This window comes from Mustela putorius, unplaced genomic scaffold, assembly GCF_011764305.1.
Source record: "Mustela putorius furo isolate JIRA1106 unplaced genomic scaffold, ASM1176430v1.1 tig00003845_pilon_pilon_pilon, whole genome shotgun sequence".
In the NCBI taxonomy this organism is placed as follows: Eukaryota; Metazoa; Chordata; class Mammalia; order Carnivora; family Mustelidae; genus Mustela; species Mustela putorius.
This window is the reverse complement of record NW_025421998.1, coordinates 32,469,961-32,758,318: the sequence shown is the minus strand read 5'-3', so window position 1 is coordinate 32,758,318 and position 288,358 is coordinate 32,469,961. Positions and strand designations below refer to the sequence as shown.

The window sequence follows — 288,358 nt, the reverse complement described above, 5'->3', positions numbered from 1 at the left end:
AAAAGATGGTCTGAACTGGCATACATTACCAAAATAGTAGAGAAGTGATTTCTGGCTTTTTTTTTCCCCCCAGACTTGCAATGCTTCTACCCAGAAAGTCATCCGTTAGGTCATTTTCTTATCTTTTTAAAATTCAGTAATAATTTGATGAGTAAGAGGGGACGTTAGCCCATCAGCATAGGAGTCTGAACAAAGCTCTATTTTTAAACCTCATGTCTATTTGTTATTAGAACGAGATTTTCGAAATTTATGATCTTTCATGGCATGCGATGCAGGTAGCTCTGTTTCCTCCACATTTGGAATATGAGCTTATAAACAGTTTTGTCACAGACAGAAGTGGGGGAAGCAAGTCGTGGTGAGGTCATTTCTCAAATTTTAAAATATAATCATTCACTCTCACTCATCGGCGCCCAGCTGTCTCTCATCCCGCCAATCAGTCTACTTCATAGTTTCGGAGGAAGGAGAGCCAGATTTTGTAACATTACACGTCTTTATTCTGTCATCTAAGCATTTCGTGATGGCCCACATCTTTTGATATTCCAAGCTAAGCTTTTTGAACTCCAGAAACTCTTTTTTGCTTTTCAAAAATGTATATGATGGAAAATTTTTAAAAAAAGATTTTGAAAGTGATAACTTGCTATGAGTTATAAGAAATACACTTAGATTCTCCGCTAACTTTCTTATTTTTACTGGATTATTTTATATCTCCCTACCCCTGGGGCAAATACGTGCTTCCTAAAGTAATAAAAACTTCTAATTCAGTAGGTGGTGGTTTGTGAGGCAACGGTAAAAATCCGTGAAGGAACAGCTTATGAAGTCGGTATTATATCCCCTGCCCCATTAACATTGTCATAACCCAGAGAACTAATGGAATCATCCTTCATGAAGGTCTCTTTGCTGTTCATCCCAGAGGACCAAGAATTCTACAAGTTAGGTAGAATGATCTCTAAGAAGTGTGGTGGCAAGTAAGTGCTTAACTTACACCCTACTTCTTTTTTTATATTATTTTTACACATAACAGTGTTTATCAAACAAAATTTTATTATTTTTATTACAAATAATCCACTGGGAAAAATAAAGACTCTATAGTATATATAAGTAAGCAATACTTAATTGATTTATAAAGTAAAATTGTGTGTCATAAACATTAATATAATATTTAAAAATATATACATGCCTATGAATATTCTAGTATTTCTCTTTGAGATTTTCTTGAGTTTGGGACATAATTTTCAGGTGAGATTTACTACAAAGAGGCAGGCTTTAAAGAAGAATTTCACATTTTTACATGTATAAGAATTATATTGTTACAAGTACATAGATGAACGATGGCCATTTTCTAAGTTCTCATGTTTGTTAATGTTGACATTTTAGGTTGTGAAGGTTTCCCAGGATCCAATACAGTAAGCCTCCTACTGGCATTCATCTCCGAATTATCTATTAATGGGGGGGGGGTATACCTTAAGCCCTATTTATAAAATTACTTATACCTTATTAACTTATTTTTGGAATATTGTTAGCAAGGTAACTAGTTTTTCATTTTACTACTTTTTCTTTTTCCTTGTGGTCGACATACTCATTATTAATTGAATTATTAAGACACTGGCAGCAGGAGATGAATACTAGTAAACAATAATGCATTAACAGAATTATATGGAATTTAATCATTGAAAACAAAACCCAAGAGATACAATTTATGAATTTTTTTAACTTTTGAAAAAGCTCTCTTTTATGATAGTATTTCTAGCTGTCACCTAACAGATTACTGCATGGTAAACCATGATTTAATTTTTTCTCAAAGACATAGGTATTTTGCCAAGACAAAAGAGCCTGGGAGATCTTTGGATTGACATATACTTCTATGATAAATTTTACCCCCTCCTTAGGAAATGGCCACCCATGATTTTTCTGTCTTCAAACTCCATTCATTCTACCTCTGTAATGTTCATATCCATTTCCTCTCTGTACTTTCACCACTACAAAGCTCATTCCTTTATCTTTCAGGGACAAATCAGTGTAGTGGCTTTTTAACTAGATACATTTCCTCTATTTTCTTATAGTCTAATCTTTTTCCTTTATCATGATCAACATAATCTTTCTACAATAGATGTCAGATGACTTCCCTACTTAAAAACAAAACAAAACAGACCTTTCTTCTCATCTTCCTTGTTAGCTGTTGACTCAAGTCCAAATTTAGTAAAGTTTGACTCTTTGGAGTATCTCCTTCATAGGCAAACTTTTCCATAAAGATTTCTGCAGTCTCCATCTGTTATATTAAGTTATTAATTTGATTGCTTATTTAATATTTTGATTCAATTTAGGATTTCCTTTTGTGAAATGCCATAGGAACCTGTATTGTAATCACTTCTGTTATTACATACCATGCCCACTAAATATAACCTATTCAGGGGCAGACCTGCTCAATCTGCCAAATTACATACTGAAGACACTAAAATACACTTAAAATTGCTTGTGTGTGTGTGTGTGTGTGTGTGTGCACATGCACTCATGTATCCCAACTGAAGAGGCATGAAGTTTCATCTTTGTAACTTTCACTTTTGAGACCATTTCCCAGAAATGTTCATGTTTTGTTTATATAACTGCCTAAAAATCTCTTCTTTTTTGGTTACTTATGATGAGGTTGTCCCCTATGGTAGCGTTATAATTTGTACAAGTAGGAACTGCCTACCAAAATGATATGATTTAATTTCTATATCTAGTTTTTAAGGCCCTACTCACTATTTTTTTATGAATGTCTTTATTTATCTAGATCAAGCACTGAGTTTCTAACATATACCAGTCATTTTATTAGATTACATATACATATATACATGCATTTATTTATAACTTTATTTATCCCAACAATCTCATAACAGGTATCATTCCCATTTGTAGATAGTAAAATTGAAGGGGTTGGTTTTTTGTTTTGATTTGTTTTGTTTTACAGGGAGAGAGAGAGAGAGAGAGAGTGAATGGGAAAGGGAAGAGGGAGAAGGAAAGGGAATCTTTTTTTTTTTTTTTAAAGATTTTATTTATTTATTTGACAGAGAGAAATCACAAGTAGATGGAGAGGCAGGCAGAGAGAGAGAGAGGGAAGCAGGCTCCCTGCTGAGCAGAGAGCCCGATGCGGGACTCGATCCCAGGACCCTGAGATCATGACCTGAGCCGAAGGCAGCGGCTTAACCCACTGAGCCACCCAGGCGCCCCAGGAAAGGGAATCTTAAGCAGGGTTCATACTGAGCTCATTCTCATAATCCTGAGATCATGACCTGAACTGAAATCAAGGGTTTGATGCTTAACTGACTGAGCCACCCAGGTACCTCACAACTTTAGAAATAATTGCCCCTCATCACAGAAATGGAATTTGCACCTCCCTTTTTCTGGCTTCAAAGTTTTTATGTTTCTACACAATGCATAAATTCTCTTTTTGTGATTTTCTGCTACTTCTACTCTCTTCCTTCCCTTTTATTTTCAGTTTTCTACATTTTCCCATTCTATTGCCACTACTTTGAATTTCATTGCTAGCGGCTAAGTCGCTTATCAAGACTCATCTTTTACAGAAACTTTCTCTGATTCTCTCAGTGCACATAATGGTGGAAATGATGGCTACTGTGCCTTCACACTATTCGTTGAGTGCTTACTATGTGTTCAGAATTTTATACCCATTATATATTAACCATTATCTGTTATATTTTAACCATTTCTTAGGATTTGGGGGATAATGCAAATATTTCAGTTTGCAGATAAGAAAACTGAGGCTGAAAGTGACTTATTTTTAAAGTGTTTGCTTCACCAACAGACACTATTTCTTGTCTGACTATAAAACCTATATCTAACTACTGTTCACTTTTTATCCCTCATTTAAATTTGATTGCTAATTATTTTGTGTAATTTTACACAAATTGGTTGTGTAATTTGAGTTCCCAAAATAAACAACAAATTCTTTTGGAGTCTAGCTGCCCTAAGCAAATAACAAAAGGGATATTTCACAGTTAAAAAAAACAAAAACAAAAACAAAACCTAGTTAAATTTTTACTTTTGGATACACAATCATTTACATTATGGACACACAACCATTTAAATACAGATGGTTAAAAGATGTAATTGTTGGGGCAACTGGGTGGCTCAGTCAATTAAATGTTTGCCTTCAGCTTAGGCCATGGTCCCCAGGGTCCTGGGATCGAGTCCTGCATCTGACTCCTTGCTCAGTGGGAAACTTGCTTCCCCCTCGGCCTGCTGCTCTCCCTGCTTGTACTCACTCTCTCTCTCTTTCTCTGACAAATAAAATAAATAAAATCTTAAAAAAAAAAAAAAGAATCTAGTTCCCCTGGTTCCCAGTCTAAAAATGATTTATTAGCGCAAAGTATATTACCAGCACTTACATCACTTAAATATTATCAAGAACCTATTTCAGTTTCTTGTAAATAAGGTAGGTTATGATTTGGCAACAATTATACCCTAAAATGTCAGTGTCTTAATAAACACAGGTTTACTTCTTGCTCATGTTTTGTTTAATGTGGATCAAGCAGCCCTCCTAAAGGGTTCTCCTACAAGGCGTTGTTCATGAAGCCAAGCCTCTCCCATCTGTAGCTACACTACCTGGAACACAGGGCCATAAAAGTCAGAGCAACAGAGAAAGAGAGAGGTGGCAGAGGCCACGGGGTGTTTTAGATGGACAGATTTGGTAAGAGCTTATGTTACTTTCTCCCACATATCTTTGGTTATGACAAAGAAGTGTGGCCCCAAGAAATTTTATCTGATGAGGACTCTCTATGACACATTATATTAGTTTCTTACTACTTCTGTAATACATTATCATAAACTTAGTGGTTTAAATAATATGAATTTATTATTATAGAATTCCAGATATCAAATCTCTGAAATGGGTTTCAATGGACTAGAATAAAGGGGTCAGTAGGATGGCATTCGTTCTAGATACCTTAGAGAAGAACCCGTATCCTTCCTTTCCCAGCTGATGGAGGCTACCCACAGTCATTGGATTGTGGGCTCTCTCCTCCATCCACATCGAGTCAAGGCCTCATGGTACCATCTCTCTCAACTGCCTCCCTCTTCTAGTTTTAAGGATTCTGTGGATCACCCAGATAATCTAGGTTAACTTCCTTATTTTAAGATCAGTTAATTAAATCAACTAATTCCATCTGCAATCCTAATTTCCTATTCCATGTAACCTAACAGATTCACAAATCCTATGGATTAGGAGGTAGCCATCTTTGGAGCCCCCCCCACCACACACATTATCATTTTATCTTAAATTTATATAGTATATATTCCAATTAAAGGGTAGAGACAGCCATATTGGATAAAAATAAGCAAGACTAAAGATATCCTATCTGAAAGGAGTCTATTTTAAGTATAAAAACATGGAAAGGTTCAAAGTAAAATAATACAAAATGATAAAACTTGCATGGACTAAATAAAAAAGAGCTAGAAGACTGTATTAGTATCTGGGAAAGCATACTTCAAAATAGACTATTATTAGGGATAAGAAGAAATTTCATAATGATAAAAGGTATATTAAGAGAAGACATAAGAATATCAAATATGTATGCAATAACAGAGCTTCAAAGTGGAGCTGACCTTTGAGCAATGTCAGGGTTAGCGGTGCTGACCTCCCCCCAACAAAAATCTATGTATAACTTCTGACTCCCAAAATGTAATTAACAGTAGCCTACTGTTGACTGAAACCTTTGCCAATAACATAAATAATCAATTAACAAATATTTTATATGCTATATGTATTTTAAATTGTATTCTACACTAAAGAAAGATGGAAAAAAGAAATTTTTTTAAGAAAATCATAAGGAGGATAAAGTAGTTTTTCAGTAGCATACTATATTTATTGAAGAAAAGAACACATATAAGGGGACCCAGACAGTTTACACCCATGTTGTTCAAGGGTCAAATATATATTAAAAATCGGATGAAACTAAAAAGAGAAATTGGTAAACCTAGAGCTGTATTTGCAGAACTGAACACTCCTTTTTCAGTAATTGATAGCATAGAAAAAAGTAAACAAAAATCTGAGTGTTAGAAGCCTTAAACAAGACTATCAACTAATGTGCTCAAATTGAGATTTACAGAAAATCCTATCCAAAAAAACAGAATATCCATCCTTCCCAAATGCACATGGAACATTCAAAAAGAAAGAGCATCTTCTGTGCCACTAAATAAATTTCAAAAAATATTAAAAATTGAAATCATTGCATGGAGCACTGGGTGTGGTGCAAAAATAATGAATACTGTTATGCTGAAAATTAAAAAAAAAATTAAAATCATACAAAGTATGCCCTAATAATACAATAGAATTTAACTATAAATAAAAACCAGAAAGATATCTGGAACATCTTCATATGTTTGACAAAGTTACAACACACATCACCAGAGAAACTATTTATCATAAATAAATGAAAATACATGTTTACATAAAGATGTGTACTGAGGTGTTGTACATAGTATTCATAGCAGCTTTATTATAGCAACAAATGAAGGAAAAAAATCTTTATTAACTGGTAAATTATACAGATGTACAATGGAAACATGACTTAGCAATAAGGAGAAAGCTTCATACATGCAGTGACATGGAGAAAGAGATTGAGAGAGAATGTGGATATGTTTGTGTGCTTCTGGCAGAAGCAGAGCCTGGAAACTACCTGCTTTGGACACTATTTTATTGCACATATTACCATTAACTAGATGTTATGCAGTTTTCCCTATTCTCTGATACAGAATATTCTTTCCAAACGCTTGGCTGCCTTTTCTGCTTCTCCCAAAGGACCAAGAAGAAGTTACCTTTTAAAAATTTCTCTCAACCAGCCCTTAACAGTTTAATTTCTTTTTTAAAAAAACTGTTTGTATACGGTGGGGTGGGGGGTTGGTTTGGTTTTCAACCTGCGAAGTCTACAGACATCAGCTTAATGGACTGGGAGGTCCAGCAACTTCTAGCTCAACTCACCCATGGCAAATTGAAAGCCATTCTTGTCCCCATCAAATGATTGCTTACATTCATGAGAGCCCTCATGATGTTTGCTCAGAAAGGAAAATGATTGTTTCTTTTAGATGGAGGCTTGATTGTATGTGAAAACTGCAGGCATTCTGCAGGCTATCTTTAGATTCCGTAGAGCTACTGGAGACACAAAGCATATGGAGACTGATGGAAGACTTAAAATTCCCCGCTGCCATTCCTTCACCTTTGTTTGGGTTGCCATGTGTTCACTCGGGGCTATTTTTAAGCCGCCTTAAACTTTTTATTCTTTGCAAAAGTTATAATTTCTCGTTATTTCCGTGTGGCCACAGTACCACTGAGAATCAAATAGTGGATTTATTTCATGATTTCCTTTTCTTGAGAGACTGTGAAGTCTTCTTCCCCTCTCATTAGTCTTTCACACATAGACTAGGGGAACTCAACGTGAAAACACCACAGTTCCAATAATTAAGGAGCAAAGATTTCAGAGGCATTTATAATTTAACATACCCATGCATGTACACGTAGACACACATCACCACCATCAGCACCCTCACAAACAACAACCAAAAACTTGGGGTTTCAGTGCTGAAATGGATTTGCTTATTCAATATTTACAGTTTGTTTTTATGAAGATATTTTAAGCACACAGTTTTTTCCCCCCCTTTCCTGTTCTCAGTGTTTTATGAGTTTCTTTGAAATAAATAACACATTTAAAAACTCTTTCCAAACATTCACAAATTGCTGCCAACTTACGAAATAAACAAACTGGGGAAGCAGTATTATTTATTTTTCTGTTGAATTTTCTTTATATCTAATTTTGTAAGGATATCTGAAAACAAGTATTCAACAAAAAAGATATCCTCTTACATAACCAAATGTAACAATGGCTATATTCTCAGTCTGCTTAGATCCCTATCATGTTCTATGAGAGGTCCCTAAGAGCCACAAGTTGGGACACACACACACACACACACACACATACAAACATACTGGATTTTTCTCTTCTGACTGATGCTTGACAACCACTACCTAGATATCCTTTAAGATATACCTATAGTCATATCCTTATCCTATTCCTTACATAATCCCTAACTGACAATTCCCTAATTAGAAATAAAACCTTAATATCAATATATCTGAGAATGGTAACATGTAAAGGCTAGCAATGTTTTTAAGAGAATAGAATTTGAGTGTAAAGACCCAAGATTTCTCAGAGTAATAGAGAGGGTCTCAACTGTACTGAGAAATAGCACTAAGTAGAGTCTTAAGAAGTCTGAAAACAATTGTTACTTATTATCAAATTGGGTCAAGATACAGCCTTGCCAAGGCATGAATCAAAGTAAGAGAGGCTACTTACTCTCTCTTGAAAGGGTGCAAGTACTTAAATATAAATATAAATATAAAATATAAAATACTCTGGAGTAGAACCATCTTCATCTTCTCTTTGTTCTACTCTTTCTCATCCTCCTGATCTTTTTCTGTCTTTTTACTTTTATTCTAGGAGAAGGATCGTGCTATCTAGAGGTATAAAATCAGTAATAAAGTAACAGATCTCTCTATCCATTTCAAATTGCAAGTTGTGATGGTTATTTCTCAGGGAAAAAAAAAATGCCTGTGAGAAGATTTCAAAGTTTTAGTAATAATTGTAGTTATCACTTACTTGAATATTGCCATTCTACATTCTTTATATTGATGAATCAAATTAAATACCTCAACAGCCCTGCCAGTCAGATATTAGTAGATCCATTTTACAGGTAAGGCAACTGAGGCCCAGTGAGACTATATAACTAACTGAGGCCACCTAGCTAGTGCAATATTCAAATTCAGTCAGGTGCCTTTGGGTCTAAAAGCCATGCTTTTCTACTTATGAATTTTAGTTACTTTTTCTCAATGAGGAGGAGACAAGTTTGGTTTTGTTTGGTTTTGTTTTATACTGAAAGTACACATTTTACCAGGAAATAAGGTGTTAGTACTTTCATTTTGTCATTCTGTTGGGATTAGCATGGGCATGGGCAAGTGATACTCTCTAGAAAATTCTCTCCCCATTCATAGGATACCCTAAAATTTTAATATTCACGACCACATTTTAGTGTTTTCTTTTATTATGCTTGAATGTCAATGGATTGTGTAACCCAGAGAGAGGTAAATGAGGATACTGAAGCATTACAGATGAAAAACTCAGAGTTCTTCAAGAAATGAATGTTTTACTTAAGAGACCATTCTTCTCTGGTTGGAACAGGTGGTGTGTGAAACTTACTAAAATGATGAATAATGAGTCCTTTTTCCATCTGCCTATATTAAAATAAGTAACTTAACTGAGATTAATATGATCAATTTCATTTGGCCAGCTTTATATTTTAAAGTAGAAATAATTGTACTCTTGATAAAATGTGTTACTATTATGTTTCCCTCTAATTATCCTAGGTTAGAAGAAAGCCTGACATGAAAAAGGAGAGAAAAAGGAGGAAGGAGCAAGGATCATGAAAAAGAAAAAGAAGTGCCTGGGCACCTGGGTGGCTCAGTCAGCTAAGCCTATGCCTTTGGCTTGAGTCATGATCCTAGAGTCCTGGGATCAAGTCCCACGCCAGGCTCCCTGCACAGTAGGAGTCTGCTTCTCTGCCCCTTCCCTGGCTGGTGCTTTCTCTATCTATCATGCTCTCTCTGTGTCTCTCAAATAAATAAATAAAATCTTTTTTAAAAAAGAAGGGGGGGCAGGGAAAGAAGCAGCCATGGTTATCTTCTTTAATAATATTGAGTATTTTCCCATTTTTCAGGTCTGAGGTTCATAGAGAAGGTGCTGACTCTGGCACCATATTTAAGTTTGGCTTATTTGTAAGAATTGATACTACTTCTTTTTTAAAAAAATTTATTTGAGAGAGAGCGCACGCGCATGAGAGAGTAAACAAGCAGGGCTGGGGCAGAATGAGAGAGAGGATCTCAAGCTGACTCCACACTGAGCACAGAGTCTGAGAACCGTGAGCCGAAATCAAGAGTCAGATGCTTAACTGGCTGAGCCGCCTAGGAGCCCTGATACTACTTTTTACAGAGGGAAGAAATCTGTGCTGGGAGTGAGCGAAAGCCAAATTGTGAGTCATCTGGAGTCAACTCCAGACACTTCCACGATGTGCACCTGATCATTCTTTTGTGCACCTGATCATTCTTTTGTCCACCACACAGGGTGGAAAAAAAGAACAAGAAAAGAAAGCCTCGATACAACTTTTCCTCAGTTTGATCACAATATCTAAAAACAAATGACAGACCAATGATTATTACTTTCTCTTGTAGGAATATCAATGACAAACTATGTTTTCAACAGTCAACAGAATAAAAACAGAATAAGAGCTCTACTTCCAGTTTTGGTCCAAACATGTATAGAACTTATAATCTGTCACTCTTGTCCTTACAACAAGAAAGAGTTGACAGAACAAAATCATTGAATTTTCTTGGACTCATCAGAGACGATGTTGAAGGGAAAATCATCACTGCCATATTCAGAAAGACAGACAATTCAGAATCACAGGAGAGAACTGCTTCCCAGGAGCAGAAGCCCCTGGTATCATAATGTGGTAGAAGTAAGTTAAATGGTAATCCTTTTGGAGCCTGATGGTGGACTACCCTCAGAGTAAGAAACTCTTGAGGTCTGGGCTTAAGGGATATTAGCTCCAGGAAGGATAAATTCCTGCCAGGCTCTGGTAGTGGGGGAAGGAAAATTGATGATTGTAAAATATGCCCAACTGTTTCACTTCCCTTTCTTTCCCTCTCACTCCTTTCCTCAGGCTCTGTTTTTGATGAAATCTTAGACTGTGGCCTCAGATAGCCCATACCCTTTAGGATGGGATTTTGGATTTGGATTCTCTACCTGTTTGAAGACAACAGTGACCGCAGAGCTCATGGTTAGTGGAAGAGGGCAATAGCAATTGGTATTCAGAGGTAATATAATTACTAATGTTTTGACCTTCAGTTAATTGAAGTTGAGTACAAGTAGAAGATGAGGCATTGGAAGATTAAGGGGCTGCTTGCATTTATCATTACGGGGACAGTGATAACTGATCTTTTGGTAGTATTGGAAACTTTGAGACAAATAAAAATGACAAGCTTACAGCAGTTATTTCCCATGTGAACCAAAGTATCTTCATGGAAACTTTCAGAAAGTCTCCTGCAGATGGTCCTCCAGTGGAGTGTGCTGAAAATTAAGGCTAAGATCTCAATATAAACTGGCAAATCTGGAAAGCAGACCAAATGTGTCATCTTAATAAGTCTCACATGTTAAACCAGGGTGCTAGTTGGGAAAGAGTAGGCCCCGAAAAGCCGAGATGGTTCTATTTGGGTAAATGAGCCTGAGAAGGTCAACTTGCTGAATTTCCCATAATATTCTTGGTCTGGAGAGACAATCCTAATAGACCTTGACAGAAGAGAACAATCCTGCCCTTTCCTAAGAACTATGTACTAACTAGACCTAAAGCAGAGGTCTCAAAAGATAATGTCTGTTTTCTATAAAAATCTGTCCCTAATATGCTTCACTGGCTCCATGCCAATCAAGTCTCATCACAGTCCAAACAGAGGAGAACAGGTCTTGCCCTGGGAAGAAAAGGCCTAAATGTCAAAGAAATGAAAGTCCAGGTTAATGCAAGCCAACAGAAGCCAGGGAACCAACTATGGGAGTGGATCCTAACTAAGGCTACAGACCAGAAACGTAAGGATAGATATGCCTGAATTATACCATGGAGACAGAGGGAGTATGTCTGTATCCTAGGAGAGTCACTGGGGTGTTATTATTATTATTTTTTCTTTTTAGATTTTATTTATTTATTTGACAGAGATCACAAGCAGGCAGAGAGGCAGGCATAGAGAGAAAGGAGGAAGCAGGCTCTCTGCTGAGCAGAGAGCCTGATGTGGGGCTCGATCCCTGAACCCTGGGATCACCACCTGAGCCGAAGGCAGAGGCTTTAACCCATCGAGCCACCCAGGCACCCCACACTGGGGTGTATTTTGATGCTTCTAAGCCCACCGAGCCCACATTTTCAGCAACTATGACCCCAAAAAGGCAAGTGAAGATTTCAAACCCATGAAAAATGAATGCTGTGTCACTTCCCGAGATAGGCAACACTGATGTGTGGAAGTGCTGGGAGAGGGTAAGGGCGAGATCAGAAAGTTTGGGTGAAGAAGCATGATGGGAAATATCAATTCTGTACCATCCACGGTAGTTTGAATGGGGCTTTGTTTTTCAAATCTCTTGAAGTCTTTTTGGGAGACTGCTCTGACCTTGCAGGATGAGATTTACCCTGCCCTTCCCAGGGAAGAATTACATGTAGTGTTGTCATGTGAAATCTGAAGATCATTAAATTAAAGTCTGAGTAAATAGGAGGGGTTTCTGCCTTCCGAATCTGTTTGACCTCACCTGACCCTCAAGTCTTGACAGTTTACTCTGCCTTCTGGCCTGAATGGCTTAGGAATGACTCACGCTGTTACCTCAATCATAAAGCCAAGGTCATTGCCGCAGCCATCAGTACCACCACAAGCACCACAAACCAAGTAACCCTCATGCTCCAAACACACATATACATACACTCTTGGAGGAATCCATGGCACCAAGCACTGGCTGGGCTGGACCTTCTGGAAGCCCTCATTTTCTCATTCTTCCCCCAAAAGTCCATGTAACACAACCTAGAAAGAGAGGAGAAAGAACTCGTGAGTCATGCTTTGGAAATAGGAAACAGATTCCAAAGAGGAGTCAGGAGTCAATTCACAAGCCTTTCCTTCCTGCTTCAACCCCCAACAGATCGACCCAAACCCTGAGTTCAACAACTCACGGAACAGAGCCATCAATGGTTCTGCTCTTGCCACTGTGGCTGGTATCCTAATAAGCAACTTGTATTTGCTCTACTTCCATTATGGTCTCTCTTCCTTTTTTTCCACTCACTTCCGTTACCAGAGATTGCCCCCTCAGCTACCCCCATTAAATTGGAAGTGTTTCAGTATTTGCCTCGGGTTCTATTTTCTAGGAAACTTAGATTAACACAGTCTTCTTTCGGTCCTGGCCAAGCCAATAATAAATCAATGTCAGGTTTTTGGACTTTTTTGTTTGTTTTTTTAATGAAAATTGGTGATATAGCCGGAGCAATGCAAATTCACTCATAATACTTTTTTCCTTTTATTTCTTAAAAGTTAGGACTTCTTTATTTTATACTGTTTAGTACATTTTATAATTATAATATATAATAGAAATATATTTTCATTCCAGGTTCTGGTCAGTGGTATGTCCTGATTTAGCTATCTCTGTAGATAGAGATGTACAGAACTATATCATTTCTATATATTTCTTGCTTATATACATATATAGGCATTTCTCTTAATTTTAAAGAAAGTTTTTATGATTTTTTTTCTGTCACTAGAGTGTAAGTGAGAAATTAATCCATGGTAGTTTTCAAATGTTTGTTTTTTAAGCTATAGTCAGGGGGATCATTAATAAAATTTTGAAAACTATAAAACTTCCAAAATGCAAGAAATGTTTTATTGTGCATACACAGGTGAGATGAAAGCATAATGAAAGACTTGTGAGATTTTATGACCAAAAAGGATTTTGGATATCATTTTAATCTAGTATTAAATTTATGTCACATAAATTTATCTTATTTTATATAAAAGGATAATGAGGTCCAGAAATAGGACTAGAAGTCAGGACAACAGCCCAACATTGCCAGTTTGTTTTCCTACTTACTGCCTGGCTCTGGCTTACACTCATACATTTCTGTTGCCATTTTTAAATTTAAAAAATGGGGGGGCACCTGGGTGGCTCAGTGGGTTAAGCCTCTGCCTTTGGCTCAGGTCATGATCTCAGGGTCCTGGGATCAAGAGCCCCACATTGGGCTCTCTGCTTAGCAGGGAGTCTGCTTCTCCTTCTCTCTCTGCCTGCATCCCTGTCTACTTGTGATCTCTCTCTCTCTCTCTCTGTCAAATAAATAAATAAGATCTTTAACGTTAACATATTTGGGGATGCCTGGGTGGCTCAGTCAGTTAAGCGTCTGCCTTCAGCTCAGTCATGATTCCAGGGTCCTGGATCGAGCCCCGCATCAGGCTCCCTGCTCAGGGGGAAGGCTGCTGCTCTCTCTCCCTCTGCCGCTCTGCCTGCTTGTGCTCTCTCACTCTCTCTGTCAAATAAATATAAAATCTTTTAAAAAATAATAAAATAGGAAAGACCAAAGGTTTACTCACAGAAAGAAAGCTTCACAGAAGTCCGATACTGAGAAACTGTTCTGCTCCATTCTCTCTGGACAGCCGCCATTAGGGTAAAATAGAAAGATGAGCTTTTCTTTTGTGGCAGAGTTTATTAAGAATATTTAAATAAGAGAGAAATTCAGGGGGCAAGGTAATGGAGAATTCTTGGAAATACATGAAGTAAACAGTGCTTCTGTCTAATATCAAACAGAGTCCTCCCATGTACGGTGCACTAATGATTATTTGCTGAGTGGCATAAAGTTTTCAGCCCTTAGGGATATCAACGTGCTTCTCTCTGTTTATTAGACAGGAGCATTGCCTAATGTTAAAGCCAAGAATCTTTAGATCTTTCAAGTGTGTCGACTCTTTAAGCAGGCTTTTCGCAACATGTTCTAGACTATTTCTTCAAGTTCTCTCTCTCTCTTTTTTCCCCCAGAGTTTGTTTCTCAAAGTAGATCAGGGAATGAACAATAATGTCAAAGCACAGTGAGACGCTTTGGAATGTTTCACATCAGATTCATTCTTTTCATGGGCACAGTTAACGTAATCCCCTTGAGTTCAGTGGTTCATGAATTTTGGATACTTTACATAACTCCTTAAAGCTGTTTATTCTAACTATGCCATCTCTGTCCAGGATAGGCAAGTTCATTTCACCGGCCATGAAGCTGAAGAACCTTCTAACATTTTATCCTAATTTGAAAATGCATGTCGCATACACTGGGGCTTTTGACCAGCTTGGCAGCTTTCAAAATGCAGAAGGCATGGTGATACAGGCCCCAAGAAAGGCAGGCAAAGTCATAATTCTAACAGTTGGATTTCTACCCTTTCCTTGGCATCTAGACTGTGTTCTTCCCATGAGCAGTGCTATCTAAATGGCAATTTGTTATGAAATCTATCCATTTTGCAAAATGAACGAACTGAGATGATTACTTGAATATGTTTAGAAAACACCTTTAAAATGATTGCTTTGTGCTAGTTGGGTTGACAAAGCCAAATAGTGCTGCCCAGGCCTTTCTTATTTCTTCACCTAAGGCTGTTCTCAATTTCTTCCCCAGCAAAGGAATTCTACCACTATGGCACCAACCCTGGAAATGACAGTTATTTCTCCACTTTGGGGCAATAACACTTCAGGACAAAAGACTCTGTCTCATCTTGGGCCATTTGCAGCTACACAAAGAAATTTATTTTTTTTTTTCTTTTAAGATTTTATATATTTGACAGAGAGAGAGTACAAGCAGGAGAGAAGCAGAAGGAGAGCAGGCTCCCTGCAGAGCAGGACCCTGGAATCATGTCCTGAGCTGAAGGCAGACGCTCAACTGACTAAGCCACCCAGGCTCCCCAAGAAATTTCTTGTTGATGAAAAAGTAGAACTGTTTAAAAAAATGTCTAAATGCCAGTAATCTTTCCAATGCCAGAATACTGACTCTATTTTCACATCAAGAGTATTTGGAAGGTCCCATTGTTGCCTAGGTCTTGGCAAAATAAATTCTTTTCTTTCTCTTACTTTATTGGCTGTGAGCATTGATATCATCTTCACCAACTGGACTGTTCATGGTTCAGTTTTTACAGGGCTGCCACTCCTGTGGCACAGTCAATAAACTGGTGTGGAAGATATCCAGACTCACAGGTAGCCAAAAATCAAACACAAAATAAGCTTTTCCCCCAATGTCGGTCACCTTGGGCAGAAAAATATTGAATTCACTATATCAACTAAGAAGTGAAAAATTATTTCCTAGCATTTGATCAAGAGCAGAAAATGGGAGGCAGGTCTAACACTTGTGTTGTTCTCTCTGTTAGAGAGTATGTATTCAACAAATTTAAATCCCAAGAACATTGGTCAGTCTAGCACCTACTCTCAGTATGTGACCACGGACCAAGAGGGAGCTTGATTGATTGAAATAGCACTCACAGTACTTATTCTAGAGAGAACTTGAGCTAGAGATATGAAATGATAAAATCATACCATGCTCTGAGAAGCTGATGAAAAATTTGCAGACACTGCATATTTTAACACCACTATCCTTTAAATTCTCCAGAGGGAAACACTCCTCTGAACTTGACGTTTTTGAAACAATTCCTTTAACTGGGACTTGTTAAACCTCTGGGAAGAGCTTTAATGCCTAGAATAGGTCCTGAAATGTCTGGGTAGGGAATTATGATACAAGATAGTATAAATCTGCTCATGGAGAACACAAATAATATTTACCTTCAAACTTGAATGGAAATGATTTGAAACAAGAGATTAAAGTATTACTCATTTCTTGAAGAAATATTAGTATCATCTTCTTTCTTTTGGCTAAAGACCACATTCTTTTCCTATGCCTTACAAAATTGATATTCGTTAGGCTTCACGATCTAGTTAGAAGTAAAAATAGCTAATAATATAGGAGTATAGAAGATACTCATCTTGAGTATCTTCCTTATTCCAGAAAAATGGACAGAAGAAACAAAATCATTTAACATTGTATATTATTTTGAAGTTTCAGAAAGAGATACAGAGGCATCTAAATTTAATTGCATGTGAGATTATGAACAGAGAAGTTCACATTGACTTTTAAAAAATCTCATTAACAAAATAGTAATACTAACAATGTTACTTTAAATACCTATTACATACCAAGAGATGTATTCATTGTTTCATATGTTCTATGAGATAGGAATTATTATTTCCCTTTAATAGCTGAAGAGTCTTTCCCTGAGGCTATACTAACAGTTAAGAGAAAGATGCAGAATTTGAAACTCTACATGTAATGATGTCAATATACTATAAATCCTGTCCTGCAACGTAAGCTCACTATTTATACTTTATTAACTTAGTACAACACAAATTTGCTACACCGACTGAATACTTACATATGTATGTCCAAAGCCCACCACCAATAACTCCCTCATGCTGTGCTGTGTTAAGAAACTGCTTGTACTATTAGCCTTTTCGGTCTATTAATGAAATCCATGTCTTTCCCCCAAGTTTTTGTTGTGTTGGTAGTATTCTCCATGTGATGGAAAAAGCCTACTGTTCACAGTATTTTATCCAACATCCCTTTTATTTATAGTCCCTCACATTTTTTCCTATAGTGCTGAAATGTTTTACATATTTGTCATCGCTTTAGTGTGCAATTAAATTTTAACATTTCTGAAGGTGACCTCTTCTCTACAAATATCTTTGTGGATCCCTTGTATTCCTAATAATTGTATCTTTATATAGGCTTCCAGTTGACTCCAGCCCTGGATGACTGAACATGTATCCAAATATGTAAATCCTAATTTGTTCTGGAGTGCTATGTGTTAGCTTCTGAGCTTTTCCTTACCAGTATTTTCCAAAAATTTCCAACGTCTACTAAACTTACCTATCAATTGTATTAAAAACCATTATCTCAAGTTCATTCCCAACACTACATTCAGGTGAAGGACATGTGTTGATTTGTTCCTATCAGCTTTTGTATCTCCAGGTGCTTTGGAGAGACAGGAAGCACTGAGATGATGCCAAGTTCAACACACATTCAAAACCTATGGATTTTATCAACAGGCATGAAGCTCTCAAGATATATTATAATAGGGAAACTCACAAAAAGGTTTCTTATTAGGCAACTTTGCTTTTATTGTTACAGTTAAGATTAAATATTATTCTAAGCACCCTTTTCTCTAGCAGCTCTTGGGCTGTGCTATGAAACAAACAAAAACTTAAAATTTTTTTAAAAATAAAATCAACTTATATAATTGGGTAATTTATGAAAATGCACTAATTTGTTCCTTAGAGGTAATGCCTAATTTAATATTTATAACAATTTTGTATAGTATGTTTTATTTTCTCTATTTTTACAGATAAGGGAATTAGGGCTAAGCATTAAAGTATCTTTTTCATGGTCACGTGGGTAGTAGAGGGCAAAACAAAAGCTGAAACCATGTCTGAGAGATCTGAAATTTCATTGTCTTTCATGAAACCACATTATTTTAAATAGAGGAGTGAATCTTTGTAAATGTCCAGTGAATTCAGATTTTTATTCACTCTTGTGATTGTATATTGCTTATCTGAGTAGATCTCAAATTTCGCTAAGCATTACCTAAATGCAGAAGATACTAACGTGAAACCTGTACCAAAAGGAAGTTGGGAGACTTAACTCTAATGTCTACAAACTTAAACTATCTTTAGCGCCTCCTGTAATAACTTTAAAAGTTATGCAAAATTTGCATCCTATGATATATCTCTTTATTTTAATGTTAATGTGTTTTAAAGTTCTACTAACTCATAAAGACACAAAAACCTAACTTTCTAACTTGTTACGTTGACTAACAGGCATTATGTTGTTAGATTTATCCTAAAGATTTTATAAAATGGGCTGAGCAAAGGCTCAAATAGCATCCCATATACTTGAGTCCTTAGTATGGTCTATAAACTCAGACGTGCCATCCCCGGGCTATTCTTCAGACCTCATTTCCTCTAAATTTCTCTTGACTCAGTTCAGCTGCATTATGATTTTGCTCTTCTTCAAGTACTTTAAGCATCCTTCCAATGCCCCACCTCTGCGTGTATGGTTTCTCTGCTTGATATTCACACAGTTCACTTCTTCTCTTCCTAGATTTTACTTAGGTTTAAATGCTATCTTCTCTGGGATTTCTGCTATCATCATGCCTTATATAATAGTATCCTTTCTTTCTCTATCCATGCTTTTTTTTTTTTTTTTTTTTAAAAAAAAGAGCTACATACTACTGTTTATGTTGATCAGTTCATTAGTTTGTCTGTGTCCCCTCCTAGGAAACCAGCCCCATGAAGTCAGGAATGTTTTTTCATTATTTATATAAATCATGGCTGTTAATTGCAAGAGAACCTAATCCATAGTTATTATAAGAAATAATAAATTTAGGGGGTCCTGAGTGGCTCAGTCAGTTAAGCGACAGACTTCGGCTCAGGTCATGATCTCAGGGTCTTGGAAGATGTCCCGTGTTGGGCTCTACACTCTGTGAGGAATCTGCTTCTCCCATTCCCTCTGCCTTCCCCGGCCCTCACCTGCTTGTGCTAGCTCTCTCTCCTTCTCAAATAAATAAAATCTTCAAAAAAAAATTAAGAAAAGAAAAAAAGAAATAATACATTTATTAAAAGCTCATAGGTTGCTTATAAACTCTCCAGAAAACAAGATTATCAGGCTCAGAGGCTAAGCCACCAGGAACAACACTGCCACTATGTCACCCCGGGAATGTTCCAACACAGCCCCCATTCCCCCCTACTGCCTGAGTCAGTTTATAAACTGCCAGTTTCTAAGCCCATCACATTCTATTCCTGGAAGCCCAACTCCTCAGCTGTGCGCTCTGACGTAACAGGTAAGACATTCCCATAGGTTTCCCTTTGACTCTTGCTTCCTCCAGTCATTCTTTCAATACCGAAGTTCTGAGCGAGCACAGTTGATTGGCACACTCCAGGTCATGTAGCTGAGCCCCAGACCAAGGGGGTCAAGAAAAGTGTCTCAGGTTTCTAAGTGTTTCTTAACATAGAGAATCCTTTCCATAGAAGAAAGCTGCTCAAAACACTGGTATGGGCCACAACAAGAGGCGCATGCTACTGTTGCCAGAGCCTTCCCAGCACCTAGACGTGTGGGACACACTTGAAATTTTCCATCATGGTTGTGAAGTGAATAAAGGAACACATCATTTTGATGTTCCAGGTAATGTATTTTTCTCACAGTGGTGTCTAAATATTTTGAAAGCTGAATTTACACGGGTTTGTATCCGTATATAACACGTTTTGTTCAGTATTCTGGAGATCCAGAGTACTGCCGAGTAAATAGAAAAGTGAAGTTTTCAGGCTTCTTTTTGGAAACTTGTAGGTGCCACCTTGCTGAGTTCAAATGAACCGCACCTTCAGAATGGCTCAGGGGAGCCTGGGCTGGCCTGTGGGGCTCCCTTATCCCCTTAGGGAAGCCCCGTCCAAAGATCTTCGCAGCATAGAACGATAGCTAATGATTCCTGCAACTTATTGTACATTAATCGTCGGAGCAGGTCAACAATTTCTTTTCTAAATTTTTGGCACAGACACGCTTGGATATTCAGAATTTGTACATATCAGAATATTTTTGAGTACATACACCAATGTATTCGGTAACATTCTCAGCTGCGTGTAGGGCAGCAGCCTATAATCAAGCCTGCTGTTATTTCTCAGTGAAATAACATATCCTATCTAGTAAGATATGGACTCTAAATAGCCTTACATCTGTTCACATCAGGTTTTGTTCCCAAATAAGGGATACAACTGTTTTGATTTTCAGAAGACTTGGGATTTGGGAATTGAGCAAAGTATGCAGACCTACCTGTAAGTGTACCAGGTGTGTCAGTGAATGAAGACACTCACATGCTCACTGTTGCTATGATCAACATTCTTCAACATTCGACTTATTTTTAGTGCTCTGATTGGACATGGAAATTGAATACATTCTTTTTTTTTTTCTTTTGACTGAGAATATTCAGCTTAGAAAAAAACCATTAAATTTCTATTTCCAACATGCATTTTCCTCCCCTTGAATATTAAATTTAAGTCTTACTAACGCTTCTAACTGCTTTCCGCAGCTTTCAGATTGGCTAATTCTGCTTTACTTCACTAGCTCGTTTGAGTGCCTACTTGACACCATTATTAGCATTGGGGTTTTTTTTTTTCAGATCTACTTAGATTCTTCCCTTACCTTACTTGATTTATTATCTTAAGATTATTTTGAATTTATTGTTTTTCAATACTTACTAAAGTTCCCAAATGACATCAAGAGATTGTTTAAAAAAGTAACATTTCCAAAACAAAATAAGGTTTAAAGTGCAAGAATGAGCAATAAACCATTTTTGCACCTGTTCATTGCCTGTCTACCCAGAATCAACTCAAATAACACTGTTTAATGTTCTGAAAATCTCTTTAGTAGGATATTATTTGGCAAGAATGACGTACCACACCATAATTATTAATTCTGATTTTCTTCCCTCTACTTTTTTCCTCTCTACATTATTAACTGATAATGACTAGAAATATCTCTTGACCCTTGGTACCCAAGGTATATATCTTTTATTTCCAGCAATTCTTGTCATTATGTATTAAACAATGTTACCTGCTATTACTGATCTTTACAAGGTATAGTGCTGTTTGAATATGAAAAACCAATTTAATTGTAAAAATAGCCTTGGCATATAATATTTATAAAGTATAAGTAGTGCAACAGATATTAAAGTCTTTCCCATCATATGTAATTTCTAACTTTCACATTGAACAAAGCTCCTTTGGAAGAGCTTCCGAGGGAATGTTGCCTACATGATATTTTTAGTTTTATTTATATTTTACTGAATTTGTTTATTTACAGTAGTTTTATAGAGTCCAGAAATTTTATAATTTACAATATACAATATACAATATAATTTATAATTGTAAATTATATTTTTAGAAGACAGATGAATTCCTTCATTATATAGATATAATTTATCTTTTTTGCCAAAAATCTCAAAGAATTCTCCTTCAAGAGTAATTAATTCTTTGACCACAGTCATGGGAAAGTGGTTAAGGGGAAATTGTCATAAATCCCACCTGGATTCTCAGAATTCTCTTGAATTCGTAATATCTCAGCATAGACCAAAATATCTTATTTCGAATACCACCCATTGTCCTGAACGTTAATATGAGAGCAGTATGGAGAGACACAAAACTGGCCATGGGCTTTTGATGCCTTGATTGAAGCCTCTCAACACTCATAATTGGAATTGTCACTTTGTTCCTTAGAAGTTTTTTTCACTCCACCACCATGCAGCATGGAAATGTTTTGACAGGCTGGGGGGAAAATGCTTTTCTTTTGTAGACTAAGAGAAGAGAAATTGTGAAAGGAAAAAGGGGAAGAGAGAACCAAGAAGAGACTAGATGGCAGTTACATTGTTTGTTAAGGAGGAGTAAATACAAGAAATTGAAAAAAAGGAGTAAATGTGAAAAATATATTTAACACTGTAAATGTTTTCTGTAACCCGCAGCATGCATATTCTAATTTGAAGACTATGCTCTAGGATAACCCTTATCCTGCATCTTTAATAATCTATTCTCTCTCCCAAAAAAGCCAACTCTGAAGCTCCTTGATTTAAGAATCCTGGACTTAGGGGCATTTGGGTGGCACAGTTGGTTAAGCACTGGATTCTTGCTTCCAGTTCAGGTCATTATCTCAGGGTCATGAGATTGAGTCCTGGGCCCAGGTCCCTGCTCACCAGGGACTCTGCTCATGATTTACTCTTTCCCACCACCTCTGCCCCTCCCTCCACTCTTTCTTGCTTTCTAGAATAAATAAGTAAATCTTTTTTTTAAAAATAAAAAAAAGAACCTTGGATTTAAATTTTTGACATTAGTGGAAATTCATTTCCAGACTACCTAGCAGGGCTTGTCACATGTGCAGAACCCAGAAGTCGTTTGCATAGAAAGCCCTAAGCGTTCCTGCCCAAATGTCGGTCACATTCTCTTTAAATATCAAAATGTAATAAAATAGATAAGGACTCCACACTGTAGGTCTGTGTAATTCTCACTCTTTCTATTGTGTGGTCATTCCCTTATTTTTCTTGCAAGGCAGATCACATCTTGTCAGCCTCCTTCCCTGGGCTCCTTCAGGCTTGCTACTACGGGGTTCTCCTCTCCATGATTCATCAAGTTGTCCCAAGAAACTAAAACTTCCTCAACTTTAATCATAGTAATTCAAAGATCTTTTAATCCTCATTGTGGCTATGGAGAGGGGCACAGATCACATTTTACAGCCAAAAAAATTCTCCACAAATTTTCCCAAGGAAAAAAGAGTTGTCTTCCTAAGAGGAATTCTGACATATACATATTCTGTTATGCCTATGCTCAGTATGGGTCTGCTATTTTTTTTTCTTTTCTCTCTCATGACTCTTATTTTGTTCTTATTTTGTTTTTTAGCTGAAATGATGCATAGCCTATTATCCAGAGGATCTTTCATTATCACAGTATTTTGAATAATATAAACTTGGCCTTATGTGGATTATATTAATGGGCTTTCTAAGAATTTGGATGTTTTTTAAATCATTAAGCCCTTGCAGAGTTGACTTTTTATGGTGTCATTTAGGACATTTAGTTTTGTTTCCAATTGTATACTAGCAAGTGACTTTGGTTTACACATCCTCAAAATACTTCTTCTTTAAAAAAAATTGAAAATTAAAGTGACGTTAGGTTTGTACACACTTAAAGATCTCTTATGGGAAGTTAATATTGAAATATAATGTTCGATCTTTTAATTAGCTGTGAAATGTGGAAGATCTAAATCTGAGAATATATAAAAATTAAAGTCTGGGCCTTTGGTATGTTAATTATCACCTTAGAATTTTGCCCCTTAATATGTTCTCTTAAGTGTCTTTGCTTTCCTGGATTGCGCTCTTCTAAAACAGTGTTATTTCAAGACTGGCTGCATATTAGAAACACTTAGGGGAATATTAAGAGAAACAAATACCTGAACTTACCCCCCAGAAATTCCGAGTTAATTGGTGTGGGATAAGGGCTGGTTTTTTGCAGGTTTTTAATTTTTGTTTTTGTTTGTTGTTGTTTGCTTTTAACATATTAGGCATTTCTAATGTGCAGGAGGGTTGGAAATAACTGTTCTAAAGTGAGGGTATTTTTCCATTTTCCCCCGCATCATGGCAGCTTTTAATCTTAAAAATGATCATTTTACAATAGCACTGACTATATAATGAGCTCAGGAAATAACAAAATGTGAGAACCTTATGCACAAAATTACAAAATGTTTTTGAAGGCAATTAAATAAGATCTTACAAATAATATTTCTGGAGAAGAAGGCTCAATATTAAAGATTTCAGTTTCTTCCAAGTTGGTGTGTTGTTTAAACACCAACCTACCAAACAGGGTTTGTGTGTGTGTTTTCAAGTTTGGAAGGCTAATTCTCAAATGTATCTGGAAGATCACTCAAGTCTAACATACTCTAATGAAGACCAGGTAAAGGGATTGAGATATGAAATATCAATTGATTATAAAGAGTAACAAAGACAGTTTGTATCACAATACTGACAGGCATGTAGACTATCAATTCAATGCAATCTAACACCTACTGAATTCTGATTTTTGTTCTAAGGTTTGGTGATATCACAATAACAGAACAAACAAAACTCTGACCCTGTGGAGTTTAGGTGTATGTGAGGGGAAAGCAATACATGAGATGTTAAGTAAAACTTAATTAGCTGGAAGTAGGTGCTCTGGAGAGACACTGAGTAAGGAATGTGGTTAGAAAGTACACATGTTTTTGTTGAAGGGGCAAGTGAGATTCAATTTTAGATAGGGAGACTAGTGAAGTCCTCACAGGGAAGGTGCCACTGGGATCAAAAACCAGTAGAAATGATCAATGACTGAGAGAAATCTGATGTATCTCAATGGACGTCAGTAGGGAAATGATTATTAAATAAATGAATCTGAGACAATATTTTCATGTTTTTCTTTATATTTTTTATTAATTTCAATTAGCCAACATATAGTACATTAGTTTCTGATGTACTGTTCAATGATTCATTAGTTGCCTTTAACATCCAGTGCTCATCTCCTTAATGCCCATCACCCAATTACCCCGTCACCCCAGACCCTCCCTTCTTCAACCCTCAGTTTTTTTTTTCTCAGAGTCCAGAGTCTCTCATAGTTTGTCTCCCTCTCTAATTTTTTTCCCATTCAATTTTCCCTCCCTTCCCCTACAGTTCTCTAGGCTGTTCCTTATATTCCACATATAAGTGAGACCATATGAAAATTGTCTTTCTCTAATTGACTTATTTTACTTAGCATAATATCCTCCAGTTCCATCTATGCTGATGTAAATAGTAAGTTTTCATCCTTTCTGATGGTTGAGTAATATTCCATTGTATATATGAGCCGTATCTTCTTTATCCATTCATCTGTTGAAGGACATCTCAGCCTTTTCCACAGTTTGGCTATTGTGGACATTGTTGCTATGAACACTGGGGTGCAGGTACCCCTTCTTTTCTAGTGAAAAGATACATTTCTATCTTTGGAGTAAATACAGAATAGTGCAATTGCTGGATTGTAGGGTAGTTCTACTTTTAACTTCTTGAGGAACCTCCATACTGTTTTCCAGAGTGGCTGTGCCAGTTTGCATTCCTACCAATATTTGCCTTTCTCAGCACCCTCGCAAACATTTGTTGTCCTCTGTCTTGTTAGTTTTGGCCATTCAAACTGGTGCAAAGTGGTATCTCATTGTGGTTTTGATTTATATTTCCCTGATGGCAAGTGATATGGAACATTTTTTTCACATATTTTTAAAAACACATAAAAGGTGACATTTGTCTTCTGTCTCACATTTTTGGAAATTTAAATTAAAAAAAAACCAATTGAATTGGCAAGTATGAAGGACAACACCTCAAAAGTACAAGAAAACAATATTAAAATATATACTTAGAAACTGGAATAGGGAAGGGTTTTTAAAATAAGACCCTAAAACCATCATATCGTAAGGTTAATGATTCACATATTGGATGACTTTAAAATGACTCGAAGATACTATCAGGTAAAGGGGATTTAGAGATACAAACTTCCAGTTATTAAATAAATAAATCACAGGGATGGTAAGTACAGCAGAGGGAATATGGTCAGTAGTACTCTAGTATCTTTGTACAGTGACGACACTTAATTATGGTGACCCTTGCTTCATGTAGAGAATTGTCCAATTGCTATGCTATACACCTAATCTAACACTGTATGCCAACTGTACTTCCATTTAAGAAAAAAGGTACTCTAAACTTGGAGAAGAGTTTCAATCAAAACACTTTCAGTCAAAGAGGAATCAGTATCCAAAACATATAAAAAGTCTTACAAATTAATAAGGAACTAACATTAAACAGAAACTGTAATAAGGAAAAGGTAAGCCACTCAAAGAGAGAAAGAAAAAAAAACCAGGCATGAACAGGCAGGAACAAGAGAAGGAATATGAATGGTTATTCAAAAAATGAAAAGATGCACGAGCTCAACTGTAATGAGAGAAAGTAAATTTAATTTATAATGAGATGCTCTGGGGTGCCTGGGTGGCTCAGCGGGTTAAAGCCTCTGCTTTCAGCTTAGGTCGTGATCCCAGGGTCCTTGGATCAAGCCCCCATCAGTCTCTCTGCTCAGCAGGAGCCTGCTTCCCCCTCTCTCTTTGTCTGCCTCTCTGCCTACTTGTGATCTCTTGTCTGTCAAATAAAATCTTTTAAAAAAATTATAATGAGATGCCCTTCTATACTGACTAAAGTGGAAAACGTAAATAACTGTCTATACAACTTTGTGGTCAGGTTATGAAATACTGGGAACTTTAAACAGACTTTTAGTAGGAGTGAATATTGGTACAATCATTTTAGAAAACTATCTATGTCCTCTCTCAGATACATCATTTTTCAAAGTGAAAAATTAAATATTAGGCAGGGCTTCTAAGACATAAGGCAGCCTTTGGGGCTCCTGAGTGGCTCAGTCAGTTAGGCGTCTGTCTTTGGCCCAGATCATGATCCCAGGTTCCTGGGATGGGGCCCTGCATCAGGCTCCATGCTCAGTGGGGAGTCTGCTTCTCCCTTTCCCTCTGCTGCTCCCCTGGCTTGTTGTCTTTCTCTCTCTATAAAATAAATAGATAAAACCTTAAAAAAAGAAGAAGTGGAAGAGGAGGAGGAGAAGGAGGAGGAGAAGGAGGAGGAGAAGAAAGACACCAGGCAGACTTTAGCTTTACCCACTTGAAGATAGGAACCGAGGAGTGGTGTGATCTGGCACGTGCTTTATAGATAGGCACAGGCAGGCTGTCTACTCTTTAGACAGCATATTCTAGAAGAGTCAGGCAGAGATGCTACAATTAGCCGGGAGATGCCTGGCATTAATGTTGTAGCCATGGAAATAGTGAAGGAGGTCCAATGCTTAAACATCAAATCTGGTATTTAAGGCAAAGAGGAGTTAAGAATAACTCCACAGTTTTTGCTAGAACAACTAGAAGATAAACTGGCTACTTGATGCAAATCACACATTTTCCTTTAGCATTCTCTTCCATATTGTCTACTAGGCTGGTGAGAACCCATTTCCCTAGGTTTATTCAGTAAAAAGATCAGCACATCATTTTAATGTTCACTTTAATGACATTGGCAATTAAATTTTAACATTTCTCTAAATATGTGAGAGTATGTGGAATTATAGCTACCTACTACTAACGTTGCCACTAAAACTTTTCTGACCTTGAAGATACACCAAGCAGAGTTAGGCATGAAAAAAGAAATATGTCGTGTTCAGCTTTGCTTTGAGATCTCCCTTTAAAAGAAATGTCTCTTTTTTTTTTTAAATAAACATATAATGTATTATTAATCCCAGGGGTACAGGTCTGCAAATCACCAGGTTTTACACACCTCACAGCACTCACCATAGCACATACCCTCTCCAATGTCCATAACCCCACCACCCTTTCCCTACCCCCACCCTGGCCATGCTCAGTTTGTTTTGTGAGATTAAGAGTCTCTTATGGTTTGTCTCCCTCCTGATCCCATCTTGTTTCATTTATTCTTCTCCTACCCCCAAGCCCCCCACGTTGCATCTCCACTTCCTCATATCAGGGAGATCATATGATAGTTGTCTTTCTCCGGTTGACTTATTTCACTAAGCATAATACCCTCTAGTTCCATCCACATCACATATGGCAAGATTTCTTTTTTTTTTTTAACTTTTTTTTTTTTTTAAGATTTATTTATTTATTTATTTGACAGAGAGCAATCACAAGTAGACAGAGAGGCAGGCAGAGAGAGAGAGGAAGGGAAGCAGGCTCCCCGCCGAGCAGAGAGCCCAATGTGGGACTCGATCCCAGGACCCCGAGATCATGACCTGAGCCGAAGGCAGCGGCTTAACCCACTGAGCCACCCAGGTGCCCCACATATGGCAAGATTTCATAAAGAAATGTGTCTTATTGAAAGGGAAGGATCAATCTCTGGGCATTGCTGGTGTCAGCTGCTTCAGGCAACAATGATTTCCTTCACTTGTTTCAAAAAGGTCAAGAGACTACAGACAAGACACTGCATGGCAGCTAATATTATTAGGAGAGAAAGTGACTATTCTGTAGAAAAGTCCACATTCCCATTGGGTATCTTGCTATCATTTTTATGCCAAAACATTAAGACCAGCATAGGGCATGAACTCAAGACAGAAGATGCAACTTGGGACAGTATTTTTTGTCTCTAAAGGGTGTGTTTCAGGGAAGAAAAGGATTAGAGTCAAGGATAAATGAGATAGTGTGATTGAATTGTTTGAGGCTGTTTCACTATTTTTAATGTAGGCACTTTTTTCCTGATCCATGTACTAGCAAAGTGCATCAGAGTGGAGTGCCTGATATTTTCTTTTATAAAAATAGAATCTTTTGAATAAATGTGAAATCAATTTTTAGACATGGCACTGTACTGTGAGTGTAGCAGGTTTTGGCAGCAACACTTTCCCAAGTCATCACCACTGATTAAAGCTATTACATGGCTTATTTAAAAAAAAATAAAATAAAAAAAAAGCTTTCAGGTCTTTTGTACTTGAAGTCTCTTTTTTTGCAGGGAGTGGAGGGTGGTGGCCAGAGGGGGAGAGAGAATCTTAAGCAGACTCTACAGCCAGCATCAAACTTGTCATGGGCTCGATCTCACCACCCTGAGATCCTGAGCCTGAGATCATGACCTGAACAGGAACCAAGAGTCAGATGCTTTACTAAGCCATCCAGATCCCCCAGAGAGAGAAAGAATCTTAAGCAGGCTCCATGTCTAGTGCAAAGCTCAACACAGGGCTCCATCTCATGATCCACCCTGAGATCATGACCTGAGCCAAAATCAGGAGTTTGATGCTTAACTAACTGAATTACCCAGGTGCCCTTCTTCAAATCTGTTCTTGCTTTTGTTTTTGTTTTTTTACAAATCTCTGATGACTCTACTTTCCTGAAATTCCTTGATGGCTACCTGAGGTTCCTTACTATTTTGCCCATCCATTTTCTACTATAGACTAGGGCTGTATTCATTTTCATTGTACTTGCACTGTGTGTGTGTCTGTGTGAGAGAGAGAGTGAGAGAGAGAGAGTGAGAGACTTTTCCCATCATATATCCTTCATGTATAACCACTTATGCAAAGTTTCTATTTTAACACTAATCCTTACTGACTAAAAGTGTCTTTCTTATTTTCTAAGCAAGAAGTAATCACTTTTCCCCATATAATATTAGATTTCCTCTCAATCTCTCCTGAGTAAAATAATATAAATCCTGTTTCAGTGTAGTCCAGACAAAACAAAAACACAGCAATGGTGATACAAGTCAATAAGTGGATTCCCTGGTAGGGGCAGGGATGAAGGTGTGGGGGTTGTCTGGAAAAGAGAATGAGAATTCTTTCTGAAATGATGGACATGTTCTCTCTCTGTCTTAGGATTGTAAGACTTACCTGAGCCTAACAATGAATATCTGCACATTTTAATGTAGGTAAAGAAAAGGAGTAAAAAGAGTAAAAAGAATATAAAAATAAAATAAAAATAAATTTTAATTATTTTTCCTGTTCATCATTCTGCCTATTAACTCCTGGCTCTTTAGCTGATACAGGCACTTCTTCAGGTGTCTGTTACTTGAAACACATTTTTGGTCTCCGCTTCCTCCAGACACACACTTAATATGTGACAAATATAAAAAAATAATAAGTAGATAATTTAAAAGTAACTGGCAGGGATCAGACATCTGAAGACAAAACTTTATTATTGAAGAGTCAAAATACATTTTATGATACCACAGGAGTATCGTTGTGTATGGAAGTGGAAAGTGGCACAGGGAAAAACTCTCGTTTGTTAGGTATGAAAAGCTAAATAAACATAACCACCCATCCCTGGAAATGCTCAATTTCCTTGACTATGGACCAGAAAGGAAGTCCTCAAAATGTTTCTTCTAAATTTCTTTTGACCTATGTCTATATGCATATCTCTATTTTTTTATTTATATAAAGTTGTATAAAGAAAGAGATTTCAGAGTTTAGAAAAATTATTAGGAATTAAATACCGAAGGTATAAACACAAAAATGAGCACCCGATATGAACTGGAAGTCAAAGTACTTGGAGCAGAAAAGATCAAAGAACTGAGAGACCAGGTTATTAAAAAAAAAATCTTCTAAATTAATGTGGAAAAGATTTGGATCAGAAGAGACCATTCTCTTTGATGATAGGGAGTTCAGATTCTAAAGAAGAAGGCATTCTTTGGAACTCATGCCATTCAAAAATTTGCTTGGTGAATAAATAGGACTTCTCATAGCCATGTGTATCTGTTGGCAACAACTAAACTCAGTGAATTATATTATATTGAGCCAAGAACTAAAGTCACCAAGAAATGAGTCATCAGAGGTTTTAGAAGACTGCCATGAGGAGGGTAGTCTGTATAGAGTTAACAGGTTGCAGAGCAACAGGGGGGAAGAAGGCAGTGGGTAGCAAGGTAGACATCCGTCTTCATACTCAGTGACAAGAGATGTGAAAGACAAAATAACCTCCACGTGAAAGAACTCTCATGAAGTATTACTCTAAGAAGGAAACCAGGTTGCAGTTAAAACAAGATACTTTAAGAAATATTCAGAAAAAAAAATATTGAACAAACACAGTATTGTGTAGATTATAATCTCTGAATCCTATGAGATAGAGTAGAGGAGTTAGGTACTTCCTGAGGGACAAGATAATATCAGGTAGCATCAGAGCTTTATGGGAAGGAGAGTCTGATTAGAGAAGCATGGCATGGCATTTTTTTTTTTTTTTTCTTATTGCACTTCCTGTGACGCCATGATAAAATTCACCAAAGGTGACTGTTATGGAGAGACTCTGGGTTTGGAAGAAGGTTTGGTACTGGCAATGTTCCAACAGGAAGGATATGAATGAATGCTCAAGCCATCACAAAGATCAAATCAAATTAGACTGGTAAACAGCAGGTATTACCCAGAAACACAATTTGCTAATTAAATCAAGGATACATTCAGTAAAGACCCACAGGCAATGCAAGGGGAAGTTTGGACTATCTGTCAAGTACAGCGCCCCAAATCCTTCTCATAACAGACCTGTACTCTGGCCAAGAATAACAGATTTGATCTCTCATGGTGTGCACGAGTTATGTAATGGAGCAGGGAGTGTTTAAGTTATAAGACATACTTTCTTTATTCAGGTAGCTAAGTGGAATTTTCCATGGAGCCATGTCTCCAGATTGCAGATTTCAGATTTTTTAACTGTAAGGAATCCTGAACCAGGAGCAGCTCACTAAAAGCACTCATGGATGAGGACGCTCCTCTTAGCAAACAAAAGCAGTGGTATGTCAGGAGGTTCAGTTAACTTCGAATTTAAAAGGGACTAGACTGGGACAACTTCTTGCCTTCCCCAGAGAGCTTATCTCCAGTGACAGGAAAGGAACTGATCATAAGCAGCTGCTTTAATGGCTTCCTCTAAGACAATTATTATTTAATGGGCACTTTTTCATTTTAACTTTCAAACCCAGTTGTTATTTTCCCCATGAAGAGAAATGGTGAACAAATAACTGAGAGTTTATTTCCTGATCTCAATATAATTCCCAAGTGAGAGCAACACGGAAGCTTCTGATTTGGAGTCAGAACGAATATGTCATCTCTGCTGACAGTGGAGTCATCAAGATTGATTTATTTGCATTGGAATCTTTGGAGGAAATAAAATTAATTTCCTATCAGTTAATAGCTCCATTTTAAGCCTTTGAGAGTTCATTTAAAATAGTTTTTATTTTTTAATTTATTTACTTTTTAAAGATTTTTTATTGAGAACGAGAAAGAGAGCAAGTGACAGAGAGAGTATTAGTGTGTGGGGGGGGAGAGTGGACAGAGGCAGAAGCAGGTGGCCACTGAGCAGAAGTTCAATATGGGGCTCCATCCCAGGACCCTGTAATCATGTCCTGAACCAAAGGTAGATGTTTAACAAACTGAGCCACGCAGGTGCCCCTAAAATGCTTTTAAAGGCGAATGCTTACTGACTGATGTTTTATAGAAGTACTCATACAATCTGGGGGAATGACAATGTTATATATTGTTGAATATGTAAAACTGATGCAAGATGGGCAGTATTACACAAAGTTGGTAAGGTGGGTTGAAATACTGGAAACTCTTCTCTAATGTTTGATCATGCTTTTATATTCTGATCTTGTTATAGCTAGACAGCTGCTTTCTCGATTCTCTTTGGTCGAATGTGTATATATGTGTGTGTGTGTATCCATGCAAGCCTACTAGAGTATAGCAGGTACCATTAAAACTTATATTTATCCAATCTTAATCATTTTGTTACCATATAAATAGCTCAGTAACACAAAGATGTCCACTTACTTCCATGACGTATCTACTAGAGTCAGATAAATACTAATTTTTAAACACAGCTTTACTTAAGAGCGTAAAACACATTTTGACCATCAGACATTAATTTACTGCTTTTACCAATACATGTACACACTCATCAAAATATTTTCCCTAAAATACTAAACTTTTGGATATCACATGGCCAAAAGTGTCCTTTAAAAAAATCACATTCTCTGCTTTAAAATTCTCCACATGCAAAGAATATCCAGATACAAAGATACATAGGATATCAAAGAAGACTGATGAGGTGGGGAAATGGGCCCCAGAATACAAATAAGAAGACTTGAGTGTTCATTTTGGTTTTAACACTGGACTGTTGTGGTTTGTGCCCATCAAGTGCCTTTATCCATTTGATCCTCAGATTTTCAGTTGTTGCTGCTGTTCTGTTTCGCATTTTAATCCACAATCTGAGAGACTTGCCTAAATTGGTTTTGATCCCCTCCAGCACTAATATTCTGTACTTCTGTTAGGCAGAGGGTTAGGCATGAGCGAGGAGGGGTAAGCAGACGTGGGCCACACCCTCGGAGCCACTTCTAAGGGCTAACACAGCGGGGAAAGCCTGGCTACAGAAGGGGCTCACAAAACACAAGGGGACTTGCCAGAGCAGAGCATGCACAAAAAGATGCAAATTGCCCTTAAGGTCGCAGCAGAAGTTCATTAGAAACCTATACACAAGACATAAACAAATTCAATGACAGCAATGCCTCGTGGGTAGGCACATGCGCAGAAGCCAAAATGTCTATAACCACCAACTGTCCATCAAAAATGTCATTCAAAGCCAAATCTGCATGCACACAAAGCAGGTCTAAAAAGATGCAGCTAGAGTTTCTTGGTGCCACTGCCACTCTTCCTCTGAGAGTGGTCCACTTTTTTGCTTGAAAGCGTACTTTACTTATCTGCTCAATAAACTCTCTCTCCGCCTTCCAGTCTCAAATCTCCAGTTCTTTGGTTTATCTGGGACAAGAACAGAGCAACCCAGTAACTCCTGGATAATCTGGAAAATACCATAGCTGACACAGAAACACTAGCAGGGCTGATCTTAGGAATACCACACAGTCTGTGTCCTAAAAAGGACCTAATGCGACTATTTGAGAGTCTGTTTGTATTCTTTAAGTCTTTGAGTGCTTTTAAAATATGGATATCCCTGAGAACATTATTAGTATGTGTATGAATATGTCAGCTTTCTTCTCCAGAAAGATTCTGATACATGGAGAGTAGTAAAGAGATTTTCAAGATTCTGGATGCTAAAAGATTGTACGGGGGTAAGAACAAGAGAAGAATCTAACCGGGAAGACAGGTGGGAGGAAATCTTTCTCCTCATGTGATTGGTGTCAGGATCTTCATAGAGAGGAAGGGTGTGCTGAACCTTAGCCAGACTGGGCTATTGCCTCTGGCTATAGATCTGCTGCCCTTGACCCCTAAAGAGCCACAATACAGACTATGACATTCTCTGATGAAGAGGCAGGAGAGCAAGCCTCCTGTTAGAATCATGAGTGGGAGCTACTAACTCATTCAAGGAAAAAAGATAGCGTCTTGTGACTCACTGAAATTTACTGAGCTATACTAGGCTATCTGGATATAGCAATTTCATCTTTCAAAAAGATATATCGGATCTGCTGTTTTTAGAACCGCTGCCATTCACTAGGTGATTGTGTATTTCCTTTGGTCAAGTGAAATCTCATGTATCACCTGTCCTAAGCTTACGTAACTGTTGATTTTCTCATTAGATCTAAAATGAGTCTTCAGTGACAAGGTGGTGCATGAATGATGTGACATCCTGACACCCTGAAGAAGTTCCTCAAGACAGAAGATTTCTAGTATCCTATGCAAAGCACCATTCACCAGCCAAAATTTAACCTGCCCAGCCCTACTAATGTAGAATGCTACATATAGGTTCACTTCTCACTCTCTTTGAATGCTGGATAAAGAGTTGATGTATACTGTGGAGAACTAATCAAATGAAAATAGAACAATAAAAGCTATGTAAATTTTGGCAATATGCTACTGAGTTGTTTTTTTAAATTATTTACATAGCATCCATAAAAATGTAATTTAAGAAAAGAAAGCGTATATTATTTTATTTTTTTTAAAGATTTATTTATTTATTTATTTGACAGAGAGAAATCACAAGCAGATGGAGAGGCAGGCAGAGAGAGAGGAAGGCAGAGAGAAAGGAAGGGAAGCAGGCTCCCTGCTGAGCAGAGAGCCCGATGCGGGACTCAATCCCAGGACCCTGAGATCATGACCTGAGCTGAAGGCAGCGGCTTAACCCACTGAGCCACCCAGGCGCCCCAAGAAAGCGTATTTTAAAAATTGCTTTCTGGAAACTTCTGAGAACTCATTTTCAGCTGGCTGAACCATCTGGACAAATGTCTCTCTGTAAGGTAAGAGACCATAGAGAGGCCAGAAACGTTACTGAAATTCAATGTTTCAGTTTAATGACACTGTGCAGAATGTTAAACTTCAAAAGCATCTTTGATTCCATCTTGTTTGATCTTCCTGTTTAGGAATTTCTTTTATGACATCCTGCTGGAATACCTCATGTGACAGAGGACTCATCACCTTGCAGGACAACCCAGTTTATTTTTAGACAGAATTCAGCAATTAAAACTAAAATTAGAGCCACTTTCTTTCCTTCAAAACTTTGCTTTTTGATCTTTTTTTCCTTCCTGGTTCTAGTTTTGCCCATTACAAGTAGGCAGGATAAGTTTTATTCTGATATCTAATTCCACTGAATTTTTTTCTTCTCTTCCTAGATAAATTTGTCTATTTCTTTCAGTGGTGTGCCGTCTTTCCAGGTCCTTAACATTTCTACCTGGCTCTCTCTCTGGACACATGTGTTAGCCAACCATCCCTTAAAAAGTAGAGCCCCTGGAAATAAGCCCAAAGAGATCACAATGGGTAGAGTATGATTTTCTTTTTAAATAAATTTAAGTTAAAAATGTTTAAATGTTTATTATAAGATTATCTTAAACATTCACCAGGCTTTGTCTCTATTCCCCATACCACAGTATCTGGGATTTTTCCTTGATTTGCTTTCCCATTGCCTCTGGCTGAACCCCATCCACTGATCCACTGGGATCCCCGCTTTCATTTCCATGAGTGAATGACACTCCCACCACACAGGGCTTAGCTGACACATCCTAGCTGCATTTAGTGTTCCAGACCCCGCTTGCTGCAGGAGCAACAAGGTGCTGCCCCCAGAGAAAATGAACCATAACTGAACTTGGTATTTCCTTTTACTTGTTTGTTAGAGCTCTATAGTAGGCTCTTCTTAAGACTGCCACCTGCTTAATTGTATGCTATAGTGAAAGATAACTGTGTGGGAATCAAGAACTCAGTTCTGGTTTGACAGCAGTATGGCCCTTCTTAATGCCGCTTGAAGTCTTATTTGCAGTGACATTATTCCCTCTCTTGGTCTTGCCACCGAAGCCCGGAGGTACAATGGCTCTTCTCTGTCACTCATCTTATACTTTGTTGCTTTGTGGGTTTCCTTCATCCTCCCCATGCCTCCATAAAGAGTTAATTCGGCTACCTCTTTCACTATTGTTAGTTTCCTAACAGGGTCCTGGCTGGTGACTTCTCTAAGCTGCAGTCTGTAAAATCACATAACAGCAGTACTTCTTTATAGCATCACCCTGAGGGATAGTGAAATAATATGAACATATACATAGAACCTACTGATTGGTAATCCTTGTGAGATGCATATAGTATTACTGTTGTTACATCAAGAAGCTTTTACAGGGAATAGTTTAGCTATGGGAAATTTTGTTGGGAAACCTGCATAGCCCTTTCAGTATGATAATTTATTAAATATCTCACGTGTGATCTTTGCCCAACAAATAAACTCAAAAACTCAATTCTCAGTATTAAAGGCAAATAGAGTACTTAGTGATGACTGTTCATGTTATCAGTGTCTTATGAGAATGGGAAAGGAAAATTAAGATTTTTTGAGAAAGAAAAATGGCACTTTCTGTTTTTGAAAGATCAATAGGAAAGCCTAACTAGTTTCATAGTCTTGTTCCATGGGAAAGTGGGTGTGTATTGCCAGGTGCAGTATGATTCTACCAAGTTAATAGGCATTTACAGTCTTCTTGAAATCCAGTCCATGCTTGGTCCGTGTTCCCAAATGGATAGCTCAGCTGGATTCCTGGTGTTACCATGACCATGATGTGCTCCTGTGTGGGCCAGGCAGTTATCCCTAACCAATGGAAAGATTAAGATCCAGGGGTCCTTTCTGTAAAGTTATGGCTTTAACAATTTTTCATCAACTTATGTAAGAGTATGCTACCTGCTCATACTTGCTAAAACATCTTTGTCATATACATGGTCACCTGGAATTGCTTTCCTGCATTTTCTTCTTTCCATCTCCATTGTCTTCTGCTTTCATTGCTTCCACTGATGGCTGCATCCCCTCTCCCCACTCCCCATGTGTCCTGCTTCCTTTGGGAAGAGCCATTTAGGGTGGGGGGTCTATATTTCACTTGAATGCAGACAGTCCACTGCCCAGCACTGAACACTTCTGACATAGTGTCGGTAAGTGTTCCCTCAGCGAACAGTAGTCTAGACACATTTCTACTTAGCCATCGTGCCCATTATCATGTGTTATATCGGATATTGAATGCATGTTCTCTGTGTTGCCACATGCATGTGTGGTTTTCAGAACTGGAAAAAAAAAAGTAAGCCTTGAAAACAAAAGAACTAAGAAAAGTAAAATCTCTATTGACCTTTGAAATCCTGCTACATTGTTAACTCTCACCTAGCACTCACGGCCATTGAAAAGACTGTTGCAAATATTGGAGTTTCCTGAAGCATCCTACATTAGACCTTCTGAATATAAAACACCAGCAGGAAGAGCTCTGGAGAATCTGTATTCCCTATTTGCAAAGCTACATGTGTACATTTCCTGCCTATCACATTTTTCCTAGAACAGCACCTGTTCATCATTTTGTGTGGTGTGAGAGGTGGTTAATGACTTACTCATTTGAAGCATGGACATCTTGGCTACAAGACTGAGTCCACCCAGACCCGAGATCTCTTTACCAGTATTTAGAAGGGTTGGCTTTATTGCTGTTGTTTTTAAAATTCAGAATTTTATAAAACGAAACAAAACAAAATGCTCGGCTACAAAAGAAATAAATGACCTATGGAAGTGAGAATTGTCTCCACGTAAACATACAGTCAGCTGGATGACCACAATGTACAACGCTATTGGGACACAAGCCATTGCCATTACAAAATCATTGTCCTTTGCTCATAGCACTTTCTGAAGTAACCGCACAAAGTAATCTGCATTTCCCTCCGTGGTGGTCACTGCTATAAGAATTTGGATATACCCTGAATTCAGGGCAACCATTGCCTGAAATGGACTGAGTTACTATGATTCTTTCCCCTCTGAGATCCATAAATTAGACCACCTAGAATTTCAGCTGGGTTTCTATGGGCAGCAGGACTAAGCAACGAAGCTCATATAGACTCACTGCCTTGGCAATGGTTCCGTGGTGACCATGAGGACGCCCAGCGTGCTATATGTGACAGAAGGCAGGCTTGGACGGAAAAGAGAAGGGAAGAAAAATCAGAGAAGCTGTGAAAACAATCCTTCCGGAGTCAGTCAGAGAAGAACAGAATGCCAGCCCCATCCCTAAATTTATATATTTCGTATTTCTTTTACCTCTTCTTTGCTTAATCAAGGGTTTGTAAGATTTTGTCCCTTGAATTTAAAAATCTTGTTTAAAAGAGACAAACTGAGTTGCTATTGGGAGGGACTGATATGATATCCTAGTATCTTTTTACGATGAAATAAAGTTTATTTGCCCGAGACAGGGGTCTGAAAGTCTCAGTTCCTCATCTTCTTGTCTGATGTGACTTCATTTTCTTCTAAGTGACCTATGTATAGCTCTTGTGTCATTCTTCTTCTTCTTTTTTTTTAATCTATCTATCTACTTATCTATCATCTATTTAACAGAGAGAGAGAGCACAAGCAGGAGGAGGGACAAAAGGAGAGGGAGAATAAGGCTTCCAGCTGAGCAGGGAGGCCCATGCAGGACTCAATCCCAGGACCCTGAGATCATGACCTGAGCCAAAGGCAGATGCTTAACCAGCTGAGCCACCCCGGCGCCTTCTTGTATCATTCTTGTTTCTCATGAGAAGTAACACTCTTAGGCAAGCTGGGGTCCTTATCTATTCCTCCACGGCAACTTGCTTTAAATCCATTTAGGAAAAAATAGCTAAAAAAAAATAAATTCACTTAGGGATTATGATCTTAATTACTTGTGTATCCAAAGTCATTTACCATTTTCCAGTGTCCTGCAAAACATTTGAAATTGACTATTTATAAAAAAAATTAATATATGATATACACAGAAACAAATCTCAAAACCTATGAATCTATATAGCGTAAAAATAGTCTTCGTTCACACCTCTGTGCTATCCCCACTCACACCTTACTCCAGAGGCCACTACAGCTCTCAGATTCTTATCCACTGCCAAACTAACAATGTTTTCAGCTTTCATAGTTGGTTAATTTTAATATTTTGAGCAGGTACTGCACTGTGGTTCAAAAATGTAGTTACAAAAAATCCAGAACTTTTTTTTCTCTTACCCTTCCCCAGCAGTTACATAACTTTCTCTCCCTGGGGGGAATTAATCTTACCATTTTTTGTGTAATCTTTTGGAATTTTTATTTAACAATGTTTTACCAGTTTTGAGAAATAATTGATATACATCACTATATAAGTTTAAGGTGTACATACATACACTTTGATTTACATACATTATAAAATGGTTCCCCCCAAAGGTATAACATCTACCTTCTCAAATAGATACAACAAAAAGAAAAAAGGAAACAGAAAGAAAGAAAAAAAAGGAAAAAAAATTCTTGCATGAGAACTCTTAAGCTTTACTTTCTTAACATCTTTCCTACACATCATACATTGGAGGTAGCTATAGTCATCATGTATACTACAACCCTATTACTTATCTCATCACCAGAAATTTATACCTGTGGGCCACCTTCCAAGTCCCCTCTTCAAATAACCACATCTGATTTTTTTTCTCTATGTTTGGTGTTCTGTTTGTCTTGTTTTTCAGTTTCTACATATAAGTGAGATCATATAGTACTAGTCTTTCTCTTAAATTATTTCACTTAGTGTAATGCCTCCCAGGTACCGAGATGCCTAATTCCTTCCATGACTAACTTGTTATGAGTTTTTATCATGGATGGATGGGTCAATTTTGTCAAATACTTTTCCTACATCCATTAAGATTCTTATATAATTCTTTTGTTTCATTCTATTAATGTAATGTATCATGCTGGTTGATTTGCATATGTTGAACCCAAGGATATGCACGCCAGGGATCAATTCCACTTGATCATCGTGAATGATCCTTTTAATGTACTGCTGAATACAGATGGCTAGTTTTTTTGAGAATTTCTGCATCTATATCCATCAAAGATAATGTCCTATAGTTTTCTTCTCTAGTAGTGTGCTTTCCTGGTTTTGGTACTGGGATAATGCTGGTCTCATAAAATGTATTTGGGAGTGTTCCTTCCTCTTCAATTTTCTGGAAGAGTTTGAGAAGGATTGGTATTAATTCTTCATTAAATCTTTGGTTAAATTTACCTGGGAAGCCATCTGATCCATCATGGGCTTTTCTTCACTGGGAAATTTTTGATCACTGATTCAATCTCCTTTCTAGTAATTGCTCTATACAGATGTTCTTTTTGTTCCTTATTCAGTCTTGGTAGGTGCTATGTCTCTAAGATGTTTCCCATTTCTTCTAGATGGTCCTGTTTGTGGGTTCATAGTAGGCTCTTAAAAATCTTTATAATTCTCTGGCATTAGTTATAATGTCTCATTTTTCATTTTACAATTTTGATTTGCGTCCTCTTTTTTTTTTCCTGGTTGGTCTAGCTAAGTGTTTGCCAATTTTGTAGATCTTTTCAAAGAACCAACTCTTAGTTTGGTTAAACTTTTCTAATGTTTTTGTTGTCTCTTTTACTTTTTTCTGCTCTAATTTTTATTATTTATTATCTTCTGCTAACCTTAGGCTTAGTTTGTTCTTTTTCCATTTCCTTAAGGTGAAGAGTTATGTTGTCTACTTGAGGCATTGTTAATGTAGGCATTTATTGCCACGGACGTCCTTCTTAGATCTGCTTCTGCTGCATTCCATATGTTCTGGTATGTTGTATTTTCTTCTCAAGACAACTTTTTTATAAGTTTTTTTTTTTTTAAGATTTTATTTATTTATTTGTCAGAGAGAGAGCGAGAGCGAGCACAGGCAGACAGAGTGGAAGGCAGAGTCAGAGGGAGAAGCAGGCTCCCTGCGGAGCAAGAAGCCCGATGTGGGACTCGATCCCAGGATGCTGGGATCATGACCTGAGCCGAAGGCAGCTGCTTAACCAACTGAGCCACCCAGGCGTCCCTCAAGAAAACTTTTTTGATTTCCCCCTTTTCTCTTCTGTGATCTGTTGGTTGCTCAAGAGAGTGTTGTTTACTTTCATGTGTTCATGAATTTTCCAGTTTTCTTTTGTTGTTGATTTCTATTGTGGCCACTGTAGTCAGAGAAGATACCTGCCATGATTTCAGTCTTCTTGACTTTACTAAGACTTGTTTTGTGGCCTAACGTATGGTCTACAGCCCTCGGAAAATGTTCCTTGTACTCTTGAGAAGAATGTGTATGCTGCTGTTGTTGGTTAGAATGTTCTTTTATATCTGTTAAGTCCATTTGGTCTATGGTTGTTCAAATCTGCTGTTTCCTTATGATTCTTTCTCTCAGTGATCTATCTATCATTGAGAGTGAGGTATTAAAATCCCTAACTATCATTGCATTAGTTTATCTCTCCCTTTAACTCTGTTTTAGCTTTAAATATATACATTTTTTAAATTTAAAGGTGAATATGTTTATTTGTTCCAATGTTAGGTAGATACTTACAACGATTATCTTCTTGGTGGATTGACCCCTTTATCACTATATAATTATCTTTTCTATTTTTGTCATGTTTAGTTTTAAGGTTTTTTGTTTTTTTTCTAAGTGTAGCTACCCCTGCTTTTTTTCACTTACCATTTATTTATTTATTTATTTTTTTCCATCCCTTCACTCTTGGTCGATGTGTGCCTTTAAGGCTAAAGTGATTTTCTTACAGGCAGGATTGTATGGGGTTTAGCTATGTATATACAAACAGATTGTCTCTTAGCTTACCCTACCATTAACATGAAGTACTGATATATTATGCACATTTATGTGTCCTTTGTTTTTTCTACTTAATATATCTTTGGAGTTATTCCATGATGGCATATAAAGAGCTTCCCCATTCATTTTTATGGTTGGCATTCCCATGTTATGGATTACTTAAATAGCCTGGTGACTGACTTTTAGATTTCTTTCATTCCTTGGGAATTATTAGTAGTGTTTCAAATTTTTATTTTACATTAATGTTATGGTCATTTGCAATATTGATAGATACTACTAAATTGCACTCTACAAAAACTATACCAATTTGCTCTCTAACTGTGAATGTGTTTGTTTCCTCATAGTCCTTAATGCAATACCACATTATTTTTCTATTTATGTACTATGTATTAATCATATTATATGTCATATAATTATATGTTCCTAAGGTATATTATTAGACATGAAATTGATATATACTTCAATATTATATTACCTTTGGTCATCTGAGAGGTAAAATATATCTCTGAATTTTTGTTTTTTAATTGTCTTACTTTGTATATAGAAAAAGTGCCCAACTCAATGAATTTTTATATGTATACACCCATGAAAGCACCACTGAAATCATTAATACAACTTAACTAGTATTCCAGAATCTCTCTTGCTCATTTTCAATATCCAACCTCCCCAGAGAAAGACACATTCTGACTTTAACCACAATAGAGTTTGGTTTATTTTTTAATATAAATGATTGGATATAAACAAAATCATGTAATATGAAGATTTTTATTTCTGACTTTTTTATGCAACACAACATTCCTACAGATTTTGGAAATTCATTATTTTACATTGGGTATAGAATTCCATTTGTTAAATAGGTCAAATCTGTATTTTTAGGTTTTTTTTGAAGTTTCAGAATAATTTCTATTTAAATGAGATTGAAATCTTGTTTTTTAAAAAAGACCATTTGCATTTTTAAGCAACTTTTGATAAAAGTATATCTACATATGATTAAATATTGTTACATATATAATATACAATCATATATATATTTAGACATTGTTTATGTCACAGCAATTTTTTTCCTGTTTGACAATTTCTTTTAATTTTCTGTGTGATGACCAAATATCTCACTTTTCTTAAATGACTCTCATCAATTTTTAACATTCTTGGAAACATTCTCCCTTATTCCAAGAATATTTTTAAAAATCAATGCTTTATTCAGTGATTTTTATGGTTTGTCTACATTTAAATACCTGACAAACTTAAGCAGTATCCTAGTGAAAAGTGTAAAGTATGAGTTCAACCCAAATTCCTAGCAATTTACAGAACTTGACTTTCAGATCTTGCCTTAGAAGAAAGTTGTGTGAATGTGATCTCTGAGTTGACTACTCATTACAACGAAAGCAAACTTCAGCCTCAGTGTGAGATTCAGGCAAGAAAAAGGTACCTCTTTTCCTCAAATGAATTTCAAAATTGTGTAACGCCATGTAATTAAACTACAAACTAGAACAAGATAATTGCTTCTGAATTTTTTTTTTTTCACAAACTCCACCAAAATGAAACTAGAAAGAAAAACCAAAACAAAACAAAAAACAACCTTTCAGTAAAATACTACCTTTTTCCCTGCAAAAAATTCTGTGCTGGCTCTCAAATCACCTTCCTTACTGACAATGGGAACTTAAAGCAGCAAAATATCCCCGGTAATGAACACCAGTGAGTTTATCATCTATTATAACACTAGATTCATCAATCTGCATTCCAGCCAACCTGGTCCCAGTTATTTCAAAATAAAACCAAAGGAAAAAAATAACTAAGCAAAAGCTTCTTAGCGGTTGTGAAAAGCCTCATGTAATCAATACATTCACCACAGAAACCAGGCAAGTGGAGGAAAGGAAAAGAGATGTTAAGTCTAAAATTGCAGATGTAAGTCTGAAATCACTCTGATGTGATTTATCTGGTATAAAATGGAATAAAAAAGACCCATTATTTTAACATTTAACTGCAGTATTACTCAATTTCTCCAAGCTGCTCTATCTCATATTTCAGTAAGATGTACTTTTGAGAAGGTAGATCATCCAGAATCCATCTGTGAGCATACTGGTCATTGGCCTGTGGCCAGTATTATGCAGAATGCACAGTATTGAGAGAAAGAATGAGCTCAGCAACTTAGAGAATACATTGGCCTGAGCTAGAAGAACTACTTGACCTGGTCTGTAAAATATTACTGCAAGTTTCTCAAACTAGATTAACATTTTTCTTACCATATCATCTCTCTGTGGTTCAAACTAGAGGAAAGAACATTCTGCATATCGGAGGTATATTAATCATCTGCCCTTTGCTGAGGAAGCCCAATATGTAAAACTACTACGCCACTCAGACACTTGAAGAAAAGATTACCTTTCAACAAGGCTAACTTCAGGGTTCATCTCAAAGGCAAACTTCTCTGGTTTATCATCAGGACCAATCCTATTAGGAGGGTCAAAGTCCCTCCCAAAATTTAAGGATCAAGAGACCAGTCAAATGCGATCAGCAGAAAAAGCACCAAGTTAGACTGGGTTTCCAAGCGTGGGCACGTATAACACTGCAGGTGATACCTCAAATACTATTAGAAGAGACTATTCCTCCCCTCTGCGAAGTAAATGCCAGTTTTGATTCGTAATATCTAATTGTGATTTTTGAAGAAGTCAATGAAAAAAGACATACTAAAAAGTTACCCATTTCTCAGTGTAAAGGACAGATGACTTGTGAAAACAGTAACAAATGAATGCTAGTTAAGGGCATGCATATCACGGATCTAGAGGCTATGCCTGGAGTGTTGGACTATCCCTCACTAAAGTAAATAAAGGGCTTTGTTTCATTATAAGACTGAATCTGACCTGGAAATGAATAGTAATAAAGGAATGTCTGATTTTGAAAATGATGAATGTGATTAAGTATCAAGATCTATGCTTCTTTAATATAATTGTCTGAAACAATAAAGTTCAATTCATGGCAAAGGACATACAAGGAAGTTAATACATTTCATGCACCGTGTAGACCCTTTAAACCTAAAAACTTTTTTTTTTTCATTATAAGAGTAATACAGTAATTTTGTATTTTGGGGAAGTAAACTCATGTTCCAATCTCCCTCAGCCTACATGCAACCTGAAAAATGACAGAAAATCTATGAAAATTAAGCTTAGTGATACAACCACAAACTCTTAAAAAATAAGGGATTTGATTCACAGGAGCTCGCAGCCATAGGGCATGCCTGACCAGTGATAACGCAGGCTAGGGCCCGCCCTTGCCTTAGGCAAGCCATTCCTGTAGGTGGCAGGGTCCCAGGTCCCAGGTGCCAGGTCCTGGTCCCAGGTGGGAAGGCTTCCCATGAGATGGCCCATTATAGTCACAGAGGAAATAGCCATAGCTCTACAAGACAGGATGTTAAGGATTCACAGAAACTGAGAAAAAAAAAATCTAAAGAAGGCCAGTATTATCACAGAGGCACAACAATAGAGAGAGAGATCTTAAACTGAAAGAAATTAGAGCTATCAGATGAATCAGAAGGGGGATTTAAACTGACTACTTGAGGGGCACCTGGGTGGCTCAGTCGGTTTAGTATCTGCCTTCAGCTCAAGTCATGATCCCAGGGTTCTGAAATCAAGCCCCAAGTCTGGCTCCCTGATGAGGGGGGAGCCTGCTTTTGCCTCTCTCTCTGCCTGTTACTTCCCCAGCTTGTGCTCGCTCCTGCTGTCAAATAAGATCTTAAAAAATGACTATATGAGACCATGAAAGGAATCATCACTAAAATTAAAACAGGATGCTATAAAGCACAAATAGATGACAAGAAAAAAAATCAAATGAGAGCTCTAATGAAGAATTTAATTGATATGAAGACAAAAACAAAAGGTAAAGAGCACATTATACATAGTTGAAAAATTAATGAACCAAAGATCAAACCTAGAAATTCTTTCAGAATCAAACAAAAACCTAAAAAACAAACACATTAGAATTGATAAAAAAACAAAAAAGCAGAAAATGATGGAGAAAATTAAAAGTTGTATTTGAAAAGAACAATAACTTAGAAATTTGCAGTTTAATCACTAAGGGAGAGAAAAGACACTAGGAGCAATTACAAAGAGGTTAAAAAAAAAAACCCCAAACAGTAATTAAGTACCCGTAGAAAAAAGAACTAAAAATTATAAAAGCAAAGTTGCTCAAGTCATACCAGTAGAATTGAAAACCTAGTTAAGATAAATACATTTCTAGAGAATACCAATATTAAAAACAAATTTGAAATATTAAAATATACACACATACACAAAATTACCCAAAGTGTGGGCATCTCTATGAAAATTTCAAAGAAAACATAATTATCACCTTACACAAATGGTTTTAGAACAAAGAACTAGCTCTATCTTACAAGGCCTGACTTAAGGCATATTACCAATATCAAAAATAGACAAAAAACTGAATAAAAGAAAATATATAGCTTTTTCTACAAGCATAAGTGAAATGAATCAACAAATTTAAAATTCAAAGAACTAATAAAATTCAACAATATTGCTGTATGCAAGTTCAACATACAAATTCAATTGTCTCTACACAAGAGCAACAACCACATAAAACTTATAGTAGAAAATGAAGTATGTCATCATAGCAACAAAATTAATGTATCATACATTTATAAAATGCAAATTAAAAATTTTATAATTTTTAGTAAGTTGTACAAGCATTTTATGAAGACAATCCAGAAAATTTATAAAAAGACAAAAGAGTCTTCAATTCCAGAGTTATAGAATTATGGGGATATGTCATTTCTATGTAGATGTCAATCCTCTGTCACTAGCTCTATAATGCCAAATAAATACTTTCAAATTCCCATCAGAGTTTTATGGAACCTCACAACCTAGTTATAAAATTAATTGAAAGAGTAATTATGGGGCACCTGGGTGGCTCAGTTGTTAAGTCTCTGCCTTCAGCTCAGGTCATGACCCCAGCATCCTGGGATCCAGCCCTGTATAGGGTTCCCTGCTCAGGGGGGATCCTGCTTCTCCCTCTCCCACTCCTCCTGCTTGTGTTCCCTCTCTCATTCTCTCTCTCTCTCTGTCAAATAAATAAATAAAATCTTAAAAAAAAAAGAGCATGCAAAAAATGAATCAAGTATTTTTTTAAAGCATGAGGATGGGTTGACATGAAATCATTTAAAGAAAAAATCAAGATATGAAACTATACAAATTAAACCATAGCATTAGAACAAGAGGAAAAGAATAAATATTTCTGAGATTGCTATTAATATCAATATATGATATAGAATTGATGCATAGTCATAAACAATCACATGTGGGCATATTGGCAATCTATACATATCTGTTTTATAGTTTGACAAGTAGTTGCCTTGTTTTACCCCTTTAAAAACATACTGCAGCACTCTTTTTTTTTTTTAAGATTTTATTTATTTGACAGTGAGAGAGAGAGAGAGAGAGACAGTGAGAGAGGGAACACAAGCAGGGGGAGTGGGAGAGGAAGAAGCAGGCTTCCTGCTGAGCAGGGAGCCTGATGTGGGGCTCCATCTCAGGACCCTAGGATCATGACCTGAGCCGAAGGCAGACACTTAACAACTGAGCTACCCAGGCATCCCTGCAGCACTCTTTTCTATAGCCACAACTCTACTGCATACCTTCTGATGACAGTATAATATTCTATTCCATGGGTACAGCTTCACATTAAATAATCTCATTATTTGCTTACCATTACATTATTTTCGGTAAGCAGACTTTGTCCACAATCTTTCTACCTAATATTAGGATATAAACAAGGAATATCCCCCTGAGTGGAACCCCCCCGAAGTTCCACTTCGATAACAACGATACACAAATTTTAAGTTATACAAAAGACTATCCCATTTTCTTTGCTGAAGATCACATTTACACTCCCACCGGCTGTGCCTAGAATGCCGTCTATTCAACACAAGCCTTCATTTGGCTTCTCCGTGTTCAGCTACACTGAGAAACTCTTTCCCCACTCTAATGTTAGGTTCCTCCATATGTTTTATTTAAAATATCTACAATTTAATTCTTGAGGGTGATAAGAATATGGCCTTATATTATTTTTTCCCATACAGCTGGATAGTTCTTAAAAAGAAGTTTGTTGATTGGTGGTTCATTTTTCCACTAGCATGAAATATTACCAGTCTTCTAGCTAAAGAAGCTTGAAATCTTGAGCTATACCATATATCTGCCTAGTTTTCTGGTACAAACTCCTTTATATAGTGAGGTTTCATTTAATATATTTTAACAACAGGTAGGGCTACAATATCCTTTCCATTTCCACACTCATAATCAGATTTTTTTAGAGTATCTTTTGCATTTTAAAATACTTATAAATCCATAGTTTTATTTTCTAAAAAAGTGCTAATTTATAGATTATAAATAAATGTTATATCCATTGTTAAAAATATGCCTCAGAATAAACTGAACAAAAATTTCAAAACCTATATTAGAAAAAACTTAAAACTCTACTAAAGTACATTAAAGACAATGTAAGGAAATGCAAAGCCATGTTTTTCTTAGAACAATAGTACTGTGTCACTTATTTTTAAAGCTCTTGATAAATTCATTTCCACTTCCAATCAAAGAGCTAATACGTAATTTTTACCTTGATAAAATGATTATAAAATAGTTCCAGAATAGCGCACACACACACCCCACTAACAACAAAGGAAAAGATGAAATAACTGGATTAAACAAATTAAAACACAATCATGCAGTCACAGCCGCAAGATGGCAGAAGACCCTCTCATTCGTATCCCCCCTCGGCCATAATAATTTGGCAGCTATTCATGGACAAAAGCACATTTGGGAGAGCTCTGGCATCCAGATTTCAGAGAAGGCAGGCCCAGGCCAGGATGGCAGGCTCATAGATTAGGGTCCTGGTTGGAGACCTAGAAACAGGGCTGATCCCTGTTGGGTTCCGCTACAGTCTGTTCAACATTGGTCCTGCCACCAGTGCCCTCTGCCAAGGACCTAGCTGGGAAGAGTCTTGTGTCCTTGTGCCTCAGTTAACAGGCCCTCCAACCTCTGTCCTTGGTTTTAGGCCCCGAGGCATCCAGGGACCTGGCCCTAGCTCCTCTCAGTCATGGTCCAGAAGCAGGACTGTCCTCACAGGGACAACATGGAAGATACAACACCCATACTCCTGAGGCAGGCCCGTCCTACTTCGCCTGACTACATGTCCTGAAACTGCTCTTACACTGCTCTCGCCCCTCTCATCTGGAGTCTGGGGCTGGTGCTGACTCCTCAGGAGCTGTGCCTGACACACACACACCCACACCCAGGGAAGCCGACCTGTTGATCTCATTAGACAAGCAGCATCCTGGAAAGGTCCTATGCATGCTTAGCCCATCTCAGCGGCTCTTGGCTCTCAGCCACGGTCTGGGAGGAACACTGTCTTTTTAGAGATAAGGTGGGAAGCCTGGCAGCAGGTGCTCTAATCCGTGCCTTGGAGGCAGACCTTCATGCCACAGTCCCAGCTGTGAACCCAGAAGCATCCCTGGGATTCTTCCCCAGCTGTTCTCAGCAGAGTTCTCCCATCATGGGTCTACCTGTGGGCCCACCCTTCCTCCAGGCCAGGCAGAAGCCACCTGCATTTGCACACCTAGTAACTGTAAGGGCCTATTTAGCCAGAGCGATTCCATCTTACATTAAACAGTCATTTTGTTGTTTATGCAGTAAAACTTAAACTGATCCTGCCCCCCGCCCTCGGGGAACTTACTTAAAAGCAAATCCGGGAGACCATTAAAATATGGTGGACCAGTCCCTGATAACAGAGTCCAAATACAAGGGTGGCTCAGGTCAGGTGGAGATAATAGAGCTGGAATGCAGGGATGAGTCCGGTCAGGTGGAGACACCCAATCAGTGAAGTATGCATATTGTCTCCCTAGCTACCAAGGAGTGTGGGCCCCGCCTTTTGGACACCAATTCTGACCAAGGAGATAGACTAGTTCAGATAGCTAGTACGGGGTGAATTGTAATTCAACTGGCCACCCGTGTGTGACCTTAGCATGACTGTGCAGCTTTCTCTGTGTGTTGCAACCTCATTGGCCACCTGTGTGTGGCCAGGCTCAACCACATGGCCTTTGCTCTATAAAAGTTAATTTGTGAGGCTGGGGGTGGTCGCCCTCTCTGTAAGAGGAGGCCTAGAACGGTCTGGTTTGATTCTCTATGCTTGGCACAAAAGAAAGCTTTGCTTGACCTTCACTTTGTATCAGTCTCGCTCCTTTGATCATGAATCCATCAGTAACAGGTCCACTGTCTGTGGATCCAACAGTAGACAATGAAGCAGACCCTTGTCCCTGTGCCAGCTCTACTGGCCAAGGCCATAGATGTAGATCCAGAGACCAGACAGGAATCAGTTCTACAAACCCCAGACCCCACAAGAGACAAAGAAGAGAACTATATAATGATATCATCAAGATAATATAAAAGTCGGGGAAACATATGTTACCACCTTTAAACACTTCAGTATATAAAGCAAATACTCACACCGGAAAATGCAATCATAAAAAATGAGAAAATAATCCTGAAAGTCTAAGTGAGAGTTTGAAGGTAACTAAAATACAATTCTACTCTCCTTATATTATTGCATACGTATAACATGGGAAAAAATTGTTCCACTATTTGCCATAGTTCTAAAAACATTTTTCCAGTGTTTCCTTTAATTTCAAGCCCTGCTTAATCCTTTTCAGGGTTACTTTCTCAAAAAGGAAAAGTTGAAGGCAGGCCTTAAAAAAGACATCAAGAAAACAGCAATCAGTTCTGACATGAAGGAACAGAAAATGTACAGGCTCACAAAATAGTAGAACACATTTCCTTATTTAAATATAAATTCTATGTATGTCCATCAATAGACTGGAAGCAAGGTATATATACAGATAAAACCCTAAGAGTACATGAAATGCTAAAAATACCACATAATCTGGTGATCATTACAGGTATCATTTTTGGAGTGACTCTTTGGGGGAAAAAAGTAACATTGTTATATACAAAAAGATGCTGTTTTATAAGCACTAATATAAACTAAGTTTTTCTGAAATTGTTTCTATTTTTAATGGTCAAATCTGAAGCTTCCCCAATTTACTGAAAGGTTCAAAGGAGATCGTTTTGAAAGTGGTTTAAAATGCATTAAGGACAATGGGATTAATGAAATTTATTATCTAATATATTAAGAACATCTCTATATATGTTATATATGATATATATACACATATATATGTGTGTGTGTGTGTATTTATGTATATATCTATCCTATCGTTTGCTCTCATTTATGAACAAATAAAACCCATCAGTCCTGTAGACAGGGAACCACAGACATAGCAGTGAGAAGTTCATTTACTCTGGCACCCCACATTTCAGCTTTCACTCTCCAAGGGGACTCTGACAGAGCTGACTGTTAGCCTCAGCCCAGCAGAACCAGAAAAGTAAGCCTGCTTTAGAAAATACAATGTTCTTCAAGTCAAATCTATAGGACATAGAATTATCCCCGTGCTCTGGATTATCTCTGCTATCACTGTCCTCCTTTGGCAATAGGAAGGGAGGGTTCGTTGAAACTGCATCTTGTCCGTAGACCTTATTTTCATGATCGTTTTTCAAGGGCTTTCATGAAGTTATCTTTAGAAATTGGCAGGCATGTTATTTACACTCAAATGTAGAGCTGTATTGAATAATTAAGTATCTAACCACTGCTGGCAGAAACATTGAATTTGTATGTACACAAGTGAATAAAGAAACAGACAGTAAGGGGAAGTAGCCAGCAGGAGTAGCTTACTAAATGTTTCCCTATACTTTCTGTTCTAGCTTATTTTTACGGACATGGAAACGTTAACCTACTGGGGATCACATCCCAATATAAATGCTAACCTCTAATCACACATATTAAACGTATTGACTCTGTTATTCATTGTTTCCTTTTAATCCTCTCAATAGGGTTATATAAAGAGTTGATCATTTCAAGACGTATCCAAATAGTCACAGAAATCTGGTATTCATTGGAATGAATAAAATCACCATGTAAAAATATTATCAGAATACTGTAATATATTCTGGTTGGAACGCCTCTAGCTGAAGAGATGTCAATAGCAATAGAATCTTATGCACTGAAGTATAAAACTGCATGAATTTCTATTAATAAAATTAATGTGTCAGCTCTGTAATTAGATTAAAAAATAACCTTAACTAGCTATCCTTCTCCTCAATTAATTTTGCAAACTGAAGAAAACCAACAGTTTGTGTTGGGAAATCCCTCCTTTACTACCCACTGTACCACTAGGTAGAGGATTGCTGTACCACACAGAAATCCTTGTAGCTTAATCCATTACTTGTTCAATGGTAGCCTGAAGAGGACTGTAACAGTGAGGTTATGAGCTCTAATACCCTTCTCCAAGAATTGGGAGCATATTAAGAAATACAGGTACAGAATCTCATTTGGAAAAAGAAGAAAACTCATTTCATGCAAGCATAGATTTCTCAAACATTTGACCTTTGTGTTGGCAGAAAGGGAAAAAAAAATTAAACAGCATTTGTACTCTGTAATTGGCCCAACCTTAATGGAAGGCATTCGCTAACAAAGCAGAACACCAAGCAGGATTTTTGGTAAATGGCACTTTATTTCATAAAGAGCTCTACTCAAGGTAATTTACAAGAAAGGGGGGAAGGCTTACTTAAAGCTACGACTTAGAACTGTATCAAATCATATCAAATCAAATCCATTTCAGAGCTCTCTTAAATTTATTGATTTTTTTTAAGCTTTTGTATACCATAGAGTTGAAATAACAAACATCTCTGAGATGTCTCAATTTTGATTCCATTTTAAACTCAATTTTTTCTTCTTAATTTCCTTTTTAAAAGAAAAGGTTTGCTTCCATTTGGGTGACACTGAATACAGCAATAGAAACCATTGTACTAAAAAGTATTCTGAGAACGTTTGGTATTTAACTCAAGTGTGGGCAGAAAGCCAAAGGACTTGCTCTTCCTGTGTGAAAGTGAAGATGATTATACTATTTAGTGCTTATGTTTAGGATGGTGGGTGAATCAGAAAGGAGGCCTCTACACATTGTCTGTGCAACAGCTATCTTTGGGAGAGTTCTGGCAAATTCTATGATGGGGTCTATCACCAATTCTGCTCTGCTCTGAGCTTTAGGACCAGGTCAGTTGGCAGCCCGAGGCTATCCTCTTATCTGTTAACATTACACAATCATTGCCCTGCAATTGATATTCCATTCATTTTCCTTCATTTATAGCTTCAGGATAATTTGGGATAATTATTACCTTTCTTGTAGTTTTAAAATAAGAACATTTTGCTTTGTCACAGCCTACCTCATCAAATAGGGCTTTGACATCCTCATTCTTTCCCTGTAGAATCAAAACTCAGAGAAGCAAATCATCAGGGTTGTTTCCAAAATGTGATTATCACTGCTCCCTATGCACAATACCACTATGCCTGAGAACCAGTGGCAGGCTCTGTACCTCAGGAGAGCCTGCAAGGGTCATAAAATTGATTTTAGCCCCTCCCAGGCAAAGTCCTGCTGGCCCAGGGGCCTGGTGGAAAACATTCACATCTGCACCTCAGGAAATCCTGAAAGGGTTCTATATACTCAGTTTCAGTCACTCCATAATCTGTTAAGAGAGTCACAATATTTAAAGAAATAGATAAAATATGACCTCAATAGCATAATATGTGGGAAATAGAGAAGGAAAACTGTAGTTCTTGTATACAACTGAAAATAAGCTCTTGGCTTCAAATAGACTGTGAGATCCATGTTTCATGGAAACCTCATGATAATTACAAAGAAAAAAACCTGACAGTAATTACACAAAAGATTGAGAGAAAGGAATTAAAGTATATTCTACAAGACAGCAAGAGAGGAAAAAAGGAACAAAACAAGAATACAATCAAGAAAATGGAAACAAAATGGCAATTTAAAGTCCTTATGTATAAATGATTAATGTACATGTAAATGGCCTAAATGATCCAATCAAAAAACACAGAGTGGCTAAAGGGATTAAAAATAAGATCCAAGGATATTCTACCTACAAGAGATACACTTAAACTTTAAGGACACACAAAGGCCAAAAGTGAAGGGATGAAAAAAGATAGTCCATGTAAATGGTAAGTAAGAGACCTGGGTGGCTATACATATATATTTTAAAGTTTTGATTTATTTATTTGGCAGACAGAGATCACAAGTAGGCAGAGAAGCAGGCAGAGAGAGAAGGGGGAAGCAGACTCCCCGCTGAGCAGAGAGCCCGATGCGGGGCTCAATCACTTGACCCTGAGATCATGACCTAAGCTGAAGGCAGAGGCTTTAACCAATTGAGCCACTCAGGTGCCCCTGGGGTAGCTATATTTATATCAGAAAAAAACAGACTTTCAGTCAAAATCAGTTACAAGAAACTGATTAGAACTCTACAGTGAAAAGGGTGAACAATTATAAATATGTATGTCCACCATTGGAGTAACTAAATATTTAAAGAAAATATTAAAAGAACTGAAGGGAAAACCAAACGGCAGTACAATAATAGTAGGTGACTTCAGTATTCCATTTCAACATTGGGTGGATCATCCAGAAAGAAACTTAATAAGGAAACAGCAAACCTGAATAATATTATAGACCAAATGAACCTAAAAGACATATACAGAACATTTTATCGAACAGCAGAATGAAATACATTCTTCTCAAGCACATATGTAACATTCTCCAGAGTGGATCACACCTTTGGCCATAAAGTAAGCCTTAACAACAACAACAACAACAGAAACTGAAAGCTTTTCCTCTAAAATCAGGAACAAGACAAGACGCCCATTCTTACCACTTCTACTCAACACAGTACTGAAGCTCTAGACAGAGTCATCAGGCAAGACAAAGGCCACTCAAATCAGAAAATAAAATTGTCTCTGCAGATGAGATGGTGATTTATATAGAAAACACTAGAGACTCCATCAAAACAGTGTCAGAACTAACAAATGAATTCAGTGAAGTGGCAGGATACACAACATACAAAATAAATCACTTTTTAAAAAAAGATTTTATTTATTTGACAGAGAGAGATCACAAGTAAGCAGAGAGGCAGGCGGTGGGTAGGTGGGGGGAAGCAGGCTCCCCGCTGAGCAGAGAGCCTGATGAGGGGCTTGATCCCAAGACCCTGGGATCATGACTTGAGCTGAAGGCAGAGGCTTAACCCACTTAGCCACCCAGGTGCCCTATAAGTCACATTTCTATACAATAACAAATATTTGAAACAATCCTTTTTATAACAACATCAAAAACAAATACTTAGGAATAAATTCAACCAAGAGGTCAAAGATCTCTACACTAAAAACCATAGCACTAATGAAAGAAACCTGAGGATGCAAATAAAAGATATTTCTGCTTGTGGATTGGGAGAATTAATATTGTTTAAAAAATCCATAGCACCAAAGCCATCTGTAAATTCAATGCAATCCCTTTAAAAATTTCAGTGGCATTTTTCACAGAAATACAAAGAATCTTAAAATTTGTATAGAACCCCTGAAGACGCTGAATATCCAAAACAATCTTGAGGAAGAAGAAGAAAGCTGAGGCCTCACACTTACTAAATTCAAAGTATACTACAAGGCACAAAACTTACAGTAATCAAAATAGTATGGTATTAGCCAAAACAAAACAAACAAACAAAAAAACCAAAAACAGAAAACCAGATATGTAGACCAGTTGAGTAAAGTAGAAAGCCCAGAATAAGGCCAGGTGTATATAGTCAACTGATATTTGACAAGGGAGTCAAGAACACTCACTAGGGGTTAGAGAGTTTTTTCTGTAAATGGTGCTGGGAAATCTGGATAGTTACAGGCAAAAGAATTTAATTGGATCCATAGCTTAAACCATTCATAAAATGTAGGGGCACCTGGGTGGCTCAGTTGGTTAAGCATCTGCCTTCAGCGTAGGTCATGATCCCAGGTCCTGGTATGGAGTCCTTCGTGGGTCACCCTGCTCAGCAGGGATCCGGCATCTTTTCTGCCTTCTGCTCCCCCTGCTTCTACTCTCTCTCTCTCTCTCTCTCACACACACAAAAAGATAAATAAAATCTTAAAAATTAATTCAAATTGGATTAAAAAGTTAACTGTAAGACCTGCAAAAAATAGAGGAAAAGTTCTTGACACAGGTCTTGGCTATGGGTTTTGGAATAGGACATCCAAATGCCAACAAGAAAATAAAAAACTATCAAGTGGGCCTGTATGGAACTAAAAAAATCACTTCCCAGCAAAAGTAACAAGTTGCAGGATGCATGGAATGGGAGAAAATATTTGTAAACTATGTATGAGATATGGAGTTAATATATATAGGAAGGCTCAAGACACAGGGAAAGCCTTGTAGATACGATGTTTAAACTTAGTCTTAAAAACAAACAAACAAACAAACAAAAAACTTAGTCTTGAATCAATTGAGGAAAAAAGAAGGTGCAGAAGGAGAGGTGGGCATGTAGGCAGCCCAAGCAGAGCAGGCTGGGATTCAAGCACTGGTGACGTGTCAAGTGTAGGGGTTGAGAAATAGAGCTGGAGAACTAGGTAAGGCGTCAATAATGGAGGACCTTACGTATCCCAAGTTTAGAGGGCTGATCTTTTCTACTGATTCTGAATAGCTATTAAAAGGTTATAAGCAGAGAAGAGTCACGAGCAGATCTGCCTTTTAAATAAACACTACAGAATTAAAAGGGACGTGTGGGAGCCGTGTGATAAAAACAGAATATGGGTATAAATTATTTTCTTTTTCTTAAGCTTTCTTACAAGCTGAAAGAGAGAAGTCATAAGAGACCAAGAGATACAAACAACATCTGGCTCTTGAATACCCAAAAAGATGGTTTTCTTTTTTTTCCTAACACTGAGCAGTAGTTATGATGTTTGCAATAACTCACCCACACTTCATCCAGTTTCTCGTTTTGCCTGTGACATATATTTGCAAATAGCTTTAAACTATCAGCACTGAACACATTAGGTGCTCAATAATTACACTGTTGATTTGTTGTAGTTGCTACACAGGGTTGAGAATAAGGCATGGAGCCCTGTAATCGTTGTTTTTTGTTTCCTCTGTGTGAAGTTAATTGGACTATGGAGAAATTCAATTCTCAAACTTGGCCTTAAAAAAAAAAAACCACCTCTTTTCATCGTCTCAGTAGGAAACTCATTTTAGGCTTTTTAAGCATACTTTCATGATTTTGATGAGATTATCATTATCATAATCATTATTATTATCCCTTATTAAGCTCCTGGAATACAAGGACATACCATCTCAAGACAGGAAGCTTTTTAAATAGCCTTCACCATTTTTTTTTTTAACTGCAATAATTACAGCAAATTCTGAATTCCAAGACTCTTTATATGGTCTGGGTTTAAATCCTTAGGTCCTTTGGTTAATAGTTGTCTTCATTTTTGCAGAGATGTGTTGATAGCCTTAAGCAACCAGATAGATAAGACTTTGTAAACGCACATGCACACAGACATGTACAACTAATAGCTGCTGTAGAAATACGTATAATGTATGATGCTTAACAAGTTTCAAGGTATAGATTTCCTTTAGCTTAAAATCTGATTCCAGTCTGAGAAGCTACTATATTGTTCTCTCTCTCTCTCTCTCTCTCTCTCTATATATATATATATATATATATACATACAACTTAAACCTGTTTTATTCACATCATACAGGAAAAAATAATCCAATGTTCTTATTGAACTCTGTGCCAGGATCTCTGCTTTCCAATCTAGACTGCACGTTGTCACCAATGAATGTAATTTTTCTGAAACACAATTGTGGACACGTACCCTCCCATAGCTGGAGCAGTTCCAATAGATCCCCTTCGTGCAATGTAATTTTTCTGAAACACAATTCTGGACACGTACCCTCCCATAGCTGGAGCAGTTCCAATAGATCCCCTTCGTGCAGGTGAAAATCTGGCATTCAAAGCCCTTTATTGTCAGGTGGCCACACAGTTACCATCTGCCAGGAACTATTCCAGGTGAAGTAGATATAGCAGTGAAGAGGGCTGCCCTGCAAGAGTGTGTATACCATGGTAGAAATGGATAGCAAATATGAAGAAACGTGAAATACTGTTCAGACCCTTGAAGACTATGAAACAGGATAATGTTATATAATGACGCAGGAGGTACCTTTGGTTAGGTAGTCAAGGAAAAATCTTTCGGAAAGGACATACGAGTTGTGTCTGAAGGTTGTGAAGGAAAAAATACATGAAATCATATAGATAAATAAATGACATTTATCATTTATTCCAAATGGAAGTAGTTCCAAAGCTTTTTGATATGGAGCAACCTCACTAAAATTAAGGTAGAAAGAAAAGAGTGGTTTGGCCAAACCTATCCTTCCACAGATCAATTCTTCCTTCACTGAAAACCCAAACCCAAAACTGAAATATGTTTCTCACTTTTCTTGAAAAGTTGACGAAAGGGGAAAAAGAAGCTTAGCCGTAGAGGAATACCAAAGTGGACTCTTCCAGGATCTTCCAAGGCTAGTCTTGTACCCAGTCCACTAGAGGGAGCTTAGGAAGCAGAGCACACAGAAGAGGAAGCACCAAGCCAAGTGTGGAGGAAGCGAGGGATTGAGCAGAGTTTAACACGGGGCACAACAGAAGGAAAAAAATATATCCTCATTGCCATGATTCTCAAGAGGCTGAGTGATGAGTACTGCATTCTAGAGAATGTGGTGTGTCAAGAATCTTCATACTCATTCTTTTTTTTTTTTTTTAAAGATGTTATTTATTTATTTGACAGAGAGATCATAAATAGGCAGAGAGGCAGGCAGAGAGAGGGGAAAGCAGGCTCCCGGCTGAGCAGAGAGCCTGATGCGGGGCTCGATCCCAGGACCCTAAGATCATGACCTGAGCCAAAAGCAGAGGCTTAACCCACTGAGCAACTCAGGTGCCCCTTCATATTCATATTCTGTTCATGATTTGATGCTTCTTGTGCATTCCAGTACATTTATCTTGTGTAACTTTATCTTGGAAATATATAAAATAAGGGAGTGCTGGGTTGTGGTATTTCCCAGATGTGTTTGAAGGATACTAATTGAAGAGAGTTCACCCAACATGTCATCTATGGCTCTATGATTGAGGGCAGGCAACTATCCTAAGAAATGGATTTTTTTTTCCTCTCAAGACATTTCATATACCATTTTCTAATATTATTTTTTTAATATCTTTATTTATTTATTTGAAAGACAGAGATCACAAGTAGGCAGAGAGGCAGGCAGAGAGAGAGGAGGAAGCAGACTCCCTGCTGAGCAGAGAGCTCGATGCGGGGCTCGATCCCAGGACCCTGAGATCATGACCTAAGCAGAAGGCAGGGGATTTTAACCCACTGAGCCACCCAGGCGCCCCCATTTTCTAATATTATGATTCACTTATTTACTTATTTACTCACTAATTCAAATAAATATTGAGGATTCAGGATGTGCCACAATCTATAACATTGTTTGGGGATATGATGGTGAGCAAAAGAAATGGTGACCTGTTGTCTTCTGGATGAAAAAGGCCTTAAGTTTAAGAATCCAATTTCATTTCTCATTATAATTCCCTGTATTACCTGTCCACACATTCAGTTGGCAAGAACCTAATAAATACTTGGAGAATACCTGAATTAAAAAAAAAGGTGGTTGGTGGAAAGAACCAGAATGAATGTATACCTGGGCTCAAATGCTACCTAGAAATCCTAGGGAAAGCCGCAGGCTTAGAATCTGCTGTGGAAAAGTCCGGGCTTTTCTTTAACAAATGCAGTGGGATTTGGAAGGCAGGACAGGGACGGTGCTTCTAAACGTATTGCTCGGCAAGTCCACAGTAGGAGAGAAAGCTAATCTCACTTTGAAACCAAGATTCTTAGATGCCTTACTGATATTCTTGCTGAGCTGGATATTCTGACTCTCCGAAAAAAATTTACTTCGGAAGAATGAGTTCATAATCAAAGAAAGAACCGTGGGTGTCATGGGTCTTATTTGCAGAAAGATGCCTTCCAATCAAGTTATAGAGCCTTGCTCTTCCTCCAGGTTCCTAGTCCTGGGCAGTTAAACGAGTTTCACTGTCATTTTAAGTAAAACCACGCCCCTCCCCCGTTTTACTGCCCCTAAACTAAAAAGCTAAATCGCACTATGACTGAACAGTTTGTGGTACCCATTGTCAACACAACTGAGACACTCCACATGACATATGTATATGTATATGTATGAATATGTATGTATATATATATATATATATATATATAAAGATTTTATTTATTTCACAGAGAGAGAGGAAGCAGGACCAGGGGAGGGGCAAAGGAACGAGGGGAGAAGCAGGCTCCCGACCACTGGACACAGGGCTCGATCCCAGGAACCCAGATCATGACCTGAGCTGAAGGCAGATGCTTAACCAGCTGAGCCACCCAGGTGCCCCTTTAATACTATTGACCCACTACATCAATTTGAAAATGCAGAGAATGCTTTGCTAGAAAGGATAATTCCCTGATCCCCGAATAGAGAATTTTGTTCATGGGAAAAAAACAAAAACAAAAACAAAAACAAAACAAAACAAACAAACAAAAAAACAAGTGCTAAAGGGTCAGGCTGAGCAGTGTCTTGAGGGCAAAGAGTGGAGGGAGTGGGAGAGCAGCCTGAGGCTGGTCCAGAGCAGCAGCAGAGCCTAGAGCCTGGCCCCAGGTGAAGAAGGGGTTCTTCTGGGCATCAGAGAGTGTGGATTTTGGTCTTACTTGCAGCCTCACGTGCTGGGAGTCCTGGAATCTCTATGTCAGGGTGCAGCCCAACACAAACTAGGCCCTGGGGGAGGGTGTGTTTTTTGCACAATTCACTACAAAATTATCCAGTTCTTGCATAACTTAGGCTTAGTTACCTACTTTGCTGATGGGAGATTCCAGTTGTCTTACCACTGATAAACTTGTTACAGTTAAGAGAGTAAATGTGTTATTTCAGATCACACATGTGACAACCCAGAAAAAAGAAGACACTTTTTCCATTTTGCCAATAAGAGGCTAAGGTTCACTCAGCAATAAGTCAAGCAGAGAGAGTCAATTATCATATGGTTTCACTTATTTGTGGAGCATAACAAATATCATGGAGGACAAGGGGTGTTAGAGAGGAGAAGGGAGCTGGGGGAAATTGGAAGAGGAGGTGAACTATGAGAGACTATGGACTCTGAAAAACAATCTGAGGGGTTTGAAGTGGCGGGGGGTGGTGGGAGGTTGGGGTACCAGGTGGTGGGTATTATAGAGGGCACGGATTGCATGGAGCACTGGGTGTGGTGAAAAAATAATACTGTTTTTCTGAAAATAAATAAATCAATTTAATAAAAAAAAAAAGAGGCTAAGGTTCAGGAATACTAGATGTTCACAAGAATACAATTAGAAATCGAAAAGGACTCAAATCCAGGCTAAGAGGGTTGGACGTCCCTCTTTTTACCTGTGCTAGACCTTCTTTGCGATATGGGTAGAGCCCCAGCAGACCCCTAATTATACTTTAACAAGCAGTGCACTTCTTCCTTTTAAGAGCAAAAGAGAGTCATCCAGGCTTATACCTATGACCACCCGCAGGAGTGCACCCGGCTTTCCTCTGGGACAGGAGGCACAGAAACAGCGGACATGTCATCTTGGAGCAGCCCTAGGTAAGGACAGACACTCAGGAAAGGTAGCTCCAGATCAAGACCTCTCCGAAGCAGCTGGAATGCAATTTCGGCAGAACCTTTTAGTTCTCTCTAAAAACCAAATACTGATGGCACACCTGCCACGTCCCAGAACTTGCTAGAGGCTCTGAATAAGAGGCTGTGGTCTTGGCCCTAGAGAAAACTATAATTTAAGAAACAAGACCAACACGTTAATTATGTCATGGTTTCCTAACATTCCTAACAGGGTGCAGCGGAGAGACAGGAAGAGGGGCAGAGTCAGGATTTCTCTGTTTGGATTTGCTACTTTGAGTACCGCCATCATGGTGCTGTGTTCCATCCTGTCTGTGCCCTCTTTCCTGAGGACTTGAACGGGAGAATCTATTTTTTTAATTTTCATGTGAAGAAATAAAACTCACGGAAGCCAATATGACACAAACTTCAGATTCCCGAAAGACGTGATATAACCTAGCTTCTATGGCAAAACTGAGATTTTATGATAAAATTAGACTACCTAGAAAACAAATTCGGCATCAACTGAGTTCAAACGGGGAAAGTTCACAGCAACCTTCTGATTGATGTTAAAAGAAATGCCAACGGCCCAGGAAGTAGAAATGAAACTGAAGATGGAAATGCAACATTAGGCTTTACAACAAGAGCCTGGTGAGACTGGCCATGTTTCATCTCAAGCAGTAAGCACTGGCGACTGTACTCTAACTAAACCCTTCTTTCTGACTACTGTGTCCCCTGGGGCAGGGACCAAAGGGGCTGAGGGCTTCTGTGGTTCACTGCCTTACCCCCCTTATCACCAGACCTCGGTTTGCTCTCAAGTGCACACTTCTTGGCTCCCTTTTGGGCTTTCGGTCATGAAGGAACCTCAGACCAGGGCACTGAGCAGGGGTCATGAAGGAACCTCAGACCAGGGCACTGAGCAGGGCTGGGGCATTCTTGAACCTGGTTGCAACTTGAACCAGAACAGTGGATTTCTCTGGAGCTCAGGTACCTGCCCGTGAGTATTTTTCACATGGGGAGCTTTCCTTAAAAGCCCAACCTAGTGCTCGCTTTGGCAGCACATATATGAACAAAACAAAACAAACAAACAAAAAAAAAAACCCAACCTATTGACATTAAGGGTTAAGGAGTTGTAGCAAAGGACCTATTAAAAGGGTCATGATTTGGAGGCACCTGGGTGGCTTAGCGGGTTAAGCTTCTGCCTTCCGCTCAGGTCATTATCTCAGTGTCCTAGGATCAAGCCCCGCAGCAGGCTCTCTGCTCAGTGGGGAGCCTGCTTCCCCCTCTTTCTCTCTGTCTGCCTCTCTGCCTACTCCATCTGTTAAATAAATAAATAAAATATTAAAAAAAAAAAAAAAAAGACGTGTCATGATTTTTATTCCATTGCCCTTCAGCCTCAGAATGTAGCATGAACATGGTCAGAAGTAAAGCCCAAAGTATCCAGGCTATTTCCCGAGGGCACAGATCCCTACAAAGTGGAACTTTCACTGTTAGCTTTCAGTTCCTAAGACACGTTTTTCTTATATTAAAATTTTAGAGTAAAAACCAGCATGTGTCTGTCTGGCTGCCCACTGACTGATCTTGGTATAAGGCAAGTACTCATTACTATTACTATGAAGGGGATAGCGCAGGAACTTTCCAATGCGTGCGACGTCAGAGCAGTTCTGCCAATAGAGTCTGACCCTTCTGCCTGAAATTGTATGTGTGCTAAAACGTATGGAATTAAACAGGAGAAGCCTGACCAAGCAATACAGAGATCCAAGGCCAATGAGACCTCCGAGATGAAATTAAACCCAAGGGAGGGCGAGTCTGTACTTGGGTGCGGGACCCCACACCCGCTGAGCATTGGGGCAGAGGCAGTCTGAGCTCTGTATCCCAAGTGCCAGTTGACACCACCTTAGGAAAAATAACGGTTTGTGTGTGTGTGTGCACGCGTGTGTGCCCTTGTGTGCCCTGTGTTGCGGTGGTGTGATAAGCTTAAAGGCAAAGAGGTATAAGAGTTGGGGCTCAAGATTGCACTAAGCTGGACCCCGGGGCCATTCTCCAAGTGCCGGGAGAATCAACAGAGACTTAATGTAAGCACCAGATGCTGCAAGAAGGTCCTGGGACAGCAGTGAAGCTATACAGCATACACGCCATTGTTTCATGGTGATGCGTTTTAATCGGTAGTCTTTTTTTTTTTTTTTTTTTTTTAAAGATTTTATTTATTTATTTGACAGAGAGAGATCACAGTTAGGCAGAGAGGCAGGCAGAAAGAGAGAGAGAGAGAGAGAGGGAAGCAGGCTCCCTGCTGAGCAGAGAGCCCGATGTGGGACTCGATCTCAGGACCTTGAGATCATGACCTGAGCCGAAGGCAGCGGCTTAACCCACTGAGCCACCCAGGCGCCCTTAATCGGTAGTCTTAAGATCCTATTTTGGCTATGGTGGCCTTGGAAACAACCAAGACCAGCAGACCAGGACGTCACCTCTGTAGCAACTGGCTTTCAGGAACATTCCTGTAACCCCAGTTTCATAGCCTGGATGTTTCAGTGCAAAGAAGAAAGGAAATGCTGATCTCTTTACAGAACCTGGGGGAATCCATGGAAGAATCAGCGAAGAGTATGCAGAGGAAAAGAACATACCTGTGGCTACCCTGTAAGGTATTGGCATTCGACTGTGCTGTAAATTTAGGCTTTGTTATAGATTGACATCTGAGGATATAACAATTACTCCATGTTATGGACTGAAAGTTTGTGCCTCACTCCCCACCCCCAAATTCACATACCGCAGCCTTGACTTCCAGTGATGGTATTTAGAGATGGGGCCTTGGGAAGTATTAGGGTTGGATGAGGTCATGAGAGTGGGTCCCCCCCGCCCCCTGCCATGGGATTAGTGCTTGTGCTTTATAAGAAGAGACATCAAAGGGATTGTTCCTTTCCTCTCTCCACCTGTGCACAAAAAGAGGGTCTCTGAGCAGGATGGGATGGTGGTTACCTATGAGCACAAAAGTCATCACCTCAGAATGAAGCCCATTTTGCTGCCACATTGATGGCAGACTTCCTACCATCTAGAATGCCAAGAAATTCCTGTTGTGTTCGTTCCACCCAATCCATACTATTTTGTTATAGCGGCCTGTGCTAAGATGCTACAGAAAAAAAATTGTGATTCTTTACCTTATTTGGGCAAATAGAATTAATAACACTAATTGCAAAGCACTGTGAAATTAGCTCTGAGTTTGTCTCTTTCTGCTTCTCTAGCCAGAGACTGATACAAATTCTTCTTTTCATACAGCATTTACAATTTGCTACATAATTGTACCACATCGGAATGTTTTTAAAATGTTAAGGCAAAAAGTTTGGCCTATGCACATTTGGAAGCTTGGTAAATTGATTATTTTCACTGATTTAAAGTTTAATTCTCTTTTCCATAAAGTCAGTGTTGTAATTGACTTTATTATCATCATTGTTCATCATTTCTCATCATTGCTTAAATTAGCAAACGTGATGAATATGAAAACAAAACGCAGGGGTAAGAGTACTGTTTACAGATTTGGAAAGACTTTGGGATATCTGAATGTTCATTCAGTTTTACAATCAAATCACAAGCAGCATAAATGAGCAAAGCACAAGAGTAAAACAGACTGTCGCCTACACCCTGTTTTCACACTTCCATCTGCCCTTCTGAGTCCTCAACGTTTCATGTGATTAGTCCTCTACTGTAATTTATCAGTCTTGGCAAAGACTAATGAAAACCAGAGATCATGCTCACCCTGGGAATTGTTATTTACATTCTATATCTCTAGTGTTTGGCTAATCGTTAGCCCTAACTGAAAAATAATTTAAACCTCACAGTTGTCTTTGGAGTTTATTGTGATACTTGCAATCAGGGTCATAAGAGTGTCGTGGGAATAATCTGAGATGAAAGAAAAGGCAAAGAGAGAGCAAAGCAGGACAAGGGGGCAGAGACAAACAGGTGCCTAGGTAAGGGGGTGAGGGAATTCCAGAATTGCAGAGAGGAGGTTTGTAGAGGAAGATTTCAAGCCCCAAGTGATTTGATGGCCATGAACTATGGTCCCATATATCTTATGGCAGGAAGTACGATGGACCCATGGACCCAGGTGACATACTCAGAAATGCATTGATGTGTCTGCTTGGGGGCATGCTTCCCACCAGGTGCTCCCAGCCAGTGATAGGGCACTTAGCCAGGCCCTGTCTCCTCCTGGGCGTTGTGAGGCTCCTATGACTGGTGACTTTGGCTCAAGGGCTCCTTGTTGGCTTTGCTAAAACCATCTTTGAACTGCATTACGGTCTAAGACTTTTCCTACTCAAATTTCCTTACTTCTTTCTCTCTTTCGTAGGAATTAGACCTCTATCTTCGTTTGACAATTCTCTCCATCTCTTCTGACTCCCTCCTGATTTTTCCTCATAGGTATTTTCTCCAATAAATTTCTTACACAGCTAACACCAGTATGATACATGCTTCTCAGAAGCGGGAAGCTGGAGATAATAAAATAGTGTTTCATAATAAGATTCTGTGATCCTCCCTGTTAGCAAGGATACCAGCTGCCCATATAGGAATTTTCTACGAGATAATTAAAGCTGAATCTCCAGCATGTGTTGGGATGCTATTTTGCATATTAACCCCAGTGTGATGCGGGTCTAAAGAAGCAGATATGTTTGGAGCCTGGGCAATCAAGGCAGTTGAGGAAAGCATATTGTAGGGTCCATTCTGACCCTACAGTAACATCCATAAATAAGCCAAGAGACAGGGAAGAAATGAGCAGCAGAGCCCATCTAAGAGGGAAGAGAGGCTCATTGCCTTTGTTTTTTCTTCTTAAGATTTATTTGAGAGAGAGAGAGCTTATGAGTGGGGGGAGGCAAAGAGGGAGAGAGAGAAAATCCTCAAGCAGACTCCCCATTGAGCTGAGCCGGGGGTAGGGGGTGCGGCTTGGTCCCAGGACACTTAGATCATGACCTGAGCCAAAATCACGAGTCAGCCACTTAACTGACTGAGCCACCCAGGAGCCCCTCATTGTCATTTTTTTCAAATGCCAAACTCAAACTTAGGGTTTTTCTCTCCAGTCTCATTACCTTGGTAGAATATTTTGTTTTTATAAATGGAAGGTAAGCAGTCACATCAATAGTCAATACTTACTAAGCCCTTGTATTTGCCAGACACTTTCACTAAATGAGTTCAACTACAACCTCATGAGGCAGAAATTATCCTTACTGCTCTCGGATAGGAACTGAGATGCACAGGGGTTAAACACTTTGGCAAGTTTCCATAGCTACTAAAATACAGAGATGAAATCCAAACTTAGACAGTTGGAGCCCAAAGTTCTTGCTAACTTATCACTAAGGCATGCGTCTCAGAAGTTATACCTCCCAAATATAAATTGTGGGGGCAAACAAATTAGGATTTTCAACTACCACATACCAGTTTGTTGTAGTCCCACTATATATGAAATGTCCAAGATAATCATTATCTGGAACTTTCTGTAGTGCCTACAGTCCCAATGTTTCTAGAAATATTGCAGTGACACATTCCTGAAGACAAACACCTGCTTGGCCCAGACCACTCAGCCTTGAAATCAGCCAGGACTTGACCTGAATGTATCTTTTTAACTTACTTTTATGTTATTAACATATTATGCAAATTTGCATGGTTTATGAACAGGTTTGTGTTGTTTTTTTTTTTCCCCTCACAGGTAGCACAACGTTATTTTTTGTTTTGTTTTTTTGAGTAATGCTCAAATTAACTAGAGTGAAGAGGAAACAAAGTCATATGTTTTATGAAAGTGTGAGGTTGAGAAATGACAAAATATGAAAATATTCTCTCAAATGATCTGAATCTCTTCGGTTCAAATTTTTTAAAAAGAAAATCTCAGTTTTCCCCTCACTGGTCTTTAACTTTCCCTCCATCTTTATTTCTGCTTGAAAACAGGCAGTTATAAAAGAAAATACACTTTATAGTATATCTTTGTGTATATATGTTTCTGTAGATAAAAAATCCTAATTGAGAAAGGAAACTAAATGGATAAGGAATAAAATAAATATTTTGGGATTATTATTATTAACAGACCAAGACACTTAAAATGCATAGTTTTTCTTTGAGAAAAATTATCAATGTGAAATTTCATTGTCTTAAGTTCATACCATGTAATTGTATATTTATCTGCCCTTTTATTAATTTTTGTTTTAATGATAATTCTAAGACATTATTTAAAGTATATTCTGAAAAAGTGGTGGCAATGTCTACATTTATCATCTACAAATATACCGCCTTCCTAGAAAGCACTGGCAGGAAACAACTCTCACCCCTTCCTCCCAGCCTCCGGTCTTCACCTTTATTCCACATCTGTAGGCTTTGTCTTTAGGTATGAGATCAGAAATGATGATTCTGAGTAACATTCAGCCTCTAAGGTGCTTACTCCTAAGTCAGGTCACAAGCCACGAGGGGTCCAATGTAGCCATGACATCCTAAGTTCTCATTATGGTGATTCTTTCCTTCCACAATACAAGAGAGATGAAATTCTCATTGAAAGGGAACTTGGCCTGATCATATCCCTTCCTTTGCCAGGGACTTTATTTAAAATAAAAAGAAGTATAACCATAAGCAATGTTTGTCAATTATAAGTATGCAATCTCATAGGTCAATTGGACATCACCAGACAAATTCTTCCAGGTAAAAAATTTAATAAAGCCTATGTTATCTACTGCAGAGGCTCTTGAAGTAAATCTGAAAAACCCAGGAATTTTGTAGTGAAATACTGTATTCCTTAATGAACCGGGAAATGTGGTATGGGTCATTTAGTAATGAGTGCAATGTTTAAGAAAATTCTATTCTGCAACAGAGCAAGGCTGGGTCTTCTAAGGAGAAAGAAACAATTTTTAAATAATATTTTGGAGCTACAAAATGACAAATATGAGAAGAAAAGGTGGTGGGACTCAGAGGCCACCTCTCTGCCCTGCTATAAATTCGATGCCTCGATGGCATCACACTATTAGAATGGCACAGATTTCCATCCCCAACCCCAGGGCTTTGCAATTGTCTATTTCCATGAGATTTCCCATCCTTTTACCCTTTTCTTCTTGCCACAGGAACTGGCCCAAGGGAAGGAGAAAGAAAGAATCCCATGTATTTGGGTTTAGGAGCAAAAGTGAAAAAGACAAGGAAGGTCAAAGACAAGTGGAATCTTCGATCTTTTGGTTTTTATTCACTCAGAAGAAGTGAATATTTAAATTTGTCAGAATCAGAGCTACTATTTCACAGCCCTTTAAGAAGTCAAGTCATGATGGACCATCTATTTGTAAAGGAGTCAGCTTGCTCTGTGAGGGAGCTTCTGTATTTGCTCAATTCACTTTGTGATCTGGCTACTTAGGTTTCTTCCCTCTCCCACCAGTGAAAATACTCATTTAATGGACTAGAAGTCCATTAAAGTATCCCACAAACTCATCTTTTCCAAGGTATAAATGGCTGTGGCAATTTTGTATTTTGATAGGGAATTAAGCCAGAAAAGCCTATCATGAATTTCTTCAGTAAATACCAACAGCTTGAAATTTATATGGTAGAATTTTAGGCAAAAGGGGCTTGTCAGTGAAGAAGAAAGTTTTCCTTTCCTTTTCTTTTTTTTTTTAATGTAAAAAGAGGAAAAAAAGAAAGAAACAGAAAGTTTTCTTCTACCCCTGTCATGGTAGGCAAGAAGGAACTTTAATGAAATAATAATGGTCATTTAATTGTTATTGACTACTTTGTGCACAGCTTACTGGGCCTTCAAATACAGTATATCAAAATTTAACAAACAAATACTTGCACTTTCTCTTTTATTCCACAGCTATGCTACACTTCACAGCCTCCCCTGAAGTTAGATGTGTCCACATGACTGAGATCAAGGCAATAGATTGTGAATTAAAATTACACCTAGGCCTAACCTGTAGTTTCGCCTCATCTTTTCTCCCCTCCCTATCCACTTGAACTGCAGATGATATCCAAGGAAGCATTGGGAGCCATCAGGTGAATACCAAATAGCCTTTATCAGCTTGGTTTCTTGAGTACCACAAGAAGACAACCCTATGATGTATTTACTCATTTAATACTTCTATTAAAAGTAAAGTTTACCCCAAAGCAATCTACAGATTCAATGCAATGCCTATCAAAATACCAAGTGCTGGGGCACCTGGGTGGCTCAGTGGGTTCAAGCCTCTGTCTTTGGCTCAGGTCATGACGCCAGGGTTCTGGGATCGAGTCCCGCATCGGGCTTTCTGCTCAGCAGAGAGCCTGCTTCCTCCTCTCTCTCTCTGCCTGTCTCTCTGCCTACTTGTGATCTCTGTCAAATAAATAAATAAAATCTTCAAAAAAAACACATGTAATTTTTACAGAATAACAAAGAACCTGAAAATTTGTATTCAATCAAAAAAGACCCCAAATACCCAAAGCAATCTTGAGAAGAACAAAGCTAGAAGTATCATAGTCCCAGAGTTCAAGATATGCTGCAAAGCTATAATAATCAAAATAGTATGATATTAGCACAAAACAGAAATAAAACTGTATTTATATGGTCAATTAATCAATGACAAAGGAAGCAAGAATATACAATAGAAAAAGGACAATCCTTTTAATAAATGGTGCTGGTAAAAATGGACAGCTATATGCAAAAGAATGAAACTAGATTAACTTTTTAAACCATACACAAACATTAAGGTCCTAAATTTGAGGCCTTAAACCATAACTCCTTAAAGAAAATATAGGCAATAGTCTCTTGGACATTGGCCTTACCAACATTTTTCTAGACATGTCTCTTCAGGCAAGGGTAGTAAGAGCAAACAAACAAAACAAAACAAAAACAGAAACACAAAAAAACCCAAACTCAAACAAAAGAAACAAACAAAAATTACTGAGACTACACCAAAATAAAAACTTTTGCACAGCAGAGGAAACCATCAACAAAACTAAAAGGCACTCTACTGAATGGGAGAAGATATTGATATTTGCAAATAATATATCCAAAAAAGGGTCAATATTCAAAATATAAAGAACTTATACAACCTAACACCAAAAATAATAAATCCAATTAACTAATGGATAGAGAACAGGAAAGACATACAGATGGCCAATGGATACATGAAAAAATCTTCTAACATCATTAATCATCAAGGAAATGCAAATCAGAACCACAATGAGATATCACCTCATACCAGACAAAATGGTTAGATCAAAAAAGACAGGAAATAACAAATGTTGGTGGGGATATGGAGAGAAGGAACCCTTATGCATTGTTAGTGGGAATGTGAATTGATGCAACCATTGTGGAAAACAGTATATATGTTCTTCAAAAAGTTAAAAACAGAAATACCATCCAATCCAATAATTCCACTACTGGCTATTTATCCAAAGACAATGACTACACTAATTCAGAAAGACATGTGTACCCGATGTTCATTGCAGAATTATTTAAAATAGCCAAGTTATGGAAGCAACCCAGTGTCCACTGGTATATGAATGATAAAGAAGATATGACATGTATAACAATGGAATATTATTCATCCCTAGAAAATAATGAGATCTTGCCATTTTTGACAACATGGATGGACATAGGGAGTATTATGCTAAGTGAAATAAATATGAAGAGAAAAACAAATGCCATGTGATTTCATTTATATGAAGCATTGAAAAAACAAAACAAATGAACAACAACAACAACAACAATAAAAACTAGTGCTGTGAAGTGTGTAAACCTGGTGATTCACAGACCTATACCCCTGGGGATAAAAATATATGTTTATAAAAAATAAAAAATTATTAAAAAAAAGAAAAACAAACAAAAAATAGAAATAGAATAATAAATACAGAGAACAAACCAGTGTTGGCCACAGGGGAAAGGAGAAGGAGAGATAGGTGAAAAATGTGAAGAGCATTAAAAGGTACAAACTTCTATTTTTAAATAAAGTCATGAGGCTGAAAAGTACAGCGTAAGAAGTAGAGTCAGTAATATTGTAATAACTAGATGGTGACAGATATTGACTATACTTATTTTGGGGAGCATAGCACAGTGTCGAGAATTGCTGAAACTCTATATTGTATACCTGAAACTAATGTGACATTTCATGTCAATTATACTTCATTAAAAAAGAAACTTCATAGTTTATTTAAAAAACTTCTGTTAAATTTGCATCATTGTAATTTCTGGAGTCTAATTGTTATGATAGCCCAGCATTCTGTGGAGTGTGGCACTGAGTCAGCACAATTATTATTATTTATTTATTTTGAGTCAGCTCAATTATAAAAAAAAAAACAAAAACCTAGAAGTAAACTTTTTATTCCTCCTCTTTTACCAATAGAATGTCAGACCTATGTTTTAAGTGCCTATAGCTGTCAGTTTCTTCTGGAAAAAGAGTTTCCAGACTTAAGCTTATTGCATTATAGTTTGAGTGTGTCTATTTTACCATTTACTATATTTCCTTAAACAAACAATTTGGGAAAATAAACTTATAAAAAGCATCATATGGAACAGGCTACTGCTTAAATAAAACATAGCTTGTAAACAAAAACTCGTCATGAATCTTGCTAGTATATTTATGTCATGTAGAATGAGAACCTTTAGTAATTGCAAGTGTAGCTAACACTTGCAGAACATTTATTGCACACCAGTTACTTTGGAAGCATATTTACTTATACCGAACCATTTAATTCTCATAATAATTTTGAGATATTGCAAAGACTTTTGACACCAACCACCTACAACGGCGAGAGATATCACAGAGGAAGGGCACAGTCCTCCCCACACTGTCCTCCCTTCAGGCATCAGTCCCGGGGTTGGGGGGGGCTTAGACCATTCTTACTTCTGACCCACCACAAATTAAGAAATTCCCACTACCTCCTCAAGCTGAATAAATTGCAAGAATATGAGGAATACAATGGCAAGAGACAAGATTCTAGATGGTATTTGATTAGTAGTCAGTTAATTAGACATTTGGGTAGGGTATAAAGTATAACTATGCAAGGCAACAATAAAAACATGAAGCATGATGACTAAGGCATGACGCTCTCCATAACCTATAGAAGAAAAAGAACTATAGGCTCTCATAAATGTACTCGTTTCATGTAAATTTCCAAATGTATAATACAACTGTATAGTCACATACAAAACGTAGGAACTATAGTTAAGAGAATTAAAAAAAAATATATGAGGTAAACGATAGTTCATTCCTGACTTTGCTCCCCAGCCGAAAAACTATTCAGGCACAACACACCACTAGGAGGACACAGAGTTGAGGCTGAAGCACACCCCCTGCTCCAGCAAGACCAAGACAAAGGCATTAGAAGGGTAAGACGAGGAGCTCCATTCTGATTCAACTGCCCTTCCTACAGTCAAGAAGAGTACCATGCATGGTTCTCCCCTCAGACTATGGTTCCTCCAGTGGAGAAAGAGAGCACAAGATAGACATTCAGCTCCTGGTCCCCACATTGTGGGTTGCTTCTTGGGAACACCCACTTTGGTCTCACCCCGTGGGGACTGCAGGAAAATAAATCCATGCGACTTGACCATAGGGAATCTGGCTGGGATAGAGAAGTCGGGGGAGAGACTTGAAATGACCAGTCCTCGGATTTGGGCAGACTGGGTTCCTACCTGCCGTGCTCACGTACAATTCCCAACCGGCAGCTTCTCATCTGCAGAACCAAGACGATGGTGCAATCTGACCAGGAAACGTGGTGGGGAACAGGCTTGCCTGAGTGAAGTCTTCAAACAAAGAACTCTGCCAGCTCTGGAGCCCTGTCAGCCATTTCCCTGCCCGGGCAGTGTTGCTGAGTCATAGTCTGGCCCAAGGCTGAGGGTAGCTTCTCAGAAAGTTGATGGGGAACAGCTGGAGGCTGAATAACCCAGCAGTGCTTGCGTGGAGGCAAGCAGAGCTGACCATCCACAGAAAAAAATGCAGTGGCACCATGCGGCCAAGGAACTTGGAGACTGGGTCAGGTTGAGTCAAGGGCACAATCTAAAAGCCTTGCTGGGCTTGGAGACCTCCCTAGCCGGCCTCAACGTGGCTAGGGAGCTAAATCCTCGCCTGGACTACAAATGAAGAGTTCCCAGCCTCTCCTGACCAGAAAGCCTGGCTGGAAACACCTGGGACGATGCTCGGGGCTGACCTCCAATTCCTGACCCCATCAAAACACTGTCAGATCTAATCAACAAATTCAGTCAGGTTGCAGGGTACAAAATTAGCATACAAAAATCAGCTGTGTTTCTATCCAACAATGAATTACCTGAAAAAGAAATAAAATGATCCCATTTGTGGTAGCATTAAAAATAATTATATACTTAGAGTTTAATATTTAGAATAAAAAAAATCCCTGGAATTAATTTAACCAAGGATGTAAAAGATGTCTCTACTGAAAACCGTAGACATTGATGAAAGAAATCAAAGAAAACAAATAAATGGAAAGGTGTTCATGGATTGGGAAAATTAATATTGCTAAAATGTCCAGACTATGGGGTGTCGTTAAGCGTCTGCCTTTGGCTTAGGGCATGACCCCAGCCCCACATCCAGTTTCTTGCTCCTTGGGAAACCTGTTTCTCCCTCTCTCACTCCCCTTCCTTGTGTTCCTTCTCTCAAAAAATCCTAAAAATTACATGGGTGCACAAGAGACCCTTAATAGCCAAAGCAAGCCTGAGAAAGTAGGAGGCATCACACTTACTGATTTCAAGCTATACTATGTAGCTGTAGTAACCAAACAGTATGGTAATAGCATCTAAAACATAAAAGCAGACACATTGATGGCACAGAGTCAAAAATTTAGAAATTAAACCATGCAAGTATGGTCGGCTAGTATTTAACAAGGGATCCAAGAATACTCAGTGGAGAAAAGATGTCTTTTCAATACTTGGTGCTGGGAATATTGGATATTCTCATATAAAAGAATGAAACTATTCCCCTATCTTAAACCATTCACAAAAAAATAAACTCAAAATGGATTAACAAGGTCAATGTAAGACCGGAAAACTATAAAACTCTTAAAGGGAAACACAGGAAAAAATCTCCATAACATGAATTTTGGCAATGATTTTTTAGATGATTCTTAAGCCACAAGCAGTAAAATAAAACATAAACAAGTGGGGCTAAGCGAAACTCAAAAGCTTCTGCATAACAAATGAAACTAAATAAAAAGACAACCCATGGAATGGGAAAAAAAATATTTGCAACCCATGTATCTAATAAGGGGTTACTATCAAAAATATAAATAGAACTCCTATAACTCAATAGCAAAAAAACAAATTAATCCAGCTAAAAATATGTAAAGGACCCCGTAGGCATTGTTCCACAGAAGTTACACTAATCGCCAATAAACAAGGGAAAAGATGCTCAACAACACGAGTCACAAGGGAAGTGCAAATCAAAACCACAAGGAGATACCACCAGGAACCTGGTAGCACGGCCACCATCAAAAACACTAGAGGCAACAAGTGCTGGTGTGGATGTGGAGAAAAGGAGACCTTTGTGCACTATTATTTGGATTGCAAATTGGTACAGCCATTCTGGAAAACAGGAGGGAGATTCCTCAAAAAGTTAAAAATAGAGTTACCATATGATCCAGCAATTCCAATTCTGGGAATATATCTGAAGGAAATGAAAACACTATGTCAAAAGGTATCTGTACTACCGTGTTTATTGCAGCATTATTTACAGAGTAGCCAAGACGTGGAAATAACCTGAGTTGTTTTTTTCAATATTTTTGATGTGGAATCTTAAAAGAAAAAAAAAGAAAGAAAGAAAAAGAAAAACCAAACTCATAAAATAAGAGATCATATTTGTTCCCAGATGTCAGAGGTGGGAGGAGGAAGAATTAGATGGACCAAAGTTTCAATTATAAGATAAATACATACTAGGGATGTAATGTACAACAGAATGACTACATTTATGCCTGTTATATAAGGTACATGGAAGTTGAGATAATAAATCCTAAGAGTTCTCATCACAAGGAAACATTCTTTTTTTTTTTTCTATCTACACAAGATAATGAATGTTGACTAAACGTATTGTGGTAATCATTTCAAAATATATGTAACTTAAATCATTATGCTATATACCTTAAATTTATATGCTACTGTAAGTCATTTATAGCTCAATAAAAATGGAAAAAACAAAAATTAAAATTAAAATTTATAAGGAAAAATCTACACACCAACATTTTTTAGTCTTAAGTTACCATATCATTATGGCATAATAATAATATAGGTGGAATAATGATAGTAATAGTAATAATAATAATTGGCAGAAGAAAGAGTTGAATAAATTATAGCACATTACTGTCAAAAATGTTAATGTGTTTCAGACCTTGATAAAACTTACTGGAATGAGATTAGGGTGTGTACAAAAACAAACAAACAAACAAACAAACAATCCAGTGGTATATGAGGGATTTAATCCCCATTTCAAAGAACTGAACTTATATACGTAATGATGGGAGAAAAACTACATTTATGAAAATGTTCATTGAAATGCATCATTTACATTAGCATAAAGCTGGGGACAGTCTAAGTAACAGTAAAATGGAGCATGGCTGTACAATTTATGGTATATTCACTCCATGCAATTTTCCGTGTAATTTACAATGCTGATTAAGAAACAACGTAGCATGAAAGAGTTATAATAGTAGGTCAAACAAAAAGTGGGATACAAAATCACAAGTTATACCATTATTCTAGAGCTTGACAATCTTGGCATTGCCAAGTAACGTTTTTATCATCCTCCTGGGTGTAAATGGGACAAATAGATTGTGACTATTGTCTTTTAACCTGCTGGTTGGCTATGGTTTGCTACACTCTTTCCTGCTACCTATCCACACATCCTGATTGAGGAAACATGAGTAACGCTGGCAACTTTTGAATTAGCTAACTCTGTGAAAATATTTAAATTCTCTTCTCTCTAAAATCTTGATTAATGACAGGTTCCTCAAATTGCCGCCTGAGCTCATCGCCTTGTAATGAACCCTGTCCCAGGCACGGGATCTCACATCGAGACCCCAATGGACAAAGTCATAGCATGGTCCCAAACACTCAATCTTTGAGAATTTTTCTCCCTGTCACAGTGGGTTACTGAATTCTAATGCAAATACCACCCCGGCAACCTCAGCAGGCAGATTAAATCCCCATTGGTCAGGGTTCGGAAATCATTTGCTTCTTCGAATTTGACACAATGATTGTGAAAACTCAACTCTGACAGGATTGGCATGTGAGGAAAATTGATGAGGGCAGAACTTCTAAGAAACAGAAGGAGAAGAGGCATGCCCAGGATGGGTGCTTCAAGGACATGCCAGAACTCAGCCCGAAGCCCTGAAACATCTCTATCAGTAATGACAGAACCAACCCCTTGCTGCCTTCAAGGTAGGACGGCTCAATTTGAAACAAAGAAACCAAAGCTGGTGCTGCAATTCAAAGTATGACCTTCCAAGGAGAAACACTGGATATGGACCCAAAAGACACCTTTGCCTGTGAAACAAGGATGCCAAAACGTCTCATTTATCAGCTACCGTTTATCGATAATAAATTCCTTGGGGCGGCTGGATAGCTCAAGTCAGTTGAGCATCTGACTCTTGCTTTTGGCTCAGGTCATGATCTCAGGGTTGTGAGATCAAACCCTGCGATCAGGCTTTGCGCTGGGCATGGAGCCAGCTTAAGATGTTCTCTCTCTCCCTCTGCCCCCACCACCACACACTCTAATAAAGAAATCTTTAAAAAAAAAAAAAAAAAAGCTGACTAACAGGTTGCCAGCTATCACATATGTAAGAGAAGGGACTGCTCAGTAAGGGCATATGAAACAGTCATGCCTGCACAATAACAGAAGCTAGTTAAACTGAATAACAACAATCCTGGAACGTCTATCCTCTTAATGCAATGAAATTTCTCTGGAGAGTTTGCCAAAAGCCAGAAGTTTGCCTCATACAAAAATGCTTTTCTTTTTTTTTTTTTTTGTTTTTTTTTTGTTTTTTTGTTTTTTTTGCTTTTTTTCTTTTCTTTTTTTTTTTAATTTTTTATTTTTTATAAACATATATTTTTATCCCCAGGGGTACAGGTCTGTGAAAAATGCTTTTCTAAAACCGAGATCTCAACAGACCAACTTCAACTCTTTTCTCTGAAATCAGATTTCTTTTTTTTCCACCTTCTGGACCCCCACTGATTATTGTGAACAGCAGTAGGACTCTAACTGTAACTAGGTATCTCTGTAAATACGTCATCAGACCATATGCCATTATTTTCTCTTCTGTGCATATCCATCACGTCTTAAATTATTCAATAGCAACAGACTTCGCACTATTGTAGTCACAAGATTCCGTCTCAAAGTCAAGATATGCTTAACAGGAGGGACACTCGAAAAATTTAAAAAGATTCTCTGAAACCCGTTGAAAAGAGATGTGTTTTTCTCAACCCATCATCTTTCTTTGAAGGAACTAACCAAACAGGCAATTATCTTTAATTAACCAGACAGTAATATCTTATCTTACACTGTTTCATGAAATAGACCAAATGTGGTTTTGGGAACAAGACTTCAGTACAAATACTAGCCCTCCCATTATGCACAGAAGGCCATTAACTTTAGCACTGAATAGTATTTATCCTAACACATAGTTTGATTTTTATTTTTCTCTCCCTACTAAAATGTAAGCTCCATAACAACAAAGCTTTTTGTTTGTTTCTGCACTGGGGTATCTGTGTCTTACATCTAGTGGCTATTTTATGCACATTAGTAGAATGAGTAAGTCACTCTCCAGAGAATTCCAGCTTGCCCTACCATGTGGAGAGAGGGGTAGAAACATTATGTATGAGGAAGTAGAAATACGCACCCAAAAGATATTGGTAATACGGCCCTTGACAGGATCAAACATAATTCTTGAATTTATAGAAGTTATATGGTAAGCACTTTTACAAATCAATGTAAAATTTAAAGAACGTTTTAACACTTCATGCATGTCTGTAAATTTCACTTCTTTAAGGAAATACATCATGACCTATGGGTGATTTAAAAATTAAAATAACAAAATAACAACCTCTCAAGTTTGACAAGAATTTTGTCAATCAATCAAGAAGGTTTTTTTTTTCACCTTTACCCTTTAGTTGAAACTATAGGCTTTAATTATGAAATAATAACCTATTTAATAAATCACATCAAACTTGGCACACTAAATAACATTGTCTCAAATCAACCGGAAAGCTGAGAATCTTCTTCAAGTTCTGCATTCATTATATTACTCAACAATTATTTATTGAGTGCCTAGTATGTTCTCAGTATGAGTCTCAGAAGCAAACAAAAAAGATATATTGAACAAAAGAGGAAAATATCATTCTCCCATAAAATTTCTCCTTTCAAAATTTTATTTAAGATGCAATTTTAAAACATGTAAACAAAAACATACCGTAAATGCATAATAGATTAGTATGGTATTAATTGTAAGAAAGAATTCAAAGTGAATGGTATGAAAAAGTAAGGTAGATTTTTTTTTTTTTTTAAGAGAGAGAGAGAGAGAGAGCATGCATGCACACACGTTTGAGGGGAGGGACAGAGAGAGAGAGAATCCCAAGCAGGCTCCGTGAACAGGAAGGAGTTTGACAAGGGGCTTGATCTCACAACCTTGAGATCATGGCCCAAGCTAAAATCAAGAGTCAGAAGCTTAACTGAGCCACCCAGGTATGGTGATATTAGATATTCTTTTTAGATTGGATAAGAAAAGCCTCTTTGAGGAGGAGTTATTTTATTTTATTTTTTTTAACACCTAAATGAAAAAAGGGAAGGAGTTATGAAAGTAGCTTTGGTAAGAACATTCTTGTAAGAGAAGACAACAAAGGCAAAGGCTCTGCGTGGGAACTGTTTGCTTTGCTTGAGGAACTACAAGATCAGAGACAGATAGAGGCAATGGGAGAAGATGAATATAGGTTTCAACATAGCATAATAGGTTTCAACAAAGAATACATCTAAAGAACTTTTAAAATGGGAGAAGATGAAGTTGTAGAGATTATCAGAGGTCAGATGAAATTGGATCTTCAAGGCTGTTGTCAAAACATTGGATTTTATTCTAAAAATAATGTAAAACTAAGAGATTTTTTTTTTCTTCAGGATAGCACTCTGTCTCTACTTGGTGGATTGGTTCCTAGAAACCAGAGATCCAGGGAGACCAAGCAGGAGGCTGTTGCTATATTACAGGTGGAGAAGATGGAGTATACGGAGAAGGTAGCCATGGACATGATGAGGTCAGATTGGGGATATATTGTGTAGGTAACACTGACAGGTCATGCTGATAGGTTGGTAATAAGATGTGGGATGTGAGACAGATCCAAGAGGATGCTCAAGAGTTTAACATGAGCTCTTGGGAGACTGATAGAGCTCTTTACTGATATGTGGGGCCCTGAGGAAGGAAAGGATTTGAGGATACAAAGAGATCCCTTTTGGACACCGAGCTCGTGACGACTAGTCAACATTCAGTGGAGGTTTTGAGTGAGTTATCAAATAAATAAATGCAGAAACTAAGGGAAAGTCATACCTGAAAATATAAAGTTGAGAATCATCAGGGTATAAAATGTTCTTTAAGGCCTGATACTAAATAGGATGTGTGTAATAGAGACAAGACAATGTCTAGAACTAAGCCTTTGGGTTACTCCAACATTTCAAGTTTGGGAGCCTAAGGAAGCTCTAGGAAGAAAACAGTCTGCAAAGACAAAACAAACAAAAAACAAACAAACAAAACCAAAAACAAATCAAAAAACAGATTCAAGGAAAAGCAAAGTACATAGTATCCTATAGTCAAATGAAGAAATTAACTTCAAATAGAAATAGTAACAAATACTACTGAGAATAGATTAATTATTATGGGATTTGAAAGGGACCATTCTCAGGAATGTCCTCGCTGGCTAGATTATGATATATATTTTTGTCTCATGTTCTCAATACTTGAAATATAATGTATTTGAGCTAATTTCTTGAAATTCACTTATGGCAAACTTTCTAATATTACTTTACTTCAGCTATTTAGCACACTGAAACTTCAGTTCTGTCAACACTATTGGCTTTGGATTGGAATAATGGAAATCAATAGACTTTAAAGAATTTGTATAATCTGAAAATTCATTTATATACTTAAATCAAGATCATAATAAGGTCAAGTTATTTTTTTTTAAAAAAGATTTTACTTATCCATTTGAGAGAGAGCACATGAGCAGGGGCAGAGGGAGAGGGAGAAGCAGATTTCCAGATGAACAGGAAGCCCCACAGGGGCTTGATCCCAGCCCCCTGAGATCATGACCTGAGCTGAAGGCAGATGCTTAATCCAGTGAACCACCCAGGCGCCCAAATTAGGTAAAGTTAATCACCTAATTAGGTAAGAGTTCAGTAGAGTAAGTTAGGTAAAGGAACTTTGAGCTTTGACTGGATGAAATCAATTCATTGTCCTAAATTGAGAGTCTGGTAGTCAACATTAGTGCATGAGATAAAGATACAATAAGGATAGAGGTCCAGATGAACAATTCCCCTAACTACCCAAGGAGTGAGTAATTTAAAGAGGGAAAAATCATATCCCAGTTATTTCCTAATGAACTATTTCTATGAAAAATTTTTCTCTTTTGAAGACTTGGAAATGTGGAAGAAATCTATTAACCTCCAAACAATAAGTAATGACAAAGGACAAGAGTTTACAAGAATGTCTTGATGATGAATGAAACAATCCATGATACCTTACTAACATCCAGTAAATGAGGTGAAACAACACATAATATCCTACTAAGATCCAGCAAATGAGGGCAACAGTAAAGAAAATAAAGTAAGAAGTTAAATCATGTTCCCACACTATTGGTCATGCATGATTAAAAAGATTTCCTAGTGAGTTGAGTCCTTCGAGAACAAGAACTTATTGGGGTTATTAATTAAGGTATTTTCAGAGTCTACATTAATATTGTAAGTGTGAAGAATACCATCATGTCTGTCTTATCACTTACAGAGTGCATTTCAGAAACTAAACTTTGTTAGAGCGTTTCAAAATAGTTTGTTTTTGAAGCTACAAGAAACAGAAGAACTTCACATAGTATTTGCATAATAGGTTTCAACAAAGAATACATCTAAAGAACTTTTAAAATCATATTTATTTTTAGTTTGAGGAAACAGCTTTATTTTATAACACTAAAATTTTAAGAAACAGTCTAAGAAATCCCAGCCTTTAAATATATAATATAAATATATACAATAATAAATAAAATGTTAAATGCATTTTAAATTCAGTAGTGTAAAATACAGAATATTTCCATATCATTTTGCTTTTGATTTCGTTTTTATATTTGGTATATATGTTTTTGTTAGAAATGCATGACTAATACTCTTATACCATTAAGCATTTTATTGAAAAAATATTATTGCATTGAACTACAGTCCAAGTATTTATCTAATAACCTAAAAAAGCTACTTTGCATGTACAATAGTGCAATTTGCTTAGCCACACTATAATTAAAAAAAAACATTTTGTATGGAGAATACAAAATAAAATTATTGGATTATGTTTCATATTGCCAGACTATCATCATTTAATTACAAAGTAAATACTTTAAATAGAATTGAATAAGGTAGGAATTTTTTTTTAAATGGCTACATAACGAATTTACTTTATCAACTATTTTATAATCTCCCACAAATAGAAGAAACTGACAATTTTGAGCATGGTAGGAAGGAAATCTTTCTTGAAGCTTATTGTTTCCATAAGTGAATATGTTTTGAAACACACGATTTTGAACCCATCTTTTGAACAAAGATAAAGGTCTACAACTAACAATTAGAGTATATTCATTAAGAACACACAGTGGCATACACGTATATACACATATACACACATGTATTTTGTATTTCCAATTTTCCTGCTTTGTGTTTCTGCCAAAATCATCTTGCTATTTAAGAAGGGCGGTGAGGTGCAAAAGGAAAGGAATTAAGAAAGTGGATTGGGAGGTTGCCCTCCAATACAAAGCTGCATAAAATCAAAAAAGGACCCTTTGGCTTATCTCTCCAATATTGGTTTATTCTAAACCCTACCGATTCAGCCACTGCTTCCATTTTAATATAGCTTAATCCAAAGCAATACAACAATCACCTTCAAATGTCTACCTAATAGAAGCAGTAGATAATATTTTTGCTGGAATGAAATGATAACCTTTGAAAATCCTCTAGACCCAGGTTTATTGGCTGGGAAACTCATATTTTAGTAGGAAACTCCTATCTTATTGAAGTAGTTTCAGTCTGAGACACAAAGGGAAGTAAACTCTTTTCTCTACTACTCTATGGAAGTGGTCACTTGCTTTTTAATAATTTTTCTATTTTCCAGTGACAGCACATGTCTCTTCAGGAGTTCACTCATTTAAAGATTCAGCATTAAATCTCTTCATGAGTCCTGCTAAGCCAAAGATAAGCACTAGGCCAATTTTGCCCCTAAGTACATTAGCTACATACACTGATGTGTGAGATTCGGGTTCTTTCTATTGTGCTTTTAGAAAATTGGATTTGACATTTACATAATTTTTCTTCAGACTGCTTAACCATCTTTCTGAAAACTTGTGGGGAAATTTTTAGGGAAAATTGAAAGATGTGCTACTTGTTCAAGATGACCAGCGATGTTATTTCACTAACAAGGAGTCAGCGAACTCCCCACACAGCCTGGAGGGCATGTGAATGTTTCCCTCGTATGTATCTAAAACACTGGGAGAACAAGCAGTCCCCGAAAGGCTGGACCATATTCAGATCTCCCATTAGTGTTCCAAATGCTTGAAAAGCATGATGTCTTTGGATCATTTAAAAGTATTATGGTCAAGGTTAGAAGGCACGTTGCTGCCTTCACTGGAAACCGTGCAGGTAAACAGCAACTTTGTGCATTAATGAAATAAATAGCCCAATCCAGCAATGCGATTCCGAGTACTTTCATTGATTAAATATTCCATTCGATGCAAAAGCTTTATAGGATTAATTTCTTTGAAGATATTTCTATTCAGAGAGAATGGGGAGATTCTAAATCCTGGCAGAAACTGAGCGAAAATATAAACTGTTAAATCCATGTTCTATAAATGAAATCAAAAGTTTAGGGGATCTCTCTGAGAAATGTCTGTCTAAGGAAAAAAAAGAACAACCTTGGGGACTGGGAACTTTCCAAATGACTTCCTATATTCTAATCATTTCTTATGTTTTGTAACATAACATATATAAACATACATAGAACATATGTATTATAAATATTAAAAAAAAACATACGAACTCATAGAGAATCCCACTGTCTTCTTGCTTGCTGAATTTGGTAGGGAATTAAGAACATGAACTTCCCTGAATTTCCTGTTCTTTGTACAAAGATTTGTTTTGTTTACCCATACCCCGCATTCAGGAAGGCTATCTATTGGTGGACTGGTTCTTAGTGTCTCAGAAAAATACATAGTGTGCATGCGCATATGTGTCTATACATGTGTGTGTAAAGATCTCACAGACTCTTTTAAAACATTTTCAGTTTTTAATTAAGCATTTATCATTTAAGACAGATACCAAAAAGTACTTCAACGAGTCAAGGGTGGAAAAATAATCCCATAAAGGGAATTGCTCCATAAATATCAGACTATGGCCATAACAGCCATTGAATGCTGAAAATCAACTGCCAAATAATTGTGTAAATGAAAGGAAATAATACTGAAAATATCATCCATCACAGTGACACTTTTTTAAAAAAAGGATCCATTGTAGAATTTAATGTATATTTAGAATTCTATTTCATTTTCTTCTAGAGTGTGTTTCACTTAAGTAAAAAATAAATCGTTCAGGCCCATGCTCACTAATTGTAAGAAAGTAAGAGTCTGGCTCAGAATATTCTCCATAGCAGCAAAGGCATTTTGAGTATTATCAGAAGAAAAAAAAATAGTCCTAAACTAAGCACTATAAATCAGCCACCTGAAATTTGGAAATTATCCTAGAGGATAATTGAATAGGTCATTGTTCACAAGCAAAATTCTAGTAATCCTATTCCAAAAATCCTTAAGCATTTTACTCAACCAAATTCGCAAACGTTCTTGAATATTTCAGTGATGGAAATTTTACAACTTTATACAAATAATTTGTCAAGATTTTCTTCATGTTGAATCAAAAACTACCTATTTGTAGTGTGTACCTTCTCCACCCTAAAGAGAATAGAGATGATTTTCCATAAACACAGCTCCATGCTGCTATCCGGATCTCTAAAATTAAGAAGGTTAATTCTCATTTTCTTCCCTCACCAAGTGTTCTTTTCCTTGGAAAATACATATTAGTCTTTGTTTTTCACATGGCATCTACCAGGTTCTGTTCTATAGAACATTAGTTCCATGAGATGGTCCACAGGGGGTAAAAAATGTCTCTGACATTATTATTTTTGGAAATTCAATATAGTCTATCCTCCTCCTGGAAAAGTCCAGTAAATATTGCCTGTCAAATGGTCTGAGATATGTTGAAGTAATAAAATAAGCCAAGTAACCCAACACCCCCCTGAAATATATGAAAATGGATTTATGTCAGTTAATTTTTGTTTATTCACAAAAGTCATGTTATTTGTGAATCTAAAAACTTAACATTGATTTGGTGTTCTAATTAGTCAAAACTGCCATTTATGGACACAGTTCAGTTTACCAATAGCTCTCTTAAATTGTGGCCCAGAACAACACTGAGTTTTCCACAAGTGGTGTATTTTTTCCCCAAGTGCTAAAAGAACCCCTTTTCCAATTCTGTATAATTCCTTTAATGCAACCTAATGCCTCAGAACTTTTTCACCAGAGTTTCCACATCATTGGGTTATATGGCATTTATAATCTACTATGCCCTTCATATTATTGATGAATTGGAATTAGGCTCTATGTATATAAGATTTTTTAAATTGAAAATAAATGTAGGATCTAACATCTATTCAGGCTAAATTGAACCTTTCAAATTTTGCCCTATTTTATGTTTGTAAAATGTTTTCACATTGTATTTTGCCATTCACTACATTTGCTAGTCCTCTTGGGTTTGTGTTTTCCTCCTCTTTGGTGCATATTGTTCCATGATTTTGTCCATGTTTTATGAAAGTTTATATGACAGAGTATAAATACAAAGCCTTATAATCAATCCGTACAACCCTCTCTCCAGTTTGGAATCAATCTAAGTTTTACTACTCTCTGGATATAGTTGTTTAACTGTAGAACACATTTATCACACAGTGCTATTATCCGTAAGGATAGTTTTAAGAATCAGAAAATGTCTCTGTGTGAAACTTCCCATGTATTTTACTATTTTTTGCCCCAACCATTCCACTACAATGTCTCCAGTCAAGGCAACAGGGGAGAACTACATAATTGAAGGGATCCTTAATTTTCTGTCCTCTTCTTAAGTCAGCAACATGTGACAAAATCGATTATCCTTGCTTCTTTGAATCATTTTTGTAATTTGCCTTATGTAGTCCTGACATTTTCCTATGTAACTTGAAGTTTCACCATGTGTCCTGATTTTTTCCAACATCACTTGAAATTTTATCATGTCCTCATTTCTTAGTTCTTTCTTCACATCCCTTCTTAGATGTAAATTCTAAGGGGCTCAGTCTGGAAAACTTCATCTACCCTACCTACCCCTGATGATAGTATGCAAGCCAATGGCTTCTGTATACTTACTATATGTGGATGATTCCCAAAAGTGTATTTCATTTTCACACCTCTACTCAAACTTCACACCCATATTTCCAACTACCAACTCATATCTCCACTTCTGTAATTTTAGGAATCTCCAACAGAGTATTTAAACTGACCCTCTCCTACCCTACCCCTCCCACAGTGCCCCCCCCCCCACTTCCATCCACAGTAAATCCATCCTGGTGCAAAGACAATTATGTCATTTCTAATTCCTCTCTTTGTCTTACACCCTATACTCAATATGAAGCACACTTTTCCAGGTCTAGTGTCATAATAAATCTAGAATCTCAGCACTTCTCAACATTCCCACCAGACTGTGGCTGAGCACATTACTTTGTTCTCTTGTCTGCGTCCAATCTACTAATCAGCCTCCCCATCCCCACCTCGACTCTCCTGGAGATTATTTACAGTGCAATAGCCGAATGACCCTGGTAAAAATCCAAGATGAAGCAATCATGTCTCCCCTGTGACAAAATTCTCCAGTAGCTTCTCATCTCTCAGTAAAAGCCAGTCATTCTAATGGTGGAAAAGATCCTACTAGATTATCTTCCCCAGCAGCAAGCAGCAAGCAGAAGCAAAATATTAACTTCTTTTGGTATTTCCCACAAATGAGATATTAAAAAGACCTTAACCTAATCTCTGTTCATTTTGACTCATGGATGTACGGCACTTTAAAAATTATTCTAATGTTTCCCCCATTCAGTTTATATTGGAATGTTTAAAGGACTGTTTTTCTCCTTATTGGAATATTTTCTAATTGTAGATTTCCACATGTGATGTCACAACTTATAATTTCTCACTCTGTGGTATAAGTTATCTCTTATTTAAATGGTGAAGTCTCTTTCCCAAAGCCCAAGATAGCATCGCTGGAGAACATTGTCATCACTGATAATACAAGACAGTCATTTCCATGCCATCAACTCATATCAATCTGTCCTTGTTAGTCAAAATGAAGTGCTCAATAGAGATTTTCTGGTCTAACCTTTGGAGAGATGAAATTGTCACAAAGACAATTACAAAAATTAATCAGGTACTTTCTTTTTCCTAATAAGACTTTTAGTGTGTTTCCATAATCACTCTGTCTTGGCTATGTCAACTTTATAATCTGTTTTAAGAAATTGTCATCCACATTATTATTTTTTAATCTGCTGGTCCAATTATTGTTTATTTTTTTAAAATAAGTATTCTATTTATTTTACTTCCATTACATTCATCCAATGTTTCTTAATGTTCTTTTATATGATTTTTATGACGTTCTATGCAAATACAGAGGGCTTCTTTTGCTATTTGATGCCTTTCCTTTATTTTTTCAATTATTTTCCGGTAAGTTAGACATTCCTACTGCCATATCTCAGTCAAAATCCCCATCCTGCAACTTTCTGATGATATCTAGGAAGCTACATAAATTCTTTACATTACAATTTCAAAATCACGTTATCTTTTTCTATCTCTGCCTATCTGTCTCTCTCCCTCTCTCCCCCCAGGATCAAAGATATCTTTTGCTATCATTTACTAAGAATTTGTGCTTTCAACTTCATTTTCCTCATCCATACAGAGGAATGATAACATTCATCTCAAAATACATTTGTGAAAATTAAGTGAAATAACAGAACAGATGTTTAGCCAGACTCTGCCTGATGCACTGGAGAATTTCAGTGAAGATGGCTGTCTTCCCTATGAAACAAGACTGAAGAAGACACCCATCTCATGTAACAGAAACACTGCCATCATCCTACATGCAGTAGGGGGCCGATCACTCCATTTCTGTTTAGTTGATTTTCTCTGAAACTTGTATTGTAGGAAATGTGCAGTCATACCAGTTTTTGTTTCATTTTATGAATATAAAATAATAACTCTAACTGGAGAGCCATTCAGAATACTGATGTAACAAATGTGATTCTGTGGACTAGGAAACATTTTGAATAAATATTTAAGATCACTTGCAAAACTATGCGAATGGTGATTTTATTCAGCACCATTCACTGTGTTTTCCTGATATCTACTATAATTGAGTAAAATACACAAAGTAATTTATAAGACTTTCTCGATAAAGATCATGTACAAATTCTGACACTTCCAAATGTTCATCTCTCTACTTATACATAATTTTGGGTGAACACAGTAAGATTTGTTAGGTAGAAGAATAAAGAAAACTTAATATTTTAATCCCTGTAATGTTTGAAAGATTAAGCAATATATTCAAAATGGTATTGAGTGTATTTTATTTTTTATTTTGCATTATCAAATACTAGTGATAGCTTATATATGTTTTCTTATACAAAAATTAAACATTCTTAATTTTAGATGTTGATGATTCTTACAGTTACAAAATTCTCTTAACACAGATGTATGTGAAACGATGATAACCCAACTTTTCACAGAAACTCAATGATACAATCTGTGTAAAGATTGTTTTTCACTGAAGAGTAATTTTCAACTTGAATTAATCAGAAAATTTCTTGCCATCTCTTATTTCCTATGAAAATATAAATTATTTTAATTGAAACAGATTGTATTGATTGAAAGCTTGGTCAGTAGTTAACCATAGGAATTATTTTTGATAAACAGTTTAATTCACTGACCTTCTATTATTACCTGATGCATAAAACCAAACGTGTGATCCATTCATTCACTCGCGCAGTAAACACCTAGAGCATACAATATTATGTTCCAGTTTATTTTCTTTGTAATATCAATGACCTGCCTGAATGTTTTGTTATCATTTTATAATATTATGTGAGAATTCATCCAAACATACCTTTAACACATTTCCCTCTACCCTTCCACAGAGTTACTTTAAATTTGCTCTGTTATTTATTCAAGTTAAAATAAATTCTTAAAATGCTCCTGTTTTGATATTGGCAATTCAGTTCAGATTTGTATACTGGTCACATTTTGAATTGGCACCAATATTTAACATCTTAATAATAATCAGATAGATAGATCACTTTAAATATACCATTTCTGTAGGTAGCGACAATGTGTTTTATTTATCCGCAAGAGGGGCTTGGACACCTGTTAGTTCAAGTGCGCTGATACATTTAAGGCCTCTTTCACTCCGTTTAACGGTTGCATCTGACTGGAGCAAGAATGATGGCAAAGATCTTGACCTTGAAACACCGGTTGGATTAAAGGGTTCAAGTGGATGATGGAAGCAGTGGCGGGGTTTAAGTGAGGGCCGAACAACGTGGGGATCAAAGCGGCCGAGGGCAGGGGCTGAAGTGTGATGTGGGGCGGATGGAAGGGAGCAGCGGTGACCACATGTAGGGGGTGGCCCGCTAAGAAAGTGGGGTGTGCTGGGATGATCGTGGGAGTCAGAGGCGAAAATGCGAACGGAGTGAAATGTGGCTGGGAAAGAGGATGCAGATGAGCTATGGGGAGGGGGCCGCCATGGGAATTTAAGGAAGCAGAAACAGCAAAATGCTGCAGGAACGTGTGGTGGATGGTGGTGATGGAGGCGTGCTGGTGAACCGGGACCGTCTGGACGGCCGAGGCCGGGGAGAAGGCAGCCGGCCCGGAAGCAGGCAGAACTCGAAGATGCTTCGATAGGAGCTGTTTCTGCATGTGCTGCTGGGCTTGTAGTTGGAGGAGCTTGTATTTATCTATTTCTTCCGGAGAAAATGTGATTGGCTGTTGAATTAAAGGGGGCGAGCTGGATTTATGGCACACTTCTGATTCATCTTCTACTTTGTCATGCTTCTGCATAGTTCTGTCACAGTAAGGGTTTATATTTCCCTCTCCATGATTCATAGGCAGGCTCACATCCTCCAAGCCTAGTTTAATCTGGTCCTCTTTGGTCTCTGTTGAAACTGTAACACCAGTATATCTGTTAGATGGAAAAGCACCAGGGAAATCATTTGGTACTGGGTCACAGCGCTGAATAAAATGTTGGACTTCACCAATTAAAGGTTTTACTTGTTCTTTTGTTGTTGGGTTCTTTTTCATGTTTGGTGACTGAGAATCTGCTACCACATGAATTAGACCTTTAGAAAGATGGTTATTACAATCAGGATCTCCTAAAACAGCGACATTATTTGTCGGTGAACTTCTGACTTGGTCTTTCTCTAGAGTCCTTTGAATCGCACTGCCTTGATCATCCGTTTTTTTCCTTGCATTCTGTGTTTGTTCAGACAAAGGCAATGCTGGTGGGTGACAGCCCAGTGGTGTGAATTGAATTCTGCATTGAATTTGTGAATGAGTCTCTGATTCATTTTTGTGATTCTTTGAAGAGACCTCAAAATTAGTTGATTGTTCCTGACATCGCTTGGCTTGCACTCTTTCTAAAAGACTTTTGGCTGTCAGGGGGGTCCTCTCTCCTTCTTTTAACTCTGTGGTTTCCGAAGAGCTGCTGGAACAGTTTCTTAGAAGGCAGCTGATGTTCCCAGAGTGACACTGCATGGAATTTACTTTTCCCAGGTCACAAATATGAGGGCTGTCCGAAGACTCTTGATTTCTCTTGCTTTTATTTAAGCAATAAACACTCTCTCCTGAGTGAGAGCCCCATCTGCCGTACCGAGGTCCCTGGCAATGTGGTGGCTTTTCACTGTTCCCAAGACAGGACAGCTGTGAGCTAGAATCACAGTGGGGGATTCTCCTGGATTTGGTCCCTGAAAACTGCTGCTGATTTTTGCCCGGTTTAGGTCTTTGTCTACAGCGACCGTATCTATGTGTGGAATATTTTTCATTCTTAGCCGATTCCCACGATCTGCAATTCCGATCTCTCTGTATTTCAGATGGCAGGCAGGTGCCCTTGACCATCTCCTCAGATGGACAGAGGCAGTTGTGTTTTTGGTGTCTCCTTTTGCGCCTTTCAGAGGAGTTGTGTTCCCTTTTGCAAAAGAAGAGCAAATTACCTTGGCCATTCCCCCTAGACTTAGGACTTGAACAACCACTTCTCAGGCTGGATATGCCACCGGGGCACGTGTCTGAAGGGCTAGAAAGCCTAGTCAGAGACAGGTTTGGGGAATCTCTCCTGCAAGTTTGGTTTCTACATCCGGAAGTCCTGTGGGTCATGCCCGTGTGGTTACTATTCAAAATTACACTGAAGTCCTTCTCGTGACCACCGTGACCCCTCACTGGGTAAGAACTAGAATTCCGGGTGAACTGATTTGCATCTTCAAAATCTGAATGAGGATTGCAAGGAATCAGTTTTGGTTTCTTAGTCCTTGAGATGTAAGGAGAAAAAGCTAGGCCCTCACTTGCTTCATTTAGGATGACCCTTTGACAGCTTTGCCAGTGGACCCTGGAAGGTTCCTTAAGTTCCTTATCACTATTATTGTTGTTTTCCACACAGTTCTTCAGAGAGATATCAAGGTAAGCAGGCACTTCAGGATTTTTCATTTCCAAATCACTTGCGCTAAAATTATGTTGATTCATATTTGGCTTAGAATTGTTGCAGCTCAAATTATATTTTCTCTGGAAATTTTCCCAATCTGGATTAGCTATCATCATCTTTGGTTTCGGAGACCGATCATCTTCCTGGATCAATTTTTGTTGGTCTTCGGTTAAACCTGAGACTTGGCTCTGTATTGTTGTCTTCATTTCCGAGGGCTCCTTCATCAGTTCTGTTTTTAGGTCCTCTGAATCATGGTCACTCTTGGCGTTCCGAGAAAGCTTAAAATCAAAATACAAGGGGTTGCATCCATAAGAGATGCAGGGCTCTGTTTTTGTGAAGAGCAGAAGTTCCGTAGGCCACTGGAGAGTGGTGTGGCCATCCTTGCTTTGTACGTGGAGAAAAGGCAATGGTTTCGACTTCGTATCGTGGGGACACGGGTCTCTTACAAGGCTCTGTACATTTTCGCTAACTCCTTCTGTTTCATCTAAAGATGCTTCTCTCATCTCCATTCCGGAGTCAGGATTCAGATGCACTGTACTGTTTTGCTTACTTGGCTCCAGCGATGGAAACTCATCCAGACACTCAAATATCCTGGCATCACTGGGCTTGTAAATGTTTGGTGGGCCGGAGGAAGCTCTTGCTTGGCATGAGTGATGAATGCAGTTTTCTGAAGAGTTCTTCAGTGTACTTCTAGTTTCTTTTCCTCTGCTGCAAGGAGTCAAACCCACATCCGAAAGATGAACATCAGATTTAGAGAATGAAGCATGAATGCCAATCGAATCTTCTACCGTTTCATCAATAGAGTCATTTTTGTCTTGCAGGATTTGAGAGCTTATGGAGAAGGTACTGTGTAAGACACTCTCCAGATGGCGTGGTGTGATGTTTATATCTTTTTCCTTAGCGAGCTGCGTATTCTCATTTGCAAACCTGCGGCACTTGCATTTCTCCGCAGTTTGTTTTGCTTTGTAGGTGGGTGACTTGTTACAATCGTGGCTTTCCTCTGTGTTCTCACTGAAAACAGAGGCTGAAGATTCTAATTTCAAATGCACTTTTTTGGAAAAAGAAAACGATACTCCTGTCCTGTGGTTTGCATTGCTGAGATCCAAAGAGGTTTGTGGTACCCGATTTCCGAACAAATAACGTCTGTCCGTTTGCAACTGGTGTCGGTTTTGCATGGCAGACCGCTGTTTATCGGCAATGCTTCTGGGCAGATTCTTTCCTTTAAGGAGAAGAGTGCTTTTCATGCACGATACCTTCCTGCCATTCTTAACTGGGAAAATTCCTTGCTGGAGTTTCTTTTCTATGGCTATCCTGGGAGCTTTGTATGCTGGTCCATTTCCAGAAACACTGCAAATACAATAAATATTTTACATGACTAAAACATTAGATTTGAAATTTTATCTACATGTGAACATTTGTTAATATTAGATTTGAAATTTTATCTATATGTGAACATTTGTTAACATTTTTATCATGAGTTACTTTCTTTACGAAAGATAACTATTTCACCGTGTTTATACAACTCACAACACCCATGTTTCATAGAGGCTGTTTCTAAAATGCGTCACTTAAGTGTGTTCTTTTGAAATTAGCAAGAAGCAATAGCAGGTGACTATCTTATGCTTGTGCTGCAGAAGAAAATAAAGTGCTACATTGACATCCCAATAAGATGTTCTGCAGAACCTATGGGGTTTTGATTTTTGTTTTTTGGAATATAGATTTAACATTGTTTCACAAAGAGTTTTTCCATCAGTGACTTCACATTAAATAAGAAATGAAAGGGTACGATATGATAAGTCACTTCCAAAGTGACTTTTGCCTTTTCGTGTAACGGCTACTCGTTTATAATTTTTTGTTGGCTCAGTTTTAAAATCCCTCCTGTTTGCTTCCCTTTAAAACAGTGTGGCTAGTTCTTCCTCCATGACTGCTCACTATTCTGACCAATTATACCGAATGCATAATAAAGTAACCCACGTCTACATGCCATCTCCATAGCTTCAATTACTTAGAAATCTTTTCTTTTGCATCTTCCTCATCTAAATATTTTCTACATTTTATGCATGTATCTGTTTTATCTTTTAACAGCTTTGTAGACATTATTCATTCCGCTAAGTTTAAATTAGTAATTTAGTCAGAAAACTGGAAACAACAGTAGCATAAGAGATGAAAGTCTTTAGGTTAAAATTGTCTCTTTAATGTTCTGCCTTAAAACTACAACAAGGCCTTCCTGGGGGGAGGACAACACAAATCACATCTTTTTTCTTTGACGTGGCTTTGATGTATGTCTGTTTGCCTTTTCCTACTTTAGGTTCTTATTTATTTATTTTTTATTCAGTCATTTGTTACCTGAATATACAATACTAAAACGAGTGGTATCTTTTCCATATGTAGCTTTGATTCTAATGGAGAAGTGTTCTGAGCCTTTCTCTTAGAAACTATTTCTTGTTGCCTTCAGTTATGACTATTTGGCCAATTAGTATAAAAGTCTGGAAGAACATTCCTTTTGTCCACCAAATTCCATATACTTTGCTTCCTCATGTTTACACGTTTAATATTACAGAAAAATACTTAGCCTCCTTTTATTCACTTTTGAAATGAATCCACTGGGGCAGTTGTATGATTTTGCAATTTTCCTTTTCACTTATGTATATATATTTATTATATTTCCAATCTATAATGTATTTTTATTACATTTGCTATTGAGGGTCTATTTTTATTACTATTTATTATTATTATTTTAATTATATTTATATATATTGATATATATATATCATTTACTATTGAGGATCTATTTTTATTATTTATTATTATTATTTTACTGTGTATATATACTTATACATATATGTATGTGTGTATATATATATATATATATATATCACATTTTGCCAGACCATAGTTACAGACTGATATCTTTGGGTTAATATTTGCTAGTACTACTGGGTACTTTCAATTCAACTTCTTCAGTTCGGTTTTATTTTCTTCTGATTTCTCTGATTACTGCTTCTTCCCTGCTTAGCTTTTCATCCTGGAATTTACATGTCAAGTATACTGGCTCTCCTGATATATCTGTTAGGTCTTATTATTTATCTCAGTACTTTAGTGTCTTTAGTGTATTTCTCTTGTTCAGAAAGAACTTCTTGCTTTTAATTTCTATTTTACCAGTTCAATTTTTTACAATATCCAATCTATCACTTACTACGCCCATATGGATTTTAAATTACAATAGTTTCGGCCACCATTCATTCTTTAAATTAATACTTTCAGATTGTTCCCTCTTCATAAACTAATGGCTGTAGCTTTCAAATTACAGTGTTCCCTTGATTCTGGTGGAAAATAAATTTTTGAAAATTTCCAGTAACTGTTTGATAACGAAAACTTTCTTCTTACTCATCACATTAATCTTCTTTTTTTGGATCATTTTTAAAATGCTTTTTTAGAGAGGGGGTTTAGGCATATTCAGCATGTGGAATGGAAAGGAACACCCTAACATAGGGCACCTGTTGTGATGTGTACTGCGTGTTGCGTGCAAGTTGCTAAATTCTACTCCTGAAACCAATACTATATACAGTATGTTAACTAACTAGAATTTAAGTAAAAACTTCAAAAAAGGAAGGAAAGGAACACTCTGAGATAGCGTATGGCTTGTTAAATATTTCTTTCAAACACAAAGGGAACTAGATAGCACAGAGATTAACCACAGTTATTGGTCTTCTAAAGTGCCTGCAGTCTGGGGCTAGAAGGATGAGGACCGGAGAGAGCCACAGCTCTGGATTTTGCCTCCGGGCCCAAGAGACACTTTAGATTAAGTTGCAGCCATACGTCTGCTAAGTTACCTTCTCTAGGAATGTCAGTCTGATAACATCAGCATGTAGCACAAATTATTTCAAAGGTCTGGTGTATGAATATTATCATTCTACCTCTCATGATTCCATCATGACTCAGATATTTTACTATTTTTATATTACTGCTATTTTTCCCTTAATAATATTTTTGCTTATTATTGTGGCACTTCTGCGTGTTTTCTTGCTTTGATTTATGTAAGCCTAAATGTTCTTTGCTGTATTGCTGTTTTATTTTACCGTTTATCTCTCTAATGTGTAAGCTTCTTTCTTTTATATTCTTTTAAATATTTTTAGTCCTCTTATTGTTTTTGTATTATATTTTGTTCTTCTTGTCCCTACTTCTTGTTCTCACTTTATAATCCAATCTACATTTATGATTATATTTTTACAAGTGTTAGCATTTTACCCTCATTATTAATCTTTTCTACCCACTAAGGTATGTGCTTTAAATTCTTTATCCCATTGCTTTCTACAGTTTAAATTCCCTTATCTTAAATCTGGTTTATTTTTATTACTTTGGAATAACCCCACTTTTCTATCTTTGTGCTTTTCAATTCTATTATTTTAATAGAAGTTTATGCCTTTTAACATAACTAATGGTTTAATTTTTATAGTCATATTCTTATTTATGATTTTACTTCCTTTCCTAGAACTTCCTCTAGTTTCTTTCTATATTTTTTACATAATTGTTTTTAATTATAATAAAAAAAATGACTATACAGGTACCCCTTCATTCTTATTAACTGATTGTCCATTCTAATAGCTCTCCCAAAATTCTAACTCTTGGCAACTAAATACATGCACAATTTAATTATCTTCTGTGCAAAAGTGTGCTTTCCCATATCCATACAACACAATTTCTTTAAGTTATATAATATCCTAATGTCCTACATTATCCAGCTCTTATATAAGGAATTCCATTTTTTTCAGAGTCAATGGTCCTATAGTTTTTGAATTTTGGAACAATGTCCATATCAATATGCACTCTACTTAAATGTATACATAGTAGAATTTCACAAACAGAATGACTCTCCACCCCCATATGATAACGAGGCTGGCTGAGGAACCAGGCTGTGTTGAATTACACAGATATGGCCAAAGTTGACAGCCCTTCATAAGCTCCATTACCAGTTTTCTGCCATCATTTTTTCCATCAGTCTGATTTGAATATTCTTACTACTAGTAAATTCTCCTCCCTCCTCTATAGGATCATAGAAGAATTTTCTTGTTATCTGCATCATCCTACTTAGAAGCCTTTGTTATGAGAATAATGGACAGAGAAATGTTGTTCATTGTTGGCAGGTAGAAAGCTCAGTACCATTGTGTGTCCTGTTTCTAGGATTATAGAGGACCTCGGAACATGCATTTTTATACTAACCTCACTGCTGGACACAAATTTTTTCAACCGTTATTTTTTTTAAAACCAAGTTTCTCACTGAATTTTTTCATGATCATCTTTTATGGATTTTGATAAGTTAATTAAATTATTCTAAGATAGCAGTACAAATATAAGAATATATTTAAGGTGAATACTGTGTTTTTACTCATAAATTGATCCTTCAAATAAATATTTTCTTAGAATCAAATTTGAGCTCTAATATTTTATAGTACTCAATAGCTCGAGTCATTCATTCCCAAATTTCTCACATATTGTTTTTCATTTCAAAAACAGCAGTTTACCTTGTGGCACGGAGCTATAAATTTCACAATTCACTAGGCTGCTGTCAACTGCATTAATTACCTACATTAGGTGTTCAACATTATGATTCATAGGAACACAAATCACAACCAGCAAATTTAATTGAGTTCCAGGTAACAATTGCCTCACTTTGAAACATTCGGCAGTTCCAAGCTTCTGCAAAACAGCTATTTTTAAGCTACAAGAATGTATTAGTATAACGTGTGTTATAATTATCAATTTAAATGTCATGGTGTGGTACTTTCAACCACATTAATTACATCTTCTTTTGTCATCTGGACAATGGTGGTGCTATTTATTCCAAGTTCAGGTGTGTACAGGGAAATGTACACACAGGGAAATGAAGATTTCTTTCCTCCCCAAAAGATGCATTGTCCTTTATGTTTTTTAAAAATTATTATTATAAAACTTAAAATAATTACTAAAGAGCTATTTAAATCAACTGGACAATAAAGGCCACTACATTAGAATCATCCTTAGATCATTTCCTTAAAGTGCACATAAAATTAATAATATTGGGAAAGAAAAAAGTCAGATACCGAAAGAACTAACTCATGAGCCTTTAACTACTAGAACTATTTGTCCCCAAATATATCTTTTGATTAATTACAATTTGTTCACGTTGTAACAGTGAATCAAGCAAATTTATCTTGGACATTTTCCTGATGATTGAAGGGAGTTTTGAACCATCCCATCCTGGACACCTCTAACTCTTACCATTCAGACTGTTGTCGTAACTCGGCCAGCTGGTGAAGCCTTTTAAGTGCCTTTTCTTGTTTCTTCTCATCTTTCCATGACTTAGAAGCTACGTTTCGAGCAAATTCCCGTTGCTTTAATTCCTTCAGTCTCTATGGACAGAGAAGCAAAAAGAAAGTGTGCTATAAGTAATGTACTTTTCTTTTCCATCCATAAGCCTCCTTCTTCAACTTTGTCCTGGGTGCAGAGGTGACTTTCTGGATAGACAGAGTAAAAAAGTGCCTTTTCCATCGATGTTATTCTCTTCTGCAAGATAAATGTAGTTGTCAGCTTATTTATCAAAGCTTGTCACAATCACTACAGAAGTGTGCTGCCAAGCTGAACCCCAGTTCTTGTTGGAACCACCCTGGCTACCTATCTGCAGTCATTTATGTGCCTGTGAAAACGTAAGTCAAAAAATGTGTCATATGGGAACGCATGAAGGGAGACGAGGTTATAGGGTGCACTTTCCTCTCCACATTGACCCCGGCCCCCTCACTTGCAAAACATACCTACTCTTTTTCATGAAAATTGATGCTATTAAATACACTTGGTGAAATGAGCTTGTTTCATTTAAGAGCATCTGTTAAATTGTGAAAGACTTAGTTCAAAACTCTTAATAAGATTCTCAACTCCTTTTTTCCTGGTGGAGATATTTATCCAATGCAGATTTCTACATCCTATCCAGGAGGATAAAAATGGGTGAGGGATTTACACTCAAGATAGATGCTTGGCCTTGCTTGATTTAAATTAACCTACCACTTCTTTTAATTAATCTTTTCTCAAAAACAATTGGCTTACATGCAAATTGGACGTTGCTCATTACCTGTTTGGATTTCCACTTCTGAACTGGCCACTAAGCACACCTAATGAAATTGAACAAATTGAGAAACAGCCACAATCAAACGAGCCTCTTGAAGTTTGGCACTTAATCCTGAATTGAGAAGATATTTGAAGATTAGTCTCTCTTAACCCACGCAAAGTGATTTTAAACTGTCTGAAATCTATATCTTTTTAATTTGTTTTCATTTTCTGAATCAGGTAGAGAAGATAGCTCCCAGGAATGGCAAAAATCACATACCTCTCCAGTGAGGCCCTAATGTGGGAATGGGCTATTGCCCACCCCTAAACCGAGAGCCCCAAACTTCAATGACCATCAGCTCTTTCCTAAAAGGGGACATGCTTATGAGAGAAGGTGATCAGATAACCACATCTGGGCTAAGTAGCTGAAGAAGGAGGCAAGACCAACCTTTCAAAGAGAGGATATTTCCAAGCACAAAGAACAAGGGGTGCCTGGGTGGCATAGTCTGTTAAGCGTCCGACTCTTGGCTCCAGCTCAGGTCATGATCTCGGGTTGTGAGATCGAGCCCTGTGTTGGGCTCTGCTTGAGTTTCTCTTTCCCTCTGCCTACCCTTCCCAGCCCTCTAGCTCTCTCTCTCTCAAATAAATAAATAAATATTTAAAAAACATAAAAGAGTTTCACAGAACTAGAAAGAGACACAGAGGGAACATTGGAGGCTTTTAAATAAGAGAGGATTACAAGAAATAAAAGAATGGCCCATATGTAGAAAAGAACAAGGCAAAGAAAAACAAAACAAAACGAAAAACCATCGACAATTCTCTAGAGCTGATAAATAGCAGAGTGTCTAAGCCTTAAGAGACAGCCATGGTCAGAGGGAGAAAGGCTTTTAAAATCGCCAATCCTATCTGCCTTCCTGCTCACTCTTCCTTAGCCTCCTTATACAGAATCATCTAGTTGTTGTTGTTCTTGTTGTTTTAAGATTTTATTTATTTATTTATTTGTCAAAGAGAGAGAGAGAGAGAGCGCGTGCACAAGCAGGCAGAGTGGCAGGCAGAGGCAGAGAGAGAAGCAGGCTCCCCGCCAAGCAAGGAGCCCAATGAGGGACTCAATCCCAGGACCCCGGGATCATGACCAAAGGCAGTGGCTTAACCAACTGAGCCACCCAGGCATCCCATATAATCTGGTTTTTGAAGTGAAAGCTTATCGTATGAACAAAGATCTTCTGGAAATTGTTCTACACAATTTCAAAGCCCACATAAATACGTTATATTTATTTAATATTTGATATTACCCATATGTAAAACCTGAATAGCCTAGAAGAGGAGATGTATTCATTTGCTCACAACAACTGACACTTGATTGGAATCTTGTTTGAAGCTTCCAGGTATGACTCTATTTCTTTCACAAGCATCTCAGATACCCGGATGGCACTGTCTCGGAGTTACAGAAATGATTGAGAATTCTGTCTTATTTACCCAACAACACATACTGTCAACTACTACTATATAATAGGGACATCAAATTGTCAAATCAATAATTTTCCCTTCAAGGAAGACAGAGAAGTAAATAGATATTTTTGTAAGATGGTATTGAGTTTCTCAATGGGGGTAGACACAAAATGCATTTGAAGCACAGAGGAAAAGTTAAGACAGACTGGAGAGGTAGAGATTTGTTGTGTTAAGGAAGTCAGCAAAGTTAAACTGTGTTTAAGGAACACAGAAAACTGAAAGAGATTTTGTTTAAAGACATCTAGCCACAGATTTGGCTTAGCAAATGCTGAGTGCTCAAGGCTGCACAGAGAAAAACCCTAGAGATCTATGGAGGGAACCCCTCAAATTTTCAGCAGTCTGAATTGCAGTGAAAAGACTACTCAGGCCGGAAAAGGGCCACCTGAAAGAATTGATGGCCCCAGTGCCTAGCATTCATACAGGATCAGGAACAGCACTTGTTCTCACCAATGAAACTGGAAAAATTCATGGAACAGTGAGTTTAGAATTCAGAGAAATCTTGGGGCATCTGGGTGGCTCAGTCAGTTAAACATCTGACCCTTGATCTCAGATCAGGTTTTGATTTCAAGGTCGTTGAGTACAAGCTCTGTGTTGAGCTCCATGCAGGGCATGAAGCCTATGTTAAAAAAAAAAAAAAAATTCAGGAAAACCTTGCTTCAGTAGACAATAATTTGCTATGGATTGAACACTAATTTGGATTTGCCTGGCAAATCATAAAAGCAAGAAATCCAAGTACAAATCTGACTACAAGTAACTTAGTTGCATTTCAGAACCAAATTTAAAGAAATTTATATGAATACAAAAATACTCAGCAAGAGCAAGGAGAATTTAATAACATATAATATCCTATCAAAGACTATCAGGCATGCAAAGATTATCATGAAAGCACAGCCTAAGATGTGGAAAATAATCAGTTGAGAAAAATAAAGAACTGACACATGTTAGAACTGGCAAAAGCATACATTGGGACACATAACTATACCCTGGGAGCTCAAGAATTAGATAAATTAGATAAAAGATGGTGATCAACTGGACAATTGCACAACCTGACTCTATGAAAAAGGGAGAAGGAACATTTGCAAATATAATGGGTGAAAGTTTTCCAAATTCCCTGAAAACTAAAAACCCACAGATTGTCCTCAAAATCTCAAGCACAAGAAAACTATACCAACACTTGTTATTATCAAATTTTTATTTTTATTTTTATTTTTAAGGGTCATTTATTTATTTATTTATTTATTTTTACTGTGTTATGTTAGTCACCATATAGTACATCATTAGTTTTTGGTGTAGTGTTCCATGACTCACTGTTTGCATATAACACTCAGTGCGCCATGTAATCTGTGCATTCCTTAATACCCGTCACCAGGCTCCCCCATTGCCCGCCCCGCCCCTTCTAAATCAGTAAAAAAGTGGAATTTTTTTTAAACATCTAAAGAGAAATGACATATTCTTACACAACACAAAGAGTAGGATGGCAAAAGAGTTCTTATTGGAAACAATACAAATGAGAAAGCGGTGGAGCAATATATTTAAATTTTGCGTAGAAGATTAAAAATTTCTCAAAATAAAATTTTATACTTAGTGAAGATATCTTTTTTTAGAGATTTTATTTATTTTATTTTAGAGATAGAGAGCGTGAGCAGGGGCAGAGAGATGAGTGAGAGAATTTCAAGAAGACTCTGTGCTGAGTAGGGAGCCCGATGCAGGGCTCAATCTCATGACCCTGAGATCATGGCCTGAACTGAAACCAAAGGTCCAATGCTTAGCCAACTGAGTCACCCAGATGCCCCCCAAACTATCTTTTTTTTTTTTTAAAAAGAAGATGAAATAAAAATATTTTAAGACAAGAAAAACTGGAAAAATTCAGGAACACAACCACAGAGTATGTTAAAGAATATCACTGGGCAAAAGGAAAATAATATCAGATAGAAATGCACATCTACACTGAAGAATAAATACCAGAAATAGTAACTACAGGATAAATAAGACATATGTTTTAGAATTTGAATGTATTTAGACGATGTAAGCAAAAATAATAGCTATGTTTTAGGGAATTTATAACAAATTTATAATTAAAATGTTTGACAACAATAGCACAAAACCCAAGGGGAAGAAATAACAAATATGTTGAAAGATCTTATTAAATACATGAAATGGTGGAATAACAATTGAAAGTAGACTGTGATCAATAAAGAAGTGCACAATATGCTCTATGGCAACCATTAGTATTAAGAAAACAATGTGTTTTAGCCAATAGGATAACACAGAAGATAAAAGGAAATCACTACATTTATTCAGTCCAAAAGAAGGCAGAAATAAAGTAAAAAGGAAGGTAAGATAGATGGGACAGTTTCAAAACAAATAGCAGGGTAACAACTAAAATCTAAATATATTGCTAATCAAATTAAATATAAATGGTCTAAACACTGGAATTAAAAGTATCAGTTTGGATTAAAAAGTAAGCTCCAACTATATGTTGACTACAAAAACAAACTTTTAAAATACAGACACAATGGGTTAAAAGAATATAAAAAGATATATTATGTCAACAGCAGTGAAAGAAAGATGGGAGGGCTCAATTATTCAAAAGCAGAGTAGATTTTAGAGCAGATTTATTACCAGGAATAAAAAAGGGCTATTTCATAATTATATGGGATAAATAAATCATAATGGCAAAATAAGCCTAAATGTTTCTATACCCAATAACAAATCTTCCAAATACACAAAGCAAGAATGGATAAAACTGCAAAGAGAAAAAGTTAAATCCACAATTACTTAGGAGTTTTCAGTGACCTTCCACCAAACAACAGAATGTTAATCTCAAATACCATACTTCTGGAAATGGTTACACCAAGGTGATCATGCCTGTTACAAAAGACCCTTCCAACAGCTGACTTGTCTAATGAAAAGAGAACTGGACAGATAAGGAAAACTTCCAAGGATCAAGGGGTCACATTTTGCCAATCGCATAGTTTAGCTTGGGTTTTCCTAAGTTTCTACTTCTCTTCTCCCATTCTAATAAAAACCCACTTATTGAAACAATGGCAGGTACTACAATTGTCAGTAATCTTACTCAGTTTAAACAGAAAACAAACCAGTTGGGAATAAATACAAGTTCTTTGAGGGTGTATAGTGGATTGGTACTTATCAAGAACGGCACAAGACAAACATATTTCAGAGAAAAAAAAGTTGCTACCTCACACATTTATAAAGAACAGCAGAAAGCTCAGCAATCGTTGCTTATCAGCAGGGACTCTGGGTGAACAGGTTAGAGCAGGTGAGTCTGAACTTCACTGGGATGGAGAGTAAGGAAGATAGAGAGTAGCACCCAACAATAGGGAGACAATAAAACAAAGTGTCTCATGTCCAGAGGTGTTGATGGTGGACAGCACAGTACAGGGGTTAAGAGAAAGATTCTGAAATCAGTCAGACCTGACTTTGTATCTTGTCTCTGTCACTCACTAGCTTTGAGTCTCTAAGAAAGTTACTCAGTCTTCACACACTCAGGTTTACACACTTGAAACATGGCAAACTATCACTATTTGCCATGGCGGTTCTTGGAATTATTATTTGAATTTGGAAAGGTAAAAGTTAGTATCAGTTTGGATACTAGCACAGCACCTGATACATACAAATGCTCAATGAGTATGAACTATGATCACTTCTAGAGGTCAGGAATGGCCAGATTTTATGGATCTTTGTGAAGCAACATAAATGAAAGCCCTCGATTTACCTGGCAAAGGGGAGCTATCGAGAAAGAACACCTGATTGATATTTTTACTGAAAACAGAGTGTTTGAGTGGTTTTCATCTGGGTTTTACAAAACTGGTAGGTATAGTCTTTTCTACAGGAGAAGACAGGAAAAGGAAGCATGTTCCTTACCCTTGTCTTGAACAATTTATGTTTCATTGAACAAGCAACATGCAATTTCTGTAAGTCCATGATCTTTGTTACAGAAGAAAATTATAAATTTTGGATTCAAGTATGAGTTGTTGGGAGACTTTTCTTTGGCAGATATTATTTGAAGTTTGCTCTTGGGTATTATTATTATCTAAAATGGATCTCAATCAGGAAAGAGGGTAAAAGTATTTCCTAGAGGGAAATGGAGACAACTAGTTCATGTCCTTGTATTTTGCAAAAGAATTTAAAAGTGAAATTGAAGAACAGATGGTCTTCCTGGTCCTGAAGAGAGGCTATCTGCCATGGTCCTTGCCCAGATCAAAAGCAATTTAATAAAAGACAGATGCAGGGGTCAAGATGAAGAAAGTAAAGCAGTCCTCACGTATCTTCTCCAGTTTCACAAGGTATTTCACTTGCTCTGAACAAAAAGTAGCATAAGGCTTATGGAGATACAGCTGCTAAAACAAACTTATGAAATATTTGGAATTTAATTTTTTTCTCAGCTTCACTTTAAAAGCACAAACTAAGCAATCTTTATTTCCCTACCTGCCAACATGAATGCTTGGCACATGTGTTGCAAGTGGAATTCAGCCGTGAATAAATAAATGAAGAGGCAAATTGATCAGGTCGGTGAATCTCTGTGTGCTTGGAATGGTAATATCCCCAATATTACTGCGTACCAGTCAGAACACGCACGTGAGCCTCTGCCCACGCTGGGAACCGCTCTCCATTCACCGTCACTGGAGCAGAACGGCACGTGTAAAATAGATTTACTCATGTGTATCTACCTTTTTTCCTCTCTTAAATAGAATAATTCCTTCCATCCCTGCACTTTCATCTGTAGATCTCAGGGTACTTTGCTGGCATTCATGATTTTCTTCACAGAGGAGCAAAACCCCAATGCAAAAGGTCAAAATTTATTAACCTCAGTTTAGAGATGAAGAAACAAACATAGAAGGCTAAATGGCATGATCCACACCAAAGCAGACACCCAGCCAACTCTGACTTGAAAACAGAAAGTCTGATCCTCATGAAAGAAAGGAAAAGTTAGAAAAGTTTATGTAAAATTCTAGACATTTCTAATAGTTTCATTTTGTAAAACTTAAAAGTCTATCCAGTTCTTAGATATTGTTCATTGCTTGGAAATGTTTTTATCAAAATGATGTGGGAGACATTTATAGATAATTAAGAATAATCTAAAACAGGAGACGGCATAATTTGAACAATAACATGATCAAGACATAAGAATTAAATTACACAAAAAGTCTTTATTATTTCTCAGAAGAATTCTACATGTTGAAATGGGACTTCCCTTATTTTTTGCTTTTTTTTTGGTGTGTTGTCTTTTTTCTTTTCTTTTTTTTATTTTTAAAGATTCATTTATTTATTTGACAGACAGAGATCACAAGTAGGCAGAAAGGCAGGCAGAAAGAGAGAGGGGAAAGCAGGCTCCCTGCTGAACAGAGAGCCCGATGCGGGGCTCAATCCCAGGACTCTGGGATCATGACCTGAGCCGAAGGCAGATGCTTTAACCCACTGAGTCACTCAGGTGCCCCTGTGTGTTGTCTTTTATGTGATCTGGTAGCTATACAAACACAGACAGTGAAATGAACTAAAATATTTGAAGGTCTCAGACCGATCTTCTTAGAAGATGCAGTCCGGGCTACTCACCAGGACGAGTTCTCTGCTGTGTTCCAGAAAGAATCCCCTGGTAGAATTTATTCTGCTGAGGACCAACGAAGCCACAAGCAAGCCAGAAATAGGGGAGAAGAAATAAACCTGGAACTGATACTCCACCCCCATTCATTTCTTCACAAATGCGAAGTTAAATACTTTCCAGCAACATCTGGAGGATTCTTCATATAGTTGCTGAACTAGAAATTGCTGGACTTTAAATATAATTGTTGATGGTCAGCCCACTGTGCTGTGAGAGACAGGACCTAGAGATTCCTTGTTGGGTCATTTCTGGTCTCTTTCACTGGCTAAGCCCAATATTTAGGTGAGATATGTCCAGGAAGGAAGACACTGCTTATAAATGTGAGTTTGGGGATATTTGTAGATTCTAAAATAACCTAAAAATGTGGCTACAAAAGGACATTTCTTTGTAACCCCAATACCCTGAGGCACCTCTGTGGCTTAAGGAGGGGAATATACTCGGTATGTAAAGTATACGCCCCAGACAAGACACCATGCCACCCCTTCCAACGCTCAGGATCCCCTGAGAAGTCCTCAAACAGCAAACAGACAGCTCTGGTGTTCCCATTTCTTCTGAGAAGTTCTGTTCATCCTCAAGCTATTAGAGTCAGGATTCAAATCAATTGTGATACAAGGTGCAAACATTTATTGCATTTTTAATGGTAGGATTTATTTATTTTCTGTACCATGGCATAAAGTTTGTAGTGAACCATATAATGTGAACCACATTATATCAGGCAAGAATATAGCCAATAAGGTAGCAACATCAATACGTCCAGTGATTGTTGTGAAATGATTAGCAGCATTGCAAAGGAAGTGCTTTGGTGACGAGTGAATGGAAATTGCTTTTCAAACAGATTTAGTAGTAAAATGCAAGGAACTTTTAATCCCCACCCTTCTCTGTGAACACATATTAGAAGAGAATTAACTCCCAGTAAGTGTCTGCAGGAAGTGTCTAGTTATGGAGAAAGCCAGCATTTCTGGAATGAACAAATAAAAATTCATTAATTAAAGGTTATGACTAGTATAAACATCTGATTAGATTAACGCTTAGTTAGTAAGACCTGAAAAAAATAATTTTGCATTCCAAAATGTAGATTAAGAAAATCCAGACACTTTTTCCTCATGCTACAGTGTCTCAAAACTGCAACTATTTCTATGGATAAAAAGTAGAGAGTGTCAGAATGCTTCAGAAGTGTTTTCAATAGTCTATTATGTCAATTATTTGTAATTTAATTATTTATATTTATTTGTAAAATTTGTCTTTAAAAAGTGTTATTTATGCCATAAAAATGTTCAAATAAAGTTTACAAATCTCTGTGGTTGAGAAACACCTCCAAGTGTCAAAATGTAGAGTCAGAATGTTTCTCAGAGGATAATGCGTTGAAGTATCAAATAGGTTAAGGATATTTTTGGGATCCCTAGTCACACGTGGACCAGAATGAGGCCTTAAGGAAATGTTTTTTAATTTTTTAATTTTTTAATTAACATATAGTGTATTATTAGCCCCAAGGGTACATGTCTACGAATCGCCAGGTTTACACACTTCACAGCACTCACCATAGCACATACCTTCCCCAATGTCCATAACCCAACCACCCTCTCCCTATGCGCCTCCCCCCAGCAACCCTCAGTTTGTTTTGTGACATTAAGAGTCTCTTATGGTTTGTCTCCCTCCCAATCCCATCTTGTTTCATTTATTCTTTTCCTACTGCCTGAATCCCCCACATTGCATCTCTACTTCCTTATAGCAGGGAGATCATATGATAGTTGTCTTTTTCTGATTGACTTATTTCACTCAGCATAATACCCTCTAGTTCCATCCACATTGTTGCAAATGGCAAGATTTCATTTCTTTTGGTGGCTGCATTATATATATATATATATATATATATATAATCACATTTTCTTCATCTATTCATCTGTTGATGGACATCTAGGTTCTTTCCATAGTTTGGCTATTGTGGACATTGCTGCTATAAACATTTGGGTGCATATGCCCTTTCAGATCCCTACATTTGTATCTTTAGGGTAAATACCCAGTAGTGCAATTGCTGGGTCTTAAGTAGCTCTATTTTCAACTTTTTGAGGAACCTCCATGCTGTTTTCCAGAGTGGCTGCATCAGCTTGCATTCCCACCAACAGTGTAGGAGGGTTCCCCTTTCTCCGCATTCTCGCCAGCATCTGTCATTTCCTGACTTGTTGATTTTAGCCATTCTGACTGGTGTGAGGTGGTATCTCAATGTGGTTTTGATTTGTATTTCCTTAAGGGAATATTTTATCTGTTTATTTCTGAAGACCAAGAGAATTAAACACATTCTTTCTGGGAAAGTTTCAGGAAATAAATTATTTGCACTGAGCCCTAAAAGTCTAAAAAGGAAATCTTAGGAGAATCTCATGGCAAATCTCTCTCTTCCTGCAGACTGTGTGGTTGCTGTCACGATGCCATCTTTATTTAGCAGATTGTTATCTGCTCTGCAACAGTATTTCCCAGCTAGGGTGACTCCTTTATGGTTACCTGTTCCCCATTCAGATTCTAAGGAAAACCTGACCCACTGACCTCTGACCCTGCCATCCTACTGCTTCTCCAAGAGCAACTCCTTATATTGTGGCATCTTGTACAACCTCACATTATATTGATTTTCAAAAGCTCTTTCAATTTCTACTGCATCCTCCTACTCTTTCATACCTAAGTTTGGGGTCAGTGACACCTGCTGCAGAATTATTTAATTCTGAACATACCTGCTAATGAAGACTGTCTTAGGACAGGGAAAGTGTTTTCGAGAACTCTTCAATTTCCTAATCGAATGCTATTTTGAAATAGAACTGTCTTTGAGAAGACACTATTAAAACAGAGACAGAAACAGAAATGAGACATTGATGAAATTAGACCCTGGTGCAAAATTGAATTTTGGAGCATGTTACACAATAAATAGAGATGATATTTTGAAGGTAAAGATAACAGGGTTCAGTTGGGCTGTGTGTGTCAGACATTTGGCTGAAGTGGCTTTATAAGGTTAATTTTACTCTCATTCAAGAATCTATACTCAAGCATTTAGCACAGTCCTTACACTTTCTCTAGAAAGGCCACACCTCAATTTCCTTTCAGCTTGGAGTTCCCTCCAACCAAGATATGTGGCTCTACCATCCCAGCTGTAATATACTCGAGAAATGTCAGACATGAAAACATCAAAAACATTCCAGGTAGGAAAAAAGAAGAGCGAAGGGCAAAAGCTGACCCCGTACATTTTTTTAAGTCCGATAAACAACAGCTTTTTGGAAGCTGCTCTGAGTAGACTTCCCTTGTTTATCATTTTGCTAGAAGAATGCCACATGCTGTTAGCATTTATGTCAGGAATATGGCAAATCCTGGTTTTCAGCGAGGCAAACGGGCACCCCCTCGAATCAGCCCAGGCTCTGTTAGCAAGGAGAGAGCGTGGAAGGGAAAATGACTAGGTAAACACAGCGTCCCTTCTACTAAATTTGCTAAATGTTGGCACAAGGCATGGCCACAGTGAGTTTTCAGCTAATGGCACTGCTTTTTTTCAAATATAAAATTCATCTCTACATGCTCTAAGCCACTGGGCTGAGAAACAGGATACGGAGAAGTTTCCAGACCATTTTACTCTCCATTCTCATGAAAGCCTAAATTTAAAGGCATCAATTCTCTTAAAAGATTTGAAATTGATTTACCACTTTAGTATATTGAGTTAGAAGCAGAGGTCAGCAGGCTAAGACCCCTGGGTCAAACCTGGCTCGGCTCTCTGCCTATTCCTATAAATAAAGTGATACTGAAATGCAGCCATTCTCCTCTGTTTACATCTTGTCTCTGGCTAATTTCATGCTAAAATGGCAGAGTTAAGTTTTTGCAACAGAGACCAGATGACTTGCAAAGTCAAAACCATTTGCTGGGGGCGCCTGGGTGGCTCAATGGGTTAAGCTGCTGCCTTCGGCTCAGGTCATGATCTCAGGGTCTGGGATCGAGCCTCACATCAGGCTCTCTGCTCAGCGGGGAGCCTGCTTCCCTCTCTCTCTTTCTCTCTCTGCCTGCCTCTCTGTCTACTTGTGATCGTTTCCAGAAAGTTTGCCAACCCCTGTGAGAGAAACTACCCTCTTCCTGTTCAAGATGAAGAAGGTGGTTCGTTCCATATTTACACACCACATGGGATGTTCTCACAGAGAGAAACAATGAGATCCAGGGAAAACAGGAAAACAGGTACTACTGGGAGAAAGACAAATGGTATTTGGAGGAAAATACCAGTTTTATTTAATGGACAATAATAAACATACAACACTGAATGCAAAGCTGCCACTGGTTCCGGGATAACTTCGAGCATTCCGATGAAGATGTTGACTTAGCTTTAACATTCCCAGTTTCGTGTGGGAAGTCTCACTGAATAGAGCCTAACTTCGTTAACAAATCAAGTCCTGAATATTCTCACTGACAAGGATCCTGCAGAGCTATTAAATGCACAGCTAATTTTCTGAACTCAACAGATTGAGTAATTTTTTTTTATTTCAAGTGTTTCCCTGATAGAACTCCCAGAAAACATTAGGCAGATACGAGATTCGTGGTCTTTCCTACACTTTGCCTATCTTTACATGGAGGTACTGCTGAGGAAAGAAATGAAGAAAATGTGGATAGTCCCGTCAAGAGTGTTTGGATTTTCCAAGAATAAAGAGCATCATATTTAAATAACACTGAAAAGACTCCCTGGTTCTAGGGCAGGGGGGTTTTGTAAGCGAAACTGAGAAGTAGTCTTTTAAAATTCTTTTATCCTGTTCCTGTTTTTCAAAAGTATAATGCCACTTATTAAGTGCATTGTGGGAAACTCACCGTAAATGCTGCATTGCTAACTGTAGAAGGCTTGGGAAACTAAGGAAGGTCTTAGCTGAGTATGTACTTGAGAAAAAAATAGATTTTAGGCAAGACTGTGGAAGTATCTCCTTTGATGTGACTCTCGATTTCTTTATCTTCTTAAATAAACAAAGTGTTCATTTATTTTTGGAGCACAACTTATCTTAAAACTTATCATTTCCTAGACTATAAAAAACAAGTATTTCTTTAATTATTTTCACAATAATTAGTGACTCTTTGATAAGCAAATACTCTGACTAGAAATGTATTACTTTTAGAGATTTTATTTATTTATTGAGAGAGAGCGCACAAGGGTAGGGGAGGCAGAGGTCGGGGGAGGGAAAGGCAGAGGGAGAGGGAGAAGCAGACACACCGCTAACTCCGGGGCTCAGTCCTCCAGAGCCTAAGGTGGATTCTTAGACTGAGCCACCCAGGCGCCCCAGAAATGTAGTATTTTTAAAATTGAAATTATTTGAACAAAACTTGATCAACATCCATAGTTGCTACCACTGAAAAAAAGCATATCAGATGTTCTTTCTATTAGTGATTGCAAATGTTCTTGAAAAATACTCCACAGGAATGTATTATTACCACTAAGATCAAAATTATACTTTAATTTGAAGTGACAAGACACTTCACAAACTTCCAAAACACTGCAAGAGTTGCATTGTTTACAAATTGGCTACTCTCCGATATTTTAGTAAAGTATGACATTTAAGCAGAGCATAAGCATAAGTGCATTTAGGAAAATTTATAATAGTTGTGTAAAATTTGGCCAGGGTTCAACTGACTTAAAATTTGATGAATGCTATTCATGATTTCCAAAATATTACTACAACAGAGGAAATTTTTAGTTGTGTCAATGCTTTTTGTAGGACTGTAGGCATTATTCATTTTGTATTTTAAATCTTCAACTATATTTATTACACAAAACTTTGAGGTTGAATGCAGGCACACTAAGAAAGGTGGCTTAGATTTACTTTGACTTTTAAAAGGAAAATAATCTCATCATAAAGAAATGTAATGTAACCATCAAAGAGAACACAGTTTTTCAATTATCAAACTAATGAAGTCATAAGGTTTTATAATATCTGGTAGCATTGGGTATGTGCGAAAACAAACACATCATCCGTTCACTCTCGGTGTGAGTTAACAGACTGAAGCGATCCCTTTGGAAAGTAATTTGGCAATAGCGATTGCATTTCTACATGTACCATCCCCCTGACTCAGCAATTCTCCCTAGAAATGCATCCCTCAGATATAATTACATATTTGAACAAAGGCTGTTTCTTGTAATATTGATGGAAGTATGTTTAGAAAAAAAGAAAGAAGCTGTATAATTCTTAAGTTCTTGTTCCTAACCACTACTCAAATCACCTGTGGTAACTTCCTTTTGGGAATGTTACACAGTTTTAACCATGTCTGTATGTGAGATTATTTTCTATTCTTTTTTATGGAAGTCTCTTCCTTATACTTGATCCTAAAATCAGTCAAATTAAAGTTTTAAAAGAAGTTAAAAAAAAAAAAAAGAGAAGTCTACCATATTACTTTTCTGTTGCCTTAAGAAATATTTGAGTATAGAAAAGAATTCATCCAATTCAGGGCCTAAAGAATCCGTGGCCTTGAATTCTACTTTCTTAAGACCAGAGTCAAATGATATCACAGTCTTTATTCTCCAGAAGCTTTTAACTTTTCTATAAAATAAAATAAAGCATCAGTTGAGATGAGGGTGTTTCAAGGAATTAAAAATTAAAATTTTCAACAGTGAGTCAAAGTAAAGTGGAAATAAGAATTGGGCAGAATAAGAGCAGGGAGAGAGACGGTAAGGTCAAGGGTAGGATTTTGGCCTTGGTCAAAATATCATGGGGTTCTTTCTATTCTCTTCCTTTGAAGTGTCTAACTGGCTGTTACATTCAGATCTCTAAAAAATATCACAAAGATACTATTTTAATGGAATAAAATATTTAATGTGATTACGCAATTAACTGAAATATGTTATTCAGGTGAAAACCATCCACTTGACATCTGAATCAGTTGTTGATTGGGGACAAATCTTGCCTGGAGATGAACTCCGTTCGCATCATTCAGCTTTCAACAGCTATTCAATGATGCTGTTTCTTTAACCATTGTTTCATTTAACCTAGTTTTAATTGAATTCCCGAAGCCTTATTAAACATAGTAATTTAAAATTTGGACAAAAATATTATGAAATTTACAAGAAGTGGTAATTTTAGAAGGCCTACATTTTCCTAAACAAAGCCATCTAACATTAGTTGTTCTACAAAGTACTAGAATAACAGAGAGATCACTAAAAAGCACACATTGTTATTGAGTACAAATAAATAGGTATGAAACCATGAATGCATAAATTTCACAGGAGCCTTCAAATAAATGCAAGTGGGCTAAAAAATAGCTCCCTTCAAAAATTAATGCCATAAATAAAAAATGTGAATATATCAAATATTCCTCTGAAGACTGAAGCCTTATCAGCAAAGCCTTCATTTCCTTTGAGTTTAGATAATATTTATGTTTATCAAACTTATTATCATGTTGAAAAATTGAAAAGAATCCAGAAGTGCAAGTATAGAAAATTGGTCAGATAAGTTATGATACCAACTGTTGACAGAACGCATGCCATCAGAAACATGTATGCTAAGGGAGAACACTTTAATTACCCTGGAAACCTAGATTGTGACAGATCCACCATTTACTCAAATCAACATTCTGCTCCCTTCCTTCCTTGCTAACATTATTTTAAAAATTTTTTTGAGGTATTACATAGAAATTTTTCTTTCTTTTTTATTTGAGAGAGAGACCAGAGCTTAAGAGAGAGAACATGAGCTGGGGGGAAGGGCAGAGGGAGAAGGAGAAGCTGACTCCCCAATGAGCAGGGAGCCCAATGCAGGGGCTCGATCTCAGGACCTTGGGATCTCGACCTGAGCTGAAGGCAGATGTTTAATTGACTGAGCCACCCAGACACCCCTGCAATTTCTTGACCTCAATTTCTCGACTCTGGTTTTTCCATGATCATAAATTAACTCCTACGATTTGGCCATAAGAAACCCATAAAAGACTCATTTACCATGTTCAAATCAAGTTGCCTAGTGGCCGCTATATTCTTCCTTGCAGTGTTTTAATATATTAATAATATTATTGTTTCTTATTATATTATTACTTTAATTATTAATAACATTATTTTAATATATTAAAGCAGGGCTGACATCAAAGTACTATGTATAAGACTCAGTTAAAAGTACAAGGGCTTTAAAAAAAAAGCACAAGTACTTTCTGGATATTAATTCCTTTTATTGGCACAACAAATCTGTGCGGTAAATGTTGTTATTATCATGCCCATTTCACAGATGAGGTAAAGACAGCTAGAGGCAGACCAGTTTAGAGTGTGGCTTGAACCAGCCAAACTATGACTCGTAATGCAAATCTCTCTTGCAAACCAATGGGGGGAAGTTCTTTCTAGGGGAAAATAGGTTCTGCTCTTTTGAATTTTTAGTTCTGCCTTTTCAGAACTTTTTTCTCCTTTCCCTTCAGATGTAGGAACATGAGACCTAGGCAGGATGCAGACCATGTCTTTTGCCGAATGCTATTCTGCACGTCAGTGGCCAATAAGGACTTGGACTTAGACTGGAGGTCTATGCTTTAGAAACCAATCAGCTGCCGAGTCTCTGGGGTGGACACTTTAATGCATCCCTACAGCTGAGTTTTCGAAGGTGGCAGCTTTTGCTGAAATACATTCATTATAATCTAGTAAACAAGTTTGAGGGCAATGACTTTAAAGAGACTGAACTTCAGTTCCTCTTTAGAATTTTTAGCTAACAAACATTCTTTTATGTCCACACACGCGCGCACACACACACTCACACTCCAAAACATACCACCCTGTACTTTAATTCTTACCATCATTATGTTTGTGATATAGAAGACAAAAATTTTACAGCACAGGCTGCACAAAAAGGCAGATTTTATTCAGAACTATTGCAACAGGGAAGAGAAGCTGAACACAAGCCCACTGAAACAAAAGGGAGGAGGATTTGTCGTGGCTGGGGTAAGGTCATGGAGAAGACCCACAGGACATAGCACAAGGTCTCTCGGTGTCATTAGGCCATCTGTGTCTGCTAATTATCCCTTGATATTCGGTTCCTACCCTCCCACAGAGACTGGGAGATAGGAGCTCTATGCCCTTCAGTAAATACATTCCAAAGGTATGCTCCCATGGCCTGAGAGAGACATTTTGGATTGTGGAAGATTTACATTTCTAAGTGACAAAGAAAGAATGTATAGTTGCAAATTTTCTAAAGTAAGAGCTCTAAGAAAAGGAAAGTCAGGGCCCTATGGTCAGGAAAAACCAGTGTAAAGTTTAATCAAGCTGAGGAGAACCTGAAGGCCATCTTGGTCAGGAGAGAGTTTGGAAAATGCATGTAGGAAGAATTAAGGCTATGTATTACCCTTATTTCTTAACAGCGATGTCTATTAATATTTTGGTGTTTGCCCTTTCAGGGATTATGCATTGCTTATTTATAAACATAAATTCTGTCATAAATGCAATTTTATAGTCTTTCCCACCCAATTCTTAGGAGAGCCGTGGCAAAAGGGAACCCAGGTGAAAATCTGTCTATAATGATTGCAACAAAACAGCAACAATACACCCGCATGCATAATGAGATTTTTCACATGCCAGGCATTATGGTAGTAAATTCAGTACTTAAATAATCTGATTTAGTTTTCCCAAAAAGCTTTTAAGTACTATTCAGACCCATATCCTACCTTTTTACATGAGGAAATTGAGTCTAAGAGATGCTGAGTAACTTGCTCAGAATTATGACTAATGATCAGTTTTACAGAACTTACTTAGTTTTATAGGATTTAGCTACCTCATTCCTAACCCCTAGCTGGTAACATCTATTCTCTATTTTCTCTGATAGATTTTTTTATCTGCCTTGCAACTTTTCATTAACTCTTTCTTAGAATCATGACATTGCCATCTTCACAGGACTGGGACTTTTCAATTATATTTCAGAAGTTTTATTTTCCCACTCCACATAAACCATAGGTTATAAAACATACATCCATGAAAGTTTTGAAATATTCATTTGGGATTTAGCATCTGAAATTTAGAATGTTTCTGTGCCAGCAACATGGAAGCATCTGCTTCCTCCGTGGTTAATAAACAAGACCTCTGGAATACAAATCAGCTTCAGAAGAATTATTATTTACCAGAGTAAAATTACGATCCAGGTAGTATCCTTGTTATTTTTCCCACATGCATGTGACTTACTGTAAGAAAAACCAATTACGCTCTTTACCATAGTCCAGTTTAGTGATTCCCAACTCAGGTGTACTGCGATCCAGGGGGCCTTAAGAGAAAGCTCTCGATGCTACCACATTTCTCAGAGGAAATGAGTTTGAATTCACTTTTAAATAAGTCTGATCCAGCACTGAGAGCAATATGGTGTGAAATGCAAGATTATCAAGAAGTGGTAAAAATAACTGAGCACTATCTGGGTTGTTACTGCTATACCGTGTGAGGCAATGAACAAGGTGCTTTGGATGAGACAAGATGAAAATATAGCACACAGCATAGAGCATGCAGAGGGAAAGGAGATCTGCACATGGTCTTCGGCAGGAATGGTTTATTTAGCAGCAAGGGAAGCTACTAAAACTAAGGATGATTTCTTGGAAAGGCACAGGGTATCTTACTCACAGACCTGGCAAGACGTGTAGGTAAGCTGAATTATGGACTGACAACATCAACAAGAAAGCAATGAAAAAGATGATTTTTATCTGTCAGTAAAGAATTGCAGCCCTTCTGTGGGCACGCAAAGGACATTCTTCTGTCACTGTCCAGCATGCCTTTCTCTATTTCAGGTTGTATTAGACCTGAGAATGGCCCATCTCAACTGGCTCTACCAGTAGCCTGATACTCTGTCCTCAGACTCTGATTTCTAAGTCACGGAAGGCAAGAATGTACCTAAAAGAATGGGGGCCAAAGGTTCATCCAAATCCAATTACCTGTGACAAAGTGGGTGAGAGCTTTGGCTTAACTCTCATTTAGCAGGAGTTGCAGGTACAAACAATGTTATAAAAAAGGACATAAGCAAGTTCCCTAAGAATTGCATGTAAGGCAGAGGAGAAAATGTTCAGCACAGGAAATTACTGTGCGTTTGGTACATACACAATCTTAACAGACAACGTGGTTTGCTAAGAAGTATTCAAGAGACATAGATGCACTGTTCGGATAGTGAAAATGTAAAAGATTATTTGTGGTCATTTATATGTATACGTATATGTATGCATGTATATATATACACACATATATGTACAATTGTAACTCATGACATCATATTCTGATAGTGCAAACTGAGGTCATGAGTTTTTCAGATAGAGTTATAATATTTGAAGTGAGGGTTAATAAAGGTATTGATACCTATCATTAATTTAGTATCTGATTTATGTGAAACTCTGTTATGAAATACATTCATGTATTATATCATTTCATTTTTAGAGCAACACTATTTTTCCCCATCCTAGAGGAAGAGCAATTAGCTCTTAAAGAAGATAAGAATCTTTGGAGATCACACATCTAATAAGTAATAGAGGCAAGATTATAGTATAACCCATGTTTCTTAAACAAATTCTTTTAATCACTATGCATTACTGTCACTGCAAGCCCTGATAATGGTAGGATGTTTTTGGAGAGATGGTATCCTAAAAATGTCATTTGGAAGACTACAGGAGCAAAGGAAAGAGGATGGTAAAATTCTGGAGTACTCAAGGAACACAGAGGAGCTATTTTTAGCTGAAACATGGGATGTATAAAAAGAAAGAAACTAATCCTGGAAGATAAATCTGGTCCTGAGCATGATGGGTAATGAAAACCATGTTAGACAGCAGAAAAAATTAATTGAAATATTCTTGAGGAAAGTGTGTTTCCCCTAAAGTGTGAATAGGGTGGGTCAGGAGGAGAAAATAACAAGTCATGAGATCTGATGAAATTATTGTACTATCCTGTCAAAATCATCTACTACTGTCCACTTTGTTTAGTTGATGGAAATAATAAGCATCTTGCAGCCATTCAGGAATGAATGAACTAGGTAGCCAAGAGATCAGCTAAACTAATAAGGTGAAAAACTGTCAAAATAAGTGAGCAGAAAGCTTAGGGTATCTATTACTGTTTCTTTTCTTTCAGTTATTTCAGAAAAAAAGAAAAAAAATACAGAAAAATACCATTCTCTGAAATTCTCTGCCTAAATGCCAGGCAATTTTTCTCAACTCCCTATCCATCACCAAGTCCTATTTGACTTCACTCCTAAATTACAGCCTATGTTAATAGCTTTTTTTGTCCCCAATACTTCCCCTTAACCCAGCCATCATCCTATCCTCCCTGGATACCATAATAACTTTCTAGCTAGTCTCACAACTGCCAATTTCACCCCCTCTTATGTCTCTGGTTCACACAGCAAACAGAGCAATCAGTTCAAAAAAATCTTTTAGATTAAGCCTCCTACCTTATTAAATTTCTCAGCAGTTTACAAGTGATCTCGGACTAAAATCCAAAATCACTGGACAGGTCTGTGATACTGTGATATAGTGATTTATAAGAAATACACATTTGGTATTCATCCATAGTTTCTGACTCATAGCTCCCAAAACTTTTGGAGTTTCCTAAGTGTTGAGAGCAGTAAAGATCTCTTTTGTTATGTAAAGGAAGTTACTTTTGGGCTTCACCTACGGATAGGGGCTGGTTGTCAGGAAAACTAAACACAGGATTGGAAGGTTGGAACTTTCAGACCCACCCACCTGACTTCTGGGGAGGGGAGAGGGACTGGAGATAGAATCAGTTACCAATGGTTAATTATTTAATCAATCATGCCTATGTAATGAAGCCTCCATAAAACCCCAAGAGAACAGGGTTCGAGAAAATTCTGAGTTGGTGAACATAAAGAGCTAAGGGAAAATGACACAGGAGGGGGCATGCAAGCTCTGCTTCCTTTCCCCACATGTTGCCCTATCTGCTCCTGAGTTATATCCCTTTTTATTAAGGTTTATTTTATTTTTAATTTTAGAGAGGGAGGGAGAGAGAGAGAGACCACGAGCAGGAGGGGTAGAGGGAGAGGGAGAGAATCCCAAGCAGACTTGCACTTAGCACAGAGCTTGATGTGGGACTGAATCCCATGACCCTGAGATAATGACCTGAGCCAAAATCAAGAGTCAGATGCCCTACTGACTGAGCCACCCAGACTCCCCCTGAGTTCTATCCTTTTATAATAAATTAGTTTTCTAGTAAGTTTCTGAGTTCTGTGAGCTACTCTAGCAAAGAAGTTATGGAAACTTTGATTTGTAGTCAGCTGGTCAGAAGAACAGGTAACAATATGGATTTGGGGTTAATGTCTAAAGTCTAAGGAAGGGGTCATGGGAATTTCCAATGTGTAGCTAGTTAGAAGCGTATGTGGGGAGAGTCTTGTAGAACTGGACCCTTAACCTGAGATATCTGAGAGATGCCACCTCCAGATAGATAGTGTCAGAATGGACGTGAAATGTAGATGTATGGAGCATTGATTATTGAAATGTTGGAAGTCCAAGAGCCTCCCTACCCCATACTGAATTTGGGTCAAAGAACACTAATAAAATACTTTACATGATTCAGACACTCTGTAATTTCCTAGCTCATATTTTATCATTCTCCTTATCATGGTCCCCCATTCTATTGTTCTTCAGCTATACTGACTTTCTATTATCTAAATACTCCATCAACTTTCCCAAATCAGGAATTATGCCCTTGCTGGAGTCCTCTCGTTTCTTCTTAGTTGACCAATGTATTCTCATTTTTAAAATCAGGACCATGCTGTCAGAGAGGTTTAACCTAACCAATAATTTAAAACAACTTCCAAATTTCCAACTCCTTCCCCTAATTATTAATACATCACAGAGGAAGAGTATTCATTAACCTATAAAGAGCAAAAGCTGCCCAGTGTTCAAGATCAAGGGAAGGACATGCACAAAGATCCATAGGTAAGAAAAGAATACCTATAAGGCTAGAAAATAGATTCAAGTTGAGTAGAGATAAAAAGTGGGAGAAAGTAAGAGATGAGATAGGATTGATAACTGGGATATGCAGAGCTTTATAAACCATCAGAAGAAGCTAGGTTTTATTTTGAACCATCTAGTGGTTTATGAGAAGGTAATGAAGTGTTTTAAGCAGAGGACTGTGGCCATGATTGGATTTTAGAAAGATGAAGGGTGCTAGTGTAAATAAGGGGCAAAGGGGTAAGAAAGACTGGAGACAAGGAAACTAATGAAGCAGGAGATGATAGTGTCCTGCTATAAAATAAGAGGCAGTATGGGGAGAGACTAGCGGAGGGAAATACTCTGGCTACAGAATGAATTGTTAGGAGATTACTCACCAATCAGAAATCTATTTGCACTCTTGACACTACTATTACCAAAACAAATCGTTTATTTCAATGAGTTTTTTTGTTGTTGTTTTGCTTAAGACAATTATTGGTTTAATTAAATGAGTAGCTCTATTCTTATCATAATGAGAAGGAGATATTGTAAAGAGTTTGATACATTCATTTTCAAGGGCTAAAAGGGAGGAAGCAGTTAACTCTCATCTTAACCTTTATGGAAGCTAAAAGAAAACATTATTTCAGGTACTGGGGACTTGAGAGCAGTGTGTTGGATCAGAGGTGTTTAATCCAAAATGGTAACTAGATGATAGTCCCCAGATGAGCAAATTGCTGAAAGTTACTCAAAATTATGCGGCTGAATCCTTTTGTTACTGTTGTTATTTTGGAATTTTTTTCACATTTGATTTTGAAGTTTCAAAAACATGCTATCTCACTTCTGAAAATGCTTCCAGTTAACATATATAAATAAAATTTAAAGCAGAGTCAGAAATTAGAATACTAGAAAGGAAGAAGAAGCAAGTATTCCCATTGTAAAGATCATTACAGATTTCAAGAGTGACATCACCCAGATGATAACAGGGAGACCTCAGCCTCTAACCCCCCTGCAAAGATCAACAATTAGATAGGTATCCAAGAACAAAAATAGCTCTGGGAGAGCTCTAGAGTTCACCCAAGAAACTTCAACATAGAGAACAAAATACTGGAGAAAAGCTGCATAAAAAAGAAGGATAGACAGCTTCATTTTCTTTGCATTATTCAGCTGTCATTGCTCAGTGCCAAGAAGGAAATCCCCAGCTAGGAAGAGCCCCCACTCACTGGGAAAAGGAGAGTGTGGTAAATGAGTCACTTCCCCATCATAGCTGAGATGTATAGAACGAGCTAGGGATAAGAAAAAGAAAAAAAAAAAAAAAACAGGGGTTACCAATAATAGCCATGAAAGATTTAGACACCAAAAACTAAAGACAATCAGGAAAGAAGTGAAGAAGACTCAAATAAAGAGAAAGATACTTTGTGAAGAGTTAATATCATTAAAAAGTCCATGCTAGCCAAAGCTATCTATAGAGTCAATGTGATCCTATAAAAAGCCTAGTGGGCATTTTTCACAGAAATAGAAAAAAAGTAGTTTTAAAGTTCATATGGAACCACAAAAAGACACACATAGTCAAAGCATTTTTGAAAATAAACAAAGTTGGAGATGTCATACTTCCTGATTTCAAACTGTATTATGACACTATAATAATAAAAAAATTATAGTACTGACATAAAAACAGACTCATAGATGAATAGAAAAGAATCAAAACCCCACAAAAATGAATGTACACATGGTCAACTAGTATTTGACAAAGTAGCCAAAAGTACTCAGTGGGGAAAGAATAGTGTCTTTGACATACGGTGTTGGGAAAAGCATATATTCACATGTGAAATAATAAAATTGGATTCCTATCTTACGCCACTCACAAAAATTAACTTGAAATTGATTGAGGATACAACTTCTAAAGGAAAATACAGGGGAACGTTCCTTAACATTGGTGTGGCAATGATCTTTTGGATCTGGCACCAAAAGCACAACCAACACAAGCAAAAATCAAGTGGGACCACATCAAGTAAAAAGCTTATGGGTAGTAAAAGAAAAAAAATCAACAAAATGAAAAGACAATCTATAGAATGTCAGAAAATATTTGTAAACCATACATCTGATAAGGGGTTAATATCTAAAATATATAAAGAACACATACAACTCAGTAGATGCTAATCAGTAATTGTCAAGGAAATGCAAATCAAAACTCCAATGAGCTATCTCTTCACATCTGTTAGAATGGCTATTACTGAAACAAAAAGAGAGAACAAGTGTTGGCTAGGATGTGGAGAAAAAGGAACTCTTGTGCATTGTTGGTGGGGATGTAAATTGGTGTAGCTGCTATAGAAAACAGTATGGAGATTCCTTTAAAAATTAAAAATAGAGGTCCCATATAATCCCGCAGTATCACTTCTTGATATATATCTGAAGGATATGAAATAATTACCTTGAAGAGATACCTGTATTCACATGTTCATTGCAGTAGTATTCATCATAGCCAAGACATGAAACTGACCTAAGTGTCTATTGATGAATGGGTGAATAAAGAAAATGTGGTGTATATCTACAATGGAATATTATTTATCCATAATGAAGAAGGAAATCCTGCCAATGGTGACAATATGGATATATGGGCATTATGCTAAGTATAATAAGTCAGAGAAAGACAAATAGTGTGTGTCCTACTTATATATGAAATCTAAAACTGTTAAACCTGCCACTCTGGAAAACAGCATGGAGGTTCCTCAAAATGTTGAAAATAGAACTGCCCTATGACCCAGCAGTTGCACTGTTGGGTATTTACCCTAAAGATACAAACGTAGTGATCCAAAGGGGCACGTGTACCCAAATGTTTATAGAGGCAATGTCCACAATAGCCAAACTATGGAAAGAACCTAGATGTCCATCAACAGATGAATGGACCAAGAAGATGTGGTATATATACACAATGGAATACTATGCAGCCATCAAAAGAAATGAAATCTTGCCATTTGCGACAACATGGATAGAACTAGAGCGTATCATGCTTAGTGACATAAGTCAAGCAGAGAAAGACAACTATCATATGATCTCCCTGATATGAGGAAGTGGTGATGCAACATGGGGGCTTAAGTGGGTAGGAGAAGAATCAATGAAACAAGATGGGATTGGGAGGGAGACAAACCATAAGTGACTCTTGATCACACAAAACAAACTGAGGGTTGCTGGGGGGAGGGGGTTTGGGAGAAGGGGGTGGGATTATGGACATTGGGGAGGGTATGTGCTTTGGTGAGTGCTGTGAAGTGTGTAAACCTGGTGATTCACAGACCTGTACCCCTGGGGATAAAAATATATGTTTATAAAAAATAAAAAATTATTTAAAAAAAATCACATAGTAAAAGAGAAAAAAAAAACCTATAAAAACAATAGAATTATTGTTGCTGGGAGCTAAGGGGTAGAGAAACTAGAAAGTCACTGATCCAATCGTACAAACTTTCAATTAAAAGATGCTCCAGGAGAGCTAGTGTATAGCATGTTGATTAAAGTTAGTAATACTATGTTGCATACTTGAAAGTTGCCATTGAGTACAGCTTTCATGTTCTCACTATAACAACAACAAACCAAAAATTAGGTGAGGTGAAGACCATTAATGAACCTTATTGTGGTAAACATTCACTATAAATAAATAAGTAAATAAATACACACACATATGTATGTATCAGATTTACATTGTATGCCTTAAACTTACACAATGCTATATTTCAATTCTCTTTCAATAAAGCTAGATAAAAGAAGATCAATAAATTTTCAATCTTGAAACAACAAGAAGAAAAAAATAAGGGCTTAATTTTAAATTGCAGATGAAAAACCAAATCATTTTTATGGCAGTAAAGTAATATGTTCCAGATACCTGGTATTTGGGCTGTCTAACCGGATAATATAAAATAACAGAATCCCTAGAGTAAGACATGAATAGTTGGCCAAATAGACAATCTTTCTTGAATAGTAATTGTCTCAGTTAAGCTTGTCATGAAAACTGGAGAGCAGACAATTAACTCTTAAAGATCTTAGGCAAGGATGTAAAATGCCAGCAATTTATATAATTGGTAGGTCATAATCTTGGAAAAACAGAGAAGTAGAAAGAAGGGGTGAATGTTTATTATGAAATCTGGTAAATCTGACTAGTACTCTTTTCAAGGTATAGGTGTGTTTTCTGTGAAAATGAGTCATTAGGATCCCCAAGTCTAATCTTTCATTTTCTTAAGTAGTTGCTCTGGAATTACCCCAATTCTAAAACAAACCACTTCTGGAATTTTTTTTTTTAACCTGTTCTAGACCTGGCAACTCTCACACATAACTGGTAGGAATGTAAAATGAACCAACCATTTTGAAAACAGTGTTGTCATGTTTTTGCAAACTAAGCACATATGTACTATATGATACAGCAATTCCATCCTTAAATATTTACTCAAAAGAAATAAAAATACATGTACATAAAATATGATATAACTTACACCAAAAGTTTCAAAGCAGCTTTATCATAAAAAGCCAAAGGGGCAGGGAGCAGACAGTTTCCAAACAGTTTAAACTGTACTCAACAGAAGAGAGGATAAATTGTGATATATACAGAAAATGAAATACTTTTCAGTAACATAAATTATAGACAATGAGTACTTGCAAACATAGATGCATTACAAAGTCGTTGCTCTGAGCTCAAGAAACCAAACACAAAATGATACATCCTGTATGTTTCCACTTATAAGGATAGTTGAGACAACAGAAATGTTCTCTATCTTTATAACAGTGTTGATTATAGATGTATGGGTATTTGTCAAACTCATTAAATATGTATATAAGAATGTAACCTTAAAAAAATAACTGAACAAATAGAGCATAGGTTATAGGTATTTCAGATCAGAGGATACTAAAGAGGGGATGGGAAATTAGTGTTCATTTCTGACTTTATAACTAAAGTCTGACTTTATAACTCATGTTTAGTGAGATAATTTCTTTATTCTCAGAAAATGCACAATGAAGTATATAGAGCTAAAGGGGCATGGGAACTCCAAACTATTCTCAAATGATTAGAAAAAATTACATCTATATTTCTACAGAGAAAAAATAATAGAGAAAAGAGAAAAAGAAGGTGAATCTAGGACATATGGGAGATCTCTGTACTATTCTTGTAAATGTGAAATTATATTAAAATAAACTTCCCCCACACATCCCCCGAAGAAAATAAGTAATAAATATGCAATTGCAATTTCAAAGTTCTATATCGTATATAAAATATGGCAGAGTTAATGTAAACCTAAACCCTTCTAGAAACTATTTTACGATTTACCTATCATAGATACAGCAAAATCTCGGACAAGCTTCTGTGGATTGAGCTTAATTTTATGGTTAGGTTTCCAGAATTAACATATAACTGGAGTGAACAATTAATCAGGGAGAATAGATTTCAACGGTGATGACTATAACTCAGTATAATTAATAGGAAGTGACTCCCTTCTACTTAAATATGAAGACCAGTTGCTTCTGGAAGTAATTTGTAGTCTCTAAAGAGAAAGCATTTCATCAACACAACACAGAGAAACACATGTATTTCTAATTTTATTACTCCAGAATAGCATGTGTCCAATTAGTTGAACTTAGTATGAGGCCATTAAAAAAGAGTTTTAGAGGGCGCCTGGGTGGCTCAGTGGGTTGGGCCGCTGCTTTCGGCTCAGGTCATGATCTCAGAGTCCTGGGATCGAGTCCCGCATCGGGCTCTCAGCAGGGAGCCTGCTTCCCTCTCTCTCTCTCTCTGCCTGCCTCTCTATCTACTTGTGATTTCTCTCTGTCAAATAAATAAATAAAATCTTAAAAAAAAAAAAAAAGAGTTTTAGAAAAAGGGAATTTAAACATAGTTCTAGTTTATACTATTTGAAATTGTGACTTGGTCAGGCAGAGCAACTGGCTTCTATACTAATACAATGATATTAAAAGATTTAGATACATGAAAATATTAACAACTTAAGAGCTATGTTAAGTGTCTTTTGCTTGGATCTTAGCCCAATTCTACACAAATAGCTATTAGCTAATACAAAGTAATAAAAGCTATAAGTAGTCATATTTGACTCTTAATTGAATTCTTAACAAAGTAAGTATATGAAAAATCAATATTAAAATAGTTGAGGCAGAAACCCACATTTCTCCTCATTTAAGGTAGGAGAGAAGAGTCTTGGGATAACAGCTCATTAAGGACAAAGCTGTGTGGTTGTTAAAAGTGAAAGATAGTTCTGTGCATCCAAACATTCCCTAAAGATATCCCTTAAGTTGGAATATCTTAAAATAGGTCTCTTTCAGCCCTTGACTAGTACAAAGCATATAGCTTTTAACACTGAAAATTAGATGAAAAGAAAAAGATCAGGAAAAATAATGGAAATCTATTGAGATGACAGTAATATGACCAGAGTCCTGTTTGTTTTATCCCAAACAGTCTAATTTCAAAATATCACTTGATTTAATAAACAGGAAAGTTTAGTGTTCTAAAAAAGCCAATATTTACTATAAACAAAACATATATTTTAAAGACCTTGAAGGATGCCTGGGTGGCTCAGTTGTTAAGCAACTCCCTTCAGCTCAAGTCATGATCCCAGGGTCCTGGGATGAAGTCCCACATTGGGCTCCCTGCTCAGAGGGGAGTCTGCTTCTCTCTCTGCCCCTTCTCCCACTCATGCATTCTCTTTCTCTCTCTAACAAATAAATAAAATCTTAAAAAAAATTTAAGATTGATTCAAATTTGTATACTGTTAACATAATCTGTTTTTCATTCTGCCCCAAATCCAATGAAATGAGAGAATTGTGATTTTAAAAAACACTGTTATTGATAACAGTGGAAAACAAACAAAACATCTGGCCAACTCAGGAAGATGAGAAACAGAGAGAAATCATTCCACAGGTGATGGGAGCACAAAAAAATTGCAGAAAAAGATGACCTCCAAGGTGAGAAAATTTCTAGGTCATATGCAAAGTGAGAATCCACAGGAGAATTTCAAAAGTGAGTCACTGCCAAACTGCAGTTTCAGCAAATGTTCTACCCAACATCTTATACTGAATGGGAGGCAGGAGTGATATTTGTTCCTGCATCAAGAATGGGGTTCAGGCGCTGACCACAGAGATGTAAAAATGAGCCCAGAATGTTACTGGATCTGAGAAGAGGCAAGAAGCTCTCACTTCCCAAATAAAAATGATCAGAAATCTCAGATGGTAACACATTGTGATCTACAAAGTTGCCAGAGGCAGGCTAAGACACATTGAACTACAAACCATAGACCAGTCAGCAGGAATTCCCAAATACAGAAATTATATGCTGCCAAGAACAGTCAAATAGTTGAGGAAAATTAGCACCATGAAACTCTTCACACAGAAGAACCCGAGAAAACACACTTCTCATTATCAAAATCGCTTACTAGGCTACAATGGAGCAGCCTTATAAAAGGTCTGAGGAGAAACGATTTTAAATCTCAAATTTTGTACTTGGTTAAATTAGCATTCACTTGTGAGGGCAAAATTCAACTATTTTCAAAAGCATCTGAAATTAAAATCTAAAATGAATTTCCAGCTTCTGTTTAGAATGTAGAAATCTGGCAAGGTCATAAATTGTTCTTTTAAAATTCCGGCAGCCACAAGTCTGTAATCGGTTTCACTGGGTTGAAATCAAGGTGTTGACAGAGCCAAAATCCTTCCACAGGGCTGAAGGGAGAACGTGTTTCTTGCTTCTTCTAGCTTTTGGTGGCTGCCAGCATGCCTTGGTTTGTGGCCGCATCACTCCAATTTCTGGCTCTATGATTACACAAGAGAGAAATCTTCCTCTCCTATGTCATTAAATCTCACTGTCTTCCCTTATATAATTCCCATACAATTATATGTATCAAGGACCAACTCTGATAATGCAGAATAATGTCCCCATTTCAAGATACTTAATCAAATCTGCAAAGTATTTTTGTTGTTGTTGTTCTTCTGTTTTGTTTTGTTTTTCTGTTTGTTTTATCCAAATAAGGTAACAATTACTAGACTTGGGGATGAGGACCTGATACAGTCATTTTGGGATACCATCATTCAGTCTCCTACACTTATCATTTGATTTCTTCATTGTTTGGGTATTTTATCTTGAGGCTCACTGGGAGAGAAAAGTCTTTGTGTTTGTTGTTGTTGCTTTCTTCTTTGTCTTTGTCAACTCTTCCTGTTCATCACTTCTTAAGTTACCTTTGCTGGGGTTTTCCATCCTAATCAGGTCTTGTGATGGTGACTGGCTTTTCAGTCTCACTGCAGTCTTTGCATTACTAAGGGCCCCTGCATAATTCCCAGTGAGTGGGTTCGTAGTCTCCCTGGCTAACAACTTGGTAAAAGCAATAGCCCCAGTTTGTGCTTTGCCACTGTTTGCATTATGCTCGTTTAGGTTCTTTATTTTCTTGTGTGTGGAGCCTACTCCAGCACCATATTTCAAGAGGAGAGTTTCAGAATCTATTTAAGTGGACTGCATTCTCTTTAAAATTATGGAACTAATTTTACTTGCTTTAACATCCATGGCCTATCAGGACTATGTCATCCTTGTGTTTCTGGTCCATTTCCAGACTACAGAGATGTTTATTTCATTTAGAACTTTGTTACATCACACGTTATGTTGTCTATGTGAACATCGTGCTTGGCTTTGCCATATGTTTGAAGCAGAGTGTGGTGTCATAACCCAGACCTATGATGTCATCTAAACAAAGGATTCTAGTTATTTTTATCACCTGTGGTCTTTAATAGTCTTAACTTGGGGGAAAAATTAATATGGATTTTTCACAAATTGTCCTAAATTATCCTGCTTGAAATACATTCATGTTGATGTTAGGTATGCATTTCCTTAAGTGTTTCATTATAACTTAGCATTAGTTATGGACATTTAAAATGTTATCATAGCATTTGAGAAAACAGTGGTAAAAATCCAGTTCTTCAGAAGTTGTTTAGGCTCTCATATAAAAAAGTTTAACATAGAGCTGTTGCTTTCTCTCCCCTGGAAGCCAAATAAAAGATTATGAACTAACATTTGAAATTCAACTTGGATAATAAATTTATAATCATGCCAACCTCTCATAACATGCAGATCTTAAAGTATCCCTTAAACAAATATATTCTATAATACAAATCCATAGGCACTAAGATATATGATTAGCTACACAGTATACAATTCTGCCACTACCTTCTCAAGATCAATCATGAAGCGAAAGATGCAGATTGTCACGATATTTTTGAAATTTACTACAAGATAGTAATGGTTGAACAAAGGTTAGATATTATATCACAGATATTCAAATGTAAGCATCTTGAAAAAATTATCCTGTGTATGTTTCTGATGTTGGGTCTTAGCTTCATATAGGACTGATAAAAAATGCATACATACATACCATTCAAACACAAGTGCACACATTAGTACTACACTGAAAAAGTCAGTTACATTTGTTTAACAACCAAAATTGTTTTACATTATTTGAGTATATATTTTTATGTTTCTATGCAAGCAAATTAAGGTTATCCATATATTTCAAATACACACACACAGACACACACAAATGCACGAAAATACATAATATTTTTCAGAAGGGAAATAAACAACTTACAAACACTGCTTTTGTGGCTTAGCAAATGCTATCTACATTGTTCAACAGAGTGAAGTGATAAAAAGACTCTGAGGGGTGTTGTAACATCCCATAGTTCCATACGAAGTACAAATACACAATAAAGTTCAAAAGTAAGTTCTCCAAATATTTTAATACTAGTTTCAAAATGAATTTAAATATAGTCAAATGTCCTGTTAAAGGGGTACTATGTTATAATCAAGTTTTATTATAATTACAGGGTTAAATTCTTAAGATTTTATTTTGACTGTCAAAATGTATTTAAATCTTTTCTCTTGAAACATGCATAAAATAGCTTTTAAAATATATCTCAAATTTATCTCAGGGTTTTTTTTTTTAAAAGATTTTATTTATTTATTTGACAGAGAGAGATCACAAGTAGGTAGAGAGGCAGGCAGAGAGAGAAAGAGAGAGAGAGAGAGAGAGAAGCAGGCTCCCTGCTGAGCAAAGAGCCCGATGTGGGACTCGATCACAGGACCCTGAGATCATGACCTGAGTTGAAGGCAGCGGCTTAACCCACTGAGCCACCCAGGCGCCCCTATCTCAGGGTTTTTGATTGTATCATACTCTCAAAAATAAACATACATTTTTTGTGAACTTGAAATTAGCATTTATGTTTAGTGACTCTCCCCCATAAAAATACAACAGAGCTTTTGGAAATTAGTATTTTTGGCCAATGTAACACTCAACTTCTAATTACTAGATGTGAGTATATCAAAGTCTTTTATGTAAACAAGTGAGATATATATAGATATAGAGATATAGATATATATAGATATATATAGATATAGATATAGTTATAAAACTGCACATTGGGTAATTTATGCAAAGCCAATAGAGCACTTTTAGAATGTCTAGTAGGTACGGGTAAGCCTTCTTAGATGGTGGGGAATACATTAGCAACAGGAACGAAGAATAATTTCTATCCTCATACAGTCTACTTTCTGCAGGAAGAAGAGAAAAAAAGTGAAATCATTGAAATATGTAGCATAACATGATAAAAACTGTAAAAAAAAAAAAGCAATAATGTAGGAAACAAGAGATGTGAAGTAACAAAAGGGTAAATTGTGAAATTAACAGGCAGTGGAGAAAGGACCTATTGTGAAAGACAGAATTCAATCCAAAATCTGAAATAAATAAGGGAATTATCTATGTGGATACTGGGGCAAGAGCATTCCAGGCAGAGAGAACTACAAGTGCAAGAGTCCTGAGGGCAGTGAGCTAGAAGGGATGTGTCTAGAGATCAATGCCTGAGAAGAAAGTAGTAGGAGGGGGTGAATCCTTGTCAGCTTCAGCTTCTACTTTGAGAGCAATGCAAAAGAGCTAGAGGGGTTTGATCCAAATATTAAGTATGATTTTACTATTCTTTTGACAATAGCCAAAGTGGAGGATGGGCAAGAGCAGAAGTAGACAGACAGGTTATAATGCTACTGCAGATATTCAGACCAGAACAGGGTGGTAGCCAACAAGGTGGATGTGTTTTCCTGATTTCATGACCAGTGAGAGAAAAAGAGAGAACTCAGTTTTGGACCTTAAAAGTTGGAAGCAGAACTTTCTACTTTCTGAGAAGGGAATGACTCAAGGAAAAACAGGTTTCTGAGAAGAACAAAACAAAGCTTTTCATCTCTTTTAAGGACATTTTGAGGTGCTGCTTAGAGATCCAAGCGCAGATACCAGTCAATTAATTCACATAGCAGTCTAGAATCAGAAGAGGAGCTCATTCTAGAAGCATCAGTTTGGAAGTTTTCTATTCCCTGTCTCAGGGAGACCAGGAAAAATCACCAAGGGAGTACACATACAGATAAGAGAGAAGGGTCCATGGCTTGGAGGTCAGAACATTCCAACATTTAGAGGTTGGGAGATGAGTAGGAATCCAGAAGTGAGACTGAAAAAAAGAATGGTCAGTGAGAATGGAGAGAAATTGGGCTAAATCCCAGTCCTGGAAGGGAAACTCAAGTAAGTAAGTAAGTAGATAAGTAGGAAAGAAAGGCAAATAGAGGAGTTAATAGAAAACTTTGGATGGAGGTACAGACTTATTCATGACTGGAGTGAAAACAGAAGTGATCACAGAAGAAGTGATCACAACCTACCAGGTTGTGAGGTGTTAGGAGTTTGGGGAATTTCACTTTTAAATGTATCTATTTTCTTACTTCAGTAGAAAAAAATGTCACCAGTGGACAATGAAGACTAACGACGAGGTAGTGCTGGCAATTCAGCAGGGAGAGGTCATCTGTCTGAGAGGAAGAGCACATGAAGAATAGACTTCTTGTGTGACAGCTCTTTTTGACCAACACACAGATTTGGAAGATCCCCATTTGGGATATTAGGTATAGAATGTGGTGGAGAGCTAAAAAAAAGGAAAACCTTTCCTTGAGATTAATATAGAACCATAGCTGATATGGAAAAGAAACTGCCTCAAATTTGTAAAGGCATTTTTATCATTCTTCAGAGAGATGCCAATATTTTGTTTTGTTTCTTCTTCCATGTTTTGTTGGTTGGAAATACTGATGACCTAAGAAGTGAGAATTAAATGGGAGCCTGGGGAAAATGTGAATTTCCACTCAAGACAACCACCCTGCAACTGCAAATCAATAAAACATTAACTATTTGAGCTTTTAATATGTGGTAGATGTCAAGGTGAGATTTGCAAAGGGAGTTTCGTGAATAAGAAAAATATTCCAGAATAGTAGATTAAGTTCCATTTATATTTTTCAGTTGTCAATTTCCCAATCATGTTACACTTGGCAAATGGGAAATATCAAACTGAGCAAACCGAGGGTTTCTGGGCATAAATATTTGTAAATTGTCTAATGTGGATAAAATTCTAATACTGAATTAGAACCTGGCCACCTTAAATAATTTGAAGTTGGAAATTAATTGTAACAAAGTAAAATATTTAATCAATAACCCCACCTAGCCATTTGCACTTGCCTTTCATCTGTAATCCAGGAGATGTCATTAGAAATCCCGATGAAAGCATTCTTTTAAAGAAAGAAAAGAAACTTAGTGCCTTTCTTTCCTTAGACTTGGCATGATTTCCATTTTGATGGCTGTTTTGTCTCATGTTGCCTCTTTGTAGTTAGTAGCATGAGGTCACTGCTTTAGTCTGTTCTTTGAAGTTGAATTTTTCTTTTAAACTCTAGTTTTAGTAAAATATCCTTAAAATTACTTTCAGAGCTTTGCTTACTTATGAAGACACAGTGCGTAGGGTTGTTTTAAAAACTGATTAATTACGTTTTTATAATTAGGTACATGTGAGAAGTTGTCTTTTAAACAGCCAAAACATTTTTTAGAATCATAAGAAAGGACTGTTTCATTTTTTAAACCTGATAGGTATACACGCCTTTGAGAGGCAATTTAACAGTATTTGTTTTTCTCTGCTTCACAAACAGTGTCAGAAAACATGAAGGCAGTGTAAATGCAACTTTTCTCAAAAACTGGGGAGTGGATAAGTGGAATTGGAGTTGGCCTTTCCAAAGTTCTGAGCTGATTAAATGCGTTTTTGTTTTTCTGGATCTGATGGTGAGGGGTATACATATATATTGTTCCTTTAAACAACAACAACAACACCTTCCACCTATGACCTAAGAGAGACAGAGAAGGATGAAGATGAAAGAATTTTTCCTTGTACAATTCTCAAAGAGTTGTTGTGTTAAAAATAAAGTTCAAAGGATCATTTTAAGAGTGACTGGGAGATAGAGGGTTCGATGTAGAGGAACACAGAGCCACAAAACTAAAATAGTTATTTTGTGGAATATACTAAAAAATCATACTCTGAGAAGGTATCTGTTGTTTTGAACCCTGCCTTCAAACTCGATTACCTTTATTTGGAATTAAACACCACTCCAATAATGAAACCATACATGTGTGCTTGTATTTTTTTGGCTCCTGCTTTATTTGTGTTATTTATACACATTATGTTTAAAATTGCATATAATTACATGTGGTAACATTAGGTTATCACATCATTAAAATGTACAGTAGTCCCTCCTTGTTCATGAAGAATACTGTTTCAGTATTTCCAGAGGATGCCAGAAACTGTGGATAGTACTGAACCCTATATATATACATACATATACATACATACATATACATACATATATGTATATGAACCCTATATATATATACACATATACACAAAAACCATATATATGTTTTTGTGTATATGTATGTATATATACATATATGTATGTATGTATACATGTGTATGTATATACATATATAGTATATAGCATGTATACACATACATATGGTTTTTGTATATGTTTGTATATGTATGTATATATACATACATATGTATGTATGTATGTATGTGTATATACACATATATTGTATATAGTATGTATATATACATATATATGTTTTTTTTTCTACACATACGTAGCTATGATAAAGTTTAATTTATAAATTAGGTATATTGAGAGATTAATACCAGTAACTAAAAATTATAATTTTTATATTATAATTATAATAATAAACTGTATTAAAAGCTATGTGAATGTCTTCTCTTTCTCAAAAAATATGTTCTTCTTGCGATCATGTGAGAGGATAAAATGGGGAGGTGATGAGAGGAAGGAAAGTGAAGGATAGGCATTGTGATGTAGTGTTGGGCTACAATTGACCTACTGATGATACATCAGAAGGAGGATCATTTGCTTTCACACTGTGACTGACTATGGGTGATTAAAACTGTGGAAAGCAAAAGCATGAATAAGGGGGTACTACTATACATTTTAGTTAATAAATGTTAATTGATTTTCAAAAAATAAAATAAAATAAAATAAAACGTTCTTCATTTTTCCTGTGAGGGACTCAAGGCATAAATTCTTATCCCATCCTAGAAAATATGAAATCGGGATGCCTGGGTGGCTCAGTCAGTTAAGCATCTGCCTTTGGCTCAGGTCAGGATCCCAGGGTTCTTGGATAGAGACCAGCGTAGGGCGCCCTGTTACACAGGGAGCCTGCTTCGCCCTCTGCCTGCCACTCCCCCTGCTTGTGCTCTCTCTCTGGCAAATAAATAAATAAAATCTTAAAAAAAAAGAAAATATGAAATAAAAGATAAATATACTATCTAATTCATTCATTCATATATGTATATGAACATATACTCTGTGTCAGGTACTTTCTAGGTCTTATGACCTAGGACTGAGCAGGAATTCAGTGGGAAATGATGTTCCTGGTAGAAGTAATAATATGAGCAAATATAGGGAGATCTAAGGAGCATGACATGTTGGAAAAATGGCAAATACCTCAAGGGTTAATGAAATATGAACATATGGTTGGAGAAAAAACAATTAATGAAGACAGTTAATTGAAGAACTTAATGCTAAGGTGTTGAAACCTTATCCTATAAGCAAAAGGGACACATTGAAGTTTTTTTAAGGATCTTCAGTTTCCTAAAAGACAGCTTGGTCTGGCAGAAAACTAAATCAGGTAGCATCATGTCTGCTGCCTAGAATGGGGGAGACAGGAGACTACAGATACATCAGGAAGTTATTGGAATAGTTGAAGGAAGTATGACGATAAAATTGTTACAATGTTGATGGAACATAGAGGATAGATTCTAGGGACATCTAAGATTTGCCAACATATTGCATGTGCACATGAGAAAGAGAGATGTCAGACTGGCTTTGTCCTTCCTAGGTGTTTTAAATGAAAATTTGGTAAAGTCATGAGATTAGACAGAAATATAAGAAGAGGAGGAGATTTAAAAGTAATTATAAAAAGTTTGATTTTTGATATACTGTTCTCCCTGCTGACATGGAGGAGGAAATGCAGGTTTGTACTTTAGGATACTATTTTGGGCAAAAGATACAGAATTTGTTCTTATTGTCACTTAGATATATTTAAATCCACAGGAAATAAATCAAGCACAAAAGGAGATTGCACACTGGGATAAAATAATAGAAATCTGGAGAACACTTATTTAATGAAGAGATAACAGAAGATCAAAGGAAACTAACTCAAAAGCAGGTATGAGTTACAAAGTTATGTAGGATAGATACGTGTTACAAAGACTAAAGAAGGAAACAGATCCAGGAAAGAAATAGTCTTGAAATAATGTCAAAGACAGTGTGATCCAGTACTATGAAGAAAGAAAAGTGGCCACTCATTTTAGAAAAGATGGTGTCTTTAATAAACATAGGGGGAAGACTTTCAGTAGACTGTTGAGCCAAAAGGTTCATGACGGCAAGACGGGTAGCAAAAGGTAGGTGAAATGTAGGCCAGAAAAAGGAGGTCATCTGTAGAAAAGGAGATTAATTTCATAGGGAGAAATACAGGAAGGTTAAGAAACAGAGGTATATAGAAGACTCCTGTTGCTTGCATATCCTTTCTTCTCTTCCTGTAATAAAGAAACCTCCTTCTATTGGGAAATGAATTCCTTCTCAACAACCATTCTGTTTGAATCTGGCAGCAGTTCTAACCCAGGGCACTTTGGCTGGCTCTAGCCACCCAACGTCCTCTCCTGTCTGCAGTTTCTGGCTTGGAGCAAGGAGGCCGGAAGCCACACTGGGTCCCATGTGGGACAGACCATATGTGGTGGAAGTAAGTTTGGCCAACACATAGAAGGAAATAAAGATATAAAAGAAAGATGTTTTCATTTGAGCCCTTGGATACAGTTATGTCAAAGACTAGCTCTTTCTTTGGTCTTCAAATCTGTGAGCCAGCAAATTTCCACATGTATTTAAACTAGTTTTATTTGTCATTTGCCACCACCAGGATCCTGATACTCTAGCCGAATGTCAAATAGCTACCATAAATAAGGTAGAATACACAAATCAAGGAAATTCCAATGGATGGAGTAATTTCACAGAGGAGGAACGTGGGAATCTAATCACTAGCAAGTGGGATATATAATCTTTTTTTTTTTTTTTAAGATTTATTTATTTATTTGACAGAGAGACAGTGAGAGAGGGAACACAAACAAGTAGGGAGAGTGGGAGAGGGAGAAGCAGGCTTCACGCTGAGCAGGGAGCCTGATGTAGGACTTGATCCCAGGACACTGGGATCTTGACCTGAGCCAAAGGCAGATGCTTAATGACCGAGCCACCCAGGCACCCATGGGAAATATATTTTTAAATAGAAGGGGGGGCATTTCATAGTCTCAGGGGACAAAAAGATGAACAAAGTATCTTTGGCAACAAAAGGAAAGGACATAAAATAGGATTTAAAACACTTGAGGAATGATAATAAGTTGGCCAAATTATTCCTGGTAGCCAACACCTCAATTCTAAGAAAATTCCCTTTCAAATAAATAATATGCCCAATTTAGGAGCATACTTCCATTCCAATTGATTTTTAAGATATTGATGCAATATCTTAGTATAACACTTCAGTAAAATTATTTGCACTTCTGGGCGCCTGGGTGGCTCAGTGGGTTGGGCCACTGCCTTCGGCTCAGGTCATGATCTCGGGGTCCTGGAATCGAGTCCCGCATCAGGCTCTCTGCTCAACAGGGAGCCTGCTTCCCTCTCTCTCTCTGCCTGCCTCTCTGTCTACTTGTGATCTCTCTCTGTCAAATAAATAAATAAAATCTTTAAAAAAAATTATTTGCACTTCCCCCACCACACACACACACACACACACATACGTATTACCAAAGTTTTGAGCCATTTTCTCCTGAGAGATCTATATTTTTTAACAATATATCTGATGAAAACTCTGCTTTTCACAACAGTAATTTTGGAACCAAATAAACATAATGAGAAAGGATGTGTGGGTCAAGTGACAAATGAAGTACAAAATCTGATTCCCCATAGTGGAAACAGATCTTACCTTGAAATTAATTAAGAGATCAAGATTAGCAAGACATCTGTGAGATGGTGGTTCATGCAAGAGAGAACTTAGAATTACTTGGACTATACTTACCACTCCGATTTCATATGAATTCTCTGATTTGAGGAACTCTATGGAAACTCTATGTTAGAGGAAAGAATGCTATAACTGTTCTACCTGCATCTTTGTAACTATAAAGGATCAAAGATAAGTAGCCCTCCTTACTGAGGTATATTTGCAGTCAATGCTACTTTCAGACTTGGGCGTCATATTATTTATAATATACATTAACTTTCAGCAGTGCAAAGACTCAAAATTCTGAAATGAAAATATGACCTTTATCATGAGCTGTCTGAGGATGGGAAAAAGAGAAAAAAATAAGTCAACCTGGTTGCTGGACTGGTAATATCAGAAATAGCAACCTAGAGGTGTTAGGCCAGCTACTTTGGTGGCTTGTTAAAGACAAATAGGCAAGCTGCCCAGCAGAGGGATAGAAATGGCCCTATTCCAGAGGTCGGTGAAAGCCCTGACTGATGTCTTCAAGAATCTATTTAGAAACCTCAAATCCTCTGACAAAGAGTGGGAAGAAAAGTATCTGAGCATAGACGATAGTATGATCCTTGCATCAATTACTTGTGCTCATGGCTGGAGAGAATCCATAAGACCCTCTCTTCTTCCATTAGCCAAGACATGTGCAATAGAATGGAGTGACCAGAGGTCTTCTCCTAAATGGATGGCAACGTGGGCACTTAGTCTGAGTCCCTACTAGAAGTTAATGTAGCTGCACCCACTGGAAGGCTGGTTTCCATCTCCACCTGAAACTATTGCTGGGAGTTGTGGTGGTGGGGGGGTGGTCAAGGAAAAAATAGATGGTCAGTGATTTTGCAGATGGAAGATATATTACTCCTCTTGTTTCTATTTCTTAATTAAAGTGGAAAAATAATTTGTATTTTCACAAAATGTTTCTGTTTTCTTAGCGCAATCATTAATGTTGTATCATTTTATCTTTTCAAATTACCTTGTAAGAGAAGTTTCTGTTTCAAATAAATTTAAATGGGATAAAATATAAACTCTAGCAATACAAGAAAGGACAGGATTCTATCTGTTTGTGTTACTTGAAGTACAATCTGTATAGCTGGCATTACTAACCTTCGCTGATTAGGGTCCAACCTAAGCTTCTTCCAACAACTGTATTTGAACATGGGCTTCAGCTTGACCGCATGGGAACCGGGGATTTGGCTCCTTCCTATCACCTTAGTTCCACCGCTCTCCTTTACGGTTTTCTTTCCACAGCTCGAAACATTCTTTTTGTCCTCATTTACTATAATAATTTATCAAAATTCACAAACATACAAATACACACTTGCCCTCTGACTTTTATTCTATGCTCCTGGAAAACAGATTCAGGCCAGATGCTGCCGTTCTCCTGCAGCCTGGCCATTTTGTCCCGCATCAATCATAGCAATCTTTCTTCTGACTGGAGGTGACCTCCCTATGCTTCCCAGTCCTATTCTTGAGGCAGCCCCTACAAATCACTAGGACATGGTGATTGAGATAAAAACTATTTATCATTCTAGATACGATTTACAACCCACACACAAGAATAAAATAATTGCTTAATCAGGTTCAATGATATGATATAGAAGGACACACAAATAACTTCTTGACACAGAAGATATTCTGTTCTTTTCATTGTTTGAATAGACTGTGCGTTCACTAAAACAGGTAACACAGAGTAACAGGTTTAGAGTAGAGAGAAGTCAATGTCAAAGATAAAGGTCAAAGTGTGAGATGTCCTTGGATTATCCTAATACAGATATGTGGGGGGCAGTCAGACGTTCCAGACTGAAGCCCCAAAATGAGTTCTTACTTAGGAGGATATGCTTCAGAATCCCCAGTATGAAAACTTCAGAAAAATCATAGGTATGGATGAGGTCACCCAGAGATCAACAAAGATGGAACCTTAAATAACAGTCCTGATATTGAAGGAGGATCTGGGGGAAAGAAGCTTCTATGTGATCAAGAGAGGACAGTTAGCCAACCAGCAGAAACACGAGGGGAAACTGAATAGAAATTGAATCTCCACACCAGGGGCAGTGGTCAGAGTCTAATGCCAGAGCGAGGTCAATTGAAGTAAGAATCAAAAGTGAAAGCCAATTTAGGCTTTGGGAAAGTCAAGGGCATTGGCACTGTTAGCTTTGGAAGTGCATGGGGGTCCAGAGAGAGATTGCACCAAGTGGAGGTATATGATGCAGAAAGGACAGTGACTACAGGCTACTCTCTCTCGGAGATCGGCTTTGACACCAAGATGGAATGGAGGGCAGAAGTTGGAGGATGATGTATTCAGCCCGAAGGAAGTTTTTTTTATTTGGAGGATGCTTGGCCACGTTCATAGGCAAAAGGAAAATCTCTACTAGATTATAAGGCTGGGTCAGTTAGTAAAGCAGAAGCAAGAGTGAAAGAGGGTCACTAATACAAAGCTAGTTCCCCCTGTAAGAGGGACAAAGGAGGTAGGTGTGGCTATAAATAAAAATACACTTGTGGGACACCTGGGTGGCTCAGTTGGTAAAGCAGCTGCCTTCAGCTCAGGTCATGATCCCAGCGTCCTGGGATCGAGTCCCACATTGGGCTCTTTGCTCAGCGGGGAGCCTGCTTCTCCCTCTGCCTGCCATTCTGTCTGCCTGTGCTCTCTCTCTTCCCCTCTCTCTCTCTGATAAATAAATAAAATTTTAAAGAAAAAAAAATACACTTGTAAGGGATGAAGAAGAAATTGAGGGAAAAAAACAATTTTCTCTGTTACGTAGGAGGCAATTTTTCTGGTGCTAGGGATGTTGTGGGTATTGATGGAGCACTGATAGAGGAGAGTATCTGTGTTAGTTTTCTGGTGCTTTCCGAACAAATTACCCCAAATTTGGTCCCTTTAAACAACGAATATTTATTCTCTCAAAGTCTGGTAGCCAGAAGTCTAAAACTGAGGTGTCAGCGGGGACTCTCTTTTTCTGACAGTTTAGGAAGATTCCTTCCTTGCCTCTTCCAGCTCCGGCAGTTCCCCGGCTTATGGCTGCAGAATTCTAATCTTTACCTTCATCTTTATGTGACCTTTTCTTCCTTCTCACTGTGTGCCTCTTACAAGGACATTAACCAGATTTAGAGCCCATTTACATAATCTAGGATAATCTGATCTCAAGATCCTTAATTTACTGACATCCACACAGAACTTTAATATACATATATTTATATATATACATATGTGTGTGTGTGTGTGTGTGTGTGTTTGTTTATGAGGGAGAGTCAGGGTGAGGGAGGGGTAAAGGGAGAAGGAGAGAGAGAGAATTCTAAGCAGGTTCCACGCTCAGTGGAGAGCCCCATGCAGGGCTAGATCTTAGCGATCCACTGAGATCATGACCCGACCAGAAATCAAGTCAGATGCCCAGCCTACCAGGCCACCCAGGTGCTTCCAAAAGTTTTTATTATAAAATGTCTCAATCACAGGAAAAGGGTGTGGGGGGACATATCTTTTTGGGGGTCACCACTTCAACCCACTATAATATCTGCTGAATTCTGTTTCAAGAAGGAAGACTTGAATACATTTTATAATTTTCTCCTACTTCAAATGCATGATTTTATGATATATAAATATATTTTTATATATGATTTTATCATATATAAAAATAGAGTCCCATGCAAAAACTGAAAGGAGTCAGTCTAGATGAATTAGAAATTCTAGAAAATCCCCGAGAAATAAAAAAAAAAGAAAAAAAGCCACAGAGCAAACCACAGTGGCAAACTATAAAAGCAACATCTTGATGATCTGTGCTGGGAGGACATGGAGCCTATGAACATGAGGGGAGCAAGGAGGGACAGCAGAATTATTACTTATGTTGTCATAAGCCGTCAGATATGTCACCCCCACCAATGGAAAGTTCTCTGGGTAGAAACGGTAAGCAAAGGAGTTTAGGAAAAGAGAAGCAAGCACACACATATTCTGAACAGCTAACATTTTCTTGTGAGTGCCCCTTAGAAAATTAATTGCTAAGGGATGATGCTCTCTTAGTCACTAAAAAGAAAAGAGGCACAAATTAGCTTATATGTGTTTCTCTGAACAAAGAGGAGACTGTCATACAGGATATCTCAATTACACAGACAAGTGCACCAATAAGAAGCAAATACTGAATAGAATCCTGAAAGAGAGATGGACAAGCTAGTCAATGGAAAGCTTACATGTCATGCATGTCAAAAGAGTCAACAGCCATCAGAATAGAGTTCTAGAAAGTACATTTAATATATATTTAATATTAATATCTACAGGGAGATACAGGAAGATATCACACCCAATGCAAGAATAGGTAATTGTGAAATAAGAAATGGGTAGAGATTTTTGAGAAGTAGAAATACAGTTGTTGAAATTAAAAAAAAAAACAAAAGAACCCACCATGATTATCCAGACTAGAAAGGAAGATGAATATACCTGATAAACACTTAAATGCCCTGAAGCACAAAGCCAAGGCACAAGTGTCCAGGTAACTCCAAAGAATACATCGATGGAAGACACGAGACAGACATAGAGAATGAATGAAAAATTTGCACATGTCTATAAAAGTAATCTTAGTCATAATGAAATCAAGTACTTCTTTACTACTGAAAATGTGCCAAGCACTGATCTAAGCAATTGACATTATACTAATTTACTTAGTCCTCACAACTAGTCTTTAAGGAAGAGAAGTTAGTGACTTCCCAAAATCACATGGCTACTAAATGAACAAGATGGGAAATGAACCTTTGTAACTAGGCTCCAGATGGCAGCCAGTCACCATCAGGTTAAGCTGCCAGACCATGAAAATAATAAACATTGACAGGAGACCTCAGTGAATAAGTGATAGTAGAGTATCCTACAGAGCTTCTCTGAGGACAAAAACAATAGAAACGAAGATAAAACAAACGACCACAATAAACCCATCTCTAGTCCATTTTCTTTTCTTCTCAGCATTCCAGACTAATCAACAAAGTTGATAGGGAGGGAAGAATACTGTGTGTTTGGGTAATTCATGAGTTATTTCCATGCTTTAAAAGATTTTCTAAAACCACCTTCTTTAAAGTCAGGGTTAATTAGCAGAGTATACCTAACTCCTAAAGTTGTATTTTCCAAAAATATTTCTAGTTACTCAACATGAAAACATAAATACAAGCAGTATAATGAGCCAAATGAGAGTAAGTCAGAAGATTCCAAGGACTAAGGAATAAAACACTCTCCCTCACTATAAAGAAGTCTATAAATTTTATCTTTACCCATACTTGAATCTCCAATTACAAAGGGTGTCATGTTGTCAATGGAATAGGTATTTATTCAATCCATTTGATGTTTCTGAGATTATTTTGTTTCAGTGCAACTACAGGCACATCTCTTTTTATGGTGCTTCACTTTCCTGCATTTCATAGATAAATTGCATTTTTTACAAATTGAAGGTTTGCAGCAACCTTGCATTGAGCAAGGTTGTCGGCCCCATTTATCCAGCATTCACTCACTTCATGTCTCTGTGTCACATTTTGGTAATCCGCACTGTATTTCAAACTTTGTCATTATTACTAAAGTTGTTCTGGTAAACCATGATTGTCTTGGGGCACCATGAACTCATAGAAGACTACAAATTTAATCAATAAAGATTGTGTATGTTCTGACTGTTCCAACTACCAGCCATTTTCCCATTTCTCTCCCTCTCCCCAGACTTCTCAACTCCATGAACCACAACAATATTGAAGTAGGCCAACTATTAACCCTACAATGGCCCCTAAGTGTTCAAGTGAAAGGAAGTCACACATCTCCCATGCTAAATCAAAAGCTACAGATGATTAAGCTTAATGAGGAAAGCGTGTCTGAAGCCAAAATAAGCTGAAAGATAGGCCTCTTGCACCAAACAGTAAGCCCAATCATGAGTGCAAAGGAAAAAATTCTTGAAGGAAACTGAAAGCGCTAACCCAGTGAACACACAATGATAAGAAAGTGAGACAGACTTATTGCTGATATAGAGACAGGGTGTGTGGACTGGAAAGAAGAACAAAGCAGCCACAATATTCCCTTAAGTCAAAAACTAACCCAGAGCAAGACCCCAAGTCTCTTCGATTCCATGAAAGTAAAGGTGAGACGAAAAAGATGCAGAAGAAAAGCTGGAAGTTAGCAGAGTTTGGTTCATGAGGTTAGGTTTAAGGAAAGAGGCCGTCTTGTTAACACCAAACTGTAAGGTGAAGCAGCAAGTATTGAAGTATACACTGCAACAAGTTATCTAGAAGGTTTATCTAGACAAATAATGAAGGTAGCTACACGAAACAACAGATGTTCTGTGGACACACACTCTTCTATTGGAAGAAGATGCCATCTAGGACTCTTAGCTACAGGGGAGAAGTCAATGCCCGGCCTTACACTTCTTGTGTAGGGGGTAATAATACAGCTGGTGACTTGAAGCTCCATTACTATTGCTCAGTTACTATTCCCAAAATCCTAGGATTCTTAAGAATTATGCTAAATCTATTCCGCCTGTGCTCTATACACAGAACAAAATCCCTGAAAAATAGCGTATCCATTCAACAGGTTTACTGAATGTCTTAAGCCCACTGTTGAGATGTACTGCTCAGAAAACAAGATTCTTTCAAACTGCTATTGCTCCTTGACAATCCACCTGGTCACACAGAGCTCTGATGGAGGCAGACAATGTCATGAATGTTGTTTTCTTGCCTCTTGACATAACATACATTCTGCCAACAAAGTCATCCATCTATGAATCAAGGAGCCCTTTTGAGGTTCCAGTCTTATTATTTAAGAAATACACCTCATAAGGCTACAGCTGCTATGGGTAATGACTTCTCTGATGGATCTGGCAAAGTAAATTGAAAACCTTCTGGAAAATATTCACCATTCTAGATGCCATGGAGAACATTTGTGATTTGTGGGAAGAGACCAACATATCAACATGAACCAGAATGTGGGAGAAGTTGAGTCCAACCATGAGACATGACTTTGAGGGGATCAAGGTTTCAGTGGAGTAAATAAACACACATGTGGTGGAAATAGCCAGAGGAAAAGAATGGGGAGTGGAGCCGATTGTGACCCAACTGCAATGTCATGATCAAACTTCACCAGATGAGCAAAGAAAGCAGTTTCTTGAGATGAAATCTCCTTATGAAGATGCTGTGAAGACTGTTGAAATGACAGCAAAGGCTTCAAAATATGACATAAACTTAGCTGATCAAGCAGTGGCAGGGCTTGTGAGGATAGACTCCGATTTTGAAAGAAGCTCTACTTTGGGTCAGACGCTATCAAACAGCATCTCATGGTACAGAGAAATCGTTCATGAAAGGAAGAGTCAGGCAATTAGAGAAACTTCCCTGTTGTCTTATTTTGAGAAACAGCCACTCCAGAGTTCAGCAAGGGTCAGCCCAATCAGTCAGCAGCCATCAACATGGAGGCCAGATTTTCCACCAGCAAAAAAGATGACGGCTCACTGAAAGCTCAGATGATGGCTCTCATTTTTTAGCACTAAACTACTTTTTAATTAAGGTATGTCCTTTTTTTTTAGACATAAAGCTATTGCACATTTAACAGACTATAGAGTAGTGCAAACGTAATTTTCATATGCACTGGGAAAGCAAAAATTATTTTGACTCACTTTGTTGCACTATTTGCTTTCTTACATTGGTCTGGAACTGACCCTGGGGTATCTCTGAAGTATGTGTGTATGTAGCCAAAATTAATTATACTCTCATGTCATTATTATACAGAGCATCAGTGCCATGAGCAAATGTTCATTTTCTGTTAGCCCAAGAGAGCAGGATCCTGAACAATTATGGGGAAAAAAAGATATATTCTGATATGATATATATATTCTGATGTGATATATTCTTATTATTCAAGGTTGACATATTTGGACATGCAGGGCTTCTCAATAAAAACAAAAAGTGCTTAAAAATGAATATAGTATTTTTTTCATGTATAAAGGAAATTGCTGTTAGCATCATTACATGTGACTGTTTACACAACAAGCTATGGGCATTAGACACATGATGAAATTAGAATTGAGAGATTAGGTTTACAAAAACTAGTAGGAACTGGAATTAGGCTTCCTGCCCCCATGTTCTTGCCACTCCACCATGAGATACAGCATTTTACTTCGGAACAACCATGCAGAACTTTACATGCAACATGCTAATTTTGAAGCAAATTTTAAAAGACTTGATAGAACGATATTTGATAATTTCCTTTAGGAATTAATTCCAGTATTTAACGCCACTGTGTAATTGAGGGAAATTTCTCCTGCTACAGGAGAGAATCCAGCCTCTTAGTTCAGGTTATTATGTGTGTTTTTAATTAAACTCAGCACAGTTGATGAGAAGAAAACATCCTAAAATTTGTTCTTTAATGAGCCATGTTATGGAACGCTAACTCCCTCGGAGCTATAGCAACTTCTCTAACTCAACCACCTCGCCCACAATGGCATCTGAAATTTCATATACGTTATTTTTTTAATTAAGTCTGATATCTAACCAATTAAAAGTAAGCTAAAATTAAATGTACACAGTTCAGAGAATATTAATTTTAAAACATTTATGAAATTATCACTGGATTTATTTTAAAGTTTTTTATTATGTTATGTTAGTCACCATACAGTACGTCATTAGTTTTAGATGTAGTGTTCCATGATTCATTGTTTACCTATAACACCCAGCGCAAAATTACCACTGGATTTAAGCAAGTGAATACTACTTATCAGCTGCCAGCCACCTAAAGCCTCTGTTTGAATGAATTATGCTACTGTCCTAAAAAGTGTATAAACCATTCACTTGACTTTCATTATTACTTGACCATCTACATCTGTAAGCCCAGATAATATGTGGTTGCCTCACAGGATTCAGATATTTATGTGAATGGAATTCATACTGTGTTCATTCTCCCATAAGTTGGCTTTATTTGCTTATTCTGATGTTTTTGAGGCTCATACATCTGGCTGTAGTAAAGATAGGATGTTTATTTTCAATGCTTTATAGCACGTCACAGTGTAAATGGACCCTCAGTACATTTTGCCAGCCACTTTTTAAAAAGATTTATTTATTTATTTATTTGACAGACAGAGATCACAAGTAGTCAGAGAGGCAGGCAGAGAAAGAGAGAGGAAGGGAAGCAGGCTCCCTGCTGAGCAGAGAGCCCGATGTGGGACTCGATCCCAGGACCCTGGGATCATGACCTGAGCTGAAGGTGGAGGCTTTAACCCACTGAACCACCGAGGCACCCCTTGCCAGCCACTTTTGATAGCATATTTGGGTGGTTTGCAATTTCTTGCTATTAAAAATAATTTCATAAGAATTTATCCTGATGCATATCTCTGGAGGCAAATATACTCTAGTCTGTATGCATGGGGATGGATTTGCTTGGTCACAAACATACCTATGCCAAATGACTGGTAGTAAAAATCACCAAAGGATTTTTTATAGTTTATATTTATCCTCTCATTAATATTGAGTGTGTTTTTAACTTTTGAAATTTGGGTTTGATTTGGAATTGGGTTGTGTTTTAACATCAAGTTCCCCACTTTTAAAAGCTTTTAGAAAACAAAGTTATGAAACATTTATATTTCCTCCTCTGCACAATGCCTATTTATGTCTTACTCATTTTTTTTATGAATTACCTATTCTGTTTCTATTCTGAATACTAATTATGTGCCATTCATAAATACAAGAAATCTTTTACACATTATTATTTCTATTTTCCTTCTTTGTGTCGTTGTCTTTTGATAAACATAGGTTCTTTCCTTTTTTTTCTGTCATGAACATTATCAATCATCTTTTAGGCCATGTACTTTCTATTATTTGGTTAAATGTTTTTCTTCCACCACAATCATAAAGATATTTTCTTATAGCTATACAGATTAAGTCTTCATTTTTTTAAAGGATTTATTTATTTACTTACTTACTTATTTATTTGAAACAGAGAGATACAGAAAAAGAGAGCATGAGCAGGGGGGGCAGGCAGAGGGAGAGGGAGAAGCAGACTCCCTGCTGAGCCAGGAGCCTGACATGGGACTTGATCCCAGGACCATAGGATGATGACCTGAGCTGAAGGTAGAAGCTTAACCATCTGAGCCACCCAGGCGCCCCACAGATAAGTCTTGAATTCATCTAATATTTATTGGGTACAGTGTGAGGTAGGAATCAATTTCATTTAGCTATTCTAATACATGACTAATTTTTCCAATATTATTTATTGAATGGTCTCTCTTTTCTCCATTGACTTGCAACACCTACTCTTCTATAAATCAAATTTGCATTCATGGATAGAAGGCTTCCTGGGCTTGCAATGTTAGTCATTCATTTACTTGTCTCTCTCTTCATCTACTCCACTATGTCTTTTATTTTTTTTTTTAAGATTTTATTTATTTATTTGACAGACTAAGGTCACAAGTAGGCAGAGAGGCAGGCAGAGAGAGAGAGAGAGAGAAAGGAGGAAGCAGGCTCCCCTCCAAGCAGAGAGCCCGATGAGGGGCTCGATCCCAGGACCCTCAGATCACAGCTCGAGCCGAAGGCAGAGGCTTTAACCCACTGAGCCACCCAGGCACCCCTCATCTAATTTTTAAATATATAATTAGATTTCATCTAATTTTAAAATCTGATTTAATCTAATTTTTAAATGTATAAAGTTCTTTTATTAGTTGCATAGTGTTAATAGCATCTTTTGTTGGATCTATTTTGTTTTCTAAAGTGGTATATTTTGGGTATCCTTTTTATTAATCATACAGAGATGATAGATTTCATCAATGTATTCAAATAGCACTCTTGGTTATGTTGATCTTCTCTGTTGTATTTTTATTAATTTCTACATTTTATGTTTCCATTTTTTGAATTCTCTTTTAAAATTATCTAGCTTTTAATTCAAGTTGGATACCTGGCTTATTAACTTTTAGCTTTATTTCTGTTCTAAATTAAACCCTTAACAGATGCCTGGGTGGCTCAGTCAGTTAAGCAGCCCACTCTTGATTTCAGTTCAGGTCATGATCTCAGTGTCCTGGAATAGAGCCTCAGGTTGGGCCCTGTGCTAAGCACAGTGTCTGCTTAAAGATTCTGTTTCTTCTTCTCCCTCTCCTCCTCCCCCAACTCATGCTTTTACTCTCACTCTCTATAATAAATTAGTAAAATTAAAAAAAAAAAAAAAAACAAACTCTTGGGACGCCTGGGTGGCTCAGTTGGTTAAGCAGCTGCCTTCGGCTCAGGTCATGATCCCAGCGTCCTGGGATCGAGTCCCACATCGGGCTCCTTGCTCAGCGGGGAGCCTGCTTCTCCCTCTGCCTCTGCCTGCCATTCTGTCTGCCTGTGCTCGCTCTCTCCCTCCCCCTCTCTCTGATAAATAAATAAAAAAAAATCTTAAAAAAAAAAACTCTTTAAACTATACATTTTCCTTAAGTACATTCTAGAATTTTTGAAATGTAATTATTTTATATTTATTTAATTACAACTAAATACTTAATATTTCTTTTTGAATTTTGATGTTTTGATTTGTGAGATCTTAGATACAATTTTTTAATCTCCAAATATGTGAAGTTTTCTAGTTGAAACTTATTATTGATTCCTAATTTAATCCCATTGTGATTGAAGACTGGCCATTTTAATTCCTTCTGTTGTTTAAACAGTTCCAGTCTTTACATCTTATTGTTTTAGTGATTACCTTAACTATTTTAACATGCCCTCTAAACTAATGAAACGTTACAATGAGTGTATTTACTTTTCTACTGAACAAAACACTTTATATATTTTAACTCTAATCATACCCTCCTACCTTACATGTTACCTTTGCCTTGTATTTTAGTTCTATCATTTTATTCCCACATTTGGAAGGTATTATTACAATTTTAGATATTGATTTTTCTTAGAATTTATGCACATATTTCAACACCTTTTTCTCCCTAATTTGTTGTTATATTTCAGACTTTACTTTTTTTACCACTTTTCTTACATCTAAAATTCATTCATTGGAATTTAAATTTAATGTAGTAAAAATCTAAAGGTAGTAAATTCTCTCAATGTTTATTTTTTTCCCTTGAAAATTGCCTTCATTTGTCCATTATTCATCTTTTCTTTTTTAAAGATTTATTATTGATTTGAGAGAGAGAAAAAAAGTGAACAGAGTCGGGTAGGGGCAAAGGGAGCGAATCTCAATCAGACTCCCCACTAAGAACTGAATCCACCATGGGCTCCATTCTGGGACCCCAAGATCATGACCTGGGCCAGAATCAAGAGTCAGCTACTTAACCAACTGAGTCACCCAGACATCCCATTTGTCCTTTATTTCTGAAAGATAGTTTCACTGCATCTAGAGTTCTAATTTGACATTTATATTTTTTCAATAAGGCAATAATATTTCATTGCCTTTTGTCCTTTATTCTTGTTTCTGAGAACCAGATATTAGTCAAATAGCTGTTCCCTTCTCAGTAAATTGTATTTTTATGATTTCTCTATCTCTGATCGTTTTGATGACTTTAAATGTGAATTTCATTTTATTATTTGCTTGGGTTGTTTTATTTCTAATACTGAGAAATGTCTTCTTCAATAATGTTGAGAAATTCTTATTTATCATTTCTTTGTATATAGATTTTTTCCCCCATTACCTATGGTATTTTTTCTAAAATTCCAATTAGATACACCTTAGATTGTCTCATTCTCCTCATTGTCTTGCATTCTTTTTTCTTTTTTCATATTTTCTTTTTCCTTAAAGATTTTATTTATTATTTGATAGAGATCACAAGTAGGCAGAGAACAGGCAGAGACAGGGAGAAGCAGGCTCCCCACTGAGCAGAGAGCCCGATGTGGATCCCAGAGGACCCTGGGATCATGACCTGAGCCGAAGGCAGAGGCTTTAACTTACTGGGTCTCCCAAGTGCCCTGCTTTTTTCATATTTTCCAGATAGAAGTCTCTATGATAAATTCTGAGTATTTTTTTTCAGGTTCATTTTTCCAAATCTGTTCATCTTTCCAAATCTAGCCAGATCATGGCTAATAATAATAATTATTATTATTATTATTTCTAGAAGTTTATTTTCCAACTATTCCTGAATCTCTTTTTACTTGTTTGTATTTTCAAACTTTTCCTTCATTACAAAAATCTTAGCCATAATTAAGTTCATAATTTGGTGTGCGGTATTTCCAATTATGTCTTGATGGGTATCATCCTAATGTTTGTTTAACTCTCATTCATGGAAACCTTTTGCTATAGTAATAAGGACTTTTGTCCATGACATTTTCATTCTCCTCAGACTTTTATCTTGGGTACTATGTGAGACCAAAGTTTAAAGTTGCCATTCCTCTAGGAAAGAGAGTCATTACCTATGTAAGTTGCCTAGCATGATGTTAAAATAAATAAATGTGAGAATCTTCATATCATAAAACTGGGAATTACAATCCAAGAAGGACTTTTTTTTCCCCCTCTCCTTACTCTTAGTACCACGGTGTGATGGACAAGTTTCTTTGGACTGTTTTTGGCCCATACTTTACAATATACTTGAATTTTGCCCCCTTCCCTCATGGTGCCTTCCCCTCACCACCACCAGAGGATGAGAATGTTAAATTCCACATTTATCTTCTGAATTCCATGCCTTAGGCACTCCCCAGTCTTTATCTTTTGTCCCCAGGTCCCACAAAGCCATTTTTAAAAAGGTCAGTTCTCCAGAAGTCCGCAAAATTCTTCAGAGGAAGACTAGCTTGATCCTTACTTTCCACTCAAGAGTTCTAGCTTTCTTCACATGCTGGCCTTTGTGGATTTCCCATTTTGTCAGTTCTGACTTTCCTTCTTTCAGTTATATTATATACAAATGAAAATAATAAAATAATTTTAAAAAGTGTAGTAAAAGAGGAGTTGTAATCTCTTTCCCTCTGAGTTTACTATGCAACAGATGTGTTAAAACTAGTTAAAATGTAAACACTTTCTAATTGATACCACATGTATTTGGAAGTATAGAAAGCTGCCCAGGCATTTTACACTAGATAAATTTGCCTTGAAGCATTGTTCCTTAGTTTGCCTCTCCAGTTTTTATTTAGCAAGTGAATTTTTTTCTAACTTAGGTATAACTGACATACAGCATTACAACAACTTCATATGTACAATTACCACATGGATTTCTGCTCCAGAATAAATTGACATTGTATGTCCAATAGCAATAGGAAGTTGAAGTTAGAAAAAAAGCCAAATTACTATTTTTTTCCTGTTAAGCTTAACATAATGGCTAAGATTGCATTCCAAATTTCCCTTGAAAATATCTCAGAGATATTTCTTCCTTTATGTTTCCTTAATTGCAAATTAATAAAATTCTTAGAATAATCAACTTTTTGAAAATCCATACAATATCATTTCCCAAAATGTAGGGTTGCCTGGCAAAACAGAATGCCCAATTACATTTGAATTTTAGATGAAAAATGAGCTTTTTTATTTTTTGCTGTAATTATGAACCATGTGATATTTTGGGCATTCTATACTAAAAAGTATTTATTATTTCTATGAAATTTAAATATAGCTAAGCATTCTATCTTTGTTGTTGTTGTTATTATTTGCTAAAAATAACAACTCTACCAGTATAGCACTATCCTATACTTACATAATATATATGTACACTTTTTCTACTGTACCAATAAATTATGTTCCCATATCCTTTCTTAAATGTTGAGCTGGCCCCAAGTGATTAATTTTCTTATTTATAACAGCTTGACCTCATTTATGTTTTAGTCATAAATTTAAGTTTTTTCACAGAGGCCAATTTCTGCAATATCAAGAGTAATGGGAGGGCTTCTTTTAATTAATTAACAAGAATTTTACAAAAGGCCAGGTGTTTACATTAGAAGATTAATGATTGGCTTAATCGGATTGCATTTTGTAATTCTGCAGAGTCAGTAAGTAGGATTCTCAAGCACTCAATTCACACCTATTAAAAAGAAAACAAAAACTTCTCTCATGTGTGTCATCTCAAATATATATGATATAGACTATATGTACCACATATATCCACTATATATATCGCATATCATATAACACATCTGTACACCATGTAATCAGATATACCATATATTTCATCTCATATATATCCTTGCGATAGCCAAGTCTCCTAATGTATATGAAAAGTTTGATTTTTTCACACAATTCTTGTTATATTCTTAATGCAAAAATAAATAGCTGGCAGATTTCACCTATGATCTTAATCATACCTACACAAGTAAGTTCAATAAAGATCCAAGAATATATCATCCAAGAAATAAAATATATGATAGCAGGAATATCATCTACAAACATGGGTAACCTGAATTTCATACTATGTGTCTCTTCTCAACATTCAGATTATGCCTAAATATCAAAATCACACGCCGAGAACCCTTGAAAAATCTCGCAAGCATTTTATGGGTGTGTGTATATAAGTATGTGCATGTGTGTGTGAATACAATGACGACCCTTTATTTCTCTAAGACAGGCTTGAGCAGATCAATCCATTGTTTAGGCATCAGGAAAACAGCTAATTTGTCCTTGGTATGCAATTATGAATGTATTTATGGAACATAAATCTGAGTGCCACTTATAAAAGTAAAGATTGTTATTAGAAGGGGATTCAGAAATCTAGCACAGCCCCCTCACTGTTCTGAGGAGGACTGAAGCCCTGGGATGTTACCAGTCTCCTGGTGCTCGTTCCCTATTCCCCCAAGCCTGGGCTGCTGGCAGTCGCCCAGGTGTTGTCTTCCTCTTATAAAACTTTTTGACATTTCCTACTAGTTCACTTAAAGTAGAAAGGTTTGTGAGATAAGAAGAAATTATACTTTTCAAATTATTTCATTCATATGAAAAGACTGTCTTTTAGTTTCCAGTTTGGTTCACTGCATTCACTTGAGAACAAAATAAGTATTATCAGGCTGTTAAAAGGTACCACGACATTTCACAGACTGGAAAGATTTTAAATGTTAGTGGACCAGGTTACAGCACTGAGTGCCAGATTAAAAACCACTGGATTTATTTTTAGGGTTTGTTTTTTGGGTGTTTTTTGCTTGATTGTTTTGTTTTACATATATGCATTTAGTGAGGGTTAGTATGGTTTTCTTAAGATCATATAGAACTTGGTATGGACAGAACAGGGTTTGAATCCAGCTCTCTCTTTTACAGTATTTGGCACTACTGACATTTCCCTTTGTGTAGAATAGCTCTCTACCTTCATACACTGCTGGCATTTCTCCATTCACTCTGGGGGCTTTATATAAAAATGCTGATGCTTCCTTCTTTAGCTAAACTTAAACTGTTGGGAGTGCCTCAGGGCTGGGTGCTATGCTCTTTTTTCGATTCAGTAGTTTCTTCCAGGTGATCTTCTGACTTAAACTATATTTAAATGCTGGTGACTTCCCGGAATTCTGACCTCTCATTCTTTTTTTTTTTTTTAATTTATTTATTTTAGCATAACAGTATGCATTATTTTTTCACCACACCCAGTGCTCCATGCAATCCGTGCCCTCTATAATACCCACCACCTGGTACCCCAACCTCCCAGCCTCCCCCCACTTCAAACCCCTCAGATTGTTTTTCAGAGTCCATAATCTCTCGTGACCTCTCATTCTAAGAGTCATCGCACACATCCGCACAGACACTGAGCTGCACAGCTTGCTGCCTTTGGTCTATGATGTACAACCTACGCAACTGTACATGGAAGCCCTCTCTGAGATCTGGAATTCCCTATATAAGTGCAAATTTAATAGAACCACTTGAAATGACTCACCGGCACTTGATTGGTACTTAGATCTTTAGATCTTTATCTCAGAGTGAGAGTCATGTTGGTGAAAGTTTACAAATACAGCCCCTACTCACATACTCTCTCTAGTTACCTTGGTGAATTACAACCATGTTCTGCATATACTTAGTTTTCAAGGAAAAAACCTAGTTTCAAAACACTGTGATTGCTCAGTATGTAAGTTCTGTCAGTTATCAGTGTAAGGTAGGTTTTCTCTCTGGGAATTACAGGGAAGACCAAAAGTATCTAACCCTAACCCTCTCACACTGTTGGTGGGAATGTAAGCTGGTGCATCCTCTTTGGAGAACAGTGTGGAGATTCCTCAAGAAATTAAAAATAGAACTTCCCCATGACCCTGCCATTGCACTACTGGGTATTTACCCCAAAGATACAGATGTAGGGAAAAGAAGGGCCATCTGTACCACAATGTTTATAGCAGCAATGGCCACAGTCGCCAAACTGTGGAAAGAACCAAGATGCCCTTCAACGGATGAATGGATAAGGAAGATGTGGTCCATATACACTATGGAGTATTATGCCTTCATCAGAAAGGATGAATACCCAACTTTTGTAGCAACATGGACGGGACTGGAAGAGATTATGCTGAGTGAAATCAGTCAAGCAGAGAGAGTCAATTATCATATGGTTTCACTTATTTGTGGAACATAACAAATAGCATGGAAACATGGGGAGGTAGAGAGGAGAAGGGAGTTGGGGGAAATTGAAAGGGGAGGTGAACCATGCTGTTATGCTGAAAATAAAAAAAATAAAGTATCTGGAATATTCCAAGTGTTTAATAAGTATATGTTGAAAGAAATAGCCAACAGATGAAAAAAAACCTGACACAGTGGGGTTCTTGAACCAGCAATATAGACACATCAAGACCTGAGAGACAGACTGACATGGTGGACCTCGCTGACATCTCAGATCTTCTAGCTTTTTCTAGTACTAAAAATGTGATGCTGGCCAACATCGGAACATCAAAAGGCTTTGTTAATAAATGCAAAAACTCAAAAGGTCAAGGCACAGTGCAGGCCTATCTTTTGGACTAGAACAGGATCTGGGTCAAAATCTCAGTGCTTTAGGTAAACTCTGTTACCTGAATTTACCCCAAATCTTAGCAGTTCACTGGGATAATGATGAACAATATTTCCATAGCCCTTGCTCTGGTACCACTTTCCCATCTAACACATATTCATGGTTTTCAGAGCCGGATGTTTTTGTTTTGACTCTTCTGGAAGAATGAAAACGCAAGTATATGAACAAAATAAATTATTCTCTGCTAGTAACTGGGTTGTCATTCATTCTAAGTACAAAATTCTGATAGTATGTCTTTGTAATTTCTTATACAATGAAATACAAAGAATCATCTTACAATAATTTGGCCATTACTAACAACTATGAAATTAACTATCCCAAGGGCTTTTCCAATTTAAAGAGGGTTAAATTGCTCATTTGCATGTTGATTAGCATTCACTTTAAAAGTGCAATTCCTCTGCATCCAACATTTAATGATAAATTTAGCATATCTAACCATTAAATTTAAAGGGATCACTACTTGGTTTATTACATATTTTTGGATAATAAGCTCATTATTTCATATTATCTCCAAATATTAAAACTACTGATGTATTTCCTTTCCTTGACATAAAGTTATTTTTCCCCCCAGGATGGCAGGTACAAAATTTCACAATAAAACCCAACTGTCTTTACAAATGTGTAGGTTTAAAATAAAGAATAATGCAAGCTGACATTTACAACTGGAATTTGTTTCTGTAATGCAAAAGCAATCATTGGCCTATGTTCAGTGGCATTTGATGATTTAAGTTTTTCTCCTGCAGCACTGCTATAATACATAGTTATTTAATGAGAAAATAAAGAACATTATTTAACCCTTCATCAAATTCTTAAACTCTACATTTCAACATTTAGAATATCAATGCATAATTAAGTAATAACTTATTACAAACATAACAAAAATAATTAAATGGAATTTTCATGTTATATATGCTTTAGAAACAGTAAGCACCTTGATAACTAGGGGTTTTGGCTTTTACTTAAGCAGAGATTAAATTCAAATATTGTATAATTTTAAATTATCTAATTTTATTTTATTTTATTATAGTGCAAGAGATGAGCTAAAGGCTTCTTGTATTTAGAGTAAAAAATATTCATCGTTTACCACCAGCAAGTTCTATATTGGTCATATATTGGAAACGAGGGAAATATGATTAATTGCTTAGTGACATAAAAGGGATGATAAAGGAGAAGGTAGGTAATATCTGTATCCATTTGAAGCAGTGGCAGAGCCAAATATTCTGTAACTATACAGATTCATTCAAACCACTTGAAGATCCAGTGATAACTTAGTTATTTCCACCAATACACATAAATGTAGCCATTATCTTACAGTTCAGTGTCTATATGTACTCAATACTCTTCTACGTGCTGATAATGCAATAATAAATAATCTAATCCCACCAATTTTGGATAAAAACAAAGTTAAGAGTTAAGTAGAGGGGTGCCTGGGTGGCTCAGGGGGTTAAAGCCTCTGCCTTCGGCTCAGGTCATGATCTCGGGGTCCTGGGATAGAGCCCCGAATCAGGCTTTCTGCTCAGCAGGGAGCCTGCTTCCCCCTCTCTCTCTGCCTGCCTCTCTGCCTACTTGTGATCTCTCTCTGTCAAATAAATAAATACAATCTTAAAAAAAAAAAAAGTTAAGTGGATTATATGCTCTGAGAGGAATAAGTATTGGGCGCCATGACAGTTTCTAGTAAAGGGATTCAGAATGCTTTGATCAATCAGGACAAGCTTTGTAGGGGACCTACAAGATGAGGAGGGTACAGCCTGGTGAAAAGAATTTGGTGGAAAGTGTGAACTATCACAGTGAATCACTCTTCTAGGGGGAAAGTTTAAAATAAAAAGAGAAAGATGGGTTCTTCCACAGCCTTTCCCTGAATATCATCCTTCTTCTCTGCAGTGTTTGTAGTGATTCAAAAGAACTGTGGGAAAAAGAGACTTCTACTGGAGGAATATAAATGACTGGTGATAGAATCATAGACAGTGACATCAGAGAAATAAGTGAACTCTTCATAAGCAACCCTCACGTTTTGTCACACTGAGGACCTCTCATATGGCTCTGTCCATTTAGTGTGAAATAACTCCTCTTACTGAACTACAGAGGAGACAAAATTATATCTGGGAGAGAGTACTTAGCAGTAAAAGGTAACATTTCTTTTTCTTTCTTTCTTTCTTTTTTTTTGGGTAACATTTCTTTTAATTAGATGCAATGTTAATGGAGTATACACTGTAAGCCAGGCTCTGTAGTTATTCAATTCTCTCCAAATCTAGGTGTTTTTGCTCCTTAATACATGAGAGACCTATACTTGCAAGAATATTTGTGAAACAGACTCTGTGATAGGAGCTGGAGGGCAAAGAGCATATTTGGGAGCGCTGGGAAAAGCTGGCGGGGAGCGGGGGCACTGGTGCACAGAAGGGACGAAGGCCAGTAAAGGGTAGGCTAAGAAACTACCCTCATGAACAAGCAAAGCTTCATTGCGTAGAAGATCCTCTGGAAGGGAGGACTCCCATGTCTCCAGAATTCTCCTGTTAACAGAGACAGGGACTGGGATATTTAACTTCAGGAGAGTCCTTCATTTGGGATCCCTGGGTCTGGGATGGTGTTAGTCCAGTCATAAAAGACATAAAAGCCCCAGAGTCTTCTGTGGTTTCAGGTGGAAAAATGAAAACAAACAACTCAGGCACAAAGATGCAGTCACTGAGGGCTGGGAGAAACACTGAGATCACTGAAAGCTCTGAGTCTTGGGGACGGGGCACTGATTTCATCTGCTACAGATATGGTACAGTGTGGAATAGCCATTAAAAACTAAATAAGCAGAGGGGTGCCTGGGTGGCTCAGTGGGTTAAGCCTCTGCCTTTGGCTCAGGCCATGATCTGAGAGTCCTGGGATAGAGCCCCACATCTACATCTGGCTCTCTGCTCAGCAGGGAGCCTGTTTCCCCCTCTCCCTCTGCCTGCCTCTCTGCCTACTTGTGATCTCTGCCAAATAAACAAGCAAACTCTTAAAAAAAAAAAAAACCCAAAAACTAAATAATAAAGAAGGCATGACTAGGAACGAGTTAAAATGAAGTGAATCTATAGTGCCTTTAAAACAATATGCCAAGCACATTTTGAAACACTAAAGACCCATCTTCTTAAAACCAGTGGCTAAAGCAATTACACGTTACAATGAAATAGGAAAATTTTGAAGTGCTGAGCAAGAAATTACGCTCTGCCCCCAAGGTTTGAGATTGTGGTCTAATATTAATAACTTGAAGTAGAGAGTTGAATAAGATGAATGTGAAATTAGAAAAGAAGTCTAAGTTTAGAATAAAAAGTAAAAGCAGTTGAGATGTACCAAATATAAAATGAATGGTATATGCAGAAAGTATAAGAACTATTTCAGTTATAAATCAAGCAAGAGGTCAGTTAGGAAAAAATTCACTTCTAAATTATAGATAGCAGACATTATTTATTTGTTTATTTATTTAATTTAAAAAATTAGCAGGCTTTATTTAAAGAGAGACAAAATATATGGCCAATGTATAATGATTTTTCACTTAAAAAACATTACCCATAAGACTTAATGCCAGTGGCACAAAACACACACTTTTTACAGAAAAAGAGCAGAGGGAAAAGGCCTTTCAGCTGACCATGGGCTTTGTATAAATAATCATACGCAAAGCTCACATAACCATAAGGGAATTTATAGACATATCCCTTCTAAAAATAGACTTCAGAACTAACTCACAAAAATTGGAGGGAAATAAAGTGTGTGTGTGCGTGTGTACTTCATTTATATATTTACACTAAATATAAATTCTTTATATATTTATATAAAGATTCACATATAAATCTTTATATATATTATATATATATATACACACACTAAATATATATATTTCATATATATATTTTTTTCAAACTAGAAAAAAAGGCTAGGTTCTGTCAGTACTAACTAGAAAAATGACTTTGGAAAATTCTTGGACACCTATAGACCCTAGTTTCCTATTTACAAAATGATAGCTTGCATGTGGTAATTTGTAGGGTAATGTTTAAGAGGGAAGCCTTCTAAACATACTAGTAATTAGAACCGGAGCATTTATTCAATATATTTGTAATTAATGAATTGTTACTTCACCTCTATTAAATAAAAAGTTTATGGTAAAAAGATGGAGAAGTATATATCTTAACTTAGAATGTAGATATGATCTATAAATGTGATACTGTGCTCGCCTCAAATTAAACACTCAGTGAATCTGAAGAGAACATGTGTCTTGAAAATGGTCTCAATAAAGCAAATATTTTCAATACAATTTTCAAAACCACTAGAATAAAAGCCAATCTGCTACATTCTACATATATCAAGAAACTCCATGCTGTCAGGTTAGTAAAAGTATAAGTAAAACTTGTATTCTCTATGTCAGTGTATCTCTCTAGCATAAATAAACTGATCTGTGTGTCGGAGCCCCTCTGGTCTATCTTAATTACCAACCCCAGAATTGGTGATTCAAAAGCAGCAGCTTACCTAGCAGAATGCTTTTAAAGAGCTTAATTTGAAATTCAAGTGATAGATACCTTACTGTATTCACAAGCACCATAAACCAGCCAGCCCCATACATCTGAGGCATTTTAAAAAGAACAGGATTGAGAACAGGACTTTAAAAAGTTCAAGGGTTATGCTCCTCTGAAGACAAGGGAAGGGCAGAAAAACCACAATTTGCCAAAAAGCTGAAGAAAAAGGAGGAATAAGGATATAAACCAGTCCTGCCCCTGAACCCTGGCAGACCAGCCCTCTCCCAAGGCAGAGAGCCTCTTCGAAGAGAAAAGGTAGTTTTATAACAAATAATATTGTGGTTTCCACTTTGTGGCATGATCTCCAGCACTTGTGTTTGTCCTCTGGTGATCCACATATACCCACTGCCTAGACTTCAGGCATCCCCGAACTCACTCAATTCTGTCCCGCACAAACCAGCGCCTCACCACGCTTAGAGCTTCTGCTCATTTCTTGTCCCTACCTCTACCAGCATGTTGGCTTTGAAGGCCATCAGATGACCTTCATGCACGAGCTCCATCTTCTACATTTAGACCCAAATAGATCCAAGCAGCAACAGCTGTTTTCAGATACATAAAAATCCTAATTGTACAGAAGTGAGTAGATCCACAGTGTGGCAGCAGAAGGGAGAACCACTGCTATTACAGGTAGACATTCACAGAAGGTAAACATGGGGCTCAGTGAAAAAGATCTTTTCCAACAGCCACAGCTGCTTAAAAAATAGACGGTTACCCTGCACCAGTCTGGAAACTCAGGTGTGTCTCCTTAGTCCCAGGCTCAACCACTGCCAGGGCATCTTCACTTCCCTAACACTGTTGCCTCCACTGGGTCCCATTTCTTACCTTTGATCAACATCACTAGCTCCTTTCTCTGTCTGTGCTTCGAGCTTCCTGGGCGCCACCGGAGAAAGACAGGGCATTGACAGGGCAGTGACTAACCCAATACAAATTTCAGTCAGCAAACTGTATTCCAGCTCTATTTGCCTCCTGGTAACATTTTTATTCAGTTCACAGAGATTCTCTAGTTCAGTGGCTTTTGGAATTTTTTTTTTTAATTATACTCCACAGAAAGAAATCCATTTTATGTCATGACCCAGGATCTTCACATCTATTAACTGCAACAAAATTTTATGAAACAAAGTTTACCCCTATAAAATGTATTACATTCTAATATTTTCTGTTGTATTTTATTTCATTTTTGAATATACTAATTGCAACCCACTGAAGTGATTATATGACCCAATAATGAATCACGACCCACTAATGGATCATATCATTTTGTTTGGAAAAGTACTAGCTTCATGACTTTGGCATGTACGTTCAGTCAATGACTCCTACTAAAGTCAAGATAACTTATAAGTGTGTTCATCCTTTTCTTCTACATTTCAAAATATGTATTTTAATGAACACACTTTTTGTTCATTCGATGAACATACCTTTACTGATGCTCTTGTTCTCAAGGTTCTGCCCCACTCCCTTCTCTCCAAATCTGCTCTGCTCTGTTTTGATCTAATCCCACTTTGCCTACTGAAAACATCTTGTTCTATCCTTCCCATTCTCCCCGTCTCCAGCTGCCCTCGTATTTTGAATCTCTTTTTCCCACTTTGTTCTCCCCCCTAAAGAAAGATTTGCTCAGGTCACGTCTATTATATTTTGACAAATAATGAAAACAGCAACAAAAACTTTCTTTGAGTCAGCCTTCTGTGAAAAGAACCTATTTTCTTAACTCATCAGTTCTCCGTTAATTACTCTTGCTGAAACTTGGTAAGTGGTTTTAAACCCTTTATTCTTGCTATAGCTTTTTGTGCTTATGATTTCCGTGCCTGGATTGGAAATGCCTTGAGAGCAGCAGTAGGATATTATAGCTCTTTGGTGGTAACTTCCATGAATCATAAGGGGGAGTGTAGGCAACAATTAGCAGGCCCCGGATGACTGGAATAGCTGGAAAATGTCATGACAGGCAGTTTTCACGGCCCCAGATTCTCTGGAACATCTGAAGGACTCTGAACCCAAGATTCTACAGGTCTTGGGCATGGAAGCCAATGACTACCTCACTCCAGTTTTTCTGGACTGTTCTCATCCCTGCACCTCCTGACTAGAACTAGGATACAATGCAGAGATTTGTTTAGAAAGTCAAGGTGAGAAAGATAACATTTTGTTTGGAAATGTGTAAAGTAGTTTAGCATGAATCATCTTGACATCATCATGACATCAGGCTTGCGAGTGAAGGGGGCATATCTATGAGCCCCACTTCACATCTGAGGAAACAGAAGGGATTCATTGAGCTAGAAAGATATGGCTCAAGATACAAAGAAGCAAAGTGATTGAGTCAGGACTCCAATGGAATTCTGAGTGTGAAAGTTTGGTCTCTGTCCTACATCTGGGTTTTTCCACAATCAAGTGGAATCGAGTACAAGCAGATTTTCTTCTAATCAACTATGTATATAAGTATGTGTTTTGAAAATGATAGTTTCCACATAAATAATGAACTATAAATGTTCTGGCTACTCTTTTTTTTTTTTTAAAGATTTTATTTATTTATCAGAGAGAGGGAGAGAGCGAGCACAGGCAGACAGAATGGCAGGCAGAGGCAGAGGGAGAAGCAGGCTCCCTGCTGAGCAAGGAGCCCGATGTGGGACTTGATCCCAGGACGCTGGGATCATGACCTGAGCTGCTTAACCAACTGAGCCACCCAGGCGTCCCATGTTCTGGCTACTCTTGTTCACGAATGCTTATATTTTGAGATCTCTCCTAAGTTTCTTCACCATTACTCTTTCCCTGTGGGTCTTATTATAGTTTTCAGATAAAGAACCGAAACTAAAAGAAATTATGTGACTTCTCCAAATTTTCACTGTTCAATAGTGGTGGGGTCATAGTATTAGATTCACATCCGGCATTCCACCCACTTTCCCACATCACCTTTATGTCCTTTACAATGTTAAAATCCTTCTTAATGTTTGGGCTATGAAGTCTGAAAAGTAGATTAGAATTTTAAAAATTAATTAAAGAAAAACATTCTAACCCTAAAAACAAGACTGCAAGATTCTAAAATCTAATCAGAACATTTTAATGGAACTGCAGGAAATATACTACAATATGGAATTTACTAATATAAGCCTCATTCATTTTCTTACAGCACCAACTCTAAAATCGAAGAAAATTATTTTATAAAACTAAAATAACATATGATTATATATATATTTTATTTTCATATACATGAATATAATTTTACTTATTTTTTAAAGATTTATTTATTGGAGAGAGAGAGAACATGAGTGGGAGAGGCAGAGAGAGAGAAAGAGAGAAACTTAAACAGAGAGAGAGAGAAACTTAAACAGACTTTCCTCTGAGCACAGGGCCCAACATGAGGCTCCATCTTAAGACCCTGAGTTCATGACCTAAGCTGAAATTAAGAGTTGGACACTTAAGCAACCAAGTCACACATGCACCCCTATACATAAATGTAATTTTATTATTATTATTATTATTATTTTTGCTTTTTAAAAGATTTTATTTATTTGATAGAGATAGAGAGAAGGAGAGAGCAGAAGCAGGGCAAGCAGTAGGCAGAAGGAGGGTTGCGGGGGAAGAGGAAGACTCCCAGCTGAGTAGGGAGCCAGATGTAGGGCTTGATCCCAGGACACTGGGATCATGACTTGAATCAAAGCAGATGCTTAAGCAATTGATCCACCCAGGTGCCCATGAATGGAATTTTAAATCTCATTGCAATTTAGAACCCTGAAAGCCTTATAGTTCACCAAGAAATGAACATAATAAAGTATATATTTCTAATAATAATAAGTGGCCAGTTGAACATCATATATACTTCAGATAGACTGAAAAGTTATCTCGAGAAATAATTAATTTTTCTATCTGTATGAATGGAACTTTTCTCTATATTCATGAATTGCATATGGATCCTGTTCTCCTTCCTTTCAACCTCCATGGAAAATTTTGTAACTCTCATAACATTTGGCTTAATATATTAGAATTATGTGTATAGTTGTCTTCTCCTGCTCTTCTCACCTCACTTCTCTAGGCCTCTCCACATGACCCCAGAACTTCATCAGTTTCAAAAATGAAACTAGAACAGTTGGTCGTCGTGTATATACAAGCTTCCTGAAGACCAGAGACACACCTTACTCCAATTTTCCTCTTGAACCACACTCGGCAGATCTCTGCAAATGATAGGGGCTAAATAAACATTGGTTGAATTTAATGAAATTTGAAGGCTGAACTATAATTATTTACTCATGGTCTTTAGCAAATGTAATTAAACTCACTACACACTATAACTTGATTTGTATTTGAGAAGGTACAAAAACTTAGAAGTCAGCTGTAAAAGTAGACATGTGGTTATAGAATGAATAAATCATGGGAATAAAGGCACGGCATAAGGAATATAGTCAATGATATTGTAATAGTGTCGTATGGTAACAGATGGGAGCTACACCTGTGGTGAGCACAGCGTATGTATGAACTTGTCAAATCACTATGTTGTTTACCTGAAACTAATGTAATACTGTGTGTCATCTATATTCAAATCAAAATATTTCTAAAAATAGATATGTGATTCCCAATTAAAGATTCAGAAAGTGGTTTTACAGAGTGGGTTCAATAGCAGATATTTAACATTTCTATTTTTTAAATAAATATTTAATTAGTACCTATTATTACACATTTGTTCTGAGTGCAAAGACATTGTGGAAAGTGTTAAAAGAAAACCATTTTATTTTAGCTCAGCCAATAGTTTAACTCCTCAAAATACTTATTTTGGCCCAAGTTAAAATTCCATCAGGATTTTCCTGCACAAGAAGAATACATTTGATAGCCATAATTGCTTTTTAAAAGACTGTTGTAAAGAACAGGTAGCTGTCACTGTTGGTATTATGGCCAATTAAGTGATTTTTTCAATTATGTGTCTTGATCCAGAATGTCTTTGTAAAGGGCAGCTTTTACAGAGCTCAAATTATGCACATCAGCTTATTCAGAATTGAATCTCAAATGCATTTCAGTTTCCTTAATGATGCATAGAACATATGGACTTCCATAAGGTCTGAGGATCATTCAAAATTTCAATACAGATTAACCCATATTTATCACCATTACTTTATGGGAAAAATCTCTTTTTGTTTATGTTCCTTTAGCTTGAATCCACAAAGACTTAGGCTATGAGGGAAGAATGAAAGCACAGTATACTGCTCTGCTAGTACTCATTCGAGTTTTATATCTTAAGAGTCTTTCAGATTCAGACTTTTCTGTATTTCTCTAGACAGATCAGGTGCCAATTTATAGTATAGTGAAGGAAGTTTTGATTATCTTTTTAACTTTTAGCTTTGTCATTTGATGATACTTGGTAAGCCAGAAAACTGAAACCACTCATTGAAAATAGGAAGATAAGGATTCTATTATACATATATTTTGAAAAACTTTGTTTTAAAGGTAGTATTTGTTGGGTCAAACAGTGCTCTGAGCAACTTTAAGATGCTAATTAATTCTATGGAAATCCTATGAAGTAGGTATCATTTACTGGTCAAAGAGGTTATGTAGATTATTAGATCTAGGGTTAGGACCTACTCTGATTATAAGATCCTTAATTACTCTGGGCAGAGGTCATAGTAAATTTAATATACTTCCTCTCATTAGGCTGATTGTAATAAAACAAAAGGGATTTACCCAAATTAAAAAAAAAAAGAATAAAAAGAAGAAGAGAGAAAAAGAAAAAGAACTATCACCAAACAATAATTCAAAAAAAAAAGAATAATTTTAAGTTTATATACTTCCACCATTAATGAACTTATATAGGCAGACCCCTGAATATATTACCAGTGGTTCCAGGTCAGGGCAATAAAGTGAACATTGTCATAAAGTGTGTCAAATGGATTTTTTGGTTTCTCAGCGCACGTAAAAGTTATGTTTACAGTATATCACAATTAAAAAAATGCTTCAGTGCTAAAAATGATAGCTATCAACTGAGCTTTCAGTGAGTCATACTCTTTTTTGCTGGTGGAGGGTCTGGCCTTCATGTTGATGGCTGCTGACTGCCCAGGCTGACGGTTGCTGAACATGGGAGTGGCTGTGGCAATTTCTCAGAATAAGACAGCAGAAAATTTCCCCTATTGCCTGACTCTTCCTTGCATGAACGATTTCTCTGTAGCATGAGATGCTGTTTGATAGTGCCTGACCCAAAGTAGAGCTTCTTTCAAAATCGGAGTCGATCCTCACAAGCTCTGCCACTGCTTAATCAGCTAAGTTTTTATCATATTCTGAAGCCTTTGCTGTCATTTCAACATCTTCACGAGGAGGAGATTTCATCTCAAGAAACTGCTTTCTTTGCTCATCTTGTAAAGTTTGATCATGACATTGCAGTTGGGTCACAATCGGCTCCACTCCCCCCATTCTTTTCCTCTGGCTATTTCCACCACACATGTGATTACTTCCTCCATGGAAGTCTTGATCCCCTCAAAGTCATGCCTTATGGTTGGACTCAACATCTCCCACATTCCTGTTCATGTTGATATGTTGACCTCTTCCCATAAATCACAAATGTTCTCCATGGCATCTAGAATCACCACTCAAAACCCTTTCCAGAAGGTTTTCAATTTACTTTTTCTGGGTCCGTCAGATAAATCATTAGCTGTAGCAGCTCTAGCCTTATGAAATGTATTTCTTAAATCATAAGACTGGAATCTCAAAAGGGGTCCTTGATCCATGGGTGGATGACTGTATTGGCAAAATGGGTGTTAATTCAAGAAGCAAGAAAACAACATTCATGACATTGTCTGCCTCCATCAGAGCTCTGTGACCAGATGGATTGTCAAGGAGCAATAACAGTTTGAAAGAATCTTGTTTTCTGAGCAGTATGTCTCAACAGTGAGCTTAAGATATTCAGTAAACCATGTTGTGAATGGATACGCTATCTTCCAGGGTCTTTGTTGTTGTTCTATGTATAGAGCACAGGTGGAATAGATTTAGCATAATTCTTAAGGACCCTAGGATTTTTGGAACAGTAATTGGCTTCAATTGGCTTCAGCTTAAAGTCACCAGCTGTATTAGCCCCTACACAAGAGTGTCATCTTGTCCTTTGAAGTGTAAGGCCAGGCACTGACTTCTCCCCTTAGCTAAGAAAATCCTAGATGGCATCCTCTTCCAATAGAAAACTGTTGTGTATCCATTGAAAATCTGATGTTTAGAGTAGCCGCCTTCTTTAATTATCTTACATCTGGATAACTTGTTGCGGCATCTGCATCAACACTTGCTGCCTCACCTTACACTTTCATTTAAGGAGTTGACTTCTTTCCTTAAACCTCATGAACCAAAATCTTCTAGCTTCTAACTTCTTTCTGCAACTTCCTCACCTTCCCTTTTCACAGAATCAAAGAGAGTTAGGGTTTTTCTTTGGATTAGGCTTTGGCTTAATATTTGAGAATGTTGTGGCCGGTTCAGTCTCCTATTCACACCACTAAGTCTTTCTTCATACCAGCAATTAGGCTTTTGGTTTTCTCATCATTTGTGTGTTCACTGAAGTAGTATTTTTAATTTCCTTCAAGGACTTTTCCTTTGCATCCATAACTTGGCTAACTATTTGATGTAGCTTTCAGCCCATCTTGGCTTTGGACATGCCTTCCTTACAGAGCTTAATCATTTCTAGCTTTTGATTTAAAATGAGAGATGTGTGACTCTTTCTTTCACTTGAACACTTAGAGGCCATTGTAGTGTTATTAATTGCCCAACGTCAATATTGTTGTGTCTCAGGGAATAAAGGAGGCCTGAGAAGAGATGGGGAAATGGCCAGTCGCTGGAGCAGTCAGAGCACACACACAACATTTCTTGGTTAAGTTCACTGTCCTAGGTGTGGTTCATGGTGCCCCAATACAGTAACAATGATAACCTCACGATGACTGATCACCAGTCACCACAAAAAATACATTAATAATGGAAAAGCTTGAACTATTGCAAGAATTACCAACATGTGACACAGATACACAAGATATGCATATGCTGTTGGCAAAATGACACCAGTAAACTTTTCAACACAGGGTAGCCACAAATCTTCATTTGTTAAAAAAAAAAAAAAAAAAAAAAAAAAAAAAGCAGCCTCTGTGAAGGAAAATAAAGAGAAGCACAATACAACATATTATGCCTATCTTTAATAATTCCATTTTGGGAACAAGCTCTTTATGTTATCTAAATATGTATTTTGTAGTTTATTTGGGGATATAAGTCAGAACATTATATCACTTGTTTTAAAAATTTTAAGATTATTTACTGAGATGACTTTATGGCTACATCAAAGATACAGCTGCCTTTCCCCAAACAGATATGAACTCATTTTTAACAGTTCTCTGTCTAAAATTAATAGAGTCACATTCCAGGATAAAATATTAATGTTTTTATTCTCTGTGCTGGAGTAGATACAAAACTACTTGTGAAAAATGTTAGCCCTCTTTTTCAAGTGTTCTTCCAACCTACCCTTCCACAGAAACCCATCTCCACAATGCAACAGGCTTACTTCAGCTTTGCTTCTTTCATAATAAGAATAAAGCACAGAGGTATGTCTTTGCTCCGCTTATTAAATGGCTATATTCATACTTAATGAGAAATCCTGAGATTCCTGGATGTGCCATACTTACCAAAAGAGGATTTCACTCTGCATTTATTTTTCTGCCCAGAGTTACTTTGTAAATCATACAACTACATGTCTTTGTACTCTGGCACAATTTTATCAGTCATCCCATAGAATTAACCTTAAGAAAGCCGTCAGTATAGTTGGTCTAAGCATTCTGGATTAGTGAAAATCTTTTAGAAAAGAGATTATCAAATTTGTGAGCTTAGCTTTTTTCATAAACTCCTTTTTATGCTTTTTTTAAAATAAATATTTTATTTACTTATTTGAGAGAGAGAGAGAGCATGAGTTCGGGGGAGTGGGAGCAAATTCTGAACCTGAGCCAAAGGCAGAAGTTTAACTGACTAAGCAACTCAGGCACCCTTTTTTTTTATCCTTTTAATATCCATGGAATCAGTACTAATGAGTGTTTTTCATTTTTAGTATTAGTAATTTGTGTCTTCACTCTTTTTTTTCTTAGTTAGCCTATCTAAAATTCTATCAATTTATTGATCTTTCTCCAGAACCAGTTTTAGATTTTAGTGACTTTCTCTACTCTCTCCCTGTTTTCAATTTCATTGATTTTTGCTCTAATTTTTATTTCTTCTCTTCTGCTTGCTTTGGACTTAATTTGTCCTTTTCTCTATAGCTTCCTGGGGTGGAAGCTTGGGTTATTAATTTCAAGCCTTTCTTCTCTTCTAATATAACATTCAACAACATAAAAATGTTTTGTAAGCTCCACTTTGGTTGCATCTCACAAATTTTGATAAACTGTATTATATTTTAATTTAGCTCAAAATATTTTAAAATTTCTTTTTGACCCGTTCTTCTTTGACTCATATAATTTAAAAGTGTGTTGTTTAATCTCCTGTTATGCGGACATTCCCAACTATCTTTCCATTATTAAATTCTGGTTTAATTCCATTTGATCTAGGTGCCTCGTTAGCGCAGTAGGTAGCGCGTCAGTCTCATAATTCCATTTGATCTGAGAACAAATTTTGTATGACTCCTATTTTTAAAATTTGGATGTTTTTAATGACCAGAATATGGTCTATTTAGGTAAATGCTTCACATGAGCTTGAAAAGAATATCAACTGATCAAATTGGTTGATGGCACTTTTCAGTTCAACTATCTTTTTTTTTTTTTTTCCTAACATATAATGTATTATTTGTCCCAGGGGTACAGGTCTGTGAATTGCCAGGTTTACACACTTCACAGCACTCACCAGTTCAACTATCTTTTTAATTGATTTTTCTGCCTGCTGGATGCATCAATTACTGATAGAGAAGTGTTGGCCTCTTCAAGTTAGTAGAAGATTTACCTATTTCTCCTTGCATTTCATTCAAATTTGTCTCACATCTTTTGATGTTCTACTGTTGGGAACATACACATGAGGTATTGCTATGTCTTCTTGAGATTTAACCTCTTTGTCATTATGTAATGCTGTCTTTATCCCTGGTAATTTCCCTCTCTTCAAAGTCAGCTTTGTCTAAAATAAATATACCTACTCCAGGGTTTTTGTTTTGATTAACATTAGCATAAGATCTATTTCTCCATTACTTTACTTTTAAACTATATGTCTCTTCATATATAAAGTGGGGTGGGAGGCATGGGGTGGCTGGGTGATAGACATTGGGGAGGCTACTACTATGGTGAGTGTTGTGAACTGTGTAAGACTGATGAATCACAGACCTGTACCCCTGAAACAAATAATACATTGTATGTTAATAAAAATAAATTTTAAAAGTGAGTCTTCTGAACAACACGTAATTGGGTCTCTCTTCCTTTTTAAATGAACTGTGACAATCTGTTTTGTTTCTAATTGGCAAGTTTAGACCATTAACATCTAAAGTGATTATTGATATAGTTGGATTAATATCTGCCATACTTGTCAGATACTTTCCAGCCATTGTTCTTGCTCTTTGCTTATGCTTTGCTTTTGTCTCCATTCTTGTCTGCCTTCACTGGTTTCAGTTGGGTATTCATCAGGATTCTATTTGTTTCTTCTCTTTTTGCATATCAATTATACTTTGTTTTGCTTTTGCTCCTTTTAGCAGTTGCCCTTGATTTGGGGGGAAAAAAAACAAACAAACATTCACAACTAATCCAAGTCTTCTTTCACACAACACTCTTAACACTGTATGGAGAGTACACATATCCTAGAATGCAGTGTTTCAAATCCCTCCTTCTTGCTTCGTAGAGAATTGCTGGCATTTATGTCCTTTATCCATAAGCTATAACCACTGAATACATTGTTGACAGTATTTGAAACAAATGGTTATCTGTTACATCAATTAAAAGCTATATATATATATATGACTTTATTTCACCTTCATTATTCCTTCTCTAATACTCTCCCTTTCTTTATGTAGATGGAGTTTCTGACAAACATATTTTCTTTCCTTCTGTAGAGTATCTTTTTTTAAATTTTATTTATTTATTTATTTATTTGACAGAGAGAGACATAGTGAGAGAGGGAACATAAGCAGGGGGAGTGGGAGAGGGAGAAGCAGGCTTCCCACAGAGTAGGAAGCCTGATGCAGGGCTCACCTGAGTGGAAAGCAGATGCTTAATGACTGAGCCACCAAGGCGCCCCTGTAGAATATCTCTTAACAGCTTCTTTAAGGCAGGTCTACTGCTAACAAATTACCTCAATTTGTATTTGTCTGAGAAAGTCTTTCTTCATTTATTTTCTCTTTGTCTGATTTTCTGCAGTGTGAATATGATACACCTAGGTGTAGATTTTTGTATTTTCTCTAGGATTCTGATTAGTGTCTCAGAGCTTCCTTGATCTGTAGTTTATTGCCTATCGTTAATTTTAAGAAATTCTCAGTGATGATTACTTCAAATATTTCTTCTGCTTGCTTGATTGCTTTCTCTCTCTGTCTGTGTGTCTGTCTCTCTCTCTTCTCATTTAGGTAATACCATTATAAGTATTTCATATCCTTTATAACTTTTCCGCAATTTGGGGGTTATCTGTCTTTTTCATTATTTTTTCCCTTTGTCTTCCAGTTTTGGAAGTTTTAATAGGCATTTTTTTTTTCAAGTTCATTGATTCTCTCCTTAGCTCTGTCCAATCCATTGATGAGTTCCTCAAAGGCATTCTTTTCTGCTGCAAGTTTTAAATTTATTACTATTTATAATATTTCCTTTGTTGTTTTATTAGTTTCCATCTCTTGCTTACATTACCTACCCGTTCTGGTATGTTGTCCACTTTTTCCATTAGAGCTATAAGCATAGTAATCATAGTTGTTTTAAATTCTCAGTCTGATAATGCTGACATCTCTGCCACATTTGAGTCTTGAATTCTTTTTCTGTCTCTTCAAACTATGTTTCTTTGTGGTGTAATAGGTCTTGCAATTATTTTCTTGAAAGCCAGACAGGCTGTACTGGGTATGTGAAACTGAGGCAAATATGCTGTTAGTGTGAGGTTTTATGTATATCCAGTTAGGGATTTGGCTATTTTCTTTTCTTGAAGTTATAATTTCATCTTTCACTAAAATTTCACCTGATGTCTATATATTTATCTCCCCTATTGACTTTGGTTTTCTCTAGAGACTTCTTAAATAAGGTTGGAGATACACCATTCTTTCCGCTATATTCCTCCACTACTCTGCAGGTGCTCTACTGATGTGGTGGTTAAGATGTTGGCAGGAGGAGGTGAAGTGTTCTATACTCCTGTGACTATCTCTCAGCCTTGGTGACCTGTTGGGCTATAACTTTCTCAAGTGCTTCTCAGGGCTGGCCTCCTCCTTCTCTACCATCCTTAGTGGAGACAGGAAGACTGAAGGAGCATTTCTCTCCCCTGAGGCTGGCAAACAGATTTTTTTTTTTTTAAAGATTTTATTTATTTATTTGACAGACAGAGATCACAAGTTGGCAGGCGGGGGGGGGGGAGCAGGCTTCCTGCTCAGCAGAGAGCCAGATGTGGGGCTCGATCCCAGGACCCTGAGATCATGACCTGAGCTGAAGGCAGAGGCTTTAACCCACTGAGCCACCCAGGTGCCCTGATTTTTTTGTTTTTTAACTTGAGGGAAATTCTTGTTAAGAAGCCCAGAATGCTCTGACCCATTTTTAAATGGCTACTTTTCCTCTCCCCCTACCTGAATCAGAAAGGGATTTTTTTTTTCTCTCTTTAAGAACAAAATAGGCTTCCCAGAGGTAAAATTTATAAAAGCCTAGTGGCCTGCTTAAGACGGCCGTTCCCCACATGAATTTTACCTCAAAGTTATCCACACTAGGTCTTGAGCAATTTCCTGATTATAGATTAGGTTTCTGGGCACTCCTAATTGTTCCCTCAAAATTCTCACATTTCATTGTTGCTAAGTTGTAATTCCCTATATCCACCTGCTCCATTTTGGGGGACACAATTTGCCCTGTAAACCTCAGTTTTCTGGTGGATCCAAGAAGAGCTGTTGATTTTTCAGTTTGTTTAATTTTTGTCTGGTTGTGTGCATGGGAATGACAACTTCGAAATTCTGTACCTAATGGTCAGAAACTAGGAATGTGTACTTATTTTTACATCTATAAGATACACAGTACTTAGTATAAATGATTTTTGAACAAATGACTGAAAAAGTGAATTACTGAATGAATGCCATATCCAATAGAATTACACGGAAATAAGAAAGAAATAATTAATTATAACTAATTAATACATCATGCTTTGCCTTCTAGTCTCTGGCCTTATCAACATTTGTGGGCAGTGAGTTCCAGCCTAACCTACAGCTGTGCATTGTTTTAGCTATTTGATTTTAATGGGATTTTAATTTTATCATTTAAATTATCAGATTAATTTATATATTTATATATTAATTTAGATATTTATCACTTGCATTATCAGATTAATTTATATTTATACATACACACACACACACACACACACACACATATTACCACATAATTTGTATGTATTTCCATCTTGTGCCAGATACTTAACAGATAATATTTAATGGATAAGGAGAATAATATTGCCACTTGTAAATCTTGAACAATGTGATAATAGAAGCTACCATTAAATTCACTCATTATGGTGTTGTCATAATATGCTGAAATATTATGTCAAGAAGCTAGAATCTAAGTTGAAAAAAACTAAAAAAAAAAAAAAAAGGCTAGGAAAAGTAAACCTATAGATCTGCAAATGCAAAAAGCATATACGTGGTAAAGAACCAAGATCTGCTGTATGGTTTTTCATGATATCTGACATCTGAAATATATCAAGTGAAGTTGCTGAATTGTGTTCAGAAAATAAAAAAAGCCCAATAGGTATTGTGGCTCTAAGGATCCATTACTAGCAGCAAATTATTATTATTTCTTTTCTCACTGGCAAGTCTCAGCCTGAGATTAAATCAAATGACAGAAAGTTGTATTTAACTACAAATTTATACAATCATAATTGCAGAGATATAAGATTTATTATTAAAAAAAGCTTTGGGGTGCCTGGGTGGCTCAGTTCATTGAGAATCTGACTCTTGATTTTTAGCTCAGGTCATGGTCTCAGGGCCATGAGTGTCCAGCCCTATATCAGGATCCATACTCAGAGGGGAGTCAGCTTGAGAGTCTCTCTCTCTCCTTCTCCCTCTGCCCCCTCAAAAACTCTCCCTCTTAAATAAATGAAATATTTTTTTTAAAAAGGATTTATTGGGGCTCCTGGGTGGCTCAGTTGGTTAAGAGACTGCCTTCGGCTCAGGCCATAATACTAGAGACCTGGGATCAAGTCCCACATTGGATTCCCTGCTCAGCCAGGAATCTGTTCTCCCGCTGACCTCTTTCCTCTCATGCTCTCTCTCTCTCTCATCCTCTATCTCAAATAAATAAAATCTTAAAAAAAAATAAAAAAGATTTATTGTTAGAGGTCCTCCAGGTTAGCCTCCATTTGAAGAAATTATCTCTCAAATAATATTCTTAAGAAATGAGCCTTTAGTTTCTCTTAGAAAGCAGACCTTGTACAATATGCCTCAATCTGCCTTACTGAGCACTTAATGCATGCTAGGTCCTGTGTTAAGATTTTCATGTATTTTTTCATTAATTGTCACTCTGAAAAATAGAGTTTGGTTCTATATTACTAAGAATCAAAAACATATTGGACTACAGAGGAAGGAAGGGAGGAAAGAAGGGATGGAGGGAGGAAGGATGGATAGAAAGGAGGGAGATAGGGAGGAAGGAAGAGAGAGGGAGAGAGGGAGGGAGGATATGCAATGGAGCAGACAAGGCAGACCAACTGCCAAGGGGAGGGCAGCTGACAATAATCCACCAAACTTTTGCTAGAGAAGTAAAACTGGAGAAGTGGAGGTTGGGACTTGAAATAAGAAAACCAGTTAAAATTTACAAAAGAGCAGACAGGGCAGGATATCCCCTAGCCTAGTCTGGCAGAAAATTGAGGCTTGTCTCTGGAGATACTGAACCAGGTAGGATTTAGTCTTAGGAACATCTGATACAGCTTAGGGCTAAGCTATAAAACCATTTAGAATAAGAAGATTAGGTGGAAATTTGCATATAAGTGAGATTTCAAATTTATTTTCTATCTATGACTTCCAGAAGCTTCATAGATATTGACACTTGGAGGTCACTCAATGAAAAAAAAATAATTAAAAAAAACCTGCCCTGTCACATCATATTGCAGGTTGCCATCTGCCATACTCAGTCCATACACATACATTTTCCAATCAAATTTTTGGTCCCTCAGTTATAAACAGGAATGTCAGGTAAATAGGCAAGTATTACAAAATATTTGAGGAATGCCTCTAGCATGTGAACTGTAGATCAAACCAGATGTTCACTTGTTTGCTTTCTCTCTCATTCTCTCTGTCTCTATTTCCCCACACACATACACACAAATACAATAAGAAATAATATTCAGTAGAAAAATTAGAAGATGGGGGAGGAGTCAAGATGGCAGAGAAGTAGCAGGCTGAGATGACATCAGGCAGCAGGAGATCAGCTAGATAGCTTATCAAACCATTCCCAACACCTACAAATCCAACAGGAGAGTGAAGAGAAGAAGAGAAACATTCCTAGAAACAGAAAATCGACCACTTTCTAAAAGGTAGGACTGGTGGAGAAGTGAATCCAAAGCGATAGGAAGATAGACCATGGGGGGGAGAGATTGACTCCAGGCAAGCGGTGGAGCAAGAAAGCACAGAATCAGAACTTTTAAAAGTCTGCTCCATTGAGGGACATCACTCTAAAGGCTAAAGCGGGGTGAAGCCCACACAGGGACAGCGTGGCCTCAGGTCCCGCAGGGTCACAGAAGGATGGGGGGGTGTCTGAGCTCGCAGGTTATTAGAGCGGGGAAGCCGGCTACAGAGACAGAGCCGAGGAGTGAGCTCTCAGCTTGGGGTCACCTTGAACCATAATTCATGGCATAGGTCACTGCTCTGTGAGTGGGGTCCACACAAGATCTGGGGAGACCCCCCGGAAGAGCTTAGGGATCTGTGGGGTTCAGAGACTCCAGGCGGAGCTGCAAGCCAGAAACAGAGACGCTTGGTCACAGGCTGGGTGAGCTCAGAGCACAGCTGGAGGCCAGAGAGACAGGAGTGATTGAGCGCTTTTCTCTGAGGGCACACTGAGGAGTGGGACCCCGAGCTCTCAGCTCCTCCAGGCTAGAAACTGGGAGGCCACCATTTTCATTCCCATCCTCTGGAACTCTTCAGAAAGCATTCAGGGAATGAAAGCTCCCAAAAGTGAACCCAAGCGGATTACTTAGCCTGGCCCCTGGTAAGGGCAGTGCAATTCCATCTCGGGCAAAGACACTTCAGAATCACTACAGCAAGCCCCTCCCCCAGAATATCAACAAGAAATCTAGCCAAGACCAAGTTCACTTACCAAAGAGAACAGTGGAATTCCAGAGGAGGAGAAAGCATAGCATGGGATTCATGGTTTTCTCTCCATGATTCTTTAGTCTTGCAAAGTTAATTAATTATTTTTAATTTTATTCTTTTTCTACTGCTAATTTTTTTTAACTTTTACCCTTTCCTCTTTTAATGATTTTTAACTAGTTTATCTTAAAAATACCTTTCATAAAAAAAATATCTTTTTTGAGCCTTCATTATTATAGTCATATTTTATCCTTCATTGTATCTAATTTTATTTTTTTGTATACACATAGGGTTTTTCCTTCTAAAAAATTTGGGGTATGACTCCTTCTAATAGATCAAAATACACCCTAAATCTAGCACCAGCTTGTTCTAGTCTCCAGTCCAAGCAAATTCTCTCCACCTTCTTCTTCTTTATTCTTCCAACTAACTTACTTTATCAACTCCTATTTTTAGAAATTAAAAAAAATTTTTTTTCATCTTAGTCATATTCCATCCCTTCATTGTGTTTAGCTTATAGATGTTTTTCATTCTTTAAAATTTTGGGAGGTAGTTTCTTCTAAGAGACCAAAACAATCCCAAAATTAAGTGGGTGACCCTGTTCTAGTCACCAGTCTAATATATATATGTATGTGTGTGTATATATATATATACACATACATACACACACATTTTTTAAAATATTTTTTCTTTATTTGTTTTCTTTTTAAATTTTTTTTTTTTCTGAACTTCTTTTCACCCTCTTTCTCCCACAATTTGGAGTCTCTGCTGATTTGGTGTCTCTTCTGATTTGGTGTCTCTTCTGATTTGGTTAAAGCACATTTTTCCTGGGGTCTTCGCCATCCTTTTAGTATTTTATTTGCTCCTTCATATATTCTTATCTGGACAAAATGACAAGGCAGAAAAACTCACAAAACAAAACAAAACCAAAAAAAAAAAAACAAAAAAACAAGAGGTAGTACCAAAGGCTAGGGACCTAATCAATACAGACATGGGTAATATGTCAGATCTAGAGTTCAGAAGTTCAGAATGTCAATTTTCAAGGTTCTAGCTGGGCTCGAAAAAGGCATGGAAGATATTAGAGAAATCCTGTCAGGAGAAATAAAAGCCCTTTCTGAAGATATAAGAGAACTAAAATCTAAACAGGTTGAAATAAAAAATCTATTAATGAAGTACAATAAAAAATGGAGGCTCTTACTGCTAGGATAAATGAGGCCGAAGAAAGAATTAGTGATATAGAAGACCAAATGACAGAGAATAAAGAAGCTGAGCAAAAGAGAGACAAACAACTACTGGACCACGAGGGGAGAATTCAAGAGATAAGTGATACCATAAAACGAAACAACATTAGAATAATTGGGATTCCAGAAGAAGAAGAAAGAGAGAGGGGAGCAGAAGGTATATTGGAGAGAATTATTGTAGAGAATTTCCCTAATAAGGCAAAGGGAACAAGCATCAAAATCCAGCAGGTGCAGAGAATCCCCCTCAAAATCAATAAGAATAGGTCCACACCCCATCATCTAATAGTAAAATTTACAAGTCTTAGTGACAAAGAGAAAATCCTGAAAGCATCCTGGGAAAAGAAGTTTGTAACATACAAGGGTAAAAAACATTAGATTGGCAGCGGACCTATCCACAGAGACCTGGCAGGCCAGAAAGAACTGGCATGATATATTCAGAGCTCTAAACGAGAAAAACATGCAGCCAAGAATACTATATCCAGCTAGGCTATCACTGAAAGTAGAAGGAAAGATAAAAAGCTTCTAGGACAAACAAAAACTGAAAGAATTTGCAAACACCAAACCAGCTCTACAGGAAATATTGAAAGGGGCCCTCTAAGCAAAGGGACACCCTAAAAGTAGACCAGAAAGGAACAGAGACAATATACAGTAACAGTCACTGTACAGGCAATACAATGGCACTAAATTCATATCTCTCAATAGTTACCCTGAATGTAAATGGGTTAAAGCCCCAATCAAAAGACACAGGGTATCAGAATGGATGAAAAACCAAAACCCATCAATATGCTGCCTACCAGATATTCATTTTAGACCCAAAGACACGTCTGGATTTAAAGTAAAGGGGTGGAAAACAATTTACCATGCTAGTGGACATCTAAGGAAAGCTGGGTTGGTAATCCTTATATCAGATCAATTATATTTTAAGCCAAAGACTCTAATAAGAGATGAGGAAGGACACTATATCATACTCAAAGGGTCTGCCCAACAAGAAGATCTATCAATTTTAAATATCTATGTCCCTAATGTGGGAGCAGCCAACTATATAAGCCAATTAATAACAAAATCAAAGAAACATATTGACAATTATTCAATAATAGTAGGGAACTTTAACACTCCCCTCACTGAAATGGACAGACCATCCAAGTAAAAGATCAACAATCAACAAGGAAATAAAGGCCTTAAATGACACACTGGACCAGATGGACATCACAGATATTCAGAACATTCCCAAAAGCAACAGAATACCCATTCTTCTCTAGTGCACATGGAACATTCTCCAGAATAGATCACAAAAATCAGGTCTCAACTGGTATCAAAAGATTTGGATCATTCCCTGCATATTTTCAGATACAATGCTCTGAAGCTAGAACTTAATCACAAGAGGAAATTTGGAAAGAACCCAAATACATGGAGACTAAACAGCATCCTTCTAAAGAATGAATGGGTCAACCAGGAAATTAAAGAAGAACTGAAAAAAATCATAGAAGCAAATGATAATGAAAACACAATGGTTCAAAATCTGTGGGACACAGCAAGGCAGTCCTGAAAGGAAAATATATAGCGATACAAGCCTTTCTCAAGAAACAAGAAAGGGGGGCGCCTGGGTGGCTCAGTGGGTTAAAGCCTCTGTCTTCCGCTCGGGTCATGATCCCAGGGTCCTGGGATCGAGCCCCGCATCGGGCTCTCTGCTCAGCGGGGAGCCTGCTTCCTCCTCTCTCTCTGTCTGCCTCTCTGCCTACTTGTGATCTCTGACTGTCAAATAAATAAATAAAATATTAAAAAAAAAAAAGAAACAAGAAAGTTCTCAAATACACAACCTAACCCAACACCTAAAGGAGCTGGAGAAAAAACAACAAAGAAACCCTAAACCCAGCAGGAGAAGAGGAATCATAAAGATCAGAGCAGAAATCAATGAAATGGAAAAAAACAAACAAAAAACAAGAAAGAAACTAATAGAACAAATCAATGAAACAAGGAGCTGGTTCTTTGAAAGAATTAATATGATTGATAAACCCCTGGTCAGACTTATCCAAAAGAAAAGAGAAAGGACCCAAATAAATAAAATCATGAATGAAAGAGAAGAGATCACAACCAACACCAAAGAAATACAAAGAGTTATAAGAGCATATTATGAGCAACTCTATGCCAACAAATTTGACAATCTGGAAGAAATGGATGCATTCTGAACCAGGAAGAAATAGAAAACCTGAACAGACCCATAACCAGTAGGAGGATTGAAACAGTCATCAAAAATCTCCAAACAAACAAAAGCCCAGGGCCAGATGGCTTCCCAGGGGAATTCTACCAAACATTTAAAGAAAAATTGATTCCTATTCTCCTGAAACTGTTCCAAAAACTAGAAATAGAAGGAAAACTTCCAAACTCATTTTATAAGGCCTGCATCACCTTGATACCAAAACCAGACAAGGATCCCATCAAAAAAGAGTATTATAGGGCGCCTGGGTGGTTCAGTGGGTTAAGCCGCTGCCTTCGGCTCAGGTCATGATCTCAGGGTCCTGGGATCAAGCACCGCATCGGGTTCTCTGCTCAGCAGGGAGCCTGCTTCTTCCTCTCTCTCTCTGCCTGCCTCTCTGCCTACTTGTGATCTCTCTCTGTCAAATAAATAAATAAAATCTTAAAAAAAAAGAGTATTATAGACCTATATCCTTGATGAAAACAGATGCAAAAATTCTCACCAAAATACTAGCCAATAGGATCCAACAGTACATTAAAAGGACGTTAGTACATTAAAGTACACAAAGTACATTAAAAATCCCCCAAGTGGGATTTATTCCAGGGCTACAAGGTTGGTTCAACATCTACAAATCAATCAATGTGATACATTAATGAAAGAAAGAACAAGAACCATATGATGCTCTCAATAGATGTTGAAAAAGCATTTGACAAAGTGCAGCATCCCTTCCTGAACAAAACTCTTCAAAGTGTAGGGATAGAGGGCACATACCTCAATATTATCAAAGAAATCTATGAAAAACCCACTGCAAATATCATTCTCAACGGAGAAAAACTGAGAGCCTTTCTGCTAAGGTCAGGAACATAGCAGGGATGTCCGTTATCACCACTGCTATTTAACATAGTACTAGAATTCCTAGCCTCAGCAATCAGACAACAAAAAGAAATTAAAGGCATCCAAATTGGCAAAAAAGAAGTCAAACTATCACTCTTTGCAGATGATATGATACTATATGTGGAAAACCCAAAAGACTCCACTCCAAATCTGCTTGAACTTGTACAGGAATTCAGTCAAGTGTCAGAATATAAAATCAATGCACAGAAATCAGTTGCATTTCTCTACACCAACAACAAGACAGAAGAAAGAGAAATTAAGGAGTCAATCCCATTTACAATTGCACCCAAAACCATAAGATACCTAGGAATAAACCTAACCAAAGAGGCAAAGAATCTATACGCAGAAAACTATAAAGTACTCATGAAAGACATTGAGGAAGACACAAGAAAATGGAAAAATCTTCTATGCTCATAGATTGGAAGAACAAATGTTGTGAAGATGTCTATGCTATCCAAAGCAACCTACAAATTTAATGCAATCCCTATCAAAATCCCATCCATTTTTTTCAAAGAAATGGAACAAATAATCCTAAAATTTATATGGCACCAGAAAAGACCTCAAATAGCCAAAAGAATATTGAAAAAGAAAGCCAACGTTGGTGGCATCACAATTCCGGACTTCAAGCTCTATTACAAAGCTATCATCATCAAGACAGTATGGGACTGGCATAAAAACAGACAAATAGATCAATGGAACAGAAGAGAGAGCCCAGAAATAGACCCTCAACTCTATGGTCAACTAATCTTCGACAAAGCAGGAAGGAATGTCCAATGGAAAAAAGATAGCCTCTTTAACAAATAGTGTTGGGAAAATTGGACAGCCACAGGCAGAAAAATGAAATTGGACCATTTCCTTACACCACACACAAAAATAGACTCAAAATGGATGAAGGACCTCAATGTGAGAAAAGGAATCCATCAAAATCCTTGAGGAGAACACAGGCAGCAACCTCTTCGACCTCAGCCACAGCAACGTCTTCATAGGAACATCGCCAAAGGAAGGGAAGGAAGGGCAAAAATGAATTTTTGGGGGGCGCCTGGGTGGCTCAGTGGGTTGGGCCGCTGCCTTCGGCTCAGGTCATGATCTCAGGGTCCTGGGATCGAGTCCCACGTCCAGCTCTCTGCTTGGCAGGGAGCCTGCTTCCCCCTCTCTCTGCCTACTTGTGATCTTTCTCTCTGTCAAATAAATAAATAAAATCTTTAAAGAAAAAAAAAAGAATTTTTGGGACTTCATCAAGATCAAAAGCTTTTGCACAGCAAAGGAAACAGTCATCAAAACCAAAAGACAACTGGCAGAATGGGAAAAGATATTTGTAAATGACATATCAGATAAAGGGCTATATCCAAAATCTATAAGGAGCTTAGCAAACTCAACAACCAAAGAACAAATAATCTGATCAAGAAATGGGCAGAAGACATGAACAGACATTTCTGCAAAGAAGACATCCAGATGGCCAATGGACACATGAAAAAATGTTTCACATCACTTGGCATCAAGGAAATACAAATCAAAACCACAATGATTTACCACTTCACACCAGTCAAATGGCTAAAATTAGTAAGTCAGGAAATGACAGATGCTGGCGGGGATGTGGAGAAAGGGGAACCCTCCTACACTGTTGGTGGGAATGCAAGCTGGTGCAACCACTCTGGAAAACAGCATGGAGGTTCCTCAAAAAGTTGAAAATAGAGCTACCTTACAACCCAGAAATTGCACTACTGGGTATTTACCCTAAAGATACAAATGTAGTGATCTGAAGGGGCATGTGCACCTGAATGTTTATAGCAGCAACATCCACAATAGCCAAACTGTGGAAAAAACCTAGATGTCCATTAACAGATGAATGGATAAAGAAGATGTGGGGTGTGTGTGTGTATACACACACACACACATATATACACAATGGAATACTATGCAGCCAGCAAAAGAAATGAAATCTTGCCATTTGTGATGACGTGGATGGAACTAGAGGGTATTATGCTTAGCGAAATAAGTCAATCAGAGAAAGACAACTGTCATATGATGTCCCTGATATGAGGAAGTGGAGATGCAATATGGGGGGTTCAGGGGGTAGGAAAAGAATAAATGAAACAAGATAGGATCGGGAGGTAGACAAACCATAAGAGACTCTTACTGTCACAAAACAAACTGACGGTGACTGGGGGGAGAGGGTCAGGGAAAGGGTGTTGGGGTTATGGACATTAGGGAGGGTATGTAATATGTTGAGTGCTGTGAAGTGTGTAAACCTGGTGATTCACAGACCTGTACCCCTGGGGCTAATAATACATTATATGTTTATAAAAAAAAAATTAGATGGGGCGCCTGGGTGGCTCAGTGGGTTAAAGCCCCTGCCTTCAGCTCAGGTCATGATCCCAGAGTCCTGGGATCGAGTCCCGCATCAGGCTCTCTGCTCAGCAGGAAGTCTGCTTCTCCGTTTCTCTCTGCCTGCCTCTCTACCTACTTGTGATCTCTGTCTGTCAAATAAATAAATAAAATCTTAAAAAAAAATTAGAAGACAGAATTCTGCAAATTTCCCAGAATGTTGACATAAACACCAAGGCACTGAAAATAGTAAGAAAAATAAGGAATTTAGAAGATTCATTAGGGAATTCTAATATCCAAACAAGAGAATTTGAACAAGAAGAAAGAGAACACATGAGGAAATTATCAAATATAGCACATGAGGAAATAATCAAATATACTACTAAAAAATTCCCAAAACAAATGATATGACTTTCTTAACTGAAATATTCCATGGAATGTCCTGCACAGTAATTGAAAAGTGACTCACACCAAAGTCACTGTAGGATGTTAGCATATTAGGAGTCTTTGGAACACTGTGTATGACCCTAATTCCCAGACTTCACATGTGGCATTCCCTCTGCCTAGAATAGTCTCCCTCAGATAAATCAGTGGCTCCCTACATCTTCTAAGTTTTGCTTATTATTGTCTTTTCTTTAAGGTCTTCGCTGAAATCAGGAATCACTGAATTCCTGATTTGTGAAATCACAAATCAGGAAAGAGAGTAGAATAAACACCTTTATTCTAATTAAAATTCTATGTGCCCAGAGCACTCCTTACATACTACATTATTTAATTTTCCTCCAGAGCACATAGGTCTATTCAGTGCTTTATATATCTTATTATTTCTATCTCCTTTTTCCGTTTTTCTGCACTCACTACAATGTCAGCTCCACTGGGATGGAGATGATTGCATGGTTTTTTACTCCCGGTATATGGAACAGTGTCTGGCCCACAGCTGGCGGTAAATACATGTTTGCTATGAGAAGAAATGATGAAGATATATGTCTGAAAGTTTTCAGAAGGAAAGGGTTGGGACTGAAAATGACACATCACTTTCAACTATAACATTAAAAACTGAAACCTGGTTGAAAAATAAATCAGGAATGAGAGTAGAATAAACACATTTACATTTACTGATAGACATGGGCCCCCAATTTCTACCTTGTGTGTGTAGAAACCTTGTAGAGACTAGGCTCTACCAAAAGGAGGAAATAAGACATGGGAAGTCATGAGATCAAGGAAATGAGAAATACAATCTTGGAAAGAAGCAAAAGCGGTCACAGGATGAAGATAAAAAACACAATAGCTGTGCAGCAGGAGTGGAGTGCAATCTACTTGGACAGCAGCCAAAAGACAGAGGAGTCTACCACACATTTCTCTAAAATAAGAAGGAAAAAAAAAAAAAACCTGATCTATTGCCCCATGTATCTAATGTTTTTTAAATCAAGACTTTGTTATTACATATGGTAGATAGTTCAGAGATAAATTAGTAATAGCCATTGACATAAAACTGAGCAAATTTAAGACTTAGGCAATTTCTAACTCCAGGAGGAAAGAGCTGTATAAGAAAGAAAACATAATCATAAGGTAATCATAGCACCTATGAAGCTCCAATGAAAAAACAATTTACATGTCACAATGATATAAATTCTGGGTATTGACTTAACAACACAATAAAATATAAATCTTTATGGAATGACAAAATATAAGTGACAATTTGTGAAGGCAGAATAATATGTATAATACAATCACATTTTATGTTTACATTATATACAAAAGTTTATGATTTGATGTAAATGTTTAGAAACTTATCTAAAAAGATAAGGACCAAATTGTATATACTTTTACTTATTGTTTTCTACTTCTGTGATCTTTAATTTTTGTTGTTTTTTTGTTTGTTTGGGTTTTTTGTTTATTTATTTTAGAGAGAGTGGGTGGGGGAGGGACAGAGACAAAGGGAGAGAGAGTCTTATGTAAACTCCATGTTGACTGTCGAACCTGACATGGGGCTTGATCTTATGACCCTGCGATCACGAGCTGAGCCAAAACCAAAAGTCAGGTGCTTAACCAATTGTACTACCCAGACCCCCATTTTAAATTTTTTTTTAAAGATTTTATTTATTTATTTGACAGAGAGATCACAAGTAGGCAGAGAGGCAGGCAGAGAGAGAGAGAGGGAGGAAGCAGGCTCCCCACTAAGCAAAGAGCCCAAGGTGGGGCTCGATCCCAGGACCCTGGGATCATGACCCGAGCCGAAGGCAGAGGCTTTAACCCACTGAGCCACCCAGGTGCCCCTTCATTTTTAATTTTTGATATAAATAAATATTCACGGATACCTGTGAGACTCAATTGGTTAAATGTCTGCCTTTGGCTCAGATCATGATCTCAGGGTCCTGAGATTGAGTCCTGTTGCAGGCTTCCTGCTCAGTAGGGAGTCTGCTCTTTCTTCTTCCTCTGCCCCTCCTCCCTGCTTGTGCTCTCTCTCTCTTTCTCAAATAAATAAGTAAAATTTTAAAAAAATCTTTTTTTTTTTTAAAGATTTTATTTATTTATTTATTTGACAGAGAGAAATCACAAGCAGATGGAGAGGCAGGCAGAGAGAGAGAGAGAGGGAAGCAGGCTCCCCGCTGAGCAGAGAGCCCGATGTGGGACTCGATCCCAGGACCCTGAAATCATGACCTGAGCCGAAGGCAGCCGCCGAACCCACTGAGCCACCCAGGCACCCAAAAAAAAATTCTTAAAAAAAAAAATAAACAAGTATTCAAGCATTCCCTTTAGTAATTAAATTTTGTGTGAAATACAAATTCAAAACACAATTTTAATTTTTACATAGTAGTCCACTCTGTATATATCATAATTTAGTCATTTTTTTCATTGTATGTTTAGAATGCTTCCAGTATTTTTCTATTTTAAACATCCTCATGCATAAATCTTGAAATTCACTTGATTATTTTTCTAGAATACATGCCAGATGGAATTGTTGATAGAAAATTCCCATTTTAAAGCTTTTGATAAATAATCCAAACTGAACATCAAAAGACTAAAATACTCTATATCCTCACAAGGATTGTTTGACAGTATTTATTTTCTCACATCTTGTCAACAGAGGGTAGTAACATTCTTTTATCATATTTGACAACCTTAAAAAAAAACTCTCCAAGTTTGTGTTTAGTTGATTATTAGTGATGTAGACCATGTGTTCATGTGTTTCAAGGCACTGACAATCTTTTGAAAGCACCCTTTCTCACACTTTCTCTCATTGTCACTGGTACAGTGGGTCTGATCATCTCTCGTGGGTCTTAGCCTCATATCTGATCACCGAGCTAAGCTCTCTCCTTCTGTACCATCCCTTAAACTGCTTCTAGGTTTATTTTGCTAAATCACAAATCTGATCGCTTCATTTCCTTGCTTAGAAGCCCTTGAAGACTAGCAATTTTCTACAGAATAACATCTAAAATTTTTATTTTTTTTTTATTTTTTTTTATTTTTTTTAAAGAATTTATTTATTTATTTGACAGAGAGAGATCACAAGTAGGCAGAGAGGCAGGCAGAGAGAGAGAGGAGGAAGCAGGCTCCCCGCTGAGCAGAGAGCCCGATGCGGGACTCGATCCCAGGACCCTGGGATCATGACCTGAGCCGAAGGCAGCGGCTTAACCCACTGAGCCACCCAGGCGCCCACATCTAAAATTTTTAAAGGGGCACACCACATCAGCATTTATATGAGCTCAAATATTTTCTAAATTATAAAAAGGGTTTTTCATGACAACATTTTTTCAGTAATTACAAATAACTTGGGACTCAGGGGGGGTGGTTTCCCATCTTGTTTAATACAACATTTACCTTTCTCTATTTAATAAGTGATTAAGGAGTGACATCACCAAGATGGTAATTAAAGTTGTTCCTGATTTTCCTCCCCTTTACAAGAAGAACAGTTAGTAACTATTTAAAAACAAGATACCACAAAGAGAATCCTGGAAAATGGGAGTGAGGATGAAGCACCCTGCACACCTCAGAGACCAAGCCGACCACATTAGAAGAGGAAGAGAAGCAGCTACACCTTGACTATATGCCCCTCCCCCAGTCCAGTGTAGCACCACGTGGAGAGATCTCCCCTGAGCCTCTGGTTCCTCCAAGGGGGAAGGAGAACCTGGGAGGGACAACCAGCACCCACAGCATTACTGGTCACTAATGAGAGCCCCAAATCTGGCCCTGCAGGTACTGCAGGGGAATGTGCGGGGTCAGCTACTGGGAATGTGGGAGGGGCTTGCAACAACCAGCACATAAGTCTTGGCGGACCCAGTTGAAACACCCAAAACTAGAGGCTTTGATCATTTATAGAACGAGCTCAGGGGTATAATGTGGCCAGGGAACTCTGTGGGGTGCAAGTCTCCCTGATGTGCATCCTCAAAATGCAGAATTTTGCTGGTCCTAGACATGGTTTGCCCAATTCAGGCAGGGAACTGAGTCACATCCTCACTGTTTGTACAGAGTGTCTCCAAGCTCCAACCGACCACAGGGAATGGCCACAACTCCCTGACACTGTACACATGGCCCAGTGATGCTTGAGCAGAGGTGCGTGGCCAGAGTGGATAGCCCTCAGATCAGGACATACAGGCAGAGGGATTAATTCATAGCCAAGGCTGAGGATGCTCCCTGCTCTTCTCATTGGAAAAGCTTGTTGAAGAAATTTAGAGTTGCCTGAAGTAAGCCCTTCCCTGCCCACCCAGGGAAGGGAGCTGAGACACAATTCTACTGCTAGAAGAAAACAGGAAGAAAGCTTCTTGACACGGCTTTTGGCAATGATTTCTTTGATATGACACCAAAAATACACGCAGCAAAATAAATGAATAAATAAATATGTAAGTAAATAAGTAAGTGGGACTAAATGACACTAAAGTACTTTTGCACAGCAAAAGAAACCATCAACAAAGTGAATAGACAACCTATGGAATGGTAAAAAATATTTGCAAACCATATATCTGATAAAAGGTTAATATCCAAAATATATAAAGAACTGATACAACTCAATAGCAAAAGAATCCAAATAACTCAATTTAAAAGTGCACCAATGGGCACCGTAGTGGCTCTGTTGGTTGGTTGTCTGCCTTCAGCTCAGGTTATGATCTCTGGGTCGTGGGATCAAGTCCCACGTCAGGTTTCTTGCCCAGCAGAGAGCCTGCTTCTCTTTCTCTCCCTCTGCCCCTCCCCTACTCATTCTCTTTCTTTCTCTCTCTCTCTCTAATAAATAAATTAAAAAAATAATGCACCAAGGACCTGACTAGACCTTTTTCCAAAGAACGTATGCAAAAGTTTCAACATCCTTAGATAGTAGGGAAATGTAGATTAAAACCACAGTGAGATACCATCTTATGCCTGTTAAAATGTCCATCATCAGAAAGACAAGAGGTAACAAATGCTGGTGTGGATGTAGAGAAAAGCAAACCTTTGTACACAGTTGGCGGAATTGTAAATTGTTATAGCCACTAAGGAAAACAGTGTGGAGGATCCTTAAAAAGTTAAAAATAACACTACCATATGACCCAGCAATGCCAGGTCAGGAACACTATATACAAAAACACAAAATCAAAAGATAACTGCACTCCCAAGATCATAGAAGTATTATTTATAATAGTCAAGACACAGATACAACTTAAATATCCATGGACATTGCATAATGGAATATTATTTTGGCACAAAAAAGAGAAAATCCTACCACTTCTGATGTGGATGAAACTTGAAGGTATTACACTAAGTGAAATAAGTCAGAAAAAGACAAATATTGTATGATCTCACTAATATGTTAAATCTGGAAGCTAGAAAGATAGAAGAAAGGAAGGAAGTTAAGAAAGATCAGAGTTGCAGTTACCAGATGTGGAACAGGGGGAGAGGAGATTGGAGGAAGATGGTCAGGAGGTATAAAAGTTATAAGATAAATAGGTACTAGAGATGTAATGTACATGATAACGATAGCTAACGCTGCTATACAATACATAGAAAAGCTGTTAATAGGGGCATCTTGGTGGCTCAGCGGGTTAAAGACTCTGCCTTCAACTCAGGTCATGATCCCAGGGTCCTGGGATTGAGCCCTGCATGGGGGGGGGGGTCTCTGGTCAGCAGGGAGCCTGCTTCCGGCCTCTCAGCCTACTTGTGATCTCTGTCAAATAAATAAATAAAATCTTAAAAAAGAAGAAAGAAAGAAAAACTGCTAAAAGAGTAAATACTAGGAGTTCTCATCATAAAGAGAAATTTTTTCCTCTTGCAATCATTTCACAATATATGTAAATCAAACCGTCATGCTATATACCATAAATTTACATATTAATATATGTCAATTATTTCTCAATAAGACTGGAAAAAAGGAAGTAATTAATCAATGGTGGATGAATATACTAACGTAGGTGAGGGGGCATGGTCAATTACAGGACCTTATTCTGTTACTCATTCTTTTTAAAACATATTTATAAAATCATTACTATTGGGGTGCCTGGGTGGCTCTACCTTTAATTGTCTGCCTTTGGCTCAAATCATGATCCCAGGGTCCTTGGGGTCCTTGGGGTCCTTGGATTGAGCCCCACGTCGGGCTCCCTGTTCAGTGAGAAGCCTGTTTCTCCCTCTCTCACTCCTTCTACTTGTGCTCCCTCTCTCACTGTGTCTCTTTCGGTCAAATAAATAAAATCTTAAAAAAAATCATTACTAGGTGCCAGGCACAGCTCTACATTTGAAGGAGACAGAGGTACGTGGCCAATAGAACCAACAGTCCTCTATTCATCTCTTTGTGGAATTAATGGCAGGGAAGAGGGGAGAGGGTTAAAAAATTCAAAAGGAGAAAAAAATTTTTACAGAGTAATAAGCAATGGTGTGCTGATATACCAACACTCTGAAAAAATGAAACAAAACCCAACAAGCACTGTTTGTAGTGCCTGGAGATTTCCCATCACACACCATGGCTGATTTCAAGCTACTAAGCTTTAAGGACCACCTCACAGACTTCTTATATGTGCAACAAGTGGCTCTGGAGAGCCAGCCTAAGTCCAGCCCGACCACCACCGAGTGCCGACAAGGTATTAAGACTTGGAGAACTGACAACTGGCCACTTGAGGTAGGGCACCAAGGAGAGATCCCTCAGAGAAGGGGACACTGAGATACCAACAAACACAGGAGAAGAACCAGGAAGTTGAGGGTCAGATGGAAGAGCACTGCAGAGAGATATATGCCAAATGCCTTAAGGCAGGAAAGTACTTGGCACGCCTAGGATACAGAAAGAGCCAGAATATAGATTTTTAATTTATGTTTCTGTCGAGAGACAACCTTAACTTCAAAAAGCCTCTTAGCCAGGGTAAGAGCAGCGTTTTAGCAACACTGACTGATGAGTCGGAACCTAAGATCAGCTCTGGGTCTTTTGTAATTTTTTTGCTGATGGAGTTTCCAGTTGCTGCTGGCTGATTTCCAGGGGGTGGGCAGTGGGGATGGTGAGGAATATATAGACCAGAAACCTGGGTTTATAGAATGCAAAATATAAATGGAAGTAAATAGTATTTAATTTTACCAACAAATATGTTTCTGAGAATTTCCATTCTAGTTGGTTGAGTTTATATTTCTTCAATCTTGCCAATCCTACAAATTAACCAGACCTTGAAGTTTTGTGGATACATTAAGAGGGCTAGTAACTTAAACATACTATGCTGAAATATATTATCAGGCCAATTTGGGCAGTATCTGGAGAAAATAGAAATCTTATTGTAGGAACAAAGCAAGATATAATTGGACTGAATTTCTCTAGCAGTTTTGGGTGTTTTTTCCTCTTGGAGACAAGATAGCAAGGATGACTCTCTTCTGTTATTTTATCCTGTGCAGGTAGAGCTGGGGAGAATCCAAAACAATATTTTAAGAATGAATCAGTTGGAGTTCACATTCAGGTTTGACAAGTGAACAGCTCCTCCTGAGTGAAAATAAATCCAATTGTGAAGCAAACGAAGATTAGGAGGATTAAATGTCACATGTGGAGGATCTAAAGTAGATTTGTTTTTTATTATTGAAGATATTTTTATGGGTTATTTGTATGGGGATCAGGCTCCTTTGTTTTTTTTTTCTAAATTGAGATGGGCCAGGATGTCTCTGGGGCAGGAGAGATTTTTGCTGCATGTGAAGACATGTGGTTTTCATTTCCATATTACACACTTGCAGCTCACCATCTTGAGAAAGGAATTATGACTTGTAGATAGTCTCACAAGGAATTAGTTGTTATTAACATGTTAGTTATATTAATAGTTACACCACTGTCTTCCTGCAAGTGAGTGTAATTTGTATATATATATTCAAATTGTTTAGTGGCAATGTTCAATATTTACATGGAATTATAAGAAGTTCAAAGCAATAGTGAACACAACTGAGTTATTTCCAAAAATGTGAGTTCTATGAGAGTTGGGTTGTCAAAGCTAAAAACTAAATTTTCCCCTTGTTGAATAAATAATAAAAAATCAGCTTTTTTACTGATGAACTATCCTTCTCTACCAATAATACCAAGAAATATCTTAATTTTTGATCAAATTATAAAAAAATAATATAAGATGCCCAATGGGATTAATGAAAAGCTATGAATCTCAGACTATTTTACTTTATTCTTTAAAATTATGTATTGACTTACTTCTCTAGACTTACAATATATCTCTGAATAATAATAATCTTTATAATAAAATAACACATGATACTGCTATTTAGATATAAGACAATATAAAAGCTTTAGAAATCACTTACTAAACTGAAAGATCCTAAATAATTATAAGAATTCAGATTCCCCTGTTTCCAGCTCTCTGCTGTTCTATTAATGAATGACAGAATTAATTTCATGTGAATTTAGATTCATTTCAGAGTATACCCAAAAGACCTTCTTGTTGGAAGTTCAACAGAAGAGGCCAGATATTTTGTCTGAATCCACATGGAAAATAAAATTATAGAAGCTATTCATATTACTCAGGCCAAAAAATACTCTCAGCCAAATCCTCACCACTATCATTATAATCATCCTCACAATCAAGAGGAGCCCTTACTGAAGCAAGAAGCAAATAGACATATTTAGCTTTGGAATTTAAAAAAAAAAAAAAAGAGAGAGAGAGACTTGCATGTTTTACTTTAGTGCATACTTCCTTTTTCTGTACATAAAATTCAGTTTCATTTAAAAGGGAAATTGTAAGCTCAGCTTCATTTAAAATTCAAGTTATTGTCAAAATTTTGGGCTAAAAGAAATCTTCAGATAAAAGTGTTTCAACATTACCCAAGAAAGCAGTCTTCTAAGGTCTACCACAAATTTAATTATTCCATTGTTTTCCAAAGTGGGCAGCTTGGACAAAATTCTGCACAGTGTTAATAGATTTTGATCAAAGAGAATTTGGAAAATGCTGTTAAATCCACTTACCATGAGACTTCAGCTCTTTGAATATCCAGATATAAATTGTCAATCTATTCATTAAATACGCAGGAGCATATGTTGAAATACAGCCACGAAATGGGAGGGCATCCCAGGCAGAGGGAAGATTATGAGCCAAGATGAGCAGGTGGGAAAGCATAAGGCATCTTTTGAGAAACTGTAGGGAAATTGTGGAGTTGCAGGAGATAAATCTGGAAATGGAAGGAAGAGCCAGACTATGGACGTTTTGAATTGACAGACTAAGTAGCTCAGACTTTTGAAAAAGTCAATCATCACACATTGAATGTGGTACTTTAGGAAGATTAATTCAGCCATTAAGTGGATAGCCTGGTTTGGAGGAAGGGAAAATACTGGAGGTGGGGAGTCCAGTTCAAAGGTCCTAGCAGATTCAACAGTGAGATTAATCATGAATGGTGAAAAGAGATTTCAAAATGAAGAATGAGAGCAAGATCTATTGCAAAAGAAGAATGAGAGAAATGAAATACAGTTTCAAAGGTTTTTAAAGAGCTCCTCATGATAATGACGGTGACTTTAGTGGCCATAGTGAATCTTTGGCAGTTTGTCTGTGCTCGGGTCATGCTTTATAACTGCCGTATGTCCTGATAGAGGTTTTCTATCAGAGAGGCCCTACCATCCTTGACTGTGTGGTTGATTTTTATTCATTCTTTAAAAATTCCAGCTCACTTGTCTTCTCTTCTTTCTTAAATCAGTTTTGTAGGTTTTCTTGGTATCTTAGGTATGTAATTTCTAGAACACTTAAATCAATGTATTTTAAAGATGGGTTGACAGGTCTGTCTCCCCAGTTAGAATGCAGGCTCCCGGAAGAGACCAAATTGGCCCATTTTTCCCAAGTAGCACAACAGCACATATATGAAACTCAATCCCTGTTTGGAGGAACATACCAAGGAATATTAAAATGCTGGTAAACCTACAGAAAAAGCAAGCAAACAAGCAAGCAAGCAAGCAGGCAGGCAGGCACAGATAAAATAAAAGAATTGAGGAAGGTGGTTTTTTCAATACATTGAAAGTCAATGGAAATAAGACTGAAGAAATTAATAAAAAGGGAAAGTGATCAGGCAGAATTTCAGAGTATAAGGGAGCCTATGGCACATCGGTCAGATGTGGAGAATTCATCCCTTTATAGGCCAAATACTTTCGGCAGTTTGAAAAGATGCCCTGTGCTCTTCTATTTCCTTGCCTTCAATTCTTGTGTTTCCACATGAAGGATGCCATCCTATCCTATCCCATCCAACGACTTAAGCATGTTTATGTACAGATCACCTGTAGCTCTCCCATGAGAACCTTCTCTGGTTATTTATATCCTATATCTACATATATGGAGAATTTGTATTGATGTGGCCTAAGACCACCTACATAAAATCCTCTGGGAGTGATTCTAATAGGGAATTATAGGGATTTCTCTTTATAGATATAGTTCATCTAATAGATGACAAGAAGATGATAGAATTAGAATCATCATTTTACAACTCCAAATGAAGTAAGGGATTTAAACAAATGATCATCTATGACTACAGAAACCATTAGTGGAAAAATATAAGTGATGTACTTGATGGGTGGATCACACTGGTAGCATCTAAACCCATTTCCCAAACTTACAGTCCTAAAAATAGAGACAACGAGACATCATATGCCTCTTTATGGAAGGATACAAAATGCCTTGTGATATATTTTTGCCAAGGAAAAAAATATGAACTGGAATTTGTTCAGATCTCTCTGTGTAACAATCAGTTTAAAAGAAATACAGAAGACAGAGAAAATGAAAAAAGACAACACCGGTTTACATTCAGCAAAACCCAGTTTTTTCAGCAGATAAATTGCAAGAGGTCAAATGTAAAGAGGGACTAGAAAACCTATAGTTTAAATATATATTAAAAGAAACTTAAAGACGTATCAACCAAAAGTGTGGATGTTTTTGGAGCCTGATTTTAAGAAACCCAAATTTAAAAATCATTTATGAGACAACTCAAGAAACACAATCACCAACTGATATGAAGATACTACTGTTACTTTTTAGGTCTGATAGCGGATATGTTGTGTAAGCACCATTGTCCATCTTGAAACAAGTTTAGGCAAAATAACATGACGTCTGGAATTTACTTCAAAATAATACATGGTGGTGGGGGGGTGCAGGGTGGGGGCAGAAAAGAGATCGGAGTTGGAGTTGGATCATAGCCTCATACTTCAGTTTTAAACATCCTTGGAAAATTCCATGTTGTATGACTTTAAAATGCAAGTTCTTGGGCCCCCACAGAACTATTGAATTACAATTCCCAAATGAGATTCTGGGCATCTGTGTTATTAAGTTCCAAAGTGATTATGATCCACAGTAAGAGTTAGGAATCACAGTCCTAAAACAGTTTATCCCATGTCCTTGCTCTTGTCTGTGAAATATGACCAATTACAGATACACGCTATGTCTTTAAAGATAGAAACCGATTTCTTGCATCTCTCAAGGCCAAATATTTTGGATGCAGTCATAAATACTGGCAATGTTCGTCAAAATATTTATTGTTGTTTACTCTGAATATATATTTTAGGTCTAGATTATATAAGACTTACCCACACATTCCAAGATATTAGGTCCGTTCAGCATCAGGAGTGTGCACCTCCTCATAGCTGTTAGCAATAATCCTCTGACCAGGTGGGATTTCTGTCTTAGGGGTATTTAACACTCCCAATTCATAAGTGGCCAATATCTCCACACCTCATGCAACAAGGTTAAAAATCTAACAGGATAAGATTAACAGCCTCCTCTTTCATGGAGAGTTGGAAATAGAGAATATTAGCAGCCATGTATAAAATATCTAAACTGATTATGTATATATATAATCTCTTTAGAAGAAGGACTGAAGCATTGCTATCTGAATTACCTCTCAACTTAGCCTCTCTGAAATTTTGTTCATTTGTTCATTTGTTCATTTGCAGTGGTTCATCTATAAAGTAACCATTCTGACTCTCTTAAAACAGTATGCTTAATTACTTTTCCCATAGTCCTTGGATTCCCTAAACCTCAGAAGTTTTGAAAGAGTCCTGTAATCGATTCTGCTCAGTGTTCTGGTTCTGCCACTGACTACTAAGTTGGTTTTAAATAGGACACTCTTTTCACTGGGTTCAGTTTTCCCCATATGTATAATTCTCAAATAAGTATCAGTCTACTTTTAGATCATCTTTAAATTCACCTACAGGTTTATGATACTTCTAGGAAAAAATATTTCACCTAACCTTTAAACTGAAAACAACCTTTCAAGAAAAATAATAAATAAATAAATAAATAAATAAATAGTTTCACCTCTGTATCTTAGAAGACAGTAAATAAGGCCAAATATGTACATTCTATTCTGCAGGTAGAAATCTAGGAATGGGAAGGATTTCCCCCACTTTGGCTTACCTGCTTATGAGCGTGATCGTAAGAATTAATATGATTGTCAAACTCCTGGTGCTTGTGATACTGCTTGTCACATAATTCACAGTAAAAGTTTGCCTTTACATCTTCCAAGGCTTTTGCTGTAGACTTCTCCTTTTCTGGAAAATCCTTTAAAGAAGGCAAACAGGTTGGTTATATTTCTCTCTAATAGCATAACCAGATCTCATATTCATCAAGTTGTTATTTAATTTTTCTGTGACTAAAAGAATACAGTGAGGCTCATCAGTGTTTGGAAATTCATGGCACTCTGGAAATAACTTTTAGTTCAGCCTTATTCCTAACTTACCAACAAGCACATAATGAATTCTCTCAAAGAAGCAGAACACTGGGGCATCTGCATAGCTCAGTTGCTGATGCGACTGCTGTTTTGGGCTCAGGTCATGATCTCATGAGTCATGGGATCGAGCCCCAGGTTTGGGCTCCCCATTCAGGGACAGTGTGCTTGAAAATTCTCTCCTTCTGCCACTCTCCCAACTTGCATGCTTGTACACTCTCCCCACCTCTCTCTCAAATAAATAAATAAATCTTAAAAAAAAAAAAAAAAAGACAAAAAACCCAAAAAACCCCACAACTGCAGTTTGATCATTCTCTTTCATCCCATCCATTTTCAGGTTGTGGTTCTGCTGACTCACCACCATTTCCTCTGCCAGTCCAATAACCAATCTCAAACACAAGCTGCCACTATATCCTTGGAACACCTATTACTATGAGGTCTCTTTACTGTAATATTTAGTAGTGACATTGACTACATTATTTTATATCCTTCCTCTACTGCTTCATGTATTTTAGCCTCACTGAAATTTTCAGTGTTGGGACTTGCTACTCTCAGCACACAAAGTCTATTCCCCCTAGTTAAATTAGTGAGCTCTTACTTCTTTGCCAACACCAGCTCTTTGTTCCCTCTGGAACGCTTTCCCATGATTTTACCAGGAAGACGAAGCTTCCTTAAGCTTTTTGCTTGTTACCAAATACATCTATGACCATTCATAAACATTTCTTCTTCTAATAATACCCCACATATTTCTGTATTCCGCACAATGCCGTCTTCAGCCAACTGATCTATCTACTGCATACAGTCTCCATGGGTGACCCTCATTCACACTACAGCTAGGTTCTTATTTATCTGTGGACTCTAACTCCAGGATAAGCTTCTTCTATAAGCTTCAGTTCATGCTAAATGCTGCCAATGGGTTTACCACATATTTTTCAAAACTATTACCCTTACAATTATGACTATGCTCTATCTCAAAGAGAGTTTTGGCCACATCATTCCTCTGCTTAAACTCCTCCTAAGCAGGAGAGAATATAATCACGGGTATTATAATAGCACTGTATGGTGGCAGATAGCAGCTATACTTGTGGTGAGCACATATATAGAGATGTTGAATCGCTATGTTGTACACCTGAAACTAACCTAACATTGGGAGTCAGTTATACTTCAATAAAAAAAAATAATAATATAATCCTCTTGAATTCTCTCATTGCTTATAGAATAATAGTGATGAACTACTAAGCATAAACTATGTGTCAGGTATTAAGTATGTGATGAACTGTTTCATTTATTATTTCATTTATTCATTTGTTATATTTTATTTATTATTCATTTATTCCTCACATGAAACTTATAAAATAAGTTCTTTCTTTAAAAAACTTATGAGTTCTTTAAAAAGAGTTCTTTTTTAATTTAACAAGTTACAGATCTACTAATCAGCACTTAGAATCACACAGTTGTGGTCACTGAGTTAATAGGAGAGGGAATTTGAACTCAAATAACCTATGCCTAGCTCCCTTGTTAAGAAATAGCTGTGCTTTACCATCTGCCTTAAGGTCAGTCCTCCTGATGCACTATACAAACTCCCTCCTACCTCATCACTGTCATATTGTATCAATCCATGCTCCCATATTATCTCCTCTACTTCTATCACTAGACATGTTTCATGATATTAACTCATCTGTTTTCATATCTATAGATCCTCTGAGGGCAGGAATTGTTTTATCCATTTTTGTGTCCACAATGTCAAAATACTGTCGAGCACAGAGTTACCTATATATATTACAAATATGTATTACAAAAATTAATGGTTAACAGTAGCTCACATGTTCCTGTCTCCCATCATTCTGCAAGTTCTCCATTATCCCCATACCTAAATATAAGAATGGCTGGCACATAGAGGATATTCAGTAAATATGCATAAAAAATGAATGGACAAAATAAAGGATAGATTTTAGCTCTGTTTCTCTAAAATGACTAACCCTCTACAGAAAGAAATCAGGCCATAAACTTAAATGTCAGGGTCACTGCAGACCAGATAAGAAAGCAAGCACAGGGAAGAGGGGCAGATTATCACAGGGCTGGGTGAAATGATGCAGCAATTAATTTGGACATGGGAACATGAAGTTCAAGCCCAAATATAAGATGCTAACACACATGGCATCAAGGCAGAAAGGACATGAGTACCATTAGCAAACAACAAAACTATACCAAACATCTACATTGCCTATCTAAGAGAATTAAAGCAGGAATTTGGTAATATTATTGGCTGATGGTAGAATAGAAAACTACTGACAGGATATAATCAGTAATGAGAATGTGGGATTCAATATAAGGACAAAAACCACAGTTGCTCAAATCTGAAATAATGGCTTGTCAATGTCGTCACTTAAGAGTTGAGGCAGAAGTACAACATCAAGATGGAGCTAAAGCTTTGGAACTACAAGCTTACAATCAGGGGAAAATATTGGTTCTCTTCCCATCTTACTCACTAGGCATTTTTTTAACATGTCCTTTACATATTGTGTGCAATTTCAAAGACTGGATTGGAACTCGGGACTACTCGTCTTAACCCATAGTTTTTCTTCCTTTATTATAACACTAGAATAACAGCCTTAGAAAAGCGACCACGTGCCTTGGACATTGAGCACCTGTGCCTCAAGGTTCAAAAGTGCCTCAGCTTCATTAACTGGAGGTGGGGTGGCAATTAAGAATTCAGTGTGTCTAAAAATATACTTTCATATTATTACAGATTATGTAGAGGATTTTATAACAACAGCTCACTGACCAGGGGTGAGGCTCTTTCAGTTACTCTTGGTATCTTCATTTAAACAGCATTTATCTCGAAAACACCCTTTAATTATGACATTAAATGAATTTCAGTATAAAATTTTGTAATTATAACAGAGTTCTACCAACTTCTTTGCCATCTCCCGTGAATGTTCACATTTTACAGTCATCAGACTAAATTATATACCCCATTTCTTACTTCATTTTTCTTGCCAGGAAATGGTGCTGCTATTTCCATTTTCCTTCCTTCTAAGGGATTAATGATATTCCCCAGGATATATTCTAGTCCCCTTATTAAGAGAGGAGGAATACACACATGGGATATAAACGCCATTAGCAAAGCATACATACAGAATTCACAATCCAGTGTGTCTATCAAATCCAGAAGTTAAAAGCATAAATTTAATAGCAGGTGACTGGGGGTCAGAAATGGGGTAGCTGAGACCTGAGAAGAGAGAGAATATAAGCTACAAGTTGGATAGGGCTAAGAGGAATCAAAGAGGAAAGAAAAAAAAAAAAAAAGCTTCCTTAAGCATCTTTGGCAAAATTGAAAACTGAGGTTGGAGCTACAGTTGATTTTCACTAAATGAACCATGACCCAGTGGGCCAGAATATCACCCAGTGTGAGGTGGGCCTGTTCTCAAGTGTGAAGTTGGAGCTGAGTTGGTCTGTATATACCAGAAGGCTGGAAGGTAAGAGCTCAGTCTAGTAGACTAGTAAGGATGGTATCACATAGTCTAAGTCTACCATTTAGAAGAGGCAATTTATGTTTAGTAATTTTGTGAGTTCTATCAAATCAAGCAATGGTAAAGCAGGACACACTTTCCACTGTGTCATGCTGCTTCAACCATCCATCTAACCATATACTCATCCAACTAACCATTAAGTACTGATACATTCAAGAATTGCTAAAAATAGAACTACCTTACAATCTAGTAATCACACAACTTGGTATTTATCCCCAAAATATGGAAGTACTAATTCAAAAGGATATATGCACCCCTATGATTATTGCAGCATTATCTACAATAGCCAAAATATGGAAGCAGCCCAGGTGTCCATCAGCAGATGAGGATAAAGAAGAAGTGGTACATATATACAATGGAATATTACTTGGCCCTAAAAAATGAAATCTTGACATTTGCAACAACATGGAATGGAGCTAGAGAGAATAATGTTAAGCAAAATAAGTCAGTCAGAGAAAAACAAATGCCATATGATTTCACTCATATGTGGAATTTAAGAAACAAAACAAGTGAACAAAGAAAAAAAAGAGAAAGAGAGAGATTCACAAACCAAGAAACAGACTCAAGTACAAACTGATAGTTACCAAAGGAGAGGTGGAGGAGGGATGGGTAAAAGAGGTGAAGGGGATTAAGAGTACACTTATCATGATGAACACTAAGTAACATATAGAATTGTTGAATCACTATATTGTACACCTGAAACTAATATAACATTGAATGTTAACTATACTGGAATTAAAACTAAAAACTTAATAAAAAATAAAAAACTTTTGCACAGCAAAGGAAACAGTCAACAAAACCAAGAGATAACCGACAGAATGGAAAAAGGTATTTGCAAATGATGTATCAAATAAAGGGCTAGTATCCAAAATCTATAAAGAATTTATCAATATCAACACCCAAAGAACAAATAATCTAATCAAGAAATGGGTAGAGAACATGAACAGACATTTCTGAAAAGAAGACATCCAAATGGCCAACAGACACAAGAAAAAGTGCTCAACATCACTCGGCATCAGGGAAATACAAATCAAAACCACAATGAGATACTGCCTTATACCAGTTAGAATGGCTAAAATTAACCAGTCAGGAAATGACAGATGTTGCTGAGGACACAGAGAAAGGTGACCCTCCTACACTGTTGGTAGGAATGCAACCTGGGGCAGCCATTCTGAACAACAGTATGGAGGTTCCTCAGAAAGTTGAAAACAGAGCTACCCTACGACTCAGCAATTGCCCTACTGGGTATTTACCCTAAAGATACATATGTAGTGATCCGAAGGGACTTGTGCACCCCAATGTTTATAGCAGCAATGTCCACAATAGCCAAACTATGGAAAAGAGCCTAGATGTCCATCAACCGATGAATGGATAAAGAGGAGGCGATACACACACACACACACACACACACACACACACACACAATGGCATACTGAGCAAAATCTTGCCATTTGCAATGTGGATGGAACTAGAGGGTATTATGCTGAGTGAAATAAATCAATCAGAGAAAGACAATTATCATATGATCTCTCTGATATGAGGAATTTGAAAGGCAGGGTGGGGGAGTCCTGGGGGGAAGGGAGGGAGAAAATGAAATAAGATAGGATCTGGAAGGAGCCAAACCATAAGAGACTCTTAATCTCAGGAAACAAACTGAGGGTTGCTGGGGGATGATGAGGAGGGATAGGGTGACTGGGTGATGGACACTGGGGAGGGGAGGGTATGTGCTATGGTGAGTGCTGTGACTTCTGTAAGCCTGATGATTCACAGACCTGTATCCCTGAAGCATATAATACATCATATGTTAATAAAAAAATCAACTCACTAAATAAATGAATGAAGGTTTGTTATTTAACAACAAAAAGAGAAACTCTTCTAAATGTCAATTTCTTAAAGGGTCTTGACCTCAGAAATTAACAGTTTAAGAGGGGACAACTGCATGTAAAATGTTAAACAGCTATAAAAGTGCAATACAGTGATAATCACAAACTGCTACGGAGCATTACCTAGTTTGGACTGGTTAAGAATGAGAGAAAAAAGTCAAGGTGTTTTTTTTTTTTTTTCTCTTTATCACTTAGCATTAGATACATTGTCAGCACTCAGAATACCTTGCCTTTTCCTTAAATGACAGGACACTTGCACTGCTCAAATAACTTGGAAGGCAACTTAAGATGACATTCGCTCCCTGATATAATTACCCAATCTTTACATATAGAGAGACACAGAATAAATATGAAAGAAGTAAAAATACCTACCTATCCTCGGTCTCAATAAATTTCAAAAAATGAAAAAATGAATAAAATTCACGATAATACACTTGACACACAAGACTTAACATACAGTTCTATCATTGACTTGCTAGTTATTCAAAGTTCTTTTCTCATACTTTCTCTAAAAGAGGGGGTTTTAGAAGCTTATTTAATAGAAAAAAATAGCATTTATAAAGTGAAAGAAAGCTTCATGTTAACTATTCTCAATGATTCATTAAAAGGCTGAAAATGAATTATAAATTGAATATGACAGTTATCTTAACAAGAGTCATCTTTAAGACATTAGGTATTGCCAGTGGGCATTTTATGTTTCAGTTCAGTAAGAATTTTATAGTAATTAGTTATTTTTAATAATTAATATTTTGGGTGCAGGGAGAGAAAAATGTACTTTCTTACACCAAGAATTTTACATTCATGCAAATAACAGGCATGTCTTTAATGTGGCAAGAATGCTGCCTAGAGTAAGGCATTTAATTAGAAATATGGGTGTTCTGCTCCCAAATTGTTTTATTATTGTAATGATGATTACACAGTAACACCCACTGAGCTTTCACTGTAAACCAGAAATCTGCTGAGCACTTCACACTTGTTAACTCCCTTAATCTTCACAATAACCTTATGAAGTATTACCTATTATTATTCCATACAAAGATATGGAAGGCAAGGCACAAGCTTGTCTAGAAACTCGCTCAACATTGAAAGGCAGACACTGGATTAAGAATCAGATTTGCCTGACTTCAGAGCTATTAATCACCACGCTAAAGGCTGCCCCAATTACTTAGCCTTCATCCAGATGCCACAAAATTTCAAGCTGCCACTGTTAACTTTTTGTAGATTTGGGATGATGCAGAGGCCCTAGTTCCCAGAGAGAGTAAGGGGAGCAATTACAATTTAAAAAATCTATTAAGCTCTTGAAGCTGAGAGATAGGCACTAGGAAAATACAAGGTGGTCGTCTTGTTTCGAGTGGTTGTGAATATGTGTCCTGATTATTAAAAAGGAAGAGAGAAAAAAATCAATTGCTGTTCTTTGTATCTCCTTGAGGGTAATACCAGCTCAGAGCTTTGAGGATTGAATTCATATTCTTTGTATGAAAACTCACATTTGACCTTTCACTGTTGTGTGTAAGAGATTGCTTTAAGAATTCTAATATTCCCCAACCTGTTCTATTATAGTGTCCCAAATAAAATCCTGCTTCAAAGAGAATGCTTTCCCACCCCTGATTAAGTGGCAGTGAAACCAGAAAAGTCTTTTTGGTCCCCATTGTCTTCCCGAATCTCTGCCATAGACTGGGTAATGGAAAACTCACTTTAGAGGGCTTCATTCACTTATTTATTTCATTTTTGTGATAGGGAAAAATTATTCCTTGGAGACTGATTAACTTGAATCTCAGCCTCTCTCTTCTAGCAGTTTCAGTTAGTCCAATATAAATTAAGAGGAATAATGAGTGGCTTGCAGGATTGTTGTGAGTATAAAATGAGTTTATTTTTATGGAAACAGTACAGTGCATGGTAAAAGTAGGAACTTGATGTCCAGAGACTCTGTGTGCGTATGTGTGAGTATATGTGTGCATCTGTGCATTACTATACATATGTGACACCACAAAATTGTTTAGAAAACAGTACCATTCTCCCATGAGTCTTCAAAGCAAGTTTAATTTTCTGATGGAAATTTGAGCAAGTGAGAGGAGTGCTTCTCATTCTCACCCCACCATCTCATATGAGCAGTCAATCCCTGCTCATAAATGCAAATTTGGTTGACATAATTAGGATTTTCAGATGTCTTTACCTCATGATAATTGCTTAATTTTTAGACTTTTTTGGAATACCACACACTGTCAAGAGATCCTCATATGTGCTCAGTTAATATTAATATCACTAATATTGATTTTCCTAGAGACATGACTGGCTTCTTTTCTAGAAAGAATGGTCTCTGCATTATATAGCTTCTACCATGGTACTTGTTACATCGAAAAAATCAATAAGGGGCACCTGGGTGGCTCAGTTGTTAAGCGGCTGCCTTCGACTCGGGTCATGATCCCAGGGTCCTGGGATAGAGCCCTGCATCAGGCTCCCTGCTCAGCAAGAAGCCTGCTTATCCCTCTCCTGCTCCCCCTGCTTGTGTTCCCTCTCTTGCTGTCTCTGTCAAATAAATTAAAAAAAAAATCTCAATAAATACTTGTTGAATAAGTAAAATGAATGAATTAAGAAGCGGAGAATGCTATTCCCACTACATAATAGATAGCGTGGCCTGCCCAAGCAATGTACGTCTATCATGAATTAAACTGTTGAGAACATAGTAGAATAAGCAGATAAGTTTGATCCTAAACACATGAAACTTGAAGATTTTGGAACTTTTTAAAAAAATGTAGATACTGAGGTCTAAGGAGCTTATTAAAGAACTACCCTAAACAAGGAAGGGGCGCTCTGCACACAGATTCACAAAAAGAGCTACAGATTCTTGACTTGTAGTACTCTCCCCATTTTGCCATCATCCACTCTCCTCATTACAGCTCATTAAGAATCAAGTGTTGGTTTCCCAGACTTGAAATGGAACATGACCAAAGTTATACCTTTCCATCAATGCCCAGGGAGGTGTGATGCCAGCCACTTCCTAGATTGGAAAGAGAGCTTCCCCCCTCTTTTTAACAATTCATTGAAGGTGCTCAGATTAGAAAATAAATACAACTACCTTAAATATATGAACTTGCCTCTGGGTAGCATGGTTTGGAGACAATGTGGCATCATTTCTAATTTGGACAGAAATGACAAATTTCTGACTTACTGGCAAGATGGCAGAGCGATGATTGCGTTTCTGCTCATGAAGTAATAATTAAATACTTAAAGTTTGCTTGTATAACTGCTTATTTTGGAAAAGCTTCCTAATTGGCTGCATTTGAACAGAGACTATTTTTGAAAAACACATGTATTTCCACTAGAACCACTGTTCATCAGCATTCTACACCACCACCACCGTCTTCCTCAGCATAAATTAGTATACAGTTCTTCCACCAGAAAAACAATTTAGAAAGAGAATAAGGCAGTTCCAGATGCACCCTGAGATAATCATAACAGTAGCTTTTGCTTTTTTGCTTCATTGCTTACGTGTGCTTGTCTGCCATGGAGGCAAAAAGGGGCAGGTATAATTTTCAGATTGCTTATTGATCGGATAGAAATGCTACAATGCACATGTTTTAAAGGTCATGAATTGGTTCATGGAAATTTGTAACAACCAATGAAACAGCAAAATGCACATAAACTGATGAACCTTGCTGGGTCCAGTGTAATACGAGCTCATCAAGGTTCAAGGACCACCAATCTCTAGTGGAGAACATTCCAGCCCTCATCAATAAAACCAAACAGTACACTAGGGTTGGAGAGAAAAAGGATGCATGAAAAGATATGTAAATTAACCCAGGGTCAGGGAAGTGGTCGAATCCATTAAATAGCAGTTCTTGGCCTACTAACACCCATTAGTGAAAACATGAGTGACTAAATATAGCAAGTGAAAGAATAAATACATTAGATTTCTTTCTCACTTTTTGCCTCTTTATTTACAGTGCTAACGGGGAGAGAATTGGAATGCCTGAGATAGGCATGGTGTCTCAAAACCCACATAACTGTACAACTCAAGAGTGAACCCCAGTACAAACTATAGACTTTGGCCAATAACAACATATCAATATCAGTTCAGCAGCTAGAACACACTAACCCACCACACAAATGCAAAGTGTCAATAACGAGGGAGATGAGGTTTAAGAGTTGAGGTTACATGGGAATTCTCTGTGCTTCCTGCCCAATTTTCTATAAACCTAAACTGCTCATGAAAAAATAGTCCCTTATTTAGGAAAAAAAAAAAAAAACCAACAAAAAAAAAAAAACAGCTAAGTCACAATTTAATAGTCCTACCTTCACTGAACTCAAAGACAAATAATGGATGGTGTGAGAATATTCAAATCCATGTTATGTTATGCATATTCCTGAGTTTGAGGAAGGCCAAATGGCAAACATGAGCTTCTTTGCAGGGAGAGATCTTGAGACCCTCAGTGTGCCTCTGTCATTTTCCAAGCAACAAAGAGCAGCCCTTTCCACCCTCCCAGAAAAGCATAACCTAACAATCATTAGATCCTCTAGAAATTCAAGGGCAAAATTTCTACATTTGAAGGAAAGATTCTCGGACGTATCTATTGTGTGGGTGTGTAAAATATGATAAGAAAAGGAATTTTCTTCCTCCAGACTGACAATACTGTCCCATTTATAAAGGTAGTAATTACCACCCCATCCATTCAGCCCACAGATATGTATAACTGTAATGAATATAGACATTGCATTCATCTAAATTGAATACATTTAAATGAATACATCCATTGTGCATTAGACAGAAAGTACCTTCATTTAGCCATTACTCCTGCTGTAAGTACTTATTGTAAAAATGCAATTAATAGTGTCTGACATTTCATTTTCCAATATAAGAGAAATCGATGAAAAATGTCAGGTAACTAAGTTTTCTAGAAAGTTGCAAGTGACACCTGCTCAATTACAAACCATTTTTTAAAATTCAATATTTCTAACCATTATTGAGGGGAGAAATGGTCATTCAGAGATGCTGATCTACACATTCTTTCACCTTTGCTTGGGAACGGACTGCAAGTATGTTCCCTTAAATAGATTCAGGTGATTGTCAAGTAAGTTTTCATTCCCCAGCCTTCTCTATCAGTTCTGAGGCTAATCTGTATGGTTCTAAAAAATTGTGGTTACACTCTATATGTACCAAAACCAGGCCTGGAAACTCCTGAAGTGGTGGACTGAAATAATATAATGTAAATGGATTTAAGGACATGCAAGCCAGATAAATGCCAAAATTCCAAGGGCATTTGTTTCTGTTTTCCCGAATGTCTGCTATCATGTCTGATTAAGAAGTCTACTGCATTTGGTTTACTTGTTTTATAATCCAGAGATGTTTAAAAAGTGACTGTGTTCACAAAGACACTTCATTATTTCAAACTGGCTGCTCCAAGCTTCTATCTACTGCAATTCTAATAAGTAATTTACTTTCAAACTTTGAGAAAACTATCAATTGTGAAAGAAGGATGCTGTACAGAAGCTTTGTACTCAAATCTTGAAATATTAACTGCAACCTGGGAAAATGTGTCAAAGAAAGGAAAATCTATTAAAGTGCTAGTTTGGGAAAAAGACATTCGCATGGGCTCAAGGAAATGCTATAAACTAGATTATGTTCATTTCCAGATCATGAAGTGATGTACAAGTGCCTGGCTCCATTGTCATATAATTTGGAAGGAATATTGTCACGTACATTTTGTCCATTCATTATTATTCTCATAGAACTTTGCAAAGTGTGGTTTAGCGACTTCAGAAATCCCTAAAAAGAAAGTCTGTATACCAGTTTTATGGGTATACACTTGCTTTAAAAACAAAACAAAACAAAACAAATACCTAAAAACACTTGTCAGTTGAAGTCAGAAAGACTGATGAACTGGAAAGTGTGGCCACAGTCAGTCTGCATCATAATGGTGGTACCAATGGTACATCCCACCCAGATGTGGTCAACAGACTATAGTTATTACATATTTTCACAGCTGCTTGAGCATGTAGATGATCCATATGTACTGCTCACACCAGGATCAATTTAATAAGCCATACAGAAGTGTTCCCATCGTGTATGTGTTTGAGTGTATGTGTACATGCTTTGGACAAAGCTGGTCTAAAGACAGAGCAAGTTACAGTAAGACAGAAGTTGTGAGTCCATTATAAGTCCTGGAATACAAAAGTGAGAATCATCATAGAAGCATGTAATTGGAAAGGACTTGAGAATTTATTCTCTAGATAAAGAAATTGAATCCAGAGATTTTTATGGTTTGCCCAGTCTGGTATAGCACAAGCAGCTGACCTAGGATGAATATCGTTCTTGGCTTCTATCTTTGAGACCAGTGGTAAGGCAATTAATAGTATCTCTTCATTTGGAAAATGTGATAGAACTAAGGGACTAGATTTTTGTGTCTCTGAAACTCAAGAAGTATAAATGAATATTCAGAGTCTTTAAGCTGATATAGATGTAGACATAGATATAGATATTCCCTTTCTTAAACCACACAATCAAAATCTATTTAGCAATATAGTTAGAAAATAATATTCTTGCTCTTGTAATGCCAGAAATAGAAGATTTTCAGTTTTAAATCATCTTCTACAGAAAGAGAATCACCTGAAATACAGGACCCCCTCATTATCTTATTCCCCTAGGCTTCAAGAAAAGCATTTAGTGCTTTATTAGTTTATAGATTCTTAGTTACAAAGAGTTATTGGGAATGAGCACTGAATTTAGCAAGTGCTAAAGACTGACTCCAGAAAGGAAGAAGCTACCTTCTTTTCTGATATTGGAGCAGTATCTGAGATGGAAAGGAAGAAAAAGCAAAAAGTAGAAGAATTCATACCTCAGATTTTTTTTTTAAACTCTTCTATGCTACCTTTGAAGGAGTTTGGTGTAGGGTAAGGATTTAGTTGTGTTATGAAGCTTTGTATTGGTTTCTGTGCTATTCCACTGTACAAGATAATGTAACACACAATTCCTGTTTGTAATACACAGTTCTTGTCTTCAAAGACTTTCAGACCACCTGAGGGGATAGAATTAATTCATAAATTGCAAGTCACAACACAAAGGGATATATAATCATTTGGTGGGGATTTAAAGTGCTATGTGTATTTAGAGAAGGGAACTATCCATGCTGTTCTGTAATACGCTTACATACCTAAGCAGAATAAGCCTATTATGATAGAATTTTATAATGAGTCTAAATTGATAATCTTGGATTTGACTTTTACATATAAAAATGAATAATGCTTGATGGGCTCTTTAATTCTAAAGTTTAAGAAAGTACATAAAGTATTGCTGAGAATGAATGAACCTACATTTTGTGATGTGAAAAATGCAGATTTTACTCTATATACTAATAAACAAGAAGCCTCCCAAACTTTAAGGAGGATGTGGCTCCAACCCCCCATTTCCTCTTCTTTTCCAACTGATATTATTTCTGATCAGTAGCTACAATCAAAATGATGTTCCTGTTTATGTTGTTCCTCTGTACACTCCTTGTGATTATTTTCCTAAAAGCATCTCTCTTGGACTTTCTGCTTCTTGTTTCAGAGTGTTCATCCAAAGTCTGAGTTCACTGAACTTCTAAAGCAGGGCACATTTTTTTAATGATTTAAAAAAAATGGATTCCTATAGACTGTTTCCCCTCCATCCATTATGCTACCGAAAAGTCTGACTGACTGCTATCTGCTGAAACACTCTGGCTGGAATCTTCATCCTTATTCATGACTGCATTTCAGCAAATGTCTATTTTTTATTAGCTGCGGTGATGGCGGGGGACATTTATATCCCTTTTAGCAGAAACAAGTCTTCTCTATAATATAAAGAGAAAATGAAACCTTCCTTGATTAGAAAAAAAAATGATGCTCTTAAACTTCGAAATAACTACATTAGGCATTCTCTAGGAACAGCAGCAAAGACTCAGACAGGAGCATTCCTTGTCATTTCCTGAATGTCCAAATATCACAATGGCTTTACTTTGGATTTCCGTTTAGGGAAGAATGCCAAGAGACAGGAAAAAAAGATGAGGAATATGGACAAAGACAAGGAAGAAGAAAGAGAAAAGAGATACACGGGGTAAATAGAAGAACCCATGTTCTCCCATGGAAGAGTGAGACAGAAGACTAATGAGAAGGAATGAATTAAGTTTGTGGCAATGCAGAGTAGAATTTTAAAATAATATCCTGAAGGGGAGTAAAGTGGTAAGTCATAAATGTTTTCCCTAGTCCTAGGCAATTTTTTCTTTTAGCTAAAGGCTTTTGTGGGGGTGGGGAGTAAAAAGGAATATAGTCCTTTTAGGATTGTCTATGATTTGAAGTTTATTTGTGGAGACTTGAAAGTATAGAAAGGTCAACAATATTTACATTGCATATGAATCACCTTGACCTTGACATTTCCTACTGACAGAGTTCTTCTCAGTGTTCCTCTATGGGAAATCTTTTGTCATGCGATATTTTTCAGGAGTCCACACATTTTGTAGTAAATTTGTCTCAGCTGGAGATTTAAAGACCAGGACAGGAATTCAAAGATTAGAAATAAATATTTATTAAGTTCTTACTGTGTGGCTGCTGGTGCATTAGGTGTCACAGGAACTGCAAAAGACCCAAAAGGTATTATCCTTAGACTAAAAGAATGTATAGTTAGCCACTGGAGGTAAAACATGAGGGAAAGAAGGGAGCACTTCACATAATGAAGAGTAAAAGCATTTAGGAGGTAAAGAGGTTGGGGTTAGGAATGTGAATCCTAACTCAACCTTTTGTAAACTCCAGGGCCCTTCACTGCATCACTTCACTTCTGTAAAACAAGCCTAAAAATGTCATTCTCGTAGGATAATTGTAATAATTAAATAAGTTCAAACATTAAAAGCACCTCATACAGCTCCAGGCACCACACAGCAGTCATGTAATTACAGATAGAGACAGAGAAAGATGTATGGGAATGTATAAAATAAATATAGTTTAAGGGTTTGCCCACTAATGAAATGGGCAAAATGGAATGGCAAAGCAGGAATGGTGTCTAGGAAGGCCTCCGTTTTGAAACTAATTATTAAAAATGGGGGAGTCGATATGATCTTGTGATTAGGAGCATAGTTCCATGTCAGGCAGCCTGAGTATAAACCCAAGCTCTGTTCTTCCTGTACTTAGGACACTCGGCAACTCCAAACGGCTGTGTGCCTTCAACTATAAGACAGGAGCAAAAGACAACAGCCACTAACCCAGAGGGCCACTGTACTCATTATGGAAACACACCCAACGAAATACCTGGCATAACACCAGCCTCATATTGCTTTTCGTTTGGTAGCTTTGGGTCTATTTTCTAGGTTGGGGAGTTTGTTTTTCGTTTTGTTTTTTACAGAGTTTAACAGCAAATCGAAGAACACAGCACTGGATTTGAATGTGATATATTGTGACAGTTAAGGACAAACAACAGGCTGGTTAGAGTAGACCTGTCTGGGCTGTATGGAGAAGAAGACTGGGAGAGAGTCCTTGAGGACCGCACCAAAAAAACGTTGGCTCTGATAGAGAAGGGGGAGCCACGCTTCCCATAACTGCCACCCAAACAATGTCAGTAAATAAAGAATGGGCCCACAAAGTCCAATAAAGAGAATTTCTTCCCACAGAGAAGAGATGTAGTTATCTGTACCCGACTGAGTGATGTACTGTGTAGATGACAGGTTTTTCTTTCTCAGGGACCTGTCTTTGTGTTGCAAACTAAAGGGAAAAAACTCAATGCAGAAACAAGTGGAAGCTTCGGTCAGACACTTAATCATGCTCCTATGAGGATACTGGTACCCTTTATTGCTGACTCTTTTATTTCCAAACTCCCCATGGTGCCATATTCCAGATAAGTTACTTGTTGGAAATAATGTTCTTTGCATTAAACATACATTTTCTTCTCTGTAAATAGGCTCTGCTTTCTGCTACAGATGGTGAGCTGAGCTGGCTTCCTGACCTGGCCTTTTGCTACCGTGGCTTTTGGATTTCTGCCTTTGGCACAAGTACAGATGGACTAATATTTTATGTGCTTTTTTTTGTTATTGAAAAAAAGCTTTAAATGTTTTCTGTTACATTTCTATTACTCTATAAAAAATGTAATTTGAAAGTTTATCAATTTTTAACATATAGGGATTGACCTATCAGATAAACAATAGCCTTTACAAATGAGTAAATTAAATTAAATTCCACTATAGTTATATGAAAATATTCCTTAGGCATCATGACAAATAGTCTCAAGGTCACTTTATTTTTTATTTAATATAAAACATGTGCTACCTCCTAGTGCCTTTCACTAATTGCAATGTGACCTTATTTATACTATAATGTTTCATTGGAAAAATATTCTTACAAATGGTATTAATATTGGACAGAAAAAAATCATTCACTCAAAGTAACCACAAACTTGGAATGTGATTAGGAGTGATTTTGAACATTATACATTTTATTAATAACGAAATGGCAAGGATCAGTTTTTATAGGTTCTAAACTAAAAAGGCTATCCAGACTCACACCAACTAATTTGGTTCTTTAACAAAACTTTTAAAAGATTTATGTGTATATATGTTTGTGCAATAGCATTTCCAGAAAATATTCCTTTTTTAATCTATCTGCCTTAAATTAATTCATTATTTGATCAAGCCAGTCATATAATCAAACATGAATTTGTAAAGGTTTAATTATTTGTTGATTATGTCAGTTCTTCTGTTGTCCATTTAGTTAATATTTTCATAAAAACCTGGATAGTCTAAGGTCAGTGCTCTAGTCATCTGCCTTTAATGACCAAATCTGTATGTTGAAACACACGAGTAAGATATCATTATTTCTCAGGATGGTTAGCAATGTCTAAGCATTCAGTTTGCTCATCAATGAAGAACAATTGATTCAGAAAGAAACCAGGTCATGTTTCTTCAATACTCAAAATTTAAATGTAGGAAATTTTCTACTTTCTTGTGTCCCCATTTAACTAAATCAAATTTAATTTCACCAACTTATGCATAAATTGCCTTTTTTAATATGAAGGAAAAAAAATCAAGAACCTAAGTGTGTTCTTAAGAGCTAACTATGAATTCCAATGAGTAATCCAGTGACAAGTATATTAAATTATTAAATTAAGAGCTAAGATTCCTGTTTCCTTATAAGTAAATTTTTGAAAACATTTCTCCCTTTTTATTTTACTGCAGAAGCTAGAAACAGGAGAAACAACATGAAAACTCATGCCAAATGCAAAATATGATTGTAATTATATAGCCAATGGGAGAAAAAAGGGAAAAGAAATGAAAGAGCTATGATGCAGATATGTTCTTTGGTAGAAGACAGATTTGCAGAAAGAAGCCATCAACAAATGGAGAGCCGGTGTGTGACTAAAACTTGCACATATGTTCATCTGATTTTATCTTCTCCCTGTCAGATTTTTGTAAGAACCTATATTATCTCTAAAAGAATTATTAAACTTGCTATAGTCAGGTACTAAGGGCTTTTCATTCTGTTTTATTTTGTTTTGTCTGGACTAGGAATGAAGGAATTTGAAGCTGAATTCTTAAACACCTCACAAACCTTACCAAAAAAGCTAGTTAAATATTATCATTTCATTTTTTGTCCCTATAGAAGGGTTTTCATTTCTTAAGATTTTATATAAGTGGAATCATACAGCATGTACTCTTTTTGTTTGAATTTTCACTCTGCATAACTGTTTTGAGTTTAATCCATGTGTCTATCACTTGTTCATTTTTACCATAGGATGGCATTCTATTGTATGGTTATCATAATTGTTTATTCATTCCTGTTGATGGGCATTTGGATTCTTCCTGGTTGTACTCTCAACTGGGAAAGGGGTGAAAGGGTTGTAGGGATAGAAGGAACAATAAAGGGGCACTAAAAAAATTTAGTGATATATATATAATATAAATAACTGAATATATATGAGATGATCTTAATTGTAGTGATGAATTCATGGGCAAGTACGTATGTCATAACTGATTAAACTGTACACTTTAAATATGTGCAGTGTTAAAATATCAATGATTGGTCTTTCTATTTTAATTTCCATACTCCTAATAAGAATTCTTCATTCTCCCATTGTTAAGATCTGAGTAGATATTATCTCAAAGATGACAGTAATGTTTTCTCCCAGTATATAATTATTTCTTTATCCCATTCTAAAAATAAAACTTATTTTTATAGGTTTGTATAAATGTCAAAAATAATTTTGTTGCCAGGTAAAATTTCATTTATACATTTACCTTTCCATGAGTAAGGTATAACTTACTATGGAAAGTATGCTTAGAGGATGGATGTACTTCTAAAAATCTGGTCCAGATTTCTCTCCCTGCCACTTGGCTACAACATTTTTATTCTGCTCTTTCACATAATGTTCTCAGGCAATTATTTTTTCTTCTTTCCATGTATCCTGTTTGTCCTGGTGATGTATTTTACCTCCATGGTAAATAACTACATATATCTTATGGATGTGTTGGAGAATGCTTAATTTAAGCTCATGATGTGAATACTGCCAAATGTCATTCAAATAATTTTTTAAAATATAGATTTCATGATTAAAAGAGATTAAAATATTACTGAAGTGGTGACAAGTGGTTCAGTTGAGGAGACAGTTAATTCATATATCTTGTAGGCATAGCCATGCAACTGATGAGTTATTCAGCATTTGGTTGAAAGCAAATTCAATAACCTGATAGGCAACTCTTTTGTATTCTAATAGTGTTTATGAGGCATTAATACCATTCAGTGTTTTAAAAAACACAATTTTTTGTGTGATACAAGATAACTTCCTGTACTTTATGGCCCCTTGAGTGCAAATGCTGAACATCATGGCAAAGCAGCAATGAATTATATATTGAAATTACCTTCTCATTTGAATACTTTGTGGATTCATAAAGAATACTAAAAATTAAAATATTGGCAAATATTGATATTAAAATTTCCCTAAACTGACTTTTGTGAAATATATATAATTCTTTGGTATTGAAAATGAACACTTGGGTCGCTTGGGTGGCTCAGTTGGTTAAACATCTGCCTTTGGCTCAGGTCATGGGTCATGTTCCTGGATTCCTGGGATCAAGCCTGGCATTGGGCTTCCTGCTCATCAGGGAGTCTGCTTCTCCCTCTCCCTCTGCCCCTCCCTGCTGGTATGCTCTCTCTCACTTACTCTCTCAAATAAATAAATAAAACAATAAATTAAAAAATCTTAAAAAAAAAGAAAATGAACATTTTAGGGACACTTGGGTGGCTCAGCCAGTAGAGCATCTGACTCTTGATTTCAGCTCAAGTCATGATCTTGGGGTCACGGGATTGAGCCTCATATCAGGTTCCATGTTCAGAGTGCAGTCTGTTTGTCCCTCTCCCTCGGCCCCCCTCCCCCCAACTCTCTCAGTCTGTCTCAAATAAATAAATTAACTCTTAAAAAAAAAGAAAACAAACATTTTCCAGGTTTCATGTACATTTTAATTGTTACTCTTGAGAACTTGGTTCTATTTAGGTTGATTTAAAAAAAAATCTGTCTTTAGCAAATATTTATCTTACCTAAACTGGACATAAAATTTTTAAAAGTTATTCATATGAAGAAAATGCAATAAATGGTATGTGAGCCTGGTTTTGAGGTAGGGAACAAGGGGGACCTAAGGTCTGTATCGAGCGTAACCTTCAACCTAGATGTGTCAGACTTCTCTCATTCTCAGTTTTCCTACTTTGGTGGGGAGGGATAGGGTGGCTGGGTGATGGACACTGGGGAGGATATGTGCTATGGTAAGTGCTGTGAATTGTGTAAGGCCGATGATTCACAGACCTGTACCCCGGGGCAAATAATACATTATCTGTTAATTTAAAAATAACTAGATAGATAGATAGATAGATAAAAGGGGTTTGGTTAATTGACAAGTTTCTTTTGAACTCTGAGATTATACCATTAGTTTTTGTCTTTTTAGAATAGACTTCTTAAATACCAAGGTGTAAGTTTGAGGAGAAAAAGATTCAGTTAATAGAATATTTCTGACAATAAAATGTGAAGAAGATGAGGAAAGTCTTTTGCGGGAGAGGAGGCAGAACTATTCAGGCTTGCAGGTTTCTGCAGTGATTTACTCATTGATAGAACCCATGAATGCTTACTTCTCCAGCCTTCTGCCACTGTAGACAAAGCCCAGGGCACAAGAAGGCATTATACCATATGCCACCTGTCACACATTCTTAAGAGTTAATAACATATCAAAACCTTCCAAATATCTTGTCTGGTTATTCATGCCAAAATAAGGCATCTGATTATATAATTACAGTTTAAATGTATTGACATCCACTTATTTAACCTGTTTTTTTCTTTTCTTTTCTATACTTTTTTTTTTTTTTCAATTTTTTTGGAACTGCCTTAGTTTCTACTCCATCAAGATAAATGACTGAAATGAATTAGTTTAACATTTTTATTCATCTACCTTCACATTTGCAATCCGCTAGTGAGAAAGAATATGATGGACTGAAATTTGTAAGGTGGAAAATATTCTTTCAGTTAAATGAGCTTCTAAGTCAGAAAGCAAAAGAAAAAGATTTAGAAATTGAAAGGATCAATCCCAACCACTAAGAGCTCAAGCTAATTCCCTGCCAATGGTGGTAAAGGCAGTGATTAGAGGAGATACGCCTTTGCATATCCAAGTGGAGCTCCACAGAACAAATGTTCCAAGTCTAGAGTGAAGAATTCAGCCACTTTCCAAAAAAATCAAAAGTCTCTGAAATTTGTGCTTTTGTAAATAAAATGCTGAGAGTAACTTTGGAGTTATATTCCAAGACAGTCATCAAGATTGACAGAATCTATCAGATCTTGACAGAAAGATTTAGATTAAAAAGGAGGGGGCTAGAGAAGTTGGTTTGTCCATCAAGGTCCTCAGAATGATTGTTTCCTTGGAGTTTAAATTGCAAAGGGCTCTTATTATTTCTAAAGTGAACGGAAGAAAAGTGATTTTCTCAGTTGCCAAAAGATGTATTTATAGATGCAACACAACTACTAAGCCATATCACTCGAGGCTCATGTAGGTGAACAAATCTATCATTTTCTTCTTCTAAACATCTTTTTTAATCAAGAAAAGATTACATGGGGAAGAGTTATTTATTTAAAAATCAGATGGCTGGCATAGGGCTTACCAGGAACTACTGCTCAGATATGGACAAAGTTGTGTGCCCTTTTCCATATAAGAAAAAAAAAAAAAGAGTTGGGGCAAGGAATGTAACCTTTAAAAGGAATACAAATAGAGGAAAACAATGAATTCTGAAAATTTTTATACTCAGGTGTTTGGTTTTAGGCATGTGGCTACATGATAAGAATAGTTTAATTTCTTTCTGTTTTTACTTTATTTATTTATTTATTTTGCTACTGATTCTGGGGCTAGTTCTTAACAGCACGACAGAAGAAAGAGAAATTAAGGAGTCAATCCCATTTACAATTGCACCCCAAACCATAAGATACCTAGGAATAAACCTAACCAAAGAGACACAGAATCTATACTCAGAAAACTATAAAGTACTCATGAAAGAAATTGAGGAAGACCCAAAGAAATGGAAAAATGTTCCATGCTCCTGGATTGGAAGAATAAATATTGTGAAAATGTCTATGCTACCTAAAGCAATCTACACATTTAATGCAATTCCTATCAAAGTACCATCCATCTTTTTCAAAGAAATGGAACAAATAATGCTAAAATTTATATGGAACCAGAAAAGACCTCGAATAGCCAAAGGGATATTGAAAAAGAAAGCCCACATTGGTGGCATCACAATTCCGGACTTCAAGCTCTATTACAAAGCTGTCATCATCAAGACAGCATGGTACTGGCACAAAAACAGACACATAGATCAATGGAACAGAATAGAGAGCCCAGAAATAGACCCTCAACTCTATGGTCAACTAATATTCGACAAAGCAGGAAAGAATGTCCAATGGAAAAAAGACAGCCTCTTCAATAAATGGTGCTGGGAAAATTGGACAGCCACATGCAGAAAAATGAAATTGGACCATTTCCTTACACCACACACAAAAATAGACTCAAAATGGATGAAGGACCTCAATGTGCGAAAGGAATCCATCAAAATCCTTGAGGAGAACACAGGCAGCAACCTCTTCGACCTCAGCCACAGCAACATCTTCCTAGGACCAACGCAAAAGGCAAGGGAAGCAAGGGCAAAAATGAACTATTGGGATTTCATCAAGATCAAAAGCTTTTGCACAGCAAAGGAAACAGTTCACAAAATCAAAAGACAACTGACAGAATGGGAGAAGATATTTGGAAACGACATATCAGATAAAGGACTAGTGTCCAGAATCTATAAAGAACTTAGCAAGCTCAACACTCAAAGAACAAGTAATCCAATCAAGAAATGGGCAGAGGACATGAACAGACATTTCTGCAAAGAAGACATCCAGATGGCGAACAGACACATGAAAAAGTGCTCCATATCACTCGGCATCAGGGAAATACAAATCAAAACCACAATGAGATATCACCTCACACCAGTCAGAATGGCTAAAATCAACAAGTCAGGAAATGACAGATGCTGGCGAGGATGCGGAGAAAGGGGAACCCTCCTACACTGTTGGTGGGAATGCAAGCTGGTGCAGCCACTCTGGAAAACAGCATGGAGGTTCCTCCAAATGTTGAAAATAGAACTGCCCTATGACCCAGCAATTGCACTATTGGGTATTTACCCTAAAGATACAAACGTAGTGATCCAAAGGGGCATGTGCACCCGAATGTTTATAGCAGCAATGTCCACAATAGCCAAACTATGGAAAGAACCTAGATGTCCGTCAACAGATGAATGGATCAAGAAGATGTGGTATATATACACAATGGAATACTATGCAGCCATCAAAAGAAATGAAATCTTGCCATTTGCGACAACATGGATGGAACTAGAGCGTATCATGCTTAGCGAAATAAGTCAAGCAGAGAAAGACAACTATCATATGATCTCCCTGATATGAGGAAGTGGTGATGCAACATGGGGGCTTAAGTGGGTAGGAGAAGAATCAATGAAACAAGATGGGATTGGGAGGGAGACAAACCATAAGTGACTCTTAATCTCACAAAACAAACTGAGGGTTGCTGGGGGGAGGGGGTTTGGGAGAAGGGGGTGGGATTATGGACATTGGGGAGGGTATGTGCTTTGGTGAGTGCTGTGAAGTGTGTAAGCCTGGTGATTCACAGACCTGTACCCCTGGGGATAAAAATATATGTTTATAAAAAATAAAAAATTAAAAAAAAAGAGAATGATACAAATCTTATTATATCAAAAAAGCAGACTTTTTCTATACAAGACTAAAAATGTTATTTACAGTGAGACATCTTCTTATGCACTCAAACACTAACTTTAAAGTAGCACAGAGTAAACTTGCTTTTAAAAAGTTCATCCTTTAGATCTCTGAGTGGCTCAGTAGGTAAAGTGTCTGCCTTTGGCTTAGGTCATGATCCCAGGGTCCTGGGATGGAGTCCCATATTGGGCTCCCTGCTCAGTGGGAGGTCTTCCCCTCCCTTTGTCTGCCTTTCCCCTACTTGTGGGTGGTCTCTCCTTCTCTCTCTCTCTGGGCAAATAAATAAATAAAATATTTTTTAAAATAAATTAAAAAATAAATGTTCATCCTTTAAAAAAAAAACAAACAGAAATTAGTACTTTAATTGTACTGTGTATAATGACATTTCTAAGAAAACTCCACTTCCATTTCTAAGATATTTCTAGATAAGCATCTAGATTAACAGATATATTTTGGATTGTCTCCTATGATTCTCTAGAGCAACTTGAGTCTTAGACTCTAAACATGGTAACAAGTAGGTGGAGGAGGTCGCACGGAAAAGGATAACAGAGTCAAGCAAGCTAAGGCCCCTGATGGTGAAATCCATGTCTGTAGCAAAGGAAGAGTTTGGAGTGTTGTTTAAATATGGGGGTGGGGGGTGGGGGGGGAGAACAAACACCAAAAGAGAATTATGTGTAAATACAGAAGTCGTGAGATAACACGAACACAGAATTCAAAGAGAATATAACAAGAGAAAGGAACTGACATTTAAAGTTGACATACCCTATGCTAAATGTCTTATAAAAAATATGTACCTTATAAAGACCATTACATCACCCATGAAATGAATCTATGAACTGGATTCTGTAAGTTGCTCTACTAGGTCTGCACTTTCCATTCCTATTAGAGGAAAATTCGGTGTATTAAAAGCAGACCAAAGGATATTGCTTTAAATGACGTGTGTGGGTGTGCGCAGGCACGCATGCACATGTGGGTATCTGTGCATCTGTGCAGGAAGGGTTGGAGTCCTGCAACCCCTGGGCTTGTCCAGAGCACTCCTGAGCATCTCTGCTCAATGTGGATGCTCAGCTAGGCCACCTCTAAGGGTCTTTTGCCTCACAAACCCAATGATTCCATCATCCCATTCTGATCTTCTCCCAAACTACTTTTCTGCATCTAATCTTAAACCAGATCAGCCTTTTCAGGATTGGAGTGCCAGGCAGTAGTTTGCCTGTTTATTGGAATTTGCTGGATTTCACAGATATAGCAGTTTATAAAAAGGCTAACTGTATGAAAGGTTGGAATGAAGGGCCCACAAAAAATTTGTCTTTGCCTGTCACTCCTGCTGGCTTCCAAGTGACTCAGGCCTCCCAATAAGATCCCGAATTTGGAAGCTGCATTTTCAAATACCAGAAGGATTTAGACACGAATGTGCAGATGGCTATATAAATAAAATGACTGTCACTGACTTATTTTTCTTCATAAAATGAGTGCTATGATTCTGGCTAATCTTGTCACAGCCATTTTACCATTAAGGCAGGCATTATTTGAAAATTAAAAGCATTTCCTTTTTCATTCACATCTGAAATTTGCTCTCTCTGAACTTGCAGATGTACTTAGAAATACAAGATTAGGAGCTAAAGAAAAAAAATGAGCGAGCAGGGGGAAAACCTGCTCTATCCTTCCTTCCTTAGAGGAAAAAAAACCCCAAATTTTTAACAGGGAATTAGTTTTATAGATATCTTTCTACCAGTATCATCCAGACTTTTCTCCTACATGGATGGACTGACCAAGCTAGATTATTCCTTTGGGATTTTCAGGAGTGCTGTGTGTGCTCTAATATATCTTATGTAGGGTTGCCCAATAAATAAGGTCATTTGGGTCACTTGCTTCATGAACCAAACACTAAGTCCTCCATGACTGATTCTGGTACCTCCTGCAGTCTTGTTCCTCATGGTGCTTCTATACATATTCCTATTAAGGTAAATAACTCACTATTTAACACTCGATATCCATTCTTTCCTTTCCTCTGAAACTTTGCTCCAACTCCTCTTTCTCGAATGCCAGTCTTAATGCCTCTTTATGTTTATAATCAGCCAACATTCAAGACTGAAATCATTGGCTAATTGCTAAAATCAATTCCACAAAGCCTATTATGGTCACACTTGCTAAAAGCAATTCTTTGCCATGAGCCCCATTGCCCTTATATTCTTTTCAAATGATCTGTGTCAATTCTTCATTGCATACATACCTGGCGTTTAAGGTTTATTTCTTGCAAACACAGATCATATCTATGTTTGGTAGGATTTAATACTTTTCCTAGCACAGAGTAGACCTTCAAAGTATACGCTTTTGAACAAATGTGGGCAGAGAGACTCTACCGATAGCCAAAATACAATCCTGAGCAGAATCAGATAACTGGTAGATCAAATCAAAGAATATGGACCAGCAATGCAAATATTGCATTCAACTCTGATTATTTCTACTGAATGGTAGTTTCCATAATCATGACATAACTCTCTCTGCTACTAGCCTTTATGGAAACAGGGAAGGACTCAGGCTCCTTCTAAGACTAAGAGAGATTTTGCCTCTTAGTTCTCAGGAGGAAGAGGCAAGCTTGTTTATTTACAAAGTAAGTGATTTCAAGAAAGAGTGGATTTAACATTCCCTCTTTTATATTAAACAGTGTGTTTCCAAGAGCTAACTGTAAAACATTTCTCCAGGAGTGTTGGCCAACAATAAGAAGAAATTATTTCTTGGGTTTTTACCTGGCATGTGTTTATCACGGACAGTAGTTACAACTACACTAGCCTCTCTTACCACATCCTGACTTCTATTACACTAAATTCTTCTGCAGCCACATGTTAATTCTCATGAACATTATAGTACGTCATACTTGTTGAATTTGGATTGCTGATAAGGTCAAGCTCAAATTAGCTTAGCCTTTCTTTGGAGAATGTGTTTTAACAATACCTCTAAGTAAGTGTCTCTTCACATGTTATCACAAGTTTTGATTCATGAATGCCACCCACACTACTATGCTTCTTAAAAATAGAATGAGTAAAAGTGAGTGATTTAGTACCTATAATTAGGCAGCACACCAGTGTAATAGCATCTTTAAGAAAGGGCAATTTCCTATTTGATCTTGTTTGAATTAAATGTCATCTGCTCAAAGTTAATTTGTTGGCATTTCTATTTGAATTTATCCTCAATTCAGAAAGCCTACAGGTTGAAATATTAAGAATGTATTCTATTGATTTGGTGGCTTCTAGAGAATAAACTGGCATATAACATGTCTCTTAGGAAGTTGCTCCTAACAAGAACATGTATTAAAGTGTACCTTATTAAAAGATAACTTGCATAAGTCAGAAAACAAATCATCAACTTGGTTTTTACAAAGTGGACCCAACCTTTTAGTGGGCATACAGACCCAAAGCAGAATATCATCCATGCTGCAGGATATCCATCAAGCCCTCCCACGGCCTCTCTCCTGCAAAGATCACCAATCTACCTCTAGTACAGTCCAGCTTTGCCAATGATAGATACCATCTTAGTGCATTTGAGCTGCTATAACAAGTATCATTTACTGAGTGATGTAAACGCATTTATTTCTCATACTTCTGGAGGGTGGGAAGTCCAAGATCAAGGCAGCAACAAATTCAGCGTCTGGTGACAGCCCACTTCCTGGCTCAAGGAAGGCAATCCACTTCAGAAGATATGTGTAAACACGTGATACGGTTAATGAGCAGTTCTTGCTGGGTCCTCCCATGGGGAAAAGAGCAAGAGAATTGTCTGCGTCAGAGCCCTCTTTCATTAGGGCTCTAATCCCATTCATGAAGGCTCTAAGCACTCATGATCTAATCACCTCCCAAAGGACCTACTTCCAAATACCATCACACTAGGAATTTTAACATATGAATTTTGGGGAGATGCAAATATTCAGTCCAAAACAGATAGACAGATGACAGACAGATAGATAGATAGGTAGGTAGAAAGACAGACAGACAGACAGACTCATTGCCATATGTGCGTTTGTACCTGGTTTCTTCTGCTCAAAATTATGGTTATCACATTCATGTATACTATTGCCTGTGATGATATCTCACTTGTTTTCATTACTGTATGATATCCCATTACAGGAATATACCATCATTTATTTATCCATTCCATTTTTTAAGATTATTTATTTATTTGACAGAGAAAATTCACAAGTAGGCAGAGGGCAGAGAGAGAGAGGAGGAAGCAGGCTCCCTGCTGAGCAGAGAGCCCTATACAGGACTCGATCCTGTATTATCTTCTGAGGCAAAATTATTGAGTCTTAGGGTACAAATATGTTCAGCTTCATGAAATATTTTATGTATAGGTTTAATGTAACTATTATAATACATAATATTTAGTAGCCTATAACTTACATTAAATTACTCAAATATTAGAATTTGGGTAAATATCAGTGATAGCTTTATTGGAATTATAAATACAGTGAAGAGAGATTACTGTTGATTTGTTGGGGATGGGTTGCAAAGTAAAATTCTGTAACTTTGAATCACCATTTACAGAAAGCCAGACACATGTTTCACCCAGTCAGGGATTAGCTTTTTGAGTCAAAGAAGTAATACCATTAATTTCATGTCCTTTGTTAAATAATATGGAACAGAAAGAATTTGGGGATTAATTGATGCCCCAGGAGGACTTATGCAGAAGCCTCCAATTGTAATCAGTGCCTTGAATTGTTTCTAGAAACCCTGGGACTCCGTGGCACCACTGGAATCACTTATTACCTTCTGTTTAATGCATTTTCATCAAATACTGTGATAGGATTAGCTCTACCTTTCAACGTTTATTCATTTTGAGGACATATGAGGATGAAATATACAGTAGTCGTACATCAAAAAGTTTTCTAAAACTTTCATTCCAGTCAAAGGCCAATTCCAAAGCTAAGATTGTTATTTTATGACTTCAAAATTGGATGGAGGGGCAGGGGTGAGGGTGGGGAGAAGCCTGCTTTAAATGTTAAATTATGAGTGAGATACCGTCCCCTGAGTTTTGCTTAATCACAATGAATTCTATTTATAAACACCCATATTTCAAATACCATGTTCTATAAATGTAAATAAAGTACATTAAATTTGGTACACTGCTATGAAACATACCTGGTAGAAGATCTCCAAGTTTACTCTATTTAGATGGCAAAATAATAAAATAAAAAGTGGGGGTGCCTGGGTGGCTCAGTGGGTTAAGCCACTGCCTTCGGCTCAGGTCATGATCTCAGGGTCCTGGGATCCAGCCCTGCATTGGGCTCTCTGCTCAGCGGGGAGCCTGCTTCCCCCTCTCTCTGCCTGCCTCTCTGCCTACTTGTGATCTCTCTTTCTCTCTGCCAAATAAATAAATTAATTAAATAAATCTTTAAAAAAAAGTGACTCTAGTTAATAAAACAGCTGACAAGGTGAAAGAAAAAAAGATACATTAGAGGGAAATAAATCAACAAGGAGTATGCTAGGGGACCTTCTATTTACAGACTGAATTGACTGACGCTGGTACAAGCACTCTAGACATACTTTTTGCTTAACTTTTTTTTTTTTTTAAGATTTTATTTATTTATTTGACTGAGAGAGATCACAAGTAGGCAGAAAGGCAGGCAGGAGGTGGGGGGGGGAAGGCTCCCTGCTGAGCAGAGAGCCCAACACGGGGCTCGATCTCAGGACCCCAAGATCATGACCTAAACTGAAGGCAGAGGCTTAACCCACTGAGCCACCCAGGCACCCCACTTTTTGCTTAAGAGTTTGATTAGGATATCTACCTAGACATTTTGAAAGACTGACTATACCAACTCCTATCACTTTCTCACTTCCTGCATTCTCTTGTTCCAAAGTGGTACCCTTTTCTATTTTCTGCTGCAAGGATTCTCTCAAAAGACATCAAAAAATTATATTTCCCAAACCAAAAGCATCTTCCAAATCCTCATTCAGATATTCTCGTGTCCTCCATTTCTTCATTTGGTCTGTGAGCATCTTGGTTACCCCTTTCTAACCTATCATGCTTCGTCCTTTGACTAGTTTTATTTAAAATACAGCACCACAAAATTCAAGTGCCCCTTCAGCTACAGGGTTTGATGAGGCCATGAAGTCTTTTGACAATTATCCCACACCATAAGTCAATTGCACAAGTCCAGTTCTGAAAGTGCCAGGTTTTAATCCTCTAAATAGTCATTCCTATGATGCTTAAACCTGACTGCATGACATCCCAGAATTCCTTCAAGTCTGAAATAACTCAATTTTTAACTGGGGGGAGCAGTGTATTTTAGGATTAGGATCTAGACTTTGAAATCAGATGACCCAAGTTCAAATCCCATTTTTACCTATTTTACTTAGAGCAAATTAATCCTGATGAGACCTACCTCTCCATCCATGAATTACGGTGCTATTAATAACTTTTACCACACAGAGTTATTAGAAGGAACAAATAAGATAATGGATATAAAAGCCCCACATGACTCATACTCTTTAATCCCCAAATAATCTATTATTTTTGTTATTTTTACTATTTTTTGTTTTGATGTTTTGTTTGTTTTTAGGTAGAAATGGGGAGAGTATAAATACATTTAGTAAACTAACCAGAAACCAGAGTTCAATGCAGGCTAGAATCAGAACTTATTGATCATTCATATAAACACTTTTTCTGGTATGTCCTGTAGTGTTAACCTTATTATGAATAAACCCAGAATTTGATCATGTCAGATTTTCCAGGCTAAGTAAAAAAGACACCCTAGACCAACCGTGCTCAGGGGGGTGGCTAGAGGTAAAGTTACCTGACATTTTTGTTCACTGCTACAAAGAACAAAGACAAAGACATTTAGACGTTGGAACAGCCATAGTTTCTGCAACAAGATGTCTATTACTGAAGGAAATTGATGAACATGTTCCTCAATTAGGCAAATCATTCTTGGCCATCACATCAAATTAAAGGTATCACTACAACCTGAAAAAGATAAACTATCCATTTCCCCCACTTTGAAATGAAGAGTAAAATTCTGTTACTAATCATACCTATTTCAACTCCAAATGTGTTTTCATACGACACTTAACACGAAGAAAATAAAAAACTTTGTGACTTCATTTCAAAGTCAGTAAACACGATGTCTTCCAACTAACTATGTCACAGATTTTTTTCAGTCTGGGTTCTAAGTGTACATACAGAAAGTTGAAGGACATGTATTTGAAGGTCACTGAAATTTGGCTTCTCATTTTATCCTGAGGCCTTTAAAGTTGCTCAGCAAAAACACCCTTAAAAACAGAGATCTTTAAAGAACCAACTTGAAGGCTTGCCAGTAGCTTCTTGTCCTTTCCAGACCTCAGGTTCTGAAGCCTAGGATGTGTGATCCTACCACACCATCCTCTGGCATTTGAATACTTGACCTCTCACTACCCAAGCCATATGCTTACATAAATTATTCACATTTCTTCTCAACCTGTTTTTGCACTTATTCTTGCTCTGTAATTACATTGTTTAATCGAATATGTTATATTGACAAAATATAAGTTTGACATGAAGGAGCTATTTCCAGGAAAACTAGGTTTAATGTTTTGGAAATATTCAGTAATTGATGTTCTTGAATTACATGTGAGGAAAATGACATTAAAATACTGGAGAGGAACTGCACAAATCTAGAAAGATTTGTCATTCATATTGCTTCACGAGTAGCAATGAAATTCTTCCTCTACTTTGGAGAACCTAGAGAAACTGAGGATGATGAATTAGGATTTATGTTTTGTATAAGAAAATATGCAAATATACTCCATTAAATAGATCCTTGCTCAAAGGAAAGTATTTAGCTCTACTATACAAGGTGGAGGAATATTCTGAATTAAAAATCCTCACCTCCATATGTGTCATGTCTCACAATTTCTGGATTTAATGGATAACTTTTTATTAACTAACCAACTAACCACAAGTCCCAATGGCATTAGCTAAGATGGCTGCCATTTAGAACTCATGAAGCACAGAGCAAACAACATCAAACTCCCTCTTAAATGCATAAAATTAAAAAATAATTTAGAGATATTAGCACAACTATAACTCAATCCTTTCTATTTTTTTCCTCCCTCAATTTAGTTTTCAAATTTGATAAAATAATGTGGTAGAACAGTTTGCTCCCATGTCTAAAAATAACCACTCAGGAATTTTATTTAACTTCAGAAGGTCTATGAACAAATACTTATTTTCATGCCATTGGTTTGTGTTTTCTTAACAGGATTTACTACTGAAAAAGCATATGGTAACCCGTGCATAAAGTCTATGAAGACAGCAGGCTGGCAAAATAAAAGAAAAATGTCCATCTTGTGAGAAGGTAATGGGATAGTTATTTTCTCATTGTATAAGCCTGTTTCTGTTAATAAGACCATTAATTTCCTTAATCGTTTCATTGAATACTATGTGAAATATGGACTTTTGGTGCTCAAAGTTAAGCATAACATACATGTTTTTTTTTGAATATGTAGTGTATATTATTATCAAATCTTTGTATCTGTGTTTTAATGACCATTTTATTTTACCAGTATTGCTAGAAAAGGTCTTTTTTGGTGGCTTTTTTAGTTTGTATTTAAGATGCAATAAAACATGAGACTACTTAGAATAATAAGAGATTTTATGACAAGTTGTATAATTTAATGCTCACCACTTGGGCCCCTCATTTTTCTGTTTGAGATTCAAGCCTATTTTAATAATGAATACCATAATTTGCCTTCTACCTGAGCTGAAATATGCAGAGTTCGATGAACTCTAAAGCATTTTTATAGCAGGACTTTTCTTTTATCCTCCTCTTAAAAGTCATCCTTTAATTTTGGCAACTCTTATCCCAACTGCTCACAATCTTTTAAAAGCATTGTAGAAGCAAGTACACTCTGCATATGTTTGAACTTCCTTTGTTGGGAGTGAGTTGCTTTGTTTAAAATACAGCTTGGTGATTAAGTTTCATGCTTTCTTGATGCATAGAAACTCATTTCACATTGGAATCCCAATATACAAAAATGAATATTCAATGAAAAAAAATGGCATACTAGCCAGTATAACCTGAAAGCTTTGCAATTATGGGAACCAGAGGATAGGCTATTCATCCAGCACTTCTCCTTTTTTTTTTTTTTTAAGATTTTATTTAAATTTAAATTAATTCACATATAGTGTACTATTAGTTTCATGGGTAGAATTTAGTGATTCATCAGTTACATATAACACCCAGTGCATATCACAACAAGTGCCCTCCTTAATGCATATCACATACTTACCCCATTCCCCCACTCCCTTCCTCTCCAGCAAACCTCACTTTGTTTCCTCTGGTTAAGAGTCTCTTATGGTTTATCTCCCTCTCTGATTTCATCCTATTTTATTTTTTCCTCCATCTGCCTATGCTCCCTATGCTTTGTTCATTTCCTAAATTCTACGTGAGTGAAATCATATGACAATTGTCTTTCTCTGATTGGCTTATTTCGCTTAGCATAATACCCTCCATTTCCATCCACATTGTTGCAAATGGCAAGATGTCATTTTTTGGATAGCTGAGTATTGTTTGTTTGTGTGTGTGTTCATGTGTGTATCACATCTTCTTTAACCATTCATCCACCTATGAACATCTGGGCTCTTCCCATAGTTTGGCTATTGTGGACATTCAGTACCTCTTCTGAAGAATTATACAAACTATGATGGCATTATGAAATCACTTCTTTGACAGAAAATAGCCACCAATAACCTAAGTTATTTTATAAACAAACACAATGTAATTGTGCAACACTACCCAGAACATAGTCTGATAAATACATGGGATGATATGTCATAGGTTGACACTGACTTACAGTGATTCTATTTAGGAACTCACTTGTTGCTCCTCTAAAAGCATCTAACAACATTATTGTATATTTGGGTTGTTTTACCTCATAGCTCCTTAGAAAAGGTTAATCAAGTTCTTTCTAAATCTACTTTCACAAACAATTCTCTAAAAAGAATCTGCTGTTTGGAGTGCACAATGTCTTTAGAGGCTATACACAGAAAAAAATGATTACACTTACAGTCTTTGTATTAATTTCAACTGGACATAGGTTAACACATAAAGTATTTGAACATGTCTCTGGACGTGTTTCCAGATGTATTTTTGAATTTTCATTCAGTCCTAATTAAATTACCTCTTCTTTGGCTTTTTAAAATATGAAAACAAATCTTCCTGAATCATTCCACCTTTCTGAATTCCAAAAATATTATTAAGATCTCCATCATTGGACAACTGTGCCAAAGAAGACTCTCGTTTCTTTTCATTATTTTCCCTATTTTCCTTTGCAACTTTTTGTTCTTGTGAAATACAGATTTATTTATTTATTTATTTATTTTCAGCATAACAGTATCATTATTTTTTCACCACACCCAGTGCTCCATGCAATCCATGCCCTCTATAATACCCACCACCTGGTACCCCGACCTCCCACCCCCCCGCCACTTCAAACCCCTCAGATTGTTTTTCAGAGTCCAGAGTCTCTCATGATTCACCTCCCCTTATAATTATTTTATCAATTCAATTTAACACATTCTCAAATTATTTCCTATTTATCCCTCATGCTCTGTACAGACCTCAGACGTTCCATTATCTGTAGAGCCCATGTTACATCAGTATAACACATAAAATTCAGATGTAGCTCAGTGGCAAAAGGACTGGCCTACTTATGCATACAATTCCATACTGGAGAAAAGGCAGAAAAGCACTATAAAAATCAAACTACTTTTTCTTTCTTTCTTTTTTTTTTTTTTTTAATTTTCCAGTTATAGTATAGGCAGAATAATCTGTTTGAAACACAAGTTTGAATCTGGGAAACCAGAATTTAAATTCTGATTATTCTACCCATTAGGTATATAAAAACAGGTAGGTTATCTGATTGTAATAAGCTACCATTTCCTCATATTTCCAAAGATTTATTTATTTGAGAGAGAGAGAATGCATGAGCACAGAGGTAGAAGGGCAGAGGGAAAGTCGTAAGCAAATCCCACCCGGGGCCTGGAGCCCCATGTGGGCCTGAATCCCACAACCCTGCGATTAGGACCTGAGTCAAAACCAAGAGTCTGAGGCCTAATTGACTAGGCCACCCAGGCACCCTTCATTTCCTCATATTTAAAAGCAAGATAGAAATACATGTGCAATGGGTGCTATGAGGCTTAAATGACATAACTTATATAAACTAGGTGGTATAGAGACTGACACATTGAAAACACCTTATAAACTGTCACTATTAAATTTTTCTTCTCATTATCTAGCAGAGACAAACGGTCCTAAATACCTACAGGCTATAGACATATCAATTCCAATACGGTAAAAGAGGATCGTGCTGTGTATCTAAACCATCCAAATCATATTCTTACCATCTTTAAGAAAAGAGAGATGCTGTTAGAAACTTTAGGAAGTTTGTCATCAAAATAATAAAAATAAGGCTAAGTTCAGAATTGAATAAACACATAAAGAGAGTATCTTTTCAGTATGGTTTAAAAACATGATGAAGATTGTTACCAGGAACATGAACACCCAGAACGACAAAAAACACCAGCCACGTACCTACTGTGGCCCTGTGGACACATCACTCAAAGAGCATCACCTAAGGTCTGAAGTCCTCTCCCTGAAACCATACCTTTCAGTCTATGACAACAGAAAGGGGATTGATTTAGCATTTTGCTAGTTTATAAAATATCTAATCTATCAAAGTTTATATGTTCATATTTTTTCCTAATTCCCAATGATACTTTCCTCAGAAATGCAAAGAGGTAGGGCACTTGTGAGATCACATGAATCCTGGCATATAACTACAATCAGATCTGTGTAGAATTTCTCAAATTGCTGACATTGGGAACACAGGGCCACATGGTAGTAATGGGCAAGGAAAAAAGGTCTTTTTTGCAGTTATTCTTAGCTAATGTCAATGAGATTCTGTAGAAGAATCTCTACAGTAGATTATGCAATATTATCAAAACTCCTTTGATAACAAAATGAGAATTTTGAGTATTTAATTTTTTAAAATTTAGGTTTTTTTTCCATTTTATTGAGGCATAAATTGACAAAAAATATTGTATTAGCTTTAGGCATACAACATGACTATATCTATCTATATATCTAAATAAATAAATTTATAAGTAAATAAATAAATGAGCCCTACAATAAGTTACCATCCATCACCTCACATAGTTACAATTTTTTCCTTGTGATGAGAACTTTTAAGATCTACTCTATTTAGCAATTTTCAAATATCTAATAGAGTATTACTACCTTTGAGTGATCTATCTTAATGTTCTTGAAGAATTCTTGAGGAAGCATTGAAAGATACTAGTTTGGTTATTAAAAAAAAAAATCCTTTCAAACTAAAGAAAAAGAAATTTGTTATTTTCTTGTGTAAAAATATCAGCTGATGTTTGCCAAGATATCCAGGAAGAAGAAAGGGGGGGGGGAGGAGGAAGAAAGAGAAGAGGGAATGGAGGAAGGGGGAAGGAAAAGAGAAAGGCAGGAAGAGAAGACAGGAGGAAGGAAGGAGAGAGAGAGAGAAGGCAAGTTAGGAAAGAAGGGAAGAAGGAAAGAAGGGCAAGGACAAAGAAAGGAGTGGATGGGGTATCTTGGTGGCTCGGCCCTTTGTGTGTCAGGCTCAGGGCATGATCTCAGGATGGTGAGATACAACATTTCACTGAGTTCTGAGCTCAGTGCGGAATCTGCTTGAAGATACTCTCCCTCTGTCTTTCCCCCTGCTCATGCTCTCTCTCTCTCTCTCAAACAAACAAATAAATAAATAAATAGAATCTTCAAACAAACAAACGAACAAACAAAAAGGAAGGAATGGAAGAATAAACTGGTTTTAAGTGATTAAAAAGACCCTGTCTGCATTTAGGATAATCTTTTTTTTCCTTCTTATTTGAAGGTCTCTGTGGAAAAGGTTTATGAAGCAGTTATAGATTCAACCATCTGCTCTACTGGCTACCCGAACTCTAGATTGTACATAGAAAATCCATAAATATTTCATAGAAATATCTTTATTCTTACAACTGGATGACACTTTCAGTTATAGCTGCTTTTTAAATTAGATTTACCACTGATAGCTCAGGAGTGATGGAAATAAAATAAATAAGCAAAGGAAAGAAAGATGACACTAAGCGATATGGAACTCACTTTTTTAAATCTTAGCCAGAAAGGTATATCATCATTGTATTAGCTGATTCTTTACCATTTTCTGTGCCTTACTGAAAATACCGCTCCCCACCCCCCCCAAGAAAGGAATAAAGGAAAAACAAAAAGGAAAAATAAGTTTCTCAATTTAAAAAGTGACATATGTTAATCAAAACTCTTAAGTTAAATACTGAGCTCCTATGTCCATCTTCAACTGCAAAAGTTCTTAAAACCACCAGTGGTCTCTGCTGGCTGATGTGATTTCACTATAGGAAAAAATAAAGGGGTAGTAAGTACAGAGCATTAAGTAGGACATTTTTCCCCCAAACTTCAGGGAAATTTAACTTAAGATCCATTTAAATTGGATCATTACATTGATTCATTGCACTCAATCAACAATTGCACTATATTTTCCTAGAATCTATATTTGACTCAAAAGCTACTGAGGACCTTGACTTGAGTCATAGAGCTAAAATGCATTTGAAAAACTATTGGGTTAAATGATATCTCTGCACCCACCTCAGATCCCAAATTTGAAGTGCTGCCTATGTTTATAAAATAAATCCATAATAAAGCTCCAGAACTAATTGCAGAGTTAAATGTCTGAACAAAATAGGAAAAGGAAGTGGACTAGGGAGATATATATCTATATTTCTTATTTCAAAATGGGGACCAGTTGTAGCAAATTACATTCACATTCAATAAAATGTCTCTCTTTTCCCCTGATAGAGATGTTGTTCAGACTACAGTACACAGACACTAAGCTGATTCCATAATAATAGATACTATTAGAATGTCAAAAATAATATATCATGTAACAAATCTTAAATATGTTCTTTTTATCCATTGCATTATGCAGTTGTTATCTACATAGGCCATTATCAACATGCTATCAGAAATTTTATTACATGTAATACGTGTGGATAAAATTCACAATCTCATATTGGTATAGACATTAACCATTTGCATATTACTAATCTGATGCATTTCCTAGATCAGAAAAGGGTCTGAAATGTGATAAATATAATGACTGAATTCTTTCATAAGTTAATATCTCTTCAAACTGGAATTAATAATGTTCACTTTTACCCAGATATTGAGATATTTTACCAGTTTTTCACAAAAAGGCAAGAAATTCTTTATAAAAAAACAAAAACAAAAACAAAAACAAAACCCAAGTTTCCTATTCATCTTCCTATTCATCCTAATGACACTTTTAAGCAAAAGCAATAAAACTTCCATTTCTTCAACAATTATAATTCTGCTTTTACCATCTCTAAATTAAATACTAATAAAATCATGCATGCTTTTTATTGTGCTAGCCATTGTTTCATGTACATTGGTTAATTCCAATAGAATTGTTTTTAATATAAAACTGCAAAGCATTGAGTTCATGTTACCTAGGGAATGTTCTGTGGGCTTCCATTTCAAAGCTTAGCACCAAATTTAGTATGTATAGGTTCAAGAAGTGTTGACAGGCCTTTCTCTAGATGAATCCTGCTGGGTTTTAGAAACTGCTTGATTTCAGAAGTCATGCTGTGCTACTAATCAGAGCAGAATTGCACAATATGTTTTCACATGCTACAAAGGTCTCTCCACACTGCTGTGACAGCCAGGCTCGGCTCTCAGGCAGAAGCCACCAGTCCTTCCCCTCCTGCTGACTGCAATCCTCACCATGGGACAGTCTCTCTAGGAAAAGTGATTTGAATACGGCAGAATAAGTGTCCTGGCAGGATGGTCAGCTTTGTCTAAGGGGAACAAGTGAATAGCAGGGCCTGAAAACTGCAGTGTTTGTAAAGAACACCCCATATTGAGATTTTAGTCTTAGTTCTGCTACTAAGCCACATTGCTTTCAGCTCTGTGACTTTGGGTCTGTCATTTCTACTCCCTCGGCCTCAGTTTCTTTAACCAGCAAAAGGGAATAATCACACAGGATGGCAGCAAGGACTCTGTACTAGGATGTCTTAGGATGAAGAGGGCATTCAGTTCAGAACTCGTTTAATAGCTATATAAATAATGACTATTTCAGGAGAAAGGATAACCAAAAAGTCAACCCTTTCCCCTCCCCCCCAAAAAAATCCCATACAAACTAAGGTGATCTTTTTAAAAAAATTTTTTTAAAGATTTTATTTATTTATTTCACAGACAGAGATTACAAGTAGATGAGCCACCCAGGCGCCCCCAAACTAAGGTGTTCTAATCTCTGATAAATGTCTTTATTCTTTCTGATCAGTGTCTCACAGCTCTGGTGTGCTCATTCATGTAAAATAGGCTCATCTTGTTTGCAATATTAAGTTCCATTTTGTAACCCTGTGTTATTTAATGGCTACTGATAAGTTTAATGTGAATTTCTCTCAGTGATTTTGGTACTAAAGTTCTAAATTGTTTTTTTCATGGCTGGAGAATTTTATTTTGCAAGGTTTACTTCAACAATGGGGAAGTACACATAAGGTTTTGGAATCACTGCAGAGCATAATTTTTAAGCATTCTCTAAGATGTCACCACATATGGTTATTCATCACCACATCCCAGAGCATGTCAAATTTTATTAGTGTGACATGATGGAATGTGACAGGAGAGATACTATTGAGCCTGATTTATTGCACAAATGCACACATACAAAGTGTAAACAAAGATGTCACACGAAGAGCTGTCTCAAGGTGCAGTTGCCAAAATTACCGATTTTTCTAAGCTAAATTACACTAGAATAACTAATTATCAGTTAGAAACTCCTTCAGAAATATGTTTAACAATGAAATCCCCTAAAGGATAGCATCTGCCCTGGAAATACCACTGTTTAATGGTATCAAGGAGAAGAGAGAGTGATGAGTAGGTATGAATGTCACGGCATCATTCGGCCACACACTGTTATGTCATCACTCAGCTGAGTAGCTAAGTCTTTATATCAGACACTAGCTTGATTGGGACATTTATTTTGTTTTGGGTGCTCAGAAAATGTTCCATGGCCCTGTAGAAAAACTGGCTATCTGGGAACTTTCAAATATTTCATATTCCTTAAGTTGGTTCTCATTTTAAGCCTTCCCTAAAATCATGCAGGATTATAAGCCATGAAAGGAAAGTTCTTATTCTTCCTTGAATTCTATCCTCTTAAAGAATTATGGAGCAGGAGATATGTAAATACTTTATTTCAAGTCAGTGAGCATATTCTATGCCATAATTAAAGGTTTCATGAATTAAATACTACAGGTAAAGAAGTACTCATTTACGGAATATTACCAGATATTAACTCATGAAGTTAGTGAAGATCACTAAGGGTCTGTAATAATAGTAGCCACTACTTAATATATATCTACTACGTTCTGTGCTTTACTATCACCATCGCCTTTAATTCTCCCAGCTCTCTATGGCAATGTAATCTAATAAGCACTAATATGTGTGAAGAAACTAGGGCTTAAGCTGATCATGTAATATGCTCAAGATCACAAATTAGAAAATGGGAATGTCAGGCTCTACCAAGCTCCAAGGCCCTTGTGCAATCCAATTTGTAGCATGGGCTCTTTGATACCACAAAGATCTGTAGGTCATGGGATTTCCAACTGCTCATCTACTCTTGGCTTCAAGACAGCCCAAGCTGTCTCTAGATTTAGGATATGAAGATTGTGTCAGAGTGAGCTTGTGGACATGAGTGAAGAATTGAAAGATTAATGGGGTTCAACTTTTATTTGGTCAACACTCACTAATGCTTGTGTAAGCCACCACCTTGAAGATTGGGAAAAAGAGATGACAAAGCAAATCTATGACACTCAAAGTTACTGGGAACTTCTGGGACCCTATCCCCAGGATAATAACTTAGACATTTATAGTGAGTTATGAAATGCATTTTTGTTTAGAAGTTATAAGTGATGCTGGTAATCAGTAATCAGGGATGAGCTATATATTATATGATAAGATAAATATTTTCTGAAAGCACTGATGTAGTTCACAGCAGCAGGTGGTTGATCTTTGTTTTGTTTTTGTTTTTGTTTTTTAGGAAATGCATCGCAGAAAAGGGACTTGTGAACAGGATCTTGAAGAATGATTAATCATTTTCTTGGTGGAGAAAGACATATGTAAGAACATAAGGGAAAATTTTTACTAGAGAGAAATCTTTTTCAAAGACATGGAGGATGATAAGTTGAACTTCAGAAAAGAAGTGTAGGAGATGAACTTAGGAAAGTAGTTTGGGTTATATTATGAGATGATTTATATTTTTACTGAGTAGAATCTATAATTCATTGAGGAACAGGTAAGCATTTTAAGCAAGGGGAGAAGGTTGTTATTTTGGTAGCAGTTAGAAGGAAAATCTGAGTAGGGGAGAGCAGGACAAAGACACCAATGAGGTCATAGCAATAATCAAACTTTGAGAAGATGAGAGCAGACACTGACATGATGGTCCTGAGAAGAGCAAAGAGAAAAATTCTCAGAGGTGTTTCAAAGATGAACCTGACAGAACTTGGCAATAGAATGAGTGTGGAGGGCTTAAGAGGGAATCAGGAGGAAAAGCAACTGAGAGTTTTAGCTGAGGAGGTTATATGGAGGGCAGTCCCTTTAAAAAGGATACTGTGTGATGATTTGTTTTAGGAAGATAAAATTCAGTGACAAACATTTTGAATTGAAGTACTCTGTGGAACATTTAGTAGATGTTTGTATCAGAGTCTGGAGCTCAGAAGAGTTTGAGGCTTGAGGCAAGAAACTAATTTAAACTAGATTCATACTCTGAGTTTGTTGAGACATGCTCCTTTGTTAAGCCCCAGAAGTTAAGATAAGGTTAAGTTAGGCTTGTCATCATAAGAAGAACATCCCTACAATGTTTCTGAAATGAACACTATATTCTAAAAGAGTAGAAGAGCAGGTTATTAATTTCTATTAATTATATTTTATGCTATTAGTTATGAAGCTAAGTATATTTGGCAAATTCATCCAACTCACAGTATCAACCTGCAGTACATTTCCCACTTCAATTTCCATCATTTATTCTCAGCCTTTTTTGAAAGGAATTTTTCAAGTCAAACCTGCTTTCTGGGTCAGAGTCAAGTTCACACCTGACCAGTCTTTCACTTTTTCTATATAAGCATGCAGAAACAAAAGAGAAGATGAACATTTGAACCAGACACAAGAGAAACATTCAGACTGATGTGCCTCCGATCGACTTAGTTTATAAGTTTATTTTCAAAGTGAGGCACACCTCGGGTGTTGAGTGACGCACAGTATGGTTAAGTCTAGGAAATCATGATGTTCATCTGTTTGTGATCTGTTGTGTGACACTATGACACTTGTTCAATGATGAAAGGTCAGTGTTAATTCAGTACCAGATCCAGGATTAAACTTTGGAGGTTGTAACATGAGAATAAGACTATACTTTTTTCACTACAAGGACAGCTTTTTGTATTTCAAAATCTTTCTTCCCCCAACATCATGGATTCCCCTTAACTTTATAATCACATTCGTTTTTGGATTGGCTTTTGGTGACTCAGAGAAAGATGACTGCCAAAGATAATTACTCCATTGTGATTAATGAATCCTTTTAAAAATTGTAGTCACCAGATTGGAAGTCAGATAACTTTCATAACATCAAAGAATACTATTATCAAAAGACTTTATTCTTTTTCATTTTGTTGAGAAAAAAACGATGTCCCATTACATTTTAGGAGGTGACAATATGTTCATCAAAGAAGTGTTTTAGTACATGTTTTACAGCTTATAAAAAGAAAAATGACAGCTACAAAAATCAAAAGCTTTTCTCACTAATTGTGGAAGAAAAGTGATAGTTGAGAAAGATGAATCACTAATTAGCTTAGGAAATCTTGACATTTCCTTTTTATTAAAGAGGATGTGTTAATTAATTTGTATTTCAGATACCATAATTGTGGTTGAAAATGATGTGAAAGATTAAGGGAAATTTTGATCCTAACTATGCCCAACCTCAGCAAATCCCATCTTTATAGGGAGCTACCCCAGGTACTTGTTTTCAGCAAATCATATTTTATTTGCATCTTTGGCCTAAATATAAACAGCAGGACTAGCAGAGAGCCTATCCCACTGAAGTTTTGCTCCTGCCTCTCCTCTTGCATCTGTGCTAGTCAGTTTCAAGTAATGAGCGTGCTTGGAGAGCCAGGTGTGTGAGACTGAAAGGGACAAGGGGACAGGAAATCCCACTATAGGTTCTCCCTCCCCCCACCTCCCTCCTCCATCCCTGGGTATCATGTTCTGAATGGTTCTCACTGTAGCAATTAAATGCCCAACAATGACTGCCCTTGGAAAAGAAAGGTAAGACACAATTACCTGAGCCTATTTTATCTTTGACAGGTGTAAAACTTCAGTCTTTATGTATGCAGGTACCATTTCCAACTCTCATATTCTAGACACTTAGAGAAACTTTAAGGGGAAATATGTTTTTATGTTGTCTAAGATAAGCAGCACAAAAGCAATCCCTTGATTAAAGAAATTCATCATCATCGTCATCATCATCGCCATTAACCCTCCAGCAGAGGCTGGCTTCTACAAAGATACAGACATAAGGAAAAAGAGTCAATGCTTTTTGAATGCCTACTACGTTCCCAGCATTTTCACATACCTCATCTTGAGTCACTCTTAACAGAAATGTTCAGAGGTCTGTCCTATTACTCCCATTTTATGGCTGTGAAATAGATTATCACAGAGGATTGTAATATGGTAAGTTTGCACAAACAACTGGAAAATGCCTGACAAGATTTCAAAGTCTTCTTCTACAGATCCTGTACTACATCTTATGAAAGAAATATCACTGCTCATTTATTCTCTTTTATTTTGGGTGGGGAGCTGTGCTGGGCAGCTGAGAGTTAGTCATTCACTTGGTCCATCCCTGGCATGAAGAGGGGGAACTGATGAGCCCTGAAGATGGGGTTTGCTTTGCTAGTTCTGTTTTTCTTTGCCCAGCCAAAACACTACCTTTTTCCAGTCTCCTTTGCAGTAAGGTGTGGCCAGTGAAACAAGAACTAACCATTACGCTGGGTGGTCAGGAAAGCAATTTAAGCCTGAAGAAATACTTCTTTTGCCTCTTAGTTTTTTCTTACTGCCCATTAACATGTCTGGCTTACAACAGGTCCTCAAATGCTGCTTAGAAATTACAAAAATCATGCTGCTTGAATCCATTGTAAATTCAAGGAATTTTACTCAGTATTTTAAGCTAATATTTTTTCCATTTTCCTAGATCATCTAAGTGTTTTCATTATGAGTTCAAATTCTCAAATATAATGTATTTCATGCAAAATCACCAAGTATTGATCTAACTTTATTAATTCCAGAGAATTCTTTGGAAAACAAAAAATGTACTTTATCCATATAGGTATTTTATTTCTTTTTTAAATTCTGAAAAAAATATAGTATTAACAATATATGTTCCGTTCATTATTTTTTAGTAATGTGTTTATTTTTTGGCCCTGTCAGAGAATTACACAATAACCAAGTGATTTTATGTTAATTTATTAAAAGTAGAGAAAGATAATTGAAAAAAATTGTATTTCAACTGCTGAATATCAAAACTGATCTTGTAATCAAAAGAAAAATGTAGAAAGAATTTATAATTCTCTCTCAATATGTCTAGCTTCATGTTTGTTCATTCATAAGTTATATGTGTACAATATGATAAAGTACTTGTACAATATGATAAAATGCCACCAATAGATGAATGGATAAGTAAATTTGTGATACATACACAGTGGAATATTATTCACACATAAAAAAGAATGCAATCTTGCTATCTGGAAGAACATGGAGGGAGCTCAAGGACATTATGTGAAGTGAAATAAATCATATGGAGAAAGATAAATACTGTATGAACTCTCTTATTCATGGAATCTAAAAAACAAACATAAAACCAAAGTCATAGATACAGAAATTGATTGGTGGTTGCTGGATCATTTGGCAGTTCCAATTTGAGGAATCTCCATACTGTTTTCCACAGTGGCTACACAGATTTACATTCCCACCAACAACGCACAAGGATTCTCTTGGCAAGGCACAGGCTTTTACCCACTGAGCCACCCAGGTGCCTCGATTTGTTTTGTTCAGCTTTTAGATTCGGTATCAGTTTCAAAAGAACCAAGGTGTTTGTTGCCTATATTATCTTCCAGGAGTTTCATGGTTTACGGTCTTATGTTCAAGTCATTAATCCATTTGGAGTAGATTTTTGTTCATGGTATAGGATAGTGGTCCAGTGAAATGACAATCTGTTCAATAAATGGTACTGGGAAAACATTGTTGATTCCTTCATCTTAAGTTAAATGGGCAGTATATTTATGTGTTTATTTCTGGCCTCCATTCTGTTCTAGTCTTTGTGTCTATTTTTATGCCAATTCCATACTGTTTAAATTACTACAGCTTTGTAATAGTGTTTGAAATGAGGGAGTGTGATGCCTTCAGCTTTGTTCTTCTTGTCAAGACTGCTTTGCCAATCTCTTTTATTCATTTACTCATTCTGGAAAGAGATTTTAAATACCTCCTGCATGAGGGCAAACGAGGGTTTACAGTAATGAAAAAACTCAATTTCTGTCTATAAGGGACTGGAATCTAGGAGAGGGCATCAGGCATTGAATGAGCAAACAAGTGAGTAACATCATAACTGCCACAAAGGAAGTAACACTAGCACACAGAGGGGGAACACATACTGGAGAATAAATTCCTCCGAAGAAATAGAAGGTCAGGAAACGTCTTAGAAAAGGGGATGTTTAAAGGGAAGTGCTGGGGGGAAAAGCAAGTGTTGGTATTCAGAGGCAGGCCTTCTAGGCAAAGATGATAGAATAAGAGATGACATAAAGACAGGAGATTGGTATGTTCAGCAACTGTGAAACGTTCAGGGTGATTGAAGAAACAACTGCACAGCGGGGCTGAGGGGGAGAAGACTGGTAAGTAAAGCAGTCACATAATGAAGGGCCGCCTGTGCTGCGAGACAGACTGGGTCAGCAGAACATGCATGCAAAACATGCAAAAATCGGGCAGAGAACCAAATAATCAGGTTTGCATTTTTGAAGCCTTGCTGACAGCAGAATGGAAGACAGTTCTAGGATGTGAGATTGGAAGCTGGGAGACCAGGTAGGCATCTATTGTGAATACCCAAGTGAGACATGGCGAGATGTTCAGCAAAGACAGCAGCATGAGTTTTGAGGTGAGACGTGATATTTTAGGGAAGTCGGTGGTAGCATTTACAGAACTAGCAGCTATTTGAACACAGGGCATTCAGCAAAGGGGGAAATCTGGGCTTACTCTCTACTTTCTGGTTGGAGGATCAAATGGATGTGGTGGATTTAACCAGTGTGAAAAAACACGGACCAGCCAGTTGGAGATAGCAAACCTAATGAATGGGATCCCTGTTGATATCAAAGCTTCTGGAAGTCCAGACTCCTACCCTCACTCTTCTGTCCTCACCTCTCAAGTCCTCATTCCATGAAGCTGGTGAGGCAGGGCATCTGACTGGCGTCCTCCCCAAGTTTCACAAACCCAACGATGAACAAACTTTTTGAGCACATGTTATTTTTATGTTGATGGCAAATTATAAAAAGAGATGAAATTTACAAAATAATATGCTTTTGAGTCTTCGTTTCTAAAATTTTTCTCTTATCACATCTTTTTCTATCGTGGTAAATAAACACAAGCTAAAATTTATGACCTTAATCATTTTTAAGGGTACAGTTCAGGGGTATTAAGTTCATTCGTATTGTTGTGCAACTCTCACCATCTATCTTCAGAACTCTTTTCATCTTGCAGAACTCTGTATCCATTAAACAATAACTGCCCATGATCCCTGGGAACCACCAACCTTCCTTCTTTCCTCCCTTCCTTTTCCTTCACTTCCTTCCTTTTCCTTTCATTTCCCTTTTGCTTTCTTTCCTTCTTTCCTTCCTCTCTTCATTCTCTCCCCTTCTTCCTTCCTTCCTTCCTCTCTTTCATTCTCTCTCTTTCTTTCATCCCCTTTTTCTTCCACACCTCAGTCTCTAGGAACCATCATTGAACCTGGAGGACATTATACTAAGTGAAATAAGCCAGACAAAGAAAGACAAATACTGCATGATCTAATTTATATGTGGGAGATATAGAAAAACATAAAGTCAAACTCATAATACTATAACAGAATGGCAGTTCCCTAATACTAAAAATAGTTCATAATCTTCACTTAGAAAAAGAGATATGATATCCTACTTTTTGTTGTTAAAATCTATGCATACACTCATGGATGATATGCAAAAGGTTTAAAAACTAAGGGACATGGGCGCAGGCCAGTCAGAACATATGGCCAATGACCTAGAACAGACTCTAGGCTTCATATTCTACAGGTGTTTGCCACCTGGACGTCAGCAGGCAAAAACTCAGAATTTACACAAAAATGTCAATCAAAAACAGTAGTGATTTAGACTACATTTGGAATAAGAAAATTTCAAGGCAAATTTAGTTTAGTTACTATTAGCAGCAAGAAAATGAATAATCATGCCTTGTATTTTTTATAAATAGTGACATTTTTGGTGAAAGAATGATGCATATTTATGAAAAAATTCAAGCAACAGAGAAGACTCAGATACTAAAATTCTAAATAATCTAAAACTGAGAAATTAACTATAATTTAAAATTGTGTGAACATTATTTTGAAGAGCTCTTTATGCATGTGTACAGATAGAGTATTCAAGGGATTGAAAAATAGGATCATAACCATATATAATTTTTAAACAAAAAAATATTTTAATTTTATTTGAATATAGCAGAAGAAAGGAAAGAAATGTGAAAAGCAAATTGGTAGTTTGAAGAAAAATGTGCTGTAGTTTGGATCAGCATTAATTGAATCCTTGCTATGAAAGATAATTAGCTCCTTTATGTTACTTAAAAATATCCAGCAAAACTCTAAACAAAAGATGGCAAGCCAAATCTATAAAAATATAAAGGATATAAAGTATTTGTAAGTCAATATAAATAATAATGCATACTGTCCAAGTTGAGTGAATCCCAGAACCACCAAGGTTTAACATTAATACTTCTACTAGTGTAATCATATGCTAATAATTTAAAAAAGAGAAAACAGCAAAGGATTATCAAAATTGAAACACAAATTTTAAGTCAACACCGTTATATGACAAACAGGCAACTTAATCAATGAACAAATCCAAATCTGTGTCCTGGGGTATGATCCTTACACAGTGTTCCTCCCAAAGGGTAGATCTTTAACAATAAAGATGGCCCTTGCATCTTCCTCTTATACCAGTGCCCCAGGGGTTCAGGTGGGGTGGGTTTAGAGCTCTCTTCACAGGCTCTTCAGATAGGTTCTTGGGACTATTTTCAGGGAAACTGCTTTTCACGGAAGGTCAGAATAGTTTTACTTAAATGTTTATTCTCTAGCACATCTTGTTCTATATTCCTGAATATGTAATAGTTTTACGTTTCATAGTAAGTTCATTTACCATCTCTGGTCAGAAACTCATTATAGATGATAAAACTTAATACTCATGAAAAACACCTGTCATCTCTCTACTCAGTAGAACAAATTATTTTCCATGAGTTCAACTTTACATTGGTGATTAAATTATTTTTTGAGGAGAGACTAAAAGTGCTTTTAAAGATTTTTTATTTTATTTATTTGTCATAGAGAGAGAAGCGAGAGCAAGCACAGGCAGACAGAGTGGCAGGCAGAGGCAGAGGGAGAAGCAGGCTCCCTGCCAAGCAAGGAGCCCGATGTGGGACTCGATCCCAGGACGCTGGGACCATGACCTGAGCCGAAGGCAGCCGCTTAACCAACTGAGCCACCCAGGCGTCCCCTAAAAGTGCTTTTAATGTGTACAACTGTATTTCTAAATGAGAGTATGTATAAATGCAATCACATGGGAACAGATGGATGATAGCACTAGTGACAGATCAGATTAAGTAAACTAATTAATTAATTGGATCAAGGAGTTTCTAATAAAATAAAAGCAGGAAAAGCCCAGTGCAGCCTTTACTAGTAATGAAGAAATTTCAAGGGTCATTGGATTGACAAACAAAATAGCACATTTTGTTTTCCTCTAATTCTCACCTGAACATCAAATGTCATATTCCAAATTTCAGATTTGGTGGTGACTGAGAAGGGAGAGGTTCATTCGAGTCTTCTACTTTTTAATTACTTTGAAAAATTGATCAAAATAAAGGTAAATTTTTTCCACAATGTAATATTTGATTTTCTGATCTCTTTCATGTAAACTTTTCTTCCTCTCTAAAATGTCTATTCTAATGTACTTTATAACAGTTATACTAGTTCTGACATACCCATTTCAACTGAATATTTAATAACTTGACCTTTCTTTAGACTAACACACCCTAAGCATACATCCTAATTTTTCAAAAACTTCACAAGTGGAAAATCACCAAATAATATTTCAGACACCATCCAAAGAGGATACTATGTACCCTAATAAAGATCATTCCCCTCAGAAAGCTTGAGCCAGGCACTCCTTCCTGCTCCTTCTCTAAAACGCCGATCTAGTTTTATCTTTTTTAAGCTTTCCCATTTTGTCTGTGGAGGAAACACTTAATCACTTAATATCCCAACTCCATCTTTTTTTTTTTTGAAAGAGAGAGATCACAACTAGGCAGAGAAGCAAGCAGAGAGAGGGGGGGGGAAGCAGGCTCCCTGCTGTGCAGAGAGCCCGATGTGGGGCTCGATCCCAGGACCCCGAGATCACGACCTGAGCCGAAGGCAGAGACTTAACCCACTGAGCCATCCAGGCACCCCCCAACTCCATTTCTTGACTGATAACAATGAGCAAATAGAAAAATATAACTTGAGAAATGAAAGGGATATTAGAAGGATCTATGACCTCTCTAGTTCTCCTAAATCTTCTAAACAAACACTTCTAAATCCCCACACTTTGCAAATAATGTGACACATGGAGAGCGAGCATTGAGTGACCTACCTAAGGACAAAGATTCATCTAATGCAAAAATAGGACTGGAGTTCAGGCCAGCAGATTGCTAGCCCTTTAACAAAACAGTTGCTTTCTATGCTCACTGGATCATCTTAATTAGAACCAATGCATGTGCTTATATACTTATAACTTCCTGGTCTCACCACACAAAGAATTGGGTTTTTCAGTAAGAGAGCCATCCATTGTATTCAAAGTATTTAATAATAATTATGGTACAGATAGGGACCATTCAGAACGGAATCAAATCTAGTCATAAAAGATACCAGCTGTCAACCACAGATGTTTGGTAGTAATATTTACCAGACAAGGATCATGGCTGACTTCATACAATACTGAGAACCCTGAAGAAGCCCCTTATTCCTGCTGATTTGGTGCTCCAAAATGGGGATCTACGATTTGCTCCCTTATGCCAGGACTGCATGAATTTTTGGATGTATGAAATCTCTGAGATTAGGCACTTACAATGAAAACAGATTTGAAGTTTTTCCCCGCCACGTGTTAAGTGATAAAATTCACATGTCCAGTTTTAGATAATGACCATTTGACATTAAGATTTGAAAAGTGCCTTGACATTTCTACAACAGAACAGTTGAGAAACTACATAAAGTACTGCCTCTGAATATTCATTCACTGGGCATTTATTTACCATGAAAAATAATAACTCCATTGTCACTACTGATTTATTACCAATACTAACCATCACAGGGTAACTGTAGGAATTAAAAGTAACTATAATTACTTCTAATGGAATGACAGATTTTGACTTTATTTATACAGTATTCTAAAAAACTGAAATCCTTCATCAAGCTTTTGTAACTTTATTTTGAAGGGATTCCATTTGCAAAGGTAAGCCATGTAAGTTCATGACTGGAGCTCAGATTTTGTCCTTTTGGGCTTGTTTTCCCAGGAAACCCTTGGGAAATTGATTTGAAATACTGAATGGGAATTCAGTGAATAGACACTAAAAATTTACGATGGACAAATAAGATGTGACCTAGCCCAAAGAACAAAATGAAAGGTTCGTGCAGTAGGGTCAGTAGCTCTGACTTCAATTTCAGCTCAGTGGTAACCTTCTAATACCTTCTCCACTGAGTGACAGGATAAGAAGCCAAAAGCAGAAAATCAGCCTAGATCTCCCAGGCAGAAAGTCAGAAGTTTCCAAAGAAGCCCCGGGAGTGACTCAAAAAGGCAACATAATTCTCATAGGCATCTGTCGACTTGATTGTTTATGGCTAGCTTGTTCCTTTTTTTAAGGCAGAAAGGAAAACAGAGAAACTCGAAACTTCTTTAAACAGGGTTATTCATCAGAGAATAGAAAAGATCGAAGAGTTCACATAAGGGACATTTCAAGAGATGTAGTCAATATATAATTTACTCAATTCTTCCAGGTATTACCTATCTGACACAATGGTCTATGGTATGTGATTATTAAAAGTTCTATTCACAAAACTCTTAAAACTGCCTGCATTTCAACGGCAGAAATTTTCTTAGGAAAATCAGAGTCTTTTGATTTCTTTGGAGAAAATACTGATTTAATTTTCACATTAGTGTTTATTTCATTCAGCAGACTACTGACATTAATATTTTAAAATAGATCCCATTGTTTCGGAATTGCTTCAGTAATATAATTTACATTTTTCTTTGTTTATAGGAGAGAAAGGTAAAAGTAAAATACAAATAAGATTGAATTTTACAGGAGAATAAACAACTTTCCTATTTCTGTTCTCTTTCTTCTCATATACTCTTATTGGCTGAATGTTAGAAGCATCTGGAAGCCACACTGTATTTAGTTATACATACACATTGGGAACACTTCTATTAGCTACTGATATGATTGAATAATAATCAGTAACAATAGCTAACATTTGCTGGAAAAGTATTATGTGTGAGGTGCCCTATTAAGCGTTTCAAAAGAAGTTACTTAACCATTTATCACAATCCTAAGATATAGGTCTTTTTCTGCAAGTTTTAGTTTAAATTCCAGTTAGTGAGCATACAGTGTAAGATTAGTTTCAGGTGTGGAATTTAGTGATTCATCACTTACACACAAAACCCAGCGCTCAGCACAAGGGCCTTCCCTAATCCTCAACACCCATTTGAACCATGCCCCCGCCCACCCCCACTCCAGCAACCTTCACTTTGCTCTCTCTTGTTAAAGATAGAGATCTTAAATCCGGTGCAGCCAGGAAAATTAAAATTTACAGAGATTAAATAATTTGTTCAAGATTACAGGCATCAAAGATAGCAGGGCTGGACTATGCATCTATGTTAGCTTGACTGCTGAGCATATCCTCTCTACTCTACATTTCCTCTGGTTGTTTGTATGTAAAATTATGTAATAATCACTACTGTATTCAAGAAGTTAAAAAGTGAAGCTATTTAATTCATATGATTAAAATTTTGACATTTCCTCCCTAAGTATTAGCACTTTTTATATCATCTGCTAGTACTTGCTAATAGGAAAACAAACATAGGTGCAAGATAAGGATGGGATCCTTGTTATCATCTCATTGACAATGAAACTGTTAGGAATCTGGGCTTTGCTCTCCCATATGTGGGTTAGAAATTCAAATGATGACTGATCAGTGGTTGGAAACATACATACATATGGCATTCCTTTAATTTGAATTTTTTTTTTTTTTCAGGGCCGCATGTAGAACCACTTTGTGGTCATTTTTTTTTTTTTTCAATTCTTTTCATGTATAAACAATTTAATTATACTATTAATATTTAGCACTTTTGGGCGCCTGGGTGGCTCAGTGGGTTAAAGCCTCTGTCTTCGGCTCGGGTCATGATCTCACGCTCCTGGGATGGAGCCCGGAATCCGGCTTTCTGCTCAGCAGGGAGCCTGCTTCCTCCTCCCTCTCTCTCTGCCTGCCTCTCTGCCTACTTGTGATCTCTGTCATATAAAGTAAATAAAATCTTTAAAAAAAAAATATTTAGCACTTTTAACTTAATTTATAGAGTTCATTTTATCTTCTTTCAACTGAGCTCCAGAATGCACAATGGGACATGTCTCTCCCCATTAGTTACCTGACTATTCTGATTTCCGTAATTCCAAAAATATGCAGAATTATTTCAGAAATATTTCAAGATGTACCATTTTGAGGATGGTCTATTTATATGGCAAACTTTAGGAAGAAAAACTGTCAATGTCTGCATGGCTTTACTTTATTTCTAGGAGTCTACTGGACATCTATAGGGAAACTACCTCCAGCTTACCATTCACACCCATTGTTGCATTTTAAATGTATTGCAATTTAGATGCCTCCTAATTTCAACACAAGCACTCTTAGAAGTACTTGACTGGCAGTTTCTATTGTCATGTTCATTATCCCCACATTTAGATTAATGTCACATCCTAATATGTTTATAAGTAATTCTGTAGTTTTATGGCTACATAATTGCCTCCTACAAAATGGGCTTACGATGTAAGATCTTCTTTCTGTCTCATTACTGATAAATGTTCATTGATTTTCTTCATCATCTTTTGAGTATGTTTAAATTTACCAAAAAAGTGGATCCCATCAATATCCCTGACCACGTACTGATGTTTACAGATGTTCCATGGTAATAATGTTTCTAGGGGATGATAGTTTAATGGTTCCCTGTTGGAGGATAATGAGTTTAAACATCATTTGGAAGCTCAATGATCTCTTTATTTGGAGACTGATTCAGAGTATGCTGAAGATCCTAGTTCATTTTGATTTCATGCCAAAAACTTTCTGAGTGGTAAATGCAGCACAGAATTCAGGAAGTTAATGGAAAATATGTCTAATTTTTGTGACTTTAAATTTAAAGGTGAAGGAACAGATTTTATTTCTTTGAATTCCTTAAGCTTCACAGAACTGAAAATGAAAAAAAAGAAAAAAAAGAAAAAAAAAAAAGAGGATTTATTCTCTGAGTTAGTGCACTGATCCCAAATCAGTTATAATGAGTGTCTCTGAACAATGTATTCGTCATTTCTGCTCACTAATATGGAGCACAGGGTCTGGTCCACAGTAGGAAATAAGTATACCTTTGTGGAATTAATCAGTTAATATATATTAAGTTGACTTTATGATTTTATGATTATAATCAGTTTGTAGGGTATAAACCACTTTTTAAATCAAAACCTGATGGTTTTAAAGGCTGAACAATACTACAATTAGAAAAACCAAAGAATTGGTTATATGTGCTTACCTTACTCCATACTGGACACACCATATGTGTAAAGTAAATACTTAATGTATGAATGCATTAGTGAAGTCATCAAAGCAAATATAACTCAGTGCTTAAACTATCACACTTTTTGGTCAAAATATCACATCTCTATTGTTCAAATGATTCTTATCAAGGAATAACTATAGTTTCACTCCTGAATCCTGAAAGATATTCATTTATTACATATGAATACTAGCTCTTTTTTGTTTTTTCAGTTCTCTATGAAACATTGTTCTTTGGTGGCATTTTTTGAAATATGAAATATTTAATCATGTAAAATTTGGTTTGATTTTTTGAAGGTCTATTGTCGTTTTAGATTTCAGAGTCTTCTTGGAAAATAAAATGTAAGGCTGATAGCAGCCTAAAGAAAGAAATAGTTCTTTTTTAGAACAACAGAATAGCAAGCATCTTACTAGATATTATTCACTTTGATCTGTTCATTATTTAAAAAGAAAAGAATGCATATTAGCCCAGATCCTAAAGCTTACCACTATTTGTATGACATTTTTTCCACAAAATAAAATGACATGCATTTATTCATGGAAAATACGGAAAAACATAAAGACAAAATTAAGTTCATGTGACATCTCTGAATCAAATCAAAGTTTTTGTTTCTCTAAACTAATTCAAATGCATTTTCCCTGTTCTTGAGAAATTGTGAAGTTTTCATAAACCCTACTAAGACTTTAGGAAGATAATTATCTATACTTTTTTTTCATTTACCAGGAGTAATTACAAATAGATATTCTTCATACAAGAGGATGAGTTGAATAGACTGTGTCTATCTAGTGTTATTAGGGAGACTATTTCTACATGGTATGACTTCTATACTTGAATTAATTTAAGGCAACTGCTACCAGCTCATATTAGAATAATGGAAAGAAATGACATAAATTCACTGGGTTAAAATTTATAGGAAAAAATTGCTCTGGCAAATCTCTCAAAAATTATTTTGATACTTAAAATCTTTGATTTCAAAACCAAAGGAAAACTTTATTCTCATAAAGATAGCTGTTATGTAAAAAGAAAAAGAAAGGAAGGAAGAGAGGAAGAAGGAAGGAAGAAAGGAAGAAAAGAAATAAAAACCAAGAAACTAACAAGTGATAAAATGTGGAGAAACTGGAGCCCTCATGCATTCCACAAATAAGTTCAAAGTTCATATATTTTAGACAATTTTTCAAAGTGAAAAATAATTCTAAGACAAAAATGCACTTGATATTTCTCAGTTGTATTTTTACTGTGATATTATCAATAAAAAAATTAAACCAAATGAGAGCTTCATATTGTTAATTTATGCCAGTTTTAAACGTGTTTAGAACATATATAACACTGATCAGAGAGAGATCACAAGTAGGCAGAGAGGCAGGCAGAGAGAGAGAGAGGAGGAAACAGGCTCCCCGCTGAGCAGAGAGCCTGATGCGGAACTCGATCCCAGGACCCTGAGATCATGACCTGAGCCGAAGGCAGCGGCTTAACCCACTGAGCCACCCAGGCGCCCAGTGATTTTTTCAATCACTGATTTTTTTTCTTTTCTCTTATGGTAAACACATTTGAGCTAGGGAGGGGCCCATTCACATTTCCTGTCAGACCAAAAAAAGTAGAAAGATATAGATAGGAGATACCTGATACCTTTTCTCATAACTAAAATATACATATATATTATATACATATTTAGAGAGAGAGAGAGGAGGGGCAGAGAGAGAGGGACAGAGAGAATCTGAAAAAAGACCCCATGCTCCGTATGAAGCCTGACATGGCTCAATTGCATGACCCTGAGATCATGATCTGAGCTGAAACCAAGAGTGGGAGGTATAACCAACTGAGCCACACAGGCACCCCCAGTGAAATAACTGAGCCATCTAGAGGTCCCCACAAAAATATATTTTAAAATATCAAGTTTGGTAATGAGAGTAAAATGGCAATGAACTAATAAAAAGCCTTTATCTTAATGCCATCTCTCTGTGCATCAGATGGAGTACATGTTTTGCGGAATGTATCAAAAAGATGTAATAATATCTACGTATCTAATGATTTGTATATTTAAAGAATTTACAACTAACACTTTTGTTATATGAGTTCTGATAGGAAAGAGCTAGATGAGCTAAAGCAAATGTTAATTATAAGGTTTTAAACTTAAAAGGTATCAAATCAAATTAAACTCTGATAAAGACAGAAGAAAACTTAACTCTCAAGGATGCTGAGGGGGAGTACAGGAACAGACTAGCTGAGTGCTCACTTAGAGAAAAAGCACTTGCACAAGCACCTTTACACAATATTTGGACAAAATCCAAGATCAGCAAATACCTCAGCTACTTTCTTGGCTTATATATGGCTCCACATCTCACATAAATATACACCAGAATGCCCAACTTTCTCAGACTTTTCAAGTCGGAAAAAGTACCTTATAGATTAACACATGCAGATATTTACTGAAGGTCAGGCATGAAAAAGAATGATGATAAATCATTTGGCCCTTATTTATTTATTAGACTTTATTTTATTTTTTTCAGTGTTGCAAGATTCATTGTTTATGCATCATACCCAGTGCTTTTTTTTTTTTTAAAGACTATATTGATTTATTAGAGAGAGAGAGTGAGCACAAGCAGGGGGAGTGGCAGGCAGAGGAAGAGGGAGGGCTCCACTGCAGGACCCTGGGATCAGGACTTGAGATGAAGGCAGATGCTTGACTGAGCCACCCAGGTGTCGGGGTCCTTATTTACTTTAGAACAGTTTGTTAATTAGCAGTTATAATCAGTGTTTCCTAATCACTCTGTGACTGAAAACAAGGGTTCATGTTGAATGATTTAACAGACCATAAATGCAGGATTTATACTCCAAATGTCATTTCCTAACATTGAAATACGTATTTAAAGAAATAAGGTCAAGGTAATGAAATTGTTCGAAAATAACAGATCTCGGGGCACCTGGGTGACTCAGCCTCTTAAGTGTCTGACTTCATTTTGGCTGAGGTCATGATCTCAGGGTCCTGAGACCAAAACTTGTGTAAGGCTCTGTATTGAGCATGGAGTCTGATTAAATTCTCCCTCTCCCTCTGCCCCCACCCTTGCCCCACACCCCCACTTGTGCACGCTCTCTCTCTCAATCTCTCTATTAAAAAATTAAATAAAAACTCAAAAAATTTATAATAAATCTTAATCATTGGCCAGAGATCTGTATCCATAAAGAAGGGCACTATCAGTAGTTAAAAAACACATTTTCCTCCATGAGTGAATTAACAGGAGGATAGGATGTTTAGCAACACACAATGAAGAGCAACAAAATGTGGGATATTACATGTAGGAGTGAAAAAACCAAACATACTGAGCTAAGTTGCTCTATGCAACCTTACCCAAAACGATCATCAAGGAAGACAAGCATTAGAATCTTCCAGAACTGTATTCTGGCTTGAGTGATTTCTAAATCTATACATCTAAGGCGAGACAGGGAGTTGGAGGATTATGGGAAAGGTGCGCCGAGAAGCAGTTAGGTTACACTCTATTGTTGTGCAGTAGTGGTAGGTACTCTGCTCAGCAGCATGCCTAAAAAGTTAGGGGGCTCCGTTGCAATTTCCTCTGAAATACTAAGGAAGTGATCTATCTTTATTTGTCATTTCTGGGTGCAGAGATCATGCTCTGGTGAGCACGTCCATTTGTCATTTAGGTTGGCCTGAGATGGCGAAGAGCAACAAGGGCAGTGACAAGGGCGGCTCTATTTCCACTATGTTATACGCTTGCCTAGAAGCTGCACATTTCTTACAGTTTCCCTTAAAAATTTGATCTTTCCGATCAAAAACTTTCAAATAAATATGTGATGAGTTATTCTAATGGATAAAGTCTATAAAAGCTATTCTGATTCTAGTTGCATTACTTAGGTTCAAACAAGTCCAGAGGGTTCCTAAAATAGGTAATGAAATCTGCTAAAGGGTATTTTGCTTGCTTATTTTCTGAGGGGCTTCAGTGGTGTTTTTTCCCCTCAGGTTGAGTGACTAATTTCATGAGAAAATCAGCCCATTCTCTGAGACAATCCTTTCCATGGAAATGAGTAATCCACTTCCATATAATGATAAGCCACATCAATTCCCTATGACTTAGGTTCTTCTACAAAAATTGAAGAAAATGATGCTTTTTGCATATTTCTCAGAGGTATGCCAGGTAGTAATGAGATAGTGTCTTTAGAGCATTAGGAATTCCCTGAGGAGATGTACAATACAAACTCAAATGACCACTCCATTATGATTTATCTTTGCTTTATATAAACTGTTTACTGTTAGCAGCGTTTTCCTTATAGAAACCTTTTATATTGCTGAAGTGCATTAGCCATGATGTTTATTTCTACTCTTTGCTCGTAAAGGGTCTGAGGCTACAAAACAGAGAACTCTCAACTGCATTAGGAGCAACTCTTGTCTTCCCGGACTAATTTGTCCTTCCTTAAACGACGTCTCTACAGCAAGCAGCTTAGAAAATGTGAGCAAGAGCTCCCAAGGGACAAGTGAAATGCAACCCAGTAACAAGAAAGCTAATTTCCAATCTCATGAAGGGACTGGAAGATGAGCCCAGCTATCATCGCAAAACACACGGAGACAAAGAGACTCTCTTAACCCTGGCCCGAATGCAAGGAACCAAGGTCCTTTTTGCACCCTCTCTCCAAGCCAGCCCTCCTGAAGCTACCATTCTCCTAGTCATTTGGGCTCCATTACCAAGAGCCAAAATTACTGTCTCTCACTTTCAGGGCCCAGGATAAAGTCTTTTCCTTTTTTTTTTTTTTTTCTTTTTTCCTTCTCAGGTCTCAGGGCTGCCATCCTAAAAGTTTATTTACCTCACCTTTCCTAGAGTACTTCAGCTGCCACCAGCTACCACCAGGCTGATTTTCTTGAATCTGAACTCTTTCCTACTTTCAACCTATTTAGTAAACTTGTGTCTGACTCCTACCTCAATCTCAAGATCCTCTATCATTTATAAATTCAAGCATCATAATGCAGCAGTTTCAAACATGGGAGTGATGGCCAGAAGATGGCTCTTCCAACTCTTGGCTTTTCTTTACTAGCTGCAGAATGCTTGAGAAAATTGTTTCTGTAATTCTTAGCTCCCTCAGCTGTAAAGTGAGAGAAATAATACTTATGTCTCCTTTTCTCCAAGAGCTGGTTGTTAGGAATAAGAAAAAAATGTAGGCCAAGTGTAGCGGATGGTGTCCATCACTCCATCTGTAACAAGCGGTAGTTGCTATTGTTGTATAATCTGGCTTCATTCTTTGCATGAAAATCACATCCTTTAACAGTGTTCAACGACCTGATAATAGTAATAGTAGCTAACATTTGTTGAATACCTCCTAGGTGTTGGGTCCTAGTAGAAGAACTTTATATATGTAAATTCATTAATTCTCAAAATATCTTCAAATAAATACAAGAGTTACTTCCATTTTACTGATGATGGGAGTGAGGCACAGAAGGATCACATCACACTTAGGTTACACCAGTTAAGTCAGGGAGCTGGGACTCCATTCTAGTAAATCTGGCTCCACTACACTGGTTCCCTAATCCAATCTCTTGGCCATTCCCTCCCTTGAACCTGTGGGCTGCTGTTTCTCTTTCTTGAAATTTCTTCCCTTTCAACCTCTAGATTCTCATACTTATGGATTTTTCAAACCCCACTTTAAGTTTCCCCCATTCTAAAAACCCCTGCAAGTTTTCACTGCATTAATTTTTTTCCTGTACTTTAATAATCCTGTATTATATAACATGGTACTTAATTACAAACTGCATCATATTATTTTTAAAAATTTTATCATGCATGTTATTTTTTTTTCTCTTAGTACCTTCTATTACCTCCCTAATAGCCTAGCCACAACTCCTTTGTCCTTCCTATGCACAGTACAGTACTGAGTACATTTCACTATGTTCTCAATGAATATGTACCAATTGTTACATAACAAAATTGTAGGCACAATATCACCTTGTCAGTCTAGGGCTGTATTATGCATTTTATATATGCTATCTTAGTTGAAATTGCATGTAATTATTCACATACAAAATTCCTCAATAAGTATTTAGTTATACTAAATTTATAACTAAATTTAGTTAGTTGGGGGTCTTAGTTTCACCTTAATGTTATTAAACTTGTATGGAAAGCAAGTTGAGTATCTCTCTGGATCCCCTACGCAAATCCAAGCTCACACAGTTCCTGAGTCTTCCTCAGAAGAATGAAGACCTGTGACAAGTAAAAACAATTTCTCTGAAGTCTGAGAATACCAAGTTTGATCTCCAGAATGCTTAGATAGGTTCATTTTTTTTTTTATTTAAGACATTTTGAGAACTTATAATTTTCTAAGAAGACAATTTCCTTCAGAGTCATACATAAGTAGAGCTCTTACCACCAGGCAATTTCCTCTGATATTTCCTTTAAAATTTCCCATCTTTTCCCCTTCATCAGATGATGACTCCTTGCAGCTTTTGGTGGTGTGCTGGGTACTTCCTTCCCCCTCCTCTGTGATTACAGACTCAAACATGGCCAGGCAGTTATGAAGTCCACCCTTTAATCAACATTTGTCCATGTGAGGCGTAATTGGTCTTTTCAAGTTACTAGTGATGACGAGCTGCCTATGCAGGCTGGCAATATTTTATTACTTCTCAGTAATATCTGCCTTCTAAAACTGAAATAATTGAATGTTTGGACCATTTTGGCAGCCTTTCTGATTTTCAAATAAATTGTACTAAATATAAATCCATGTTTACTGAGAGACCTCCCACAGTGTTGAAGATATTATGATTATCTTTTAAATTAGAACAAAGCAGACTTACATATTGGGCTTTTTAATCTAATTCTCTGTAAAAAGCAATGCATAAAGTCAATTTCAGGTCTATGTTCCCTCAAATCAAAGATCTTTACAGATAGGTGAACTTGCCTTTATCCTTTTTAAGGAGGGCAGACATGATTCCAAAGCCATACCACTTCCGGCTTCTGGACCGAGTTTGTAACAGTCCAAAGAAGGGGAACTTTATGAAATGTGTTCTTATGCTTCTATATAGAAAATATAAATGAGTCAGATTAAAAGTAGTTGATGTAACAGTTCTTTAAAACTATAGGCTTTATCAGAGTTCATACTTGGGCTCATAAAAGGATTTTATAATGCTTAATCCCTCCTTTCTGAAAATACAGGAAACTGGCATAACAAAATTTCTTTCATTTTTTTTCTACTAATAAAACACCCTATTTCCTAAGGGAAAAGACAAACTATTCATGAATGCTTTGGTGCCAAGCAGTGAGCTACACATTTTTCACAGATATTAACTAATTTTACCTTAGATAGTTCTGGAGACATTTTAAGCCTATTCCATGGGTTAGTGAAATAGGTGATTGTCTTCCCCTGTGACATCACTGGAATCACAATTTTTAATATCAGTTTTCCCCAAAGGGCCTTTAAAAAATAGATACATTTTCACTGTGAAATATCAGGTTCACTCAGTTGCTGTAGTTGTTGAACTAGGTCAGGGAAGCTCAGAAAGGGGCCTGTCTTCTCACTGCCCCATTCTACCTGCTCTATAGATGGAGATCTCCTGCCCACTCCCCCAAAACTGGGATGAAAATCTCCTCAGGTTTCTCAGTTTTTCCCATTACTCTGGGGAAATAAATAAATATTCCTTTAGGATTTACTTAAAAAAGAGAGAGAGAGAAAGAAGGAATCTGCTTCTTTGTTATTAAAAATATTCAATGTTTAAAGTATCCGCCACCCTCTCAGCTTGGGCCAGTCCCAGTCTATAAACCTGTAGATGAAGATGCGTCTTCTCTGCGACTCATTTCACCTCCTTCCTCCCTCACAGTGTTATCGCTGACTCTCAAGGTCAGACCTGGTGAAGAGAAGATTCATGGAGAACAGCAAAGCCTGACACAGCTGGAGTAGTTAGAAGCTGATCTGAGCGTTCTTCATGGCAGGTGCCAAGTCTCTACTTTCTTCTCGGATACATTTCTGATTTTCTTAGAGATACTTTCTCTAAGTCTTCTGTATTACAGTCCCCTTGATGCAGCCACTGCCTCCTCTAGCCTAGCTGCTTTGTTCCACCTGGACTGCCGCCTCCTCTCCTGAGGCGCTTGCATTCAGGTCATCCTCCTGGGACATGTTCCTTTGGAATGGCAGGCCACAGCTTTCTAACACAAGTCCCTCAGGCTTCTCCCAGGATAAAGGGCCCTTCAGCTGCCTTTCCAGTGAGATGCAACCTCACTCTCTTTACTCTATGGGCAGATACACCATTCCAGTATATCTTTTGCTTTTTGAGTTCTCTTGGTGACAATGAGATACCATGCCACCAGAACTGATTTTATAACATTTCAAGATATATGGTACTTAGTATATTTTATTTCTTCATACTTTGTTAATATATCAAAAGATCAGAAATCTGAATTCCAAGATGCTTATGTTCTACTGAATGAAAAGGAAATTTCCAGTGTCCAGTCCATTGTATATGCTCTTCACATTGCCAACGCTCACCGTAAGCCCTTTGTTATAATTGCTGGAGATACTAATGAAGAATCTCTGAGAATGCTCATTTTGAATAGGCTGAAAGTTGGTCTTGAAGTTTTAGCAGTCAAAGCTCCAGATTTTGGTGACAACAGGACCAGCTTAAACATAGCTATTGCTACTGGTGCACCAGTACAGTGGTTGGAGGAGGACTGATTCTAAATCTTGAAGATGTTCAGCCTTATGACTTAAGAAAAAGTTGGAGATGTCCTTGTGACTAAAGATGATGCCATGCTCTTAAAAGGAAAAGGTGACAAGGCTCAAACTGAAAAACATATTCAAGAAATCACTGAGCAGTTAGACATCACAATTAGCGGATATGAAAAGGAGAAGCTGAATGACTATCTGGCACATCTCTCAGATGAAGTAGCTGTGGGGCAGCAGTTAGTGGGGCAGGTGATTTGAATGAATGAAAAGAAAGACAGAGTTGGGAGATGCCCTCAGGGCTATGTGAGCTGCTATTAAAGAAGGCATTTTTCTGGGAGGGAGTTGAGCCCTGCTTTGGTGCATTTCAGCCTTGGATTCAATGAATCCAGCTAATGAAGATCCAAAAAATTGGTATAGCAATTATGAAGAGAACACTCAAAATTCCTGCAGTGACCATTGCTAAGAATGCAGGTGTTGAGGGATCAGTGATAGTTGAAAAAAATTATGTCAAGGTCCTCAGAAGCTGCTAATGACACTATGCTTGGAGATTTTGTGAATATGGTGGAAAAAGGAACCAGTGATCCAACTAAGACTGTAAGAACTGCTTTATTGGATGCTACCAGAGTGGGCTCTCTGTTAACTACTGCAGAAGTTGTAGCCACTAGAATTCCTAAAGAAGAGAAGGACCCTGGAACAGGTGGAATGGGAGGGGGGAAGGGGAGGTGTTATAGGATGTAGCAGGTTCTGATTTCTAGAAGAGTGTTTTACTATTATTAATGAACTATGAGAGGAAAGTCAAGGCAAAGTTTCTCAATAATAACATCAGAGAAGCCAGCTGAAGGAAATGACTGAAAAGGCCAGCTGGTGTTTAAGAAAATCACTACAGCCATGCGGCATGTAGGTGGCTCAGTCAGTTGAGCATCTGACTCTTGTTTCAGCTCAGGTTGTGATTTGGGGGCTATGGGATTGAGCTTCATGTCCAGCTCCACTCTCCATGAGGAGTCTGCTTGAAATTCTCTTTCTCCTTCTCCCTCTGCCCCTCCCCATTGCTCATGGACACTGCCACCCCCCCAAAATAAATAAATATTTAAAAAAAAAAAAAAAGGAAAGAAAATCACTGCTCTGTCACCGACCTGTTAAGTAACCACGAGGAAGTTAATCTCTCTTTACCTGCTATCCTAATCTGTGAAAGGGGGTACTAATAAGTACTAGTATTTAACCTCACCAAATAATATGGGAGTTTAATAAATATAACTGTCTTATCACAGTTCCTAGCATATGATAGGCACTCAAAAAGTGTTAATTGTCACTTACTTAAGAGTCTGGTACCTACTATATTATTCTCTGCCTTGGAGACCTCAAGGCCAATTGGAAAGAAATGTTTCTAATCTGTTCCTGAGAAGATACTGTTACATTTGTTTTCTTGAAGATAGCACATTTATTTTCATTCTCCCCCTGCTTCCCAGATGATTTGTGGCAGTTTTTAATAAATAATAAATATGCAATAACAACATCAAAATAAGGATAAAGGCCATAATGTCATGTATCTCAATAAGCTAGATAATTATAACAGCAATGTCAACCAATGGAGTTTTCTAAAATTGAGTATTTAACTTCAGACATAATGGAAGCCATAATGACCAAAGAAAATATGACACTCATCTAACAAAGTAATAGCACTTTGTTGAGTTACCTGAACTTCTTAAAGTTTTGAATATGTAGGAGAGTCTTTTTCTATAATGCTTCATGTATAAAGGAAGGAGCACTAAGGATAAAATAATAGCCTTTAAAAAGTAATTTTTGAGACTACTGTCTTGAATATATGTGGGGATTAATATTCTAATATTAATGAAACCAAGGGTTCTCAAACTTCAGCACATAAAAAAAATCAGCTAGAGATTAAATGCAGGTTCCTAGGTCAGCCCCTGGAAGTAGCCGGGGTACAGAGTGACCAAGAATCAGCTGTAGTTTCTTGCAAGGAGGGCTCAGACCACACCCAGAAACACTCAGACAAATGTGGGCAGAGTTTCTCTCACTTGGCACCAACCACTCAAGAACCACAGATAAGACATGGTTATGAAGTTCTATTTGAGTGCACCAGGCTCTCTTTGGAAGGATCAGATACCATGCCTATAGGCTCTCCTGTTAGTTTCAGAATGAAATGGGAACTGTTTAAAGATGCATCAAATGCAAAGACAACAATTTAGTTATTTAGAATAGAAAATACAGATAATGAGAAAATATCTTTAATTACAAAATGCTAATATCCATTAGAAAAATATAAACAAAGTACAGAAGAGAGGGAGCATTAATGTATTCCACTAGAGAGAAGGGATGGTTAATATACATATGAAAAAATGTTTGACCTCATTATTAATAAAATAAATTCAGACTGAAATAAGGAAACATCACTTTTTATCTAACAGACTGGGAAAGAACAAAAGATTTCTGCTAACACTTTCATAATGACAGGAAGATGGGCAAAAGGACATTTCTGTACACTTAGTTGGAGAGAAAACTGCTACATTTTCTTTTTTTTTAAATTTTATTTATTTATTTGACAGAGAGAGATACAGCTACATTTTTTTAAAGGAGATCTAGAAATATGTTTAAAATTTTATAAGTGCTAAATTTTGACAAAGCTTAACATTTACACATCTAAGGGCTTGAACCTGAAAAAATAATTGTCTACTGTACAAAAATGTTAGTTTAGCAATGTACATCAAAGTACTTTTTATCCTAGGAAAAAATATTAAAGATCTTAAATGCGCAACAATTGGAAATGGTTAAAAATTATAATATTCACACTGGGTGTTGCATGCAACTAATGAATCATTGAACACTATTTAAAAAACTAATGATGTACTATATGTTGACTGACTGAACATAATAAAAAATTTAAAAATTTAAAAAATCTTAAAAATTATAATATTCATTATAATCCAATACAAGGAAAATACTAAATATTAAATGTGTGATTATGATGTCCACAAAAACACCCATGAAAATATTTAAGTGCCAAAACATTATGAAAAATCATGCATAGTATGATGAATTTTTCTAAAGAAAGAATGATTGTATGTGGTAGCAAAAATCCTGAGGGTTCCACATCACAGGAGTAAACTACAAATACTTTTAGATAAAGTAAAAATACATTTCAGATGATTTTTGTTTTATCTTTAACTTCTAATAGCCTGAATTGACCAACGGAAAGTACAATTAGATCTTTTTCTTTAAAATATGTTAATTATATTTAAAAATATGTGATTTGATCACATAAAATATGTGATTTATATGAACCTCAAAATATATTATTCAGTAGCATACCACTATGGCTTTTTCCTGGCACCAAAAAGAATGGCATCTTAGCTAGGTTTACATTTCCTTCTCTGAACTACTTCCTTAGATATCTAGCTGTTGTAGAAATATCTGGGAGTTGTATAAAAATAAAAATTGAGTGCAAAGACACATTCTGACCTGTACTTTTAAAAGTACTATAGAACTTTCCCCAGAACGAAACATTCTGATCATTGAGACACTTTCAGTATTTTTCCTTCAGTGCCTCAGAGATGTTCACTCAAAATAACTCTACCTTGAACATTACCATAACTTGGGGGGGAAAAACTGTTTTGGGAATTGTGCTCTTCCAATGTTGTGAGGAGAAAAATAGTCCAAAAAAATAAACCCAAGACAAAACAAAAAAACAAAAAAACAAAAAACAAAACTCAATTGTTTTACTCTCATAGTTTCTTGAAGAGTTCATTTCTGAATTTTTAAAGAGCTCCTGAAAATCAGTATCAAAATTTGTTTATCTCTGCTAGTGTTTTCCCAAAATGAATAAAGCTCTGAAGTAAACACTTGCCTTGACACAATTTGTATTTGAGCCAGAGAATGTATTGTCTTTGGTTAACTTATAAGCTGCTCTATTTTTCAGAATCCATCAGGTACAGTTGGGACCTAAGATCATTATCATTATTGAAGCTCCTTGTCTTTATAGACTATTTTGCAACTTACAAAACATTTTCATACACAATGCATTACCTTCATTTTTATTTTCTGACATCCTTGTGAGGTAGGCAGAACAGGTAGCATTTTCTTCATAGAAATGTGAGTTACAAAAGTAAAGCTATTTATGTAAGATCTATGTACCATGTCACTATCTCAGTATACTAGTGGTGCCTTACTGACCTAAAGGTCTTCATGGGGGATCACATGGTATATCATTTACAGAAGAGAAGAAGATCTAGTAATCTTGGTAAGTAAAAAAATCCATGAACTTCGAAACTGTAGAAGGAGATGAAAAACTGAGCCTCTATGTGTTCTAAAAACTAGAGGATCCCCAAAAGGAAATCAAACTTATTATTTTAAGAAGTAAAAGCCTTTAAATTCTAACAATGAGATATAAAATTTTGATGCTTCTTTTATAATAACTAATGATATACTCTTGACTGATATTCTTGTTTCTAGACATGAATAAGTTCCAAAACTTATTTACAAAATGAGTAGAGATTATTAATTAAGCAGAAGTTCAGCAATCTGTGTAGGGATTACTTTGTATATTAACTAGAGATTGGTTTCAATCCAAAACTAGCATTGCCTGAACCTCTAAGAAGCTTCAAGAGCATCTAATCGAATATTCCCCATAGGATATTTTATGACCATGGAACCATCAAGAAGTTCCTCTTGAAAAGAGATTTAGAGTCGAATATTTTTAGAAAATCCAGTATATGACACTACCCTTTTAGATTCTCATAAGGAAAACTGGTATATTGTAGACTACATATAAAGAAGCTTATGCAGTATGCTCTGTCCCAACTGTTTCAATTCCTTCTCATAAAATCTATTTTCTTAAATAATACCTGTTAAAATTTCATGGACCCAGAATACCAATATGTTATGTGAGTCCTTTTAGCCAAGAAACAAACCAATTTTGAAACAATAATCAGAGAAAAATATGTGCTGTAAAAATACATTTTGGTCTCTCATAAGCATTGTATGATACTCATTTTAAATCATCTTATTGGAATTTCAGCATAGTGCTCTAAAATTACCAGTTGCAGTTACTTGGGAACAAAGGAAGAATACACATATACTGATTGTTGTCATTTACTGACTCTGTTTTTTAGCAAATATATCAAGACCTAGAGACATGCACTGTAGGAAAAATAGGTATCACTCATTATTCTAGAAATAACAAAAATTTAGTCTTAAATCATTCAAAAAACAGTGTGCTCAATTTTTAAATTTTATTTTGTAATAAAAAAAATCAAACTAAAACCTATGGCCAGGTTTCTTCTCCCCTTAATGAAACACTTGTGAATACTTGGTAATAACCACTATTGATTAACTAAGACCATTAAGATTTTTTTTTTAATAAGACTGAGAAAAAACAGAGATTTACCTTAGTAGAAATAGGTTTCTTTGAACTAAAGGATTAAGGGGAATGACAAAAACAAGAGGTTTAGAAGTCAATGCAAGTACAACTTCTTTTGGTAATTTCTATTTCTCTATATATAAAATTGTGGTTCATGAGTTTGAATGTATATACAAATATCATACATATATATTCACATCAATATGTACATCTGTATGATGCAGTAGAGTATATTCATATGGCCATTTCATGAAATTGATTATTTCTGTTTACAATGATTTTATTAGTATACCATTAAGTTCCAAACATCTATTTAGCTCTTCTCCTTGGTGCTATTCACAGATGTGATAGCCAGCTCATCACCGGAATCAGCCTGCTGTTAGACAGCCCCTAAGCCTAAGAGATTAAGAAGAAAGCCAAGTAGTTTCCCTGACATCTGTCATATTGACAGGCCAAAATTAAGTACAGCTGAAAAGAATGAGGCAATCTTGTCTCTAGAGTTTTCTTCTTGAGAAGAGTGAAGGTCAATCATGATGCCAAGTATTGATCATGGGAGTAATTTAATAAATATATATATATATTTATTAAATTATATATTTAATATATATTTATATATTTTTATATATTTAATGATATACATTATATATCATTAAATATTATATATTTAATTATATATTTATATATATATTTAATAAATATATATTTATTAAATTATATATAATAATTTATTAAAATATATATATAAAAAATACTACCCAACTAGTCCTGGAATTCCCTACAAATGTGGACCAAGTGGGGAAGGGGGCTTAAATGAAAACAAGTCTTTCTGGGTTGAGATCACTCCTCACATTTTTTTCAAGGACCTTGAAATTATCAAAACCCAGAAAACTGTACTTCAGAATTACCAACCAGATCCCTTTGTGCATTTGGTCCTAAATAAAAACACAAATCTCTACTGACCTTTGCCTATAGACTGCGCTATAAAATTATATCACTGATTTTTGAGATAGGCCGATGGAGCTTCATTATTTTCTTTTTATCTAACCTTACACAAATGGCTTATTCTCACTAAGGTTCAGTCTTCTCAACTATAAATGAGGGACCACTGTCTTTCACAGAGTTTTTATGTGGTTAAAGGTTATATATATGAAGTGCTTACCACAATTACTGATTTATAGCAAGTGCTTCATAGTGACTAATATTACTGTATTACTGGCATTTGAGTCTACCTGTTGCCCATTCAGAGCTCTAGGAAAACATCTCTCACTCCTGTTACTTTGCTATGTGGTTCACCTGTGGTTCATCAGTATCCTTCCCCTCAAGTCTTCCAACCAATATTCCTTTCCTATGTCCTCATCACCATGGCCAACCAGAGTTAATTTATAGCTATATTGGGAAGGTGTCTCCTTATTTCTGGGGATGCTTGGATACCTGGCTTTGACTGTTTAAGAGAAAAACAACAGTGGGACTTGTGATGTACTACTTAACTCCCAGAACCAATGTGTTTACTGATGCTTTTCACCCAGCATAACCTGTTAAAGAGCCTGGCTTGACTGGTGGTAAGAGGTCACCCGGCTGGTAACTTCTACCTTAGCTCTCCCCAACCCAAGATCTGCTGTACTTCATAATGGCAAATTGTAGGTGTTAAATGAACACTAACTCTCATTATCATCACAGTTATCTTTCACTTTTTGTGTGCTTTGTTCTTAACAAACTTATCTTTTAAGTGCAGATAAAATGTCTTAGTCATCTTACTATCCTCTATTTCAAGCATGTGCTTAACACAAAGCAAGACCTTTCATCTACTTTTTACACTGAACTGAATAGAGCCATGAAGAGTTTTGGGTATCAATTTCTAAGAGATCAAACATCTGCAATTATCTAAGCATTAGAATAATTTACTTGCTGTAGTAATACATCTTCTTAAGTGCTCTGTAGTCTTGAACATGTAACTGACATGCATACCCTTCATCTTAATTGCTGGTCCTCTTGCCCCTACCCCTAACTCGCAACTAAGTTATTCAAAATCATAGTAAAACTCTCTTTCTTCTTCTCTTCTTTCCCTTCTTTCTTCCACAGATATTTAGTTAGTGATTACTCACAAGCACTGAACTGAGTCCAGGGGGCTCAGAATTGAATAAGATATTTCCAGTATCTTCTAGGAGTTTATATTCTCTTGAGCACAGGAGACAAGCAAATCTACCTCTCACACTACTGTGAATAGTGTGAACACAGTATACACCGGATGCTATAGGAGCACAGAGGTGGGTCAGGGATGACCCCTGTAGACTTTGGGTGGCTAGGACCAGAGCAGATTTTGTGTAAGAGATATTGCAATGGAATGAAGAATGGCTGAGAGACAAATAGGACCATGGAATACTATTCCAGGAAAGTAGAATGTGACACAAAATGTAATGCTTCAGAGTTGACTAGAGATGTAAGACAAAGCCAAGGTACAAGAATGGGAATTTTCATAAGGGTCAGACACAGGTTTGCTCAGGTTTATGATGAATTGCCAGTAAGAGAAAAATGGATAACAGTTGATGGAACATGTTCCCTGAGGGGATAGGAGAACCTGCCATCCAAACCACACTAATCATGATAAAGCCTGATGGGTGGGGTAAAGAAACTTTATATCCCACCACCCACATGGAAGCGATTAGATGATAACTATAGAAGTATTAATGGATTCCTGGAGCAGAGGCAAACCCAGGGCAGCCCAGTGGGAATAACTGTTCCCACGATGGCAATAAGGGGTGCATTGTCTAAAGAGAATTTTTATATAATAACGATAGCTACTAAAAGTTAGTCTGATTTTTATGAGTTTCTTGCACTGTCAATTCTAGCCAATGTTAGTAATAAAGAAGTTCTCCTCAATAAAACTTTGACCCAAAGTTTCAAATCAATGCTGCCCAACAAAATGTTATGAAATGATGTCAATTTTCTATATCCGTGTTATCGAACACTGGAGTCATTAGCTACCTGTGGCTACTCAGAATTGTAAATGTGGTTAATGTGGCTAAGGAACTAAAATTTTATTCTTTAACTTTAATAAATTTAAATTAAATATAAATAACTGTGTGGCCAGTGGACATCACAGTTCTAAAAACTACTATGGTTACTGCTGTTTCAATGACATAAATGAATAAATATACATCTATTTAACAGATAATAAAATAATTTAGGATATATTTAATATGTAATATTAATATATTAAATACAAACTTATAGTTAATATATAATAAATGTATTAAAATTTTTATAATAAAATACTTTATACATATGCATATATATATCATTTTAGTTAGCATTTTATTACTTACATTTTAATAAACACTATGGTGCATGGAAGTTAATTCAGACAATTCCTAGTTCTACCCAAACACATAGAGACGCAGGCATGTACTATCTGTTTTGCAAATAAGTTCATAGCAGTTTAGTATCATTAAAGTTTGTTCCTAAGCAATTCATGTCTCTGTGGCACTATCTAGATCTGAATTCAAACAGCAATTTATAAAAAGACATCAATAGCATAATGACTATAGAAATAAAGGATGAGAAGTTGATTTACTTTAATTTTATCTTTGTATACTTTTTGGAGTCTATGTATGAAAACTTTAGACATTTGCGGAAGACTGGAGAAAGAACATGTGGGGTTATAATCCACTATGATGATAGATCAATATGCAATTCTTCTTTTTAACATAAAAACACATTAATATAATTCAAAAATAAAATATATTACTCTTTGACTAAAACATTTATTTCTCTATTATATACATTTATGTAAAAGTTCAATAACAATTCTTAACTGCATTACTTTTCTGGCCATTTTCATCATTTGTTTCATCTCATGATTATTACTAAAAATAATTCTGTAATGAAGAGGAAACTGTTTAAAATGACTTGTCAAGTCTGCTAGATACACCACCTATACTGGGGTCTTCCTCACAACTTACACATAGAAGAGAAGAGAAGTCTTGACAGAAGAGAAGTCTTGACAGAAGAGAAGTCTGACCAGGTAAAATTATAGGAAGAACTCATATTATCCCTACATATGAATCTGAGGCCTACGGGAAACTGGAGACTTCCATGACTTCTAACCTAAAAAGCAAATTCTTGCCCAAAGCACAAGTTAACTCTCAACTGGTCTGTCATTGTCTTGAGAAACACATGGCATACTGGTATGACATAGAGCACACACTGAGAATTCACACTGGGCTTTGCCACCTCTTAGGCAAGTTCCTTAAACTTTCTGGATCTCAGCTGCTGCCCTCTTAAGATGGGAAAATAACAAGCATGTTTTGTGATGACTAAATCAGATTATATGCACAATATCTTAGACAGTAGGTGCCACATAAGTGGTGGCTCTATTCTTATTAGAAAAAGCAATGCAGATTCCCAATATAAGCAATTCAACACACTGATCATTAATATACTCAAACATCTTCCTTTATTGAGAAGTCTATTTTAAAATTGTAATCTTTAATACTATTATTATTAATATTTTCCTTCGCAAAATATTTGAAGTGTTATAAAAAAATGCGATCTTTGGACATAGCAAAAAAAATGGAAGTTAAAAAAAAAAGGTGGGGGGCGCCTGGGTGGCTCAGTGGGTTAAGCCTCTGCCTTCGGCTCTGGTCATGATCTCAGGGTCCTGGGATCAAGTCCCGCATCAGGCTCTCTGCTCAGCCGGGAACCTGCTTCCTCCTCTCTCTTTCTCTGTCTGCCTCTCTGCCTACTTGTGATCTCTTTGTCTGTTGAATAAATAAATAAAATCGTTAAAAATTTTTTTTAAAAAGCCCTAAATTAAAATTCAACTCATTGAACTTAGGCTAAGATTAAAGGTAGTTTGGAAGTTTTTGTTTTTGTTTTTTAATTTGGGGAAGAGTGTTTTTTTTTTTTATTTTAATCTTTGTTTTTAAAAGAATAGAAAAAGGTGCACCTGAAACAGTATTATTTTAAGAAAGTAATTCTCTGTGCTATCTCTTATGTGTCTCATGGGGGCCATTAGCTGAATTTTACTAGTATCTGTATACCTGTTCCAACTCTGTTTTCAGTCCATTAGATGGGAAAAGTTGCTAGCAGGTCAAAGCAACCCAACTCATGTGGGAATAAACTTTGGAGGCAAAATTGAACATGGTAAGTGAACAAATAAAAAATAAAGAGAGAAGATCAAAAACTACCCAAAATTTTTTAAACTATTAAATTTTTAAATTATGCAATTTTATTGGTTTTTATGCCTCAGTAGTTTCCCATGTTGGGATTGTCAAATAGGGTGGGTCCTGAGGAATTAGCTTGCATGATGGGACTTACTATGCATGGCCAGGTGCTATGTATGTTTCATGTTTCTTATTCTAACTTCTAACTCTCTTCACTGGAATTCCCTAGATCAGATACATGCTTTTGACTTACAGAGGGGAATAGTAAATTGAGTACAGAGAAAAAAAGTGTATAAGAACTAGGTGAGAGTCTTTTGGGTAAGTAGTTTTATGCTTATTGATTTATTTTGATTATGAGGAAGAATGAGGAAAAGCACACTGAGTTAATATTTCAATACCTCATATTCATAGATGTATTTTTAGCTAAAAAGGTGGTTCAGCAAAAAAAGTCCTCCTGATTTTTATAAAATGACCAAACAGAGATAAACAAAACAACATTTTTACCTTAAAGCTGATGATCCTTCCCTACACTAGCTTCATATTTTAATCCACTTGGGAGACTTAGAAAAAAAAAAAGAAAATATATCAATATCTGCTTCAGGGCTCTTGAGAGATTCTGATGTGATTTTTCTGGGGGCAGGGGTGGGTAGGCTAAGCATCGCTAATTTTCAGTGTCTCTGGATCATCCTGTTGTGTAGTCAGGATGGAATAACTGTGAGTGACACTAATGACTGCAATGGCCACATGAGATCATATATGCCAAGAACTCAGTCCAGTGCCTGGAACATGGGAAGTACTCAAAATGTTAGATTCCTTTACTCTTTCATTGAAGTGAGCCTAAAGATAATGTCTTCATTGAGGCAGTAGCTTATAAAATTTAAGAAGAGTGTGTATGTTGAAAGAATTCTGACTTTGACATAGATGTGACTGAACCATAGAATTCCCCACAACTGGACTCCCTTTTGGGTCAGATTTGTCATTGTCATCATCATCGTCATCAGCATTACCACAGATCTTATCTAACCTCTGTGGACTCCTTCCTGCAACAAAACTCTAGAGTGATGACTGGGGAGTATGACAAAGAAACATGTTAATGAGGACTTGGGATTTTACCGTGTTCTGCCCAAACAAGTTCAAGCCTGCTTACATTTTAGTTAACAACGAAAATAAGCAAAAGATAATAAATAGCTTGTTCTTGCACTTGAAGATGGAACTTAATTTCATCACATTAAAAGTATGAGAATCAGAGGCACTTTAGGTAATGGCTTTTTTTTTCTTTCTTTCTTTTGAAGAACTCATTACACCGCACTGTAAAGCTGAGGAGGTAACATTTTGCTTTTATTTCCTCAATGCAGGGCCCTATTTCATTATTTGCCACATGACATTTTTTCCTGTAATTTCAGAGAAGATAGATTTAACAAAATGTAAAAATATTCAAAACCTTATTTCCTTTATACAAAGTTAAACTATGAGATTATTGCAGTAATGAAATGACTGTATTATTAAGGCAGTCCTGAACAGAGGTAGGAAGGACCCAGCTGGACCTGCCACCCAGTTCTGACTTACTAGTCCATGGAGAAGATATTTAATTGCTCTGAGCCTTTAAATAGTTATTTTAGTTATAGTAGTTATAGCTAGTTATTTTAGCTATAAAGTGGGAATATGATGCTTCATAAAATAATTGTAAGATTGAGAGCTGAGTATGTGGCAGTACTTTGAAGTAAGTACTTACATCAAACTTAAAAAAAAAAAAAAAAGTTTTTACTTTACATGTGAAAGAAAGTACATCCAGTTCCTTTCTGGGCTAAGATTAGTTGTTCCTTGATTGCACTTTGCTATTCTCAAATGCAAAACCTTTCTTCCAGGCACAAAAGGATTTCTCCTATTGTACATCAAGTCTACAACACAATCAAAGTCTGCTGACAAATGGTACATTTTCCATCACTTTTAAAGGTAGTTGAACAGAAGAAAAAGTATTCATGAACAATCTTGAGAATATGTCATAAAACTCAAACTCCAAAAACTTTACTGGAATATTTTTTTAAATTTCAAAGTATGATTATATATTTATGTGCAAACTATGAAAGAAAGCATCATGATTACAACCTTTCAAAGCTTGTTTTTCAATAGTCACATGGTTTACAATTATGGGAATTTGAATACGAAATTTTCTCACTACCAAAAATACCATAAGTTTAATATACCTACAATTCAGTCAAGACAGCATCAACAATATGGCTGAAAAGCATCACAATTTGAACCTTTTCAGACTTCACCCCATTGAGCAAATTACTTGGACTTATCCAACTGGGTATCATACTGAGTAATGGCTAAATTTTGAGTCATGATTGGAGAAAGTCTTCTTTCTTGTTTCTTACAATACAATCGCAATTATTTTATTTATTTATTTATTTGACAGACAGAGATCACAAGTAGGCAGAGAGGCAGGCAGAGAGAAAGAGAAAAGGGGAAGTGGGCTCCTCGCTGATCAGAGAGGCCGATGTGGGGCTTGATCCCAGGACGCTCAGTGGCTTTAACCCACTGAGCCACCCAGGCTCCCCAATCTTAATTATTTTAAAAGGTAGCTAGGGACTTAATCAGTTGTGGTAAATAAGCTATAAGAACACAGAATGTAGTTTTTAAAGAAAGATAAACTTGGAAAATTTCCTTATCTGGTTAGTATTTTAGTTGAAAGAAACAGGGATTCATTCTAGCATAACATAACCCAGTAGCTGTCATACATATTGTCTGTAGATGATGCATGGGGCCTTTGTGAGATTCTTATGGTTTCTATAAACCATCACTACAAACATGTAGCTTAGAACAACAGAAATTTACTCTGCCACACTTTCTGGGGTTAGAGGTCTGAAATCAGTATCACTGGGCCAAAATCAAGTCGTCAACGGGAACACACTCCCTCTAGTGGAGAATCTGCCCCTTGCCTCTCCCAGCTTCTGATGGCTACCAGAATTCCTCCATTTGTGGCACATTATTCCAATCTTCAGGGCCAGCGTCTTTACATCTCTCTCACTCTCACCTTCACATCATCCTATCCTCTCTGTGTAGTCCAATTTGACTCTTTCTCCCTCTTAAAAAGACACATGTGATTACATTTAGGGTCTCTCATGATAACCTAGGATATAACTCTCTCAATATCTTAATTATATCTGTAAAGTCTTGGCCACCTATGGCAACGTTCACAAATTCTAGGCTTTAGGATATGATATCTTTGGAGCCATTATTCAACCTAGTACCATGCTCTAGTAGAATCCAGTCCATTTAAAAGTCTGCTCTTGTTAAAAGAGAGAGAGAAAGAGAGATCTTCCAAATACTAGCTTTGAATTTTGTCATTACAAGGACATGTAAAGAACTATGCTAGTAAGTAAAATAGGAGTGAAGATCACGGGTGTAAGTTGCTTTCACAAAAATGAAGTCACTGCACTGTTAACCAGAGTAATTGGTAAGAGGCTTTATTACCTCTAGAAATGAAGCTTAATCTTTGAACACTTAAACATAATTTTAGGTCCAATTTACTTCACTTTTCTTCAAAGTTATACAAGAAATAGTTATTTTAATTGCAGAGTTTATAAAGACTCAAAATACCCCATTTGGGCTTTGAGGACCAAATATAGAAATGGAGACTCACTCTTCTGAGGACTTTCCATGTGGAGCAGAAGAGGCAACACACAGTTAAAATGGAACTACTGTTGCCCAATAAGTAAGTAAGACAGAAATATAAGATTTTTAATAACCATGCTTGTCATAAATCATATACATATTAAACCCACAGATAGCACAAATGCTTTATTTAGAAGTCTGGTCTATTTTCAATTTAAAAAATCCTTTTTGTTGACCTTTTAATAATTGCTTAATTAATACTCACTAATAAGGATGACTGCAATTAGCTAAAAGCTTGATTGTCCATTTAGAAATTGACAAGGTTACAAAAGGTAATACCCTGCAAAGAACTATTATTTCTTAAGGTCACAATAAAATTTTCTTAGGGTTCTATCATTATTTAAATGTGCATAATTTCTTAATGTAATCAAATGCCTGTCTTATCAGAGAACTATGAAAAAGCTAAGGGAGAAAAATCACAAATATTCTAGTATACATTAATACCATCAAGTCTACTGGGCTTGGAACAGTGACAACACTAGTAGTTTATAAAAATAAAGAAACATATTTCAGAAATTCTTTACCTATTACTCCCTAGGATAAAAATCATATTAGAACAGTTGAAAACCTCTAATAGAGAAAGAAAATTTGGCCATGATAAGAATATATCACTGTTGGTAGCTATTAACCTAAATGGAGGGGGAATTGTACCTACACTCAAAAATGGAGATTTATTCTTTTAATCCATTTTAAGTACACAGTTGTAGTTCTGGACAGGGGTCAAATGGGAATAGAGCAGTTCAGGTTAAATAGAAATGCTGTTTCTAGAATATTCCTGAGAATTTGAACAATGCATCCGTATTAATGGTAAGGCTTTCTATAGCCTTAGGATTTGTGCATGTCTGTCTTCATGTTACACTTCAATAAATAAGTTTATTGAAAACATCTCTATCAAAAATTATAACATATAATGCCTTCCAGATCATTTAGTTTTTCCTTGTCATTATGTCCATTGAGTACTTAACAAATTTATAACAGTAGTTTAATGCAATTTTACACTTGCAATATAATTTATTTTCTCAAATAGCATAATTTATTTTATGGATGTTTGACCTTAGGTAAAGTAGAATGGTGCTATTTGGAAAGCCAATTATGTGAAAAATATGTGTGTCCATTCTGCCCGTAAAGCAAATGTAAAGATAATAATGTTTTTGAGACAGTATGTTTTTTTCACTAGTTGACTGGATGTTTTATCCACTGAACACATGGCATTAAAATTTCAGGAATAAAATGCATTAAGGCTAGGACAAAAGGATCAATGCTTGTTTTGAGCTTCAAATTAATTTATTAATAAATTATCATTAAATGTGATTATTAAGAATTGATACTAGGAGTGAGACCAAACTACCTCTCATAAGCCTAGCGAGAGGTTCAGAATTTAAGGTGAGAAGGATGGTGCCCTGTCTATCTCCCACTGGTATATTTGGAGAGACAGTGCCCTGCACTCCTGTGATGGGGCCATTAGAGTGTGGCAGGGTGGGGCAGAGAGAAGGTTTAAGATAGTGCTTGCACTTACTTGCTCTTGGCTTGTGCCAAATAATGCCTTAATTTACCAGCAGCTTCTAGCTAGAGACACAGAAGAGAGGATCTGAAACTTGGAAAAAGACCAGAGGTTGAGAGGAGCAGACCTCAGGTACAAGGCATGCCCAGAAGAGAAAACCGTCCCAACTTGAGCAGTTTGGAACCTGCCTGAAGACATGACTAGTGATAAGAAAACTCCAGGACACCCTCGGATAGGAGGATGGACTTCTTAAGGGAAGCTGGCCATAGATCTGAGGACAGCCACTGAACACCTATCTTCACCATAGCACCCATGGAAGGAGGAGTGTGATACGAAATGTTGCAAGAGAAAGACCTCATTAAAACTGAATTAAATTTGATCACTTCAAATTTCAAGCTGATGATCTATAAATCCAGCACTTCAGCTCCAAGCTACCCACACTGACATTAATATGAATTCATAGAGGAATTCAGAGCAAAATGAAAACATGAAAGATAATTCCTTTTCCCTCGTTTTCCTGCTTTCGAGTATAACTTTTCACTTCCTTATGCATGTTTTTTTAAAAAGTTATCTATAGGAGCAATCTGCAAGGTGAAGCTTGCACACGTGTAGAAGTTCAGTAAGACTTCCCAAGAGATAGAAGGTTATGATATTTTACAGGAATCAAGTTTCAGGTGCTAATCTTTCTAAAATGTATCTCCTTGACCATATATCTGGGGTTAAGATGTCTTGCTCTTTTCTCCCACACTGCCTTGTTTCCTACTGCATAATTACACTCATAAACTCACCTATGTGTTATCTTAACATGGTGCATCTCCCTGGGGTGGGAAAATCTCCAGGACAAAGGACAGCGGGCCAGCTCAAAACATCAATCTCTTCAAATCTTCCCAAGAATGTAAGTTTGTGGTAGATGCCTTCCTTAGCTTTCTGTTAAGAGTAAAAACTCTAGCATTAGAAATCAGATCTTTGGGTTCCTGTTTGGAATGTCCTGAATTCAAGTGTACTGTTGAGTGGATGTCAGATCTTTTATTTAAAACCCTCTTTTATCCTAGAATCTTTTCAAAGAATGGTCTTAGTGGAAAGTTCATTTTGCCAGTCATCATTTTGTTTGCCCACAGCTGACTTTCCTATTCCTTTGTGTTCAGCTGTGCATCTTAAGGGGGGCAGCTGTCCCCCAACCCCACAAACCATATTTTCCAAATTTCTTAGCCAAATTTCTTTCACTAGAGGAACTCACAGGAAAAAGGAAGAGGGGAAGATAGGAAAATAGAGTCCCTTGCTACCAACCTCTAGAGACACAAGAAAGCTGCTGAGACACGAGAAAACAGCCTGCTGAGAAATAGGAATTTATGACAATATCTGACATCACTGCCTTGTCATTACTCACAGTAAGGGGAAAAAGCTTGGTGAGATGCCTCACTGACCATGTCTCAATTTTACCTGCACATATTTTGCATGATTTCAGGGAGAAGGACTTACAAATTTCCATACTTTTCCTCCAATAAATCAGGGCTAAGTTTGAAAGTAAAATATTGGAAATAAGCTAGTCGAATATTTTCTTGAACATTTATTCAGGATCAGAGCAGAAATATTTGTATTAAGTTTTGTTAGATATTTATTAGATACTAAGAATTTATATTCATTTTTTAAAACCAGAGCCCAAATACCAAGCTTGCTGTTATTTTTCAACAAGTTCTCTATTCATTTATTAATGGCTTGGGAGAAATTTTGTCCAGGTTAATTCTTTGTACTTGTGCTTGGACTCACATCCCTTACACGACTCTGGGAAAACACCTCTGTTTCTCTCTTTCCATCCTTCTACTCATTCTTTGCCCTTAATGTATAAACAGACTCCAATTTATTACAGTTAAGTAATGATGATCATAATGATGATAATGACAATTATTCTAATGGTGGCAATTGTAATGATAATGTGAAAACTCTCCATAACCCCTCTATCATTTCTCTTTAATTATACTGTCCCCTCTCCCAAGGTAAGCATTTTTTTAATGAGTTGTCTACATTCTGGCTTTACCAATTCATGTCCATGAATTACTATTTTCCTTTGCACTTTTACCCTTCATATTATTTTACTACATTTGGCACTGCTGATAAATTTCCTTCTTGACATTCTTTTCCTTTGTGGCTTCCAAAATAATTTACTAACGCTTCGAGGCAGCCTCCGTAAGCAGGCTCCCTCCCTGCCACTACACCCACTGCTATGTCTCCTCCAAGTGAACCTCTGCACCTTTTACCTTCCAAAAGGCGGTCACTTTTCTACTTGTAGACCACAGTTTTTGTTCTTTCAGACCTCCAACTGACTTCCTGGGTGTTCAGAATAACTTGATAACTATGTAGGCGTGTTCGAGGGATAAGACACGTTCAAGGTCCTCCTACTTCTCCGCCATCTTAACTCCCAACTCCTCTACTGTTTATTTCTCTATTTTTATTTCACCTCTGCCATTTTCACTATGGTTCCTTCCTGGGCATCTTTTCCAATATCTACCTGAAATTTTTATATTTTCTAACATCTTGTCATATCATATGTTCTCCCTAAGCAACATCTTATATACCCAGAGACTCAATTATATGTATGTTGAAGATTTCCAAATATTTATATCCTGCCTAGTTCCCTATATTTCTGATCCATTTATTTAATTGTATTTTGGTTGTAATTATCTGGTTTCCATGTGGAATTCAAATTCTAAATATCCAGTATCTAATTTATCACTATCACTTCAAAACCTTATGCCCAACTGAGTGACAATACCCTTCTAGTTGCCCTTGTCAGAGATCTAGAAGTAATCCCTAGTTCCTGTGTCTTTACTGCCCATTTAAAATAAGCATTGAGCAATGCATATCACTGTAACTAATACTTGTAATGTTAATAACAACCAACAAAACTGTTAATACTGTCAGGATGTCCATGCTTTCCACCTTGATGTATACAGCACAATCTCAGTCAAAATTAAAAACCTCTACTCTGAGAAAGACAAGTGTTACACACACACACACACACACACACACACACACACTGGGGAAATATTTTGCAAAACACCTATCTGCAGGAAGACTTCTATCCAAAGTATCTAAATTAAACAAACAAAGTATCTTCAAATTAAACAATACAAAACAAACAGTGATTAAAAAGTGAGCAAAATATCTGAACAAACACCTTCTCAAAGAGGACATACAGGGAACCTGGGTGGCGCAGTGGGTTAAGCCGCTGCCTTGGGCTCAGGTCATGATCCCAGGGTCCTGGAATCGAGCCCCACATCGGGCTCTCTGCTCAGCGGGGAGCCTGCTTCCTCCTCTCTCTCTGCATGTCTCTCTGCCTGCTTGTGATCTCTCTCTGTCAAATAAATAAATAAAATCTTAAAAAAAATACAGACAGCAAATAAACACATGAAGAAATGTTCAACATTGTATAGCCAGAGGGATTTGCAATGAAAACAATGAGACACAGCATTTATCGGAACAGCTCAAATCCAGAACACTGACGACCCCAAAAGCTGGCGAGGTTGTGGAGTAGCAAGAACTCTCACTTACTGCCAGTGGGAAGGGAAATTGGTGCAGCCACTTTGGAAGGCACTTGGTGGCTTTTTTTTTTACAAAGCTAAATCTATTCTTACCAAACAATTCAGCAATCAAACTTCTTAGTGTTTACCAAAACCATTAAAAACCTACATGCCCACAAAAACTGCACATAGATGTTTATAGCAGCTTTGTTTTTAAATGTCAAAATTTGGAAGCAACCAGGATGACCTTTAGTAGGTGAAGAGATAACCTGTGGTAAATCCAGACAATGGACTATCATTCAAAAGTAACAAGAAAAGGACTCTCAAACCATTAAAAGACACGAGGAAACTTTAAAAGCGCATTGCTACGTGAAAGAAGGCCACCTAAAAAGACCACAAGCTGTATGAATCCAACTGCATAACAAAAGGCAAAACTGTAGAGACAATAAAAGAGCAACAATTCCGTTTGACTCAGAGAGATGGGGGGATGAAACTATAAAGCACAGCGTGCATTAGGGCAGAGAAACTCTCCTGTATGATACTATATTGGTGGATACATTACACTGTACATTCCTGTGGATCCACAGCCCATGAATCTATACAAGACAAGAAATGAACCCAAATGTAAATCCAAATGTGGATTCTTGTTAATAATAGTGTATCATTTTGGGTTTGGGTTCCTCAACAGTAACAAGCGTCCACCCTAATGCAGGACGTTTATAATACAGAAAACCAGGATAGCAGTTGAGAAGGCATAGAGAATGCTTAGTACTCTCTATTCAATTTCTTTTTTTTTTTTTCTTTAAGATTTTATTTATTTGTTTGAGAGATAGAATGGGCAGTGGGGAGGGGCAGAGGGAGAGAGAGAAACAGACTCCCAGCTGAGCGAGTAGGGAGCCTGATGCAGGTCTGGATCCCAGGACCCAGAGATCAGGACCTGAGCTGAAGATAAATGCTTAGGGGTGCCTGGGTGGCTCAGTGGGTTAAGCCTCTGCCTTCAGCTCGGGTCATGATCTCAGAGTCCTGGGATCGAGCCCCACATTGGGCTCTCTGCTCAGCATGGAGCCTGCTTCTCCCTCTCTGCCTGCCTCTCTGCCTACTTGTGATCTCTCTCTGTCCAATAAATATATAAAATCTTTAAAAAAAAAAAGCTTAATTGACTAAGCCACCCTGGTGCCCCACTTTCTGTTCAATTTCTCTGTAAACTGACAACTACTCTAAAATATACAAAGTCTATTAATTTAACACACACACACATAGAGACACACACACACAGAGGTGTTACTTAAATCTGTTCCCTTCACTCCATCATGCTGGCACTCCCTTTGTTCAGACTCAGAGTAGCTCCCTTCTACCACTGTAATAGCCCTCTAGCTAGTGAATTTGCCTTTAGTTCCTTCAACTTAAATCCATCTTCCACAATGCTTCCAAACTGTTTCCTTCTCGGCTGAAAGTATTAGTATGGTACTACCCCGTTTCAAATCTTGTAGGACCTCTCCATCTGCTCACTATTTAACCAGCACGCTCTTTCTTCAATCATTTGACATAAGCAAACTAATTACAGTTGTGCTGTGCTATCCTATTTGTTTGTGAGACTCCCCCAAAGCTCAACCACCCACCTGTGCCTCACACCCTACCTACCAGCTAAATTTTTCTAAAACATTAACTTGTCCTCTCATCTCTGTCTTCTTCTTCTGAATTCTAAGTTGAAATCACTAGTTTTCTCATCTGCTTGCACACCAGACAGGTGTAGTCAAGGGCAAAGGCCATAGGTTTTCGCCCTTTGACTACTGCACATGCGTTTTTATACCAGTAAGACCCAGCGCAGAATTTAGCCGAAGAATGCATGCAATACACTCAGTTTTGACATGTGAATGTATTCAATATATACCACATGAGACAAGCAACTTCAAGTAAGATATATAGATTCCCTTTATGGGCAGAGAGGCAAAATGTTGTTTTTCCTTTGCTTGAAGAGGAAAAAAAAAAAAAAACAATGAGGGATAACAAAGGAGATGCTCAGAGGTGCTAGGGATTTTCGGAAAATGAAGAAAGGTGTGCTTGAAGAAGAGGAGCTAAGTGTTGGAGTAAAAGGGAGGAGGATAAGAGAAAGACACGGGATGGAAGACACGTTCCCTGACTTTGGCAATAATGCAGAAGGGAGCAACAGAGTCTGTGGAAGAGAGGTGACAAAGAACGTGAAATCAGAAGGTCAAAGACTGAGAAGTTCAGTGGTTCCCGGTGACTGGGCCCAGGGACTGAGTCATATGGTCCAGATTCTGCCAGGGAGACAGCAGTCAGCACTGGGACTGTGGACAGCAATTCCATTTAGAGCGAGAGATTTAATTTAAAAGAAATGAACGTCATCAAAGAAAATTTAATGTAAAATTAGGAGGTTTGGGCTATTCTTACAACTCTAGGAGAGTTTTCTTCTTTACTACCCGACAGGATTCTTATTTTTCCTTCAATGTGCTGATACAACAAGCAGACAATAAAATACATCACAAGCATCATGTTTGCATTTAAAATAAGGAGGTACATTAAATAGAATCATGTTGTCAAATTATTTGCAATGATCCAAGTATTCTCCCAGTAATTACACCTAATGCATGATTTATTCCAGGTCTATTAGTAGATTAAAAATATTTTTCTCCTTTATTGATGTTCTCCTACTAATTATACCTAAACGTGATTCACTTCATGCTTATGAATAGATTATAACTATTCGTTGGACATTTTTTCTCCAATACCAATGACACGACTCTGCAGGAAAGCCTTTATTTATTAAATATAACTGTGGTTTAACTTAACAGCAATTCCTAAACTATTTTTCTCCTCTCCCTCTAGGATTTTCAAGGAATCTCTCTCTAGTGGATTCTTCCTTTCTAGCCTACATTTTAAGTAGGTTATTCTTTCTAACTCTTGCCCTTTTGCTAACCACTTCTTTTTGGGGCACATTTTTTTTTTCTTTTTAGCCATTTCTTCCTCTCCTTCCTCATTTATTTTTACTTAACCCCTTACAATTTGTCTTCTGCAGGCTCTCCATGGAAATGGTTCTCTAAAAGGTCATCACTGACTGATGACTGATCTTGCCACATCCCATAGAATCATTCTCCTTGAGCTTCTGTGGCATCAAACAGCATTCAAAGTCTCTGCTGTGTTACTGTTTCCAAATAAATATTATCCTCTTTCCAGAGATGAACTGTGAGATTGCTTAAAGAGAGTGAAATTATTCTAGAATGGGGAAAGGTTTCTAAAAGTGAGGTCCTTGTAAGCCAAGATGTGGAAATAATGATATAATATTCAAAGTGCTTAAGATATCTCTTTCTTAAAATTCTTTCCTTATTCTCTTACCTCATAGCTCATACTTCTTTTAGAAGCCACTGACCCCATTACAATTTTTCTTTCTCCTCTCTCTGGGAATCTCCTGAACGATCGGCATTTAAGCCTGTGATTTTCCTCTGTGTGTATTTTCTGAAAGATAAGCCACCCATCCTGGCTCTCTACAGGCAGGAAGCAAAGAAAAAACACAACTACTTAATTTCATAATATAACTAACGCCCACTAATAGGTGAAGGAGAGGAAATATTCAAGAATTTTTAATCTTGAATTCTCTATGTCTACCTTCCCTATTTTTCATATAGCAATGCTGCATTCTATTATCAATTATGTGTATCAGTTCACTTGTATTATGATGGTCTTCTCTTCCCTCTGCTGACTCAGCCCTCTTTTTGACTTCCTGGCTGTGACGGTTGGTGGAAATTGGGAGGTCTCAATCTCTAGCTCCAGACATGTGACCCATTCTACAAGCATCCCTTGCTTGCTCTCCAGTCTCATCAGGACACCTGCTGGGAAAGGACCACTCTCTTCTATCTGATTTGCTATCCCATATGGGGCTCACAGAAAATTTACAAATTAAGTCCCATGCCACTTAATAGTAGTTGAGAGCTTTGAGAAGTTGTCTCTGGCCCTCTCTGCTTCTTCCTTTTGCATAAATCAAGTCTGAGACATAGAATGCACCTCTACCATTCTCTCACCCTTCCAATAGAGTTTAAATGTGTTCCAATCACCCAGATTCACAGCAAGGGGAACAGAATGTTTGTGACCACACTGCATCTTTCTTCTTTCTCCACACTACCCCCTCACCCCTCACTCTTCTCCAGTTCAGAGGGTCAACCATCTTGTGTGAGAGCAAGGAAAATGATGATTTTTGTGTCTTCAAATGCATCCCCTAATCATTTTGTAACTTGTGCCTTTTAAACTTAGAATCTTAAAAATGTGAAGTGTTTCTTCCCAGCTATGGATACTTCCTAAGGCACTAGGAGTTCTTTGGTAGAGGGAGCATCAGTAACTGTAACAGGAAAATTAGAATAAATCTAACCAGCTTATATTTTCTAGAACATTCCATCATAGACGACTCACACATATGAAAAATATTACCAATGTATTTAATGTCAGGGACTAATATAAATTCGTTTAAGAGGATCACTTAACCTTTACACCTCAATAGTATAGTCTCAAATAAACACACATGAAGACAACAATCATAAAAAAGAGAATAATCATCATTATGTTAAAAAGTGATTCTTGATATCAAAAGGATTGGAAATCATTGTGCTAGTGAGTACATACTTATGATATCAATTATTAATAAAAAAAGTGGTTTTCTTACTAACATTTAAAACTAGCAGGTTCATTTCCATTTGGATTGCGTTCTTGAAAAACTCACCATTTTCTTCATTTTATTTTCCTTTTAATAACTAGGCCTTGAACAACTAGAGCTCCATGTCCACTTTAGTTCTTGGTCTGAATTCCATTACTGCATTTACAACTTCTGCTGAACATTTCCAGTAGGAATCAGTCACACGGTCATCAAATTCATGCAGCTTCAAACCAAAGTAATCATCTTCCTTCCATAAAAATCCTGATGTCTCCACTATAGTCAATGATACCACCTATCTCCTGTTTGAAAACCCAAGACATCCTTCATTCCCCTACTTTAACTTTCTACTTTGTCTTCCTACCCCCTAGTCCCTCTTGGTGGACGTAATGGACTTTCACAAAATATATATATATATATTTTTTTTTTTCTAATTTTATTTCCCTTCACTGGGATTTAAAACAGCTTTCAACTGTATTACCAATTACTCTTTCAGAAGTCTGATAGTTTCAGCTTCTCAAGAATGAGGACCCACTTCTCTCTTCTAACTCTCCAGTTCCTCTCTGTAGGAACCCTCCAGCTCTGACTAGCCTCCAGAAGCGTCCATGATCATTTCCCAACCCCCAGCCCCTAGCATGTTATATATCTTGCCCATATATAGAGAGAGAGACAGAGAGAGAGAGAACTTTCATTTTTCTTCATTATATTCCTATGTATTCTGAGAGACTGAATATCACTTCTTTGAATTCTAAATGCTAAACTGAGTTATACAGAGCCTATACACTGTGTCTTGCTGTATCATCTGACTAAAACACTGAGGATGTAGCACATAATACTAAAGATCACAAGTAATGCTGTAGTATAACAAACAATAGTTCTTAATACTTTTTCAAAGAATGCCTCAGGATAAATGGTTTTGTTTCTAACATGTGTTCACTGAGGAAACAAAAATATGTAACATTAAATTAAATATCTTAAGTATTTTTGAATTCATGCATTCAGCAAGCTTTTCTTGAGCACCTATATATTCCATCTCCACACTAGGAACTAGGTAAGACCATCACTCTCTCTGCCCTCTTGGAACTTATATTTCCTTTAGAAAGACTTTTAAGTAAATTTGTAATATTATATACAATCAACATGTGAAAAGCAAAATAATTTTCACATTGGTTTTATACTAGCTACTTAAAATTAATTCCTTCTGGTTTTACATTCAAAACTTGGAAATTTTTATATATCTTTTTCTGTTGTGGGAAAGTGAACCTTCACTCCTTATAAAAAGGTTACTTAAACTTCTTTATAGTCTTAAAAGTGAAAAATAAGATATTTGATTATCATAAAGAAATCAAATTTTATAATCTCAGGGAAATGGTTATTTATGTTCACCCTTAAAACCACATGAAGTTTATCAAATAAAGAATATCATGAAGAGAGTTTTAAAAGTAGAGTAATATTAGGATGCTTGGATGGCTCAGTTGGTTAAGCATCTGCCTTTGGCTCGGGTCATGATCCCAGGGTCCTGGGATTGGGTCCCTCATCAGGCTCCCTGCTCAACAGAGAGCTTGCTTCTCCCTCTGCCTGCTGCTCCCTCTGCTTGTGAGCTCTCTCTCTCTCTCTCGCTCTGACAAAATAAATAAAATCTTTAAAAAAAAATAAAAAGAAAAGTAGAGGAATACTGTCAAAAATGCAATATATCTGATAATAATGCAAAATATTCACTTCTGACATGTCTGTTTGAATGCCAGCCTTGCCAAATTGGTGATACACACACCATGCAAATAGCTCAGAGCTAAGAATGCCTGCTAGAGGAGCTGGTGTATATAATGAATACAGATTATTGAGTTTTTCTATAGTGACTGCGAGGAAATGAAATGCTTCTGAATCAGTTTGTGTGTACTAAAACTGCTACATTAAGGGATTTCATTCTGAAATTGCTTTGCTTTTTGTATTCCATTAATGAATTCTGGTTTGAAGAAAAATCATTAAAATAGAAAGAACACAGTCATTTATTTCTGGGGGTGGTTTGATATGAATTATATTTAAAGTTTTCTGATGGAACAGAGGTAAAATATGTATCTAATATCAATATAAATCTGATATATGCACCATAGCTATGATATAGACCCTTGAAACTACCTTGATAATATGGCTTCTTGTCATTTTCCTAAGGGAAAAATCTATTAATAAAATATCTGTTTTGAAACATTGGTTTAGTTAATCTGAGGTTATCTAAATGTGCATTGTTCACCTCTACCTGGATTTCAGCCTTCAGAATTTACCCCTTCTTTCAGACCAACTGTAGGAACCAGCACTTAAAGACTGCAGCCTTTTCCAGATGAAGGGGGTAAAGATGGTTTTGTGTAGCCCTCTGGGGATCAGCAAGAGATCATCCTTGCAGTTAGTCCAGTCTGGATGTCACAGCTACGCAGTTAACATATCCATGCTACTTCCGCTTTGCATCTCCAACCCTGACGTTTGTCTTTATAACTTGTCTAACACTTCTAAAACTAAGAGTCTGCCTTATTTATGACTATTCCGCTGGGGGAGATGATGTCTTACCTCAAAATCCCAGCCCAAACCCCAGTGAGACTTTCCCCCATGCAGAGATCTTTCAATCAGAAAATCATGGGCATATCTTTTGCCTGAGCCACTGAAAGCCATGTCCACCCATCAATTGCAAACTTTCTGTTGTAATAGTTTGATACCCATGATGCCTATTGTCTACCCAAACTGCCAGCTCCTCTTGACTGCCACATCTGAACACCATTTTCCTTTCACAGAACTGTACCTTTCCCCAGTCCTTAGACCTGGGTGTGTTTCCTACTGGCTGCTATTTCCCCGTGAACAGGTGGGTTTCAAAACATGTCTGCACACATGGAAGACATGCTTGAAATGTAATTTAACATTTTTTGGAAAATGTTTTGCATTTTCTCTTCCCTTTTTACAATTTGTTTTTTTAATTAGCAGTATTTTGATCATCATTTCAAAGAAAGTGTTTTAGGTTGTAAGTTATGACACAGCAGCAGAGTGGTCAGTTAACAGGTCTTAGCTCTATGATCTCACTTTTTGGGGCTATCCTCAAGGAGGAACTGTCACAACCAAAATGAGCCTTTTCACTAGCCAGTCGATTTTTCTTAAATAGGATTCCTCCATGCCACCTTTAACAGGAGCTTACGTGATATAAATATTCAAATATATATAATGGTACTGAACTTTTGAATTATATTTTTTAATCAAGACTTCAGTTAAGTTTGCTTATTAAAACATCACAAGTTTGGGAGAAGGGGGGGTGGGCTTATGGACATTGGGGAGGGTATGTGCTTTGGTGAGTGCTGTGAAGTGTGTAAACCTGGCGATTCACAGACCTGTACCCCTGGGGATAAAAATACATGTTTATAAAAAAATAAAAAATTAATAAAAATAAAAGAAAACAAAACATCACCAGTTAACAAAGTTTCCTTATAAAATAAATAACCCATGGGGATGAAAGTATAGCAAAGGGAATATAGTGACTAATACCATACTAGATAACAGACTGTAACTACACTTAACATGGTGAACATTTCACAACGTATATAATTATCAAGTCACTATATTGTGCACCTGAAACTAATAAGTCAACTATCCTTCAATCAAAAGGTTTTAACATTTTTTTAAAAAGTCTCAAGTTTTAATACAAATTATAGCACAATCTATTGCTCTGTTCTTAGGACATTTCTGAACAAAGTACTCAGTTGAGAAAATATTTTCATGAAATCACAGGCTGTTTATTATTAAACTATCTTAGGGTCTATTCTCCCTCACTTGTTCCTAAATATGCTGATAGAATTAAGGCAGCTCTCTTGACTGTGTCAGCTACATCTATGTCTTACTGTAATGAAAAGTTGATTGATCTATGACAAAAGATTTTGGAGAGATTGATTTGTCAATGTTCATTACGACAAGGTATAAAAATACAATCTTCATTGGAGTTTGGGCAGGTATCTGAGCTAGCAAACAAATGCACATTAAATTATTTATTCTAGCAGTTTACAGGCTAGAATCATTGATTCGTCTCCATTCCATTTTGCACACAAAGGGAGAAAGGTAAGAGTTTGGGGATCATATGAGATACATGTCGTATAGAAAGAACAGGAGTTTCAAGTTTGACAAACTAGAATTAGAATCTGAAGCCATTTGATAACCATCCATTTAACATTAATATGTTATTTACCTGCTCTGTTCCTCATTTTCTTCATTAGTAAGAGTTATATTTTTTTGCTCTGCACAGAATTTGTAAGAATTACATGGTAATAAAGAACATGGATTCTGAAGGTAACCCAAAGTTTGAGTCTCGGCTTCATTTCCTACTGTGTGTGACCTTAGACAAGTTAATGTCACAGTTCCTCTCTCTCCCCTTTAAAACTGAAATATAAATTGTTCCTTTTCCCTCCCTCAAAGGATTTTTTAAAAAGTTTGAATTAAATAATATTAGTGCTTGCATCAGTGTCCAAGCTACTGCCTAAATGCATTTGTTATGATTATTACACTGTTATATAACTGCCGAATGTGTCTTGAATGCTAAGTACATGGCAGCTCAGTGATATGAGGAAGCACAATCTTATCAAAGTAGGTAATTTTACTGGAAGTTTTCATGAACAGTTGACACAAAAATCGGGTGGTGGGTTTGTAGTAAAATAAAACAAATTTCCTTCAAGAAGATGCATAAAATAAATAAGAGTTTGCACCTTTGTGGGAATTTCAGTTCAATAAACCTCTTACGAATTTAAGAAAATGAGACTATTTCTGCAGTGATATTATCTGGGTTCTGTGTTGCAATTTTTTCCCTGTGGTGATATGTATGCTCTTTCAACATACAGACCTGTTCTTATGTTTCTATTAATTTTTGGTTAGGTTCTGAGTTGATAACTTTTGTGATTTTCTATGATAACTTTCAAACCATATGCTGATTAGTCTGCTGATTCATGATTCTGTTTAGCAGACATCTTTAGGTTAGCTCTCTGCTCCTAAATAATTTAATATTTGTCTTCATTTACGTTGATTGGGTGTTTGTTGGCACTCTTACTCAAACCCTCTTCTTGAATTGGGTTTCATTGCCCTTCGTTATTTTCTGTGCTTCCAGTTCCAGCTTCATTTACAGACTCAGAAATTTTGTTTCAATGCCTTCATCCAACTCATTTATGTATATTACAAACATCCATGCTGTTGAAATTAATCTATGGCCCACATACAAGAATATTCAGCCTTGGAGCGAAATGAGCCAGCAAGTCACAGAAACAGGGCGTCTGCTTTTCTCTGAAGCAAGCACAACAGTCTTCAAAGTGCTTAAAAGGCAAGTAGGGAGAACTGAAGGAAGCCAGGGAAGGCAAGGTCCACCCAGAGATGCAGCAGCACACTTCCCATTAATTTCACCTGGGGACTCGGCATGAACCTGAATACAGGATTTAGCCTGAAGCAATCTGCGAGGCTTTCTGAAAGTTAGTCCTTGCAACTGAATGACTTTCATGACAAGCAAAGATTAAGGATCAACAATGCGAGGAATGAAATCTAGGGAGTGAATAATTCAACATTGCAGGTGTGAGGATGATCGGATGATGAGAGCGGCGTCTGCTGGGAAGCTCTCCAGCTGACCGAAGTACTAGCTTCATGGCATAATTTCATTTCATATATAGGCATTGTTCCCTGGAAAGGACCTGTCAGCCATTTTGAGTAAATTAACTAATAAATTTATCAACTTTAAAAAAAGTAAACATTGGGGCACCTGGGTGGCTCAGTGGGTTAAAGCCTCTGCCTTCGGCTCGGGTCATGATCCCAGGGTCCTGGGATCGAGCCACACATCAGGCTCTCTGCTCAGCGGGGAGCCTACTTCCTACTCTCTCTCTGCCTGCCTCTCTGCCTACTTGTGATCTCTGTCAAATAAATAAATAAAATCTCTCTCTAAAAAAAAAGTAAACATTCAAATAAAATAATGAAAGCTATTTTGAAGAGGAGTACAACAGGAAGACTGTATTCAAAAATATAAATAGAACGGATCATCTCAATTTTTTAAAGGATAAAGAAAAGAATAAGACGTCTTTCTGAAATTCCACTCTTTCTTTGAAACTGCATTATCTTAAAATCTGGAACTGGAAAAAATACCCATTTAAGGAATAATTAGGGAAGTCATGTCAGGGAATATAGGATTCTCATTCCACAATACAGAGATCATGATGGGGCCAAAAAGAATCCAAAAGACAACCAAAGAAAATTCTAAGAAAGGCCAGCATAAAGAGCATTTCATAAAAAGCGCTGTGTGACATCTACCTCTGGATCAGTATCTACCTCGGGATCCGTTCTCCCACCCAAGTGCCTCTCCAGTCTTTAGATAATTGTTACCTTCATTAATCTTTTCTGCCTAGCAGACTTCCTCTCCTGTCTCATCCTGGCCTGGTGACACTATGCATTTCCCAACATAAATTCTATTCCTTCCTGTATCACCAGACCCATCATACTTCTTTCCAGGGTTCAGTTTTGACACTTACTGGTTAAGCCTTAGCTGAATCCATTTGTTATTTGCTGAGATACTGATTTTCAAACGGGGCTCTGCAGACATGAGTTCGTTTAAGTCCTACAGAGAAGCTCTAAGGCATAGCTGTCAAGTTTCGGCCAAAGAATATTTTTGTATATAGTTTCAAAGATTTCAACATTTTGAAAGGAAGCAAATCGAAATGTTTTGGTTACCAAATTTTTAACATGTCAGTATTCTCATTTGTTAACTTTTGCAGTTACCTGATACTTCAGTTTCATGAAAAACTCATAACAGAGTTTTTCCTGCTTTCTCATCACATAGTTTGAAGCTTTTGTAAATTAGTCATTAAGAAGACTGATGATTTACACTGATCTTTGTTTTCTTTCACACTTGTGCATGCCTATAGAATTCTTTATCTAATACCAGGCAAGGTGAGATATATCTTTGAACACAGTCTCATTTGGGAATAATTATCTCTTGTACGAGTACGTACAACAGAACACAACGGTACTGTGACAGTAGTACATTGTAAGAATTTTAATGTTTATGTTTTGGGGGAAACAAATTTTTTAACTTTTACATTTATGAAAAATATTGGTCCATGATAGATATCACTAGAGACTTAACTTTGAAGCAAATATTATTTATTGTTGTTCCCCTTTAAAGCTACTCTATCAGCTTAAATCGAATCATATCCTGAGATGTCAAGGCAAACTATCTTTATAGATCTGTTACCATATGCAATGACTTTTTAATGTGAATATTGTTATCAATACTTGATAAGAAAAACGAAGAACTCAACTGATACAAACGTCCAATCATCCCTTGTGTCTTGGGAAAGGAGCACAGACTCAAAATGGATAAGCAA

At 36.9% G+C, this 288,358-nt stretch overlaps 1 protein-coding gene and 1 pseudogene across 1 annotated transcript; one reads left to right on the top strand and one right to left on the bottom strand.

Moving 5' to 3' along the window:
- Positions 1-88,085: 88,085 nt before the first annotated feature.
- Positions 88,086-256,543, bottom strand: ZNF804B (zinc finger protein 804B). Its single transcript, XM_045089723.1, has 5 exons — positions 256,487-256,543; positions 254,801-254,959; positions 195,149-195,292; positions 97,663-97,793; positions 88,086-92,751 (listed from the first exon to the last, which is right to left on the bottom strand). The coding sequence occupies exons 1-5, from the start codon at positions 256,541-256,543 to the stop codon at positions 89,088-89,090; spliced, it is 4,155 nt and encodes a 1,384-aa protein (XP_044945658.1). The 3' UTR covers positions 88,086-89,087.
- Positions 256,544-256,714: 171 nt separating this feature from the next.
- LOC106006296 lies at positions 256,715-257,827 on the top strand (annotated as a pseudogene).
- Positions 257,828-288,358: the final 30,531 nt, after the last annotated feature.

What these genes read in the sequence shown, in the direction of transcription:
- ZNF804B (XM_045089723.1), bottom strand. Translation starts at nt 256,543, where the DNA reads ATGTCCCAGGAGGATGACCTGAATGCAAGCGCCTCAGGAGAGGAGGCG. An exon ending in TCAGAGGAAATTGCCTGGTG is followed by an intron (nt 195,293 to 254,800) that starts GTAAGAGCTCTA and finishes CCTTCTTTAAAG; the next exon opens with GATTTTCCAGAAAAGGAGAA. An exon ending in ACGATCACGCTCATAAGCAG is followed by an intron (nt 97,794 to 195,148) that starts GTAAGCCAAAGT and finishes CTCTGTCCATAG; the next exon opens with AGACTGAAGGAATTAAAGCA.